The sequence below is a fragment of the Ochotona princeps genome, chromosome 15, assembly GCF_030435755.1.
Source record: "Ochotona princeps isolate mOchPri1 chromosome 15, mOchPri1.hap1, whole genome shotgun sequence".
Lineage (NCBI taxonomy): Eukaryota > Metazoa > Chordata > Mammalia > Lagomorpha > Ochotonidae > Ochotona > Ochotona princeps.
In genome coordinates, this window is record NC_080846.1 from 21,593,303 (window position 1) to 21,880,463 (window position 287,161).

General features: G+C 45.8%; 3 protein-coding genes across 6 annotated transcripts; 2 read left to right on the plus strand and 1 right to left on the minus strand.

Moving 5' to 3' along the window:
- Positions 1 to 12,126: 12,126 nt before the first annotated feature.
- On the plus strand, positions 12,127 to 134,540 carry RASSF3 (Ras association domain family member 3). 2 transcript variants are annotated; one of them, XM_058673787.1, is made up of 5 exons: positions 12,127 to 12,145; positions 123,893 to 124,000; positions 128,299 to 128,527; positions 131,277 to 131,386; positions 133,359 to 134,540. In XM_058673787.1, the coding sequence occupies exons 2-5, from the start codon at positions 123,992 to 123,994 to the stop codon at positions 133,506 to 133,508; spliced, it is 498 nt and encodes a 165-aa protein (XP_058529770.1). In that variant the 5' UTR covers positions 12,127 to 12,145; positions 123,893 to 123,991; the 3' UTR covers positions 133,509 to 134,540. The 2 variants fall into 2 exon arrangements, with proteins under 2 accessions (XP_058529770.1, XP_058529769.1); XM_058673786.1 differs by lacking the exon at positions 12,127 to 12,145 and adding an exon at positions 61,753 to 62,078.
- A 12,211-nt stretch (positions 134,541 to 146,751) lies between these two features.
- On the minus strand, positions 146,752 to 179,670 carry GNS (glucosamine (N-acetyl)-6-sulfatase). The gene is made up of 14 exons (XM_004582994.3): positions 179,306 to 179,670; positions 173,787 to 173,846; positions 171,024 to 171,230; positions 168,619 to 168,684; positions 168,134 to 168,232; positions 164,548 to 164,715; positions 164,042 to 164,124; positions 162,653 to 162,771; positions 160,517 to 160,620; positions 153,669 to 153,770; positions 151,785 to 151,892; positions 150,359 to 150,469; positions 149,014 to 149,174; positions 146,752 to 147,289 (listed from the first exon to the last, which is right to left on the minus strand). The coding sequence occupies exons 1-14, from the start codon at positions 179,507 to 179,509 to the stop codon at positions 147,211 to 147,213; spliced, it is 1,671 nt and encodes a 556-aa protein (XP_004583051.1). The 5' UTR covers positions 179,510 to 179,670; the 3' UTR covers positions 146,752 to 147,210.
- A 12,898-nt stretch (positions 179,671 to 192,568) lies between these two features.
- TBC1D30 (TBC1 domain family member 30) lies at positions 192,569 to 271,248 on the plus strand. Of its 3 annotated transcripts, XM_058673515.1 has the most exons (14): positions 192,569 to 193,593; positions 198,856 to 199,020; positions 237,151 to 237,212; positions 237,655 to 237,720; positions 239,479 to 239,604; positions 243,158 to 243,343; positions 247,570 to 247,738; positions 250,291 to 250,459; positions 253,283 to 253,388; positions 262,200 to 262,312; positions 264,648 to 264,787; positions 265,900 to 266,106; positions 266,549 to 266,608; positions 270,391 to 271,248. In XM_058673515.1, the coding sequence occupies exons 1-14, from the start codon at positions 193,134 to 193,136 to the stop codon at positions 271,197 to 271,199; spliced, it is 2,838 nt and encodes a 945-aa protein (XP_058529498.1). In that variant the 5' UTR covers positions 192,569 to 193,133; the 3' UTR covers positions 271,200 to 271,248. The 3 variants fall into 3 exon arrangements, with proteins under 3 accessions (XP_058529498.1, XP_058529499.1, XP_004583053.2); XM_058673516.1 differs by lacking the exon at positions 266,549 to 266,608; XM_004582996.2 differs by lacking the exons at positions 192,569 to 193,593; positions 198,856 to 199,020; positions 266,549 to 266,608 and adding an exon at positions 233,658 to 234,227.
- Positions 271,249 to 287,161: the final 15,913 nt, after the last annotated feature.

The window sequence follows — 287,161 nt, forward strand, 5'->3', positions numbered from 1 at the left end:
AGGCAGGCGAAGAATAAACACCTGCCGTGAGCACATCTCCCAGTCAGAACTTGTGGCCCTAACAATCGCTGCAGGACTGGCCTCTCTTCTCCCACTGTCTGTTTTGGGACTATCTGGTGGCAAGGTCAGACCTCGGCAGCCCCTCTGTTTTCTAGTCTAAGGGTCAGGGCTTGGGCAGCTGGGCTGCATTTCGACAGCCTCCCCAGGTGCTGCTCATGCTGTTTTGCCCTGAGACCTGCTGCATCACAGACTCAGGTCACTGGGTCACCAGGAGTCTTCCAGCTCCGCCCTGGTTGTCTGCAGAATAAAAGGATTAAGAACATGTCAGAGCAGGGTCATATTCTGCTGCCGCATCAAAAGAAAGTAGCTGGGATCGGTGCAGTGATGTGGCATGCTAGTCCTCTACCTGTGGTGCCAGCATCCTGTATGGCTGCCAGTTGGTATCCTGGCTGCTCTACTTCTGATCCAGCTCCCTGCTTATGGCCTGCCACCACGGAAAATGGCTTAGGTACTTGGGCCCTTGCACCATGTGGGAAACTCAGGGGAAGCTCCTGGCTTTGGACGGGCCCAGCTTTGGCCATTGTGACCATTTAGGGAGTGAACCAACAGATGGAGGATCTCTCTGTCTCTCCTTCTCTCTCTATAAATCTGCCTTTCAAATAAAAATAAATAAATGTCTAAAAACAAACTAGAAAGTAGCTTAGTGGGGACAGTGTTTGGTGCAGCAGTTAGGACCCTGCCTAGGATGCGCACATCCCAGGTGGGCATGCCTGAGCTCAGCCTCCAACCAGTTCCTGAGGCAGCACACATTTCTGCCACACACCCCTCCCTCCTCTCCCCAGAGCCCTGGCTTCAGCCTGGCCCAGCCATGGCTGTTGCAGGCATTGGGAAAGTGCATCTGTTGATGAGATCTCTCTTCCCCTACCTCCTTCTCCCTCCCTTTCAAATAATATGATAAATTTATAAAGCAGCTTGAAAAGTGGACGTTTAGACTACCACTGAAGATGTCCATGTCCCACCCTGGAGGGCCTGAGTTTGATTCCTGGCTCCACTCCTGCATCCAGTTTCCTGCTAATGTAGACCCTGGGAGGCAGCTGTGATAGTCAAGGGACTAAGTCCCTGCCACCCACATGGGAGAGCTGGATGGAGCCCTTGGTTCCTCGCTTCAGCCCCAGCATTGTTCCAGCAGTTTCCTCTCTCTCTCTCCCACCCTCTCTCTCTCTTTCTCTGTTTCTCTGTCAAATAGAAATAAACAAATTTTTTTATTAAAGAGACAACTTGGGCCTGGCAGCGTGGCTTAGCGGCTTAAGTCCTCACCTTGAACGCCCCGGGATCCCGTATGGGCGCCAGTTCTAATCCCGGCAGCTCTGCTTCCCATCCAGCTCCCTGCTTGTGGCCTGGGAAAGCAGTCGAGGACGGCCCAAAGCCTTGGGACCCTGCACAGGCGTGGGAAACCTGGAAGAGGTTCCTGGTTCCCGGCTTCGGATTGGCGCACACCGGCCCGTTGCGGCTCACTTGGGGAGTGAATCATCGGATGGAAGATCTTCCTCTATGTCTCTCTTCCTCTGTGTATATCTGACTTTGTAATAAAATAAATAAATCTTTAAAAAAAAAGAGAGAGACAACTTAAAGATAGCCTTACTGTTGGTGTCCTTACCTATCGTGACAGATTTATTGCCTGAGATTGGATAGCCTTACTGTTGGTGTCCTTACCTATCGTGACAGATTTATTGCCTGAGATTGCTTTAATTATTATAGAAGTTTTTATTATTATTATTATTATCATTACAAGGTCAGATATACAGAGAGGAAGAGAGACATAGAGGAAGATCTTCCATCCGATGATTCACTCCCCAAGTGAACACAACGGCCGGTGCTGCGCTGATCCGAAGCCGGGAACCAGGAACCTCTTCCAGGTCTCCCACGTGGGTGCAGGGTCCCAAAGCTTTGGGCCATCCTCAACTGTTTTCCCAGGCCACAAGCAGGGAGCTGGATGGGAAGTGGAGCTGCCGGGATTAGAACCAGCGCCCATATGGGATCCTGGCATGTTCAAGGCGAGGACTTTAACCGCTAGGCCACGCCGCCAGGTCCTATTATGGACGTTAATTCATACAAAACAAACGCTTCCTGGCACACAATGAAAGCTTAGGAAATGGCATCTGTCACTTCCTTCCCATTCCAATGTTTCCTAAATGCCATGCAAGGAATATCTTCAGAATTTTTATCATATTCAAGTAATTCTCTACTGTACCTTGCTTTTTAAAAAATCATTTATTTGAAAGGGTTACAGAAGAAACGAAGAGACAGAGAGATCATTATATTGCTGGTTGACAACCCAACAGCCCAGGCCAAAGCCAGGAGCCAGGAGTTTCACCCAGATCACCCACATGGGTGCTGGGGTCCAGTGCATCTGCTGCTTTCCCAGGCTTTTATCAGCCACCTGGATTGGAAGTGAAGTGACTGGGTTTGAGCCAGTGTTCAGAAGAGATGTTGGCCTTGTAGTCTGCAGCTTAACACACTATGTCACATCGCCAGACTGTAATGTACCATTTTATTTAGTGTCATACTAAGTGATACCTGAGAAGTAATTTGGCATACTCTCATATTTTAAAAAGTGACATACTTATGTTTAGGCACTGCTAGGGTAAACTCAGGAAACACTGGACTAATTCAAGTTCAGTTCAGACAGCTGAGCCTCAAAGCAGTCAAGTAGGGTTTCCAAGGTCACAGAGGAAGCTGTTGGAAAAGCTACGAACGGAGATATTTCTGTCTTCTAACCAGGCCAATGTTCTTTATTCCACAGCAACCTGCTGGGTGTTCTTTAAAAGGCAGATTGAAATGTACTGAAAGGAGGGCATCCTTTGTTGGCCTGATGTGAGGAAATGGAGACAAGCCTTCTCTAGGAAATTGGATTATAAAGGAGAGCTCCTGGATCGGAACATGGGTTGAAAGCACAGGTTCACCTCAGCTCAACTCCAGCAGTGGGTGCTGGAGAACACTCAGGGCAGGTGGGGCTGCACTGGATCCCTGCCCCCCCCCCCGCTGGGACCCCCCTGTGGGAGGCAGTGGGGTCTGACTAGGGTTAGGGTGGCAAGGAGCACACACTTTCACATGTGCCTGAACTTGATGAAATTTTTGTGAACTTATTTCTTCCATTTACCTGAGAAAGCAGAGAAGACAGAGCGAGATCTGCCATCCACTGGTTCATGCCCCCAAATCCCCACAACAGGTTGGATTGGGCCAGTCTAGAGCCAGGAGCCTAGGAGTTAATGCAGGTCTCTCACAAAGATGACAAGGACCTAACTGCTAGAGCCACCAGGTATCAATCATCCCTGCCTCCTAGGGTGAATGCCTGAGATGCCTCCTGGGGAGATGCGAGCAAGCCCAGGCAGGGCTGCAGCTGTCCCGAGCAGCACCTGAACCGCCGCGCCAGGTGCCTGCCCCCAACCTGGATGTGCCTCACAAGCCTGAGCGCAGACAAGCAGCCTTTCTGAACCTGATCTGTTACTGTTCCCTTATCTATATCCTTCTTATGAGATGGCTGGGAAAACTAAGTACTATCTAGAGATAAGATCAGGGGAGATTGTGTGTGTGTGTGTGTGCGTGCATGTCTACGGGGGCGGGGGTACCTTATTGTGCATTTTCCTAGACTGAATGATCATACATAGGGAAATATATTTCACCTTTGAAACATCAGTTTAGAACGATTAGGGAATAGAAAATGTACAACTGGGAGTGGTTAAACTCTAACAATCCCTTCTGATTACGTGATTTCACGAGTCTCTGCTAATTCGTATGAAATGCTGTGACCTTCCAAAATCAGATTTCCAGAAGATAAAATGGAGCGCTGCATCCAGCTCCTTGTTCATTCTCTGCAGGTGTTAGTGCTGAAGGCCTGGGAGCACCTGACTGCCCTCAGAGGAACTGGCTTCCTGCTGACAGCTGAAATATAATGCTACTCTTTCTTAATTGAGACTCTTTTTTTTGCATATTGATTTTTTTAAATTGATCTCAGTGCTACCAGTAGCTGTAATCTTTTGTATATATTCTTTATTTTGCCTGTTCTGGACTTTTTTGGGGGTAAGATTTATTTTATTGTCATTTGAAAGTCAGAGAGAAAAGGACACACAGAGAGAAATCTGTTTACTGGTTCACTTTCCAGATGGTCACAATGGCTACAGCTGAGCTAATCCAAAGCCAAGAGTCTCTTTCACAGCCCCAACATAGGAACAGGGACCCAAGGACTTGAGCCATCCTCTGCTACTTTCGCAGGCCATTAGCAGAAAGCTGGATCAGAAGTAGAGCAGCCAGGGCACGAACTGGCACCCAACTAGGATACCAGCACGGCAGGCAGAGGCTTGACCTACCACACCATGGCACTGGCCCCTGAAGTGTACTCTTTTTCTATCTGGATTATTTCACTCAGTATAATGTTGATATTCATCCATATTTTGTGTTTGCTTGCTAGCATTTCACTGAACCACAATATGTTTCTCCATCTGCCTATTGATGGATATTTGACTTGTTTCTAGTTTGGGGTTATTAAGGATAAAGTTGTTGTGAAGATTTGTGTACCAGTCTTTGGATGGACATACGCTTTCCTTTCTCTTGACTGAATCTGTGGGAACAAGAATGACTGAGCCCCATGGTAGATGCAGATGTCACAGGTTTGGAAGCTGCTGCCGTGTTTTACCAGAGAGTGACATTTCCACCAGCAGTAAACCCATGTCCTCTCCAGCCCGTGGTGGGATCACTCTTTCAGTTTAGCTATTCCACTGGGTGTGTAGTAGTGTTTCTTCGGGGCTTACATGTTCATTTCTCTACCAACTAGTAATGCTGAGCATCGCTCCCTGTGCTTGGTTGTATCTTCTGTTTTTGTGGGTGATGTGTGTTCAGAACTTTTGCCCATTTTTTTAAAAGATTTATTCATTTTATTACAGTCAGATATACACAGAGGAGGAGAGACAGAGAGGAAGATCTTCCGTCCGATGATTCACTCCCCAAGTGAGCCGCAGCGGGCCGATGCGAAGCCGGAAACCAGGAACCTCTTCCGGGTCTCCCACGCGGGCGCAGGGTCCCAATGCATTGGGCCGTCCTCGACTGCTTTCCCAGGCCACAAGCAGGGAGCTGGATGGGAAGTGGAGCTGCCGGGATTAGAATCGGCGGCCATATGGGATCCCGGGGCTTTCAAGGCGAGGACTTTAGCCGCTAGGTCATGCCGCTGGGCCCAACTTTTGCCCATTTTTTAAATAGAGTGGTTTGCTTTCTGGTTACGAGCTGAGATTCCTGATGTCTGATTCACAGGTGCTCACCTCCAGCACGTGGCTCCTGTTTTTACACTCTCAACCATGACTGTTGAAGAGTTCATCATCTGTCTTATCTTTATCTTTTAGGAATTGGTCCTTTTCCTAATTTAATCTTGTAAAGATTACCTCTCATGTTTCTGTCTAAAAGGTTTTTTTTTTAATTAGCTAATTTGCTTATTTATATAAAGGGAACAGACTTCTTCTATTTCATGTATATTAGGCTTTTTAATAGTTTTTTTAAAGATTTATTTTGTTTTTATTGGAAAGAAAGATCGGATTTACAGAGAGGGAGAGACAAAGATCTTCTATCCATTGGTTCACTTCCCAAATAATAGCAAATGACCAGAGCTGAACTGATCGGGAGCCAGAAGTTTCTCCCAGGTCTCTCACATGGGAGCAGGATCCCAAGGCTTTGGGCAGTCCTCTGCTGCTTTCCCAGGCCACAAGCAGGGAGCTGGATGGGAAGTGGAGCAGTCAAAGCACAACCAGCACCTGTATGGGTTGTTAGCACTTGCAAGGTGGATGATTAGCCAATTCAGCCATTGCACCAGCCCCTTATTACTTTGTAATGAACATTTTTTTCAAACCCTCAGTTTTTCTTAAACAAACAAAACTTGGAGATTTTGAATTATATTCCACGATATTCCTAGTTTCCTTTTATTATAAAAAATAATGTTTGGGAGCCCAGCACGGTGGCCTAGTGGTTAAGTCCTCACCTTGAACGCACCAGGTCCCATATGGGTGCCGGTTCTAATCCCAGCAGCCCCGATTCCCATCCAGCTCCCTGCTTGTGGCCTGGGAAAAAAGTTGAGGATGGCCCAAAGCCTTGGGACCCTGCACCCGTGTGGGATACCTGGAGGAAGTTGCTGGCTTCGGATCAGCTGAACTCCAGCCATTGCGGTCACTTGGAGAGTGAATCATTGGACAAGATCTTCCTCTGTGTCTTTGCTCCTCTTTGTATATCTGACTTTGCAGTAAAAATAAATAAATCTTTAAAAAAAATAATAATGTTTGGGGCAGGCATTGTGGCACAGAGGACTAAAGCAGCCACGTTGATCTAGACTCCGTATCCCTTTTTGTAAAGCTGGTTTGAGTCCCGTCTCTCCTGTTTCCAATCCAGCTTTCTTGTGCCTCATCCTGGGAGGCAGCAGATGGGGTCTCAAGTATTAGCGCCTCTACCACCCTCAGGGGCGGTCCAGATGGAATTCCAGGCTCCTGGTTTTGCACTGGCCCCACCCTGGATATCGTGGGTATTTGGAAAACAAACTGGTCGATGGAAAATCTGTCTGCTTCTGATTCTCTCTCTGCGTTTCACATTAGATGAACATCAACATTCCTTAATATTTTCTGCTTATGCTCCAGAAAGATGAGCCATCTTTGGCCTGTTGCTTTGTTTGTATTTCACAGCACCCCTACGTCTCTTTGCTCTCCAGACAGCAATTTGAGAATCTCAAGGGAAATGTGAGAATTCACAGGGCTCTGGGAGGTCCTGAAAAAGGCCCGATTTGTTTTATAGTTGTGAAAACTGAGATGCTGGGTCACAGGGCTGTTAAATGACACAGCCAGCTGAGAAGCAAGCAATGCTATTTTTGTGCAAATCAGGGTTCCTGACCTCCTCCCATGGGGTCCGGCTTTGATGAAGTCCCAGTCATCAGCCGTGGACTCGGACTCCATGCTGGGATGCCGGATTGAGCACTGCTTCCAAGTCGACACACTGGCAGGAGAAGCCCTTGTGAGGTTTCTCATCCCTGGAGCCACAGACATTGGGAGAGAGAATGCTGGGGAAAAGCCCATGCAAGAGCCAAGGGGCAGCTGGGCAGCTGCCCTGGAGAGACCATGCATCCTACAGTCAAGCTGAGGACAGTCCATAAGGAGGGACCTCGAGGGGGCGTGCTAACAGTGCTAAGCAGTGCTGCTTCTTCCCTTCCTGATTTTAAAAAAATGCCTTCTTTGAACATCAGAGAAGCAAGGAGGGAAAGAGGGATCTTGTATCCCCTGGTCTACTCCCCAAATGGCTGCAACCAGATGGTCTGGGCCAGGCTGAAGGCAAGAACCTGAAACTCCATCCAGGTCTCCCTATGCGAGTGGCAGGGACCCAAGCAGTTGCACTATCTTCCTTTGCTTTCCGAAGTTCACTAGGAGACAGGTAGCTTGCCAGGATTTGAATCCGTATTTAGATATGAGATGCCAGTATCCCAAGTGGAGGCTTAACACACTGCACCACCACCACCAGTACCTTCCTTCATTCTTGAAGATCATTACTGTGGTCCCTTGTGCCTCAATACTGGGAATCCTGATCAAAAAATCAAATGGGGTTTTCCAGAATTCTTAGATCATTAGGAACTGGTACAAGCCACAGCCCTGCTGCTGAATGTCAATTTCCTCAACAAGAAACACCCAGGTTTTACTTAAAGTAACATGATGCTCTCTAGTTCATGATTGCTGGAGGCTGGGGAGGGTGGGGAAAGGGAAGAGGTCTGATGCGACCACAGGTACCCAAACACAGTCAGATACAAACACAGCCACAATAGCAAGCTCTGGTGTTTTGCAGTGTGCTGGAGGTTGGGGTAACAGTAGAGCTCAAGAACGTATTACCAGTTCTATACAGAACTGCAAGAGCAGAGCTGGCGGGATCCAGCAGCCAAGAGCAGACTACGAAAAACTGCCTGCCAGGACTGAGCGGCTTCTGCTGCATGTGTGCTGAAATGGACTGTTGAAGTATATTTATGTTTATTTATAAGACAGAGTGACAGAAAAAGAAGACAGAAGCCTTCCCATCTGCCACAGTGAGGGGGAGTCCAGGCGACATCTGGGAGCTGGAGCTCCAGAAAGGTGGCAGGACGCCACTGGGACCAACTCCAGCAGGCACTGCAGTATGAGATGCCCGGGCAGCCACTTCATCACCTCACCAAATGCCCACCCCAGTGTGTTGAGATATCGCAACATACCACTTCAAGATGTGCATGTCTTATATGTTTAGCAAGCATTTTAGCTGAGCAAAAAGAACTTGTTTTGTAAAATGCCCCGATGTGTCCCATTGGCTCAGGCCCACCAAGCATTCTTAGGCCATTCATTCGGAGCACTTTTCACCTGGACCAGAACGCGAGGAGATGGGAACTATTCTTTTCCTTAGCAAAGAAATGGAGCCCAGGGAAGTTGAATCTGCTGCCAAGATCACACCGCTTTCCTAAGATGGGTGTGTCCAGAGGCCTTCACTACTGCAGCCCCAGCACCTCCAAATCAACCCCGCAGCCCCGCACATGCTCCCTTGACCCTGCACATGCTCCCTTGACCCCTGGCAGCGTGGCTTTACGCACCATGCCATGTGCGGCCGCCAGCTCCACAAACAGGGTTGCTGATGGCCAGTTGGAAAAATATAGCCTGGGAGTGGAAGGGAGGCCTGCTGCCCGGGGAGGGGCTCTGAGTCACACAGGTCAGCGGGGCTGGCCTGCTCCTCCTGTCACCATCAGCTGTCTCTCCGTGCAGCAAGGAGGTCCCGGCTCGGAAATGGGAACGGCAATGTATAAGCTCTCAGGCAAAATCAACTTCCAGGTGAAGAAAACCCACCTACCGGGTAGGTGACCATTGCCTCGGACAGTCAGTCGGAGGGGAAACCCCTGAGCTCGCAGGAGCCAAAGTTTGTCTCCACGTTGGTTCAGTTGTCTGAGCCGTTGATGTTCCTGAAAGACCCAGCTAGCTTTGGGGTCTTGGGATGCAGGCCAGGCCTGCTATTTGGGTTTCTCGTCATTTGAGTTGTTTTGCTTATAAGTTCTTTCACATGGGAGCTATATTTCTTGTAAGCAAATGTTTTCAGATTTTGCATGAGTTAAAACAAAGGATGGGGCCAGGAGACCTCTATAGCCTCTTTCTATTACGGGATCGCTCTGAAGGTTGAATATTCCGTAACAGATGTAGCATTCACTCCAGCGTTATTTTCACCAGTTATAAATAACAAGGACATGTGTTCTGCAGTTCAGATTCTTCCTAAAAGGACCTGTGAACTCCCAGTCTTCAGTCCCCAGCTCCCAAGACTTGCTCGAGAAGCAATCGAAACATGCCTCTGGCTGTCAGTACTAGAAGGGGAATGGGAGTGAGGTGGGCAAGGGAACCTGTGGGTTCTGGTGGCTTTGCAAAGTATGGCTTTTTTTTTTTTCACAACAAGGTGTATGGGGTCAGTGCTGTGCTGTAGCAAATCAAGAAATTACGCCTGTTCTGTTGGCATCCCATATGGGTATCAATTGGAATCCTGGCTGCTCCACTTTCGATCCAGCTCCCTGCAAATGTGCCTGGGAGAACAGTGGAAGACGGTACAAATCCTTGGGTCCCTGCATCTATGTGGGAGACCTGGATAGAGTTCCAGGCTCTTGGCTTCAGCCTGGCCCAGCCCTGGTCTTTGCAGCCATTTGGGAATGAACAAGAGGGTGAAACATTTCTCTCTCTCTCTCTCTCTCTCTCTCTCTCTCTCTCTCCCTCTCTCTCTCTCTCCCTTTCCCTCTCACTCTGTCATTCTGCCTTTAAAATCTTCTACATATTTTTAAATCCTTTTTAAAAAATTATTTGAAAATCAGAATGACAAAAGAGATTTTTCTATCAAACAATTCATTCCCCAAATGGCTGCAACAGCTGGGACTGAGCCAAGATGAAGCCAGGAACCCAGAGTACCATTTGGGTCTCCCATGTGGGTGCAGGCGTCCAAGTTCTTGGGCCATCTTCTGCTTTTTTCAGGCACATTAGGGGGCTAGGTCAAAAGTGGAGCAGCTAGGACATGAACCTGTGCTTGTATGGGATACCAGCATCCCATACAGATGGAGACTTAGTTTATTGCTCCACAGTGCCAACCCAGCTCTTTAAGTGAAATGAAATATTAAGTAAGGGGATTTCCTTTCTCTTGCTAAATAGGTTGATAAATGGCCCACCATCAGGCTAGTAGACACCTGTGCATAGTTCAGAATGGCAAAGTGATCCACAAGTTGTATGTGCAACAATTTTTTTTAAATCTAATTGAAAAAAATTTGGGGGGTGGGTAGGGTAGGTTAGTGTTGTGGTTCAGTGCGTTAAGCTGCCACTTCCCCAGGATATCCTATATCAGAGTGCCTGGAATCAAGTCTCACTTCTGCTTCCTCTCCAGCTTCCTACCAATATGCAGCTCTGGAAGGTAGGCAGCAAATGATGGCTCAGGTGCTTGGGCCCCTGCCACCAGTTGGAGTTCCTGGTTTCTGGCTTTGGCATCTCCCAGCTGTGGCTATTGTGGGCATCTGAGAAATGAACCAGTGGATGGAAGAGCTCTGTATTTCTTTCCACTGCTCTATCTTTCAGAAAATGAAAAACAAACAGATAAAAAATTTTAAGGAGATTTTTTTCTCCAACTATGAAGTTTACCTTTTGTGAAGACACTTGACCTAGCAGTTAAGGCTCTGGTTAGATTGCAAGTGTCCAGTATCCAAGTGCCTGGTTTTGCTTCACGGCTCCACGTCTTGATTCTGGTTTCCTGCCAAGGCAGACCTGGAGGTAGCAATGATAGCCAAAGTCACTGGGTCCTTGCTGTCTGCGGGGAAGACCCGGACTGAGTTCTTGGCTGCCAGCTTCAGTGTGGTCTGGTCCTGGTCTGGTAGGCATTTGGGGAGGAAAGCAGCACCCAGGAGCTGGTGGTTAACCAGCTTACTGATGGCATGACAGTCATGGGATAAGAACTTATGTTTCAGGGAACAATGATATTCCTGGCAAAAGTCAACATTCATGTTGATGGATGGAAATGTTTTGTTTTGTGTTCCTACTAATGGTGAAAACAACTCTTCCCCTGGAGGTTGATGCTGACCAGGCCATGAGTTGTTCTTTTTTTTTTTTTTTTTACTGCAAAACTGGCTCTGTGTAGGGCAATGGCTCAATTAGCTAATGCTCTGCTTTGCAAACACCAGCATCTTGTGCAGGTGCCCATTCCTGTCTCAGCTCCTCCACTTCCATTCAGCTCCCTGCCTGTGGTCTGGGAAAGCAATCGATGACGGCCCAAAGCCTTGGGACCCTGTACCTGTGTGGGAGACCCAGAGGAAACTCCTAGCTCCTGGCTTCAGTTCAGCTCAGCTCTGGTCCTTTCTGGCCTTTTGGGGAATGAACCAGCAGATGGAGGATCTTTCTGTTTGCATTTCCCTTGTCTCCATAAAGCTGATCTGCCTTTCCCATGAATCTTATAAAAAAAAAAAAAGCCAGATCCAAAAGGCAACATCTTGTGTGATTTCATTTATATGAAATTCCAGAATGTTGGTTGCTAAGGGAACATGGATTGTTTGCTAGCAGATTTGGGGCTTTTTTTGTAGATGGTTAGGCCGATTCTGTAATTAGAGAGTAGTAATTTTTACACAGCAGCAGGGATATACTAACACCTTTGAATTATACTCTTTAAGGTGGTGAAGTTTACATTTTGTGAATTTTGTTTCAAAAATTGCTAAAACAAAAGTCATGGTCATCTAATCTGGATATCTAATATGATATCCTGGATGCAGTGGTATGGCTGGATTTCAGAGAAGGCCAAGGTCACTGGCGTTTAAATGGTTTGGCACTTTATTGTCAACAGATGGGTCCTACACAGAATCACTTATTAGGACTATGTCAGTTGCTGGCTTTTCAGGGGGTGGGGGGAGTTTGGACTTTCAAGTTCCTTCTGCTGTCTGATTCTGAGAGACTCGCCTGTCTGACCAAGAACTGTCCTTTCTCTTGCAGAGGGTAAATATATATGTCATTCTCACTGCCATGACCTGGTGCACCTGGGTTATCCGCACAGTGGGAAATTACCGAGCTGCGTGGCCGTTTCTAAAGCAAGACATTCACGTGGAAAGAGCATCCAGGTAGGCACTACTGCTGTCCACATCTGGGTGTCCAGCAGTCCTGTAGCTCAAGACAGTAGAGTGGTCTTTGTGCCCTGAGCCTTGCTTGGTGTCTTCAGTAGATCTAACGCATGCTCACTTTTTGACGTCCCTTCTTATTTTCTTTTTAAATTTTGTTTACATAGTTGTTGTTTATTGGCTGAAGAAATAGATAAACTAAGAAGTCCCCTCCACTGGTTCGCTTTTAAAATACCTCACAACAGCAAGAGCTGGGTCAGTGTGAGAGCTTAGAGCTGGGAACTTACTCCAGGTTTCCTAACGGGGTGGCAGAAATCCAACCGCTTGATCTGTCACTGTTGTCCCTCAAGGTCTGCCTTAGTAGGAGTCAGGAGTCGGAGCCAGGCGTCGAACCCAAGCGTGCTGACGTAGGATGCACATGTCTTGTCTCTTAACCAACCTAGTGTCAACCTCTTGGCATTACTTCTTTCCGTACGGCTTGTTGCCTTGGAAGCATCACTGCAGGTTATAAATTTAGAAATCATAGGATAGACGCTATCAAAAGTTTATCTATCATGTTTGGCAATACATGAGCCTTGAATCTGTTTGATTTTGCATTCAGGATGTAGTCTTTTTCACATAGTCTTTGCTGCCAAAAATAGGATGTGAAATTTGGATATGTGTGTTGATTTTTGTCAGAGAAGGAGCCTAAGCATGAAGGTCCTGCTGATGAATTCACTTTTTTGTTGTTGTTAAAAAAAAAAGATTCTAACCAGTATGTTCACCTCCTCCACAGAGGACGTGTTCTCAGGCCCCCAGTAGGTGCTAGTGAAGAGCACTACACTTGATATAAGGGTACTTCAGAACTTCACGAAGGGGCAAGCGCTTGGCCCAGTGATGGATATGCTGGCTGGGATGCCTGTACCCCATATCAGGATGGTCCTCCACGTGAAGCCATCTTCCTGCTAATGTGTACCTTGGGACACAGCAAGGACGTGGGTTGCTGCCTCCCAATAGAGATACCTTTTAAAAAAAAAAAAAAAAGATTTATTTTTATTGGAAAGTCAAAGTTACAGAGAGAAGGGGAGACAAAGATCTTCGATCTGCTGGTTCACACCCCAAGTGACCACAATGGCTGGAACTGAGCCAATCCAAAGCCAGGAGCCAGGAGCTTTTTGTGGAGTTCCAAGGCCTTGAACTGTCCTCTACCGCTTTCCCAGGCCACAAACAGAGAGCTGGATAGAAGTGGAGCAGCTGGGATATGAACCGGCACCCATACGGGATCCTGACTTTAGCCACTAGGCTACTGCGCTGGGCCCAAGATATCTTTTTTTTTTTAAGATTTATTATTTATTTTCATTGGAAAGGTAGATTTACAGAAGAACTTCCATCTGCTGGTTCACTCCCCAAATAGCCATAATCGCTGGAACTGAGCCAATCTGAAGCCAGGAACCAGGAGCCTCTTCCAAGTCTCCCATGTGGGTGCAGGTCCCAAGGTATTGGGCCATCCTCTGCTGCCCTCCTAGGCCACAAACAGGGAATTGGATGGAAAGTGGAGCAGCTGGGAAATAAACCAGTGCCCATATAGGATGCTGCACTTGGACGTGAAAGATTAGCCAGTTGAGCCATTGTGCTGGCACCAAGTGAGCTACCTGAGCTGAGTTCCCAGCTCCTAGATTCAGCCTGTTGCAGCCCGGAGCCCCATGGGCAGCGGGAAATGCAACCATACTAATGAGCACATGCTCTCTCTCTCTCCCTTTCAATCTCTAAAAAAAAAAAACATTGTGAGAGTCATGAAAACAACAGATAAGTTCATTTTGGTGCAAAAAAAAAAAATCTGTGCCTATGAGAGGTTTTCAAAAAGTTACTAGGGGCCGGTATTGTGGCATAGCACGTTAAGCTGCCACTTGTGATTCTAGCATCCCTTACTGAGGTGCTAATTGCAGTCCCAGTTGATCAGGCCCCTGTCTAGCTCCTGCTATTACACCTAGGAAAGCAGTAGAAGATGACACACGTACTTGGGCTCCTGCCACTCGTAAGGAAGACCAGGATGGACCAGCGTAGCTGCAAAGGTTAACTGGGAAACGAACAAGGGATAGATAAAGATCTCTGTCTCTTCATCTGTCTCTGCCACTCTCCCTTCCAAATACCTAAACTTATAAATAATCTTTAAAAGTTCAGAAAGTGTGTATTATGAAAAACTGTGTATGGATTTCAAAAAATTTGGCTCCAACAATAACTTTTTTTTAAATTCTGTTTTGCCGCAAGCTTTGCGGAGCACACACATATGCACTGTTTTCCTAGAGACACAAATCTATGACCTACCTACTAGGGGGTTCTGCCGGCCCAGCACTTCCATTTCTACTCTTTCTCCTTGGATTTCTGAGCTTCCAAAGGAAATGCTACAAGTGGCAGCCTGCTCCTCATTCATTACCATCTGCCCCTCCCACACAACAAAGCTTTTCTTAAAAAGAAGTAGTTGTTTGTCCAAAGGTCGGGTCAGTTCCTTATATGATCCTTGGGTGTCACATCATTTTCCTGGGAGCTCACTGACATGTCTCTTTGTCGGATTACCGAATGAAACTGCTACTCATTTTGCCAACGCCGAGTACAAAAAACTCGCTTCGCGATTGGCTGCTTGTTTTCCCAGTAACAAAGTTAACTCGATCCAAGCCAGCACGCACAGCCGTCTGGAAACGTTTGTTCAGCGTGTGTGGTTCACATGTGCTAAATTCTCAGTCAACTTAATTGTACTTGGCAGGGACATAGGAAGCCAGAGGGGAATCCGCACACGGCATGAATCATAGCTTTTCTGGCAGGCTGATGGCTTCATTTTAAGCAGCAATTGATGTGTGTTTTACCAATGGAGCTTATTGGAGTTCTTGCAAAGTGGTGTCACTCTTAAAATTAACTTCAGAAAAAGCCTGTGTCATAAGAAGAAAAAGCTTGGACTAAGAATACAGTTTGTAATTTAATAGCATGATTGTGGCGAGGGCAGGGAGAATAATAGTAGTATTACGAAAAGCACTAGGGAGAACAAATATATGCTTGTTTGACTTGAAAAAAATTGAACTTCAAGGGCAAGGTTTAAACAAATGCCCTTGGAAATTTCTCAGAAGGCGCTACTTGAATAATTTATTTTCTTATTTCCATTTTTAAAACGTATTCAGTGCTCTACTATGTGGCTCTGCACATTGTAGAAAAAGATAAAGTGACTATTTGTTTTAGCTCAACTGTATGAAACTTGGTGACTTTAAGATAGAGAGGTTGCTGTCTTGGGGAGTCCAGGCCTTGATTTCACATCCATCACCTTCCCCATCCAAATGCTTCTATGGCTGAGTAGTGCTTTCCCCATTTGGGGCCTGCCATCCCAGCATGGAATTTCCTGTAGGTACAATTAGAGTATAGCGACACAGACCTCATCAAGGGTCATGAGGACTAAATGAATTGTATCCTGGGTATTGCCTTTTCATGAGATACACCTAAGATGTGGCGGTTTAATGCCTTGTTTTAATACATTAGCTTGTTGATAACTTCCTTCTTGTTGCCTTTAAAGGCATGAAAAAAGGCCAGCACCGTGGTCCTAAGGTTGTTCACAGAATCCCAGATCTTGGCACTATATCTCAAGATGCAGGACCAGGCAATCATGTCAAATGGTCCAGGGATAACCTGCACTGCTGTTGGTCGTGGTGCTGTCCACGGCGTGAGCTTCAGTGTAGAAATCCTTAGAAGCTTTAGAGTTTGGCCCAAAACCAAGACAACAATTCTCTTGCTTCTGTGTGGCTCCCACTTTTAAATAAATAGCTTTTAAAAAAATTGAACATCTTATTATTTTTACTTATTTTTATTGGAAAGATATTCTACCTGCTGATTCATTCCCCAAATGGCTGCAACTGCTGGAGCTGCTCTGATCTAAAGCTAAGAGCCAGGTGCTTCTGCCGGGTCTCCCATGCGGGTGCAGGGTTCCAAGGCTTTGGGCTGGCCTCAACTGCTTTCTCAGGTCACAGGCAGGGGAGTCACTGTGGCATCATAGGTTAAACCATCTCCTGCAACATCAGCATCCCATATGAGCTCAGGTTAGAGTCCCAAGTGCTCCGCTTGTGATCCAGCTCCTTTATTGTGTGTCTGAGAAAGCAGAGAGAGATGGTGAAAGTACTTGGGCACCTGCACCCACATGGGAGACCACAATGGGATTCCAGGCTCTTGGTATCACCTGGCCCAGCCTTAGCCATTGCAGACATTTGGGGATGAACCCATAGATGGGAGATGACTCAGTCTCCTCACCACCCCAGCTCCTTTCTCAGTCTGCCTTTCATATAAATAAATCTTTGAAACAAAAATCTTTGAAACACACACATATGTGTACATATGTATATATAAATGTATGTATGTGTATATATATATATAGATGATGGGGAAAGCACCTGCAGTTCTAACTGTCTCCGAGGGGGACCCGTGCAATGGCTCAATTAGCCAAAATCCTCCTGCTTTAAGCATCAGGATCCCATGTGGGTGCCAGTTCATGTCCCAGCTGTTCCACTTCCCATCCAGCTCCCTGCTTGTGGCCGGGAAAACAGCAGGGGATGGCCCAAAGCTTTGGGACCCTACACCTGCTTTGGAGACCCAGAAGAGGCTCCTGGCTTCTGGCTTCTAATTGGCTCAGTTCCAGGTGTTGTGGCCATCTAGGTAGTGAATCTTGCTGGATGATCTCTTTCTCTGTCTCTCCTTCTCTCTTTTAAACTGTCTTTCCAATAAAAATAAATCAATCTTTAAAAAAATAATCCATGAGGTGTCTGCCTACATGTGAGGAGAGATTGTCCCTCCAGTCCAGATCCCAGATTCTGCTGGCCCCCAAGCTGTGGTTAAACTCACCATTGATTTGTGGCCTTTATAATTTGGTTAACACTTTAAAACACACACAGGTCTTTAATGATACCCTCTGTAGCAGCAATCATTAGGTTCAACCATTAAAATTGCCACATATATAAGCTGGAAATGGTGGGATATCTGCTAATTTTATGTGGTTCAGCCTCGAACACACCCTGGGGATGATTCTTCCCTGCGAGTTAATAGCAGTGCTCTCATTACTTTCGGGGCCTTCTCTATGCCTCTTGTCCACTGAGAGACCCTGGCCAGAAGGTCAGCAGCGGGCAGAACCTACTGTCTTCCTGCGCCCCAATGGGGTCAGTGGCAGAAATAGCTGGTTGTGTGTGTTGACAGTAAGGCCAGCAGGGGGAGCTCGATTATTGATTCCTGTCCCTCCCTGGGTTAGCCACAGATAGGAGGAAAGCAGTATCTATGCATAGTACTAAGGTTTAGATCTGCGATCACTATCATCATCATTTTTATTGCTAAGATTAAGATTCTAAGTGCTTATTAGATTTTTAAATTTCTCACCATGATTCTATCAAAGTATGATTTCTACCATTAAAGAAGCTTATTTATGTATGTATATAATTTTTAAGAGGAACAGACATTGGGCCCAGTGTGGTAGCCTAGTGCTGAAGTCCTCACCTTACACACGCCGGGATCCCATGTTTGCACCAGTTCTAATCCAGGCAGCTCCACTTCCCATCCAGCTCCCTGCTTGTGGCCTGGAAAAGCAGTCGAGGACGTCCCAAAGCCTTGGGACCCTGCACCCACGTGGGAGACCTGGAAGAGGCTCTGGGATCCTGGCTTTGGATCATCTCAACTCCGGCCGATGTGGCCACTTGGGGAGTAAACCATCAGACGGAAGATCTTTCTCCCTGTCTCTCTTCCTCTCTGTATATCTGACTTTCCAATAAAAATAAATAATTTTCTTAACATAAAGTTAGATAAACTAGGAAGAGATGTAGACAGAGCATGAGCTCCCAGATATAAATGCCCACGATGGTTGGGTGTGGGCTCATGAAGATCTCCCAGGTGAAGGGCAGGAACCTGTTTGTTGCAGGCATCAGCTGCCTGCTGCTTCCCAGGGTCGTCCCTGGCAGGATGCTGCACTTGGACCAGAGGCAGGTGTCCAGGCCAGGACGTCTAAGACCCTTGGGCAGATGCTCAGCTCCACTCCCACTTTCATACATGGGGAGGTGGAGGTTGATGGAGCTTAACTGATTTTACAAAGGAGAAAAATAAAAGATTTTTTTCCATCCCTCCTTTTTCTCTTTTCCTACTAGGAATCTAAAGGAGATAAATCCTTACTTTAAAATAAAGAAAAAGAGAAAAAGGAAGAAGGCATGCTGTTTGGTGTCAGTTACTTCCCAGTGTATTTTCCATGTGGGGAAAAACAAAAAGAAAAGAAGAGGGGGGAGGAGAAGAGGTGTTCTGGCTGGGTAGCCTTGGTTAAGTCACACTCAGCTGCATTACACCAGTCCGTGAGTGTAAAATGCGTAATATCACCTGCTTCATGGGGGTGGTCCTGGAGAGCTAAGGAGGCCATCATAGAAAACTCCTCAGTCCAGTGCTTGGTATAAAAATATTTAGTGAGTGGTAACTAGTATTCCTAATTTTTTAAAAAGATTTATTTATTGTATTACAAAATGAGATATACAAAGAGGAGGAGAGACAGAGAGGAAGATCTTCTGTCCGATGTTTCACTCCCCAAGTGACCGCAATGCCTGGTGCTGCGCCGATCCGAAGCCGGGAACCAGGAACCTCTTCCGGGTCTCCCACGCGGGTGCAGGGTCCCAAGGCACTGGGCCGTCCTCAACTGCTTTCCCAGGCCACATTCAGGGAGCTGGATGGAAAGTGTAGCTGCCGGGATTAGAACCGGCGCCCATATGGGATCCCAGGATATTCAAGGCAAAGATTTTAGCCGCTGGGCCACGCCGCTGGGCTCATATTCCTAATTTTTAAAAAAATATTTATTTATTATTTTATTAGAAAGATTTAGAGAGAGAAGGAGAGAGAGAAAGATCTCCATCCAATGGTTCACTCCCCAATAGCCGCAACAGATGGAGTTGAGCTGATTTGAAGCCAGGAGCCAGGAGATTCTTTCCCGGTCTCCTGCTCCCCCAGGCCACAAGCAGGGAGCTGGATAGGAAGTGGAACAGCTGGAATACAAACGAGCGCCGTTATGGGATCCCCGTGTGTGCAATAAGAGGACTTTAATCACCAGGCTAGTGTGCTGGGCCTGGTATTCCTGTTATCTTAAAGAAGCCCTCTAAGGTGGGCATTTGAGCTAGGATTCAGTTTAGACCTGTGCAACACGGAGTCCCTAAGGTTCGCTTTCATTAATTTTATGGCTAGAAAATGTTTCAAAAAGTACTTTCAGTTTCTCTACTGATGAGACTGCAAGTTTGGAGTAGTCTTCAAAAAGTTTCTATAAAATACATGCTGTAAAAAATCTCTGCATGGACTTCATTTTTTTTTTAAATAAACCTGCCTTTTTTTTTTTAATAAAAGATTTATTTGGGGCCCAGCATGATAGAGTAGTGGTTAAAGTCCTTGCCTCAAACACACTGGGATCCCATATGGGTGCCAGTTCTAATCCCAGCAGTCCTGCTTCCCATCCAGCTCCCTGCCTGTGGCCTGGGAAGGCAGTTGAGGATGGCCCAAGGCCTTGGGACCCTGCATTCATGTGGGAGACCTGGAAGAGCTCCTGGCTCCTGGCTTCGGATTGGCTCAGCTCCAGTCATTGCGGTCACTTGGGGAGTGAATCATCAAAAGGAAGATCTTCCTTTCTGTCCTTTCTCCTCTCTGTATATCTCACTTTCCAATAAAATCTTTAAAAGATTTATTTTCATTGGAAAGTCGGATATACAGAGAGAAAGAGAGACAGAGATAAGATCTTCTGTCCAATGGTTCACTCCCCAAGTGACCACAACGGCCATAATTAAGCTGATCTGAAGCCAGGAACCAGGAGCTTCCTCTGGGTCTCCATGCAGGTGCAGGGTCCTAAGGCCCTGGGCCATACTCAACTGCTTTCCCAGGCCACAAGCAGGGAGCTGGATGGGAAGCGGGGCTGCTGGGATTAGAACCGGTGCCCACATGGGATCCCTGCACGTTCAAGGAGAGGACTTAAACCACTAGGCCACTACTCTGGGCTTGTAATACCACTTTTCTACAACATTTTGAAAAACCCTCATATTTTTAAGTACACAGCAGTGTCAGCCCACCTTGCACAAGTGGCAAAGACCTTCTAATGGCATCAGGGCACTGGCATCAGCCAATCTGGGAACAGAACACAGCATTATCACCCAATTCAGAAGAGCCTTACCAACTGGCTTTATGTCCCTGAAACTGTAGACATCCAGCACCTTCTCTCTATGCTTTGATCACTTTGAGAAGGGTGTAGCAGAGTTTAGCATGCTCGATTTGGGGGAGGATATGTTTTGAAGGGGAAGGAAGAAGAGGTACAGAAAAGCAGAGAGGGAAAGCTGAGACCACTTACCCACCAGACCCTGGTCTGCACTGTCCTATTTCCAAGTTAGCAACTTGTGTTCTAAGATCCTGTGATGTAATCAGTATTTTTCGTCAGTATCCCTTTCCGCATTGATTTAGATATCACCCAATGTTTCATTTCCTCCCTACGGTCTTAAACAGTCTGAAAGTTGTTAGCCTTTTCTTTTCAGTAACTGTTACTATCACACTCCAATGGCCAGTTCAATCATTAGACAAGGTTCAATCATTAACTAAGAAAAAAGGTGAACTCTGGCTGGATTGCAGCTGATTAAGCAATAGGGAGGAAGCAAATGACTGCCTGAGTGCTGCTTTTCCTGATGCAGAATCACTGGACGCCAGAGGGAAGGCAGACAGATAAATGTGCCTGGTAGTGGGCCCAGGAGGGATGAAGACCAGCATCTGAAAACAATGGGACTGGCAAACTTCTGCCTACGAAAGATGGGATTTTTTTGTTGTTGTTTATTTTTGGGCCTGGTATGGTAGCCTAGCCACCAAAGTCCTTGCCTTGTGAGTGCCAGGATCCCATATGGGTGCCGGTTCTAATCCCAGCAGCCCTGCTTCCCATCTAGCTCCCTGCTTGTGGTCTGGGACAGCAGTGGAGGACAGCCCAAAGCCTTGGGACCCTGCACCCACATAGAAGATCCGGAGGAGGCTCCTGTTTCCGGATCGGCTCAGCTCAGGCCATTTGGGCTGCTTGGGTAGTGAATCAACGGACGGAAGATCTTCCTCTTTGTCTCTCCTCCTCTCTGTATATATGAGTTCCCAATAAAAAAAAATAAATCTTCCAAAAAAAGATTTTGTTTATTTTTATTGGAAGGTCATATTTACAGAGAGAAGGAGAGAGACAGAGAGGAAGATCTTCCGTCCGCTGATTCACTTCCCAAGCGGCCACAACGGTCAGAGCTGAGCCAATCCAAAGCCAGGAGCCAGGAGTTTCTTTCCAGGTCTTCCATGTGGGTGCAGGGTCCCAAGGCCTTGGGCCATCCTTTACTGCTTTCCCAGGCCACAAGCTGTGAACTTTACAGGAAGCAGGATAGCTGGAACATGACCAGCCTCCATATGGGATCCCGGCGCATACAAGGCAAGGACTTTAGCCACTAGTCTATTGTGCCAGGCCCAAACGTTGGGATTTTTATGAAGGATTCCATCAAGAGCTGCTTTGGGATAAAACATCCTTTGGCACTGGAAGAAATGGGTCATTCAAGTTCAAAGCATCTGCAGCTCTCTGCAGGCCACAGAATCATCAGATCTCAGAAAGAAATGAGATGGGATGTTAGTCATCCTTACTTCCTTTCAGATCACACTGAACAACCTGTCACAGCTCACCAGTCTCTGCTTAAACATTTTCCCTGAAGGGATATTTATTCATGTAAGAAGCTGTGATGTGGTTTGAATGACAACAAACTTCTTGCATGACTCCCTGCACTTTTAGTCCTTGAACCAATCTCTGATCTGAGGAACAAAACCACCTGTTCTTTCTTCGGCCTTGTGACCGTCTCACGCTTTTCAAGGCGATTGTTCTTTGCTTTAACTTATTTATTTACTTAAAGGGCAGAGAGACATATGGAGAGCACCATGTGCTGACTCACTCCCTAAAGGGGTACACATAGTGCTACTGGAATCCTGGAACTCTGTCCCGGTCTCTCATGTGTGTGGCAGGAATTCAGTTGGCTGAGTCATCACCACTGCCTCCCAGGAGCTACAGGAACAGGAAGCTGGGGGCAGGAGATGGAAATGAATGTCAAGCCCATGTACTCTGACCTGGGACATAGGCATCTTCACTGATGGGCCCAGTATCCCCTCCAGGTCCAGTTAGAATGTGGTAGAAACACATCTTCAGGATCAATGCTTTCAAAATGCAGATAGGTTCTGTTCAAAACCTTTTTTAAACGCAGACTTAGCACAAATCCAGGGTATTTGAAGTTTGGGTTGGTGGCCCATTGCAATATCCTAGTTGCTAAATCCTCACCTTGCACGTGCCGGGATCCCATACAGCTGCCGATTTGTGTCCTGCTTGTTCCGCTTCCCATCCAGCTTACAGCTTGTGGCATGGGAAAGCAGTAGAGGATGGCTGAAAGCCTTGGGACCCTGCATCTGTGTGGAAGACCCAGAGGAGGCACCACGTTCCTGACTTTGGATTGGCTTAGCACCGACTGTTGAGGAGTGAACCAGTGGACAGAGTATCTTTGTCTCTGCATCCCCTTCTTTTTCTATATCTGCCTTTCCAATAAAAACAAACGAAAAAACCAGAAATAAAAACAACTTGGAATGGTGTTGTGGCACAAGTAGACTAAGCCACTGCTTGTAACACCAGCAACCAATACTCGAACTCTGGTTCAAATCCTGGCTGCTTCACTTCTGATTCAACTCCCTGCTAATGTGTCTGAGAAAGCAACAGAAGATGGCGCAAGTGTCTGGGCCTCTGATACCCACACAGGAGACCATGATGACGTCCTGAGCTCACAGCTTCAGTGTGAACCAGGCCTAGCCAGTGTAGCATTTTGAGGTATGCAAGAGTCTCTTGCTCTAGTTCCCTCTCTTTCTTTCAAAAAATAAATAAATAAATAAATTTTTAATCAAAACAAGTTCATGGAAAATAGAATTAAAGTTTATGTTTGTTTTGGTGCCAAAAAAGACTTTGTAACCCATACACAGGAGAGATTTTCACAGAATTCATGAAAAACATATATTACAAAAATTTGTGCACAGATTTCATGTTTTGGGCACCAAAATGCAGTTACTTTTAATTCCATTTACCATGAACATATTGAGGTTTTTCTTCTAAAGAGATCAGTGGGATTACTGACTGAGAGTAAACTCTAGGGAGGCAAAAGTAGAATGAGGGCAGTTATAACAACTAGTGAGAGGTTGGTATGGAAGCCCAAGCAGATTGTAGTAGCTCAGATGGGGGTAGTGGCAGCGGAGGCGGGAGTGTCGTCTGGAGCTGGATATATTTGAAGATCTAGCTGACAGTGAAGGGCAGCTTCAAAGACAGAATGTCCATCTGCTGAGATGAGGAAGGCAAGGAGAGAAGCAGAGCTGGCAGGGAAGGTAAGGAATATAGTGTTGTACATATCTAGTCTGAGATTCCATCAGGCATACAAATGAGACATAGAATGAGTACAGTGAGTGTGAAAGTCTAAAAGTCTGATCTAGACACAGGAGAGTGAGAAACAGATCTTGCATCTGCTGGTTCACTTCCCAAAGGCTCACACACCAGTGAAAGCTAGGAACTCAATATGGGATGCCCACATGGGTGGCAAAGACCCTGTTGCTTGAAGCATTAGTGAGTCCAGCCAGCGTTCACGTTAGCAGGAAGTTGCATTTGGAAGCAGAACAGGAACTTGAGGCTGTCTGATACAGGATATGGTGGTCTTAAATTCTTCCTCAAATCCTTGTTCTCAGTGAATATTTTTAAGATGTAGAGCAGGGCCTGGCACAATGGCTCAACGGCGAGGTCCTCACCTGATGGACAATGTTCCCTATTTGACAGGAGTATATGTAATTTCAAAAGAGAAGTTTCAGAAACAATAAATGGCCCCTTATCCTTTGGGAACCACTGACGTGCGTTGGGTTAAAGACTTATTTTCTTTGTTAGTCCCCAGATTCAGCAAATAACTCCTTTCCTATCACATTTTTACAATCCATCATCTCTCACAGAGAAGTAAACTTGGTCTTTGAGAGAAAACAATTTGGCATGTCTGAACACTTGTTAAATATATACCTATTTTTAAGAATTTGTTAAATTTTTTTATTGGAAAGATAAATTGGCAAGAGAAAGATAGCTACAGCTCTTTAATCCCCTGGTTCATTCCCCAGATGCCGGCAACAGCTAGTGGTGGGCCGAGGCAGATCCAGGGTCCAGGAACTCCATCCGGATCTCCCACAGGAGTTGCAGGGCGTCTCAGTCCTCAAGCCATCATCTGCTGCCTCCCAGAATATGCACTAGCAGGAAGCTAGATGACAAGTATCAATCTCAGGGACTCCAGTATGTGATGTGGGCGTCCCAAGTGGTAAATTAAGCCACTGCATCATGACACCTGCCCCTTGCATATATTTTTAACAACCTTAAGCTAAACCCTGCATACATTAGTAGGAGGTAGTAAACTACAACCATCCCGGCAGCCAGAAATAGAAAGCCAGTCCATGAATGCAGAAACTCTTGCTTTAACTCGGGAAGTGTGTTAAGAGGGCACAGGAGGGATCTTCATGCACGAATTACCAGTAAGAGACTAAGGAGCCTTGCTGATGGAACTCCATCCAAAAGAAGAGAGGAGGGAAGCTTTTCTAAGAATGCTCATTATCCTAGACATTTCTGCCTTCTTCCCCCACAGGAATGCAAACCATCCTCTTTTACATTTTTTATTTCATCGTTTAATCCATTCGCATCTCACTATTGCAAAGCATTCGGAAAGCACATTCCAAAGCAGAACTCACTGGAAGCAGTAGTATTGACCTTAGAATACAGTGTCCGGCAGTGTTTAGAACCTTGCAGCGGACACTCAGTAAACTAAACAGATATCCTTCGAACCAAAAGGAGCTTTTTCTAAAAGGAGACAGAGCTCCAACTCCTAACGGTTCAGTTATGAAGCTCATTGCTAAAATTACCCAGAGTGTGGGTGGACAAGCAGGGGACTGAGGCAACGCTGAGAAGTCTAAAGCAGGTGGGTGCTGAGCCTTTGTCACATAGAGGACTTCAGGCAGGGATCTGGACCACAGACCGTCACCATCACAAGCTGACATGAGAGCCAACCTTAACGATGGCAGGTGGGGGCAAGTGATTGGAATAGCAGCAAACCACTGCTTGGGATGCTCTCGTTCCCTCTCAGAGTGCCTGAGTTCTAGTCCCACTTCCGCTCCTGACTCCAGCTTCCTGCTAATGCGCAGCCTGGGAGGTGGCATTGATGGCCGAAGTGGTTGGGTCTCTGCCACCCAGTAGGAGACCTGGATTGAGTTCTGTCTCCCAGGCACCTAGGAAGTGAACCAGCCAGCAGGTAGGAGCTCTCTCTCTCTCTGTTTGTCTTCCTCTCCTTCTCTGTTTATCTGTTCGCTTCTCGGATGAGTAAAATAAATTGAATACAAGATGGTGGGCTGATGTGCTACAGATAAAAAAGGCATTTCCTGTTCTAGCTGTGCTATCCACCTTGTATCTGTAAAATGGGAGTTTCTGTGCGTGCCAGTGCCTACCTCCTGGGGGTTGAGTTTCCAGGCTGTTGATACTGGAAGGTGTTGTTTTCATCGTTGCCAGGTGGGGACAAGGGCAAAAAGCAGTTGTTCAAGTGATTAGGTCCAGATTAAGCACAGTTTTATGGGCTGAGGCCAAGACCTTGAACGCTGTCGTCATTGAGGGCAGGGATAATTGATTCTCTTGCTCAGGCTGTGGGAGCTGAAGAGCAGCTGGGCTTTGCCAACTGTTGGGGCAGATTGATTTCAAAAGAGGCCTGGTGGGTGGAAGCTGCTGCAGGATCCTGGTTCAGAGATAACGGCTTGGCTAACCATGGCAAGTCTCTAGGGGTGGAACCTGGGTGACAACTCACCGGGAGCTGAGAGGTGATAGTCACTCTGGTTCTTGACCTTGATTTTGTCTGTCACAGCTATGGTAGCAGCTATCATTCCTGAGTGCAGAGAAAGATGTGGACAGAATCTGCTGCAGAGAGGCCCATGGCACTCGCTCTCCACGCAGACACAGGGGCTGTCAGCACTACCCACGCCCACCCTCTGCCCTTCTGCCTGGGCACACCATGTTTCTTCCCCTTCCTCCCTTCTGTGTGTCATGAATAGTTAAGTTCCAGCCAATGGACCATGAAGGGGTGTGCAACTGGCCACTCTCAGGCACACTCCCCCCGCACTTCCCGTGTACAACCATCCCTCTTTCTCCTCCCCCACTAAAGAACCCAGGGGTCAGGACTGCTCACTCACATTGAGCTATAGCACAAAGATTGGGATGTAGGGAACACCTGAAACAGCCCTTGTGCTCTCCAGAAGATTCAACTGAAGGCCTGGTGCAATGGCTCAGTGGCTAAATTCTTGCCTTGTAGATCTGGGATTCCATATGGGTCCTGGTTCACATACCAACTGCTCTACTTCCATCCAGCTCCCTCCTTCTGGCTTGGGAAAGCAGTCGAGGATGGCCCAAAGCCTTGGGACCCTGCACCTATGTCAGAGACCCAGAGGAAGCTCCTGGCTCCTGGCTTCAGATCAGCTGAACTCCAGCCCGATGATTCACTCTCCAAGTGACCGCAATGGCTGGAGTTCAGCTGATCTGAAGCCAGGAGCCAGGAGCTTCCTCTGGGTCTCTGACATAGGTGCAGGATCCCAAGGCTTTGAGATCTTCTGTCTGCTGGTTTACTCCCCGAGCGGCCACAACGGCATTGTGAAGCAGTGGGCTAACCTGCCACCTGTGATACCCAGTCTCCCAAAGAGGTGCTGGTTCAAGTCCCGGCTGCTCTACTTCCACTTCTGCTCCCTGCTAATGTGCCTGGGAAAGCAGCAGAAAATGGACCAAGTACTTGGCCTTGCCATCTACGTGGAAGAACCAAGATAAAGTTTCAGACTCGTGGTTTCAGCCTGGTCACTGTGGCCATTTGGGGAATCAACCACACAATGGAAGAGCTCTCTCTCTCCCATGGTGTAACTGTGTCTTTCAGATAAGTAAATAAAGAATTTTTTTCATTATTACTTGTTTTTAAATTTGTTTCTCCTTTTTATTCTTATTTTCCATTTTATAATTTTATAGGTGTCGGGCTGTCCTCCCTTCCTCTACTCCCTTCCACACTGTCTCTTGTATTTTACAATGATATAGTCTGTCAGCTGCAGTCACAACTCCAGCTTTCTTCACTTTGTGTGTGTCATGACATTGTAGGTATAAGCACTGATAGAGAGAAAAAAAAACGGAAAAGCAGCTGCTGGAAGCCGTGTTCCTTGGAAGTCCCTCACAAAATCCCATAGATAGAGCTGCTGGCCTGGGAAGTCCAGGTCCCGGCCACAGCTGTCCTTTCTTGCACCTGCACTGCCGGGCTTCTGGGGCTCCCTTCTACCCCTGCTTAATGGGCATGCGCTGCACAAAGCGCAGCCTTTCCCCAGGCAGTGAGAAGGTGCTGCTCTTGCTGTAACTCAAGCTGGATGGTGGAAGAATTGTTGCGTAGAAATCCCTGATGTTGTGTATGCGTCTGCTTCTTCGATTTTTTTTTAACAAAATGTGTGTGTGTGAGAGAAAATACATATCAGGGGGCAATTCCAAAAGTTGATGGAAAGTGGAATTAAAACGGAAGTTTATTTTGGTATAAAAATTTTTTAAAGTGTAACCACAAGCATTCTGTAAAAGGTTCATGAAAATACATATCAGGATTTCAAGACTTTTTGCATCAAAACAGACTTATCTTTTGCACATAGGCAAAAGGCTGAGAAATTATAAAGAATGTTTTACACACATGCACATATATACACACACATACATGTATGTACATATAGTTATACATACACACATGTAAACATGCATCAGTCATTTGTTCATATACATGTATATGTGAGATTTATTTGTTTATTTGAAAGTCAGGGTTATATAGAGAAGGAGAGAATGCGAGAAAGAAATCTTCCATCTATTGGTTCACTCCCCAAATGGCCACAAGAGCCAGCACTGGGCCACCAGGATGAAGCCAGGAGCCAAGAGCTTCATTTGGGTCTCTCATGTGGGTAACAGGAGCCCAAACCCTTGGGTCATCTTGTGCTGTGTTTTCCAGCCATTTTCAGGGAACTGAATTGAAAGTGGAGCAATAAGGATTGGAACCAGCACCCATATGGGATTTCTCAGGTAGCAGCAGCTTCGCCTGCTACTTGATAACATCAGCCCTGATATGGTCATCTTAACTGGTGTCTTCACTAGGCTAAACACTTGCCCCGAAACTTAAAGTGTAATTCCATTTGATCATGAACTCTGATTTTTCTTCCTCTTGTTAGAATAGAGGACTCTAGTCTTCGGTGAAGATCATTTACCCCATTCTAGTTGGAATGGGCCCATTTGTTGAAGGATTTTTCGTCACACTCCAAACACCCCAGAGGATGTCTATACCTTCTCTCCCCTGTGGAGCAGGGCTATACTCAGACACCCCCTATCTGTCTGTGGGGTCCCATTCTTTAGTTTAATTTTATTTTTCATGTTGTTTATATAGCTTAAAAAAATTCATTCCCATGAGGACCACTGAAAAGGATGAGGGGGGCCAAAGTATGGGGGACAAATGCTTCCAATTTTCCTTTTCTTCCTTTTTTTTCCTATATGTGTGGGGGCTGTAAGGTGAGGGGGCTGCTCCCACCTGCTAAGCTACATCAGTACTGGGGATGGAAGATGTCCACTTGATATCATCTTAGAAACCCCAAAGTGCAGATGAATGTTCCAAGTGTGTTGTTTGAGTAGTTTGATAGTTCTGAGACACCATAGGTTCCATTGCTCCTAGGTTCAGAAAGGTGTTTCCAAGGTCCATTGGCTGGCACCCAGACACTTGCTTCCAAAGCTTGGCCAGGAGAGTTGTACAACCTGCTCTCCTCTCCCATCTTCCAACATGGCACTTGACGTCCTCTGCAGGCCCAAATCAGCTGGCCATCATGCCCTCATTATGCACCTGGGCATGCCACCGTCTTCAGAGGTGTCAGTAATCAAGGAGGCCCAGTCCCAATACCTACATTCTGCATTTTTAAATTTTTATTGGAAAGTCAGATTTACAGAGAGAAGGAGACACAGAGAGAGAGATCCTCCATCCACTGGTTCACTCGCCAACTGGCTGCAATGACCAGAGCTGAGCTGATCCGAAGCCAGGAGCCAGGAGCTTCTTCCCAGGTCTCCCATGTGGGTGCAGGACCCCAAGGATTTGGATCATCCCAGGCCACAGGCAGGGAGCTGGATGAAAAGTAGACCAGCATGGATACCATATGAGATCCTGGTGCATGAAAGGTGAGGACTTCAGCCACTAGGCTATCATGCCAGGCCACAACACCCTCATTCTAAGGTCAGACCACAAATCCTATGATTTTTCTTGTGACTCAAGTTTTGAATCCAATGGTCCAGTTGGGGAGTCCCTCAAGAAACCTCACCTGATATGATCTCAGAACTGACTTTTGCATGTGCCAGCCAGTACAGGGTCTGGTTCAGTCTATCATGAGGGTACCAATGTACCGAAAACTCTAAATAACATCTTGTGCTTTTTGGCCCACCAGGCTATTCTGGTTCTGGTTTAATTACCATTCCTCTGTAAGTGGATCTGTAAGTGAAATACAAGAAGAGTTGGTGAGGACTCAGCTTTCTTTCAAAAGAAGTTTCGGTCTGGACAAGTTTAGAGCCACTTGTGAGTTCAGTGGCCCAGCCAGGAAGATGTGCATGTAAATAACACTGTCTCTCCCTGCCAAGATTCTGCTCCCCTCTTGATATCTCCTTTTAGAAAAGCCACACATCCTTTGCTCTTGCTCTTGAGTTCCCTGGGGGCACAGCTCTTTGCACAAATTCAAATAAGGCTCCTGCTCAGACACAGCCCTTCCCTGGAGCCCCAGCCTGGCTGGTAGGGGATGGGCTGGATGTCTGCCCCTGCTTGGATTCCAGCCTGCTGCCGGGTGTGGGCACAGCTGCCCATCTGCATTGCTGGCCCATCCCACCTGGCTGGTGACATCTCTTGCCCAGCACCACTGTGAGCTGTGGCTGGTTCCACCCGCTGCATCTCCTCCAGTCTCCCTGCTGAGCCTCAGAGCCACAGACCTGGAGATCTCAGGATGGCCAGAGATCATGTTTAGTTACTCAGTGCCAAACAGAACACTGTGTGCTGATCCAAGAACAAAACTTTCTTAATAGCACTGTTTTTAGGAGAATATACATTTCTAGGTATTTTCTAAGACAGCTTAAACATACATCTTCAAAGTATAATCTTTCTGTTAAAAATACAGGATCTGGGCTGGGCCTACGGCCTAGTGGTTCAAATGTCCATGTCCCACATCTCAGTCCTGGCTTCCGTCCCTAGCCCTGCGTCCTGATCCCAGCCTCCTGTTCATGCAAGCCTTAGGAGGCACCAGGGAGTGTGAAAGGAGGGGAGCCTTTGCTACCCATGTGGGGAGCATGGCTTCACACCTAAAGGAGTTGTCCTAGTTTAAGAAGCAAATTATGAATCAGAGGACAGGCGTGCATGCTCTCTCAAAAGTCAATAACATACCTTTTTTTTTTAATGCAAGGTCTGCCTAGGAATTATTTGACCTTTTCCCCTGCAGTCCTTAAGCCTGTGAATGTCTGGCTCCCTCTGAATTTAGCCTTGGCTGGCTCAGTTTTGATCTTGGATCCCTCAGACTGTGGCCTGCAAATTGTTCAGGCTTTGGAGAACTGATTTGTGGATGTGCTCTTTGCTTTGAAACCTGAACCTCAAGCAGAGAATATGTCATACTTGAAAGGCAGTGAGAGATTTTCCATCCATGGAGTCACTCACTAAATGGCCTCAAATTGCCAGGGATGAACCAGATCAAAGCCAGGAGCCTAGAACTCCATATGGTTTTCCCACCTGTGTGGCAGGGCTAGAATACCTGGGCCATCTTTCACTGCCTTCATGGGTGCATCAGCAGGGAGCCTGGATCAAAAGCGGAGCAGCTGGGACTCAATGGGTTCTCACGTGGGAAAGCAGCCTCGCAGGCTGTAGCTTAATGCACTGTGCCATAACAGAGAGGGCACACACAGAAATACCACACAGATGGTTTCCTTTGTAAATAATCAATTGAATTTAAAAATAGCCAGATGAATATTACACCTACTTCTTCTCCTGAGATGATTTTTGAGGTGCTGCCCTGAAATCCCTCTTTAGTGGTAGATGGAGTAGGAAGGCAAATGTTGCAGTTCAGGCTTTTGTCCTAATAGCTTGCCTGGGCATCAGCATGATATCGACAGACAGCTAGAGCTGACCTCAAGGCCACCACTTTACTTCACTGCTGGTTTATGAATTCTCCGGGAGGAGAAGGCAGTCTCTGAGTGGTATTTCGCATGTTAATATCTTCTCATACTGGCCTCTTTCTTTGTCAAGCTGCCATGCGTGCAGCTGGCATAACTTGCTGACTAGAACGTTGAAACATACTTCTATCCAGCAGCCGGCAACAAAGGCAAAACTTGTCTTTGGGGGTGGGTGTTGAGCTGCCTGCCTTCCCCCTCCCTGCACTGCAATGACTGCTGCCATATGTGAACAACCCCTATGGGAATCTGAGCTGCTTTGTGTTAGTGTCAGCCACGGCATTTCTCCCAGCATTCTGTGTGGCGTCGGGAGGGCGAGGGCCCAACCATTGCAGCATGATGCATCATAGCCAGTGAAGGGTCCTACTCTGTCCAGCGGGAGGAATTTGAGATGATGCTAGCCTCAGGGTCTAAGCACCTGGAAAGCCAGCTTCTGGCTGAAAGGTGTCTTAGTGTGTGTATGGGTGAAGGGGGCGGGATCTGGCTCTGTGATTACACGCCCCTTGGGATGCTTACTTTCTGTGATGAAGTGCCTGGCTTTGAGTCCCAGCTTCGCTGCTGTGCCCAGCTTCCTGCTCATGTGCACCATGGGAAGGTGACAAATGATGGTTCAGATACACAGATAGATCCCTGACATGGAAGACTCAGACAGAGTTCTAGGCTTCGGACTTCAGCCCAGCCCAGCCCTAACTGTCACAGTCATTTGGAATGAGCCAACAGATGTATTTAACTCTCTCTACCCCTGCCTACCCTGCCCTCTGCCCCATCTCTCTGTCTTTTAAATAAAATGAAAATAAAACAATATTTTTAAACACTCAAGGAAACCTCACTCAGGATTATGTTTTTGTTTTTGTTTTTTAATATTGTTTGCCTCCGGGCTCCTTAGAACTGACCCATGCAGGTGGTTTCATGGAATTGGCAGTGATCTCAGCTAGAGGCATTTTCCAGAAACATAAGCATTGGCACCCTAAGGGACTCTGCCTCCAGAAAGACCCATGCCAATGTGCGTTGTACAGCAGAGAAGCATAGCTCCGGGCACCCTGAGGAGAGAGCTGCGTTTGACCAAATTCACAAGAGAATTATGAACTCCAGCGACAGGAGTAGCCAGGGACAGAGGGTCCCTGGGTACAAAACAGGCAGTGCCCGAGGAGCAGGCTTCCAGCTGTTAGCCCCCTCGCCGCAGTGGCCACAGGGGACGTTGCTAGCAATCTAATGTCCTGCCCTGAGCTTTGTGGCAGTGTATTGCAGACACTGAGCCAGACATTTCTGGACAAAGAGAGGCTGTCGGTTCTCAAAGGGACGAGCCTCAGAACACCACAGAGCCACCTGACAATGTCAAAGCCGGGCCAATGAACTCAGCCCTCCAGCCTGCCTGTCACCCCCGGCAGTGGAGGAGAAATCACTTGGTGACTTCTCCCAGGGAGCCTCAGGGCCGGGCTGAGGCTTCCTAGCAGTTCAGCCCTCTACTCTGCACACCCTTTTTATGAAAACACCTGTGTTTTTTTGGCTGACACAAGGGAGGAAAACAACCAAGATCCTAGCAGCTTCCTCCAGTCGGGCATTACCAACACCTTGGCAGCCATTTTCTTGTTATTATCTTGCTATTACAGAAGCCTATCACTTTCTTTGCAGCTCCAATGTGTATATTTAAATGGGAAGGATGAATTCTGTCCATTTATATGATATCTGTACTCCTTTCCAAGTTCCCATGTAGAGCTAAAAATAGCTGCCCACACAAATCACTCCATGCTTGTAAGTACACTGGGGCAAGCAGTGCTTTTAAAAATCTATCTATCTGGGCCTGGCGGCATGGCCTAGCGGCTAAAGTCCTCGCCTTGGGCGCCCTGGGATCCCATATGGGCGCCGGTCCTAATCCTGGTAGCTCCACTTCCCATCCAGCTCCCTGCTTGTGGCCTGGGAAAGCAGTTGAGGACGGCCCAATGCTTTGGCACCCTGTACCCGCATGGGAGACCCGGAAGAGGTTCCTGGTTCCCGGCTTCGGATCGGCGCACACTGGCCGTTGTGGTCACTTGGGGAGTGAATCATCGGACGGAAGATCTTCCTCTCTATCTCTCCTCCTCTCTGTGTATCTGACTTTGTAATAAAATAAATAAATCTTAGAAAAAAAATCTATCTTTCTATCTATCTATCTATCTATCTGAACCTTTCTTTAGAAAATTCCACCATCTACAGAAATGTGCTGTATGCTGTGAAGCTCCACTTTAATGAGGGCCTGTAGAGGGGTCTAGACCCTCCCTCTTCATTCCCTTGCCTGACTGCTGTGATGTCAGGAATTCTGCCTTCTATTTCCAGCCCTGTTGACATGCTGATGATGGACCTCACACATGTCCTTTAAACTCCTCCCCACTTGGATACTGTGAGCAAGTCCACTTGGTGCTGCCATTTAACGCTGTAACGCTATGGACTAATGCAGTGTATTGCATTTATTGCCAATGATGTTCTTTAGGCATTTTAGGGGATCAACTATTTTTTTTAATCTTTATTTCTGATGATGAGCCAAAAAAGAAGCAAGAATGTTGTCACATTGTTAGACATTGGAGTCCTTCGACCAAATTTTATTTGGTACATGTTTTGGGTATGCATGCAAGGCAGTGTTACAATTATTTGTATATGCAAAGATATCTAAATCTTGATTACTGCCTTCAGTGAGCTCACAGGTGGATAATGATAAAATTTAGTAACAGGCACCATGCTAAGTACTTTATATACATTAAGTTAATTTCAACAACATCACAGCAGGTAGAGATTAGTATCTTTTTTTAAAGATTTATTTTTTATTTTTATTGAAAAGTCAGATATATACAGAGAGTAAGAGACACAGAGAGGAAGATCCTCCATCCACTGATTCACTCCCTAAGTGGCTGCAATGGCTGGAGCTGAGCTGATCTGGAGCCAGGAGGAGCCATGAGGAGCCATGAGGAGCCAGGAGGAGCCAGGAGGAGCCAGGAGGAGCCAGGAGCTTCTTCCGGGTCTCCCACATGAGTGCAGGGTCCCAAGGCTTTGGGCTGCCCTCGACTGCTTTCCCAGGCCACAAGCAGGGAGCTGGATGGGAAGTGGGGCTGCCAGCATTAAAACTGGTGCCCATTTGAGATTCCAGTGCGTGCAAGGCGGGGACTTTAGCCACTAGGCTGGGCCCAGATTGTTATCTTTTTTTAAGATTTGTTTTGTCTTTATTTGAAAGGCAGAGTTACAGAGAGAAGGAGAGACACAGAAAGAGTTTTTCCATCTACTGATGCACTCTCCAAATGGTTTCAGTAACCAGAGCTGAGTCCATCTGAAGTCAGGACCAGGAGCTTCTTCCAGGTCTCCCAAATGGATGAAGGGGCCTAAGGACTTGCGTCATCCTCCTCTGCTTTCCTAGACCATAACCAGGAAACAGGATTGAAAGTGGAACAAGTGAAACATGAGCCAGTGCCCATATGGGATGCCAGCCCCACAGGTGGAGGATTAGCACATTATACAGGGCACCAGCCCCAATTACTATAAGAGATAAATAAACTGAAGGCAGGGCAGTGTGGTATAGCAGGTCAGGGTATCACTTAACACACACACACACACAAAAAAAACCCACAACTTTTTATCCACATTTTTATTAATATAAGGAGAACTGATTGTATGCACTCCATGGGTGCAGCTCCAAGAAGACAGTCACTCCTCCCTCTTTCCTGCTCGAGGAGCGTCTTCTGGCTTTCCATCATGGGAAAGACCTGGGAGCTGAGCAGTCTTCTGATGTGGCTTTGCTACTGACTTACCTGTGACTTGGGCCAGTTTCCATGCATGTTTCTTATATTTTACAATAACAACTTGGAAAAGATTTATGTTATTTATTTGAAAGGTAATAGCCTATTGGCTAAAGTCCTCACCTTGTATGTGCCAGGATCCCAAATGGGTACCGGTTCTAATCCTGGCTGCTCCACTTCCCATCCAGCTCCCTGCTTGTGGCTTGGGAGGGCAGCACTCACTCATTCATCTCAGCTAAATGTTGGCAGCGATATATGGGGCAAACGGAGACTTTATGATGGACCGTATCAATCAGTGGACGACCTCATCGAGCGAAACTGGCAGCGATTCATAACCGGAGAACTATTAACACCACTCGAGCACATATCTCAGAGCATGCCCCACATCCGGGACTTGGGGTGGGCGGGAAACCGGGTGGGGCTTCCCCCTCAATATCCCCCTTTACCTCAGATACAAGATGGAAACAATGTGGACATAATAGTATTACCCACTTCCCTATCCCCCTGAACCTTTTTTTTTCTTTTCTTTTTCTTTCTTTAACTGTAATTAACTATGTAAAGATTGTCAACAACACAATAAAATAGATTATAAAAAAAAAAAAAAAAACAAGTGAAACATGAGCCAGTGCCCATATGGGATGCCAGCCCCACAGGTGGAGGATTAGCACATTATACAGGGCACCAGCCCCAATTACTATAAGAGATAAATAAATTGAAGGCAGGGCAGTGTGGTATAGCAGGTCAGGGTATCACTTAACACACACACACACAAAAAAAAAAACCCCACAACTTTTTATCCACATTTTTATTAATATAAGGAGAACTGATTGTATGCACTCCATGGGTGCAGCTCCAAGAAGACAGTCACTCCTCCCTCTTTCCTGCTCGAGGAGCGTCTTCTGGCTTTCCATCATGGGAAAGACCTGGGAGCTGAGCAGTCTTCTGATGTGGCTTTGCTACTGACTTACCTGTGACTTGGGCCAGTTTCCATGCATGTTTCTTATATTTTACAATAACAACTTGGAAAAGATTTATGTTATTTATTTGAAAGGTAATAGCCTATTGGCTAAAGTCCTCACCTTGTATGTGCCAGGATCCCAAATGGGTACCGGTTCTAATCCTGGCTGCTCCACTTCCCATCCAGCTCCCTGCTTGTGGCTTGGGAGGGCAGCAGAGGATGACCCAAAGCCTTAGGACCTGCACGTGCATAGGAGACCTGGAAGAAGCTCCTGGCTCTTGGCTTCAGATCAGCTCAGCTCTGGCTATTGTAGCCATTTAGAAAGCAAACCAGCAGATAGAAGACCTTTCTTTCTCTCTCTCTCTCCTTCTTTCTGTAAATCTGACTTTCCAATGAAAAATAAAAAATCTTAAAAAAAAATCTGAAGTGTTCCAGATTAGGAAGGGGAAATTAGATCTGCATGGTATAACTGAGGTTTCAGTCATCCACGTGATTTTTCTGGCACAGGTGCACAGTGCAACCTTGGTCTCCAACTACCTTCTAGCTGCCCCATCTCTCGATCCTCACAATGCTAGACTAGGAGACACCATGGACCCTGGTGGTAGAGTTGGCTTGGCTTATTGTCTCCCAGTTAGGTTCACCTCCTGTTTTCTGTTAGTGCTCACTGGTAAGATCTTACTTTATATGAAAATACAGTTGATTTATCTAAAAATTTTTTTATTAAAAAAAAAAATCTGTTTGCAGCTGAGAGGAATTGCGAGAGAGTGAGAATGAGAGAGAGCGAGAGAGAAAGAGAGAAGGGCAGGCCTCCCATCTAGTGATTTTTCTCCCCAAATACTGGCAATAACCAGAGCCAGGCCAGGCCAAAGCGGGGAGGTATGAACTCAATCCAGGTCGCCCACAGGATGAGAAGAACCTAACCACAGGAACCATCACCTGCTCCCTCCCACAGCCTGCATGGAATGGAAACTAGAAATGGGAGCAAGAGCTGGGAACTGGACCCAGGCTCTCTGATACAGGACATGGCATATAGTGTCTTAACTGCTAGGTCATGTACTGGCCCCTATACTATCCATTCCTGAAAACCTTATAGTTTAACCTGTCAGTTGGTGTTCTGGGCACCACTGTTGCTGAAATGCAGCTGCACGGCTTTTGCCCAGAAATGGTGCTTGTTGAACTAAATTGTATATTCAGGCGGTTGATTGCAGAACCTGACCTTGAGCTACATTCCTGTGCGGTAATACAAACCATCTGTACTCAACAACAATTAAAACCTTTAGATCTCTCAGGCATTTCCTTCCTCTGATTATAACTTACGATTTGCAGCAAAACCCGGGGACAGACGGAGTTAGGCAGGGCAGGCTGTGGTGCCAGCTTAACTTCTGCAGAGCTATTCTAAACAGGGGAGTTCCTACTCTGACACAGCTCTTGTTTTCAGCTGGCATGAGGCCCCTCAACACGGAACAAACCCTCAGATCTGATTATTCAAAGTGTGGTTTTCTGCCCAGCAGGGGAGAGGGACCTGTTGTTTATGGAGCAGGAATCAGGTAACTGTACAAGGCAAAGATTGTCCTACAGATGTCCTAATTGCCTGTCTCCCAATTTGCCTGTCTTAGCCACTTTCCAACTCTCAGAAATCCTATTGTCTTCTCCTGAAAATGTGCAGCCTAAAAAAGAAAAAAGAAAGTCAATGTTCTGCTCCTTATCTCCTTTCTCTCCCCTCAAAATTCCTGCCTGAAGGGGTGGGAGTTTGATGTAACGCTTGAGAAGCTGCCCAGCGTGCTCCCTGGGCTGGGTCCTGACTCCTCTTCCAGCTTCAATGAATACACACCCCGACAGGCTGCGTCGATGGCTCAAGTGCTTGGTCCCTGCCATCCTTGTAGAAGACCTAGATGAAATTCCCAGCTCCCGTCCTCAGCCTGGCCCAGCGCTGGCTGTTGTGGGCACTTGAAGTAAATTTGTGGATATCTCTGTCTCTCAAATGAAATGAAAACAATTTTTTTTTTTCAATTAAAAGAGAGGCTGGTATCACGGCAAAGAGGATGAAGCTGCTGCCTACAACCCTGACATCTCATATGGGGGCAGGCTTGCTTCCTGGCTGCTTCCCCTTTAAAATACATTACCTTGCAAATAGCCTGGGAAGGCAGCAAAGATGGCTGAAGTACCTGGGCCCTGCCGGTAAGCTGCAGTCCCAGAAGAAGTTCCTGGTTCCTGGCTCCAGCGTGGCCCAACCCTGGCTACTGTGGTTGTTTGAGACGTGAACTAGCACATGGAAGATTTGGTTTCTCCTTCTCTTTCCTTCTGCCTATCTGTGTAACTTTGCCTTTTCAAAAAAATAAATCCTGTTAAAAACTAAACTTGAAAAAATGCTGCATCTTCACCATTGTGAAATTGGCTACGAATTCAAAGGAGATGGTGTAATGAATGTGTCTACTTTAGTCCATTTGCTATGCTATAATAAAAGATCAAAGATCAGAGAACATTTTTAAAGTTATTCATTTGAAAAGCATAGTGGCAAGAGGGAAAGATAATGAGAGGGAGTTCGAAGGAGAGCTCTTCCACCTGCTGGTTCACTCCCCAAATGCTTACGACAGCCCACGCTGGGCCAGCCTAAGGCAGCAGAAACCCAAATATTTGAGCTCTGCTCAAATATTTATTAGGGCCCTGCTGGCACAGTTAGCAGGGAGTTGGACCAGAAATGTGGAGTAGCCACGACTTGATCCCAAGGACCCTGAAGTGGACGATGGCATCTCAATTGTTGTTTTGACCTGCTGTGCTACAGTGCCTGTCCTGGATCAAGTAATGTGTAAGTTTTAAATGGTCTAGAAGTTGGGGAGTCCAAGATCATGGTGCTATTCTGGTGTCCCAGATGGTGTTCTGGATTCTGGGCTTGGGCTTGGGCTTGACCAAGCCCTGGCTGCTGTGGGCATTTAAGAGTGACCAGCTGATGGGAATTCTTTCTCTACTTCTCCTCCCTGGCTTTAAAACCAAAAAAATAAAAATAGATAAAATTTAAAAGAATATCATCTCATAATACTTTAGAAAAGTACAGATGATTTTTTTAAAAAAAAAGAGATATTTATTTTTATTTGAAAGACAGATTTTATACAGAGAGGAGGGACAGAGAGTTCTTCCACCTGTTGGCCACAATAGCCAAAGCTGGGAGCCAGGAGATTCTTCTGGGTTTCCCATGTGGATGCAGGGGCCCAGGCCCTTATGCTATCTTCTGCTGCTATGTCAGGCCATAAGCAAAGAGCTGGATCGGAAGTGCAGCAGCTAGAATACAAGATCCTGTCAGATTTTTATGATTTCAACTACTTCTAACAAGTTACTATCTAAAGAAAAGACACTGTAGCAGTTCTATTCTCCGTCTAGTTAAAAATATTCAATGTAGACAGTGCTGCCTCAGCGAGTATTTTTTCAAGATCGTAACATTTGGTGGTTTCACTATATGTGCATCTTTAGGTTTCTACAATTACCAACACATTCACTAAATCAGTACATCAGCAAAGAGCACCCTTTCCCAAGTTGTGCTCAACTGGTTGCTGAGAATAAAGGGAAAAGAGGGTAAGCATCACAGATTAGTAACACTACCTGTCTCCCCCATTATTACGGTGTATTTTGTGGGGCTGATGTTGCTGTACAGCAAGCTAAACTGCTGCCTGCACTACCTGCATTTAGTGTCAGAGTGTCAGTTCAAGTCCCAGCTGCTCTGCTTCCAGCCTAGCTCCCTGCTGATTGCCTGGGAAAGCAGCTGAATTGGATCCCTACCATCCACATAGGAAAACCAGATGGAGTTCCTGGTTCCTCATTTCCACCTGGACCAGCCTCTGACATTGCTGGCATTGGGAAAGTGAACCCCACGGATGGAAGGGCTCTCTCTCTCTCTTCCCTTCAAATAAATAGATAAGACTTTAATTTTAAAAAATGTATGTATTTATTTGAAAGACACAGTAACAGGGAGAGAAGCAGAGGGAGTGTGTGCAGAAGACAGAGAAATAGAGATCTTCCATGTACTTGTTTACTCCCCAAGATCCCACAACAGCCGAGACTAGACCAAGTGCAAGGCAAGAGTGTGAGGCGCAACGTGGGCCTTCATGTGGGTGCAGGGACTCAAGCACCTGAGTTATCAGCTGCTGCTTTCTGGCCATGTCAGCAAGGAGTCGGACCAGAGGCACAGGCAGAGTTAGGACCGAGTCTCAGGCACTCTGAGAAGGGATGCTGTTGTCCAAATGCAGCTTAACCCTCGGGGCCACAGTGCCCGCCAAGGGCATTTGAGATTTTACGGATGGGATAAATATGTTGGAAAAGCAAACTGAGCTTTCCAGGCAACTATGCATTTTATAGCTCATTTTTACATGAGCCTAAGTTGCTGGGAGCTGTACATAGTCACCTTAATGATATTCATTATAGTAAATTAAAATCACTTATAAAAACTATAAAATATCTTGTCTCATGATAAAAGCATATAATAAAAAGAACATTACGGAAAATATATTACATGTAGAACAACATAAAAATGTTTTTTAAATAACCCATAATTTCTCTAGGCTCACATAATATTTTTACATCGTAGTATATTTCCTTCTAGCCTTTTTTCTGTGCATAAATTGTTTTTAAAGGAGTCAGACTGTACTAAAGCTAGTGAAGCTCCTGTGTATAAACCAGCCTCTCGGAGAGGCTGGTTTGAGTCCTGGCTGCTCTGCTTCCAATCCAGCTCCCTGCTAAAGTACCTGGGAAAGCAGCTGAAGATGGCTCAAGCATTTGGGCTTTACCACCAAAGTGGGAGACTTTGATGGGGTTCCTGGCACCAGGCTTCAGCCAGTTATCGTGGCCACTGGGGAGTGAACCAGTGGATGAAAGCGCTGTCTCTCTTTTTTGCCTCTCTGTTTCTTCCTCCCTCCCTCCTTCTCTAATTCTCTGAGATCTTTTTTAAAAGATTTACTTATTTTTATTGGAAAGTCAGATATATAGAGAGGAGGAGAGACAGAGGAAGATCTTCCCTCCAATGATTCACTCCCCAAGTGACTGCAACAGCTGGTGCTGCACTGATACGAAATCAGGAGCTGGGGACTTCCTCCAGATCTCCGACATGGGGCAGGGTCCCAAGGATTTGGGCCGTCCTCAACTGCTTTCCCAAACCACAGGCAGGGAGCTGGATGGGAGGCTGGGCTGCCGGGATTAAAACCAGCACCCATATGGCATACTGGTGCATGCAAGGTGAGGACTTTAGTTGCTATGCTACCATGCAGGCCCTAAATAAATCTTTTTTTTTTAATGCTTTTTTTTTTTTAAAGATTTATTCATTTTATTACAGCCAGATATACACAGAGGAGGAAAGACAGAGAGGAAGATCTTCCGTCCGATGTTTCACTCCCCAAGTGAGCCGCAACGGGCCGATGCTCGCCGATCCGATGCCGGAAACCTGGAACCTCTTCCGGGTCTCCCACGTGGGTGCAGTGTCCCAATGCATTGGGCCGTCCTCCACTGCTTTCCCAGGCCACAAGCAGGGAGCTGGATGGGAAGTGGAGCTGCCGGGATTAGAACCGGCGCCCATATGGGATCCCGGGGCTTTCAAGGCCAGGACTTTAGACGCTAGGCCACGCCGCCGGGCCCTTTAATGCTTATTTTTATTGGAAAGGCAGATTTACAGAAACATTCCATCCACTGGTTCACTCCCCAAGCGGTCACAATGGCTGGAGCTGAGCACAATCTAAAGCCAGGAGCCAGGAGCTTCTTCTGGATCTCCCATGAGGGTGCAGGATCCCAACGCTTGGGCTGTCCTCAACTGTTTTCCCAGGGCACAAGCAGGGAGCTGGATGGGAAGTGGAGCAGCCAAGACAAGAACTGGCACCCACATGGGAGCCCAGCACATGCAAGGTGAGGATTTAGCCACTGAGCCATCATGCCTGACTCTTTATATATTTTTTTTAGTTAGGGCCCAGTGAAGTAGCCCAGTGGGTGAAGTCCTCCCCACACCCCAAACCTTTAACTCTACTTTTCAAATACATAAAATAAACCTTTTAATTAAAAAAAAAAGAAAAAGAAAAAAGTCATGGGTCCAGTGTGATAGCGTAGCGGCTAAAGTCCTTGCCTTGAATGCCCCGGGATCCCATATGGGCGCTGTATATTATCCGAGCGGCCCTGCTTTCCATCCAGCTCCCTGCTTGTGGCCTGGGAAAGCAGTCGAGGATGACTCATATCTTTGGGACACTGCACCCACGTGGGAGACACGGAAGAGCTCCTGGCTCCTGGCTTCGGATTAGCTCAGCTCCAGCCGTTGTGGCTGCTTGGGGAGTGAATCATTGAACGGAAGATTTCCTCTCTGTCTCTCCTCCTCTCTGTATATATCCGCCTTTCTAAAAAAAAAAAAAATCCTAAAGGAGAAATTATTTTACCACCACTTGAAAAATAGTATAGCAAAGTATTCAAATAACTTAGTTACCCCAATTCTCTTTTCCACATGAAAAATGTCCAATTTGAGAGTAGTGTGGATTAAACGTGCTTAGGAGGCTTGATTCCATGTCTGTCTGAGTGCTTGGGTTTAAATCCTAGCTCCTGCCACTGGGCATGCTCAGAGCCAGTGGCGTTGTGCCAAGTGCATGGATCCCTGCTGTCCACAGGTGGAGGCCCAGGAGACCCAGTAGAGTTCCTGACTCAGCTTCAGGTGTGCTTTTGGGGCATTTGGGGTGTGATTTGGCAGCTTGGAATTTTGTCTCTCAAATACAAAAAGTCAGACTCATGAAATATTTAAAGATGGCACTGCACAAGTACAGGCCAAAGACAGCAATCCCATAGGACACCGGTCAGTGTCTCCTCAACAAACATGAACATAACATTGAGGTGCATTTTTTTCATAAACATACTCAAAAACTCCACTTGCTCAGTAAGAATATGTTCTGGGACTGTTTAATGAATATGAGCTTGTAAGCGCATTTGTTTGCTTTGGGAAGGAGTGGAGCCAGGATGGCACAAATCCTGGCAATAACCATTGTGTTCTCTCATGTTTAGTTTGTAGACACAGGACCACGAACATGGCTTTCAAATAAAAGGAAGAGACACCCTTCTTTTAACAGTGTTGAAATGGAAGAAGGATGGTTACATACACAGATATTTAATGAGTTCTAGACCATCCATTGCATATGAGATTTAGTGTTTTTACATAGTGTGTCTGTTATAGATATGATCTAACTTGCAGTAAAAGCTAATATGTTATAATTTCTGATTGTCTCTCCATGCTATACGATAGTATATGATAATAGCTGATACCAACCTGTAGGCAGGTGGCTGGCTGGAAACCCAAATCTCAACTGTCACTGTGAGGGTGGAGGTACCACTTAACTTCTCCACCACCCAGTTTCCCATGTGTGAAGTGGCCATAATTACAGAGCCTCCAGGTGAAGTTCAGATAGCTTCATGAGAAAGTGCCTTGAGCTTTTAAGAAACAATACCCAAGACTCATCAAGCTGTTATTATTACATTCCTGTTATTTTATTTTCTCCCTGTAGAAATGCAGCTATTAACTGAACTATCTCTCAATGATAGAGTGAAGCTCTAGCTTTGAGATGTTTAAAGGGCTTTGAAGATGAAAGGATGCCAAGAGCTCCCTTCACTTGTGTCCTATTCCCACCTGAATTAAATGGCAGGAGGGGGCTGTGATTGGGTTTCAGTGGAATTATTAAAAAGAGGCCATGTGGGGCTGGCACAATGGCTCAGTTGGCTAATCCTCCACTTGGAAATTCTGTCATCCCACGTGGGCTCCAGTTTATGTCCTAGCTGCTCCACTTCCCATCCAACTCCCTGCTTATGACCTAAAAAAAAGTAGTGTAGGATGGCCCAATGCCTTGAGACCTTATGTGGGAGACTTGGAAAAAGCTCCTGGCTTCAGATTAGCTCAGCTCTGCCCGTTACAGCCATTTTGGGAATTAACCAGTGGATGGAAGATCATTGTCTCTCTTACTCTGTAAATCTGCCTTCCCAATAAAAATAAACAAATCTTAAAATATAGAGATAATGTGCTCACTTTATGGGATGGCTTTGGTACAGTGGTACCTGGGTTCAGCCCAGGTCTACTTTCATTTCAGCTTCCTGCTATTGTTCATGCTGCGAGGCAGCTGGTGATGGCTCAAGTTCCTGGCTCCCTATCACTGTGTGAGAGACCCAGTGTGAGTTCTGGGTCCAGCTTTGCACTTGCTCTGTGATAATTGTTGAAGGTATTTGAATAGTAATCCAGTGCATGGGAGACCTTTCTTATTCCTATCATCTCCATCTCTCTTTAAAATAAATAAAAAATAAACAGACAAAATATTAAACATTGGGGCTGGTACCATAGCATAGTAGGCTAGACTTCTGCCTGCAACACCAGCATCCCATATGGGCACCAGTTCATGTCACAGCTGCTTCACTTCCAGTCCAGCTCCCTGTGTAAGGCTTGGGAAGGCAGCAGAGGATGGCTCAAGTCCTTGGAACCTCGTACCCATATGGGAGACCCTGAGGAAGCTCCTAACTCCTGGCTTTAGATCAGCTCAGCTGTGATCTGTTATGGCTATTTGGGAAATAAACCAGGCAGCAGATGGAAGATCTCTTTCTCTGTAACTCTGTCTTTGCAATGAAACAAAAGTGTAAACTCTGCAGTATATGTTAGTCAAACAAGCAGTAGTATTATAAACTCCCATCCACGCATCACCCATATTCAACCCTTGTCACAATTTTGCCACTCTTTTTTTTTAATTTTTATATGTTTATTTGAAAGGAAGAGTTACAAAAGGAATGGGAAAGAGATTCCTTCCTCTGGTTGATTCCCCAAATGTCTGTAATAGCAGGAGCTGAGCCAATCCAATGTCAGAAGCCTGTACATTCTGTCTCAGGAGAGGAGGACACACTGTTTTTTTGTTTTGTTGTGTTTTTAAGGATTTATCTATTTTTATTGGAAAGGCTGATTTACAGAAAGAAGGCTAGTCAAAGATCTTCCATCCACCAGTTCACTCTCCAGGAGCCAGGAGCCAGGAGCTTCTTCTGGGTCCCAAGGCCTTGGGCCATCTTCTACTGCTTTCCCAGGCCACAAGCAGGGAACTGGAAAGGAAGTGGAGCAGCCAGGACAGGAACTGCCACTCAACATGGATTCCAGTGCCTGGAGGTGGAAAATTAGCCAATCGAGCTATCACTCCAGGCCCTGGAGGATACACTGTTAGCTGCTATGAACACTTTTTCTTTTTCTGCTAAAGGAACTTACAATTTAGAAATTACTACGGCAAAGCTGGGTAGGACTTCTGTTTTTTGTTGGAGCAGCTGTGGAGCAGGCAGTGGGTAAAAGAAGCGAGGAGGAATGGGTCAGTACTGGTAACACAGAAAAACAGCACATTTATTTTGGTAAATTTGAAATGGCTTTATTTGTGATTTTATTTATTTATTTACTTACTTGCTTATTTACTTGTTTATTTATGAAAGGAGCATAGACACCGAAAGAGCCAAACACAGAAGGAAAGAAATTTTTCACCTATTGGTTTACTCTCCAAATGCCTGTAACAGCTGGGAGGCAAAAAACTCAATCTGGGACTCCCATATGGATGGCATGTTCCAACTGGCTGAACCTGCTGCCTCCCAGGATATGCTTTTTCTGGAAGCTGAAGTCTAAAGGGGAACCAGGACTGGATTTCAGACACTCTGACATGCATTGTGGGTGTCCCAAAGAGTCCTAACGGCCACACCAACATGCTTGTCCACAGCAAGTCCCCTCCCCTACTTCCAATTATAGTGTCCGGGCAGCAGCCCATTGCAACAATGGTTCAAATTCCTTGCTTTCCTCATGGGCAGGTTATATTTCTAGACAGAGAAAAATAAATGAGTTACAGCAAAAGGAAGCAAGGAGGAGACAGCCCCTTAGGTCGCAGCTCACATCTGACGTGTTTGAACGTGATCTGAACAGTTGACTGTTAGTGACTGGATCAAGTTCCCTAGTGTTACAAGAATAGGTTATGGTCTGTTTGTATGTCAAGTGAGGTTACCGTTTAGTGCGTAGGGAGGCACCTTTAAGTCCCATTTAAAATCTGTTCAGAGGTAGCTTTAGGCCCAACAGTCCAACTTAACATCTAAAAAGATGCCCCCAAATACTTTAGGTAGTTCTTCTATTTCCAACATGCTACTGATAGAGATCAGATTATGCTAGCCCCAAATAGGTCACTTTAGCATAAGGATTATTTTGAGGCATGAGGGGAACAACAGATTTAGGAAAAGCTCTAAAAACAAGGAGTGCAGTGGTTCTGCTGCTGCTGGTGACTGGCATCCCATAGTGCCCTTGTTTGAATGCCAGCTGCTCCATTTCTGATCCAGCTGCCTGCTAATGTTGTGCCAGGAAGGCAGTAGACTGTGGCCAAGTACTTGCACCCCTGCCATCCATCATCCATGAAAAAGATCTGGATGGAGTTTCTGGTGCCTGGCTTCAGCCTCGCCCAGCCCTGGCTGTTACAGCCACCTGGGGAGTGAGTATGAAGACGAGACCTCTTTCTCTCTGTCATTACTATTCTTTTAATTTTTAAAGATTTATTTTATTTTTTATTGGAAACGCCGATATACAGAGAAGAAGATATATAAAGAGGTCCTTCATTCACTGGTTCACTCCCCAAATGGCTACCGCAGCCCAAGCTGAGCTGATCTGAAGCCAGGAGCTTCTTTCTGGTCTCCCATGTGAGTGTGGGGTCCTAAGGACTCCAGCCATCCACTGCTGCTTTCCCAGTTCATAAGGAGGGAGCTAGATCAGATTTGGAGCAGCCAGGAATAGAGCCAGTTCCCATATGGGATGCTAGTGCTGTAAGACTGAGGAGTAGCCTATTGAGCCACCATGCCAACCCCAAGGGGTTTTCTTTTTTTTTTTTTAAGAATTTTATTTATTTTTATTGCGAAGTCAGATATACAGAGAGGAGGAGAGACAGAAAGATCTTCCGTCCAATGACTCACTCCCCAAGTGACCGCAACAGCCGATACTTCTCCAATCCAAAGCTGGGAGCTAGGAGCTCGTTTGGGTTTCCCACGCCTGTGCAGGGTCCCAAGGCTTTGGGCCGTCCTTGACTCCTTTCCCAGGCCACAGGCAGGGAGCTGGATGGGAAGTGGAGCCACCGGCATTAGAACCAGCGACCGTACGGAATTCCGGCATGTTCAAGGTGAGGACTTTAGCCGCTAGGCCACTGATTCGGGCCCCAAGGGATTTTCTAATAGAAAATCCCATACTGGTGGAAGAGAATGACAACCATGTCCCCCCACAAGCTCTATCACATGAGGACATGTCTGGCAAATCTTATTAAGCAGCCCTAGTTACTCTACACTTGCTAACGACTTTGCTACAAACTAAAGTCCACTCTGTGTGTTACACATTTAGTCAAGATGGTTTACAAGTCCAGAGAACAGATCTGCTGCTTGGGACTTTGACTCTTACTCGTTAATCTTCCATATGCACAAAGGATCTTCAAAATGTCCCTGTAAGATGCATATTCTAAATAAAACTATGGGCATGAATTGGCACCTTTTGCAGTAAAATATCATTTTTTTAAAAAGATTCATTTATGTTTTTATTGGAAAATCAGATTTACAGAGAGAAGGAGAGACAGAGAAAAGGACCTTCCATCTGCTGGCTCACTCTCTAAGTGGTCACAATGGACATAGCTGAGCTGATCTAAAGCCAGGAGCCAGAAGCTTTTCTGGGTCTGCCGCGTGGGTGCAGGGTCCCAAGGCTTTGTGTTGTCCTTAACTAGTTTCCCAGGCCATAGCAGGAAGCTGGGTGGAATGTAGAGCATCTGGGTCAAGACACAGTATCCAGATGGGATCCCAGTGCTTGCAAGGTGAGGACTTTAGCCAATAGGCTACCGCACTGGGTCCAGCTTTTTTTTTTTTAAACTTTGTTTCTTGGGCCTGGTTTCATGGCTTGATTGGCTAATCCTCCCCCTTAAGTGCCAAGATTCCATGTGGGGGCCAGTTCACGTCCCAGCTCCTCTATTTCCCATCTAGTTGCCTTCTTGAGGACTAGGAAAATCGTAGAGGATGACCCAAAGGCTTGAGACCCTGCACCCACGTGGGAGACCAAGAAGAAGCTCTTGGTTCTTTGTTTTAGATTGGCTCAGCTCTAGCCATTGTGGCCATTTGAGGACTGAACTAGCAGATGGAAGATCTGTCTCTCCTCTCTGTAAATCTGCCTTTCCAATAAAAATAAATTAATCTATAAAAATAGATCTTACTCTATTAAAAAAAATTGTTTCTTTATTTGAAAGGTGCAGTTACAGAGTAGTTAAAGAGAGAGCTTTCATCTGTTGCTTCGTTAACTCCCTCAAATGGATGCAATGGCTGGGACCTGGCCACGCTAAAACCAGGAGACTGGAACTTCCTCCAGGTTTCCCATGTGGGTGGCAGCTACCCAAGCACTTGGGCCATCTTCTGCTGCCTTCCTAGGAGCATCAGCAGGCAGCTGGATAGGAAGTGGAACGGCCAGTCCCTTGTGTATAGAGTAAAATGGAAGGCCCCAGTTACTGTCGCTAAGATGGGAGAGAAGGAAGTTCCTGCCTGCCTCCACTCCCTTTTGTCACATGAACCTTGTGAGTGCAGAAGGAAAGTGAATTTTGATAGCAGTCATAAGTGATCTAGCACAGTTCAAGGACTTGCACTTGTATTTCCCAATGCCCCAGAAGCATAGCAGAAACCCTCACTAAGCCACAGGAAGTTTCACAAGCAGAGCTTGTTTGTCGGTCTTGTCCTGCAAGTGTCACAACCACAGTCCCCACCTTACCCCCTCCCCTGACACTCCTCACTGGATATTTGCTTTGGGGACTAAATTGGCAAATACCTTCCTTGTAATTTGGTCATTATTTTTCCTCCATTTAAAAAAATTCACATGAGGGGTAGGCATTGTGGTACAGTAGGCTATGTACCTAGTAGTACTGCTGTGAAAGCCCGATCCCATATATGAAAGCCATACCCCATACTGGAATGCTCTGCTTCTGATCCAGTTTCCTACTACTGTGTCCTAGGAGGTTACAGAAGATGGTCGATGTGCCCAGGAGGCTGTGGGCCAAGCCTTGGGAGACCAGCTTTCCATGTGGAAAACTTGGGTAGATTTCTGGGCTACTGGCTTTAAGTTGGTTTCCTAGCTGGAAAACTCTCCAATTTGCTCAAATGAAGAGGAAAACAAGTAAATAAAAACTGAAAGAAAAAAAGCATTTTAGGAGATGAGCATTTATTCTGTAGATCATGACATCCACGTCTCAAGATGGAGTCCTCTCTCACCATCTCCCTTTCACATAGCTGAAAACCAAAGCAACATACACATCAAAAATATCAGCCGTGGTTTTTATACATCAGGCAGCATCTTTTTTAGAGCCCAGTTCAGTCAGTGTTGTGTAACTACCATGGCCACAGGAAACATTGTGACTTGCAGTTGTGACCCTGAGCCTGGTGGTTTCCGATTCCTGCAAAGGAGATCTTAACTCCTCAGGTTATCTTTCAGGATTGGGGCCTTCTCCTACCTGAAAAACCTCCCTTCTCCATTTTTCTGTCTGAACTTCCTGCTCGTTGGCCCTTACCACAGTTTCTCTATTCAGTCTCAAATGAAAGTCCATTGAAGACTCCCCAGACCAAACCTCAGTACAGATCATTCGTTTCTGCATCTTGCATGGATTTTTTTTTTCTCTGATCGGCTAATTTGTCTTCACCGCTGATTGTTCCCTGGAGTACCTGGAGAATGTTTTTCTCATCAACTAAGTTATAAGCTTGTGGAGGACGTGGAGGACTCACACTTCTTTTATGTCTTTCCCCCAGTTTCCCTCTGTGCCAAACACATTGTAAGGTCTCCATGCTTAAAGCAGGGAAAGAATGGAGGTCACTGTGACATTGACACAGCACAGTTGGGGACAAGGGGGAAACAATAAGCCAATTCTGCTCTGATCCAGAAGATTCATGAAGCCCAGCTGAAGCTGGCCCTACGGCGGCCTCCTTCATAGAAATGAAAAGGCCACCAGGAAGTCATTATTTGTATTTATTAAAAAGAATCAATATTTCCCCGGAATGCCTTTGAACAAGCAAGTGTTTCTGTTTACCTAAAGTTGGTATCACAAGACACAAAATTCAGGGCCAGATGCAACATCATTAGACCTCTGTCTTATATTGGTGATAGATACTCATTTTTAGTCAGAGGACACTATTTCTTTGTTCTTGCCTCCTGACCCTCTAACCCAGATTAGCTGAACCTCAGATGGTTCAGGTTACAGACATCCGAGGTTACAAATAGACTGTGCAGAGAGAACCCCATATGCCAAGTAGGTGGGATGCCTCCCTCTTGAGGACAGCATTCATCTCCCTGCCACGGCTATGTTTGTAGAGGGCCCTGCAAAAGGAAATGCTGGTGTGAATCAGCTGTAATCGTGGTGGGCTCTCCAACTCCAACATCATTCAGATTCACCTGCTTGCCCAGAGCATGGAGAGCCACTAGCCACTAGCTGAACTGAACTTAAAACAGCTGGAAGGATAGAGCAAGACAAGTAGGGGAAGGTCTGTGTGAGGCTGATCACAGTGGCTGGCAGAGACCTTGGGGCTCTTTCCTGACGTCCTCTGAGTCCCCCAGCTTGGTGAAGCCCACCAAAGCAGAGCAGCAGTTATTAGGAAGGTGGATTTAGGAATTAAGCTTGCCACTTGTTATCACATGTAGACCCCAAGCTTCCCTTTCATGAGGGGGAAAAAAACGTTGACCCAATTCGGTGAGTTCCTACTGACCAAGCCTGGTCCACAGTTAAGTCAGTCAATAGGGCCCAGCGCAGTGGCCTAGCAATTGAAGTCCTCACCTTGAACGTGCCAGGATCCCATGTGGGCACCGGTTCTAGTCCCGGCTGTTCCACTTCCCATCCAGCTCCCTGCTTGTGGCCTGGGAAAGCAGTTGAGGATGGCCCAAAGCCTTGGGACCCTGCACAGGCGTGGGGAGACCCGGAGGAAGTTCCTGGCTCCTGGCTTCGGATTGGCACAATACCGGCCATTGCGGTCACTTGGGGGAGTGAGTCATCGGATGGAAGATCTTTCTTTCTGTGTCTTCTTCTGTCTGTATATCTGACTTTGCAATAAAAATAAATGAATCTTAAAAAAAAGAGTCAGTCAACAGTCAGTGAGCTCACATGTGTTTTCCTGTCTGAGAGGTCTTCTTCCTGTCTCAGAGACTGCTTGTTTTCCCCCCACCATGTCTTTCAGTGGGCAAGATTAAATCAGTGCTTTAATGAGGGCAAACAGAGGGTGTTTACTCAGTAGAATTCCCAACTAGTTGAGGAACAGCCCATCTAATTACATTTTAGTTTCACATGCCCTTTGGGAGCCCTGTATCTTTTCCAGAATGATCCAAACATCAATTTGTTACTGCTGCTTTTTTTTTTTCATTTATTTGAAGAAACCTAGAATCTTCTGTTTTCAACTTACTTGAGCACTGAAAAAAATTGTGCAGAAAATGAAGTTTAACAAATCCACGAATGAGTTTTTTCTTTTCTAAAAAATTCTTTATTTGAAAGTCAGACTTGCACAAAGGATAGACACAGAGAAAGAGAAATCTTCCACCTGCTGGTTCACTCCCCAGATGGTCACAACCACTGGGACTGGGCCAGGCCAAAGCCAGAAGCCAAAAGCTTCATTTGGGTCTTCCATTTGGGTAAGAGGGTTCCAAGAACTTGGGCCATCTTCTGTCACTTTTCCCAGACCATTAACAGGAAGCTAGATCAGATGTCGCACAGCCAGGACATGAACCCATATGGAATACCAGTGTCACAAGCACCAACTTAACCTGCTATGTCACAATGCCAGCTCTGCGTATAATCTTTTCATGACATGTATTTTTATTTCATAAAGGAATCTTATCTTTTAAGCTTATCCTAAATGATATGAATACACTTCAAAAGGTTTACTTATTATTTATTGGAAAGTCAGACATACAGGAGGAGGAGAGAGAGGAAGGTCTTCCATCTTTTGATTCACTTCCCAAGTGGCCTCAATGGCTGGAGCTGAGCCTATCCAAAGCCAGGAACCAGGACCTTCTTCTGGATCTCCAATGTGGGTGTAGCGTGCCAAGGCTTTGGGCTGTTCTTGACTGCTTTCCCAGGCCATAAGCAGGGAGGTGGAAGCAGGGCCACCAGAACATGAACTGGCACCCATATGGGATCCCAGAGCATGCAAGGCAAAGACTTCAGCCTCTAGGCTACTGTGCTGGGCCCAAGAATACGTCTTTTAAAAGATACAGAGTGACACAGAGAGAGAGAGAGAGAGAGAGAGAAAGAGAGAGAGGGAGAGAGAAAGCGTTTTCTTCTTGTAGTTCATTCCACAAATGCCCACAAGTGCCAGTGTCAGGACTAGGCCACAGCCAGGAGTCAGAAACTTCATCCTTGTGTCCCAGGTGTGCAGGCAGGATTCTAAGGCATTGGAGCCATCTTCCACTGCCACTCTAGATGCTTTTAGCAGGAGACTGTTAGGAAGAGGAGTAGCCAGGACTTGAACTAGCACTCTAATGTGGAAGGCCAACATTCCAACTGGCTTATCTTGACTGAGCCTCTGCTAGCTTCAAAAGTGAATTTTTAATTTGGATCTATATGCTGGTAATAGTAAGTGGAACTTAGCAATAGTGTCTTAGACTACAGTGACTTTGAGTATAGGTTGGTTTTTTTTTTTTAATTTATGAAGCTATAAGCTTTATTGTTATTATATAAGGGCTCTAAATCTGAAATTGTTTCTTTCTCCTGGAATAGTTTTGTTCTTTTTCTGTTTAGATTTCCATGGGGAAACAAGTTTTAGATACAGAAGCTCTACATTTGCTTGTCCTCTCTTCATAATCTTCTCTTATATAATTGTAACCTCAAAATTCAGTCATGCTTTTGGTTTTTATCCATATAGGCCTTAGTGAAACTATTCTAGTAACTATTTGTCTTAAAATATTTTCCATAAAATTATTAGTTTGCTTTACTACCATGACTTAAGTTTTCAGAAGCTTTGGGTCCAAGATCCCCTACTCTTACCATATAGTCCATGGATAAAGTTCCTTGTAGCAGGAAAATTTAATTACTTAGGGGTGGCCTTTGGCCGAGTGGTTAATGCCCATGTCCTATATCAGACAGACTTTGGGAAGCAGTGATGCGAGTAATTGGGTTCCTCACTTATGGGAGACTTGGATTGAATTCCTGGCTTTGGCCCTTGCCATATCCTGGCTACATGGACATTTGGTGAGTAAACAAAGGAATATTGAACTCTTTCTACCTTTCAAACAAAAAAGTCTTTTAAAAATTACTTTAGGGCCCAGTGCCGTGGCCTAGCGGTTAAAGTCCTCGCCTTGAGTGCTCTGGGATCCCATATGGGCGCTGGTTCTAATCCCAGCAGCTCCACTTCTCATCCAGTTCCCTGCTTGTGGCCTGGGAAAATAGTTGAGGACGGCCCAAGGCCTTGGGACCCTGCACCCGTGTGGGAGACCTGGAGGAGGTTCCTGGCTCCTGGTTTCAGATTGGCACAGTATCAGCTGTTGCGCTTACTTGGGGAGTAAACCATTGGCCAGAGGATCTTCCTCTCTGTCTCTCCTCCTCTTTGTGTATTTGACTTTGTAATAAAAATAAATAAATCTTTGAAAAAAATAAAAATTACTTTAAAAGCTATTATTTGCCCTTTATTTTTTACTAAAAAGTTTTTATTATTCTTAAATTTACTTAATGATATTTATTTGTTTATTTATAAGGCAGACTTACAGAGAGTGGGAAAGAGAGACAGAAAGAAAAAAAAACTTCCATCTGCTGACTCACCTCTCCCCTACCCCAAATGGCCTCAATATCCAGGGCTGGACCAGACTGCAAGCAGGAAGCTTCATCCAGGTTTTCTGCATGAGTGGCGGGGGCCCAAGCACTTGCGCCATCCTCTGCTGCTCTCCCCAGGCCATTAGCAGAAAGCTGAATCAGAAGAGAAGGAGACAGGACTTGAACTTGTGCTCATATGGGGTGTTGGCGCTGCAAGCAGCAGCTTTACTAATTTTGCCACAGCTCTGCCCCCACCTAAACAATTGTTTTTAATGTATAGATACAATACACATTAACATATTGACATAGTTGCTTTAACCTTGTAATTTTTCAAATGTTTTAAATATTTCATTTTTATTCGAAAGGCAGATTTCTATAAAGAAGGAGAGAGAGAGAGAGGTCTTTCATCTACTAGTTCATTCCTCAAGTGGCCACAATGGCCAGAGTTGAGCTGATCCGAAACTGGGATGCAGGAGCCTCTTGGAGATCTCCCATGTGGGTATAGGATCCCAAGGACTTAGGCCATCCTCTGTTGCTTTCCCAGATCATAAGCAAAGAGCTGTGTTGGAAATGAAACAGCTGGGACACGATTTTGCACCCAAATGGGATGCTAGTGCCAGAGTGGAGGGTTAGCTTGCTGTGCCACTGAGGCAGCCCTAACCTAATTTTTTTTTTAAAGAAGGAAAATTCCAGGCCAGCACAATGGCCTAGCAGCTAAAGTCCTCACCTTGAATATGCCAGGATCCCATATGGCCGCTGGTTTTAATCCTGGCAGCCCCACTTCTCATCCAGCTCCCTGCTTGTGGCCTGGGAAAACAGTCGAGGATGGCCCAAACCCTTGGGACCCTGCACCTGCGTGGGAGACCCGGAAGAGCTTCTAGCTCCTGGCTCAGGATCAGCACAGCTCCGGTCATTGTGGTCACTTGGGGAGTGAATCATTGAATGAAAGATCTTCCTCTCCGTCTTTCCTCCTCTTTCTCTCTCTCTATATATATCTGACTTTCCAATAAAAATAAATCTTTAACAAAAAATTAAAGTAGGAAAATTTCATGACTAAATGAAGATTACTTCCTTTTCTTCTTCTCTTCATTTTCCCAAATTTGGGTGTGGCCTTCACATTTCTGTTTCTTTATCTGTTTAAACGACATTTAAGTATCACTTGATGAGTGTAACCACTCATGTTAAGAGTTTCCAGAGTCCAAAATAAAAGGCAGCATGATTATTATAATAATTAAGGATCTTTTCATCAGATAAATTACTTTCCCTTGGCCAGTTCTAATCATCATCATGGGAAAATACAGAAGCCTATGATGAAATCTACTTGAGCACTGACATTGAACTGTGGAGTTCCTTTCAGAATCCTCCCGCTAGGTAGTGTTCCACGCATGAACAACTTCAGCTCATTCAGAAGATTTTAGGTCTGTTGGGCTGGTAAAACCAACCAACTTATCCAATCTTCCCCACAATCTAATCCAAAAACCCAGATAACCTCCAACTTCACAGCAGCCTATCATTTTTCAGGATCTTGAAGACATGTGCAAACATGGAAATATCAGATCAACACATTAGCTAATATTGATTGAGCATGATTTTTTAAAATATTTATTTATTTTGATTGCAAAGCCAGGTATACAGAGAGGAGGAAGAAAGGCAGAGCAGAAGATTTTCCACCTGCTGATCCACTTCCCAAGTGGCCTCAATGGCCAGAGCTGAGCTGATCCAAAGCCAGGAGCCAGTAGCTTCTTTTGGGTCTCCAACGTGGGTGGAGGGTTTGAATGGCTTTGGGCCATCCTCAACTGCTTTCCCAGGCCACAAACAAAGAGCTGGATGGGAAGCAGGGCTGCTGGGTCACAAACTGGTGCCCATATGGGATCCCAGAGCGTGCAAGGTGAGAACTTTTAGCTGATGGGCTAACGTGCCAGGCTGAGCATGAGTTTCTTTCAGGTTCCAGGTACTTTATTTCATGTAATTCCTTTAAGAATCCTACATACTAGGTCCAGTGCAGTGACCTACCAGCTAAAGTCCTTGCCTTGAGGGATTGAATCCCATATGGTGCCAGTTCTCATCCCTGCTTCCCATCCAACTCCTTGCTTGTGGCCTGGGAAAGGAGTCAAGGATGGCCCAATGCCTTGGGACCCTGCACGCACGTGGGAGACCTGGAGGAAGTTCCTGGCTCCTGGCTTCAGATCGGCACAGCACTGGCCATTGCGGTCACTTGGGGAGTGAACCATCGGATGGAAGATCTTCCTCCGTGTCTCTCCTCCTCTGTCTCTGTACATCTGCCTTTCCAATAAAATAAATAAATCTTTCTAAAAAATTTGAAAACCCGTAGATACTCTTCACATGAACTGTTCTGTTTTGTTCTCTTCAGGTCTCAGTGTTATCCGTATCACCGCTCTAGCACTCTCAGATGTCACATTCAGGCATGAGAAGTGCAGCAGAAGAAATGGTTATTCTTACCTTCCTCCCCCTGGTCCTCCGTCTCTCCCTTCCTGCCTGTCTTCTTTCCTTTCTGCATTCCTTCCTCTTCCCTTCCTCCTCCTACCTACCTCCCCTCTCATCTTCCTCCCTCCCTCCCTTCCTTCCATTTTTTTTTTCAAGGTAAGAGTATGCCTCTCTAAAGCCATACAGACTTTCCTTCTCTCAGTGTTTCAGTGGCCAGGTTCATGAGACATTCCCTGGCAAGAGGAATATGGGACTATCACGACTGCCCGTGAACTTCAGGCCTCATCCCTGAGCTGGGATTGACCTTCTCCCCAGGGGGGAAGAATTTTGAACTAAGGTCTCTTTTTAGTTAACAAGAAGCTGGAATGGATGTGGAGTATGCAATAAGGTCTAATAGCTGGGGTAACCTAGTATTTGCTTGTCCTATTCTATGTCGAGGACTTTATATGGATGCTCGAACTAATCCTTATACTACATCAAAGATGATCAAATGGAGACATTGTTGTCTCCATTTTATTGATGTGGAATTGGAGGCAGAGATCATCTAACTAAATTGGTTAAGGTCACACAAGAGTAACAGACAGTGTTCTTGCTCAAACTCAGGTCTGTCTACTGCCAAGGCTGTGGCTTTTCTATTTCTCACATGGTAATGATTGTTTGTCAATATGACTGTTGCATAAATTTCATTGGTAACACAGCTTTAATTTCCAACAATATCCTAAGGATATTACCTAGGGTGAGTGGGTTTTGTTGTTGTTGTTGTTGCTTCCTCTTTTTCAATTTTTTATTGTATTTTTAAATATTGTTTGCATAGTTGAGAGGAATGTACATCAATATGTATTAGGGTGCGGAGGATGAGGTATGAAAGAAGGTGAGTGGGACAAATGTTTCAGTTTTTTTTCTCCTTTGTTCACTGGGGTGGGCGTGGAAGGGAAGATGATCACTTCTTGCTGTCAAACTACAGGGAACAGTCATTTGATGATACGTTAGAGACTCCGATATGGGAAAGTGTATTCTGAGGGTGTTACTGGAGTCATTTTGATAGTTTCATTGCACCAGGGTTGAGAAAATCTTCCCAAGGTCTGTTGGCTGGCCAGTTCTACCTTAGTGCATCCACAGGCCCAGGAGCAGAATACAAAGGTTGGCCAGAAGAGTGGTCCAACCTGTTCTACTCTCTATCTTCTGATGAGCCAGTTGACATCCTCTGCTGGTCTAGATGAGCTAGCTGTCATGTCCCCGTGTGCATCTGGACATGCTGTCCCCTGTACAGGCATCAGTGACTGAGGAGGACCAGTTCTGATATATGCACTGCAAGGTCAGATCACATACATTGTGAGTTTCCCAGTGGCCAGCAGACCAGTTGGGGAGTTCCCCAGGAAAACTCGCCCACACCCACATTTGTAAAAAAGATTTATTGGAAAGGCAGATATACAGAGAGGAGAAGATACAGAGAGGAACATCTTCCATCCGATGACTCACTCCCCAAGTTTGCAACAGCTAGAGCTGAGCCAAGAGCCAGGAGCCAGGAGCCAGGAGCCAGGAGCTTCTTCTGGGTTCCCAATGTTGGTGCAAAGTCCCAAGGCTTTGGGCTGTCCCGACTGCCTTCCCAGGCCACAGGCAGGGAGCTGGATGGGAAGCAGAGTTGCCGGGATTAGAACAGGCGCCTATATGGAATCCCGGTGTGTTCAAGGCGAGGACTTTATCCACTATGGTGTTGCACTGGGCCACATACCCACATTTTGTACTAATGTTTACATTAGTTTACACTGGTTTACACTGGGCTCTGGCTCCAGACTCCAGCTTCCTGCTCATGCAGGCCCCAGGGAAGCAGTGGTGATGGCTCAAGTAACTGAACCCTCTTCCACTGGATCCCTGACTTCCTGCCTCAGCCTGTCCCGGTTCTAGCACTTGTAGACATTTGGAGAACTGAGCCAGCAAACAGTAGGCCTCTGTCTTTGACTCTCTCAAACAGAGAAACGAAAACATGTTTAAAAGATAGGGAAATGTATGAAACAACTTAAAGGATAATTATACCAGGCATGCTGCATCATGACTTGTTTTTAAAAAAAATAGCCAATCTGACGAGTGAAGAAGGAAGCTTGCTTTCTTTGCTTGAGTTTTCATAAGCCTTAGCAGTCTATTCTCCACTGAGAAACCAAAGGGGCCCTTGAAGGGGGCAAATCATATTGTGATTTCTTTGCTTATAACCTCCACAAATTTCTCCTTTCAGTATATAAACCAAAAATAAAATCTGCATAATTGCTTCCAAGTTGGTAATAATTATAGTAATCTCTTTATCCCTATTTCCTTTCTGGTAAAAATCCTACTCTCCCCTTCACTCATCCACATCAGGTCTACTGGCCCTTCTTGGAACACACCAAGGACACACCTGTCTTGGGCCCTTGCACTTTCTATTCTCTCTGCCAGAAATGCCTTTCCTACAGATCTCTGGATGGCCAGCTCCCTCGCCTCTTACCTTATGTTCATCCAAATGCTACCTTCTCAGAGTTTAAAGTACCAGAGTGTGTACAATGCTTTTGTTTTTCTTCTATGACCTCTACGAGAGCACTCATTGGCTTCTAACATGCTAAAGAATCTCTGTCTAATGCGTAATTCCATCAGAAAGAGGACTTTGCTTCTGCAGTGTTGTATCCTGGGTGTTAGGGTCAGTGTCTCAGCAAACACACGCCCACCGTTTTAATATGCAAATGACTACGCCACTTCTAGTTCTTTCATGAGATTGCTTGTCATGTCTTCTGTTTATTTTTCTTAGGTGTGCAGTATTTTGTTGATTTGTGTGAGCTCTTTCATCAACCTTGTGTCACTTACGCGGCATATATTTGTGTCTGCTAACACTGTATTGTGTGTGTGTGTATGTTTCTGCATTTCTGTTTGTGGAAGTATGATAACACATTTTTGCAAATTCAAATCTAGAAATCTTTCATTCTGATGTTGTGGTGCCTTTATTAGGACAAGCTGACAAAAGGAAATTTGTATTTCTAAATATATTGTGTGAAAAGATATGTTACACCTAAATTTTTTTCACATTTTCATTTCTACTATTTGTGGACTTGGCTACACAGACTGAAAAAGCAAAATATGATGTTAACATATTTGATTGGTAAGCACAATAATAGAACAGTTTTTCTCATGATGGTTTATGTGGTGAGCAAGAATTTAAACTGCTAACAACTCTGCCCCTTTTATGTTAATTTAAGGTAAATGATTTGATATGGAGGATGATTAAATTATAGGACATTTGTATGTGTTTATACTATTTGCATCTGTTTATGTTTAAATATATTATCCGTTTAACATAGAAATAAAAGACCAGTAAGCCATACATCTAAATCACTAGAATTTTGTATCAGTGAAATATTTATGTAGTCCATTTAAATATTCAGTTCCGTGTTGCTTAAGTCCTTTAAATACTGAAATGTTTGCATGCTTTCAAAAATTTATTCCACCATCCTCCCTGAATTTTAACGTTAAAAAGTTTAGTTTCTTAATATGACATTTTGAATTTTTACAAGAACTAATTTAACAAGTTGAATTTTCAGTTCATGTTATGTCCTTTAAAAATTAAACTTGACCTAGTGGCTAGATTGCTGGTTAGGAGGCCCACATTCTGTGGGGTAGTGCCTGGGCTTGAGTTACAGCTGGGTCCTGGGTTTCAGCTTCCTCTGAGTGCACACACAGCACACTCTGGCAGGCAGCAGGTGACAGCTCAAGCAGTTGGGTCCTGCCACTCATCCAGGAGACTCAGTTACGTGGCTCTTGGCTTTGGGAAATAAATTGGTGGATGGCAGATCTCTGCTTGTCTATCTTCTCATAAACAAAACCAAAAACCAAAACATTTTCAGAAAAGTTAGAAACAGTGATTATTATGCTGTTTTTAAGATGCAAAATGCCAACTCTTCCTTGATTTTATGTTTTTACTTTTTGTTGCTTCAAAGCAGTGCTTTTCCTTCACAATCCAGTCATGGGACTGAACTAATCCGAAGCCAAGAACCAGGAGCTTCTTTCGGGTCTCCTAAGCAGGTGCAGGGTCCCAAGCAGGGAGCTGGATGGGAAGTGGAGTCGCCAGGATATGAACCAGTGCCCATATGGGATCCCGGGACTGCAAAGCGAAGATTCAATAACTAGGCTATCGCAATGGACTCCCCCTTTTACTATCTTCTCTAAAGTATTCAGAAACTTCAATTTGTGTTGAATGAAATTATTCTCCGTTTCTATCTAAAGTTATTTAAATTCTTCCAAGTACACATTAGTCCTAAATTAATGAGGACTGTGTTACTGCAGGTTAGTATTTGGACCACAACTGGGGAGAGCAGACTTGCAGGTGTCTGCCTGCCTGGGGCCCCGGGTGGTACACAGGCCCTGCACCTGTTTTCTCTCTTCTTGGGTCCAGCTTGCCCTCCTATTCTGCAGAGCAGGGCGGCTGCCCAGGGGCTTAGTAGAGACCTCATCAGGGCGTGTACAGACAGTGAACACAGAGCTGACTGGAGGCGCTCCGGAAAGGCCCCTCCCGTGGCACTCCAAGGGTGGGGTGCTGGGTCGAAGACCTGCACAGACCACCTTGGAGAGCCGTTTGGAGGAATACGGGAGATCATGTAGGAAGGCGCAGTCATAAAGTGGGACCATTTTGTCCTTTTTAGGCACGTTCTTCCCCTCCTAATATACTGCAAGCGCTCTGATGCTTCGTTCATCAGTATGATGCCAGCAACCTAGTAACCCCTAAGTGCACAGGGCTGGTTGGTATTCTCTGTTGGCCTTTAGAAAAAAAAAGTGTGTGTGTGTGGTGGGGTTATTTGGATCTTGGCTAGAGAGAAGGGGAAATGGTAAGATCAGACAGCTCGTTTTTGTTTCAGTAAACCCAGGTCATCTGCACCCCCACCCACCCATGTCTGCTAACTTCTAACTTCCCGGAAGGGGCGAGCTGCCAGGGTTGAGGGCTGGGCGCAGATGGGGGGGTTTCCCTTAGGCCGGACAACACTTCCACCCCTAAAGCAGGACCTCGCGATGGGGTGAGCAGGGCCCGGGACTGCAGAGAAACCTCCCTGCTCTGCTCCCACCCTCTTCCAAACTCCAGCCCGCGGAGCACGCGGTGGGCGTCGGATTCCGCCGTTTCCGGGTAGCTTGGGGAGGAAGACACAAGCAGCAGCCTGCCCGGGGGCTTTCCGGGTTCCACGGGGGGGGGGGGGGGCCTGGCCGCCGGCAGCTGCGCCCCTGGCCGCGGCCGACCGAGTCCCTCCCACCTGTGGCGGCGCGGGGCGGGGGCTCGGCCGGGACCGCCCTGCCCGGGGCGGGGTCCCGGGAGGCGGGGACGCGGGCGCCCCCGGGTCGGGCCGCGGCTGGAGGTGAGCGGGCAGGCGGGCCAGGCGGCGGGAGGGCCCGGGACGGCCGGGTGCTGGAGCGGCGGGCGCAGCTGGCAGCTAGGACGGCCCGCCGGCGGCTCGGGGCCGCGCGCCGGGAACCTCGCGGGGCGGGCGGGCGAGGCACCCCCTGCCCGGCCGCCTGCGCCCCGGGGAGGCCTCGCGCGCGCGACGGGACCAGCAGCATGAGCAGCGGCTACAGCAGTCTGGAGGAGGACGCCGAGGACTTCTTCTTCACCGCCAGGACCTCCTTCTTCCGGAGAGCGCCCCAGGTCAAGCCCCGCGCAGGCCAGCAAGTGAGTGGCGTGAGAGCACACGGGCGCTGCCGACTGCGCCCCCGGCCCTCTGCTCCACGTGTCTCCGCGGGGCGCGTCGGGGGAGGGGGATGCTTGTTGGGAAGCGAGAGGGGGCGAAAGAGTGGCTTCTGCTTCTGCGGGGAGGGTTCGGGAACGAACTGGGAGGCTGTGCTGCCTGTGGGTTTGGGACGCTCGAGGCGAAGGGAGGAGTAGGAAGCGAGCGAGGCCGAGGGCCCGCTGCCGCCTTCCGCGCCAGATGGCCACTGTGGCTCCGCGAGCCGGGAGGTGTCCCCCGGCCAACTCCCTCCCCTCGTTTCCCCTTCGCGTCGCTGCCGGGTCAGCGGTCGGGTCACCGCGCTGACCTTGCCCGGTGGCTCGTGGGGTAGTCTGGGGCGGGAGGCCATGTAGTGGTCAGGGATGGCCTCGGTGACCTGGCCTCCTGCTCCTCCCCGGGTGGACTGGTGGGGGGAGGGGGCCGGGGCAGCTGGGGGCGCGCAGGCTCCTTGTCGGATGCGGGGCTGGAGGGGTGCTCTTCCTGTAGAGTCGAGTTTTATAGATGTCCCGACTGTTTTGCAAGCCAACTCTGGTGCTAGGTAAACACTCGCGGGCGAGAGCTAAGCTTTAGGCCGGTTTCTTCCATTTTTGGAGGAAGCGCGCCGTGGGAAGCGTGACTTGGGAAGCGATGGAACTAGAACTTGGTGGCCAGTTTCGCTGGCCGCGACGCTGTTTGCTCGGCGCTTAGGACCCCCGGCTGCTCCACAACCGTTAGTTGCTCTTAAAAAAAAGTTATCGAGCGCCCCACTCATTTCTATTGGACGTGGTCCTGGAGACCAGAAACAGGAAAAATTGCCTCAAGGGCCGAGAATGATTTTTTTTTTTGGTTGGATGAGGGCGGTTAGCCCTTGCCAGATTTTTAAAGTTGGGTTAACGAGTTTGTGAGGTGCAATTTCGAAGACTCGGAAATCGCAGTCTTGTGGCCTCTTAACTTCCTAAATCCGGAGAGAGGAGAGGAGGGGACGCGAGGCGAGGGGGACGGCCAGCTTGATGTCAAGTACCCTCATTCAGCCGGGACACTTAATCTCTAGTCAGAGGCCGCGGCGTCCTTGTCGCCTGTCCCGTGCCTATTGTTCCTAAGTTGAAAGCCGCACTCGTCGCTGGTCACTTGGTGACCCCTTACTTTCAGCCGAGCGTGCGCTGCCTACTTGGGTTTGGAAGTCAGAAATACCCGCCGCCTCCACGCCCTATGCGCTGGGGCGTTGCTTTTCCTTGTTGTTGTCGTTTAAGCCTCCTTCTTTCCCTCCTCAACTTGACATTTTCTCTGTCCACGGAGTCGCTGTTACCGTTTGACACATGGAAAGCAGCTGGTTCGAGAAACAGAACACGCTGCTGGGTCTGGGGTTCTCCAGGTGGGAGATTCCCTCTGCTGGGGCCATAGCATGTTTGGGTCTGATTTTTTGGTGCTTCAAGAAAGCAGGAGTAGCATTTCCCTGGGTGTCCTTGCAGAAAGTTATGTTTAGCATTGAAACTCGTGGAAGGCTGCCTGCCTTGTTAGCATTTACAATGTGTATTTTCAAAGATGGTCGAGACAGCCGGACCGGATCTTGCTTGAAGAGACTGAAGTGCCTACATCTGTCTTCTTTGAACATAACCCGTGCCCTGCAAGGTGCTTAGGTGTCCCTGTCACAGGCTAGGTGGGGAAAATTTCCGTGGTTTGTTTATAGAAGAGTCTTTTAAATTCCTGGTGAGATTTGTCAGATCAGGAAATAAAACTTATAAAGCAAAGCACCTTTTCTTATTTTTATTGTTTTTCTCCTTTAAAAAAAATCACAGACCATTTACACAAATCCTTGCTGCCCTTGCTTAGGGGCCATGCTTCTTGCTTTATCATGCCAGTTTTCATTTTAGCAGGCTGAATGTTTAAAGATCTGACAATTTATGTAGTAATTAAGTTATCTTTTCTCAAAAAAGTGGAGAGAGATGTTATTTCAAAAGCTGTTAAGGATCTAGTAGTGATTTTGTCTTTTTTTTTTTTTTTTTTTTTTTTAGGGTGGGGGATGCTGTACCACCTGGTGGGAAAACTTTAGGACAATGTGGTTTGTTAGAGCTCTTGAAAGTATCCAGGGAAAGCAAGATGTTTGCAGTAAGTGCAGGGTGGGGGAGAAAGAGGAGCTGGGCACGAGCAGTTTCTTTCTTCTCTTGCCAGGCAAGGCGATGTAGCCTGTCTGCTCTCCATCCTCAGTAATAGCAAAAAGGAAAATTATCTTTTTTTTTTTTTTCACCTTGTTCTTTTTAAGAAATCAAAAGGAGAAAGGAGGAAAAAGGGAATGAACACGTGGCCTTATTTGAAAGTCAGGTTTCCTGCCCTGTCCCCAGGTTCTGGGTCTGCTTAACTCTCAAAAGGCTGCTGTTTTGAAGGTAATTGAGACTTTTCAAATGCATGTCCTCCTGTTATTCTCCCAAACCCTCCAGAAGCCTTCACCTAGGGAAAGGTGTAGCTTTGTTCAGTGATTGCTTGCCAGAGAGAGCACGTGGAGAGAGCTGGGAGCCTGGCTGTCAGGTTTTTCTGATTCAAATTCCAGTCTCTTTTTTAGGACTTCCCAGCTGTGGAAAATTATTTTAAAGACTCCATTTTCCTTTTGCAAGTATGCACGTTTACCATATCCTAACAGGGATTGCGTTTTGCCCACTTGCCCTGCCTACATTGTCATCAAATTGTTCATAGTTCATGTTTGTGGGTCTGCTTTGTTTTTCACATTATCTGTTTAATTGATTAAACAGAGCCGGAAGTATAGGTAGTTAATGATTTGTAATTTGCTTTTCGTGATTTCCCAACAAAATTAAACTGCTTGTAAACACAGGCTCCATCCTGAGTTCCAAAGTATAGCAATGGCCTGAAGTTACTCAAACAGTTAGGGCGTGTCTTACGGCTGAAGACATTATCTTTCTTCTTGAGTCTTTGATTGTAGCAAGAAGATGGGAGTTTGACGTTGTGGGGCTGGGAGATGAGCTGCTGGTGGCGCCGGCGGCAGCCCAGATTCCCGAGGCAAAGAGTGAGACACCTTGCATTCACTGGCTCACTCACGGATTGGCCACAGCTTCTGAGGTTGGGTCCAGCTGAAGATAGGGACTTGGAAACTCCATGAGGGTCTCACACACCTGACCCACCTTCTGCTGCCTTCCCAGGTGCTCTAGCAGGAGTCTGGATTGGAAACAGCAGGTGGGACCTGAACACCTGTTGATATGGGGTGTCGGCATCTCAGGAGGCCATTGCACCACAACACTAGCTCCCCAGAAAGAAATTAAAAAAAAAGAAAGAAAATGGAACTTTTTTTGCTTTGGAAGTAGAATAGTCAGGAAGTCTTGAGTAACTTGACATTTCTGACCATCTATACTTTTTAAACTTACTGTGAATAATTGCTTGTAAAGTAACTTTTTAAAACAATTGTTTCTATTGGAAAGGCAGATCAGGTTTATGAAGAGGAGAGACAACATCTGCTGGTTCACTCCCTGTGTGCCTGCAATGGCCAGAGCTGTGCTGATCTGAAGCCAGGAGCTTCTTCCCTGTCTCAGGGTCCCTGCTGCTTTCCCAGGTCACGAACAGGGAGCTGGAAGGGAAGTGAGAAGCTGGGACACAAACTGTTTCCCATATGGGATCCTGGTGCTGGCAAGGTGATATTTGGTCATTGCATCAGGCCCCTAGAAAGCAGTCTGTGTGACTCCATACAGGTTTCAAATTCACCTTTTGACTTTATCTTTCACGTATTTTCTTTTAAAGATTTACTTGTTTGTTTAAAGGCAGGATTACAGAGAAGGAGAAACAGATCTTCCATTTGCTGATTCATTCCCAGATGACTGCCATGGCCAGCGCTGCTCTGAAGCCAGGATCCAGGAGTCTGGAGCTTCGTCTGGGTCCTGGGGTCCGAGTGCTTGGGCCATCTGCTGCTGTTTTTCTTGACACATTAGCAGGGAGCTGGATCTGAAGTGGAGCAGCTGGGAATGGAACATTTGGGATACTGGTGTTGCAGGCAGGGACTTGGTGTGCCGTGCCACAGTACCAGCCCTGATACCCACTTTTTACACCAGATATAAACATACCCCTTGACCTTTTTGCTTGGTACAAGATGATGTGTGTATCTTGTGTGCATGTCTGACATATTCTTAGACAGTATTAATCCATTGGAATTCTGTGTTTCTGTGAGCAGAACTCACAAAGGCTTATTTCTTTGACTTTCAAAAGAAAATTAGTGTCCTAACTTCTGTAACCTCCTATATACGATGCATTCTTCTTACCATTTTTTGTGGCTGCTTTGCAAGATTGGAATTATTTGGAAAGCAGTGACACAACATTTATGACAAGAAAGGCTAAAAATATCCAATAATGTGGTTATTCTTTTTAGATTTCCTTTGGCAGGCAGTGCGGGCTGTCCTGTTCACATTCCTTTTTCTGAGCGGAGTGAGCCTGACCGGATGCTCTGTGGTGTGGCCTGATTCCCCAGCACTGCCTTAGCCCCAAGCAGCAGCCTTCGCCTGCCCCACCTCCCCAGCCTGAGTGGCTGTGTTCTGGTAAAGGCCCTTGTTGGAGGCCTCTAACCCACCACCTGGCTCACAGCCTGTTTGTGCTCTTAGCGTAACATGGAGCTGTAAACATGGGTGCGTCACAAACCTTATGGAAAATGGAATTCGAAGAGAAGTTTATTCTGGTTGCAAGATGAAATTTAGGAATATATTTTTAAAAAATTTACTTTTATTTGAAAGGGAGATTCACAGAGAGGAGAGACAGAAAGATCCTTGATCTGCTGGTTCACTCTCCACATGGCTGCAGTGGCTGGAGCTGAGCTCATTGGAAACTGGGAACCAGAAATTGCTTCTGGGTTTGTCTCGTGGGTGCAGGGCCCCAAGGACATGGGCCATCCTCTCTTGCTTTCCCAGGCCATAAACAGGAGCAGCCAGGACGTGAACCAACCCCCGTATGGGGTTCCAGTGCTAACAGATGAAAGATTAGCCTGATAGCCAATTTCCACAAACGTTTGGAGGACCTCACATATCTCACATGTACATGGATTTAAAGGTTTTATTTTTTCTACCAAAAGGATGCATCCTTTAAATTTATTTTCTATGAATGAAGTACCTTTTTACATTGTCTAGCAGGACGTTTTATTGTTTTTCCCCCCCACTTAATTAAGATATGAATTGGGCCCGGCGCCGTGGCCTAGGGGCTAAAGTCCTCGCCTTGAAAACCCCGGGATCCCATATGGGTGCCGGTTCTAATCCCGGCAGCTCCACTTCCCATCCAGCTCCCTGCTTGTGGCCTGGGAAAGCAGTTGAGGATGGCCCAAAGCCTTGGGACCCTGCACCCGCGTGGGAGACCTGGAAGAGATTCCTGGTTCCAGCATCGGATCGGCGCAGCACCGGCCCGTTGCGGCTCACTTGGGGAGTGAAACATCGGATGGAAGATCTTCCTCTCTGTCTCTCCTCCTCTGTGTATATCTGGCTGTAATAAAATGAATAAATCTTTTAAAAAAAAATTAAGATGTGAATTGAAAGGCAAGGAGGGGGAAGAGGAGGGATGTTGGGGGAGGGGGAGCATGGAAAGGTGGAGGTTGAAAGCTTCTCTCCAGATTCCAGGGATTCAGAACTCAGTCCTGTACTCCCAAGTGGGACTTTGTGGGCAAAGCTGGTACTCTGTGAAATGTGGGGCATCTTTGCCTGCTGTGCCAAGTGGCACCCCAGAAGTTAACTTTCTTCTTAGGACTAAGCAGGCGGCCCTGTGTTGCAGGGCCTTGCTGGTTGCTTGCAGTCTTTACGTTGTAAGCAGTTGCATAGGCCCACGTGGTAGTCATGTCAGCATTCTCTGAGTTCCTGTCCACTGCTGAGCCGGCCTGGAGTTGTTCCTCTTTCTTCCCAGGACAGGTTTGTTGTGATGCTCAAAAGAGTTCTTCCTGAACCACCAGTCTGAAGCAGGCCCTGTTCCCTTCTAAAAACCCCCACCAGTTTGTTACCTGTATCCAAAAATTATAATGTTACAGTGCTTTGAGTTTATTACTTGAAACTGAGACAAACAGAGCAAGAGAGTTCGATAGAGACAGGTGGACGGAAAGAGACAGAGAGGTCCTCCATCTCTGGTTCCCTCCCCGATGCCTCCAACACCCGGGGCTGGCCAGGCTGAAGCCGGAAACCAGAAACTCCTGCTTGGGCTCTCACGTGAGTGGTGGGAACCCCCGTTCCGTTCCCTGATGCACTACCAGAGAGCTCAGTTGAAACGGAGCAGCTGGGACTTGAACCCACACTTTTTTAAAAAAAGATTTATGTATTTTTATTGAAAAGGCAGACATACAGAGAGGAGGAGAGACAGAGAGGAAGATCTTCCATCTGCTGATTCACTCCCCAAGTGCCACAGTTGTAGCTGCACTGATCTGAAGCCAGGAGCTTTTTGTGGGTCTCCTACGCGTTCACAGGGTCCCAAGGCTTTGGGCCATCCTCAACTGCTTTCCCAGGCCACAAGCAGGGAACTGGATGGGAAGTGGGGCTGCTGGGATTAGAACCGGCGCCCATATGGGATCCTGGCGCGTACGTTATCCACTAGGCTACTGCGCCAGGCCCGAAACTACACTTTGATTCAATATGCTATCATCCAAATTAGTGGCTTAACGTGCTCTTCCACACTTCCTGTTCCAGGGATGCATTTTTAAAATAGTCAATAGACACCATATTTCCAGTTTGCCTTTAAAGAGCTTGCTTGTGTTTACAGGAAACATTGAGCTTTCTGTAGTTCTGTCCATCTGGTGATGGAACTGCCTGCATGGAAGTCTGTTCCTGTTCTGTGAGCCCACTGAGTCATGGAGTGTAGGAGTGTCTCCCAGCAGGAGCGTGGTCGTCTTCAGGTGCTGAAAATGCACTACCCAGGGACTAGCCGAGAAGTCATCTGGGTCTGGCTAATAATTAACCAAAACATTAATCAAGTTCAGTTTATTTTTCACTTTTTCCCCCTGACCTAGTTATGGTTTGGTTAGTGGCTAGTCCAATGACTTTTGTTTACTTGTTAATTGCTTAAGATTTACTTTTTTTAAAATCTTTCTCTGCACTATATTTATTTATTTGTTTTAATCTTACAAAGTCGGATGTACAGAGAGGAGGAGAGACATAGAGGAAGATCTTCTGTCTGATGATTCACTCCCCAAGTGAGCCGCAACAGCCAGTGCGCGCCAATCCGATGCTGGAACCAGGAACCTCTTCCAGGTCTCCCACGCGGGTGCAGGGTCCCAAAGCTTTGGGCCGTCCTCGACTGCTTTCCCAGGCCACAAGCAGGGAGCTGGATGGGAAGTGGAGCTGCCGGGATTAGAACCGGCGCCCATATGGGATCCCGGGGCATTCAAGGCGAGGACTTTAGTTGCTAGGCCACGGCGCCGAGCCCAAGATTTACTTTTTATTTATTTGAAAGGCAGCGTTAGGAGGAGAGACGGAGAAAGAATCTTTTATCTGCTGGTTTGCTCCCCAAAAGGCCACAGTGGCTGGAGCCTCTTCCTGGTTTCTGTGTAGGTAGCCCCAAGGGCCCCAAGGACTTGGCCATCCTCAGCTTTCCCAGGTGCAGGAGCAGGGAATGGGATCTGAAGATTCCTGGAAAAGCCAGGATTCAAACCAGTGTCCATGTGGGATTCTGGTCTCACAAATAGGCTTAGCATACTGTGTCGCAACACTGGCCCCTTGTAAATTTTTTTTTAACAGAGGATTGGGTATACCCTAGGAAAGATTTAAAAGTGTGGAAACACACATAAAACTGCTTCCCTGTTGGTTCTGAGTTAGCAGTGGCTGTGCAGTCTCACAGGTATTGAGTGCTCAGTGTGTCTAGACAGAACTGACATTTGCTTGAAGTGCAAATTACACCACTGAATTTCAGAGGCCCAAGTAGGAAAGGAGGAGTAACGGGCACATACTCGGCTTGTGCTTAGCTGATCCTATTTTGAATGAATTAGGCTGAATGACATTAAGTTGCCTGTTTTTGTTCAGCGTGGCATGCATATCCTTGTGAGGCAGGAAGCTTCTGCCGAGGAGGGGCTGGTGCCTGGCCGCAGGTTCGCGTCTCCGGGTGGCTGCAGATGGTGGATGGAAGGTCCCCGCCAGACATGCTGGAAAGGCTTTTCTTTTCAAACAGGAACTTGCCCTCTGGGAGCAGTTTTGCAGCCTGTCTTGGGTTATGCCTAGCAGCGTTTTAAGGTTGTGAAACTTGTGTGTAGGGGACTTCCCTCTTCACTCCTGAGCTGAGCGCCTCAAACTGTCCTAATGGCATTCTAAATGCAAGCCAGCTCCCAGCGTCCAGAGCAACTCAGGCTTGCTCTTTGATAGTATTAAAGCAGCAAGCTTCATCCACACTTATGGACGGTAATTGCTAACTGCTGCTGCATGGTGCAGTCAGCTAAGAATAATTCACAAATGCACTCCGTTCTTTTTCCAGATGCTAAACAAAGTGAGATAATTAGAGGAGGACAAAAGACGAATTTAGGAATTATACACTAGAAGAAGAGATTTATTTCCCCCCAGACTTTGAACGCAAGGAAGCAAAGTGTTCTTTTGAAATGAACAGAGTGCACTCTGTGAGCAGGGTGTGTGTGTGCGTGCATGCATATGTATGTGTGCAAGACAGGGTAGCTTTCTAGATTCCTTTCTGAAGTGCTTGTTGGTCTTCGCAGTGTGCGGGCCAGGGGCTAGGGAATGGTGTGGTGGGTACAGCAGAGATGGAAGCTGTCCTCCTGAGGTTTGGTGGTCTGTTTGAGGTCATTGAGTGACGCCATCAGGAACTTCACCCAGTGTGTGTGGTTTTGGCTTAGTCACCTAGAGTTATGTTTTTGGGGTTCGTCTGTGCTGTGCTTGGAGGTGGAACTTCTCCTAGAGGCTGTATGCTGGTCCACTGTTCGTATGTATCACTTTTTGCTTATCTACTGATATTTCTATCTTTTGACCTATGTGAGTAAGAGACCTTGCTAACAATCCTTTTGGATAGGTACTGAGAGATGGTGCTGCAGGGTCATAGAATAAATTTTTTTTTTTTTTTTAACTTTTGAGAAACAGTGTATTGATATGCTTGGGTTCTATTGAAACACAGAATTATGACATATTACTGCATCATGATGTCTATATTATAGTTCACTGAGTTGACATTAATCCCTAAAAATTGGAAAATTTGGTGTTTCTGGTTTGGAACACTGTAGTGAGCTTTTTCTTAAAAAGATTTTATTTTTATTACAAAGTCAGATATACAGAGAGGAGGAGAGACAGAGAGGAAGATCTTCTGTCTGATGATTCACTCCCCAAGTGACCACAACGGCTGGTACTGCTCTGCGCCGATCTGAAGCCGGGAACCAGGAACCTCTTCCAGGTCTCCCACGCTGGTGCAGGGTCCCAAAGCTTTGGGCCGTTCTCAACTGCTTTCCCAGGCCACAAGCAGGGAGCTGGATGGGAAGTGGAGCTGCCAGGATTAGAACCGGTGCCTATATGGGATCCCGGTGAGTTCAAGGCGAGGATTTTAGCTGCTAAGCCACTGCGCCGGGCCCGAGCATTTTTTTTTTTTAGATTTTTATTGGAAAAGTAGATTTGCAAAGAAAGGAGAGACGGAAAGATCATGTGTCTGCAGGTTCACTCCTCCAGTGACTGCAGTGGTTGGGGGTCTGCCATTCTGAAGCAGCGAACTTCTCCTGTGTCTCCCACATGCGTGCACGGTCCCATGGCTTTGGGCCATCCTCCACTGCTTTCTCAGGCTACAATCGGGGAGTTGGATAGGAAGTGGAGCATCTGGAATATGAATAGGCGTCCACATGGGATCCTGGCACTTGCAAGAAAGGATTTAGCCACTCTGGGCCCTATAGTGACTATTATAAGAAAATCTTTTTCCATTGTGAATCTGTTTTTAGAGGATAGATACATAAAAATGGGATTTTACTGATCGTGAAGGTATGGCAATCTTTGTAGTATTGCCAGTGGCTTTTTTTTTTATTATTATTTTTATTTTGTTTGAAAGAACTTAGGTAATCACTGGCTTACTGCGCAAATGCCTGTGCTAGCCAAGCTGGACCAGGCTGAAGTCAGGAGCCAGAACTCCCTCTGGCTGTGCCACACAGGTAGCAGACTGCTACCTTGCAGAGTACACAGTAGGATGGAAAGCAGAGGTGGGACTCAAACCCTGACATTCTCATATGATGTTAGAACATCACCATGCTGTGGCTTAGTCCTCTGTGTCCTGATTCCCCAGCCAAAGGGATATATATTTTTATTGCAGAATCAGATATACAGAGAGGAGGAGAGACAGAGAGGAAGATCTTCCGTCCGCTGTTTCAGTCCCCAAGTGACCGCAGCTGCTAGTGCTGTCTGGATCTGAAGCCAGGAGTCAGGAGCTCTTCCGGGTCTCCGATGTGGGTGCAGGGTCCCAAAGTTTTGGGCTGTCGTTGACTGCTTTCCCAGGCCGCAAGCAGGGAGCTGGATGGGAAGTGGAGCTGCCGGGGGTTAGAACTGGTGCCCATATGGGATCCTGGTGCGTTCAAGGTGAGGACTTTAGCCTCTAGGCTACTGAGCTGGGCCCTAAAGGGCTATATATGTAATGTTTTATTTTACCTTTAACTTCATTGGATGTAGTCATTAAAATAGAAAGAAAAAAACCTTCATTGAATAGACATGTTATTTTCATTCCTTTAATAGTGAATTAAATGTTTTCGGTTCTTCTGAGCGGATCTTCCTCTTTTTGTGTCTGTTAGGTAAGTGGAACTCTCAAGCCGGCACTGTTGTTGAGTCGTATGCTGTTTGCCCTGGTACGGGTACTTCCCTTTTTTTTGTGGTCAGCTCAGCTCTAGGTCTTTTTTGGACTTACATTATTTGTGCCAAAGGGACATTACATATTCTAGCGTTTTGAAATACTTTAGAATGTGTTTCGGGCTGACATCACTGAAACTCAGCGAAAATACTTGTTATTCCTGTAATTACGACACAGGCAGGCACTGCTAAGAAGCAGTGCCCGTGAGTCAGCTGTGGAACACGCAGGGCTGGGAGTTGGATGGGATGTCTTACTAACCAAGTGAGAGATGGGGCTTGAAGTTCCTTTTTATGTTTGAATTTCAGCAGATTAGGACTAGCATCCTGACCCCCTTGGTAGAATTCAGAGGAACCAAGGTTGGACCCAATAAAAAAATTTGTTCTCCTTGTTTACCAGCTCATGGTCTTCTGTTGGAAATTATAATGAGAAAGGAGTTTGACATTGCCTTAAGGCATGTTGATGACTCTAAATATTATTGTTTAATCTGGTACAGTCTCATAACTTGTTTGCCCTGTTTAATTTTTTTTTTAAAAGATTTATTTATTTTTATTGTAAAGTCAGATATATACAGAGAGGAGGAGAGACAGAAAGGAAGATCTTCCTTCTGATGATTCACTCCCTAAGTGGCCGCAATGGCCTGAGCTGAGCCGATCTGAAGCCAGGAGCCAGGAGCTCTTCCGGGTCTCCCACGTGGGTGCAGAGTCCCGAGGGTTTGGGCCATCCTCGACTCCTTTCCCAGGCCACAAGCAGGGAGCTGCAAGTGGAGCAGCTGGGGCAATGACCAGCACCCATATGGAATCCCTGTGAATGCAAGGTGAGGACTGTAACCACTAGGTTACTGCTCCAGGCCTATTGTATAAATTTTTTTTTTACAATATTTTTTACCAAGTGTATCTTTGTTTTTTTTTTGGGGGGGGGAGGGTCTAATCTCTTAAGGTTTTTGTTTGTTTTTTAAAAACTTGAAAGAGTTGAAAGGGGAGGGATAGGAGAGAGAGAGAGAATCTTCCAACTTCTGCTTCATTTCCCAAGTAGCCACAGTGGCCAGAACTGAACTGACCTGATGCCAGGAGCCAGGACTTCCTTCTGAATCTCCCTAGGACTTGAACCATCCTCTGCTGCTATCCCAAGCTGTAAGCCTTAAGCAGAGAGCTAGATTGGGAGGTGGAGCAGCCAGGACTTGAGCCAGTGCCTGAAGGGATGCCAGCAGTGCAGGTGGAGGAATAACAAGCTGTGCCACTACGCTTGGCCTGTGACTCTTTCAAACTTAGAAAAACAAAACATCCATTTACTTTTATTTGAAAAGCAGAGAGACCAAGATCTTTTACCCGCCAGTTCATCCCCCCAGTGCTTGCAACAGCCAGGGCTGGACCAGACTGAAGCCAGGGGTCAGGAACTCAGTTTGGATCCCCCATTTGGGTGTGGGGATGCTCCCTAGCTGGCTTGGCAGTGGAGGAGCTGCAGTCGTGCCCGGTCCTGCGATTCTGTACATCCCAAGTGGCAGCCGGACTGCTCTGCTTAGCTTTGGCTCCAGGGGAACCTTTGTAGGTGTGTTAAGTTCTTCCTGACTTTATGGTAGATTGTGAACTCTCCTTAATCCCCACATTCTTCAGTAGCTCAAGTTTACTGTGAGATTTTTCTACGAATGCTTGTTTCAGAGAATTTTGTTTTATGTATTTTAGTTGTTGCTTGCAGGCAGAGGGGCATACAGTCTGGTCGACAGAGTTCCCAATTGTGGTTCACTTCCTGGATGCGCACAGAGGGTGCCATCCAGACCTCCCCCTTGCTGCACGCTGGTCCCATCATCAGGGGACTGCATCAGGGAAAGGCGGGATGCAGGAGCTGAAGCTGGGAACCCAACCCAGGTACCCTGACTGGGAATGTGTTAGCCTGAGGGCAAATACCTGTCCCCCTCACCATCATATTTAGCAACAAAGTCATAGAAATTTACATGTGTCAGGGTATTCAAAAGGAAATGGAACAAAAAAGCATTTATTCTGGTACTTTTTTTTTTCATAATATGCATTTTCTGTTTCCCCACCCCTTCCCCCTAAAGATTGGTTTTATTTTCCTGGAAAGCCAGAGTTACAGAGATAGGGAAAGATGGATTTTTTGCATCTGCCGGTTCATTCTCCAAATGGCTGTTCAGAGCTGGACTAGTGTGAAGCTGGGAGGCAGGAGCTTCTTCCTGGTGTTCCACGTAGTTGCAGGGGTCCAAGGCCTTGAGCCACCCTCTGTTGTTTTCCCAGATCATTTTTGGAAGCCAGATCAGCAATGGAGCATCTGGGATTCGAATTGGTACCTATGTGGAATGCCGGCACCACAGGAGGAGTAGCACGCTACACCACCACGCTGGTCCCCATAATATACATTTTCAGTGAATGGTTTGAAGAGTCTTTTTTATGTGAATTTAAACTTTAGTTTGCACCAGGCCCAGCACAATGGCTGAGTGGCTACATCCTTGCGTTGCGCTGGGATCCCGTATGGGTTATCCCGTATGGGCGCTGGTTTGTGTCCTGGCTGCTCTACTTCCCATACAGTTCCCTGCTTCTGCCTTGTGCAGTCAAGGATGGCCCAAAGTCTTGGGACCCTGTGACTGCCTGGGAGGCCTGGAGGAGGCTACTGGTTCCTGGCTTCAGATCGGCTCAGCTCTGGCAGTTATGACCACTTGGGGAGTGAACCAGTGGAGAGAAGATCTTTTCTCTCTGTAAATCTGCCTTTCCAATAAAAAAGCAAATACATGAAAAAAAAAGCACCAAAATAAATTTAACTCCATTTTCTTATGATTTTTTTTTCTTTTGAAGATTTTTAAAAAAATTTATTTAAAAGGCAGATTTACAGAGAGAAAAGGATTTTCCTACCTGCTGGTTCACTTCCCAGACATCTGCAGAGGAGCTGGGCTGGTCCGAAGCCAAGAACTGGGGCTTTCCTGTGCTGCAGGAGCCCAAGGACTTGAGCCATCTTCTGTTGCCTTCTTTTTCCTTTTATTTATTTATTTATTTTTTAAGATTTGTTTTTATTGCAAAGGCAGATATACAGAGAGGAGAAGAGACTGAGAGGAGGATCTTCTGCATTTTGTTAGGGACTAAGAGGGGATGATTTTTAAAGATTTAATTGTATTATTTTGAATAAGCAGAGTTAACAGACGAGAGGGACAGAGTCTTTCATATGTTGGTCCACTTCCCAAATGGCCAAGGCTGGGCCAGGCAGGACTGAAGCCAGGAGCTTCGTCCAGGTCTCCCATGTTGGTGCCGAGGCTCAAGTAGTTAAGCCATTTTCTGCTGCCTTCCCAGGTGCTCTAGCAGGAAGTTGGATCTGAAGTGGAGCAACTGGGATTTGAACTGGTGCCCATATGAGATGCTTGTACTGAACGTCCCAGCGATGCGTTCTTAAATAATCAGCTTAAATAACAGGTTGATTGTGAGTGGCTGTGGTGGGCAGCTTGAGTGTACAGCAGTGCTCCCTGGGTTATCTTTGCACTTGTTTCACCATCTGTACCCGAGCAGCAGGGCTAAGGTTAGTAACTGTTGGCAACTTAAATTTGACAAGCTCCTGCGACATAGGATCCTGAACCTCTTTGAGGACAGTAGGGTGAATACAGATTCTTGATCTAGCCAGAGGGAAAGGTGGCAGGACTTTGTGTCACTGGCTTTATTAGCCAAAATGAATTGATTCGGAAGGACCTTCAGTGTGGAGCCTTAATTTTTAAAAACCGCCTCCGAGCCTGAGGTCACTCCAAGCACAAGTCCTCACCCACTTCTTTTTCCTTTAAAGGAAGCTGCTGGGGTTACAAGAGCAGGAGTAACCTTAGGAAAATGTGTTTTTTTTTACTGCTTGCTGGAGTTTGTCAGCAATTTGCCTTTTTCTTTTTCCTCTCCCCCTTTCTCACCGGCTCAGTTTTGCATGGTGACAAATTCTGCTCCCTGCTGGGGCTTCCCGTTCAATGTAGATGCAAACTGTGGATTGCATAGCAGAGGGTGGAGGTGTGAGTGTCCCTGGAACACACCCCAAGCTGCAGCTGGTCTGTCACCTGCAGGGAGCCCACCTTGGCTCTTACAGGACTCTTGACGCGGGGCCTGCCCTTCCTTGGTGTGGAAGCCTGCTAGCTGCTGCCAGAGGGCACTGAGTGGGTCCCGTAATCTGAGGCTGCTCAGAGCTGTGACATCCTGCAGGTGGGATGAGCTTCCACAGTGGGGATAATGTCTTTCCATCCCCGCCCTGCCCTGTCTTTGGGGATTTTCTTACAATAAATTGATGATGTGAAACTAGCTTTACAGTAGTTGCAAATGCCAGGATGAGCATTGTTTTGTTGCCTTTTCTTTTTTGGGGCTAGGGGAGCTGTAGTGTTAACTGCTGTATTTTTTTTTTTAAGATTTATTTATTAGAAAGTCAGATATACAGAGAGGAGGAGAGACAGAGAGGAAGATCTTCCGTCCGATGATTCACTCCCCAAGTGAGCCGCAACGGGCTGGTGCTGTGCCAATCTGAAGCCGGGAACCAGGAGCCTCTTCCGGGTCTCCCACACGAGTGCAGTGTCCCAATGCATTGGGCCGTCCTCAACTGCTTTCCCAGGCCACAAGCAGGAAGCTGGATGGGAAGTGGAGCTGCCGGGATTAGAACCAGTGCCCATATGGGATCCTGGTGCGTTCAAGGCGAGGACTTTAGCCACTAGGCCACGCTGCCAGGCCCAAGGTTATCTTATTTCTAAAAGCATTCTTAATTATGAACAATTTGGTAGAAGCTTTGACTAAGGCCGTGAGGTTTGGTTTAAAATGTCTGAAATCTGGAATTGGGAGACTGTTTTGAGTTTTGGGTTTGTCATTTACTCATGGGAGGAGCTTTGGCAGATTCCTTGATTTAAACCTGTAGAGATTACATGGGAAAATGGAAGTGAGCTTTCCGGATTATACATTGTTGCATAGCAGGTATGCCCACATGTGTAAGAGATTGCTATAAAATGGTTTCTTCCTGTTTTTAAACTTATCTCTTGTAAATTGATTATAAATTCTCAGCCTGCCGTGTGTGGTACAGATGATGCTTGATAATCAGGTATTGAAGGTGAGTTTATTCCCTCCATCTCTTCCACGTCTTTATCTGCATAGGGGTAGTTGATGTTTGGAGAGCTGGACAGTTAGTATCTAAGCAACTTCATGAACTGAGTGAGGTGTTTAGACACACAGGGTCTTGAGTGAACTTAGTGTTAGGCCTTGAAGATTATCCTGTCTATGAACTTCGCAATTGTGGGCTACTATATTTTCCATGCTGGTAAAAAAAGAACAGAGGAGTTCTTTTGATTAATTTTATTTGGAAATCAAAGAGATTTCCCATCCTCTGATTTACTCCTTCGGTGGCTGCTGTGGCCAGAGCTGGGTGATCCAAAGCTGGGAGCCAGGAGATTCCTATGAGTCCCCTGTGTGGGTGCAGGGGCCCAAGAACTTTAGCCATCCCCTGCTGCTTTGTCAGGTCGCCAAAGGGGACGGAATCAGAAGTGTAATGGGGGACACAAATTGACACCCATATTGGGATGTGGCGCCACAGGTGGGCATTAGCTCACCATGCCACCACGCTGGTCCCAGAAGGGTCCTTTGGATATTTGTTTATTACCACCCCAAGCTGACTCACGTCAGAACTGTAACCAAGAAGAACAAGCTGGGGAATGCAGTGAAACACATCTCTTTTGGTTTCCAGGGAGTGATGTGTTGTGCATTCATGTGGAAGTGCGACCTGTAAGTGCAGACAAGTGTGTTGGGCCAGGCTGTGGAGTCCTGGTTTCTTGGCCTGGTCTTTTATTACATGATGGAGGTCACTGGTGGGAGTTACTTCACCGTTTTGGGCCCCAGTTGCCTATCACAAGCCGTGTCGGGTCTGTGACAAGTGGAGAGTTGACCTTGGATCTGAATTGCTGATAGAAAGCAAAGTTAAGAACAGCAAGACTTGAGAGCGACTTGCAGTCGACAAACGGATCCATCGCAAACAGCTGTAGTAGGTCCTGCCTGCTAGGGCAGGGAGAACATAAGGGACTTGGTGAGTCACTGGCGTTTGAGGAGTAGACCATGGAATCCATGGGAAAGAAGGCGAGGTGCTCGTGGTGATATTTCTTTCACCCATGGAGAGAGCTGCCTGGAGTAGGTGTTGTGAAAGTGGGAGGGATGGAACCCTGCATCGCTCTGTGATTCTGCTTTGGGGTGATAAATACGATGTCAAACTCTGGATGAAAGAGCCCATCACCTTCCTCAGAGCCAGATCAGTGTGTGTGGGGACCCTGCCCTTCCTGGCGGGGGTAGATCAGCCACCCTGCTTCCCAGGAGCCTGAGGGCTTGTGGGTTGTGCTGTGTTTAGGAGCCCAGGGCACATGCCCAGGTCCTTTGGAAGAGTTGACTGTTTTTCCATTTGTGTCTAATGTCTCCTTTGTTGTGACTGATCCACACACAGCCTCACTAGGTGAATGTTCCTAGAAAACTTCTTTTAGTAACTTCAATACCATTGTAAAATGCTAGAGGTTACTGTCTAATGTAACAGGTTCAAACATGAGAGGCTCCCAAAGGCTTCTGTTACCACCTGGCCCAGCCTTTCCAGTTGCTGATTCTAGAAGGCTCATTTCTTACTATGATTGCTACAGCTGTGTTTAAATACAGCCTTCCTGGAGGAAGAAGGGCTAGACAGTTTGTATTATAGAGGGCGTGTGAATGACTCATCAGTGAGATGTTAGCTTGCTTCATTTCTTTCTGAAAAATAATTTTTAAAATTTATTTGGGAGAGACAGATTTCCATCCACTGTTTTCATTTCTGAGATGGCTGCAGTAAACAGGGAGAATTGATTATTTTTCATCTGAAAAAAAAATTTTTTTTTTTTGGAGAATATTTCCTCTCATTATCAGTTTCTAGCATATATACTTTAGGACATAGTGAAGGCTTGTGGAAGAGAGGCAGTTCTTTAAAATTAGACTTGTAAACATTGGGGAGGTTGATTGGTAATTGAGAATGACAGAGTATACAGTTCCAAAGCATGAGCTAGATACTAGCTCCTGTAACCTGAAGAGTCATGGGGTTCATGTTGTAGCTCAGCTGGTTGGGCCACCACCTGTGATGCTGGTTTGAGTCCTGGCTGCTACACTTTGCTTCCAGCTCCCTATTAGTTCTGGGAAGGCAGTTCTCTCACATGGGAGACCCTGGTTAAAGTTGCTTGAGCCAGCCCAGCCCCAGACATTTGGGGAGTTTCACCTTTGCCAGTCTCCCCCGCTCTTCCTTTGTCTCCCTAACTCTGCCTTTCAAATAAATATGTCTTTAAACATCTGAAGAGTATGAGATGCCCTATTTTCTTACCTTTCAGAAGCTTGCTTAAATACACAATTTTGTTTTTAGCTAGGGAAATACTGAAAAAAAAAAAAAAAAGCAACTCTGGTCTTTTTATGAAAAAACACGGCCTTGTGTCCCTGGAGTTGTGTGGTGCATTTCAAGTGTGTGACGTGACGAGAGCAGAGATGGCTGAGTTAGGTGGCTGTGCACACTTCATATTCATTCTAACTTGAAAAGCTAGCCTGTGAAAGAAAGTTGGTATCATGAAAAATGGTTACTGTGACGGACATTGTTAGTATTCTGTGGTAAAACACCAAGTTCCTAGATCCTGAACATTACATAGTTACTAAATGTTTGAAGTATCTCCAACTTGACATGTGAGTATTCCATTCATATAAGCAGTCGTTGATTTTTTTTTTTAAGTCTCTGGGATCAAAAGGAAAAATGTGGACTGAATTATAGCAGTGATAGATTCTCCCATAGGTTAAGTTGTATCACACAGTCTTAGCTGGAAACTACTGAACTGTCCTTGGCACCACTAGGACGTACAACATCCAGTCCTGTGTCCATCTCAGTAGTAAGTGCTAGCCAGTGCCCCTGGGCAAGGAAACTGTAAGTTGGAGTGGTGGCACTGGGAGTAAGGATGGGGCGGATGGTTGGTGCAGTGTCTTTGAGGCTTGTGATGCCTGCCTCCCATATGCGAGTGTCTGCGTTAGGGTCTTGGATCCACTCCCAATGCCAGCTTCCTGCTATGCTTACGTTGGAAGGCAGCAGGTGATGGCTTCCTGGGTCCCTGCCACACCTCTGTGGGAGGACCTGTATTGAGTGCTTGGCTTCTCGTTTTGGCTCATGCCAGTGTTGGGTGATGGCTGCGCTTGAGGAGTGAACCAGTGGATGGGAGTGCTCTTGTTCTGTCTTTCCGCTGTTATACAACTCAATTAGATCAGTGAATAAGGGAAGGAATTCAGAAACAAGTAAATAGTGTGACTAAAGTGGGTCAAATCCCAGGTTGGAGCTACTGGAGAATTGAGAGGATTGAGTGTGGGCCATAGGGGTGGTGAGAAAGAGGAATCGGGATGAGCATGGGTGCCAGGGAGAATGGTGAGAGCAGGCATGCCCGGGTCAGCTGGGGGATGCTGAACACAGATTGGATTTTGCAGGTACATCCAGAATAGTAAAGTGTTGCCTGCGTTTCTTATCTAGAAACTAGGCCTAATCTCCAGAGAGAGCTTGGAGATTTATGCGATCCATAGGCATGGATGCAGTCACCTGGATTGTATGTGTAAGATGAGATGTGGGGGTCCTCAGATGGGTGTGTGGAGGATCTCCTTGGCAGCTTGTTGAAGAGGTAGGTGAAGATGGCCATGGAGGAGACCGACCCTGGTTACTGTCCTGGGAGCTGCATTAAGGGCTGCCTGAAGGGCTACGGGTTTGGTCCCTGGGGTTGAGGCCCTTTGAGGGCTCAGGATGCTAAGGTCAGACTGCAGGGGTGTTACTGTCTCCAGGCCTGGGGTGCTGCAATAAAGTAAGGATGCTTTCTGTTGGGTTGGATTGCAGGGGTGCTGGTGTCGTGACTTTGCTTGCTTTTGGTGAAAGTGAATGGAGTAGAAAAGAGGGTTAGATGTCAGGAAGAGTAGTGTGAAGTTGAAGAAAGTGGCTACTTTCTGTCAGCAAAGAGGGTACAGGGACTCCCAGTAGGAGAGAAACATCCAGAAAGAGGACAGCTTAGGTGAGGGGGATTTGGGGAGTTGGATCACTGTGTGTCACAGGTGGACTACAATGGAGGGGGCCCTATACACGTGTGGGTAGTGCTTGGAGAGAGAGCCCCAGGGGCACCCAGGTAGAAGGCGTTCCTAGGGTGTCTGCAGAACCAAGCACTCAGTGTTGTGGCTGGAGCACAGGGTGTCACAGTGGGTGTGGTGGCAAACAGCTGTGAAGGGAAGGCCTTCTTGCTTGCCAGCCCAAGGACTTTGAATTTTTTCTGAGTAAGGAGGCGCTGTTTAAGAAGTAATTGTGGCCCAGACCTGTGATTTTGGGGATGGCGGAACTGAAAGGGAGAGGCAGGGCTGTTTGGTGGGCAGCTGTTGCAATGACCTGAACGAAGGTAATTAGGGTTGGAAATAGTGTGAGAGCTGAGCACTCGAGAAGTTGAGCTGGCATGTTGGCACCTGAGAGGGAGGCATGGAAGGCATGGAAGGCAACCTACAGGATGGCCAAGCCATTGTGGAAGTAGAAGATGCAGAGGGAAGAGGACCAGAGCAGTTGTCTCCAACCACAGACAGCGCTGTGACAGAGCTGGGGTCCCGGCTCGCTGCAGGTGAGAAGTTGGATGTAGCAGATCATCATCATTGGGTGGGAAGTGGTTCACATTTATCTGAAGATGCAAGAGAAAAATATGTCTTGCTCTGTGGCAGTGGATTGGAAGAGTAAACTTTACAGGCCATTGGAACATATTTTTAACTTTTCTAAGAAAGAAAAAACCTTTGATGACCAGAATGTGGGTATGTCTCCAAAGAGCCCATAATCAACAAGAATCGGGAATTAAAGAAGTCATTTTCTAAAGAAATGATGTTTTCTTGATCTGGCCCTATTAGTTACTTTTTAAAAAAAATTACTTGAGAGAGAAAAATTGATCTTCCATCTAGTTTGCTTTACTCCCCGAATGTTCAGAAAGGCAGGAACCCAAATATCCCCATCACCTGCTGCCTGCCAAGGTCCACGTGGGTGGGAAGCTGGAGTCAGGAGCTAGGAGTCCTAGGCACTTTGTCATGGTATACGGAACTCCTTATTGCTAGGTTCAATTCTCACTCTCTTGGTTCTTTTTGGTAGGAAATTTCAGAAGACTAACAGGCATCATTTGCTTTTATTTTCTTTTTAAAGGGTTTATTTGTTTATTTGAAAGAGTTATAGACAGAAAGAGACAGAGATCTTCCATTCACTAGTTTGTCCACAAGTGGCCACGAGCTGGGCCAGGCCAGAGCCATGGATCTGGAACCACGTGTTTGCTGTGGGTCTCCCATGTGGGTGACAGGGGCCCACATCTTTCAGTTTTCCCAGAACAATAGCAGGGAGCTGGATTGGAAATGGAGTGGCCCAGATGAGCAGGTGCCCATATGGGATGTTAGCCTAACAGGTAACAGCTTTACTCACCATGCCACGATACAATCCTGCATCTGTTACTTTGTTTTGAAGTCTTTGAAAATGAAAAATACCATTTTGAGGTATGTTCTTGCATTCTCTTTCTTGGTTTTGAATCTACTGTAATGGCCAAGTTTAGAGATGGACTAAGAAAGCTGGAGTGGCCTATATCTCTGTAGTCTGAGTCAGCGTTATATTTATCCAAATACTACTGTGTAGGGCTTTGTTTTCGACCCTTAAATCTGCATTTTTCTGCTTTCCTTCCCATAATTCATAAAGTAATGCTGTCATTCTGTGGAAATGTTAAACAGTGTAAGTTTTTAAATCCTCTAGAATTTCCAGCAGTTAGCAGGCACTGTAGGACTGTACAGGGAAGTGAATGATATCGGCACATTTCTCCAGCCACTGCTACTTTCTGTTGAACTTTCTGTACTATCAGGTTTAGATTTAATTGTTGAAGAGTTCATTGTGCCTTCTCTAATGGTTTCAGCATAAACATTTATGAAGTGCCTGCTCGATGGCTGAGCACTCTGGCTACTCAGGGGGTGCAGAGGGGCACAGGCCGGAATCCACGTGCTCCAGAGCACGCAGCCAAGCGGAGGGTCATAAAGCAGCCATTGTTGGGGCTGGGAAGAGCCCGGGTCACTGCATACTTCCCATGTCCTTTCCTGTATTGATTCATTCTCACACCAGCCCTGTGACGCACAGCAGGGCCGCAGTGAGGTTAAATAGAGGCTGGTAAAGAGTGGACTGGGCACTTTGCATGATTGGGGAATGGCAGTTGAGTCAGGGTAACAATAGCAGAGATGAGAAGAGTGTGTGTGTATGTGTGTGTGTGAGAATAGCTTGAGGACTGGGTCAAGGGACAGTAGGAGGAGAAATTGTTGTTAGCTGAAGGTTGGGTGCACTAGGATGGAGGAGGGGATGTGGACTGGAGCATGAAAATAGAACATTGCCCTCTTTTTTGTAAGATTTATTTTATTTTTATTGGAAAGGCAGATTTACAGAGAGAAGGAAAGACAGAGAGAAAGATCTTCTGTCCACTGGTTCACTCCCAGTTGGTCACAGTGGCTGGAGTTGAGCCAATCTGAAGCTAGGAGCCAGGAGCATCTTCTGGGTCTCCCAGCATGGGTGCAGGGTTCCCAAGGCTTTGGGCCATCCTCAACTGCTTTCCCAGGCCACAAGCAGGAACTGGATGGGAAGTGGAGCTGCTGGGATTAGAACCTGTGCCCATTTGGGATCCTGGCACATGCAAGGTGAGGACTTTAGCCACTAGGCTATTGCACTGGACCCAGAAAATCCCTTTTTAAATCACTGGATATAGAGTTTGCGTCTCTCACGGCACTGTTACCATGAACCATCTGAGAACAGGCCTGAGCTTCCCGCAGTCCTACATCCACCCCAACTGCATTCATTGGCATTTGCTGAATATGCATGTGCAGCATGGGTGGAAATTACAATGATTACCACAAAGAGTCCCTCACAACTCCAAAGAAGTCAGGAATTTCTGTGTGGTTTCTTTTAAAAGGCAATGTGTAATTAGTAAGCTTTGGAAATTTGTTTCAAGGAGTTTTAAATGAAGGCATTCCAGAGACTGGCTGGCTGGATAGGGCTGTATACTGGTTTCCCTCTCAGGTTAGAAGGGAAATTTAAGAGCTTGGGTGTGTTCCAAAAGTTAAAAGTAAGGTACACACACCCTTGTTGCCAGGCCGGAATAGCTCAGATGTTTGTGGTATGACTGAGCGCTGCAGTGCACAGAACTTTGTACTACACATAGCATTTGGGCTGTTGCAAAAGATTCCTGCTTCCTCTCTGTAATCAAGTCACCAGGTTTATATGAGGAGGCCAATGCAAATATGATGCAAGTTGGGAGCTGTAGCAGGTGGATAAAGGTGCATGGGGCCAGCCAGAAGATAAGGACAGAAGTGTGTGTCAGAGGGCTCCAATGATACCATCCTTACTGTGGTTAGGGCGCTGAGCAGAGAAGGGCAGACCTAACCAGCAATACTTCTCAAAGTTTGGACGTGGGTTTCGCAGGGTTAGAAAAAGCTTTGTAGAAAAAGCTTTGGTGTGTGTTTTAAAAAAGTTTAGATGGCCTCAGAAGCATAATAAGTTTTATAAACTTTGTCTCCGAAGAGCTACATGTCTCTAATGGGGATTGTCTCCAGTGGTTGGGAGGTGTGTGGTGTGCAAGCTTTCTCCTAGAAACACTACATGAGGTAGTATGACTGGTATCACTCTGAAATTAGGATGTTCTTTCTTTCACAAATTTGTAAAAACCAATTTATGGAGATGCGTTATTTGTACCAAGAAATTAATGTTCTGTTTGCTCTTGTGGAGGTTCTAAGTGAGATATTTCTAAGAGACTCTACAGTTGTAATACAAAGGAAATTATTTTGGATGATTATCAATATAACACTGATTTTTTAAAGTCATTCAGAGGCTCTTATAAGGCAGTTCGTGGGTGCAGTAATTACCTACAAGCAGTGTAAGTACTTTATAGCTACAGACCATCTTAAGAGATCGCTAAGGCGTCAAGCTGCCTTCTGCAGTGCCAGCATCCCGAATGGTGGGTGCAGGTTTGTGTCCCGGCTGCTCCACTTCTGACTCGGCTTCCTGCTACAGGCCTGGGAAATGGAGCAGAAGGTGGAAGTGCTGGTGTCCCTGCTACCCTGGATGAAGCTAATGAGTTAAGCTTGGCAGATTATGGCCATTATGGCCATCTGGGGAGAGAATCAGTGAACGAAACATCTGTGTCTCCCTCTGTGTAAAAAATGACTGTTAAGTGAAGAAATAATTTTTAAAAAAGGTACATTGCAGGTAGAGTTGGCTCTCACTTTCTGGTCCCGTTTTCTCTTTCCCTCTCATTTTATCCAATTCATTTATTGTAGTGTTAGGTATTACTTCTTTGCTTATTTGCCAGAGAGCCAGATTCCCCCTTCCCTGGTTTGCCTCCCAGATGGCTGCAGCTGGGGCCCTCTGCCGCAGATGGGCACTAGTTCATGTCCCAGCTGCTGCAACTTGTGATCCAGTTCCCTGCTTATGACTTGGGAAAGCAGCAGGACAGTGCCCGAGGACTTGGAACCCTGCTCCCACTTGGGAGTCCAGAAGGAGCTCTTGGCTGCAGCTTTGCACCGTCCCAGCTTTGGCTGTTGCAGCCATTCGGAGATTGACCCAGCAGATGGGAAATCTCTACCTCTGTTTCTCCCTTTCTGTGTAACTCTTTCAAGTAAGAATAATTTAAAAAAAAATAAATAATAAATAGCAGAGAAAAAAAAAATGCCTGCAACAATCAGAGCTGGACCAGACTAGAGCCAGGAGCTGCAAACTCGGTCTGGGCCCTCTGTATGGGTGGTAGGGACCTGACTGATGGAGCCATCACCTGCTCCCTTCCAGGACATGTATTGGCAGGAAGGTGGATTTGGAATTGGTAGTGGAGTTGAGACTCACACCTGGCACTCGCTGTGGGAGGTGGGTGGCCCAAGTGACACCTTTACTCACATCCCTGCAGTTCATTTTTATCATTGCCATCTTTGTGTTCTAAAGTTTAAAAGATGGGGACGCAGCATGACAAACACCAGTCTTGCCATCTGCTGCTTTACTCCCCAAATGCCCACGACAGCTGGGGCCAGGCCCGGCTGAAGCCGGGAGTTTCATCTGGGGCCCTCATGTGTTGCTGGGACTTCTCTGCTGTCTGTCCGGTAGGACATGAGCAGGAAGCTGGACGAGAAGCAGAGGTGGAACTTGACCCCAGTATGGGATGTGGTCACCCAGCATGGCAGCCTCACTCATGGCCCCACAGCACCTGCTTTTAATTTTTTGTTTTTCAACATGTTGCAGTGGTGTTGTATGTACTGCATATTTTCTGCTGTAGGTCACTTCTATTGTTCCTAGTCTCTCCTTGTTCTATTCATTTATTTGAGCTGCTGAACCTGCCATAGTGTATCCATTTTCTTGTTGATGAATATTTAATTATTTCCTCCAGTTTTTCTCTTACAAATAGTGTTGCAATGAACACATTGTCGCTCCCTCCTCGTGTATGTGTGTGTGGTATTTTCTTTAAGCTGTAATTCTAGAGGTGGAATTCTTAGTCAAAGGAATAGAATGTATGCTCATAATTTACTACCAAATTTACTACCATTGGGAAATTTTTCAGTTTTCCATGTTTGAAATGGGGGGCTGGATGATCAAGAAATTCCTTTTTTAATCTTAAATGCTGATTTTTTTTCTTTCTGAAAAGATTCATTTTCTTGATAGTGTTACAAGACAGAGAAATCTTCCCACCATCTGTTCACTCCCTACCTAGGTGGTTGCCAGCAGCCAGCGCTAGGCTGGGCTGTGTTTCCTCTGGGTCTTCCCCGTTAGTGGCAGGGGGCTCGAACACAGAGTTGGACCATCTTCCACTGCTTCTCCCAGGCCAGCAGCAGGAGCTGGACTGGAACTGGAGCCGCTGGGACAAGCACTGAGACTCTTCATGCCTGTGTTGCGGGCGGCGGCTTTCCTGGCTATGCCACCATGCTGACCCTGCTGGTATTTCTTTGAGGCAGAATTGCATCTTGAAGTTTTGGAGTCAGAGGAAGATAGAATCTGGAGTAGTTGGTATTTATTGTATGTGAATGGTTTGTAATTGGTGATTTCTTTACACTATTATTTTACTTAAATAATAATGGCTCTGTAAAAGCATGCCTAAACTGCACTGCACTTCAATGTATCAGTGTGCTTGAAATTTGATGAGTATTGAATGTGGCTTGTGAGGCAATGTGGTATGTTATTTTGAATAGATAGTAATATTTTTGAGGCCCATGGAGTTTTGGTATTTTATGTGAAAAGTTTTTTTTAAACTGAGGCTTTTTAAAAAAGAGGGATCAAATAAGAGAAAAGGTGCCTGGATTATGCAGAATGGCATAAATCATGGTCGGGCCTTTCTCAAGTTGCTTGGCCCACTCCTTTGACTGAAGGAAGGTTCTGTTTGCTTATCTTACTCTTCCTTCTTAAGTTGCCCAGGGTGTAGTTTGGATTCCAAGATACTCAGTGGACTGGCTCTAGGCTGATCTTATCCGTTCCTTCAGATGTCTTCCACATGGATTTTAGAATTTCTGTGTAACTGCCCTCTTCGGTAAGGCCGTTCAGCAACCTTGCTGTTAGGCTGTAGTTGCTTCTCAGACATTTGCTACCTACTGGCTAGAAGAGCCACTTCTGCCTCCTGGCTGCAAGCTCTGATGTGCCCTGCTGACCAAGGCCTTTTGAGGAAATGCAGTGTGTGAGCTCTCCTGGCTTTCCTGGGACGATGAAATGAAGAGTAAATGCTGCTTCGTAGATTTAATACAAGTAGACTTGACCTAGTGGAATCAACTGAGACTTCTTAGGGTCTTTCATGCTTGCTGTCATTTCCTATGTGGACTTGGTAACACCACCCCTACCCCTTTATTTTTTTAAATGGACCACATTATTTGTTTTCTTTTTTAAAGATTTATTTATTTTTATTGGAAAGGCAGAGTTACAGGGAGAAGGAGTAACTGAAAGGCCCTCTGTTCCCAGGCAGCTACAGTGGCCGGAGCTCAGCTGATCCAAAGCCAAGAGCCAGGAGCTTCCTCCGGGTCTCATTCTCATGCCTTCCCAGGTCACAAGCAGGGAGTTGGAAGGGAAGTGAAGCAGCCGGGTCACAAACAGGCACCAATTATGGGATCCTGGGAAGGCAAGGATTTAGTCATTGAGTCATCACAGCTGGCCCCACATTACTTTTATTATCATTAATTTTCTATAGCTTTATAGTGATGTAAATGATAGACAAAAAAAAAAAAAAGCAACCCTGCCTTGATTTGAAGTATATGATCTGGTAAGTTTGTACACGTGCCTTGTAAATATTGTCACCACAATCGTGGTCATCAGACATGTCCATTACCTCCAAATTTTTTTTTTCCAAATCATACGTGCATTTAGTAAGAACTATCCCCTTACCACGTTTTTAGTGTACAATTGTGTATTGTTGGCTATGGGCACTATGCTACACAACGGCTCTCAGCTTGTATAACTGTAAGTGTATACCCACTGAACAGCAGCTGCCTATTTGCCCCCTATTTGACCCATCCGCTGGTCACCCGCTTTTCTATTCATTGCTTCTCTAAGTTTGATTGTTGTAGGTACTGAGTCTTACAAGGAAGCTCCTGGAATGTTCATCCATGATTTTTTTCTCTTAGCTATCATAGTGTACTCTACATTTACCCGTGATGTTGCAAATGATGGGACTTCCTTTTCTTCTTTTTAAAGATTTATTTATTTGAAAGGCAGAGTTGCAAAGAGAGGAAAATAGACAGATTCTTTGATCTGCTGGTTCACTCCCCAAATGGCCACAGTGACTGGAGCTAGGGCAGTCCGAAGTCAGGAGCCAGGAGTGCAGAGGTCCAAGCCGTTAGGGCATCCTCTGCTGTTTCCCCAGGAACATGAGCAGGAAGCTGGTCGGGAAGTGGAACGGCCGGGAACTGAATCAGCACCCACATGTGATTCTGGCACTACCAGTGACAGCTTTGCTCAGTATACCACAGTGCTGGCCCCAAGATTTCTTTTTGTGAAAAAGGCTCCACTATATGTTTATACCATACTTTCTGATTTAATGTTACAAAATAAGACATTCTTACCTAATGTCAGATCATTTGGGTTCTTTCATTGTGACTTACAACTTTAATAATTGTCTATTTTGAAAGGGAGGGAGAGTAAATGGAGGGTTGTGAGAGAACGGTGAGACAGAGATCTTTCATTCACTGGTTCAGTCCTAAACTGGCTCAGTTATGCAGGGAGTCCATCTGGTTCTGCCGCATGGTGGCAGGGACTCAAGTACCTGAACCGTCTTCTACTTCCAGGGCACATTGGTAGGGCGCTGAATCAAGTGCTGGAGCCTGGATTCAAACCAGCCCTCTGACAGGGAATGCAGGTGTTCCATGCAGTGGCTTAGCCCGAGCAGGTGTTGTCAGAGTCACAAACAAGTGGTAAATTCTGTGCGTATGGGGCCTAGTAGCTGTGCAGGAGAGGTTTGCAAAGTAACAGACTCCAAAGGACGTGTTGGCAGGTAGCCTGTCACTGACTATCCTTACTTACTGTCACCTCCCATTCTCTGCATTCTTAGAACTGTACTTGTAGCTATCTAATTGCAGTTATTTGTTGCAAATGATCTTTTCTGTTGTACCAGACTCCTTCATAAACTGACTTTAAAAGAGGTTCTGGTTGATAGCTCGCCTGATTGCTTAAATTGTTTGCCTTATCCCCTGGCCTCGCAATTCTACTTCTGATACTTGTCTTAAGGGAAATACTGGGACCTCTGGTGAGAAGGCTTAGCGAAGCCCTGTGGGAAATTTGCCGGCCGCTGAAAGGGGCAGTCTCAAATGTCAGATATGTAGACATGACCTATTTTAAATGATTTGCCAAGTGCAGTGGTTTACAAGTACAGGTTTTGGACCTGCCTGTGAGACTTCCAGAACTGGTGCTGCCACTCTGAGCCCTGTGACTTAGGGTAGGGTTCTTAATGCATTGCCAGTTCTCCTTGGGTTACTTGGGATAGCAAACAACAATGTCGTAACATGTAAAGTGCTTGTAACGTGTCTGGGCCATAGCAAATGCTCAGTAAACATTAGCCACATTATTGTGAGATAATTCCCTATACAAACATCCATCACATTTTTTTAAAATGGAAAAGATGTATAGTGCATGATTAAATATAAGAGTAGAAAGTAAAAGCCCAGAAGGGTCTACCTTGTGGTGGTAGAGCAGGCTCCTTTTATTCCTATATTTTTGCTTTGCTGCAACTGGCCTGTTTTGCTTTTATGATCAAAAGTAATTTTTTGTAAGTGAATTTTATTCTGAGGTCTTTGGATAAAAACATCCAAATGAATTTTTTTTCTAAATTTTTTAAAGATTTATTTATTTATTTTAGTAGAAAATCAGATATACAGAGAGGAGGAGAGACAGAGAGGAAGATCTTCTGTCCGATGATTCACTCCCCAAGTGACCACAACGGCCGGTGCTGAGCCGATCCGAAGCCAGCCCAGGAACTAGGAACCTCTTCCAGGTCTCCCACGTGAGTGCAGGGTCCCAAGGCTTTGGGCCGTCCTCAACTGCTTTCCCAGGCCACAAGCAGGGAGTTGGATGGAAAGTGGAGCTGCCGGATTAGAACCGGCACCCATATGGGATCCCGGCACCCATATGGGATCCCAGCACATTCAAGGCAAGCACTTTAGCCTCTAGGCCATGCTGCCGGGCTCCCAAATTAATTCTAAAAAGAATCATTTAATACCACACTTGATTTCAAAGTTTCATTCATTTGTTCCCTGTAACTGACTTATTATTCTGAAGTTTGAATTGTGACTTCTATACTGTTGTGTGGGAAATACACTTTTATATAGAGACGACTTCCTCAGACTAGCCTCAAGATGGCATAGAGTTTATTAAACTTATTGTGGTGTTTTTCTTAAACGCAGTTTCCTATTCTTTAGCTTTCGCATGTCAACATTGCCATGAGTAAATATTTTGCTGTGCAGATGGAGTGGTATTTATAATTCAAGGAAATAGCCTAAATTGCCATCAGTTAAAGTCTGTTAAAAAGCCAGGTCTGGACTGCTGTGATTAGCGTTACATAAGGGAGGGAGCCAGGAACATTGCTAATACCCTAGATTAGAGTTGTTAGAGTTGTTTCGGAGTTGTTAGAGTTGTTTCTGAAGGAGGGTAGGGCTGAGGGGCTGGCTTTGTGTGGGAGTCAGGCGCAAAGGACGCGCGGACCAGGAGCTGACAGCTCGTGACTGTATTGTGGCATCCTGCATTTTGGCAAAGTCTGTTGTTTCCTTGATAATAACCAGTCATATAGAAGTAGGTCATGCCTCTAAATGCTTAAGTGAGATGACTCCAGGCTCATGCCCTGTGTCTCGGTGATTTATAGTGTGCCTGTGTCTGCAGGTCAAAGCCACCACTGAGAGCACTTTCTTAGGGATTAAGGGCCTATGATTGGCCTTCTTCAAAGCTGCTTTGAATTTACTCAAGAAATGCCCATGGCTCACTCGGAAAGGACAGAGAGCTCCCATTCCAAGGTTCACTTCCCAAATCCCCACAAATGCTGAGGCACTCAATCCAGGTCTCCCCCAGGGATGGCAGGAACCTGAGCCATCACCCAGGAAGCAGAAGGCGGGCCTGGAGCGGCAGTACACCTGTGAACTGGCACCCTAACCACTAGGCCAAATGCCTGCTTGCCCGGTGTCTTTGCTTGAGGAACATTTGGATGATTTGTAGCTGCGGGTAGCATCCTTGTGGTGTATGTCTTTGGTGGACACAGACCCTCTTTTCTGTTGCACACGGAATGGCAGTGCCTTGATCTAAGGTCGGTTGCTGTTGGACTTAGGCAGAGACTGTTGGTGGAATTTGATGCATGGGATGGACGCAACCTCAGATCTCGTCTCATACATAAGAATTTTCATGCTGACAATTTCAGTGCGCAAAATGAGATTTATTGGGCTCGGCATGGTACCGTAGTGGTTAAAGTCCTTGCCTTGCACGCCTAGAATCCCATATGGGCGCCGGTTCTAATCCCGGAAGCCTTGCTTCCCATCCAGCTCCCTGCTTGTGCCCTGGGAAAGCAGTCGAGGACAGCCCAAAGCCTTGGGACCCTACACCCACGTGGGAGACCTGGAAGAAGCTCCTGGCTCCTAGCTTCTGATCAGCGCAGCACTGGCCATTGTGGTCGCTTGGGAAGTGAATCATTGGAGGGAAGGTCTTCCTCTCTGACTCTCCCTCTCTCTGTATATCTGACTTTCCAATAAAAATAAATAAAATGAGATTTATTAAGTCAAGAACCTTCCACCATCTCTGTCAGGTGGTGAAACTTTGAGAGAAGAAGAAATAGTGGAAGTGTGGTGTCTCTTAAGCACATTTCCAAAAGCAAAGTAACCACTACCAACAAGATAGGGACAAAAGTAAAGAAATCTAATCCTGTCAGGCTTGCACAAGAGAAAAAGTGGTCAGAAAGGCATGATTGGCAGCTAGCTCTTTCCATTCTCGTGATAAGCTAAGAACTCTGAAGGATGGGATCATCGTTTCCTTACTATTTTTTTCTTTTTTTAAATTTTGTTTTATTTTTTGTTTTCCATGATGTAATTGTAAAGATTGTAGGGATTTCTCCCACCTCCTCCTCTTCTCCCTCCCCACTCCCTCTCACTATTTCCCTTTGTTTCGTTACCATATCATAATGCTTCAGCAACAGTCACAAGTGGAACATCCTGCTGTTGAAGTGTATCATGGCACTGTGGGGATAGGCAGTGGTAGAAACATCTGTTATCATATCCTCATCGCTGTTCTCCCAGTGAAACTAGAAATGCAGCAGGGGGTTGGTGCACTGCCTTTGTAAAGGCAGTTGCCAGGCAGAAGAAGGCATCTTGCACAGTTTCAAAGGGGCTCTTCCTGCTCTCATTCTGCTGGGGGGGCCTGACTGTAACTACATGTTAGCCCATCTGACTCCTCACACTAGCAGTTTTCCAGTGCAGTTAGACTGATGACATACGCAGCAGTGTCTGAGTTCCGTTGGCCCTGCATCCTCTCCAACGGCCTGTGTAGATACTGGTTTTTTGGTTATGTCTCTAAGGAGGAAGCTGGGGAAAGGATGCTGACCAGTGTGACCGGGCTGGGATGAAGATAAATCCCCAATACAGCTGCATAAAAACTGTGCCCAGGAGTTTATGCAAATCGAGTTGTTTCCACGACTACTAAAAAAAGGTTGGGCCCTATCCATTTACGTTTTCTTTGAGCCAACGTGTCACAGTTCTCGTGCAGGTACACATACGTTCTTCTGGGGTGAGAGTTTGCTCGTTTATTTCCTTCCTGTTAAATATCTGAGACTGTGCTTCCCATTCCTATAGGAAACTCCAGGCCTTGGTTTGATTTCTCCCCTCTCCATCTGTCCTGTGGTGTTTATGGAAGGCCCCCCAGGGCAGCTGCTGGGCTCCGTGATCCATAATATACTACCTAAGAGTAGTTCCGGTGCTTTCCATCACCACCCAGTGAGGTGGCAGCACTGTTACCATTCCCGTTTTATAGATCAGGAAACTGAAGGTTTGAGAGGTAGGGTGACTTGCCCAAGTTTACCTAGCCAGAAGTACAGATGCTGAGCTTTTAATCTGGGTCAGTTACTGCTGAGCATGGAGGCAGACACTCTGCTTGTGGTGACACGTTTGTCCAGAGTTAATCAGAAGGACCTCTGTGTGGGACCGGCACTGCTGCATAGCAAGGTAAGCTGCTACTTGGCAGCACCAGTGTCCCACATGGGCACCGGTTTGAGTTCTGACTGTTCCACTTTTGATTCAGATTTCTGCTAATGTATCCGAGGAAACAGCAAAACATGGCCCAAGTCTTTGGGCCTCTACCACCCGCACGGGGAACCTTGGAAGAAGCTCCTGGCTTCGGCCATTACAGACATTTGGAGGGGGTGAATTAGCCCATGGAAAATCAGTCTCTCTCTGCCTCTCTATTTTTCCCAGTGTAATGCTGCCTTTAAATAAATAAATATTTTTAAAAAGGACCTCAATGATTTCATGATTTGCTCTTTGGGCAAAAATAACCTTTTATTTGTGTCCCCCCCCCCCAATGTTTTGTTTAGGTTTTCAAGGACTGTGAACTAGAAATAGGGTTGATCTTAAGAGGATTGCCCATAGCACCCAAGATTAAAAATGCTTGTGGGGCCTGGCATGGTAGCCTAGCAGGTAAAGTTCTCACCTTGAACACGCCAGGATCCCGTATGGGTGCTGGTTCTAATCCCAGTAGCTTCACTTCCCATCCAGCTCTCTGCTTGTGGCCTGAGAAAGCAGTTAAGGACAGCCCAAAGCCTTGGGTTCCTGCACCCATGTGGGAGACCTGGAAGAGGTTCCTGGTTCACGGCTTCGGATCAGCACAGCACTGGCCGTTGTGGTCACTTGGGGAGTGAACCATCGGACGGAAGATCTTCCTCTGTATCTCTCCTCCTCTCTGTATATTTGACTTTGCAATAAAAGAAAATAAATTAATTTTAAAAAATGCTCATGGCCAGGAGTGGGCAGGAGACCTGGCAGGTATTCTAGTCAGAGGGAGCCCATTTCCCTTGGTGGAGGACCTGGGGCGTATGCCTAGTGCTGACTCCTGCCAGTGTGGATCCTGGGGGGCAGCGGAAGATGGCCTAACTAGTTGGGTCTTCACCTCCTGCATGAGACTGCCCGATTGAGTCTCCAGCCTGCAGCCTCTGCCTGTCCCAGTCCCAAGCACGGCAGACATTTGAGGAGTGAATCTGTGTGGGAGCTCCTTCTGTCCTGAAAAGGCAGTGAGTGCATCTAGCCCCTCACGGTGCCGACGTAGGAGCAGGTGCTGAGCTCTTGGTGGTTCTCGGCTTTGTGTATGAGGGGAGCTTCGAGATGTGTTGGAAAAAGTGGCAGCATCTTGGGCGTCCGGCACTTGACATTGGACTGGGGGCAGAGGGTGAAACCTGCGGCTCAAAGTATGTTGCATGGGATGTGGGGCAGGCACAAACAGGGCATTAGGTGGTCCTGGGTCCAGATCAGGCCCAGGAGCTTCCCAAATGACCATGTGGTCTGTCAGGCGGCTCCTGCTTTGGGAAGGCGTTGGGACAGTAGGTAGGGTGGCAGCACGTGCAGGGCTCACAGGAGGAGGGGCAGGAGGTAGGTTTAGCCTGGGAGTCGCAGCACTGATTGTAGGGAGCCGTGGGGGAGGAAGGAAGTTCCCAGGACCAAGGTGGGTGGGTGTCCAAATCACACGTGAAGCTCCTGAAAATGCTTCGGTTAGTCTGACCTTGCAGCTCTTGGTGGGTGGTGTGGAGGTCGCAGCCGTTGCCTGGATTTTAAAAATGCTTTGGCTTCTCGTATTGCATGGTTCTTCCCCCACGCTGCAGGCAGGAGTTCGTGAGGACAACAGTGTGTGCATTATTTGAGGGGCAGGTGGGAAAAGGGTCAGTGCCATGTAAAGGTCTTGTTTTCCAAGGATACTGCAGGTCCTGGCCCTGCATGACCACTTCCTGTCAAAGCTTGAGGACCTCCAGGAAGCCAGTTCTGGGTGGTTTGGTGGAATAGGTCCACCTGACAGCGTTCACTGAGTGGGCCTCACAGGGAGCACAGGCTGAGTGAGGCTCTGAAGACAGTGCCCAGACTGCCTCCTGTCTTCAAGAAGATTCCCCCCCCCCCCGCCTCCAGTTTAGGCATTTTGAGCAGTTCTCAATAGAGGGGGCCATTTATTCTTTTATGTAGGCATTTTGCGGGTGGCATAAGAGATCCCAGGACCGCACATGTTTGTTTTGGAATCATCTTATTATCTCAGCCTCTGTGAGCTGACCCAGCTCCCAGGTGTCATCCCGATTTGATAAGCAAAGCTGGCCCTCTTTTGCAGGAGAGGCAGGATGCCACAGAGCAGGATGGGGCAGCCCTGCGGTTGGATCTCCCTGTGCAAGGTATCACTGTGGTGTTACTTGCACGGATGCTCGACAGTGAGCCCAGTTCAAATACTTAATCACACCATGATGGACAAGTTGGCCTGGGCATGTCAGTATGGAATTTTTTTTTTTTATAAAGATTTATTCATTTTATTACAGCAGATATACACAGAGGAGGAGAGACAGAGAGGAAGATCTTCCGTCCGATGATTCACTCCCCAAGTGAGCCGCAACGGGCCGATGCGCGCCGATCTGATGCCGGGAACCTGGAGTCTCCTCCGGGTCTCCCACGCAGGTGCAGGGTCCCAAAGCTTTGGACCATCCTCGACTGCTTTCCCAGGCCACAAGCAGGGAGCTGGATGGGAAGTGGAGCTGCTGGGATTAGAACCGGCACCCATATGGGATCCCGGGGCTTTCAAGGTGAGAACTTCAGCCGCTAGGCCATGCCGCCGGGCCCTAGAATTTTTTTTTTATACCAGAATGTTTGTAAAGCAGTTTTAGGAGTTTGGAGAAAGCCTCTTCGTATACCTTAAGGAAGAGTTTGGTTGAAGTGAGGCACTGTCTTCAGGTGGTTAGTATTGGTTCCTGCACATTTTTGCTTAAGACGCATCCTGCTTGTTGTGGAGTCCCCATGCCTCGTGTCTATGCTGTTCCCGAGACTGTGACCTCTGCCCTTGGCCTCTGCTAACACTAACACTGATTTCATCCACCCTCGTAAAGTGGCTCCAGGAGGTGTTGGCTGGATGTGCTCGGCTGTGTTTCTTATAAATAGATCAGAAGTTGTGTTTGAAAGTGTCACGTAGACTATTTGGAGATGGTCGGTTGGGGGTCTGTTACTGTGTTTCAGACACTGAGCTTTAATTGTAGAGAAAACAATGGCTTTCACAGACGGTGCTGCTGTTCATGGCCCCCTTTCCCACCCTGCTCCTTTAAATCCTTGGTGACCGTGAGATGCCAAGAACTTCTACAGCTTACCTAGGTGAAGGCCTGGGGTACTTACAGAGGCCAAGCAAGTGATCGTGACTCACCATTGTGCCTGGAGATCCAGATGTTATTTTTAAAGGGAAGATTTATTTACTTGAAAGAGTTACAGAAAGGGAGAGAGTTTCCACCTGCGGTTGACTCCCCAACTAGTTGAATAGCTGGTGTTGGGCCAGGTTGAAGGCAGAAGTCAGGAACACATGCCAGTCTCCCACGTGGGCAGGGACCCAACCACTTGGGCCATCCTCTGCTGCTTTCTCAAGCAGGGAGCTAGATTGAATTGTCCTCCATATGGATTGCTGGTATTTAACCCGCCATTGCACAATGCCAGCCCTGCATATGCTATTTTTAAGGTAGCACATTAATCGTAAACTTGATTTTTCTTCAGTGTAAATTGCTGCACATTCTTAGTTTGAGCAATTAGAGGTACTAAGTAATTTTGAAATTTACATCAGATCATTTTTTGGATATGAGATTGCTGTATATTTCATTGTATTGGCAATTTCCCTCAGTGACTGAAGAGATGAAGATGAAGGTCTTTTGGCTGCACGGTAAAGGCCTGAACTTCTGAGAGCACACGAACAGCTTCATGCTTCTGTGAACAATATAATTTCCTTAATAGAGGGTTTATTTTATTTTACTGTACGGTCCTAGACTTATAGCTTCCTTATAGAGACTGGCCCTTTTTAAATTTTGTGTGGCTTTTGCAGCATGTGCTACAACACACGTGGTTTCTTTGCAGCAGGTACTTGGTTCTTTTAGAAATCTTATGTGTTGATTTGAAAGGCAGAGTGTGAGAGAGAAATACCTCCTTTCCGTCCACTGGTTCGCTCTCCAGATGCCCACAGTAGCTGGGGAGACTGGACCAGGCTGAAGTCAGGAGCCAGGAGCTGAGTGGTGGTCTCTCATGTGGGCGGCAGGGACCCAATGACTTGAGCAGTCACCTGCTGCCTCCCAGTCTCCATCGGCTGGAGTTGGTCAGGAGCTGCAGGTGGGGACTGGACTGGGTACTCTGATGTTGGATATGGGCATCTAAACTGCTTGGTCAACTGCCTGCTTTTATTACTAGCATTTTTTTTATGGCCTCATCTGTTTATACTTTTTTTTTAAGAAGTACATATTACTAAATGGAGTGTTTAATAGCTTGTGCTTTTTTTTTTTAAGATTTATTTATGTTTATTGGAAAGGCTGATTTCCAGAAAGGAGAGACATAAAGAAAGATCTTCTGTCTATTCCCCACATCTCCCAAAGCAGCATACATCTTATCTCCTGGTGGTGGGGAAATGCTGAGTGGCCCTGAATTTGTGCAGCAAAAGTTGTTTATACAGGCCCGAGCCTGTCAGCTCAGAGATAAGGCTGAAGGCCCACTGGGCTGAACCCAGGGCAGGGGAGGGGGTGCGGAAACGTGCCTGCCTGCTGGTTAGACGGACAATCCCGGGTTTCCTGATTTTGGTCTCTTAATTTTCAGACCCTCCTAGATAATCAGCAGAGTAGTTGTCTAAACTGGAGTAAAATTTGGAGTGGTTGAGCCTGGCAGACATTGCTCTTTGTGAAATGAGCCAGCCAGAAAAGCACCAGCAGTGTGTGATTCCACTGAACGTGTGCCCAGAGTCGTCACCCTCACAGGGCTGAGAAGTGGAGTGGTGGTTCTAGGACACGGAGAGCCGCTGTTGAGTGGGTGTGGAGTTATGGGGTCCTGGGGAAGGGTGGTAGTAACCGATGGCTGCACAGCTGTAGGCAGGCTATTAATGCCACTGAGCTAGGCACTTCAAGATGGCCAAGTTGGTTGTGTCTGCTAAATATCCTTAGCGACAATGGAGTATTGGAAAGGTACATTTTACAGAGAGAGGCAGAAACAGGGAGAAAGATCTTCCATCCACTGGTTCACTCCCCAAATGGCGTTATGGCTGAGTTGATTGGAAACCGGAACCAGGAGCTTCTTCTGGGTCTCCTGTATGGTTGTAGGGTCCCAAGACTTTGCGGCATCCTGGACTGCTTTCCCAGGTCGCAAGCAAGAAGCTGGATGGGGAGTGGAGCAGCCAGGACACGAACTGGGAGGATTAGCTAGCTAACAGCCATTTTTTTAAAGTAAGAGTAAAAACCACCAAGGAAAAGGGAATGATGTTTGGAATCTGGATTTTCTACCATGCCAGGTCCAAAAAATACCAGGTAGTTTTTAAAACACATCTCCCCACTCCCATGACTAAAACAATATAGACAGAATAGCTGCTTGGTTTGTGTTGATGGGAGAGAGCAACCTTAGCAGTCTTTTGTGTCCCAGGATCTGGAGGACTTGGGAAGCTCTGATTGTTTCCCCAGCAGAGCCTGGAACTTTGTCATGAGTGCCTTGGGCTGCCACTGCCCCCTTAGCTGTGAACTGAGCTGGGTCTTGGCCGTCAGCAGGCCTCTTTTAGAGGAGGAAGGGGTGCTTGCTTGGTGGCGGTGAACAAGTTAATGTGTAAGTGGTCCTGATGGTTTCTATACAGAACTTTGATTTACCTGGTGCACAGCAGGCCATTAGAACCCTTTTGATGTTTGCAAAGCCCATAAACACTTTTTCATTCCTTTTTTAAAAAATTAGGGAAGGAGCAGTGCTGTGGCACATCAGGCTAATCTTGTACCCTGTGGTGCCAGCATCCCATGTCGGTGCTGGTCTTTATCCTGGCTGCTCCAGTTCCAATCCAGCTTCCTGCTTATGGCCTGGGAAAACAGGGAGAATGGTCTAAAGCCTTGAGACCCTGCACCCACTGGGAGTTGCAGAAGAGGCTCTTGGCTCTGGATTGGCTCAGCTCTGGCCCTTGAGACTATGTGGGGAGTGAATCAGCGGATGAAAGACCTCTCTGTAAAATCTGCCTTTCCAATAAAAATAAATAAATCTTGAAGGTTTTTTTTTTTTTTTTTTTTTTTTTTTTTTTTTTTTTTTTAAGTAGACAGAGGGGTATCAGCGAGCTCCATCCCTGGCTGATTCCTCAAATATATAGCTAGGACTTGCCCGGCTGAAGCCAGGAACTCAATACCAGTCTCCACGTGGCTGTAAGGAACAGGATCACTTGAGTCGTCATTGCCTATAGGGCGCTGGGTCTGCATTAGCAGGAACCAGAGAAGCTGGAGCTGGGACTTGACCCCAGGTACTCTGAGGTTGAACTTGGGCCTGTTACCTCCTGTATACCTTTTTGTTGCTCTCATTTAAAAATGATCATTTTTCGGGAGTGGGGGTATCAGGCTTTTCTCTACTTCCGGAGCCATAAATAGAGTGGTGTGGGAGAATCAGGTAATAAAAGTAGTACATATCTAAAAATACAGAATAACCAAGAGAATAGCTAAGGGCCTGGGAGAAGGAGGCAAGTATTTGTAGGCAGGAGCATAAATGCTGGGGGAGAGGCAGTGCTGAATAATTGCAGCAGCTTGTTTCCTGTGAGATGAGCTTGAACTTCAGCTGGGGGCCATACCATAGTCCCATGAAATGCTCCTTCTGGCTGTCTCCGGTGGCATGTGCAGGTGGTGCAGGTGGAGGCAGGGTCTGGAGTTTGTCCTACGGGGAGGATGTGTATGTGTGTGTGGTCTTTGAATATACATAAAGGGTGTTCAGAATAGTGTCAAGCATTCGATAAATTGTAGTGATTACATATGCTAATACTATATATTGTGTCTTTTGTTATGGAACCCAGAACTTTAAATAGAAACTGAAGGGACCTCCTTCTTGGGAAAAATACCCAGTGCCAGGAGCAGTAATTCACCAGAGTGCCAGCCTGGGGCATTCACTTGTTCACCTTCACTTTCCCATCTTTACCACAGCTGTACCTCCTGCCCCCTCCCGTACTTCTTCCCTGTGGGCCCATTTTGGAAGGCTAGGTTTTTAAAGGCAGGAATCACAGATACACATGTAACAATGGCCTTTTTGTGTTATAATCTAGTGAGTCAGCAGCAAAAGGAAGAAATGCATTCTGAACTCATAGTTTCTGAAAATGTACTTGGATAAAGGTAGCAGGTCAGGAAATCTGGGGAAGGTGGGATTGATAGGCCTCGATGAAAACCAAAAAGAATGCAGAGCTTTTCCAAACTAGCCTTGTTTTGTTTGGTCATCAGTGGCTTTTACAGACGTACAGAAACCAAGGAAGTGAGCTTATTTTGTGTGGTTCACACCTGCCATTTGCTATGACTTACCAATCCTGTTATTATTGGGATTAAATATGATACCAAAAAATTTGCTTAAAGCTGTTGCTAATTATGTCAGTTACCTATACATATTTAAATTCTTAAATTGTGTATTTGAGAGGTGGGGAGTAAAAGCAAGCTAGTGAGTGAGCAATGTGGTACCCAGTCTGTGTTGCTTAACGTGGAGTACTGGACCCCTCACCTGCTGTCTCCCAGCGTTCTCATTGGAAGTGGTTTGGAGGCTGGATTTGAACTTGGAAACTGATACAGGATGTGGGTATCCTAAGTGGCATCTTTTTTTTTCTTTTAATTAAAAGGTTTATTTATCTTTTTATTGGAAAGGCAGATTTACAGAGAGGAGAGACACAAAAAGAGTTTCCATCTGCTGGCTCACTCCTCAAATGGCTGTAATAGCCAAAGCTGAGTTGATCCAAGGCTTTGGGCAATCCGCTACTGCTTTCCCAGGCTATCCGTAGGGAGCTGGCTGCGAAGTGGAGCAGCTGGGACATGAACTGGCATCCATATGGGATTCAGGCATTTACAAGGTGATGAATAGCTAATTACCCTTCATGCTGGGTCCCCAAGTGGCATCTTAACCACTGGACCAAATGCTTATCCAAACTCTGTGTACTAGTTGTCCATTAGTTTTACGGGGGTCACTAAATCACTGTAATAATAACTCAGCCTTGAAAATGGGAGAATTATTTATCTTCTCTCTAAAAAGGTAGGGAAAACGTTGTTTCCAAATTTTCTTCCTATATTTGGGGGTGGGGTTGGGAAATAAGGGGAGAAGCCACATCCAGCCTCCCAGTTGCCTCAGTACCTAGGGATGGGGAATGGCCGTCCAATGTCATCTCAGGGTCCCCGACATAGAGCATGCCCTGAGGGTTCTGCTCAAGTGATTTTGGTAGTTCTGAAATGTTGGTCTCACTGCTCCAAGGATGAGGAAATCCTTTCAGGCTCCATTGGCTGACAGTCAGCCTCAGAATCTCCACCCATATATTCAATGCTTGCCTGGGGTAGTTAGCCAATTTATTCTGCCCTCTTTCCTCTGCATTGATACCAGATGTCCTCTGCATTGTCCAGTGAAGTTCCGTAATCTTACATGTGCGTCTGGATATGCTGTCCCCTGCTCTGTCTAAGCCACGGAGGGGGCCCAGTTCTGATAAATGCACTCCATGGTCAGACCACAGATCCATGGTTGGAGTTCTGAGTCCAACACTTCCTTTGGGGAGACTCCCCAGAGAGACTTCTGAAGTGATCCCAGACCTGACGCTTGGGTGCTTGCCAGTAGGAGTCCAGCTCTGTCCATCACCCACATCAGCCTATACACACACTAGTACTTGTAATTGCTGGGTCGGTTCTGTCTCCAGCCCCATCTCTTCTCTAAATTAGTGGATGCCTCTGCCCAGCCGAACCTTGCCCACCACACACTCGGCCCTTGTGTAAATGGTAGCTGTAGCTTAGAGCGAGCCCCTGTTAATCCCCACTGGGGCCACCTGTAGTCCTGGTTCCTGTGCTTGTCACTATGTGCAGTAGACTGGTCCAGTCTGTTCCACATCCCATTCAGCTCTTGTACGCATCAATGGCTGTTGGAGCCTAGCTCAACCCAGCCAATCCCACTGTCCAGGCCACACTCAAGCTGGCAGGTCGCACCTCCTGTCTAGCCAGGCCCACCCTGGCCCTGGTTCTCATGCTCACCAGAGGGAGTTTTAACCCATCAGAGAGGTGCCTAAGTTTCCCTACTGGGCCTACTCCCAGTCCTGGATCTTGCACTCTCCAAGTGGTTCTGCAGTCTAGCTTGATAAAATTTGCCTCCAGTCCCAGCACTTGCCAACTGATGCTGCGGCAAAGCCAACCAGCCTGCTCTTACTCTGACCTGTGCATGCATTAGTGGATACAGTTGGTTATCCCAGCCTGACTCTCCTTTTAACTCAGTTCACATGCAGGCCAACAGGTGTTGTAACCCTGCCTTACCTGGTGTGCCCCTTTCCCAGTTCTCCCGCTCACCAGTGGGAGCAGTGGCCCAGCAGGGCAGCCCCTCCGCAGCTCCCCCTTCTTGGCTTGTTGTGTGCACATGTGCACACACACAAACACACACCCTGATCTCAGGTGTGCTGGTGGGTGTTGCTGTCCAGTCTGGCATGGCCCGCCCTGCCTCAGCATTTGCAGGTGGGTACTATATTCTGGCCCTACCTTGTCTGCCCCCAGTTCCAGCACATGCTGGTGAATGCTGTAGCTTAGCCCAGCCCAGCAAGCTACCAGTCGTGGCCTTAATGTGCTCAACCCGACCTGTCCCGCTACCCGTCCTGGTTCTCAGATCTGCCAGTTGGTGCTATGAACTGGCCTAGCCTGACCCACCCCCAGACCTGACCTGCATGTATGCTGGCTGGTACTGTAACCTGGTCTTGTGCTCACCTACAGGGACTGTGTCCTGATAGAGGAGTTTCCCTAGCTCTTCTATCAGGTCTCCTCCCTGTGGCAGATCTCGCGCCAATTGGTGGGTCCTTGGCCCATACTGACTTAGTCTACCTCCTATCCTGGCCGAAACAGTGGCCTCGGCCAGCTGGCACATACCCATTCCGGTTCTTACTGTTGGGTGCTATAGCCCAGCCATACCTGGTGCACACCCGGACACAGTTATCACATGCTTCAGCAAGCGTTAAGGCTTAGCCCAGTCTGTCCTTCACCCATCCTGGCTCTCACAAGCACCAGTGCTTTTTGGAGTCTAGCCCAGTCTGGCACACCCTATACCTAAACCACACTCATGCCAAGGTACACTGCAGTCATTTCCAGCCTAGATCACTGCGCTCATTCTGGTTTTCATACTCATTAGTGGGAACCACAACCCAGCCGGGCATCCCATTAGTTCCCCAGCCAGGCCTGTTCCCCGCCACAGGTCTTGTGTGTGCCAGTGGTTGCCCTGACCCAGCTTGGCATAACCCACCTCCGATCTTGGCCTTTGCCATCGAGTGCTACAGCCTGACCTGTCCCAGGCTGTCTACAATCCCAGCTCTTGCTGATGGGTGCTGCAGCCCAGTCCTGCCCAGTCTGTCACCATCGCTGGCTCATGGAAACCAGTAGGAGTGATAGCCTAGCCTGGCATGACCCACACTCCAGCCTTGCTCCTGCACATGCCAGTGAGCTAAGGTTGGCCTGGTTCTCCCTGGTCCACTCCCTCCAGAGCCACCCCAACACCCAGGCCTGAAACGTGCTCATCAGCAGGAGCTACAGCCCACTAGGTGGTTCCCAATTTCCCCCATCAGGCCCGCTGTTAGACCCAGATCTCACATATGCTGGCGGGTACTAGGGCCCTTCATAGTCTGCCCCCTCCGTCGCAGCGTTGATATGAGCTGATGGATGTTGTGGCGCAGCTACCCCACACCCTGTTCTTTGGTGTGCGTGTGGGTGCTGCAGCCTGGACCAGCCTGTCCTGTTCCCAATCCCACTACACATGAGTGGTGGAGGGTTCCGTGATCATGCCTAGCTCAGCCTGTCACCATCCGGCGCCCATATGGGATCCTGGCACTTTCAAGGTGAGCACTTTAGCTCCTAGGCTATCGCACTGGACCCTCAAAAATTTTTTTTTACACTGTTAGTTTTTAAGGTAGCATTATTACTAAACACCAAGTTCCATATCAGTGCTGCTAATAGTGGTGTCATGGTGACGGTGCCCAGCTGCCCAGCCAGGTGCTGCTCAGTCTCGTGTTGCTCCTGCCAGTCACTCCAAGCAAGGGTCCTTTGAGGCCAGGCACTTTTATTATGTTCATTTTGCTAACCAGAAACTGAGGCTTAAAGAGATTAAGAGATTTGGAAAGTAATGGAAGAAAAATGTGTTGTGAGAAGATCACCTTTCTGCAGGTCAAGGACAGTGGGCCATTGTCCGCAGAAGCTGGCCGCGGGAAAGGATCCACCTGGTGGGGCAGATGCCAGGGTCTGGTCCTGCCATCTGACTGGCATCCAAGGCCCTCTAGAGGCTGCCTGCGTGGGATCCTCTGGACCCGGTGCTCTCCCTGGATGTTGCTGGAGGACTTCTTTCTGTCCCTGCTCTAAGTGCTGTGTTTATCCTGGACTGGATGGGTGCACTGCTGGGTGTCTCCTGGTCACAGGGAAGGGAGCCCAGCATGCAGTCCCTGCTCTGCCGGGACTCCAGTGGACCGCAGCGCACTCCTTAGGCAGGCTGGGTGAGTCTAGGCAGCTAGGCAGGACTGGGGAGTCACTTAGCAATCTAGACCTCTGGATTCACCCGATCTTCCACTTCATTGGGAATATACACTTAAATCACAGAAGACAGTGACTTTAAACATGTCTTCAATGTGTGCTTGTTTTTCCATATGTTGGCGGGTTGGTGGATAAACAGCCGGGTTATGTTCATTTCACAGTGTTTAAAAATAAGACCAGTGAGCTCAAACAGTGAAAGGAGACCCTTGATTGGATCGGGAGCAGCTGAGGTTGGATGTTGGCTGATGTTCAGGAGGGAGCCTTGGTTTTCCCAGATGGATGATATCCGCAGCCAATTGCTCTTCCCTAGGGACTCATGCTCCAAGTACGTCAGGGTCGAGTGTCGCCGTGCCTGCAGTGAAAGTAGAGCTTGGTGCTGTGTGGGGAAAGCATAAACCCAGCGCCTGACACACGGACATGGTCCTTCAGAAAGTGTGTGGGAAAATGGAATGAAGAGATGTTTATTTTGGTGTGAAGAAATTTTGGGATCCATGTGTTTTTTTTTCCTTAAAATGTATTTCCATGAACTTTTCCCCACCCATATAAACTGTATTTGAAACAGTAAAAAAAAAATCATTAGAATTATAGTAGTATATAATTCTTCAGAATTTGTTTGACAGACTTGCAAAACAAAGTTTGACAAAACTTTGCAACAAAACTGATACAGACACTTCTTTGTTCACTCAAAAAATTTTTTTTAGCTTCCACATATAAGGGAAAGCATGCAGTATTTGTGTCTGGCTTATTTCACTCATCCTGACGTCCTGTAGCTGCAACAATTTTGATGCAAATGATAGTTTTTGTTTATAGCTGAAGAATACTCCATTGTGCACATAGCCACTTTCTTTATCCACTGATAATGGACACTTTGGGCTGAAACAGCCAGGGTTGAGTCAGGCTGAGGGCAGGTGTCAGGAATTCCCATCTGTGTCTCTGACATGGGTGGCAGAAGCCAAATACTTGGACTGTGTTCCGCTTCTTTCCCAGGCACATTAGCAGGGAGCAACAGCCGGGACTTGGACCTGTGGAATGATACCGGGTTTCTGGCATTGCTTTTGGCAGCTTAACCCACTGTGCCACAATGCTGTCCCCTGGTTGAACTTTGACAACCCCTCATATTTGTTGAGTTGGAGAGGGGATGTTTTTTCAAAGAAATCAACCATTGCTAATAATAAAATCCCTCCACACAAAAAAAAAAAACCAAAAAAAAAAAAAACAAACAAAAAAAAAAAAAAAAAAAAAAGAAATCAACCATTGCTATTGCCTTGACCTTCCCCCTGGCCTGGACTCTTCAAGGACAGGGTCTGTCTGACTCTTGCCAAGGTGCTCCGTGCAGCTGGAGCACTGTGCCCCTGCAGAGGAAGCGCACGGCGCAGGGTGCAGCACCCCAGGGGCTCAGCCACCACATTTGAAGGCAGTTTGGGGAGCATTCCCTGCAGGCTCACCAGCTGGCAGGAGTGTGTGGGCATGAGGGCCAGGCTTGCTGGTGACTGGAGGGCACGTTCAAAGGCCTGAGTTAGAATCCTGTTTGGACTGATGCTTGTCAGAGAATCCAGGGTTGGGGTTGCTGTCAGATTTTGAGATGGGACCTGGGGGCCTGTGCAGTGCTGCAGCTCCTGAGGGTACCATCTGCAGTGCTGCAGCTCCCGAGGGCACCATCTGCAGTGCTGCAGCTCCCGAGGGCACCATCTGCAGTGCTGCAGCTCCCAAGGGCACCATCTGCAGTGCTGGCACCATCTGTAAGCAGCCACCTGGGGAGGAGCTCTTGCCTCCAGGCTTTGGACTCATCCTGGCTATTATGACTGGGGAGTGAATCAGTGGACGGAAGATCTGTCTTTCTATTTTGCCTTTCCTGTTGCTCCGCCTTTTAAGAAAATGAAAAATAAATCTTAGATGGTGTTGTAAAGGGAGAGAAGGCTGTGGAGTTTTGGGCTCATTTCTTGGCCTGTGGCTTGGGTGTGTTTTGTGCTGCTCAGTGCTTTCTCCAGATAGGCAGTGCGCCCTCACAGCTGTGGTCCGCTTTGTTCACCAAGCACTCGGCAAATACGGTGGTTAGGCACAGAACAGTGAGTTACCGAATGCCGTGTGTTTGAAGGTGCAAGTCAGGAGGCCCAAAGAAGGAGATTCAGTTTTTACTTGCCACAGACTTGAAATCGTTTTCTTTCTTTTTTCTCTTGCTTTCTTTGAGCTACAGAGGAGTGAGTGGCTAACGAAAGCAGACTAAAAATACCCTGCGAGTGGCATGTTCGCATATTTTCTCTTTGTCTAAAATTAACCGATTTGAGCTGTATGCTCTGGTTTTGCAGAACCTTCTGGGAGGTCCTCTGGCTGCCTTTCTGTGATGTGACGTGCTCTGGATAATGTGTTTTGTTTGATGGGGAGCAGACTAGAAATGCCTTTTTTTTTTTTTAAGATTTATTTATTCAAAAGGCAGAGTTGAGAAAGACAATGTGAGAGTGAACAGAGAGAGAGAGAGAGAGAGAGAGGTCTTCCATCTGCTGGTTCACTCCCAGATGGCCGCAGTGGTTGAGGCTGGGAGCCAAAGCTGCCTCCGGGTCTCCATGAGGGTTTAGGGCCTTACACATTTAAGCCATCCTCCACTACTCTCCTGGGTACATTGGAAGTGGAGCACCTGGGACTTGAAGTGTGGCCTTGACCTTGGTAGTTATGGAAGTGTTATTAAAGCCCTTTTCAGCTTGGGCATCACTTCTCCAGGGAGTCTTCCACAGTGTGGAATATCACCTGCAACTCTGTATCCCCCAACTGCCACTTTGTATACCCCACCTCCATCCCAAAGGGCAGAAGCTGTGCCCTGCCTCCTCCTGTATCCCAGCGTGTCAGAGGACATTTGCTAGATATTTAGGTACCTAACAGATTATTCATTGAACGCATGCCAGATTTGGTCCACTTACCAAACTGAGAATTTTCTGGTTGGCAGTGTCTGCAGACAGACTTGTGCTTTCATATGGAAGTTGAAGAGGAGGAGCAAACTGATCGAGGGTAGGAGAAGGTGCCTCTACAGCGCCCCGGCTCTCCTCCTGATCCAGCTCCCTGAAAATGGCCTGGGGAAAGCAGCACAGGATAACCCAAGTGCTTGAATCCCTGCTGCTCATGAGGGGAGACCTGGCAGAAGCCCCTGGCTCCTGGCGTTAGCCTGGCCAGCTGAGGGTAAGTTTCTGTCCTGCTGTCTCTGGCTCTGAGTTTAATATAAATGAGTCATTTAAATGCAGTTTACCTCTGCAGGTGGGAGTCATGAAAGTCAACACCTAGTTGTTAATGGCTTTCATTTGCTGATTTCCCTATAGTTCTCCAGTTCTTTGGCATATGTGCATTTTCTTTCTATCCCAAGGATCTTGAGAGATGGGGGCAAGGCTATCACAGCTTCTGTTTTACAGCAAGGGAGTTTGTCCTAGAAATCCCCCCATTTTCTTGGTGTTAGAATATTTAAGGAAGAGAGACTAAACATTGGCCTGCATCACTGCCCACAGATACAGCTGAGCAGAGTGGGGCTCACACTTGCCGGCAGGTGGCTTTCTAGAGGCTCAGCTCCCCAGACCAGCTGCTCGGTGCAAGTGGGAGCCCAGCCTTGGCCTCCAGGCCCTCTGGGAGGACAGCGGGAGGGGCCGACAGTGTACACACCCTGTTACCTCTGCCTCTTAATTCTCTTAGTTCTCTTCCCTAGCTGTAAGAAAGTGACCCAGAAGAGCTCGTATCCTATGTGGAGTCCCATAGCTAGCCTGCCACAGATGACTCACTAGAGGCCAGTTGGTATGAGAGAAGGGACATGCTGTTGCAGTTGGCCATGCTCGTCTTCCATGGCTGTGACCTTAGCTGTGGTTTATACAGCTCGGTTCAGATGTCTGCTCCCGGGTGCTGGCAGGACTGCAAGAGGCAGGCATACAATCCTGAAGGCTGGGCCAGTGCTCTGCCCTTGGCTTTGTCAGAACCATCAAGGCAGGCAGATGGCTCGCAGCCAGCCTGGGAGCAGGGGTTTCCTCCCTGCCAGACCACTTGCCTTGCGTTCCTTCCTTCTGTTCCACACCCAGGCCGGGAGCTCCAGGAGACATGGAGATAGGAGCTGGGATGTGAGATGGTTTGGCTTTGAGGAAAGAAAACTGTCTCAAGGCAGGAAGTCCAGACAGACTCGTTTTACCGGTTACATGTGCCCTCAGAATGCTAGGGTTACTCCTGGAGGTGATTGCGGTCAAAAAAAATTTTTATTGGAAAGTCCTAGATACAGAGGGGAGGAGAGACAGAGAGGAAGATCTTCCATCTATTGATTCACTCCCCAAGTGACCGCATTGGCCAGAGCTGTGCTATCAGGAGCCAGGAGCCTCTTCTGGGTCTCTCACGTGAGTACAGGGTCTAAAGGCTTTGGGCCGTCCTAAACTGCTTTCCCAGGCCACTAGCAGGGAGCTGGATGGGAAGTGGAGCTGCCAGGATTAGAACCAGTATGGGATCCCAGCACGTACGAGGCGAGGACTTGAGGTGCTAGGCCACCGCGCCTGGTATCCAGTTCTGTATATTATTATTTTTCCCCCCAAGATGTTGCAGTGCTTGCCCCAAGTGTTGTGCTGAGTTATGCCCTCCTGCTGGCCAGGCTGGACACCTCCTTGTGTAAGGGATCTGGTCCCTGTTGGCAGCTCTTTTGTCTTTGTGTTTCCTGAGAGGTCTTGGATAAAGGAGGAGGCTGCGGGGGTGGGGGTGGGGGCGCTTGGGGACACTTGCTCTAGGCGCTGCCCCGTGTGGGGAGAAGGATGTAGGTGCGAACAGCGCACATCCTGTGTTTAGTGCTGCGTGCTGACCTTTACCCTCCCAGTCCAATACTTGCTTCCACCTCTGTCCACAGCGCTCGCCTGTGCAGCATTACTGCTGACTTCTAATGCCTTCCCTGTGGTTTCTGTTTGGCTGCATGGCGTGTCTCATCAGCCTTTTCCTGTGCAGACTCAGGACCTGCCCTCTGTGCCCCTGTGCCTTGAGTCCCCTGCCCTCCTCTCGCCTCCTGCTGCCAGCTGACCTGGCCCTGTGGGAGCTGGGCTGGTGTGGCTGCTGACACCCCCCCACTCCCTGAGGAAAGGTGTGGCGGGAGGGTGCTTCCTCCCGGCCTTGGACTTCCTGTCCTGGCCACTGAGGAGGAAAAGGAGCCGGACAGTGTGTGAACCCTCTGGTTACACAAGGAGTGATGTCAATGGCTATAACTGATCCCCACAGCTCCCCAAACCGACTGGCCAGTTTCCTGGGCAGCTGGAGGGCAGCTCTTGTTTAAAAGTTGGTCAACTGATAAACCCAATGTTTGAAAAAACCCACTCTTTGGCAATAGCTGTCATAAAAATATCATCATCAGAAAAAAAGCAAAGCTGGAGAGGCCTTTGTGTTTTGCTGACCACAATGGCTTACCTCTACCCCATCTCCTGTTTGCTCTCTCTAGCACCTTCGCTGTGTTTGCTCTCAGTGCCTGCTCTCAGTGCCCTTGGCAGTGGGGTTAAGGAGACCTGGCAGCTCTGCCTAGAGTGTGCCCCACAAGGCAGCCGGTGCAATACAGTGGTGCTGGGTTGTGTCAGCTGCTTGCAGATGCGCTTTGTACATGTTTGTGTTTCTAAAGTGACTTTATTTTTCTTATGTGAAAGCTGGTCCCCTTCAGCCTCCATTAATGAGGTCCTGTAGACCTTGGGATAGTTTTTGAAGTTTTTCACAGGAAGAGGGGGGAAAAAAAAGGAAGGAAAAATCATCCCGTCTCACTGTTCAAGTGTAAACACTGTTCACCTTCAAGCATATTTCCCTCCAGTTGTGAGGCACTTGCGTTTCTTCTCACCGTTTGCATGTATGGCTTCTCCTGATTGCTTTTTTTAATGCACAAGAAATTGCTGCTTTCATGTTTCTGGCTTCTTGACGGTCTGCTTGAGAATGGCAAGGTATTTCTCTGTGTTTTTAATGCTGGGAATAAACGTTTCTAATTTTTGAAAGTCTCTGTGCTCCCAGCCAGATGACAGATCTGTTTGTAATTTGCCAGTTATCACCCCATCCTCTGAAAAATCAGTTTGGAAACCGATTATGCTTTCAGGAACCAGAGGTGGGTAAGCTCTGTGGGCTGTGAACATGTTCTCTTTTTAAATATTTACTTATTTCTATTGGAAAGATAGATTTACAAAAAGAAGGAGATAGAAAGATCTTCTTTCCACTGGTTCATTCCCCAAGTGCTGCAACAGCTAGAGCTGAGCCAGTCAGAAACCAGGAGGAGCTTCTTCTGATCTGCCTTGTGGATGCAGGGTCCCAAGGCTTTGGGCCCTCCCCTACTGCTTTCCCAGCCCACAGGCAGGGAGCTGGATGGAAAGTGGAGCAGTTGGGACATGAACTGGTGGCCCGTATGAGATCTCAGCGCTTGCAATGCAAAGATTTACCCACTGAGCTACCATGCTGGGCCTGTGAGCACAATATCCATGCTCCTGGGCTCTAGTCTGTGTAGCCGTCAGAGTGTGCACGGCATGTTCTTGTGGCTGGGGCTCTGCCCGGCCGTCTGTAAGCACGCCCTCCATGTCCCCCGGCACAGATCTTGCCTCCTTTCTTTGCCTTGCTTGACTTTATTACCTTTGAATCAGACCTGATCCAGACCTTACTCAGCTGGGCCACTACTGTTAAGGGAAACCACAAAAGTGAGGGTGACCTCAGTTCTTGTCTCACATAGAAGAATTTCTACACAGACAGGATGGTGAGCAAAGCAAGGTTTATTGAAGTCGGCAATCTCTTGCTGCAGGCGGCAAGGTGGTGATCCAAGAGAGGAAGACCTGAGAAATTTGTCTAGGTGGTGTCTTTTAAGCCCAGTTTGGGGGAAGAACCAGAGTAGCAGCTAACAGTCGGCCAGAGGGTGGGACGGAATCATGCTCCGGCCAGGACTGTCATCCTGTCTGGCCCTCAGGAGGGAAGGGTGGAATCTCTACCTCCTTGCTGGCCTCTTGGTACTGGGTGGGATCACTATTATGGCTTTCCGAAGACAGCTCCTGGAGAACTCCCCTTTGTCCTAACTGCCTGATAGCTCATCTAACTCCTACTCTGAACCACTCATTCTCCTGGGACTTTGTCCTTGGAGGGCCTCCGTTTTTCTTTCTGAAGAATAGGGATAAGGATGGTGACCATTCCCTGGGATTGGAGTGGTGCCTCTGGTTGTAAGGGGTGCAGCCTGCTGCCTGGGACCTGCTGGGGAGGAGGTTCTCCAAGGGGAGCAGGTCCCTACCTCTCTGCTTCCTCCTGCAGCCCCTAACCTGGGATTTGGGCAGAAAGGAAACAGAACAGGAGGACTCTGGATTGATCTCCCCTCCCCCGCCCCCAGTTCCCTCCCAGCTGAGGCTGTCTGGACTCACTGGGCCACCTGCTGTGATGGTAGGGTAGGATGGTCTCCCTGCAGGGTTCTGCCTCCCCTGGTGCCTGTTCATGGGACCCACGTGGGTTCTGCTCATCTCCCTGTGACTTACAGGTGTCTCTCCCTGTCCATAAGAGCCAGAAGTCTATGGAGGAGAGATTATGGAATGCAGTTAGGGGATGCCCTGGAGGGCCCGACCCACTTGATTGTAAGGTGAATTGTCCTGTCTTACTTTTGAATTGCTTCCTGCTTCCTGGGTAAAGCCACCCTGAGCTGCACCTGTGAAAGCCATGGCAGCCAAGCCAGTGATGGGCAGGTGTCCTCTGTGATCTGTGGTGAGAGTCTCACAGTGTCCTGAGAGTGGAGGTTGCCCAGGCTTCCTCCTTCAGGCCTCTTCAGAAGAGGAGGCCTGTATCTTTGGTACTTCAGGCCTTTTAAGGACTGTGACCATATTTATCAAAAGAGCCATCTCCAGGGAGGGAAGGCAAAGGCAGGATGAGCTGGTGGGTTGGATTAATGGGCCTGAGAGTGATAAAGAGTTTAACCTGTCACAGTTGCCTGTTTCAAAAAAAAAGAGAGCAACACTGGCCTGACATTTTTCTTGGCAGGGTTATAGATTGTCTTTGTACTGTGTGTCGCCCAGCAGGGGAGGAAGCTGGGCGTATATAAATGTGTCTGGACTGGTATGCTGGTAAGCCTGCAGTAAGAATTGAAGATTTGCAAATCCAGGCCTTGAAGTAGTTCAGCGCAACTTCCCCCTGGATACCTGCATCCCATATGTGCTGTCATCCACATTTGTGAACCTGTTGTTTGAAAACACAGGCTTTGGGCCTGGTGAGATAGCGTAGTGGTTAAAGTCCTCGTCTTGCACGCCTGGGATCCCTTGTGGGCGCTGGTTCTAATCCCAGCAGACCTACTTCTCATCCAGCTCCCTTCCTGTGGCTTGGGAGGGCAGTTGAGGACGGCCCAAAGATTTGGGACTCTGCACTCACGTGGGAGACCCGGAGGAAGCTCCTGGCTCCTGGCTTCAGATCAGCTCAGCTCCGGCCGTTGCGGCCGCTTGGGGAGTGAATCATCGGACGGAAGATCTTCCTCTCTGTCTCTCCTCCTTTCTGTATGTTTGACTTTGCAATAAAAATAAATAAATCTTTAAAAAAAAAAAACACACAGGCTTTGAAGTCTCCTTCTGGTTCGTGGTGGCAATTGGACCTGCAGTGATTGACAAGGAGAAAGCTGCTTCCTTCTGCTGATGTCGCTGGTCTGCAGATACAGGATCTTCTTGACATGTCTCCCCCTACCCCTACTTCCTTGGTGTCTCCACGAGCCTCTGCCCTTGGTTCTAAGGCACCTGCTGGGGGTGGAGCTGGAGCAGCCTCACTGCTGCTCCCGGATGGGCTCCACCTGCTGCCCCCGGTCTGCAGCGTTCCTTCCTGCAGGCTCTCCAGCCTGTCCATTTCCTCTCTCCGGATGCGCTCCTAATCCCCAAGGTTTAAAGGGCCCGTGAAATCAGGCCTGGGACCCGACTTGTCAACTCCAGCCTTAGTAGTGACTCTGAGCCTCCCAGGGTCAGCCTGAACTGGGGGGGTGGCTGCTGGATGACCCGTGGGGCCTTGAGCATGGGGATACTTTCCCCAGGGTTTGGCTTGCAGTTGTCAAGACAATGCAGAGAGGTGACTACTGACTTCTCTCTGATCTCTCCGGTGATTTTTTTCCCCCCTGCTGGTGAACACCCTTACTCAGCAGTGGACTTAATTCTGTAGGTCCTTGGTGTTGAGTGGCAGAGAAGGTTAGAAACCTCAGTGCTTCAGGGAACCGCAGTCCAGGGCCCCCTCTTGGTAACTGGGGCGCGGAGTCCAGGAGAGTCCACCTACCTGTGAAAACCTAGGCTTGTGCCTGCTGCTGCTTCCACCTGCTAGCGACCACAGGGAACGGCCATCAAATCCCTTTTCTGACTGTTTGCAGCTTTCTTTTCTTACCTGGCTTACCTTGACACAGAAGAAAGTTGTAAAATCTGTTGCCTTTCAAAAATGGTTAGCCCCTTTAATTGTGACTCTCTGAAAACATGTCAGACCAGGGTTTCTAAATCTGAGTGTAATCTGGTATGCCATGGGGTTGGGACTTCATGCTGGGGCACTCTGGGGAGTTGGATTCACCTCCAAGTTTGTTTTCTGGCTCCAGCTAAAAGAGTGGCTGTTTGACTACTGGCACACAACTCGGTTTTTAAAGTACAACCATATAGGGTATAGCAGAACGGTAACCAGGGGCTTAAAAAAGTGAGGTCATGGGAGGCCCAGATGGGGCTCTTTGAACGCACATCATGACTGCAATTAATCTTATTAACATGCTGGCTCGGCGCCTGCCTTGCCTGCTCGGGGTGTGTGAGGCTGTGTGAGGGCCATGCTTTGAAGGACTCTAGGTCTTTGATGATGCAAATGGATAACAGAAGCGCATAAAACTTTATGTGTGATATTATAAAAGCCTTTTGTGTGCTCCTGCAGATTCATTCAGTTTTGGGAAATGAGCGGAGCACTTCATGCTGATTGATAAGCTGTTCAAAGGGGGCTGGTTGGCAAAGGCTGGCTCTGGAGCCAGAGCTGAATCGGTTGAGCAGGGACGGAGCCCCACCCTGTGCCAGTGCTGAGCTGATGCCAGTGCAGTATTCTGTGAGAGAACAAGGAAGGTGATGGGTGAGAAAGGAGGTTCTTAGGCTAAGGAGGTAACCAAAGTTACATCCTGGTGGGGTGCACTGGGGGCTGAGGTTCCAGGAGCTGTGGGGGTACAGGTGCGCACAGTGCAAGGTGGAGAGCCATATGCAGTGCCCCGGGGAGTCAGGTGGCAGGTAGGATAGTGCAGTGGTGGGGGGTGACGGTGTCGGAGTGCGCTGTTGGCAAAAGGGAAACTGGAATGTTCTGTGCTCTTGTCTTTTTCTTAAAAGTGCATTTCACAAGCTAGTACTGTACTCCATCCTTATAAGGATGCTGTCTGGTTCTATTTTTATAACCGATTAAAAAAATATTTGAAAGGCAGAGTGAGAGAGACAGGGAGCAAACGAGAGAGACTTTTGTATCTGCAGGTTCTTTTTCCAAATGCCTGCAACAGTTGGAGCTGGGCCAGGCCTAGCCCAGAGCTGCCAGCTCCATCCAGAACCTTTGCAGGGGTGTGTGTGGTGATGGTGGGCCAAGTGTGTGGCCGTCTGTTGGTTCCCAGGTGGAGCACAGTGCAGCGCACCCTGATGTGTGACACGGGAGTTCAGGGCAGTGGCCATGCTGTGCAGGAACGCCACCACCCCTGTGGTCCAGTTGTAAGTAACCTAAAATACCTCTCTAGAATCCTCTGTGCTATTCTCTTATTCAACAAGCAGCTTTGGGGACAAAGAGGTTACTTCAAATCATCCATTTCAGTGGATTCAAATCTGTTAGAGTGGATTCAAAGAATGAAGAAATCTACTAAGTGAATAATAAAATAAATAGCTGTTCCTGCACTATGCACTCAATTACAGTTCCCGCACTACAGTTGGGGAATGCCACATTTGTAGCATTATTACAATTGCTTAGGGCTTCTTTAAGGTGTGCTTTTATTGTTAGTGTTATTGTAGAATTTCTTTCTAAAAGATGCATTATTCTGACAGACAGCTGCAGAGAGAGCGAGAGAGAGCAGATGTTCCTCTGCTTCATTCCTCAATGTCTACAACAGCTTAGGCTGGGCTAGGCCGACTCTGGGAGCTTGGACTCCGTCTGCATTTCCCATGTAGGTACACGGAGCGCAGGGACTTACAGCATCAGGCACGGCTTTCCCAGGCGCATTAGCAGGGAGCTGAATTGGAAGTCAGCAGGCATGTGGGATGCCTGTGTTGCAGGCAGCAGTTTAACTCGCTATGACACAGCATGGGCTTCAGTGCAGGATTTCTGAAAGCTTTTAGCGTCCTGAAGAGCACAAGGGCCTTGGGGACGTGAACAGGAGCGTCCATGCTATCGGAGGAGCATGTTGGAGTGTGTGTTGGTATTCTGATGTTGCGTTGGGAAACACAGCATGTGCAGTGCTGGCCACTGTCCTTGCTGGATGCCTGGGCTTCCCACTTCTCTTCCCCTGCGAGAGTGGCAGCATTACCATGGGGTGGGGGTGTGTGCTGGATCGCCCTCCTCCTGAGCTCTCCACAGAGAAGCAGCGACCCTCATGCACGCTGAATTCAGGCGAGTTGGGCCTCAATCCCCACAGCAGTGGAGGAAGCGCCCCTGCTCGGCGTCCTGCCATCCTACAAGCACCCCCGATGGGCAGGGTAGAAGTCCCAGCCCTAGAGTGGTCAGGGTGTTTCAGCGTACCAGGGCTGCACACCAAGATAAGCATTGAGTTTGCAGTCCCACTGGGGTTGCCACGCTGGGGTCGTGAGAAGGCAGCAGCGGGCAGCAAAGCTGTACTTTGAAGGTCAGTAACAGCAGCACCGAGTACCATGGGACCCAGCATGTGCTGTAGAGCAGTTGTCTTTCACGTTGTCTCAACAGCGTTTTCTGCCTTTGTCATTCTTTGTTTACCCTCGTGGCTGTGGTAGTCTAGGATTGTGCTGTCCAGTACGGTCATTGCATGACATTCCGCTTCATTGTGCATTGCCCATGCTCAGAAGCCCTGTGGCTCCTGGCTGCTGTGTTGGACCAGGCGGGTACAGGGGCTGTGACCTTCGCAGAAGGCGCTGTGGCCTGGCCTTGGCTTTGTGTCCACGATGCTGATCCTCAGGGGAGGAATCTGCTGACTGTGGGATCTGAGGGATTGGGGGTACTGATGGTGACAGTGCAGGTGCGCCCCAAACTGTCCTCTGTGGCCTTGTCATCCATGCTCATCAGGGTTGAGCAGGGAGTCCTCCTAGGGGCCCCGGCAACCCCTGGGAAGACTTTGAAGGGTTCGTGTGTGGCTGCCTTTTTGCACAAATACACATGTTGCAGATCGATGGCTTTCCTGTTCATCTTGGTTCAGAAACACTCGTTTGCCATGGTGAACACTTCTCTTGAAATTTTCTTTCAAGCCTTCATACTGCTTGCTCTTGCTGCACTGGGGAGTCATGGGCTTATTTAATGCCATGTTTTGGCTTGCTCCTGATGGGGATGGAAAAGTCTCTCCCAGAAAATGCTGTTCTCCTGAAGTTGCGTCCACAGAATTTTCGTTCGATCCTTACTGGAGCAGGTACTGGAAGGAAGATGTTGAGGCCAGAGCCCGCAGCCTAATACAGTAGAAGCCAGCACTGATTTCTGTTTGCAGCAAGGATCACCACCCCAAGAAAGGAGCCACTGCAGGTGTGAAGGGTGCTTAATGGTTTTGGTTTGTTTTGTTTTTAGGATTTATTGTCATTATGTTAGGAAAGGCAGATATAGAGAGAACAGGAGATACGGAGAGAGAGATCTTCTGTCTGTTAGTTCACTCCCCAGGTGGACACAACAGCCAGAGCTGAGCCACCAGCTTCTTCTTGGTCTCCCAAGTGGGTGCAGGGTCCCAAGGCTTTGGGCCATATTCAACAGCTTTCCCAGGTCACAAGCAGGGAGCTGGATGGGAAGTGGAGCAGCCAGGATATGAACTGGCACACATGGTACCCCAGTAGGTGCAAGGTGAGTATTCAGCCACAAGGCTATCGTGCCAGGCCTGCTTGGTGTTTTATTCTAGGGACCTTGTGTTGCTGCACTGAGTACCCCAGCCTATTGGGACACTACTAGGCTATGGCCTGCTTAAAAAAAAAAAAAAAAAAAGAAAGATTTATTTATTTTTATTGCAAAGTCAGATATACAGAGAGGAGGAGACACAGAAATATCTTCCGTCCAATGATTCACTCCCAAAGTGACCGCAGCGCCCGGTGCTGCGCTGATCTGAAGCCGGGAGCCCAGATCCTCCTCTGGATCTCCCACACGGGTGCAGGGTCCCAAAGCTTTGGGCCGTCCTCGACTGCTTTCTCAGGCCACAAGCTGGGAGCTGGATGGGAAGTGGGGCTGCCGGGATTAGAGCCGGCACCAGAACTGGCACCCATATGGGATCCCGTTGCATTCGAGTCGAGGACTTTAGCCACTAGGCCACGGCGGCGGGCCCTATGGCCTGTTTCTGAACCTGTGGAGCAGGTAAGAAGTAGGAACTCAAGAATGCACATGGTATCCTCCTTTGGAGCTAACACCTGCTAGCCTGCCTCATTCACCCCTCTCCGCTGACTCGAGCCAAGTGTCCTGGCAGCTCCATGTGAAAGCTTAGGGACGCTCCGGGAGAGGTTTGATGGCACACTTAACTGGGTGCCTACCATGGCCTTGGCATCTTTACATGTATTGTTTCCCACTGAATCATGAAATTATCTTTTTAATTTAAAAAGTCTGTTCTATTCTTTAGGAGGAAAAAAAGGTCTATGGTGTACATGATCAGAACCAAAAGCACACAAGAGGGTGGGTTTGGGCATAAGGCAAACTTCACTAGGCTGTCAGCCAAGAGAAGGCAAAAGGATGAGAAATCACAGTTCCTCCCAGCTTGGAGTGTTTGGCCCCAAGCCCGGCACCATCCCGCATTCGATGCGTAGCTGTTGAATAGTGGCCCCGGGTGTATCTTCCTCACAGCTGCATAAAGGAGGCATTGTTTTGTGCATTTTACATAGATGAAGACGCTGAAGTCCAGAGGGGTCCACTGGATTGGTTACACAGCTGGAAGTTGACAACCAGAGCTGTGACTTTAGACCTGAAGATGTGTAAAACCTGCCCCAGGCTGCATGAAACGCTGAGGGGGCATTAGGCATCTTCTTACTGTCTTTTGAACATGTTCAGTTGTGTTTAGTTGGCATGTTTTATTCATATATATATATAAATATATATATCTGGAATAGAAGCAGCCCATCAGAGATCTCCCATCTTCAATTCATTCCCTACGTGGCCCCCGACAAATGGGGCTGCACCAGTCCAGGCCAATGATGGGAGCCAAGCCCCTAATCTGGGTGTAGCAGGTGCGAGGCAAGGGACCCTTAGCAGGAAGCTGGAGCCAGGGCTGGACCACAGGCACCGCACTGGGCAGACGTCCTGACTGTTGTGCCAAACACTGGCCCCTGATATTTTTCTTTGTATCGAATTTCAGAGCTATAGGAAGCTAGTGAGGAACAATTCTCGGACCCTCTGCCCAGATATAAATGGGGTGGTATGCTGTGTGAGCCAGGGTGAGGAGGCCCGGCTGTAGGAGGATTACTGTCTGCTAGCGAGGTGTAGGGCAGGGTGTGTCCCTTCTGAGAAAAACAGCAAAGTGACCCCACCCAGGAACTGAAACCAACCCCAGAGCAGCTCCGGAGGGCTGCTGAAGGCTCCAAGAAAGAGCCTAGGGTCTTGATTTGGCACGAAGGACCTCTCTGCCTCTGAGAAGCCAGCGGATTAGGGGCCCAGAGAACAACGTGGACTTTTTAAGAGATGGCTCAGGGCCGAGCAAGCAGGCATTCTCAGGCGTGGCATCGCACCCTCGCGGCTGCCAAGAGCAATAAGCACTGCATTATTCACAGACTGCTCGTCCCAAGCCATTTCCTCTCCGTGCCATCACAATGAAAGATTAATGTTTACACTCAGTGTGCCACGCCTGCCATGTTCCCCTCCCCCACCCCTCCAAGCCTTCTCCTTGCTTTACTTTTTGACTTGCTCTCTGCACACTAACCAAACTCGGCTTTCTGTGCCCCACAGCCTGAGCTTGCGACTTCTCCCCTCTTACCAGCAACCTCCACTCTTTTCTCCTACTTAAAAGCATTTTTATTTTAATTTATTTGAAAGACAGATCTTTCCTCTGTTGGTTCACTTTCTAAATGTTGGCTCTGGCTGAAGCCGGGGATCCTGGAACTCCATCTGAGTCTCCCAGATGGATGGGAGGGGGCATCTAAACACTTGAGCTGTCACCTGCTATCTCCCAGGTGTACATCAGCAGGAAGCAGGATAGGAGCCAGGGCTTGAACCTAGCCACTGTGATCAGTGATGCAGGCATCCTAGACAGTGTCTTAACCCCTGTCAAACACCCATTCCAGTTATCATTTCCTCTTCGGCATTCCTTCCTCGTGCCCAGCCTATGCTGGACAGTAAGCACCATGAGGGTGGCAATGAAGGTGGTATCTACTCTGTCGAATCTGATATCCCATGCCTCGGCAGGTGTCTGGTACCCAGCTGAGGCTCAGAAGATGCCTGTGGAGTGAACAGGCCTAGTGTTTGATCACTGCTATAGCTGACTTATTAATACAACATCATGGCACTGTTATTGTGACACAGTGAGTTAAGATGCTGGCTGCAATGCCCATATCCCATCAGGTAGTTCGAGTCCTGGTTGCACTGTTCCCATTCAGCTCCCTGCTAATAATGTACCTCAGAAGGTATGGTCCAAATGCCCAGGGAAACCTGAAGGAATTTGTGACTCCTGGCTTCGGTCCGACCCCACCCTTGGGCATTGAACCTGGAGAATCTAATTTTCTGCCTCTACCTTTCCAAGTCAGTCAAGGTAAACAGAAAAAGAGAAAAAATGTACCTGGCAGCAAAGCCACACTCTGAGCGGAGAATGCTGGGAAGCAGAAGCAATCGCTGTCCTTGGAAATAGGCCCTGAAGCGTTGGAGAAGTTATTTTAGTTCACGACTTTCAACACCAGCCAGTCACACCAAGAAGTAGATTACTTGGGACTTGACCCAGGAAATAGAGTGCTCCCGAGGGCCTCTCAAGTGAGGGAATGAGCACGTGCTGTGGGGATAATCTCTGCTGTCACCAGTCCACGGACCGTCAGGCCTGGCCAGCACAGGGCTGGATGAAGAAGTTACTGCGATGAGTTCTACTCACCGCTGGAGACCAGAATGGAGCAGGAGCCATTTTAGACTCCAGTGGGTTGGATGCAAAGCTCGGTAGTAGCCGCTCCTGGCCCTTGCTTGCAGGAAGCCGAGAGTGGCCCTGCCAGCCTGGAGGGCAGCCAGGTAGAAGAATGAAGGCACAAGAGAACGTGCCAGAAAGACTTTTATTTTGGGGGGCAGATTAATAGTTTTCACTTGTTTTTCTTTCCTGTTCCTTATCTCATCCGAGTTACAGGTTAGATTTGGATCTGAGTAGACAGCTTTGTTTGGATTTTTGGATTTTTTTTTTCTAATTTTTATTGGAAAGTCAGATACACAGAAAGGAGGAGAGACAGAGGGGAGGATCTTCCATCCATTGAGTTACTCCCCAAGTGGCTGCAAGGGTCGGAGCTGTGCCAATCAGGAGCCAGGAACCCAGAGCCTGTTCTGGGTCTCCCAAGTGGGTTCAGGGTCCCAAGGCTTTGGGCTGTCCCCAACTGCTTTCCCAGGCCTCAAGCAGGGAGCTGGATGCTGGGTGGGAATCAGGGCTGCTGGAATATGAACTGGCACCCATATGGGATCCTTGGCGCGTGCAAGGTGAGGGCGTAAGCTGCTAGGCTACTGTGCTGGACCAAGATTTTCAGATGTTTACAAGGGGAATTAGGAGGCTGGAGTAGGGGATGGAGCTGAGAATTGAACCCGGCACTGTGAAGTGGGGTGCAGGCATCTTTCTCACTAGGCTCAGCAGGTGTCCTGCGCTGAGGCAGCTCTGGGGTTGGTGGGGAAGTGAGAGTTGGTGGTCTTTTGGGATTAGTTCTGTTTCTGCTTGGCTTTTGGTGGGTTGACTGGCTTGCTAGAGCCTAATTGTATTTGGAAACGTACTTAGGTGATTGGGAGAAGTAAGTAGGTCCTGGTTCAGTGTGTTTTCCTTGACTGGGTCAGAAGCACGGAACACCAGAAGCCTGGTTGTTGGAGACTAGCGTAGTGCCATGCCCTGGGAGAGCTCTGTAGACAATAAATCATCAGTGAATTTGTCACAGTCTTTCCAGGGTGTGGGGAGGATCTGGGCATGGCGATTTGTTCATAAGGTAACTTACCCTCTGGTGGTTCGGTGTAGTTGGACAGGCCAGTGACTAGAACCAGTCAGCGATGAGTGCTGGTTGATAATTATGAACTACCGTCCTCTGTGTTGGAAGAGCGCATAGGTAAGGGAAAGTGTGGGGGAGCAGCTCTTGGTCAGTGTCTTGCAACACTTCCCCACACAGTGGCCATGTCGCAAGCACTCCCAGGGAGTGATGTTTTTGTAGTTTTACACAATAGTAATAAGTGAAGGGCTGCCTTTGACTGCTAGCAAGTCTGTTTTGTTTGCTGTTTCCCCTTAGTCTGTAATCTGATGGAGGGAGAGCCATGATTGGTGGGTGAGCCTGTCCAGCTACCCAGGCCAGTGGAGCGGGAGCGAGGGTTTATGTGTGTGCAGGTGAAGTGCACCCCCTTGGCAGGGTGGAGCAGGAGCGAGGACTGTGTGTGTGTGTGTGTGTGTGTGGTAGATGAGGTGCACCCTGTTGATCTGGCGGGGGATGTGAGGAGAAGCTTGACTTTGCTGCATTTGCTCAGTGGTTACTCAGTGCTGTGCGGCATGGCTTGTTTGTCTTCTAGGATGTGGAGAAGGAGAAGGAAACTCACAGTTACCTCAGCAAAGAGGAAATCAAAGAGAAAGTTCATAAATACAATTTGGCAGTCACAGACAAGTTGAAAATGACCTTGGTAAGTACCCATAAAGCTTTTTAGGGTGACATCTGTCAAAAGGTAAGTATACGTAGTGGATGCCAAATCTATTTTAAAATATCTGAATAACATTTGAACTTTTTAAAAAAAAATTTATTATTTGAAAAGTATAGAGTTAAAGAGAGGGAGGGAGGAGGCAGGAGAGAGAGAGATTGTAGGGCCTCTGATTTTACTCTGCCCCCTCAAATGGCCACAGTGGCCGGGACTGGGCTAGGCCAAGCTGGGAGCTTTGAGCTGCATCTGGGTCTCCTGTGTGGATAACATCTGGGCTGTTTCCAGACACATTAGTAAGGAACTGCATTGGAGGTAGAACAGCAGGGACCAGAGCCATGTATCCAAATGGGATGCCAGCACTGCAGGTGGCAGCTTAATTTGCTTCACCACAATGCTAGTTTCCTGCCGAAGTTTAGTGGTCAGTATAATGTGCGACAGGAAAATGAAATACTTCTATAGCTTGCAAGTTAAATCTGTATTTTTGAGTGGCTTTACCTCAAAAATTGTCTCAAAACCAGTTGCTGGGTTTGTTTCAATTAAAGATTATTTTCAAAGATTGTGTGATGTCCTCTTCCCCAAAGGGATTTGAACATCATTGCTTATCAAACACAAATGGAGAAGTAGAGTCTGACGAGGTCTCAGAGAAGTTGTGCAGGTGTTGCTGAGAGGGAGGCTGGCAGTGTCAGGAGGACTTGGGCTGGGTGGAGCAGAGCTGTGGGGTGTAGGCTGCAGGATGGAATCCTCGGCTCCCGGGGCAGCGCCTACAGCTTAGAACCGCACGGAGGCGCTGGCAAGAGAGGGAAGTGACGGCTTGGTGATGGTGAAACGGGAACTGCCAACCTAGGCTGGCATCTCCACGATCCTCTAAATCGAGCTGGTGACCAGGCCTTGTGCCCGTGGCCCGTGGGTGCCAGTTGCCAGGGCTCCTTGGGCCCAGGCTCTCAGTCTGTGGATGGGAGCTGACAGTTCAGTGGAGGACAGTGGGACCTGCTGTATACCGGCCCTGGTGACAGGTGTGACGCTTGAGGAATGGCTTTCAATCATCAACCCAGGTGACAAGAAATTGCTGCGGTGCAATTATGCCAGAAACGGGGAGGGTGGGATGGAGGGATGGTAGGGCAGAGGGTCCCAGAGTTATGTGGTTATTCCAGTGGCAACCAGTTTTGTTTTTAAATATCTTCTTCTTTATCAAAGGAAAAAATTTCTGTTACTTATTTCTCTTGCCCTGTGAAGATTAAAACAAATGCAAGTTTCCCTATAGTTTCAGAGATAAAAACATTCAATTTTGTGCAGTACTCTTCCAGAAGCATTAATGCTTTAAATTGATGTTGTGAACAGTAAGAGAAATGGTCCATAGAAGAGGTTTTTAATAATCTACTTTAAGATCACTATTTATGTATAACACTTAAGGCTTTGTTTGCATGAAATATTATAATAATTTGGTTTTTTAAAATGCACTGAATGCAAAAATAAAAGGGAGGACAAAACTTAGTACTGTTTTTGGTAACTAGTAATTCTATAAATTAAAACAAGTGCTTGTAGTATTTGTAATGTGCATTGTAACTAATTTGTTTATAGTATCAATTGCAGCTACTTATGGTGTCTTAAATACATCCAGTGTAGTATGTATAGGGGGCACTGCAGAAAGTTCATGGAAAATGGAATTAAAAGATGAGTTGATTTCAGTGCAAAATTTTTTACAAATCCATGCTCATGGCAGTGGGCGGGGGGAGGTCTTGAAAATGTTTATGAAAAAAAAGATGTATGGTGTGAAAAAGCTATGGGTAGATTCTTCAGGTTTTTTTTGTTTTGTTTTGTTTTTGCACCAAAGAATGTTTTAATGTTATTTTTGCTTGGTACTCTAAAGTACCCTATATTGTTGTATAGAACAGTCGGTGTTAAGCTGACAGTTTGCTTCCTGGGACAGCCACTCGGGAGGAAAATAGCCCGCTGTTTAGTGTCTACTCCTTCTGAGACCCAGCGGTGACCTTCCTTTTTTTGCATGCATGGTCATCAGTTAAAATGAGGAAGAGCTTCCCCAGTGGGACTGTTAGCCCAGAGGTACCACAGGCCTTTAATAATTTTTTTTTCTTTTTATTGTATTGTTGTTGACAATCTTTACATAGTTAATTACAGTTAAAGGAAAAAGAAGAAAAGGAAAAAAAAAAGAAAGAAAAAAAAGGTTCAGGGGGATAGGAAAGTGGGTAATGCTATTATGTCCATATTGTTTCCATCATGTATCTGAGGTAAAGGGGGATATTGAGGGAGAAGCCCCACCCGGTTTCCCGCCCACCCCAAGTCCTGGATGTGGGGCATGCTCTGAGATATGTGCTCAAGTGGTGTTAATAGTTCTCCAGTTGTGAATCGCTGCCAGTTTCGCTCGATGAGGTCGTCCACTGATTGATACGGTCCATCATAAAGTCTCCGCCTGCCCCATAATTTGCTGCCAACACATAGCTGAGATGAATGATTGTCCTGTTCTGTCTTCTGTCTTTTCTTGGTTAGAGTTCTGAGTCCAGCAGTTCGATTGGGGAGCTCTCCAAAGATACTTTGAGGTATTCCCAGATTAGTTTTTTGTATGTTCTAGCAAGCACAGGGCCCGGCGCAGTCCATCACCCCGATGAGCTGGTGGTTGCAATTGCTGTGTTGGTTCTGTTTTCAGTCCCGAGTTGCACTGGAACCAATGGGTGTTGCAGTCCAGTCTGGTTCGGCCCTTACATCAACCAGTGGGAGCTGCAGCCTAGTCGGGGCGACCCACAATAACCCCCACCAAGCCCGCCCCCTACCCTGGTTTGCCAGTATGTGTAGCAGAAGACCAGTCTGTCCCCCATCCCATTTGGCTCTGGTACTTGTCAATGGGTATTAAAGCTTAGTTCTATCTAATCAACTCAACCATCCAGCCCTCACAGATATTGTTGAGTGCCTCTCTATCTAGCCATCCCAGCCCCCATCCTAGTTTTCATGCCCTCCCACGGGAGTAGTGACCCAAGAAGGGGGAACCCACTTTTCCCTCCCAGGTCTCTCTGTCCCGGTTTATGCACTCTTTAGGTGGTTCTGTGATTTGACTCGACAGAATTAGTCCCCAGTGCCAGCTTCTGCCAGCTGATGCTGCGGCCCTGATCTAGTCCACATGCAGCGTACAGGTGTTATAGCCTTGCTTAGTCGGGTCTGTCTCTATCCCAGCCAACACTCTCCAGTGGGAGTAGCTGACCGGCGAGGGGACCAGCCCCTTAATCCCCCCGCCAGCTCTGCCCCTTCCTTCCTGGATCTCACGTGTGCTGGATGGGTGCTGCATTCATATCCAGTACAGGCAACCACGCCCTGGCATTCCATAATCTGTACTGGTTTTGTCGCCTTTAATAATTTTTTTAAAAAAGATTAATTTGTTTTTATTGGAAAGTCAGATACACAGAGAGGAGAGACAGAGAAAGATCTGTCTGTTGATTTACTCCCCAAGTGGCCACAAAGGCCAGAGCTGAGCCGATCCGAAATCCAGGTCTCCCAAAGTGGGTGCAGGGTCCCAAGGCTTTGGGTCATCCAACACTGCTTTCCCAGGCCACAAGCAGGGAGCTGGGTGAGAAGTGCGGCCCCCCGGGATTAGAACCAGTGCCAGTATGGGATCCTGGAGCGTGCAAGGCGAGGACTGTAGTGGCTAGGCTGCTGCGCCAGGCCCCAGCCGTGGGCGTTTAATAGGTTTGGAGTTTGCAGTGTCTGCTACACTGGAATCACCACCTCCGGGGGCTCCTCCGCTCCTTCAGGGGAGGAGTCTGGGGACCTGCCCTGCTGACCCTGCCTTGGAAGGCTCTGTGGGACACAGAGGTCAGTCCCTTAGGGGGAGATCTGGTGATTCCTACTACAGAGCTCTGAGAGAGAAAAAGAGAGGGAATCATGCCTTTTTTTTTTTTTTTAATTGGAAACGTAGATTTACACAGAGAAGGAGAGACAGAGAGGAAGATCTTCTGTCTGCTGGCTCACTCTCCAGGTGGCCCCAATGGCCAGAGCTTAACTGATCCAAAGCCAGGAGCTCGGAGCCTCTTCTGGGTCTCCCACGCGGGTGCAGGGTCCCAAGGCTTTGGGCCGTCCTCGACTGCTTTCCCAGGCCACAGGCAGGGAGCTGGATGGGAAGTAGAGCAGGCGGACATGACCCAGTGGTCATAACGGATCCCGGCAGATGCAAGGGGAGGATTCAGTCACTAAGCTATCACACCGAGCTGGAAACATGTTGTTTTGCTTTACAATTGCCGCTGTGTGTTGGCTAAGGGTGCACTTTCTTTCCACTTCAGAATTCAAATGGGATTTACACTGGCTTCATTAAAGTCCAGATGGAACTCTGCAGACCCATGCAGACAGCCGGACCGATGGCGCCTGGTAGCAACGGCTGCATGAACACGCTTCACATCAGCAGCACCAACACTGTTGGGGAAGTGATCGAGGCCTTGCTCAAGAAGTTTCTTGTGACCGAGAGCCCTGCCAAGTTTGCACTTTATAAGCGTTGCCACAGGGAAGACCAAGGTACGAGGCTGTGCCTCCTGGTGGGAACTGTCTCCGCTTCTGCTCAGGCCTTGTCCCCTTGAGTGGCAGGACGATTGTGTCAATGACGTCAGAGCGCGATGACAGCCCTGTGATGCTAGAGCCCAGGGATGGATTCCCGAAGGTGTGGTGATGGCGGCACCAACCTAACATTTCCTGGTTGCCTCGTGGGTCTGCGGAACTTGGAGGGAGGGAGGCCTTATAAAACACGCAGACAACAGTAGCTTTTTATTGTGGAAAGGGAACGGAGTGGCTGTGATGTGAATAGTCTGCAGGGCGTGGGAGGGTGCCCACATGCCTGAGGCTTCAAGTTGGATGTGCCCGTGGAGTGACACCCTCAGGGCAGGGAGTGCCGCCTCCTCCCCGGGACCTTGGCTTTCTGTGGTTTGTCTTGCTTGGTGTTACACTGATATGTGTTGTCACCCAGAGGCATAGGCAGGGAGTGAATTACTTTTTTTGGGGGGAGGGGGGCGGTGGTAGTCTTGGATCTGTCCTTCTGAATCTTATACCTATATACAGTGAATAGAAAAAAAAGATGTGTTACTACATAAAACTAAGATGTTCATGTTCCAGGTGTGGCAGTCAGTGAAAATTGCACCCGTGGTTGGCAGAGAGCAGTAATGTAGGGGTTTACTATGTGCTCACTTGAAAGTGATGTGCACCTGTGAGCTGTAGCCTAGTTTGCTCAGTCAAGCCTCGCACAGCTCTAGAGGAAATGATACTGACCTTGTCATGATGGCATTGCCCTGCGATTGGATGGGATAAAACGCAGCTGGGTGGTTGTATGTACTTTTTAATTTTTAATTTGAGAGGAGTCAAGGAGAGACCACAGTGAGTCCCTCTCTCCCCACCCCCACGCCCCAGTGCCATGCCTGAAGCCAGGAGCTAACGCACTCAATCCAAGCCTTCCACAGGGCAGGAGGAAGCCAGCTCCTGAGCGTCACCAGCGTTTCCCAGCGCCTGCGTTGGCAGGAAACTGAGGTGGCAGCCAGAGAAGTGAGTGTGGTGAGCAAAGGCACTTACAAAAGGGGTGCAGTGTTTTTGTTTAGTTTTTGTTTGAAAAGCAGAGTTACAGTGAGAGGAATTGGCAGAAAGATCTTTCATCCGCAGGTTCGCCACCTTGTTGGCCACGATGGACACAGCGGGCAAGGATGGGCCAGGCCAAAGCCAGGACCTGGAGCTCTGTTGAGTCTCTTGAGTGCATGGCAGGGATCCCAGCAGTTGGGCTATCCCCCACTGCTTCCCCAGACACATTAGCAAAGAGAGGGGCAACTAGGACTCGAACCATTGCTCCTGTGGGGTGCTAGCTGGTGCCTCAACCTGCTACACCACAATGTCAGCCCTGTTGCAGGCTTCTTCACTAACGAGGCCTGATGTCTGCTCCATGTGTGCACGTTCTGTGAGCACAGCCTGTGGGGTGAGGCTCTGGAACTGAGAGCTGAAGAGGCCAGAGTTGCCTGTGCTCCGGGCACCGTGGGCTTGGCAGCACTGGGAGACGATTCTGCCTACAGGGAACTCGGCGTCTGATGTTGGCACTCCGAGTTCCAATGTCTCTTGGAGAAGCCAAGCTGACATGTGCGTCTTGCCAGCCCAACTGGACTTCAGCTGACTTGTGTGTAAATGTTACCCTCGCAGCTGGCCAGTCTGTCAGCTTGGACAGTGGTAGGGCTCTTGTGTGCGTGTGTGGCATGGGACACGTGTGTAGCCCTTCTGGAAGCTTGTGTTCTGATTGCTTGCTTTGTTTGTGGCTGCTAATTCTAAATTGTAAACAGATTCGCTCTTAAAGCTCTTGTGTCATGTTCCTTGAATGGCAAGTTTTCATAAGAGATTTTTTTTTTTAAAAAGATTTTTGGTTTAGCATTCTTTTTTAATTTGCTCAAAGAGTTACAGAGGGAGAGTAAGAGAGATGTGCTATCCTTTGTTCACTTCCCAAATGGACGCAATAGCCAGAGCTGAACCCATCTGAAGCCAGGAGCTTCTTCTGGGTGTCCCACACGGGTATAGGAGCCCAAGGACTTGGCCATCTTCCATTGCTTTGCCAGGCCATAAGCAGAGAGGTGGGTTGTTGGTGGGACTTGAACTGACACCCTTATGGGGTACTGGCACTGCAGGTGGAAGATTAGCTTGTAAAGCCACGGTACTGGCCCCTCTTATTTAACTCTCTAAAAGGAGGAGCAGAATCAAGTATTAGCATGTTTGGGGACTAGATCAAAATTTAAATTTCTTAAAAAAATATTTTCTCCTTTTAAAAGAAATGATTATTTGAAGAGCAGAGTTAGCAGAGATAGGGGTAGGGGAAGAAATTATAATCCATCTGTTGGTTCACTCCCATGTTGCTACAGGGCCAGACCAGTTCAAACCAGGAACTCATCCAACTTTCCCATGTTGGGTGTTCGGGGCCCAAATACTTGAGCTGCTTCTGCTGCCTTCCCAGGCACATTAGCAGGGAGCAAACTCAGAAGTGGAACAGCTGGGACCTGAACCAGTACTCTGATGTGGGGTGCCAGTGTCAGGGCGGTGGCTGCACCTCATGACATCCCCATTATTCTCCTTAATCAAGGCTCAGTGTATGTTGATCACATAGAAGTAGAATAGGTTTTGTTCCACAGGGGACCATGGAAGAAAGTGGGGGTTAGTCTGATCTAGAGGAGGGCGTCAGCATGGGCGGGCTGGCCTTGGGACTGATTAAGTATCAAGTACCATTGCTCCCATGCTGTGCTTCTTCCCCCAGTCTACGCCTGCAAGCTGTCCGAACGTGAACACCCGTTGTACCTGCGTTTGGTAGCAGGGCCCAGAACGGACACGCTTAGCTTTGTTCTTCGGGAACATGAAATTGGAGAGGTAAGTGATTGTTTGTCATTGCACTGAGCAGCTGGCCCTGTTTTACTGGTGTAGCCTGGAGGCTTGACCACAGGGGAAGAGAGGGACAGACTAGACAGGAATTTGGAATGGTAGGAAGTAGGTCCCAAGTTAGACTACTGTCTGATTCTCTTGCGATGAAGTGGTCTGTAATTTGCAGAGGTGGCAGGAAGCAGAGGTTTTGAATTGCCATCTGGAGAGTCCTTTGCCTCCCTTCCTGCCTGCCTGTGACTCTGCCAGCTGAGCTTTGAAAGTTGACATGCTGGGTGTTGGCTGCTCAACAGAAGTCCGCAGGCCAGATTCTCTCCCAAGGGAAAAGTGGGAAATCTGATCTCCTTACTGTGAAAGACATTTAGCTTTGTAGAATCTTCTCCGCACTCTTTCCAATCAAATCATTAATAAATTACCCTTCTGAGTGCATCGTTTGCCTTCTCTCTCCAGGAAGATTGTCCTTAGGCCAGTTCAGCTGAAGAATGAAAGCTCTTTGGCTTGTCTTCCAAAAGTGCCAAGAGTGACATGAGAGGATGCTGTGGAAGCTCCTGGGTCCCTTGTCTCCTGTCTGGAATAGGAAGCAGGGTGCTAGGCTCTTAGCCTGTGTCTATTTTCTAAATTCAAGGACAGGTGTTTGCAACAGTGAAGCTAACATGTGAGATGCCTGTGGCCCATAGCAGAGTACGCAGGTTTGAGTCCCAGCTCCACTCCTACTTCCAGCTTCCTGCTAATCCAGGAAGTTGGGTTGGGAGGGACCCAGCTCCTTGTGCCATTGCTGCTTCTTCCCAGTGTCTGCAATGCAGGAAGCTGGAGTCAGGTCAGAGCTGGGAATCAAAGCCGTATCTTCTAATAAGAGATACTGATGTCTTAACCTTTACGCTAAGTGTCCACTGTTCAACGTACTTTTTTAAAACGTATTTTGCATTTGCTGAAGGAAAGAGAAAGTCCTCGATTCTGATTCACTCCCCAGCTGGCTGCAGTCAGGCCAAAGTCAAGGGCCTAGCCTCCATCTGGGTTTCCAAAGTGGGTGGCAGGGGACCAGGCACTTGAGCCATCTTCTACTTTCTTGGGTACATTGGCACGAAGCTGAAGGGAAACAGGGCAAGCAGGCTCATATTTGCGTTCTGTTACAGAATGCTTGCATTGTACCACAGTGGCTCAGAGTCATTTTCATTTTAGGGGGTATTTCACCAGCCTGCTAAGGAAAGAGTGAGGAGTGTAAGGGTGGAGTGCGGAGGCTGCCCTGGGGTGCCGGCGGTGCCAGGGGCGGGAGGTAGCTGGCAGTGGGGGAAGCAGTTGAGGAGAGCAGGCGGGCGGGAGGCAGCAAGACCCACAGGGCTGATAGGGAAGTGGAGGGGTGTGTGGCACGGGAAGGCCTCAGAGAAGGCAGGGGCTAGAACTGCCAGTGAAGGTGGAGGGGGTGTGAGTTGTTTGTGCTGCCTCTGAGTGTCCGGGAAGTGGAGTACAAGAATCCATTGAGCCTATGGATATGGCTGTGGGTCCTGGGCCTCAGTGAGAGTGCTTTTGCAGAGGATTGCAGGAGGAGAGCAGGAACTACAGTGACCTGACACAAGTTGCTGAGACCTCACTCCGAGGGCTGGGCTTGGCTGGGCTGGCGCAGCTGGCAGGGCATCGATGGCTCTCTGCAGGACTAGCTTACTTGATTTTTTTTTTCCTTTGTAACGATTGAGTGAGTAGAATGTCAGAATTACAGAGAGAGGCAGTGACCTAGGCTGGGTTAGGTGGAAGCCGGGAGTTTCATGTGGGTCTCCCATGTGGGCACCCAGGGTTCAAGCTCCTGGGGTATCTTCTGTTGCTTTTCCCTGGTGCACTAGCTAAGAGCTGGGTTGGAAGTGGAGCAGCCGGGACTCCTGTGAGTGCCCCATTTATCGCAGGTGGCAGTCTGCTGCCCTGCGCCACAAGGGCTGTCCCGAGCTTGGGTATCACCTCTGTTCTCTCGCAGTGGGAAGCCTTCAGCCTTCCGGAACTGCAGAATTTCTTGCGCATGCTGGACAAGGAAGAGGACGAGCAGCTGCAGAGCCTGAGGCGGCGCTACTCTGCCTACAGACACCGGCTGGAAGAGGCCCTGGGCGAGAGCTGCAAGCCAGGCTAAAGCGACCAGCTGCCTGCCAGGAGGGCGCGGTGGGACCCACGCACTCAAGTGCCTCGCTTCGCAGAGGGCTGCCTGCTTGCCCTGTGATGCTCGGGTCGTCCCCCTTTTCTCTGCAGATCCTGGTCACGCGGCCTCCTGCACCTTCAGCCACTGCGTCTAGTGGGGCTCTGCTGGCTTGTTTGGTGACAGCGAGCTGGGGGTCCCCCCGCAAGCAGCCTTGGCAGAAACATCTAGAATGCTTGGAAGCATGAACTCTGGGTTTTTGTGTTTATTTTCTGGTAGGTTATTTTAATTCTGTGATGATGATGTTAAGCTTGAGGATGCGCAGATGACTCTTTAAAAAAAAAGCTTAACGAGGAATCTCTCGGAATACTTGTTCTCCGTTGAAACTACCTGTCTGTGTCTAGTCTTGTAAATGTCCAGAGGAAATCCATCCCAGGGACTCGAAAGGCACAGGAGTCCAGGCCCGCCGAGGCCTCCTGTGAAGGATTTGGACAGAGAGTCAAGAGCAAGTTTGGAAGAAGGTATGTGTAGAGGATGAGCCCTGGAGGGCCCAGCAGCGCTGGGAGGCAGGCTGGGTGGGGCTGGGAAGAAAAGTGTATTGGTTTGAAGGCATTCAGGGGTGACATGGTCAGCCCATTTTAGGACTGCTCAATTGCTTCCATGGGCAAAATGTGGGAACAGAGCCAAAGACGTGGGAACGAGCCACAGGAGACCGGGGAGCTGTGTAGCTGACCGGGGGCAGGCCTTGCCCGGCCAGGTCACTGCTCTTCAGCAGCTCCTGGTTCCCTCCAAAGGTGGTCTGCTTTTCTCTGGTCGTCAGCTAGGAGCAGAGAGCCCTCGCAATCTTGGGTGACAGTCGCTCCCTTTCCTCTTCCGTATCCCACTCGTCCCTCTTCCCCTTCTACCCTTTTCTCTTTCCTCACCTTCTGCCCTGCTCCCTGCCCCGCTCTCCTCCCATCTTCTCCTGGTTGGTTGAAGACCCAGTGCCTCCCCAGCCCCTCTGTTCTACGCGACTTGGTCCTGGGAGCAGCCAAAGTCCCCCCCACATCCCCCGTGACCACCCCGCGGGTGGCCATTCTGGCAGTAGTTTAGCAGAAGCACATGTTCTCTGCAACCAAAGAGGTGCTTGTGCAATGGAACCTTCCCTAAAACGGGCAACACGACCCCTTTGTACACAGCAAAAGGGAGAAGGGGGTGTGGTTTCAGAGGGGCCATATCGGTGTATTTTTAGTCTAGAGTTTGTTTTATAAATTCCCAAGGAATTGTTAACACTTTGGTGACACCTAATGGATTCCTATTGAAATTCCAAGGTGCTTCAGTTCTTTGCCTCTTCAGTGAGCTGTGCCTTGTATTTCTGTCTCCTGGCTTTTCCGAGAATCCCTGTGTTGCTGGAGGCAGCTTCCGTGTTGGTTCTGCTGTGGCACCTGAGTTCTTGAGACAATCATTATTCGCCTAAGCTTTTCAGGAACTAGCGATTAAATATGTATGGCACATCTTGTTTAATTTTGCATGTAAGTTTCTTAGTGCATTGATGGGTTTTAGTGATGTTGTCATCCAACACTTTACCTTTGTTGTTCAGGGACTGCCTTTGTGATTTTTTTTTTTCAAATACTGGTTTTACTGTTCAGCCTGTGGCTGGGGCTTGAGTATACTGTTATCAGCCACCTGGTGTTCTAATTACTCAGCCGAGGAAACTTATATTTTGTGAAGCATTTGTTTCTCAGATTAAGACACTGTTAGAACCTAAGATAGTAGCTGATGGGCATCTGTGAATTTTTTTTTTACTTGAACTATAGATTTGTCTAAAATAGGCATCCTCAATCTATTTATCTGGAACCTCGCTCACTGTCACGTGCACTACAAGTTGCAATTTGGAAGACGTAACTGTTTTGGAATTCTGCCAGTTCTTGGTTCTTGAAGACTCCTGTTTTCTCCCAAACACTGGTAACTGCTGCAGCTAACATGTTTAATGTGTCCAAGAAAAAGGCCCCTCGGGCCACTGACTCATTCCAAGTCCCCGTGCGCATCATCGTGAGCATTCAGTGTGTGATGGTACAGGAAGGAGGTGACATGCAGGGGTGGTGTTGCAGGACAGCCTTGAAATTACAGAAGTTAAGAAAAGTATAATATTTATAATTTTGATGAGTTATTTTTATAGGGAAGATGTTTCTCCCCTAGAATTGTTTCTGGAATGGCAAAATTATTTCCATTATTAAAAACTGAAGTTGTTAGTGAACTCTTGTTTTTGTGTCTTTATTGAGAATGTCCCGGCGTGGGGGGAGCGGGCTTTGTCTGACGCAGGACAGTGTCTGACGCGGGGCAGTGTCTGACGCGGGGCAGTGTCTGGCGCGGGGCAGTGTCTGGCGCGGGGCAGTGTCTGACGCGGGGCAGTGTCTGGCGCGGGGCAGTGTCTGGCGCGGGGCAGTGTGTGGCGCGGGGCAGTGTCTGATGGGGCAACTTCCACGAGATGTCCTGTTGTGCTTTGCCTGTTCTCTGAGGAGTAAAGCAGCTGAGCCCATATAGCACATTCCTGTGTTCTTTGAACCTGTGATTTTCACTGTGAAATACACATGTATTCCACAAGGTGTTAAGCATAGGACCTAAACAGGACACCCTGCCAACTGCTGCCAGAACAGGCTCTCATCTGTTGTGTAGAAATCCCCTCCCTCGACCCCTGTTCCTGTTCCTGACTCCTGCCATTGCGATAGACGTGTGGAGAGTGTTAGGGGAACCACCCTGGTCCTGATTTTGCACATCTGTATATCCCAGCTGTGTGTGTGTGGGGGGGGGGGGTGTCTTTACCACAGCACTGTCCCCTGGAGGGAGGGGCAGTGAGGGAGGAACCTGCTTGGTGCCAGGCAGGGTGGGTGAGCCATTCATTACATACGACATACCGGCTACAAAAAACCAAAAATGTTCAGGTAGGGAATGGTGGCACTAGATTCTTCATTTTTCTTAAGTATCTGGAGGCATTTGGAACGTCAGTCTGGGTTATTCTTCAAGGTACCAGGCTGGGATGAGAAGGAGGATATTAGGGTGAGATGAGATTGGGAGAGAGTTTTAATGAATTTCATCCCTTAAAGGATGTTTGCTTCCTGCCCCAGGCTTCTGTTTGTCACCGATTGGTAACTGTTGGTTGAATAGTTTTATATTGCAAAAGTGTTATTTTGCTGTTATGACATAGTTTGGCTTTTGTCCGTAGTTCTTTGCTCATGATTTTCCTCTCTAAGGCAGGCCAAGAATTAGGGATTTTCCCTTGCCCTTTCCTATCTTGGAGATGGCTGTTAAAAAAAATTGTGTTTGGTAATAGATTGTAAAAGTCCCATTTCAAGAGAGGTCCTGCCCCTTGCCCGGGAGGAAGGGAAGCTGCCCAGAGAGGCCCTGAAGAGTCTGGATGGACAGCCCTCCTGGGGTTTCTGCCCAATTCCCACCACCCAATCCATTTGCATTTCTGTCCATGCCTTAGTTATGCTTACACATTGAGGACACCCCAAAAGAACCACAAAGGGCAGGGTTTTGAGTGCTTGCAGAGGGCTGTTCCTGGGAGTGTGGTGCAACCACACCCTGGCCCCCCCCACTTGATTCTCTCCAACTTGGATCCTTCATGATGAACTTTGAGGACATGTTTTCCCTAGTCCTGTGAGCTGCTGCAGTGGCTGGGATCGCTGGTTTAGTGCTGCTTGGTCAGAAGCGTAAGAGGGGTGTACCTGTGGCTTCAGAAGGGCGTGTGAGAAAACAGCTGCCTTGGGGACGGAGCCCAGTCTGTGGGAACAGACACTGCCCCAGGCGGAGCAGGTCAGGATGGAGTCGGAGGGGTTGGGGGAGCTGGTGTCTGTTGCAGAGCCCACTGCTCACTGCCAGGAGTCCCATACATTTTGGGATCCCAGAAATGATTTGTGTTGGGAAGGAAAGTAGGAGAAGTAAAGTCAGAGCCCGCGTTGGTTTTCCCTCAGCCAGATGCTGTAAAATGATCCGAAGGAGTTGTTTTTGTTGTCTTGGAAGAAGGGAGGGAATTCTGTACTGTAATGGCCACCAGCAGTAAAGTGCCTGCCATATGCCAGGCATAAACTGGAGTCTGGATTAACCCGTTCCTTCACAGAAGAGGCACACGCTGCTCAGGTCCCATTTTACGGATGAGGGGATGGGCATGTTGATGATCGGCCATGTGTCCGAGTGAGCGGCAGTGCAGGGAACTGCCCTCTGTGGCCGGCTATCAGCTTTGCCCAGGTTCCCACTGAACTGCCTGTGACCAGAGCCGGTGTGGGTGGGGGCTCTGCTGGTACAGTGGGGCCTTGCTAGGCCATAGTGGCTGCTCTCTGGCCTTGGTGGGGGTGTCCCATCTGCATGATTGCCGAGTTCCAGGTGATGAGATACAACCTGTCCATTCATGAGAAGGTTCTGCTGCTCAGGAGAAACTGACAAGACAGCAGCCGACTGGTCCCCAGGTCATCACTGCAGTGGGGGACATGGTCCCTGGAACCAGCAGAATTCACAGGGAGCACCTGATACGGGTGCAAACTTGAGTGACACCTCCTAGCCAAGGACTGTCTCCAAAGCAGTGAGGTGTTCAGCCTCTGAAGAGCCCCGGGCTCCATGCAGAGGGTTGGGAGGTAGGTGTCTGAAGGCTGTGGAGTGGGGATGGGGGCTGGATGGGTTTGGATCTGTTTGCTTGTTTTGCTTTTGGCTTTATTGATTTGGCAAACTGTTCCCCATTAATGGTAGGAAGTGGAGGGCACAGATCCCTTGGATCGGAATCATAGTCTCCCAAAGTCCTTGATGCCTCCTATCTCTGGCAGCAGTCCGATTCCACAGGTTGCTCTCTTCTTGTTTTCAGGTGAGTAATGGAACCTCTTTTTTCTTTTCTTTGAGGAAGGGGTCTTGGCATTCTTTGGTTTACTCCCACGAGCTCTCCAGAACAGCCAGAGTTGAGGCAGACCAAAGCCTGGAGCTTCTTCCAGGTCTCCCACGTGGGTGGCAGGGACCCAAACACATGGGCCAGTTTCGGCTGCTTTCCCAGCAGGGATCTGGGTCAGAAGGAGCAGTGGGGACGTGAACCAGAGCCCATATGGGATACTGGCGTCATGGGCACCTGCTTAATGTGCTGTGCTGCAGCAGGCCAGGAACTTTTAAATGTTTATACACAGCCAAACATCAGGACTGCTAAATTCAGACTCTAAAATTCGAAAGTTGAAATTTAACTTTGAGAGGGGAGCTATTTTAATTTTTCTAAGATGTGCTAATTTGAAAGGCAGAACAACAGAAAGAATATAAATGTGTATATGAGAGTGAGCTTTCATTTGCTGGTTTCACTCCCCAAATGACCACAACAGGCAGGGCTGGGCCAGGTCAAAGCCAGGAGCCTAGAACCCAGTCTGGAGCTCTCATATGGGTAGCAGGGGTCCAAGCCCTTGGGCCATCCTCTGCTGCCTTTCCAGCCTCATGAGCAGGAAGCTAGAATGGAAGTGGAGCATCCGGGATGCAAATCTCTGCTCATATGTGGTACGGGGTGTTGCAGGTGGCAGCTTAACAAGCTGTACCACAAATGCCGACCTCAGGAGTTATTTTCATTACTGTGGTTTCTTAAATCTTTGGGAAGAATCCTGGATATCATGTGCCTTGTTTGTAATGTAGGCGTGTGTGTGTGTGTCTGTAGGGCAGGAGCACTGTTCCTCAGCAGACTCACCGTCGTGGGCAAGTGAGACTCAAGGAGCCCCACATGTTCCTTGTATCTATAGAGCAGACCTGGGCATCTCCTGGCTGGGGCTGTACTTTGTACAGGCACGGTAAAATGTACTAAAATTCTAGGCATTACGGAGCAGCAACGTTCAACATTCTGGTAAGACTTAGAGTATTACTGTTACAGCAGGCAGGAGGCTATATTCCAGCAGCTGTTTGTAAAGATTTATTTATTTTTATTGGAAAGGCAGATCACATTTTACAGAGAGGAGAGACAAAGCTCTCTCATCTGCTGGTTCACTCCTCAAATGGCTCCTAGAGCAGAAACTTCTTTTGGCTCACATGGGTGCAGGGTCCCAAGGCTTTGGGCCGTCCTCTACTGCCCTCCCAGGCCACAAGTAGGGAGCTGGATGGGAAGTGGAGCATCTGGGACATGAACCAGCGTCTGTATGGGATCCTGGTGCATGCAAGGTGAGGAGTTAGCCACTGAGCCATCATCCTGGGCCCTGTTTTCATTTCAAGATGACGGATCTTTAGATTGTGATCTCAAAGGAATCTCTCGCCACCTTGCTCTTCTGTGGCCTTCCTTTTCAGTTTGTTTAACAGCTTAGGACCAATTGAAACCACATTTGAGGAGTGACTACCTTGTTCAATATCCTTGTGTTCTATACTATTGTTACAGCCTTCTTTGTTGTAAAAAAAAAAAAAATTGTGGGGGAAAAAAAAAACTTTCATTACATTTTTTCTTCCCTCTGCATGAAGAGAAATATGTATACCAAGTCTTAATTTTATCCACTCAATGATATTCACAAGCCATGTCACAGTGTTGGGGACTGTCATATAGGTGATGGTGACAGAGAACATCAGAGGACCCAGCGTGCGGGTGCCGTGGAAGCTGTTCAGTGACATGGAGACCGAATGGAGGGGACGATGAGAACGTGGAATCTGGAGGTCAGAGGCGGCTCCTGGGGGGCTGCTTACAGATGCCATGCGGGGGATGCGTGGCTGAGTGGAGTTCCAAGCTCGCAGCAGTGTTCCCTGCAGAGGGGGTCGGTTGGGGTTTGGAGGGGTGTTTTCTGGACAGTGTGTCTTGCTCAGGGTCATACTAGCTATTGTTTTTCCTCTATAATGAAAATGTTAAGTAGTTCTCCCCAGGTTGAGTTCACCTTTGGCCAGCGTGAAGTTAACATTTACTGTGGCCATTGCTCTGGGTCTGAGTCGCATTTCCCCCGGGAAATGGAGAGGGTATTGTTTGCTCATCGCTGCAGGCTGTGTGGGGACCTGACAGGGTGGTGAGTGTGAACATGTTGTGCACACCACAACCCTCGCATGGAGTGAGGTGGTATTATTTTCTAACTTTGTTTCTACAGCAGCATGGCCAGTTTTCTCACTACCTATCATGTTAACACTAATATGTAGAAGCATCCTAGGTTTCAACTTCCAAGATAGACAGTTTTTCCCAAGAAAAGCTTTTTGCTTTAAATGCAGTGTATACAGTGTGTGTGTTCTTGTGTTTTATATATATACACACACACACACACACACATATGTTTATATATCATACTTAGGGAAGGAAATGGAGTTAACAACAAAGGGCTCAAGCTGCCAGGGCGGTTGGTGGACCAGACAGTCAGTGCTTTTCTTGTGTTCCTTGGAAGTCTAACATGTGGTCTCTCTCTTCCCTGTCAAGTCAGAGCCAAAAGGCTCGGCAGGGCAGCCGGGAGCAGGAATGGCAAGTTCAGGTGGAGAGTGATGCCATTGGGGTGTGAAGGAGGCTGGCTGTGGCTGCCGCAGGGGGCCCAGCCTTTGTTTCCTGCCGGAAGTACTCCTCTTTGCTATTTCTTTGCATCTCTCCGAGGTCCAGGGTCCAGAGTGTGTGGTGCTCAGCATTTCATTGTCTGGAAACAGCTGCTTGGGAAGCTTTGAGACAGCAATGGACTTCATTCCAGACATGCCCCGAGCTTCAGCTTCGTGCCTGTCCTCTCGCAGTGTGTGTCCTTTTCTGGCTGGACTTTAAAAAAAAATGTAATCGAAAGGAAGAATGACATCAAGAGAGAGGAGACAGATATTCCATCACTGGTTCATTCTCCATATAGACAAAATGGCTAGGGTTGGCCAAGCCCAAACCAAGAACCCGAAACTCCATGAGTGCAGAGGCCCAAGCACTTTGTTCAACTGCTGCTGCTGTCCCAGAAGCACTAATGGGGCACTGGATTGGAAGCACAGCAGGCAGGACTTCAGCAGGTGCTTTGATGGGGGATGTTGGCACCTCTGGCTGAACTCTAAAACTGGGCTTTCTGTGGCATGACAGAGGAAGGGATGGAGGGGTACCAGGATGCTGTGGGGACAGTTTTGGTTCTTCCCTGCTGTGCAGAGGACCAGCCGTGGCACTGCGGGCCTTTTAGGGGGGCATACAGGAGTATCGCCCAGAGCTGACCACATGACAGAGAATTTAATAGTCTTCACTTGAAACTGCAAGAAAAAAAATCACTTCTCGGCTTTTTGGCTAAGATCAAGTGTAGACTGCGAGAAACAATCCTAAGTGTACTGGTCTTAGGCTTCAAAGTTGATGCTTACTAAGCCTGGGAGATGCTGGGAGGCCAGAGGGCTGGAGAGAAAAGTGCACAGAGCTATTCCAGAAATAGAATCAACTGTGCCTCTCCGCTCCTCTCCCAGTGCCGGGTGGAGGCGAGGGAGTCGACTGATCTCCGTTTGGACGACAGGTGCCTCAGAAGCCCAGCCAGCGGCAGGACAGCTGCAGCTGCTGCTCTCTGCATCCCCTTTTGGGAGTCCCAGAACCCACAGGACAGGAGGCGTGGGTTTGTGATGGAAGCCTGCTGGCCGAGGGAAAGCCTATTGAAATGTTTTCCGACATGTGCAGAGGCCGTTTTAGCAGCCATCCCAACGGGGAAGCTTCTACTTGGTTTTTGTAGTGAAGGCTGAGAACCAGTGTCTGTTTATACATGGGTACTTCAGAACACTGATGGAGAGGTCTGCGCTGTGACATAGCAGGCCAAGCTGCCTTGGACTACAGCATCTCATACGAGCATTGGCTTGATTCCCAGCGATGACACTTCTGATTCAGCTCCTTGCTATTTTGTGCCTGCAAAGATAGAAACTAGCCTGAGTACTTGAGCTCCTGTGGGAGACCTGCATGTAATTCCTGGCCAGATTTCAGCTTTATCCAGCAGGAATTGAGCAATTTCCATTTATGACCAAGCAGGAAGGCACAGTAGGTAGTCACATGGACAACGAGGGGAGAAGGGAATGTTAGATACTTCCTGTGTCATCGACAGTGGAGTTATCTTAAAGGTGAGTCTGAAGCTAGCTCTTCGAAATCATTTTTTTAAAAAGATTTATTTATTTTATTACAAAGTCAGATATACAGAGAGGAGGAGAGACAGAGAAGAAGATCTTCCGTCCAATGTTTCACTCACCAAGTGAGCCGCAACGGCCGGTGCTGTGCCGATCCGATGCCGGGAACCAAGAACCTCTTCCAGGTCTCCCATGCGGGTACAGTGTCCCAATGCATTGGGCTGTCCTCGACTGCTTTCCCAGGCCACAAGCAGGGAGCTGGATGGGAAGTGAGCTGCTGGGATTAGAACCGGCACCCATATGGGATCCCGGGGCGTTCAAGGCTAGGACTTTAGCTGCTAGCCCACACCGCCGGGCCCATGAAATCTTTTTTATTGTATACTTGAGCAAATTAATCTGAGGGAAAGAAACTGTCTGTGGAGCCAGTTTTGTTGCAAACTATAATATAGCTACCTGTATCCCTGTTATCCGTTAAGACTGTCAGCTGCATACGCAAGATACACAGAAGGCTCTCGGGTGTCACAGCAGGTGGTCGTGAAGTCCTCTCAGACTAGGGTTTACAGTGGCCAACATGGCACACTTCGGCGCGGGCTACTCCCCACACCCAGCACCTACTCTACCTTGGTGGGGCTTCCTCAGCCGTCAGTGAGGGTCTTGGTACAGTGCTATAGATCCTCAGGGCTGGCTTTTTGCCTCCATACCCTTTAGTGTGTACATCCGGTCAGCCCTCAAGTCCACTGCTGGCAGAGAAAGGCGGAGAAGTGGGGATGTGGTTCCACCAGGCAGGACAGTCTCAGAGGGACCAGGTGGAGTGAGGTAAGGTGGGCCTGGTAGTCTTGGGTACCCTCCGTATGCATCTATCAATGAACGTTCTTCTGTGCTGATGCCTCTATGGCACAACTGCATTTTCTAACGATTCAGTGACTTTCTGGGTACCCTGGGCCATCTTGTTTTCCCACATTTGCTTAGTGGTTCTGCCTTCCTCTTTTCCCTACTACTTGGACAAAGGTCACACAGCAGATAGCTCTCTAAAGTGAGGTCTGACTTGATGTCTCACCTGGTTATCCTTTATCGCTCTAAAGGCTTGGTATCTTCTGTCGTGACCTCTTGGCCAGCACCCATCTTCTTAGCCTCATGTGGTTCCTGGCCTTAGGCCCCTGATGGAAGCATCTGGGTGTACAACTGCTGATTTAGGCCTGGTTGAGCTTTCTACAGTGTCTCTGTTGACGGGAAGGGGAACAATCTCAGCCAGATGATCCCTTGCTCTTAAGAGCTGACAGTAGGGAGGGGCTGTCCATTATGGGCCACCCCTCCCTGCAGGTTATTGCTGGGTCGGCCCAGAACAGGAGGCTGGTCATGACCGTTCTTTATACAGGCCATTTTTCAAGAGTTGTGTTTGCAGTGAGCAGCTTTGTTCTAGGATAAAACAATGCCTCATTCCTCAAAGAGCAAGCTTAGCGCTTGCTATCAAACAGCAGGTTGCTTAGGCTCAGTGCTTTCCTTAGCAAAATCCATGGTGTGTGCAGGCATCGGTCTGTGTGTTTGCAGTACATCTGTGGGACTCAGGAGTGAACAGAGGGCCTGTTACAGCTACAGCCTAACCCAGGAGTCTTCTGGTCAGTTTGTAAGAGTGAAATCCAATTCCAGAAACTCGTAATTAACTGATGTTGAGATATGCTTAAGCCACCTGTTGTGATGTTAGTACCCTGGCAACCTCATGTTGTCTTCTGACATCTGATTGTCTACTGTGCCTACATCCAACCTAGCAATTGCCTTATCTTAGTCATTTTGTAGACGAAGTATAGTTTCCTTGTTTCTGTAAAGTTGTATTGAAACAGCCACATTCACTCATTTCTGTGACTCCTTTTGTGCATTAACACCAGAGAACACATAGCATGCAACCCTAAATTTTAACAGGTATCCCTTTAAGGAACCTGTTGACCTCTGTAACATGATAATATAACTAGGTTTCTATGAGGGCGAAATGAACTCACTTTGTTCTTTGAGGAAAACTCTTGGCTGACTTTCAAACTGCAAATGCATACCGGTTTATCAGGAAGGATTTTCGATATGGTGTCTCTATCAAGGATTATTAATCAGCGGGGACTAAGCATATATAGGAGCTTTCCAGATGGAGTTGGCTCATGCCCATTAGCAGGTGTTTTACTTCAAAGGAAGAATAAATGAATCAGGTGATAATGACTAGTTCTGAACTGAAACAAAGGACAGATTCAGAAATTAAAGGACACTAGAACAGAAATTAATTTTAATTCATTGAAAAGTGCAGCAGTGAACAGGGTCCTTGGAAGGGCACTTTCTAAATGAGATGGAGCCCAGGGCAGAGTAACCTCCAGGAACAGAGTGACACAGGAACTGGTGGGTCAGCCTGAAAGAATTTTTCTCTTAGTAACGATTGTGGAACAGCTTAGCTTCTTAAGAAAGCATTAATTTGGACATTAAAAAAAAAAAAAAAACAATGCAAGAACATGTCTCATAGAAGTCACAGCTGCTATGACTAGCATTAGTATTTTATACAAAAACCTTAAAGTTGTCCATTAAAAGGTGTTGACAGCAGCACCGTTTGTAAAATTCAAAGATGCTCTTAAAGATTGTTCCCCCTTTTTGAGTTTGTGTAGGAAAGCTTCACAGGAAATCCTATAAGGCAAAAATCTCAATTTGTTACTAAGGCCGCTGTTCACTCCTAATGGGTTTCTTGTGGGTTCTGTTTTAGGAAGGGCACTGATAGGCATGGACTTGAATTTCTTTAAAGGGAAAATAATGAAAACCCCAACCAATGTCAAAGAAAACAAGGCAGCCTCTTGCATTTGTGTCCCTGTACATAAGCATCCTGAAAACAATGCATTTTGTAGTTTACAAACAGATTTCTTTATTCAAAGATTAGGTAGGAAATGTACCAAAAATGAAGTGGTCTGGAAGCGGCTTCACCATAGCCCTGCCACCCCGTCTGCCGAATGCAGAGCAACCTGGCCGAGCGCCTGCCAGCAGCTACTTTGGCTAACTGACTACCTGCTTTCCAGAACTGGCACCATCAAACTGAGTAATATGACATCACAGCCCAGTACCTGGTAAGAGTTGCTTGCTTTTTATTTGGGAATAACTGGTCAACTTTCATTGTTGTGGAAGTTGACTGATGAAGTTATCAAAATGGAAAATAAAGGTGATACCCAACATTGTAGTTACATAATTTTTAGAATTTCTCTTAACACCCTCATAGCAGAGGTGTTCATTTCACTGGCCTTTTTCATCTCTGGATAACACCTCAATTGCTGGGATCATAAGAGGTAATGGAATGAATTCAATGGCTAGTAACCCAACATGGCTGTCTAAAATTCTGATAGTTACTATGGCCTTGTCTTACAAAGTGCTTAAAGCTTGACAGAAAATCAGAGATAAAGCTACGGTGACTTCCTGCCTGGGTTGAACAGGTTGCGAACTGCATCCCTAGCTACCTCTGCTATCCCACCACCAATCACCCCTCTTGTGAAGCAAACAGTAGAAATTAAAGTGGCCTTCAAGCCAGCAAAAATGAAGATGTTTTAAAGAACAGGGGAACCTAAACAGATATATTTGACAGGAGGAATAGTCACTAAGATCCTAATCAAAACAATCTCCTTGGGGCAAACAGTTTATGCAAAGTTCAAATAACTAACCACTGCCTAAGACTTTCTTTCGTCTTAGAACAAGTGAACTGAGTGACAACAAAACGTGGGCAGAATGCCTGAGCGCACCAGCCGGACGCTGAGGGCCTCTGGCTGGCGCTTCCTTCCCTCTTTCCAAGTACAGCCCTTCCCACCTGTCAACCCAAGCCTAGCTATACTGCCAACCTTTGGCAGTGATTCTTCCAATAAATACACCTAAGCCACTTTATTTTTCAGATTTCAGTGAGGAAAGCCCCGGGAGAAGAGGGCTTCGCCTCAGTACTACTCGCGTTAACTGGCATTCCATGTGGTTAGCAGCTGCTAAGTGAGTAGGAGACGGTCACCTCCAAGAGCTTCTACTATACACACTGCCGCTTCCAGCTTAGTCCAGAAAGACTGTACACTTTCCTCTCTCCCCACCACAAACAAAACCAGAAAAGCCAACCCAAAACCAAGCGACTGCAACGAACAAGGCTTGGCGGACTGGAGTTGATGACATTGTCACACTGTGATGGATCTGCTGCAGAATCTGCTTATCAAAACCATGGGAGAGTGTCCTGATGCTTCTGCTCTCACGGTTACTGTCCAAGCCATGTAATGTTAGGGACTTTTATAGTGAGGTGCTCAATATGAAATGTTATACAGATCTTTTGGCTTTGGGTCCAGCTATGTTACAAAAACTTCCTTCCCAACCCTCCCCTTAAGTATTGCCATTTATCTGAATGGATTTACAAATTCAGACTCTGACCACATGGGGAACACTCAAGAACTGAGGTCCCAGTACAGAAAGGATACGGTGAGAACAAAGCCCCAGGAGCGTCTGTCAGCCAAGGGAAGAGGGTGGGCAGCGCCGCCTCCGACGGTGGGCAGAGTTCACAGTTTCACAGGTTACACAAGGAAGTCAGCTGATAGGTTGCTTTTTCCAACAGGACTTGAAACAAAGGCAGTTCAGAAACTCTTCCAGGCATGGTGTCGACTAGTTAGACGTCTACTACAGTCACTCCAGAGAGAAGGGTGCGGGATCCCACGGCAGAGGCTGGCTGCAGTCGCTACAGAAGATGTTTTGAAAACCTTCTAGTTCTGATGCTGCCGTGATGGCTGAACATGAGACGAGGGTCAAACCTGTACCTGGGAAAGGAAGAACAAACCAGCTGTGCCACTAACTAGGTTAACTTCCCAAATGGGAGCCACACAATTACAGTTAACAAAATTTGGGAAACAAACCAGGCTACATTATTTTTTATAGAGTGACTCTTGGGCAAGCCATTATACCAAGCTGAGTTTTCTAATTTGAAATGTAGTGTTTGGGCTATCTGGGCTGCATGGGAGTTCTGTGACTGAATCCTTCTAACCCTTAGTGCTAGATGTTCAGAGGGCAACAGGGCAGATGCTAACCCAGCAGGTCTGTGTTCTAGCAGTGAGTGGTCAGGGACTGTTTGGTCGCACATCACAGTTCAAGTGGCTCCAAGCCTTGGATCCAGCAGGAGAATAGTAATATGGTTAAAAAGTGGAATGAATTGCTACGGACATTGAACTTTATTTGGCTCGATAAAAACATTCTGAGCCAAGTAGCTGCTGGAAATTACAAAATCAGTCGAAGTCCGAGGTTGGAGCTTTAAGAGACTGAAATTTTAAAAAATTTACTTGAGAGATCTGTGTCCCTGATGGTGCTTTTCATCTCCTGGTTCACTCCTTCAGTGCTTCCAGGAGCCAGGAGCCTAGAGCTGACTCCAGATCGGCAGCATGGGTGGCAGGCCATGTCATCACTGCTGCCCTCAGGCTGCAGATCAGCAGGAAGCTTGAATTAGGGGTAGACCTCGGACTCAAACCCAGGCCCGTGATGCCCCAACCACTGTGCCGGATGTCAGCCTCACAGTGTATATGACACATTCTTTATAGTACTGTTACACAGTGTTAGTTTACTGGTATCGGTATCTCCTTGGCGCCCTATACTTTTTACATATGTAAAACAAGCTGTCTATAAGCCAGTTTCTCTATTCATTTACCTACATTCATCTCCAGTACGGACTGAAGATTTAAAGTGCAGATGGCTAATTACCTTACCTTCCACAATTTCAGGACATCATTCTTCCCCTTCTATTAGAGTATCAGAAATGAAATTATCCTTTCCCAGTGAAAAGTTTAACTTCGTATCATCTGAGCGGAACAGGCGCTCTACTGCGCAGTACACTGACACCTAGTGGTCCTGGTGAGCGCTACCACTCAAGAGGCGAGGAGCAGGTATGCACTGCAGAGCTCAGGCCACCAGCACAAGTGACTGGATTCCTGCTGGCCCTGAGGGAGAACTGGCCCCTAGGAGCATCCAAGCCAGTCTAGGACTGTGGAGAGTGGCTCAGCAGATGGGAGCACTTGCTCCCTCCCTGACTGAATAAAGAGCTACAGGATGAGGAGGAACAACCCCCAACTCAGCAGGTAGTAATTCCCCGCGTACATTCCCACACTGGCATCTGTGACGAGTAGCAGACTGGTTGGTGTCTTTCATTGGCATTTCTGAGAAGTGAAATGAAGGCCTATGTTCCTGTGCTCTCTCTAGGGAACAAGGCAGCACTGTATCAACACTTACAGAAGGCCCCAGCGCAAGCGAGCGACTTCAAGACAACTCACACCTGTGCAGGAGAGGAAGCGCCCCCGCCGCAGTGGGAGGCAGGGCTGTGGCTCTCACCGAAGCACTGCCTGGCCCGGAAGGCAGTGCTGCTTGCCCCACGCCACAGGCTGAGGCACCACGGACACGTATTTCCACCCCACAGCAGACATGACGAAAGCAGCTCAGTTCTCAGGAACATATCCGCTCAAGACAACAAACTTAGCAAGTCAAGGAAAATGAAACTTACTCAGGGTCAAAAACTCCTGGAGTACGACAGGTTGGCCCAGAGCAGGACTGCAGCATCATTAAGCGGTAGTTCATCTTTCCTAAAAGCTCTGGGTCAATGCTTTTAGCGATGTTAGTGATCTGGTCGGGGTCTGCAGTCAGATTATAGACTTCCACAAACACCTACAGGAAATCAAAGGATGGAAGGAAAAGAGGATATAGGGTGTATGAAGAAATACTTGCACAGAGGGTGGAAGATGAAACGCTGTGACCTTGAGACAATTTGGCTGCTTGCTGCACACCCGGTGCCTCTGGGCAGCCAGCAGGGGCAGGGGCACGGAAGGCAGGAGCCTCGAATGGCAGGCTGTCTGCAGTCAGGCCACTGACATGACAGCCTAGAGTTGAGGGCTGAGGTTTTTTTGTATAAGTGTGTGATTCTGCTGTTAAGACAATGTTAGCTTTTCTTACTTTAAAAAGTAGTTGTGGATGTGTGACACTGACTGAAGAAAGATCCAGTATGTATTTCTAACACTAGACATGCCTAACATGTCAGCATTTCCTTCTATCTTTATGCTGACCAACCTGGGGTCAAATGATATGCAAGGATTATGGTAGTAAATGCTGTTGTTAGGGACTTCCAGTAGCTGCGTTCAGACTATCACTTATGAAGTAGTTTATCAAACAGGTGAATGTTACGGCGAAAGAGGAACAGGAAGCGAGTCTAAGGAAAGCTCTCCCCTGCCAGGCACAGTGCTTCTGAGGTGTGAACAGCACAGGGAGGAAGCTGGTTTTGAGGACACAAGCACTCAGCTGCTGTGGTCTTCAGGGCTATCCGACAGGTGTGAACACAAGCTGACCCACGGTACGAGGCCACAGGGGAGCAGAGGCCCCATGAGGAGCCTTCAGCCAATGCCCACCGACCCATGCTGGCCCCACATCCACCTTCCCGGGGCGATGATGCGGCCTAGCCTCGGCCCCTGCCTGCTCTCCCGAACAGTGCTGGGTTGAGCACCAGACTTTGCCTGTAAGTTAGCTGCTAGGGAGCTTTCTAGCAAATGCCCGCATGCCCTGCGCCTCCATGCAGGCTGACATGCGTCACCTGCGCTGGAACAGACCGGGAAGGTCACGCAGCAGGCACGTGTCAGTCTGAAAAGTGTGCACTTCAAGTGTCTGGGTGGTGGCTGAAGCAACGAGAGATGCCTTCAAGGTCAGTTAGGGAGAGGCAGGCACGACCTCCAGAAACTGACTTAACTAAAGGGAACCTGAGGTCAAGTACAGATGAGAACATCTTGGGACTTACTTCCAGACCACCAAGTGCAGCCACAGAACACTAGTAAGAAACGGACAGAGGCCGAGGCCCCTCTTACCTCCTGGTCATCAAACTCGCAGTACTGCAGGTTCCACAGTGCCGACATGGTCCTCACGCAGGCATAGGTGTTGTTGTAGGCATCTTCACACACACAGTCTGGGAAACATTGCTGGAGGGGTGTTCAGAAAGAAAGATCATTCTTTCTACCCAATTAATACCTACTGCTGACAAGGGCAACAAAGTGGAATGGACAGAAACCAGGAAGCCTTTCTCAGAAGCAGGTGTGGGGACAGTATTGTGGCGTAGGAGGTGAGGCCAGCTTGTGAGGTACTGGCATCCATATGGGCCTTGGCTGCTCCACTCCTGGTACAGCTCCCTGCTGATGGCCTGTGAAAAGCAGATGATGGCCCAAGTGTTTGGGAGACCTGGAAGAAGTTTGCTTCAACTTGGTTCAGTGCTAGCTGCTGTGGCCATTTGAACCAGCAGAGGGAAGATCTTCATCTCTTTCTCTGTAACTCAACTTTCAATAAACTTAAAAAAGAAGTGAGGTTTTGCTCCTGACTCTGGCCACCCCTGCGCGATGCTCTCCTGACAAGCAGTTATAAAGTACACATGTCAAAAGTACACAGGGGCATCATCGCTACCCCCAGGAGTCTTCTGAAAGGGCTATTGGTGTTACTGTAAACAGAAAACTGCTAACATGAGCACTGTCAACTCGGCTGCAGCTATTTATGAATGCGCCTTTAAAAAATAGTGATACATTTGTCTGAAGAGCAGAGACCTATGTACTGGTTCACTGCTCAGATGCCCACAAAGGCTTGGGCTGCACTTGGCTAAGCCAGACCAAATGCAGGAACTCTTCACAGAGGTGGCGAGAACCCAAGCATCCGGGCCAGCATCCACTGCCTCCCGGCACATGAGCAGAGGGCTGGGCTGGAAGCAAAGTAGCTGGGGCTCAAATGGGCTCTTCCATATGGGATGGTAGCATCCAAAGAAGGGCTTTAATCCTGTATGCCACAACGACCCATGAGTGTTTTCATCAGATAAGATCAAACTTGTAACTTACTACTTCATGTCTTCCATAAGAGCTGTTACTTGTACTGTTAGTTGGTTCTTTCACAGCATTTGGATGTTATGAAAGCAACTCCAAGTGGAAGCCCATTTCCCACTCTCAAAGTGAGGCCAACGTGGGTGGCTGTTACTACCGTCATGACCTGCCTGGGTGCCAGCACTGCAAGGCACTCTTGATGGCATGGTTAAGGGTAGAATCTCATCCCTGCACCAGATGGACTCGTAAGAATGGTACAGCTATGGAGGGGAACAGGGTTTGACAACTGCAGGCACACAGGCTGATACAGGCACTAGTTATGTAAGCTGAAAGGATCTCAAGTGTGCATTCTGACGACAGGTACCCCGCAGCACTTTTAGGATTAGTGCTGTGTTCAATGAAAAAGTCATAGAAACCAATTCAAACTATTACTCACAGATACTCCAGGACTTAGGGAGGGACACGTTGGGTCGGTGACGTTACGGCCTTCTCCTTGGTACTCCACCAGGACATCTGATCTCCAGGTCAAGTTACTGGCCCCTGTCTAGAAAGAAAAGCCGAAGCAGCTTCTGTGAGGCAGACAAACTTACTCTTTTACCTGAGGGGACTTGTCATCAAAACTAATTGGACTGTTCATTTGGTAACTCAGGAAAGGACTGGAGTGGATGCTTAAGAAAGCTGCTGAGTAGCACGTCTGGTATTTACAGAGTCTTTACAAGCAACAACAAAGCGCTTGGAACATTTAATAGCTTCTTCTCAAGACTGTCTCTGAGAAAGCAGCTCAGGGTTTGGAAACTGATAAAGTAGCTAACTTTGTTTAGCTAACAAAGCTTAAAGTCACAGCATAAATTACTCAAAGTCTGGGTTGAACAGTACTATTTATATGTTCTGTGTAAGAACAGTTCTTAGCTCATACTTAGAGCAACCCAACAGGACAAGAACAGCAGGGCTGGCATGTAAAAGGGCTGTAACGGAGCTAAGGACCTGGGGATGATCGGAAAGGAGGTGCAGTGGCTGGCCGGGTTTACTCTGCTGCACACCGCTGGAGGACACCAGCAGCACTGAAAACCAGAAAGTTAATGCAGGTGCACTAATGGCAGCAGGAGGAAGAATTTCGGAATAAGAGCAGATTTTGGATCAAAAGCACATGAATATAGGATGGAAGAAGAAAACATGGCAATGTGATTGTCTGAAACCCAGTAGGGAAGCAGTGCAAAGTCAGATTGGAGAGTCAGCTGACAAACTGAACAGGAAAAGGCCCTATGCATCAGTCTGCATGTCTGTCCAAGATACAGCGGCAGGTGATGGAGAACAGTGGGCTCTGAAGAGGGAAGTTCCACAACCAGGGCTGCATAGCAGCTAGGATGCCTGTGTCCTCTATTGGTGCATCTGGGTTCAACTTCCAGCTTCTTGTTAATGCAGACCCTGGAAGGCAATGATGAAGGCCCAAGTAGTTGCATCCCTGCCACCCAACTACTGAGAATTGCAGTGAGCTCCCAACTCCTGAGTCGGGTCCTGGCTGTTTACAGACAAGCTCACTCTCTTAAAGTTAGCCAAAAAGCAGAATCGGGATTGGGAGATGGGGGAAAAACTGAATAGGAAGGTTTTAGAACATTTTAAGAGCAGGTTTGGTAAGATAGTAGTCTGAAAAGAATGAACTCAGACCGCCAGCAGCCCTAAGGAACCCAAAGATGCTCAGATCCTCCAGCAATTCCCATGAACAGTGAAATGGGAGAAGCTGCTTTATAGCAGAAGTTCTCATTTAGCCTCCCTGGAGAACTTGTTATAAATGCAAATTCTTAGTATCCAGTGGAGGAAAGGAGCAGCCTGGATTTTAAGGAGCACCACAGGCATTTATGGGGAGCTTGAGAGAGAGGTCCTCTGCTGTAAAGGACCTTTAACCAGGGCAAACATGTAGGGGAAGGAATGGTAACCTTAAAGGCCAGAGCAGTGGGAGAGCAGTCAGAAATAGCAACCTGTTTCCCAACCTACTCTTCTGCAAGGAAACCTGAACAGGTCTGCACTTCCGGGCCTCAGAAATCATGGGTCACAGGGACTTCAGAAGCTGTCCTATCAGGCCCAAGTACACACACTTCTGAGCCACAGAAGCTGGAGGCTAGAGCAAAGTATCTGTGAGGTTTGAGTGTCTTTAAGAGTTTAGAGGGAGTGGAAATTGGCCTATGATTGAGGCTCCCATTCCAGATCAGAATAGCTGGGATCAGTCCCTAGAGCTCCAGCTCGATTCTACCATCCTGCCAACACAGACCCTGGGAAGCAGTGATGTTTTGCCACCTACGTGGCCTGAGGGGTCTGTACTCACCAAAATGGGCAATAAGGACATCCCATCCATCTGCGTCTTATTCAGGCTATAGCCAGCAATGTCCAAAATAGTAGGGCCTAAATCAATGTTGGCGACAAGCATCTGTGAGAATGGAGAAAAAGAAAATCAACCTACAATACAATTGGTCCCATTTTCCTTTCTAACCTACAGCAAGTAAAACTCTCCTTTTCCATCAACCTGCGCAACAGATAGTATTCACCATGACATTTTGTACAGCCCATACTTCCTTGGGTCTCACCATTTCCTGTATTTAAATACAGGAACTTTTTTTTCAAAGGAGGAGCTTATAAATAATTCCCCTCAGAAGTGTCATATGCACTTATTGCACTGTAAACTATTATTCCTTTTTTTTTTCTAAAAGATTTGAAAGACCAAGTGACAGAGAGAAAGGGATAGACAGAGATCAACTTTCCATCCATCCACTGGTTCATTCCCCAAGTGTCCACCACAGGCAAAGCTGGGCCAGGCAGAAACCAGGCCAGGAGCTCCCATCTGGTCTCCCACACGGGTGGCAGAAACCATGTACATGAGCTGTCATTTTCTGCCTCCCAGGAGAACTGGCAGGAAGTTGGATCAGAAGCAGAGGTAGGACTTGATCCCAGGGAGTCTGATACTAGATGTGGATGCCTCAAACAGCAGCTTTACCCGCTGTGCCCTGACCAAGATGTTTTTTAAAAATTACTTTTTTTTTTTTTAAAGATTTATTTTTATTACAAAGTCAGATATACTGAGAGGAGGAGAGATAGAGAGGAAGTGGAGCTGCCGGGATTAGAACCAGCAGCCATATGGGATCAAGGCGAGGACCTTAGCCACTAGGCCACACTGCCGAGCCCCTAAAAATTACTTTGAAATTACTGTTGAATCATAGGAATCACGAGAAACATGCTGAGCTGATCATTTCTGGGCAACAGTTTCCAACTTGATTATCCAGAACAGTTCACTAAATCTGAGTTTAGATCCTAAATTTTTTTAAGCTCAAAAGATGAATGCCATTTACAAACCAGTTTCTCAAAGAATCTTGCAAGCTTTGAAGACTGGACAACTTATTCTAACAAAGCCTTTGGTTTCTTTTTAAGATTTATTTTTATTGGAAGACATTTTTATTGGAAGACTTATTTTTATTTTCATCAGATTTATAGAGAAAGATCTTGGTTCATTCTCCAAGTGGCCACAATGGCCAGAGCTGAGCTGATCCAAAGCCAGCAGCCAGCAGCTTCTTCCAGGTCTCCCATGAGGATCCCAAGGTTTTGAGTTACCCTCCACTGCTTTCCCAGGCCACAAACAAGGAGCTGGATAGGAAGTGAGGCAGCTGGCAGCATGGTAGCATAGCAGTTGAAAGTCCTCACCTTGCCCGCATTGGGATCCCATATGGGTGCTGGTTCTTATCCCGGCAGCCTGGCTTCCCATACAGCTCCCTGCCTGTGGACTGGGAAAGCAGTCAAGGATGGCCCAAAGCCTTGGGACCCTGCATTTGCGTGGGAGACCCCGGAAGAGGCTCCAAGCTCCTGGTTTCAGATCAACTCAACTCTAGCTGTTGTGGCTACTTAGGGAGTGAATCAGCAGACCGAAGATTTTTCTCCATCTCCTTCTCTCTGTACATCTGCCTTTCAATCAAATTAATTTTTAAAAAGGGGGAGACAAAGGGATTAAATAAAAGCTCCAGAAAACTTGCTTCTGAGTTACTATAGCTAGCTGTAGAGCTATGAGAGTCACACAAGCATCTTCACTAGCCTGTAGTTTCCTTGGTGACCAGGATAGATATCTGGCTGAGAGTGAACTGGTGTAACCCTACAGCTGTCAGAAGTGATCACTCAGTGAAGGCAGCTCATGGGAAAGGCAATCATGTGTTACTGAGAAAAAAAATCCACAAAATGGGAAGTCTGCAGAGATTATTACAGGAGCCACTGTCAGAGACTGTCCCTAGTTCCAAGTCTCAGGCAAGGTGAGCAACTAGGAATACTGGTTGCCAAGGCTCAGCGTGAACATGGCAGTGATCTTGTTAGAAAGGAGAGACAGCAGGGGACAGGAGTTCCCCAATTAGAGCAAGACAAGGTGTCCACAGACCCTGAAGGGGAGATCTCAGTGACACTCACTCCACAAACGAAGGAAGGTCCATCCTGCATGCCTTACCAACATGGCCAGGACAGTTTGTAGGAAAAGAGAAATGGTAAATACCAAATAGAAGCTCCACAGCTGTGAAACAGGGAGGGCCTGTTAAGCACAAGCTGCAACAAAGGCCAACAGTTACGCAGAAAGGACTGTTCAAGACTTTAAACATTTGTCAGTGTCACAGAGGGCGGATGAGAGCGGGAGGGATCTTCCACCCCGACGCACTCCCCGAATGGCCCTCCCCGGTGGAGCTGGGCCGTGCTGGGACTGGAACTCCATCGGGCACTCCATGTGGGTGCGAGAGGCCCAAACTCTTGGGCCATCTTCTGCTTCCTTCCCAGCCACATAAGCAGGAAGGGAGCTGGACTGGAAGCAGAGCAGTCGGGACTTAAAACTCATAAGGGGTGCTGGCATTGCAGGAGGTGGCCCAACCCTACTGTGCCACCAAACAAGCCCGGGAGGCTCTCTCTAATGGCATTTTGCTGCAGAGAGATAAAAATCTCTAAGTTCTACTATAAATCCAGTCACCGAGGTTTGGCACAATTTTGCCATTAACATATGTCATGATCACATCTTCCTTAAATACGCTGGGTAAATTCTAAGATTCTGGTAAGGAATCTCAAAAGTAGTGTTCTGGGGTCAGTGTTGTCGCACAGCAAGTTAAGCTACTCCCTGCGAGATCAGCATCCTAAATGAGTACGGGTTCAAGAACCAGCGGCTCCGCTTCCCATCTAGCTCAGCTCTCTGCAAATGGCCCAAGTGCTCGGGTCCCTGCACTCATGTGAAAGACCCAGAAGAAGCTCCTGGTTCCTGGCTTTCACCTGCCACAGCCTTGGCCACTACAACCATTTAGGGAGTGAACCAGTGAATGGAAGAACTGTATCTCTCCATCTCTTTCTCCATGTGACTCTGGTTTTAAAATTAATAAATTCAGAGCCCGGCGCCATGGCCTAGTGGCTAAAGTCCTCGCCTTGAACGCCCCGGGATCCCATATGGGCGCCGGTTCTAATCCCGGCAGCTCCACTTCCCATCCAGCTCCACACTTGTGGTCTGGGGAAGCAGTCGAGGACGGCCCAAAGCTTGGGACCCTGCACCCGCGTGGGAGACCCGGAAGAGGTTCCTGGTTCCCGGCATCGGATCGGTGCGTACCGGCCCATTGCGGCTCTCCTGGGTAGGGAAACATCGGACGGAAGATCTTCCTCTCTGTCTCTCCTCTCTGTATATCTGGCTTTCCAATAACAATAAAATCTTAATAAATAAATAAATAAATAAATCTTAAAAAAAAGCATGTTAAGTTAGGAGTTGGGAGGCCTCTCGTGGACACTAAAATGTGAGTGAAGAATTCAGAGGAATTTTTTCTATCTCTGGTTTTTTAATTTATTTTTTAATTTTTTTTATTTTTATTTTATTTTATTTTTTTTTTAGCTCTGGTTTTTATACAACAAAGAATTACAATGGGCATCATGGCTCAGTGTGGTAATGCCTATTGAAACATTACGGGTTTCAAGTGGCTGTAATGATGGAACTTTCACCACATTATGTTTTAGTATAAAATTTTCTTATTTCATCTGAAAGGCACACTTTGTGGAGGTGGAACAGAGAAGATTTTCCATCTGCTGGTTCGCTTCCCAAATGGCAGTAACAGCCACAGCAGAGCTAATCTGAAGCTGGGAGCCAGGAGCCTCTTCTGGGTCTCCCACTTGGGTGCAGGGTCCCAAGGACACAAAGCAACCTTTGTTGCTTTCACAGCCAGAAGTAGACATCTTATTAGGAAGTAAAGCAGCTGGGACACGAATCAATGCCCATATGGGATGCCAGTACTGCAAACAGAGGCTTATTAGCCTGATACACCACTGTGCCACCCCCTGAGTATACACTAAATGACTCATTTATGGGGCAAGAGTGGTTGTAGAGCAGGTAAGGCCACCGCCTGCAATGCCAGCATTCCCATAGGGGCACCAACTGAGTCTCAGCTGCTCTGCTGCCAATCCAGCTCTCTGCTGGTGTTCCTGGTCCCCCGCTGCCTATGTGGGAGACTCAGATGAGTTCTGACTCCCAGCTTCAGCTTTCCTCAACCCTGGCCATTGTGGTTCTCCAGCAAGTGAACCAGGGCATAGAAGATCTGCGTCTCTCCCTTTCTTTTTCAAATAAATAAATCTTACAAATTCTATTTGCACACTTTCTAAGACCGGAAATCTATTATTCCATACTGCATAGTCTCTCAATTTGTTAGAGGATGTTCTGATCAAGTGAAAGCTCTTAGGAAGCTCTGGGGTATGCTATCAAGGACTGTCTTGCGCTAACCTTCTGACTTTTAGCTCCAAGAAAGACAGGGCTCCATAATTACGTACGAGAGCAAAAAGGCAGTGGTTCTCAGAATACATCAATCTCCAAACACACACTTAAACCTGGATGTTAAAGAATTTACATAGGACTTTCAAAGTCAAGCTTCAGGGCATACCAGCAAGTCCCCAAATCCATTCAGTGAAAAATTGACTACATGAGAAAGCACAGAACTCCCACCTTGGACCGCTCATCCACATGGCACCTGCTGGTAATGCTCCAGAATTCAGATTTCACAGGGCAAGGCTTACTTTTCCCAAAATCTTAAAGGCAACAGGAAGTCTTCCTAACTGTTCAGTTTTATTTCCACTGGAGCCCATATGTCATTCCAGTTTCTCCAGTTTCTTTCCTAAAAAATTCTACTGAAGAGTCGGTGCCATTGTGTAGTGGATTAAGCCTCTGCCTGTGGTGCTGGCATCCCATGTAGTTGTCAGTTTGATTTCCAGCTGCTTTAATTCTGATCCTGCTTGCTGCCTTTTAATGCACCTAGAAAAGCAGCCAAAGATGGCCCAACACTTTGGACCTCTTCACCCATGTGGGAGACCTGGAAGAAGCTCCAGCCTCCCAGCTTTGGACCAGCTCTAACTACTGAAGCCATTTGGGAATTCAGCCAATGGATGAAGATCTCTCTAACTCTGCCTTTTAAACAAAAATAAATACATCTTTAAAAATAACCTCTAGAGTCCAGCACAGTAGCCTAGCAGCTAAAGTCCTTCCTTGCCTTGCACGTACCAGGATCCCCTATGGGCAGCGGTTCTAATCTTGGTGGCCCCACTTCCCATCCAGCTCCCTGCTTGTGGCCTGGGAAAGCAGTCAAGGACGTCCCAAAGCCTCTTGGGACCCTGCACCCATATGGGAGACCCGGAAGAGGCTCCTGGCTTCAGATTGGCTCAGCTCCAGCAGTTGCAGCACTTGGGAAGTAAATCAGACAGATCTTCCTCTGTCTCTCCTCTCTGTAGATCTGACTTTGCAATAAAAATAAAATCTTTAAAAAATAAAAATAATCTATCCACAGAGTAGTGTAAAAAACATGGATACTGACTTTAAGAATAGGGTCCTTAAGAGAAAAAGAAAATACAAAAGATAATGAAGAGAATTCTGACAAATCGATTAAGAAGGCTCTAAGGAGAGTAAGTGAAAGGCAAACACGTCAACATTCAGTCTCAGATTAAGCCAGATTATACTCAACAGATCACACAGGCTGGCCTGTTTTCAAACCCACTTTGCACTTTTCATTTTTTTCAGTTATGCCTGATACTTTCTTGGGTTTCAGAGTTAAGGACCGAAAGTGATTTAGGGAAGGACAGCAGACCTCAGTGGCCGAGTCTGGCGAGCCTTCTCTGCCAACTGTGAGAACCAAGTGCTTGAGAGGTCAAAGTGGCCGCGATCTCCAGGAAGATACGTTAGTGATGGCAACCAGATTCGGGAGAAGATCAGGAAGCTGAATGCCACGGGCAGCACTAGAGTGTGGCACCTCACAGGGGTTCTCGGGGAGAAGCAGCAAGCAGAAGGAAGACCCCGCCAGGGCCAGGCGTCTCAGAGGACAGGTTTCTGATGGTCCACCACTCAAAGTGAGGCCATGACGGCCAGCAGCAGATGGGAGCCGTGCCCTGGGCAGAGTGCAGCATCAGCATCTGCACTGAACTCGGAGTGCTCACATGGCACAGCCCGAGGAGCTCTGCTCCCCAGAGTGAACCCCAAGCCAGGCTGCCTGTCAGAGCGGCCTGTAAACACGGGAAGCAGATGCTCGACCCCACCAGCCCACGCATACACTGCTCTTCTTCACAACGCTGATGAGTGCCCTTTGCTGAGAATCACTACAAGGCAAACACCTGTCTCAGAAGACGAACAGGGAGGTGCAGTTGGCCTGGTGGTTAATACCCTGTTCACAGGCATCCCATATCATAGTGTCTAGGTTTGAGTCCTGCCTTTGGTCCCAACTGCAGTTTCCTGTTAATGGGGACCGTGGGAACGGTGGTGATGCTTCAAGTAAAAAGCTTTTAGAATGGAAAAAGTTATTCATGATAATGTGACATACTTAATTCAGGGTGTCTGGAGTCCCAGCTTCTCTGCTTCTGGTTCAGCTTTCGCCAATGAGACACTTGGAAGGTGATGATGGTTCCCGTGCTTGGGTCCCTGGCACCCAGGTGGAGAACAGATTCAGTGCTGGTCTCCTGGATTTGGCCTGCTCAGCCCTGGCTGATGTGAGCATTTGGGGAGTAAACTAGTGGATGAGAGAGGTTTTTTTTTTTGTGCCTTTTAGGTGCAATAATTGTTTTAAAAGGCTCATAAGCACATGCGATTTTGCACTGATCAGCCTGCCCCCCCCTGGGTGAGTGCCTACCTGTACAAGCCATCAGTTTGTCAGCACCTACCTTGCTAGTCTGATTTGGTTTGATTCCAGGCCCTCGAACCAATAGTGGAACTTTGATGTCAAACTCATACAGCTGTCGTTTGTCTATTGGCAATGAAAATTGTCCTGAAAACAAACATGAGGTAAAGATGGTGCCAAGACATAAGTGTTACTCATACTTCATTTCATTCAATCAGTAGCAAAAACTGACAACCTTGTGCTACTAATACTGTTTTAATAGAGAGCATAAATCCGCCTGGATCTCACTATCTCATTACTATAAGGCAGGAAAAACTGAGTTCAGTCTTAAGCAGATGAAGGAACTCATTGCTTTAAGACATCAAGACAAACCAGCAGAAGTAATGGCTGCAAAGTACCAAGATATCAATACATAAAAACCAATGCATGGGCCTGGGCATTTGGCCTGGTCAGTAAGACACCGTGCACTGTATCCGAGTGCCTGGGTTTAATGCCCTGTTTACTCCCAACTCCAGCTTCCTGCTCACAGATCCTGGGATAGTGCCAGTGTTGGGGTCCCTGCGTTCTTAGCTCCTGGTGTTAGCCTTGGCACTGTAGGCATTCGGATGATGAACCAGAGGATGGAAGCTCTTTGCTTATCTGCCTCAAATTTAAAAAACCAAAAAGTTTAAAGAAGTCAGTTTATTTTTTTTAAATCCATTGAATATATTATGCATGATACTCAACCTCTCCACAATTGAATAGTTACACCACAGTCTGCCAAATAAAGGGACAACATCCTTCCTTTGCTCAATGATCTGCTCTGAGATAGCTAAATAACTGACGAAGGGAAGTTCTCTAAGGAATCCAGCTAATAAATCCAAGAGAGCACAGAGCTATGAAATCATCATTTTGCAGTTTCTAAGAGGATAATGGATATAACTAGCATTCCACAATGGAATTTTCACCATTTCAGCAATCATCACCAACACAAGCTTCGGTGAAAGGCCATGGGAAAGGCTCAGGCTGTGGCCAGCCAAGCCGCCCGTGAAGGCATCCCCAGGGGGAATGGTCAGATAGCATGGGCCAGAACTCACTTCAACAGCAACCACATCACCAAGGAAACATTCTCACCTGAAAACTCACATTCTTACTCAGTCTCCACCCAACCACCAATCTATAGGAAATGCTGGGTGGAGATGAACAAGTGGTGGCATCACACTACACGACGACCAAGTGCAGAAAGTGACCTAGTCTAGCTGGAAGAAGACGCACTCTTCCCAGTAAATCAGTGGCAAAAACCAGACATAGCAATTAACGGTAACATACAAACTTTTAGTTCTTGAAAACAAATTAGATATGCAAGAAAATAATAAATAAGACATGAAGGGGGCAGGAAGAATTCAAAGGATTGGCCATGTGCATTGAACAATAGGGGTTTTACTCATCTTGTACTATGCTTTAAAATATTGATAATACACTAAATGGCTATTCAATCTGCTCCAATGTAACTAAACTTTAGTTCTAGTCCAGTGGAAATTTATAGATGAGTAAACAAAACTTTTCAAACAAGGTACAGATAGAATAAATATCAGGGACATGGAGCTGACTAATACTGCAGTTTTGTAACATGAAATTCCAAAAAACCCACAAATTCTGCGATTTAGCAAGAAAGTATTTCCCCAACCAATTTTCTCTTGGGCTTCCTGTCTAGAATATCTTAACTCCTAGTCTCTAGAATCTTCTTACCTTTGAAATCAAGTTCAACCTTATTTTTCTGGTAAAGTGGAGCCTGCCTCCAACCCACCAAGCTCATGGCCTGCTCTACAACTAGGACATCATGTAAGTTAGCATACAATAGGCAGTGCTGTTCTGCACCTCAGTTGAGGTGGGCAGTATAGTTCACAATCACAGATTATGTGCTGCATATAAAATTGATGCATATAAAATACAGCAGAGCTGTATGCATTGAAAAATTTCACCAAACGCATAAAAAGGTCTAAGTGTTACAACTTCACCCAAATTTTTTTTTTAAACAAAAGAAAAAGCAAAGAAACTTGGTTTTTCCCATGTGAGGATGATGAGACCCTTTAACCAATGGGTCCTCTGGCTTGTCCACACTGTAAAAGGATCAGAACTTTCTGTCAGGGTGAAAAGGAAAGTTCTCAAAGACCGCAGGAGTACTGAGCCTGCCTCTCACCTGTGTGGTAGCCGTTGTCTGAGGTATAAAAGATGTACGTATTGTTGAGCTCGCCAGTGAACTCCAGTCTCTTGATCAGCTTCTCTACAAGGTCATCAACTGAAAGCAGAGTCTGCCACCTGGACATGGGCAGAGGGTGTGAACAGGACTTCAGGGACAATGGCCAAAGTGGCACCATCTTGCGAAACAGGAAAAACAAAGACCCTCCCTTCCCAATTAAAAATAATCTGTAAACTTCTCTCTCCTCAAATGCTCAAATGTTTCCCAGACTTCCTCATTGCAAAAAACAGATGAGGAAATTCAATTTAATTAATATGTGTAATTATATGTAATATAAAAAGTTAACTATTTCCAAAGAAATGAACCAAGCAGGAAAGGTGCTGTGGTGTATCAGGTAAAGCCACTGCTTGCAGTACCAACATCTCATATGGGCACCAGTTCAAGTCTCAGTTGCTCCACTTCCAATCCAGCTCTCCACTAATATGCTTGGGAAAGCAATGGAAGATGACCCAAGTGCTACATGGGAAACCCAGAAGAAGCTCCTGGCTCTTGGCTGAAACCAGCCCAGTTCTGGCCACTGTGGCCACCAGAGAAGTGAACCAGCAGATGGAATATCTGTGTAATTCTATCTTTCAAATAAAACCAATTAGTTCAATCATTTTACTGCCCTTACCTGGTAAGGGAGAACAACCAGAAGGGAGAGTTAAGCCAATACTGTTACAAATGCTAATTGTTTCAGATAGATCTGTGCTACAACATTATTTAAAATTAAGTCTAAACTAGGAGTCTGAAGCAGGTATTTGGCCTAGTGGTGAAGACAGCTGTTCTGCCCGAGTGTCTGAGTTTGATACCCAACCCCGCCTCTGACTCTAACTTAACTGCTAACAGACTCTAGAAGTAGAAACAACAGCTGAAGTGACTACATTCTTGCTGCTCTCATGGGAAACCTGGATCGAGTTCCTGGCTCTCGGTCTACTGGCCTCTGCTCTAAATGATGTATTTGCTAAGTAATGGATTTTTAGAAACTGACTTAAAGCAGTTTTTTGCAAAAACAAATATTTCCCTTTAAAGCCTCTGGTCTTTTGTCAAATACTTTGGCAAACACACTTTTCTTTAAATACAGGTTAAAAAAAAATCTACCAAATAGTTGACATTTACATTACTCTTCTAGCAAGTCTCAAGAAAGGATGCTTTAACTGGTGTCCAAAGGTCCCTCAACATACTTGAATGCAAAGGAACTGTCCTGCTGAAGTTCCAGCAAAGCCTCCCTCTCACTGATGGGTGTCTCCCCGTCGTTATGTCAGATGACAACAAGTGCAGGCCCCAGTTCCTGGCTTGATCAGGAGGGTCCTCAAACACGCACAGTGCAACAGCAACAGCAGATCTTACCTTTTCCTAAAAGCATTATCTAAAAACTGTATTGAAGAATTAGTCATTGGCGTCTTGGCTTGTCTAATTAACCAGTGCTTGTTCTAAAATTTAAAAGAAAAGAAAAATGTCAACACTAAGTCTTTGTAGTCAAATGAAACTACAGGATTACTTGGACAAAGGAGGCCCCGGCTGGCCCAGTTCAGCCCCCAGAGATACATCTCAGGCACTGCCAGGAGGGGAGAACGCCAGTAAGGAGGTGATCAGGAAAGCTTGGGGCACACTCCTGCTCTTGGCAATGACAGCAGGTCTTTACTATTCCCTCTGGACCTCCAGCTGCTCCCTGGAGGTGTGGCCAGATGGCGCTACTTATGAAGCAAGTTTACAGTTACACTAAGGACAGGTGCAATTTGCCCTACAAGACTGCAAAGAAGAACCCAGAATGTGGCTCAAAGGCTTCCTGACAAATATCTTTACTCAGTTTGGCTTAATATAACGTATTTTTGGGGGGGCAGGGGGTGTGCTACCGTTCCATGGATGTTGAAGTTCTTGTTTCTTGGGGCAAGGACATTCTGGAAAGCCTTCTGGTACTGAGGTGCAGCTGTCCACGGTGAATGGGGTGCTGGAGTGGAGATCATCATGAAGAATGGCTCGGAGTTGGACTTGTAGTCCAGGAAGTCCAAGGAGACATTGGCCTGACACAAAGAAAGAACCCAATGGCTGAGTGCTTAGTATATAGATTTCCTCCAGTGAGCAGAGGGTACAGGGTTATGCCGACTTTAAACCTTTTTAGCACATGATCTTAAGTCACAGGTACAAGCATACTGTTAAAACATACCTCTGATTATTTAAGACAATAAGTTTTTGAAATGCATACCACTCTAAAGAGTGACAAAAATCTTCATGATTTTTCTAACACATAGAAAGGTTCCAACAAGGAACCAATGAGTCATCTGGCCTTTGTAGTATTAATGTACATAAATTCAGCTTAGAGTATGCAGTCATGCACTTCAGAACAAAATTTTGTTCTGATGAACCATGTGTGGCAGTGGTTCCAAAAGAAAACGAAGCTGAACAATTCCTGTTGACTAAAAACACAAAACATTACTATGTTTGTGGGGAGGATAGTGGAAACCTATTTTACTGCCAATTGTATACAAGTATAGTAAGGCAATTATATACAGTACAATATTTGGTAATAAATGACTAGGTTGCAGGTTTGTGTATACAATTTATCATTATTTAAAATTTTAATTTTACTTCCATCTACTTGAAAGGTAAAGTATCAGAGAGGGGGACAGAAAAAGGAAGAAAGATCTTTTTACTGCAAGTTCATTTCCCAAATGCCCACCCACAGCCAGGGCTAGGCCAGGTCAAAGCCAGGAGCCACAACTCCATCCTGGTCCAATATAGGAGTTGCACAGTTACAAATACTTGAGCCATCAACTACTGCCCCTGGGCACATTAGCATAAAGCTGAACTGGAAAAAGAGCTGATAACTCAAACTGGATCTGGGCATCCTCAACAATGGACCAACTCACTGTGCCACAGTGCCCTCTCTTATTAGTTTAGAATGTACTCTCATATCATCCATATCTGTCTATATATACACATAAACTATACTGAAAAACAGGTGTTACACTGGCAGTAGCCTCCTTCAGCATTTATTCACTGTGTCACAGCAGCTACTCCCAAGACTGCATCGCATTCTGTGGAAGTTCACTGTGATGTTTGCACAATGATAAAATCACCTAATGACACACTGCTCAGGACACATTGGCACTGTTATGTGATGCATGACTGCACATTTGATGGCTTGAAGTATGTAGAATCAACATAATTCAGAACAGAGGAAAAAGTGAATTAAGTTACCTTACCCTTTACGAAAATAGAGCAGATGACATGAATTATGCCAACTGAAATAGCTAAGCTAAATGAATATTAAATCCAAATTTATACGGACTTATATTTTTTATTTGCTAAGAGCTACTTTTATGAAAATGAAAAGCACCTCACATAAATGCTTTTTCATTGTTTTAGCTGGTTTAGATCTGCACTATTCCCAATGTTAATTCACAAGACCTTGACTCCCCCGCTCCCCCCTGCTCCAATTTTATTTTACTTGTTTGAAAGGCAGAGTTACAGGGATGGCAACAGACAAGACATCTTCTAACCACTGGTTACTTCAGAAATGGCCGGGGCTAGGTCAGGCTGAAGCTGGGAGCCTGGTACTCAACTCAGGTCTTCCATGTAGTTGGCAAGAGGCCATCCTTTGCTCTTCCCCAACCAACCTGTAGGAACCTGGGTCAGGAGTAGCTAGAATGTGAATTGGTGCTAGAAGGGATGTCAGTGTCGCAGGTGGCTTAATGTACTGTGGCACAACACGGGCACTGTTTCTTATCAGCATCTCACCTCGCTCTAGTCTTGACAGCTTCCTCAACTTCTCCCTATGCCAGGCTGCAGGGCCCTCACGCTGCCTGTGGCATCCTTTCCTCTGATCTGTACAGCTCACATTCACCTCCTTTGGGTTTCTGCTTAAATGTTACCTTAGTAATAACCAAGTAACCAGCACATACTGTCTTATTTCTTTAAATGACTGTCATCTAGTGATGCACATGTATATATATATACATCTGTATGCACCAGTTATAAAATTCCATGCCAGCAGAAAGTTACCTTCCACAGAAGCCGACTTTGCTTAATTTACTTCTTCATTAGTATTTTTTAATATTTATCTACTTATTTGTAAGGCAGAGTTTGAGAGAGACAGACATATCGTCCATCTGCTGGTTCGCTCCCCAGTAGCTGCAACAGTCAGCAGAGGGTCAGGCAGAATCCAGCAGCTTTTTTTCAGTACAGGGGTCCCAGCATATGGTTCATCTTCCTCTGCTTTCCCAGGCCAATCACAGAGAGCTCGATCAGAAGCAGAGCAGCCAGGACACAAAGTCAGTACTCATCCAGGCTGTCAGCATCCCAGGTGACAGCTTTACCCACTATGCTGCAATGCCAGGCTCACGTACTACATTAACTGCTGAACTACTTGGTGAAGTAGTGTGTTCTAGAAGGTTGCCATTAGAATGTCTCAGGGATGGGTGTTTGATGCAGCAGTTCAGTTTCCACCTGGCACGCTTGCATCTAGTTTCAGACTGCCTGGGATCTAGTCCCAGCCCTGCCTGCAATCTCAGCTTCCCATTATGTGTACCCTGCAAGGATGTGGGTTCTTGAGTTTTCTTTTCTTTAATATTTTTATTGGAAAGGCAAATTTAGAGAGAAGGAGAAACAGAGAAACATCTTCCATCCACTGGACCACTCTTCGCAATGGCTGGAGCTGAGCTGATCAGAACCAAGAGCCTCTTCTGGTCTTGGGCAAACCTCCACTGTCCTACCAAATCACGAAGCCAGGAGCTGGATCGGAAGCAGAACGATCGGCATACGAACCAGCGCCCGCATGGAATGCTGCTGCCTACAGGCTGAGGACTCGTCAGTTGAAACATCCAAGCTCTTGAATCTTCACCACTCGTGTGAGAGACATGAATTGATTCTAGGCTCTAGGCTTTGGACTGGCCCAATTCTGGCTTTTGTAGGCATTTGGGGAATGAACCAACAGGTAAAAGATTTCCGTAGGTCTCTCTCTGCCTTTCAAAAAAATATATATACAAAGAAATACCGTGGGATAGGAAAATACCAAATTCACCCCAATTCCAGCAATTTTTATATATAAATACACAGTGCCCAAAGAAATTTCATGTTCCCATCCCCCAGTCTCCTAAAGCATGTGCAACTGTCACCTTACAACTTGTGACTAAAACTGACATCAAAAATACAAAGTCACACCTCTCCCAAGTAATCTCCAGGGTCTTAAGAGATTAACCTTTGGAGGAGAGATATGTTGCTAGAATTTCAAGAGCATCAGACCTAAGCCTGGTTTATATAGAACAATAACACCCTCAGGAGTTATTCATCAGCTGGAAAGTCTTTTCAGCAGTTAGAACAAGCTGTTATGCATTTATGTTACCCAATACAAACAAGTAACACTACAGGTTTTCTAGGTAGAGCCTGCCTTCAGATAGGCCCCAGCCTTGCAAAGACAGAGCCACAGCTCCAGCCACTCACCAGCACGTCTGTGAGGTAGTCCGTGCTGTAGTTTTCGCCGTGCTTCCGTGCCTTCCCGTTGATAGACAGGGTGTAATTGTAGTATTTAGAGTTCTTTTCCTATTAAGACAAGGAAAATAAAACTTGCCATGAAATCAGCACACACAAGGAATGAATCCACACTGACTGTCTCAACAGTGCCAAGTCAATACTGGACTTTTTTGCTGGGGTTTTTCTGAAGACCAGCATGGTTTCAATAATATGTCCTATTGTAAAAGCCAGAAGTGCATCGGGCAGAACAGAAAATTACACTGCTGAAACTTGTGTGATGCAAGAATCAGACCAGAACGTAGTGACTCACAAGTCAACAGACTTTCTTTCAAGGAGGGCAATAGCTCATCACAAAGCAAACTGAACTGTGTCAATATCAGACTTAGTGAGAGTGAACATGTTGTGTTTGCTCCTTAGGGTTGGAGAGAATTGTCCCTGTTTCAAAGGTGACTCACCAGAGCGTACCAGTAACTCCAGCCCAGAGGAACGTGTTCCAGTCCACCTGCATCAGGGGCTCCGTACTGAAAAGCAAGACCAGGAAGATGTTAGAGACCAGACAAGGCCAAGCCAGGAAGAAATAGGAAACTAACAATTTTTTCAGACCACTGCCTGACACACATTTAGGTGCTCAATCACCCCAAATACAGCAACTAATGAAAATGTTAAAGAACCCTATGATCCTAGAAACTTCCACAGCAAGAGCTGGCAAATTAAAATGCGGGGGCCAACCTGTCCTGCCAAATGTTGGTAGAGCCAGCAAGATAAGAGTTGTTTGTTGTTGTTGTTGTTGTTGTTGTTTTAAGGTACTTAAAAACACAAAAGCCAACAAGTATATGAGTTACATGAAACTCAAATTTGAGTGACAATAGTTTTATTGGAATATACATTCATTTACACACTCTCAATGTTACTTTCATGCAGCAATGGCAGGGCAGAACAATAGCAGCATGTTCACTATGTCCTACTACTGACGAAGTCCGTGGGCCTGGCCCACATGGCCCACACATGGGCTGCTGGCTGGGCTTTTGGGGCAGACTGAACACTCCACACAACCTTGTGGTTAAACACAGCCAAAGCAGGCAGACTATGAGCCATCAGTTTATTACTTCAGCTTTTCTGATGAAATGAACTTTCAGAGTTCATTTTATTTCGCAAGTAAAGAGAATGATTTTATTTGCTTTTTCTTTACAAGGTTTACAACTGCACCTTTCAGGCAGACTCTAATGCCTAAGAACTAAGTATCTGTCCTTTAAGGATTTCTCTTACTTTCAGACATACACAAGATGACTTTCAATATGCAAAGCAGTCTAAGTTTTCTGTATGGCTCTCAGCCTCACCAAGTAACTTGTCTTTTACACTTCCCGATTCTCACTCTTTCCAAAATGACTCACCTTCCTCAAACACACAAGACTGCAGATTCCCCCTAATCAGGGAAAATTAATGGAAAATTCAGAGAATTATTAAGCTCTCAGACCACCACAAATAGTTCATAAAAAATGCACACCTTTTTGTTGTGCATTCAGGTTTACAATAACAGTTAATCTCAAGCACACTATTTCCTTTAAATTTGGACTTGGTCCTTGGGGCCATGAAACCTGGCCTTGACAGGGCTTAAGCAGTTATCCCTCTGCTATGGTGTGAACACGAGTTGGCTCCTAACTCAGGCAGGACCAAGTGAACAGTATTCAGAAAGCTGAACTTAATCCAGTTTTGCTGTTTAGAAGGCGGGCCTCCTGCTGGGAAGTCCTTGAGTTTCTGGGAATAGGAACTGCTCTCAGGAAGCAGTTCTTCCCAGTGGGCTGGACGTAAAGTGCAGCTGCTACTCTCTGCTTTCCATTCTTCTGCAAACTCTCCAACACATCAGATGTCAAACCAACAGCCTGCCTCACCTTGGACTGCAACCCCCAACAATCATGACTCATATTAAATCTTTCCATCATAATTACCTTGCCTCAGGTATTTCTCGTATTATGAAAAGCTGCCTAATAACACCCTTCCTCCAGGCCTATGAGACCAGCTCACCAGCCGCATGACCACAGACCTTCTTGGCCCAAGTGCACTAGGCTCTGGGTGCTTGGCCGCCTCACAATCTCTCCATAGCCTGTACCCAATTTTCAGTGGAAAAAAGCATCACAGGCAGTTTGAACAAATCTTGGGGTCCAATGCAATGGCTCAATGGCTGAAGCTTTACTGCAAGTGCCAGTATACCATAAGGGCATCGGTTTGTGTCCTGGCTGCTCCACATCCCATCTAGCTCCTTGTTTATACCCTGGGAAAGCAGTAGAGGATGCCTCAAAACCTTGATACCCTGCACTCATGTGGGAGACCCAGAAGTTCCTGGTTCCTGGCTTTGGATCGGCTCAGCTCCAGCCATCGCTGCCATTTGGGGAGTGAACCAGTGGATAGAAGCTCTTTCTGTCCTTCTCTCCTTAAACCTGATTTGCCTTTTCAATAAAAATAAATAAGTCTTAAAGAAAGAAGTCTGAAAAAAAGATTCTAAAAGGGGAAAAAAATCCTTCACTCAGACCCAGATAAAGAGGAAATGGAAAGCAAGCTCCCAGGACAGCCACATGACAGACTTCCTGAGGAAGAAAACCAAGATGCAGCTGACAGCAGCAATTTGAAAATAATTTTTAAACAAATATGTTCCTGTGACTATTTAAAAGGAAGGACAATCACTGTACCCCAAGTCATGTAAACATAATCAGGTAGATTAGTTCTTATTTACTGGCTGGCAGACCAAGAGAAAACATACCAGAATCTCTTTACCATGATCTGAACAGAGAGCAAGGAAATGAAAATGTACATTATTTCATGCTTCAAAAGCTGCTATGAGGGGAAAAAAGACCACTTAACATACCTCATTCAAGTATTTCCCTGCAAAAAAGGTCTGATAGCCACACATGGATCTGAGAATTGCTGGGAATGTGTGTGGTTCTTGGATCTTCTGCCAGGATTTACTGCTGCAGTTTCCCTCCAACGTGTTGTTAACAACGTGATGATTGTGCGGGTACTTCCCCGTCAGGATGCTGGCCCTGCTGGGGCAGCAGAGAGCACTTGGCACATACTGCAAAGGGAAGCAGAAACAAGGTCACACACGAAGATGGGTTTCTTATTTCCAAACAGGATAAGGCAAGCTGCTCAACACTCTCCAAATTGTTTCTCAATAGAATGATTTTGTTCATACATGACATCCTGTATCAGCTGTGCTTTCATTAAACGGCTCATTCATGTGCCTTGCTCATGCACTCCCTGCCACTGGCCGGTTCCAACAAAACATTGAAGGAAGGACTCAGTCATGTTACAAATGCTTCCCAATTGTTTTCTGCCTCTTAATATTATGTTTGACTTCTACAATTTTTACATTAGCAATTCTGAACTCTTTTGCTGTAATTTCTGACCTATTTTATAGCCAGTGTTACACCATTTACTGGTAGAGAAATGTCTTCCTTAAAACAATATTACCTTTATTTTTTCTCATGTTTATTATTCCAGATAATTTTTAGAATTACATCTGAGTAAAAATATATTGTTGAGATCCTAATTGTTTCCCCCACACCCACAAAAAATGATGTGTGTATGTTTGTACTTAGTGCTTTTATTATTCACCAGGTTCTATAACTTTATTTCAATCTTAAACATTTCTGGTCACTTAATTTGTATTAGTTTGTATTGTATTACTTTGTATTTACTATGAATAGACTCCCTACCTTCCCTTTTAAATCTGTTCAACTTCTAAATTTTTTTTTTTAAAGATTTATTCATTTTATTACAGCTAGATATACACAGAGGAGGAGAGACAGAGAGGAGGATCTTCCATCCAATGATTCACTCCCCAAGTGAGCCGCAACGGGCCGATGTGCACCGATCCGATGCTGGGAACCAGGAACCTCTTCCAGGTCTCCCACGCGGGTGCAGGGTCCCAAAGCATTGGGCCGTCCTCGACTGCTTTCCCAGGCCACAAGCAGGGAGCTGGATGGGAAGTGGAGCTGCCGGGATTAGAACCGGCGACCATATGGGATCCCGGGGCTTTCAAGGCGAGGACTTTAGCTGCTAGGCCACGCCGTCGGGCCCTCAACTTCTAAATTTTGACTTTAATGAATTCATTTAGTTTTTCAACAATTCTCCTGTATTTTTTTAAGTTAGAAAAAAAAAATCAGAAAAAGTAAAAATAACACTTCCCCTCGCCCAATTACTTTCATTAAGCTCACAATAATGACCACAGAGCCTAATTACGATTTAAGACATTAAGCCTTCTCTCAACCCTAACAATAATGTCGTGAGTGCTTTACCTTGAGGAGAATGTGAGCCATTTATCTGAAATATTCATCATTTGAAAGGATGCAGTCTTCAAATGGTTAGTAAATGATCAGAATGAATGTTAAAATTTTCAAACTTTCAAGCATCTACTGAGCTAAAAATTTAGCTTTCCTTCTTTCAACCACGAACATCATAGTAAGTATTACAATAATACCACACAAAACTTTTTACAAGTCACACACTGACCAAAGAACTTTTCATGTGTTAACTCATTTCACCTCACAATAATCTAGCAGATTTTAAGACTTCCATGGAAAAAGCAAGGGCTAGAGTTGGAATAACTAGCCCAAGGTTACACGGCTAAAAAAGTGGGCAGCATTCTGTCTCTCCCTGTCTTTCCATAACTCTGAATGTCAAGTGAAAATAATTCAATCTTAAAAAAAAAAGTCAATACAAGTGTGGTGGTGGGGGTGGTAGTGGCAGCCCAAGGCATAACAGAGTAGGCCTGCAGTGTTGGCATCCCACATGGGCATTGGTTTCTGTGCCAAGGAGCTGCTCTACTTCCAATCTAGCTCCCAGCTAATGGCCTGGCAAAGTAGTGGAGAATGGCCCAAGTCCTTGGGCCCCTGCACCCATGTGGGGGACCTGGCAAAGTTTCCTGGCTTCGGACCAGCCCAGCTCCACCGCCTTGTAGTCATTTGGGAGTGAACTAGCCAATAGAAGCTCTCACCTCTGTAACTCCAACTATCCAATAAAAGGAATCTTTAAAAAAAGAGAGAAGTCAAAAGTGGCAGCATGATCCGAGTCTGCTCTTACACATACTGCCACGCTGACATCCAGCAGGTGTCCTGACATGAGTTACCCATGCATTCCTGGGCTACTACATACTTGTTTACAAGCCATACTGTTCAACTTTGAGGTTGCTACTATTTTGTTTTGGACCTCGGCAACCATGGTTTTCTATATTATGCATTATATATGTAAGTGATTACATATGTTATATACAACTTGGTCAGGTTTAGTAATGAGGACTAACTGGGCTCTCCTTGGAAAAACTTACATAGAACAAACATTACTCAATTCTTACAATCCATTTTCAAACCTCAAACACTGAACTGTTAAAACTCTATAGCTCTGATTTGTGCAAAACTGGCTTAGAAAAATACCTGCTGTTAACCTAAACTGGCAACAATATTTCAAATATAAGATTTTTGAGCATATATAAAGTCATTCCTTCAGATCAGGCAGGTAACTAGGAAAACCCACAAAGATCACATCAGATACCCAAGAAGAGTGTTTTTGTCCCCTTTAGGATACAAGTATAATTTAAGTCTAATGAAATTAAATGAGGTTCAAAACTCACAGCACTGGAGAAAGTCATCCCCATCTCTGCGATGAGAGCCTTGGTTTTCTTCAGTGGAGTCTGTAAAATAAGCAATTTCAGTCAAACAGTTATTTCTGCTGATAAACTGAAACACATGGAACACAATTCATGTTTTGTTAAATCTTACGCAATCTCTTCTTCCTGAAGGATGGCTCTGTCAACAGCCAGGCCAGTCCTGTGTGATCCTGGAGATGAACTGCACAGGCTTGGTGCCAGCAGCTGTCTACTGTGCAAAGGTGCTGGGGTCAGAATGCAGGCAGGCAGGGACCCTTCACAGCTGTTGGCTCTATTCCAGCCATGCGACTGGAATGAAATGCTGGTGCCCTCTGCTTGTTAGCCACCAGTTCACTTATGAGTTGCAGAGGAAGACCTAGCTCCACAAATTCATCTTTGGAACTAGGCTAAGTAACATGGTGCAAAAGGCAGCCTTCACCCTTTCTAGGCACAGGGACAACAACACTGGGATCCAGGAAGCTGGACAGGATCCTCGGAGAGAGTAATTCAAATTGCACACACTCACAGTACAGGAACCCAAACACATTTCAGCTATGAGCTCACTGCCCCTGCACCAACCCTGTCACCACCACCAGGGACAGCCCTGAACCAGGCAGCAAGCAGGTGTGCACAGAATCCTGTAATCCTGTCAGACAAAAGGCTAGTTGAAACTATTCTGTTTACATCCTTTTATTCTTAGTTAAAACCTAAGATCCTGACAAGTGCAGAGAACAAGTGATCAGATCCTAGGGTATAAACAGAAGGACCATTCATGTAAAACTTTTAGAACAAAACCACCAGCCAGAAGAGGACAAAGTTAGTTGTAATACATTAAGTTCATAATGTCTGAAATAATGTCAACATCCAAGACCATCTTGAATGAAGTTTTAAAAAGAAATATTTGAAAAACAGAGAAAGAGTGCAAGTACACACACACGTTCTTCCACCTGCACATCCGTTACCCATATGCCAGCAACAGCCAGGGCTGGCTCACACATTCAGAACTAAACCTGAGTCTACTGCACAAGTGGCAGGGACCCATATTCTTAAGCCATCACTTTCTGCTTCCCAGGGTAAACTGTGGTAGGAAGCTGGATTGGAGACACAAGAGCTGGGGCCTGGTCTGGGATGTGGGTATCCCAGGGGCATGTTCACTGCCACACTGAAAGCTCCAGAATGTAACCTAAAGTGTATTTTCTTGGGTGATAAATCCTTAAGGATAATTCAGATATCTAACTAGGCTAGCAAGAGATTTTTCCTCCACTGTTTTATAGAGACAGAAGACTTAAGGAATTCATTAGCACAACAGGATGAGAATTCTGACTTCTCTAAGCAAAGCTTTCATCATTTCCTGATCAGATCCTCACCAGGGTCCCAGAAAGTGCCAGAGAGATGCTAGCTTTCAGGAGCAATGTCACAGGCTCTCCTCAGAATGTCACTGGATGCTGAGCTCGGGAAAACAGCACTTGGCTGAGTGAAAAACACTGGGTGGACAAAGAGGGAGGGAAAACCAGAATGATATTCAAGTAGGGAAAAGACTACATGGGACTTAATCATCAAAGGGATAAATATGCAACACTACTGAAGGCTGTCTGATTTACAGTAAGCTATACTGCATCTTTTTATTTAATACACAAGTATTAAATACTTAATGTGCACCAGGCATCAATCTAGGCAGTTGCAGACAGACAGAAGGTCCCTTCATGAGCCTTGTACTCAGAGGTGTCAATAAGAGGTAAACAGGAAAGTAATCATTTTAGGTAGTGGCAAATGCTGTGAAGGGAATAAATCAGGCTGATCTGATCGCAGCTGGCAGGAAGACAGCTGGAGAACTACTTTAGATGAGTGATCAGAAAAGGCATCTTAGGAAGGAAATCCAGGGCTGGGAGCCATGCAAAGAGGAGTTGGTCATGCAAAGATCAGGCAGAACGCTGTGGGCTGAAGGAAAAGCAAGTCCACAGGCTGCCAGTGCAGAGAAAGAAGGGCAGTGCAGTAGAAGCAGTTTAGGAAGTAACAGGGAGAGCAGGGAATGACAAGGTCAGAGAGAGGCAGCGGCCGAACGCAGGGCTGCACAGCAACTTTGAATTTAGCTAAGAAACTTAACCAAGATCTTTATGTTGCTCATATTAGCAAAACAATCTGTAGACAATTGTAAGATGTGATTAAGAAATCTCAAAGAAAAATCATACTGTACTGAAAACGTGTGTATCCACCCGATCTAAATTTAAAATGGATCCTTAAGATGCAACCAAAGACAAACTCATAAGGTTAAAGTCAGTCTTTAAGCAGCAGCCAGAGGCCAACAGGTCGAGCCACTGCTTGCAATGCCAGCATTTCACATCTGAGTCCTGGCTGCTCAACTCCCAACCCAGCTCCCTGCTCACATGTCTAGCAGGGCAGTGGAGGTACCGCCGCTACCCTGGGCAAAATCTGGAGATTCAGGCTCCTGGCTTCAGACTGACCAACACTGAACCAGAGGCTGTCACTCTTCATTATCTATTTGAAAGGCAATTTTTAAAACCTGCAAATATGTATATAAAAGACAGCAGCCAATGTTACGCTCTCATGAGAGCAAAGGTTTTACTTTACTTGCCTCAAGTAAGACTTTCCTCCAAAACCCGAAGGAGGAACTTACTTTCTTGGGTTCATGGATAGCTGCTCTGAAGTTGTTTTAATAATGTTGATCAGGGCTGGTGTAGTAGTATAGTGAGCTAATCCTCCACTCTTTGGCACTGGCATCTCATGTGGGCATCAGTTCATGTCCTATCTGCTCCATTTCCCATCCAGTTCCCCGCTTATGGCCCAGGAAAGCAGCAAAGGCTGGCCCACGTGCTTGGGCCCCTGTACTCACTTGGGAGACCCAGGAGAAGCTCCTGGCTCCCAGCTTCAGAACAGCTCAGCCCTGGCTGTTGCAGCCATTTGGGGAATGAACCAGTGAATGAAAGACGTTTTCTATCTCTCCTTCTCTTTTTATAAAAATCTACCTTTAAAAAGAAAAGCCGGGGGGGAAAAAAAAGCTGATATTCCCTGGCTCCCTTTTTAACAGTAGGAACCACTTGTTGTAAGCACAGCAGTGGAGGGAGGTATTGATTCTTCCCCTATTATTTCATCATGCTTCCTTCCTTTACTTCCTTCAAGTTCTGATCCTACATAGTGAGTGATTTTTAAAAGAACAACCTGTAAAACACCTTAATGAGTGAAAACCGTAAGTAAGTAAGAACAGGTCTACGGGCAAGAAAGTAAAAATGGAGTCATCGAAGATGCTACCCAGAACACACACAGGGAAAGCCTGAAGACAATGCTCTTGCATACAAGACTGTCGCAAAGACTGACAAATTCTACATTAAGCCAAAATTACCCATGTGCTATAAATCCTTTGACGTGAGTCAGTGTGGAGGAGTTGATTACCGCTGATTTTTCCCATTAGGCAGCAATTTGTAATACTTTCTGCAGCAGACCTCCATTTCACAAGATATTTCATGCAAGGGCTCCAACAATTCATAGGAAATACACATTATAAAATAACTACATGGATTTAAAAATTTTTTTACACCAAAATAAATTCATCCTTTAATTCCACATTTTCCTGCCAACTTCTTGATACCGTAAATTAAGGAGTTGGCTCCACTGTCATTGCTACTATCATGTTAGCCCAGGAATGGGGGGGGGACAAGCCTGGTGCCCTGGGGTCAAAGATCACCCAAGCTTCGCCCCTTGTGAGCCATGTGAACCTTGGTCAAGTTACTTAACCACCTTGCAAACAGCAGAGGACACTTCTACACCAATTGAAGTACAAGTCAAGAACACCTGACACTCTCCTGGCTCCAAGCAAATTCTTACCTTTCCCCTTTGAGGAGTGGTTTGACAATTAGGGCAGAATATTCTGAAAAAAACTGCGAGAGAAGTTGGACTACTTCACAGAGCTGAAAGCATTAATTTTAACCTGTTTCTTCCACTCATTTTATTACCTCTCTCCAGCATAAATATCCACAAAAAAAATCTGCTACTGGTAAAGTAGGGAATAGAATTAACATACAAAGCGAACACTTCAGATGGGGGTGATCTAGAACTGAAGAACCTGAATTCGGCACATCTGATACTTATCTGTTTCATTTTGAACAGAAGTATCAAAACTTGACCTTTTTGTTCAGCACATTAGTCCCTGGTCCAGGTGGCTTACTTTTTCCGGACAAAACATTCTTTAAGGATACAAAGTTTGTGAAGAGGAAGGTAACTGCAAAAGGTGTGGAAACCAAAGTGAAATTCAAGAGGGAAATGAAACCGAAGCTATGAGGTAAGGAAGGATACGTGGGAGAAGTGTGGAGTAAAAATACAAGTATTTAAACACCAACTAGAAAAGCTGTTCATGCTTTCTGAGTAAGAAATTCAGTGTACTTTACAATCTAGAAGGGGGTAGTTCACACAGTTCAAGGAGAAATACCCCAATAATAGAAATAGCTCAAATGAAATTTAAGGTTTATTTGGTGCTTTGAAATTCAGGCATACGTGCATACATTTACATCTGCTTACCCTTACCACCTATAGCACACACGGACAGTTTCCATTCTACGCTACTCCAGACCGAAGCAAAAACGTTGGCAGCTACCCACCAAGCTGACTTCACATACCCGTGCTTGCTGGGACCAGAAGGTAAAAAGCACTGAGCCAGGCACCTCTAGCCTGGAGCGTTACTACTTCCAGCATTTAGCAGAAAGCAAAAAGGAGAACTAAAAAACCTGAAGAATGCAAAAAGGAAAAGAAAAAATTTTTTTAAGGAGAGGAATGCTGGGCCAAGTCCAAGTCGGGGTTTTGTCTCCACTGTGTTGTGAGGCGAAATCTGACAAATATGCCTTGAGCAAGGACATCCCTTTAATGAGTAGGATTGGGGGGTGGGGGGATGAAGGTTCCCAAAAGTCAAAAACTGCATAACCTCTAAGATACAGTAGCAAAATTAGCCCTACAGAATGAAATCGGAGGACAACACCCATCAGATAGAAAAGAGAACACTGACAGTATCAGGTGCACCAGCCAGGCGTTAAATTAGACTGAATTCTCTTGATTTTATGAGGCAAAACGCACTCAGCAGCCGGACAGCTTATCCACCACGTTACTTCATGTCAGCGACTTTGTAGGTATCAAATAGACACGAGGGGGCCTGGGTGTCTCAGCAAGTGGCTAGGCTTGTGCTCCGACCCTAACCCTAGGGAGACACCAGCAGCGCTGCCGTGCCTTCGGCCAGCACCTGCTCCCCTCCGGTCTAACCCCTCCTCAGCTAGCATCCACACGTGCGTCCAGAGACACGAACGCAAACTCCGCAGCACGACGGTCCAGACTGCACGGTGTAAAAGTCCTACGTGAAGGGCCTGGAGTGGCAAAACCAAACCTACCCAGGGTCAAGGCAGCCAGTCCCGGGCGAGGGAGGGCGGAGACGCGGGGAAGAGAGAGCGAGAAGCCAAGGAGTCAGCCGGGGAGATGGAGGGGCGGGGCAGAAACGGAAGAGTTACCATGCCGCCGAGCACTTCGTCCTGGTCGTCGGTGAGGAGCAGCACCACGTTGGGCCTCCGAGAGCCGGTCGTCCGCCCGGAGACCTGCAGGCAGCTGCCCAGCAGCAGCAGCAGGAGCAGCAGGGACACGGCACGGCCGCAGCAAGGCAGATGGCCGGGGCCGCCCCGCCGGGGCCCACTTGGAGCCAGAGGCACGAGCCGCATGGTGGACAGGGCTCCGGGCAAACCCCGGGTCGGGGTGGAGGGACGCGCAGGGCAGCGAAGGGCGACAGGACAGCGAGCCGCAGGGAGAACAGGCTGTGGCGAGAAGGCCAGGGTCCGCGGTCAGGCGTTTTCTCCCCGGGCGCGATCACGTGAGGCGAAGACAGGGGGTGGAGCGCGCCGCACGGTCACGTGACTGGTGCTGGTGGGCGGGGCCGCGGGCGGGAGCCGGCCAGAGGGAAATGCCGGATGGCGTAGAGGGTAAGGGGGCGAGGGCGCCGGGCGAGCCCGGCAGGCGCGCTGGCCTCGGGCTGAGGCTGCAGTTGCTTTCCGCCAGGACCTGATTGTGAGCGCTTGGTAGAGAATAAAATGGAGGAGAGGGAAGGTGAGAGGCGGGGGCGGGGTGAGAGTGCAGAGGCTGACCGAGGAACAGGATGGACTGCACCTGTAGGAGTCAGGTGGGGAAGTCGGTTTAATCCCCGAGTCCAGGAGAGTGTATTCAGGCCCGTATGCGGAGTCGTTTTCTTTGTAGTGTTTGGGCTTTAACCTGCTCATTCTATTACACGTGGAACTGGATTTCAGCTCAGCTCTCAACCTCAAAGCCTGATCGCTTTACCCCAATATTCCTTGTTGCATTTTTAAACGCCTTCTTGGGCGATGATAAAGACGTTGAGCAAAAATGGAATCCTTGAAACATAGTCGCCAAAATACCTGTTGAGACGTTGAGCGGAAATCCAGGCTGGCATTGCCTTCTGCATAGTTAAGCTGAAGTGTATCGATTCTAATTATGAAAGGAACATTAAAACTTTTAACTACTGGAACATATTCAAGAGTTAAAATTTGTTTTTAAAAAAATTGAGCCACTTTCAACACAATTTAATTGAATTCAGAATAAGATTTTTTAAATCTCAAAAAACAAAGGCAGTTGGGACTGATGGAGTGGGTGTGTGATTAGCACCGCTCATCGGTTAGCAAGGCTACAAAGAGTTTGTGGCTGTGTGACAAGGCCCAGCAGAATGTCTCTGGTCACTTCATTGCTGCCTCACTCCATTGTATGGACACTCAGTCACCCCTCTGATGTTTCACAGAATTCTCCTGAGGGTGGTGGTGTTTTTCCTGCACATGTGAAATGATTCCTGTAAGTGGTATAACATCTCAAGCTGATCAATCAATGCCGTACAGCTTAAAGCACACAATAGTACAATTGAGCCCACATCATCCCCAAACATCCTGTTATGTGCTCACCTTTGTCCTGGAATTTGCACTAAAATAAATAATGTTTTCCTTGAGAAATGGCTTGGTAATATCTTGGATACAAATGGCAATTGTGTAGGTACTAATAGTTTATTTACCACACAGCCTCAAACTGCTGCATTGCATGAAATGACGCACTTTGGCTTCCCCCCACGTAGAGCAGAAAGTGTATTGGATATCTTCTAAGGGAAACAAAACATTGTGAGCCCTTACAAGATTATGGTTTGAAACGTCTACCATTTCTTTAGGGAAAGAAAACAGTTTATAAAAATTTCTACCTTGTATTGGCATTCATATTTAGGGAAAGAAAACCGTTTATGAAAATAAAAAAGTTTCTTGTGAAGGCCTGCTGTTTGTGGAAAGGCTGAGTTGCCTGATCCCTTTCACTGCCCTTTAACAAAAGAACAAAAAACAATTGAATCAGTACTCGGTGAAGGTGATGGTAATTAATGCATGATTGATTATAAGATTTAATAATCTATGATATGTACCTTTATAAATTCCTTCCATTTATGAGCTTTCCTTTTAATTCTGTACTCTTGATATTTTAAGTAGTATCAGTTTAGGTTTAGTGAAAATTGATTTTGGATATAAGTAAACTGCTTGTCACTATGTAACCACATGTGCTGCCAACCATGGAGTTCCTGGCTTCAGCCAGGTCACTGCAGGTTTGAATGAGTGATAGCTTGCTGAAAATATTTTCTCTGAAGTAAAATAATAAGAATTTTTTTAGGATTGATTTGTAATCATTCTTTTATAATGAAGTAAAAATAAAACAATTGGATGCTGTGCAAAAGCTAGTGATGATTTGTGTATAAATAAAGCAACTTTTCTGAGTTGTCCATTATGAGCATCAGCCGTAATGGTCCACGTCACCTTCTTCTTGTCTTCTCATCAATCCATGCATCCTTTTCAAGCCCTTGAGTCAGCCGGAACTGGTCTCCAGCAACTGTGGAAGAATTTTATTTCATTTTCAGAGACAAAGGAGAGCTTTGCAGGATATGTTATTTTGAGCAGAAAACTTTTCCTTTTAGAATCTGGAATATATCACTCCATTCTCTTCTGGCCTGTAGTGCTTCCTCTGAGAGGTCAGCTATGAGTTTGATTGGGGTTCCTCTATAGGTCGCTTGATTTTTTTTCATGTACATATTTAAGGCTTTTCTCCCCCTTACGTTCAACTTAAGAGAGCTTAATTGGGCCCGGCGTCAAAGCCTAGTGGCTAAAGTCCTCGCTTTGAATGCCCCGGGATCCCATATGGGCGCCGGTTCTAATCCCGGCAGCTCCACTTCCCATCCATCTCCCTGCTTGTGGCCTGGGAAAGCAGTCGAGGACGACCCAAGGCTTTGGGACCCTGCACCCGCATGGGAGACCTGGAAAGAAGTTTCTGGCTCCTGGCTTTGGATCAGCATAGTACCGGCCGTTGTGCTCCCTTGGGGAGTGAATCATCAGACGGAAGATCTTCCTCTCTGTCTCTCCTCCTCTCTGTATATCTGACCTTGTAATAAAAATAAATAAATCTTTAAAAAAAGAGAGCTTAATTATCATGTGTTGTGGTGAGGTTCGCTTTTGATCAGCTCTGTTGGGAGTTCTGTGACCCTCTTGTTAACTCTGACGGTGGTAGAGGCTCTTGTTCCTTTGTGAGAGTTTTCAGTAACATTCATAGTGCCTGTGTCTCTTCTTTTAGCTTTTGACATTACAATTCTGGTTGGTAGGTTCTCCTTAGTACAAGTTTCTAAGATGTAGTACCTACAGGTCTACATGTTGATTTTTATGTCCAATCAGTGCCCCGCATTAGGAAGATGCCAGCTGTGTTAAATAACTGGTTTGTCAGCAGCACTGATGGCATTGACATGTGCTGGCCATTAAGTCTGAATGCCACTTGGGGTTATTTTGGGTGGAGTCTGTAGAATGCCATGATTGAGCTTTTTTTTTTTTTCCTGAGGAGCCTGTGCAGCCTGAGCCTCTAAGCTGGAAGTGATTTTGTTCCCAGCGTGGCTCTTGTGCAGCTCAGCTGTCCTCCCTTCAGACTAACAGTGCCCGATCCTGTGAAAATGGCATCTGAGCTCTACTGATGTAGCGGATGTGCAGTTTTCCACTATTCCTCTTGACCTCTGAGCCCTTGCCCCTCTGTGCAAGACGTTGCCTGGAAGGGCACCGACATACATCGGAGGCTGTCGGCCATCAGATCCTGGGGCCACACAGACCCTGCAGGATGCAAGGCTGGTGCTGTTTTCTCAGTGGGTTCAGCTCATCGCAATTAGCTAGAATCGAGCCCACTCCAAGCTGTCCTTGAAATCTGCACTCTCTGCCCCACCATACATGATGGCGTCCAGCAGAGCACTGCAGGAGAATTGGGGCTGTTGGCTTTCAGATCCAGGGACCACACAGACCCTGCAGCACGGGCAGCTGCCACTGCCCTCCCTGTGGGATCACTCAGTGTGATCAGCCAGAAATGAGCCCACTTTGGACCATCCCCTCAACTCCATGGTCTCTGCCCTACCACACAAGACAGCACCCTATCTCTGTGCTGTGAGTTCTGTCCTGCCACTGGTCTGCCCCTGGAATCTGCCACTCTTTCTCCACTTGTGGTGGGCCAAACTATGTAGCAGGATTGGCAGGTCTCAATCTGCATTCAACTCCTGGCTCCCTGTCTGAACCCAAGCTCCCACCTGGCTGCCCTAAGAGCCAGCCTGTGGTTGCTCCTGGATCCCTGGCTCTTGTTGGAGTCCGGATTGCAGCTCGCTGGCCTATGGTGGGTTTTCTGTTCACTGCAATAACTGCTCTGCCATCACTGCTACTTCTCTGTGTCCAGGGGGCTCCAGGTACCCCCTGCAAACTGCCTGACTCCTATCTTTTTCTATAATCTCCTTGTGCTTCACCCTAATGATTCTCCATCATCCCAAACATGTTTATACCCTATTCTGCCATCTTGCATCCCTCTTCAAGCAATTTATTTGAATGGCAGAGTTATGGAGAGAGGAGAGACAGAGAATCATCCATCTGCTGGTTTACTCCCCAAATGGCCACAACAACCAGAGTCAGAGCTGAGCTGAGCTGATCCAAAGCTGTGAGTCAGGAGCTTCTTCAGGGTCTCCCATGTGGTGCAGGGACCCAAGGACTTGGGCCATTTTGCTGCTTTCCCCAGTCATAAGCAGAGAGCTGGATTGGAAATGAAATAGCCAGGACTCGAATTGGCACTCAAATGCTGGCACTGAAGAGCTGAGGATTAGCCTGTTGAGACACTGCACCAGCCCCCGACCAGTTTTGCTGAATTTTTATATGCTATATATATGCATACATGCAAACACAAACATGAGAGAGAGAGAGAGAGAGAGAGAGAGAGAGAGAGAGAGAGAGATCCTCCCTACTGGTTTACTGCTCCAAATGTTTGTAAATACCCCACAGTGGCTAAAGCTAACAGCTTGGAATGGCAATCAAGGTCTCCCATATGGGTGGGAGGAAGCCTATCACTTGAGCTATTCCCACTGCCTCCTGTCATCTGCATTAGCAGGAAACGGAAGCCAGGAATTCAAACCTAGGCAATGGGCTGTGGGCTGTGGATGTCCTAACCAGCATCTCAAGTGCCAGGCCAAATGCTTTCACTCCTGACTCAGCACTCCTGAAATGCATTTTCTCATTTCAATTAGCTTTTAATAAAGTACATTTTTCATTTTCTCAAGAGAATAAACAAACAGATAAAATCCAGCTATGCCTTGAAAAATTCCCATGATACTTTTCATTATAAAAACAACACTGCCTTTCATATGACCTCTGAAATAGAAATCTCTGCTTGGACATGTAATGAGTTCAAAACTTCCATTTCCGATCCAAAGGGAGTAACAGTGCCTGACTAACTTTTTGCTGTAAATAACTAGAAAATAAGGTAGAAAACAGTCAAAGCAGGACTGTAGGCTGTGTGTGACAGGTAGTAATTAATTGCTTCTTTTTTGCCTGGTGGCACACTGTGAATGAAGAAAACAGAAAGGATGATTTTGCGCAGAACAGTTTGTCTTGTTAACAACTCTGGAAGAGACAGAGTGAAGGTAAGGGAGGCAGAGGCAGCTAGAAGTTGTGCAGCAGAGTTCTCATAAGGAGAATGATAAGTAGATTATAAGGCCTGGAAAAACTGCATTGATATGCACTTGAAAGTTTGTTGAATGCAGAGATGTGCACTCACAGGGAGAGAAACCAAAGTCTCAGAGAAGTTGGAGATGTTGGGACCCGGCCAGCCATCCAAAGAGGGAAAAAACCCTTCTTGATCACCAGGGGCCTCAGGCAAAGAGGCTGGGAGGGCCACGGTGCAGGAGGAGAGCTAACCTACCACGATGAAAACACAGCAAGTGGAAATACAACCCTCAAAGGATTAAGTCAATCTGTGAGGAACTAAACCTGCTTTTCAGTACAGGGCCCCACATTCTTTAAGACTACAAAATCTAGATTCTCAACGGTAGGAAAGTTATAGTTTCCTGCATCCCATAAAATGTCTACATAAAGTTCGAAACAGGAAAATGTAGCTCATGAGCAGGAGAAAGAACAATGTGAGTTGAAACAGTGAACGACTGAAATAAAGAAGTTGACAGATAAGACCCTCATTTTTAAATTGTACTACCTGGATTAACAGAAAATTAGACGGCAGATGGGAGGGAAAGTTAGGTGAACTTAAAGGAAAAGGCAATAGAAAATGCTTGTAATAAAGCAAAGAAGAAGATGAAAAGGAGCAATTGTCTTTGCAACCTGTGAGAAAAAAGATTTAGTGTACCAATAATATAGCTAAAATCCCAAAAGCAAAAACAAAACAAAACAATTATTTGAAGAAATAGTAATTGAAAATAAATTTGGAGTAAACTCAGATCCAAGAAACTCCATGGGTAAATATGAGAAAATTATTCTGAGATTTATCACAATCAAAACTCTGAACACAAATGATAAAGAATAATCTTGAAAGTGGCCAGAGGAGGGAAGCATATCACACGCAGATCACAAGATAACAATGACTGGTCCTCTCAGAAGCCACCCAAACCAGAAGCAGTGACGTAACATCTTTAAAGTGCAGAATTCTACATTCACCGTATGCATTGGTCCATTTTCTGTTGCTATAATGAAATGCCTGTCACTTCCTCTTTATAAACAGCATTTTATTTAGCTAATGGTTTGAGAGGCTGACTTCAAAGTATTTCAGCTTTTAAGTGTAATCCAGACATACCACTCATGGGCAACTGTTTCTCCTGGTAGATCATCCATTAGAAGGTCACCATGGTAGAAGTGACAGCAGCAGCCACTGCTCTCCCTCTCCTTGCACAGACAATATCCCTTGAATTTAAGTGTAAATTATAAATTATTACAATTTTGCGGTAGTGAAATTGTAGTTGGTGTAACAGTTTCATTGTAATAGTTTCTCTGACACTTCCTATAACTTGTGAATGTTACTCAAGAAACAAAACCACAAGCGATTTCAAACTTTTATAAAATGCAATGTGCTTTTTTTTTTTTTTTTTTTTAAGATTTTATTATTATTGGAAAGCCGGATATACAGAGAAGAGGAGAGACAGAGAGGAAGATCTTCCATCCGATGTTTCACTCCCCAAGTGAGCCGCAACGGGCCGGTGCGCGCCAATCCGATGCCGGGACCAGGAACCTCTTCCGGGTCTCCCACGCGGGTGCAGGGTCCCAAAGCTTTGGGCCGTCCTCGACTGCCTTCCCCAGACCACAAGCAGGGAGCTGGATGGGAAGTGGAGCTGCCGGGATTAGAACCGGCGCCCATATGGGATCCCGGGGCGTTCAAGGCGAGGACTTTAGCCGCTAGGCCACGCCGCCGGGCCCTGCAATGTGCTTTTTTAAAAATTAAAGGTTTATTTATTTTAAAGAGTTAGAGAGGGGCGGGAGGAGACAGAAGAGACAAAGATAGAAACAAATTAATCTTCCAAAGGCTGGTTCATTCCCCACTCAGCTGCACACTCCCCACACAGCCCCACACTCCCCACAGCACCCCATAGTCAGACTGGTCCAAAGCCAAGAGCAGGTCGTGTGTGACTATATATATATAGTAGATAGATATACATATGTGAATGTGTGTATATATAGGAATATGTACTTATATATGACCAGCATTGTGGCATATCAGCCTAAGCTTCAGCCTGCAAGGCCAGCATTCAATATGGGCACTGGTTCAAGTCCTGGCTGCTCCACTTCCAATCCAGGTCCCTGTTGATTTGCCTGATGAAACAGTAGAAGATAGCTCAAGTACTTGAGCTCCTGCACTCATGTGGGAGACCCAGAAGAAGCTCCAGACTCCTGGCTTTGGCCTGCCCCATTCCTGGCCATTACAGCCATTTGGAGAATGAACCAGTGATGAAAGATTTTCTCCTCTAACTCTACCCTTCAAACAAACAAACAAATAAAAATTACATATATACACATGCATTCTCTCTGTCTCTCTGTCTCTGTCTCTGTCTGTCTGTCTGTCTCCCCCTCTCTTTCTCTCACTAACAGCCCTTGGCTGGTTGGCTGATCATGAGCCTGGGAAGAGAAAGACTGGAAGATTGGAGACAGGGAGGTATGGGATAGTGAAACATGCATGGACCTACAGGAAGAGACACAAAGTATGAAGATCTTTGTCACATGTTTGTGCTCACTGGGAAGCCCTCACTGTGGAAGAAGCACTAACTGGCCAATTAGACAAAATGGATTAGCTCATTGATGTCAGCCAGTCTTTGTCAGCGGTTATGAACATGTGGGCATCAAAGGCTCAGCACTTCCTCTTAAAGCATGTCACTCTAATGTTTTAGAAAAATCATTTACACTTTAGTGATCATTTTAATGAGAGAGACTTAATTTTCAGTGGATATACATTGAGCAATCACAGTGTTCCTACGACCACAGAGAGGTTATAGTCTGTCATTTGGACATCTAGTGTAAGCAGGAAAGTAGAGATCCCAGGTTCCTGGGAGCATCAAAGTTTATGACCACTCAACATTAGTAGTAGCTCTTAATTGATTACTATGTAGTCATTTGCATTTCCTAAGGTTTAAAGTTGGATGGGTTTTAAAAACATTCAAATACTTCCTTTTGATCACTCATCCCAACTTTTTGGGTTGACAAATATAAGAATCTTCTTAATGCATAGCTATTACATTGAAAACACAGATGGTATGTGTTCTAAACAAACTGCAGACAGCAAAATTGAAGGGCAAGCCTGAGCTGCCGTGGGGCCCGGTGGAAACCCAGCAGTGACCTTTTGCATTTCCCTTGTGACAGCTGGAAAGAATAATCCCTGAAAGATTAGAGTAAAAGGTTAGCTGTGAATTTTAGAAATCACCCATGCCAAGAATAATCATAGCTTTCATCAGAGCAATTCATTTTGTATCTGCTCTGCTAAAAAGATATCAAATTACCAAAGTGTTTACAGGCTCGTTAAGTGGTTTTCAATGATGGGCATACAAAGGTTATTTGCAAGACTTTGTTTCACGTTTGGGAAAAATTCAAATGATCAGTCTGTAGATTGTACACTAGACCTATGTAGACTGTGCTCTAATAATATTGTGGTCTGCTTGTTGGGTGCTAGCACTTATTATACAGTACTGGATCCTTTATCTAAGTTGTACCTGGTATGAAATTATTAGTGCTATTATTTAAATACTAAAAGTAAAGGCCCAAGTTACTACAGATAGCATGACTAATCTTAATGAATTTTACTTTTGCAATTTTAAAAAATATCTATTTTTATTGGAAAGGCAGGTTTACAGAGAGAAGGAGAGACAGAAATATCTTCCATCTGCTAGTTCACTCTCCAAGTGGTTACAACAGCCAGAGCTGAGCCATTCCATAGCCAGGAGCCAGGAGATTTCTCCAGGTCTCCCACACAGTTGCAGGATCCCAAGGCTTTGGGTCATCCTCTGCTACCTTCCCAGGCCACAGTCAGGGAGCTGGAAGGGAAGTGAAGTAGCCAGCAGACTAACCAGTGCCCATATGGGATCCTGGCACATGCAAGGTCAGGTTTTAGTCACTAGGCCATTGTGCCTGGCCCACAATTTTTCTTTATCATGACCTATGTGATGGTCATATTTTGTTAGACCAGTGGTGTTCTCACGCAGCACAACTTCGGAGAACTGGCCTGGGCCTGCCAGTCAACTGCAGTGTAGTGCGGCTTAGGGTCTGCTCTCTGTCAACAACACCTCTATGATTCTAGCGAATGGAACTCAATTTCCTTTTTTAAAAAAATGTTCATTTATTTGTTTGAAGGGCAAGAGTTATAGAGATAGAAAGATATCTTCCATTCATTGATTCACTCCTAAAATGTCTGCAGAACCAGGCTAGGCCAAAACCAGGAGCCAGGAGCTTCATCCAGGTTTCTCAGGTGAGTGTAAGGGTCCCAAGGATCTGAGCTATCTTCCACTGCACATTACCAGGGAACTAGCCTGCAGGTGGAGCAGCAGGACTTGAATCTGTACTCATATGCGATGCTGGCATTGTGGGTGGTGGCTTAATTCACTATGCTACAACTTTGGCCCCCATTTCTCTTTTAAAAATTATTTCTTTATCTAAGCGTTGGAGAAACACACACACACACACACACACACACACACACACAGAGTTCCCATATGCTGGTTCACTCCCTAGATACCTGCAATGACTGGGACCAGGCTGGTGCTACAGCCAGGAGAAGGAGATGTAATCCAGGTTTCCCACATCTTTGACAGCAGTGCAATTATTTTAACTGCTGTTTCCTAAGGTCTGTGTTAGCAGGAAGCTGGAGTCAGGAACCAGAGCTAGGCATTAAAGCCAGGTCCTCCAATGTGGGACGAAGGTGTCTTAGCCACTAGGCAAATGCCTGCCTCTCTGTTCTCTCATTTGTGTACTTTTTTTAAATCTTTATTTATTTTGATTGGAAAGGCATACTTCGAGAGAGCAGGTTCAGGCTCTTTCATCTGTTGGTTCACTCCCCAAATGCCTGCAACCACAAGAGCTGAGCCAATCTGAAATTTCTTCTAGGACTTTCACATGGGTGCAGGGTCCTGAGGCTTTGAGCCATCCTCTACTGTTTTCCCAGGCCACAAGTAGGAGGCTGGATGGGAAGTGGAGCAAACAGGACATGAACTGATGCTCATTGGATGCTGGTACGTAGAGGTGGAGGATTAGCCAATTGAGCCATTGTCCTGGCCCTGTAACTCATTTTTCTTAGGAAATCAGATAATTTTGGCCTTTTGTTTTCATATATTCTTACAACGAATTCAATAAATAATTACTGACTACCTATCTTAATTCAAGGACAGGTGCATATGGAATGGTCTATCAAGATACAAAACAGACAAAAATTTCTGTTTTCAGTAGCTTATCTTTGTGGCAGAAGACAGACAATAGAATAAAAATCTATATTTGTTAGAAGATGGTGAGCATTAAGGAAAAAAGAGAACAAGCAGTGCTGGGGTGGTGGCAAAGCAAGCTAATCCTCCGTACGCAGTACTGGCGTCCCATATGAGGGCCAGTTTATGTCCCAGCTGCTCCAGTTCTGATTCAGCTCCCTCCCTGCTATGGCATGGGAAAACAGAGGAGGATGCCCCAAAGTCTTGGACTCCTGCTCCCACACAGGAAATCCAGAAGAAACTTCTGGCTGCTAGCTTTGGACTGGCCCAGCCCTGGTCACTGTGGCCATTTGGGGAGAGAACCAGTGAATGAAAGATCTCTTTCTCTCTCGGACTCTCTCTGTAACTGATTTTCAGGTAAAATAAATAACTTAAAAAAAAAAAAGAACAACAAAGCAAAATAAGGGAATATTGGAGGTGTGTGTGTGTGATCAGGCCAATCAAGGAAGGGGCCTCAGGACGTTAAAGCAGAGCATTGGTCTGAAGAGACCAGGGGTGTGCGGTATCTAGGGAGATCATTCCTGCAAACCTTCCTTTCTTGTTTCTGTCTTTCCAGTGCTTGTCTTGTGGTGATTTGGTGATGACAGAGAACAGGAAATCAGTCTGAAGTTCTGACAAATTGAGAAATAATGAACGTCAATGACATGCTGATTTTTTTTTCTTCATCTCCTTCAGCTGACTTGGAATTTGTAATTCTGATAGAGATACCCATAAAGAGAAAAATTCTGAGGACTGAAAGTTGTGACATTTTTTTTCTTAGGGGATGGAGGTAGCAAGGGCTGGGAAGTTAACAAGAAGAGAGATCCAGTTTCAGAGCTTGCTGGGAAGAAAGTCTTGCTTGTTGCAAAGTTTGGCATATGAAGAAAGGCCCTTGGTACTCATTCAATGCCAGGAATAATGGGGGCAAAGAGTCAAAGGAGAAAACTACAGCAACACCACACATGCTTAAACGCCTTCCGTTTCATGCGTTTCAATACTAAAAGGTGACTAAACCTCAATACATTGTAAGACATACAATCAGCATATTTTTAAAATTCTGGATAGCTAAGGGAAGAATTATGAAACTTTGCTTATGTCAATCGCAATTTCAGAAAAGCTCCTCTTTATTGTGGTGGTGGTAAGGAACACTAGGCTCTTACTTTAGGGCCATGCTTTTATGAGAGTGACTTAGAAAACATAAGGTGGGCCCCTGTTGCGACACAGAGGGTTAAACTGCTACTTTCTATACCTACACCCCACATTGAGGTGCTGGTTTGAGTCCCAGCGACTCCACCTCCAACCAAGCTTTCTGCAAATGCCCCTGAGAAGGCAGTGCAGTGGATGATGGCCCAGCTATTTGGGCTCCTGCCACCCATGTGGGAGACCAGGACGGCATTCCTGTCTCTTAGGTTTGGCCAGGACCATATCTGGCTGTGGTGTTATTTGGGGAGTGATATAGGGAGTGGAAGAGTCTCTCTCTCTCTCTCTCTCTCTCTCTCTTTCATTCTGCTTTTCAAATCATTAAAAACAAACAAACAAACAAAAAACCAAGGGAGAGGCAGAGAGAACTTCCATTGGTCAAGGCTGGGCGAGAGTGAAGCCACGAGCCAGCAAATAAATAAACCTTTAACGAATAAAGGAATACATAAAAGTACACCAAACAGGGCCTGGCGGCGCAGTGGCCTAGCGGCTAAAGTCCTCGCCTTGAACGCACCGGGATCCCATATGGGCACCGGTTCTAATCCCGGCAGCTCCACTTCCCATCCAGCTCCCTGCTTGTGGCCTGGGAAGGCAGTCGAGGAAGGCCCAAAGCTTTGGGACCCTGCACCCGCGTGGGAGACCCGGAGAGGGTTCCTGGTCCCGGCATCGGATTGGCGCGCACCGGCCCGTTGCGGCTCACTTGGGGAGTGAATCATTGGATGGAAGATCTTCCTCTCTGTCTCTCCTCTTCTCTGTATATCCGGCTTTCCAATAATAATAAAATCTTTAAAAAAAAAAGTGCACCAAACAAACATGGAGTTCCACCACTGTTCCCCACTGCATTGCTGCCTCCAGGAGAAGCCTGGGAGTGTGTTCCACCGCTTTAGACTACATGCCAGACACTTTCAAAAGTTCCCTCTGCGATCCAACACGTTATTTTATCTCTCTGTGCCTCAACTCCCTCATCGTAAAAGCGAAGATCAAACAGTACTTACCTGGTCTATAAAGTGAGTATGAGACGCATTTCTCATGCACGCCACTGGCACAAGGTCTGGTGTGCAACAGGCATTACATAAATGTTGGCAATTATGACTAAATCCACAAAAATTTCTCAAGGTTCTACGGAGGCGCAGTGTGAAGATGTGTCTCAGGGTGTCTTGTAAACACTTTTTGGTTTTCGATTAAAAATCAGCTCCATCAGTTTCAGCGGTCTCTGGAACATGCATGAAATTCACCCCCCGCTCCGTATTTTGTGTTGTGTCAGGGAATGAGCTAATCTGAATGCAGTATTGTGTCCACTGGACACAGTGTTATGAGATCCCAGGCCTGTGCCAGGTGTTCAGCGTGCTAGAAAGGTCATGGTGGGTCGGAAAATAAAGCCAGCGCACTCAGATCAGGTGCGAAGGCGAGAAGAGCCGGGCATTGTGCCCGCGTAGGCAGACTCCAGGTCTCGGCCAACTGAATGGCTTTGTTTCTAGTTGGTGGCTGAACGGGACACCAGAGTTGCCCTCTTTTTGGGTCCAATCACGTGCTTAACAGTGAAGGTGGCAGCGATGGGAGCGCCCTACCCCCTCCTGCCAGGCGGCCTCATCCCGAGAGCGTTCTGGCTGCGTCCTGCACCTGTACCGGAGAGGCGCTCAGGAGCCAAGTCTGGGCCAGCCGGCCGCAGGTGTGCCCAGGTAGGAGCGGCTGGGTGGCCAGCGGCTCCAGGTGGAGAATCCGGGAGGTTCGGAGCCCCGGCTGGCGCCGCGCCCCGCCTCAGGCTCCCCCGGCGGGGCCGAGGCCGCGCCTCCTCCCGGAACTGACCGGCGCGGAGAGGTTGCGCGCCGAGGGCCATGGAGTGGCTGCCCGCGGGTGACCGCCTGACGGGGCGCGCGGAGCTCGAGTTTCCCGGCGGCCGCGACGCGAGGCTCCAGGAGGCTGAGCGGGAATCAGCCTGTGGAGCGGTCGGAGCTCCACTCCGGCAGGGGCCGGCGGAGCGGCCGCGGGGCTGCGGCGGCAACTCGTGCGAGGGCGAGGAGCCCGAGCCCGGCGGCCGCACGAGCCGCACGGCGTCTCTGGTGAGCGGGCTGCTCACGGAGCTGTACAGTTGCACCGAAGAGGAGGAGGCGGCGGGCGTGGGCACGGGACCCGGGGCCCGCCGGCCGCGCCGCGACAGCCTCGACAGCTCCACCGAGGCCTCGGGCTCCGACGTATTTCTGGGCGCCCGCGGAGGCGCGGGAGACTCCCGTGCGCTGCAGGAGCTGCAGGAGCGACCGAGCCAGCAGCACCAGATGCGGTACCTGCGCCAGAAAGGTGAGGTCTGAGGAAGGGGTGGCTAGGAATGGAACAATTCTCCGGCTGTCTGCCGGCGCACAAGTGTGCACACCGGGCCTTATCCACCACGCATTCTCACAGGTTCAAGACCCACTGAGTCCCTAAACGCCCCGCCCGGCCCACTCCCTCTGTAGTTGGAGAGTTGAGGAGGCCTGAGGGACCTTCCTTGCACAGCTGTTAGCACAGGGTTGGAGATTCCGAGTTCCACTATCCTAGAGGACGCTGGGAGAGTAAGCTTGTTTTATTTACTTACTTCCCCCCTCCACCCCAAGTCCGCCTTGCTGGCCACGCCTCTTGGAGAGAGTTTAACTAGTGAGGCAGAATAATGCGATAATGCGGTTTCACAGGCGACGTGTGAATGCCATTTCTCCCGGAACGCCGGGTTCCAAGCCGCTCCCCAAGCGTTCACGTCTTTTCCCGGGGTCGGCTTAGCGCGGGGCCGCACGGCCTTGGCCTGCTGGCAGTGGTCCAGCAGAGAATGGCCTTGGCTTTTGGAAGCTCATTTGGCTTTTCTTTAAGCATCAAACGCTGATGGTATCCAGTATTCTCTAATAGGAAAAGTTTTTCTCACCTGTCCCTAATAGCTTGACTTTCAGGCACTCCTGGCGTTATTGCAGTTGCATCAAGAGCTCCGTATGTAAAATGAAGTCAGCTGTGGAAAGCAGCATAACGTTTCTGTGAAGAAATGTCCTTCGGCCACAGTAATATGAAGGGAGGAGAGAGCGCGTGCCACGCCACTGTTTCTCTTCTCCTTATGGTAGAATCAGTTTAGCTGGTTCCAGGACAATAATAAATCTGTCTGCCTTCTCAAAGCTACGTAAACAGCTTTGCACTTCCTCTCTGATTTCCTGGTGAGAGTGTTTTTCCAGCCCATTGTTTCAAGTGACTTCTACCTTCCTCCCCACTGCGTGGGACCATGACTGGTTTTTTTTTTTTTTTTTTTTTTTTTTTTTTTTTTTAAGATTTATTTGTTTGAGGGTAGAGTTACAGAGAACCTGGCCCCAATGGCCGGAGCTGAGCTGATCCAAAAGCCCGCAGCCAGGAGCTGCTTCCAGGTCTCCCTCTCGGGTGTAGGGACGAAGCTGGGCCCACCATTCCGTTTTATGTTTGACTGTTTCTGTGAAAAGATTCATGAGGCTGTAGGTCTTTTGGACTTGGAGAATTAGTGTGGACAAACTCCGATGTGGCCCTCTGTTTTTACCACGACGCGGTTCACTTTTCCTTACTGAGGGGCGTGGGGGAGTAGTTGTCTTTTGTGCAAGGAGAATTGGTGAGCTGTTTAAGGAACACTCCACCTCTGCAGGGGGATTTTCTCTGAGTGACTACTCACTCGAATGCTCGTTCCTAAGCCCTCGAAGAGTCTCTCTAGCTCAAGTCTTTGTGCACAGTGAGCTGTGTGCTAATTGCTCTTGCCTTTTTAGTGAGCCCTGTTGTGATGACCAAGCTGCCATGCTTGAATAGCCCCATTCTCACACCGTGGCAACACTCCTGCTTATTGATGGACGTCATCAGAGTGCTGTGGTCAAAGAATCAGATGATAGGAACCAGCACAATAGCTTAGTGGCTAAATCCTCACCTTGCATCTGCCAGTATCCCGTGTGGGTGCAGGTTTGTATCCTGGCTGCTCCACTCCCCATCCAACTCCCTGCCTGTGGCCTGGGAAAGCAGAAGAGGATGGCCTTGGAATGTTACACCTGTGTGGGAGACCTGGAAGAATCTCCTGGCTCCTGGTTTTGGATCAACTCAGCTTTCGCTGTTGTGGCCACTTGGGGAGTGAACCAGCAGGTGGAAAATCTTTCTGTCTCTCCGCTCTGAAAATCTGCCTTTCCAAAAAAAAAAAAAAAATCAGATGATGGATGGTGTCTGGCTGCCCAGTGCTGATTCTTAGCTGTCTGACATTACACCTCTGCTCTCCTTAAGACCCTCACTCGCTGCAGAGGGCATTTCTGTCCTCTTGCTGTTGGGGTTCTTGCTGTGGCACCCACATCACCCCTGTCTGGGCATTTACCATGTGCAGCTCTTTTGCGTAGCTGAGGCTGGTTTCTCAGAAAATGAAGACTGTCTTGTTGGTGTGTCTGTGGTTAAGGGGGGGCACTTTGGGGTCACATTCCTGAGTTGATAACCTGTCACTGTTCCTCACTAGCTAGGGGACCTTGGGAATTTCAGAGAGCTATGGTGGGAATTCCATATGGTAATGTGTGCAAAGTGCTCAATACCTGTTACCTATTTTTAAAAATTGTATCATATAGCCTGGAATTCCTTAGAATGAAAATTGGTCACAGGCTCTCGGTCTCCTTCAGTTGTCAGATACTGGGACAAGGACGAGGGCTGCTTCCACTGGGCATAAAAAGCCAAAGGGGGCGTGTTTCTGTCCCCACGATGCCTATCATACCCCCGACACTGATGTAGGACACTTTTCCTCACTCAACTCCGAAATGTTCTCCCATACTAAGCAATGCCTATGAGTCAGGGAGTTAGAGTTGATAATGTAAGATAACATAACCCTTTTGTGGCACAAAGTGTAAGTTATAGGCCAGGTAATGGTATTGCTACCCAATTATTTCTGGAAGGAAATCACTTGGACATTCAGTGAGACATTTGCTCTCTCTGAAGGAGCCTGGGAATAAACAGCCTCAGGTCTCCTCTTGTAGCTTGTGTCATAGTTGACCATCCTGGGGACCCAGAGATTTTCATTTAACCTCAATGTGTGCCTTGTTACCTTTGGGAACCCCCCCAGGTTTGAACTTGAGGGGAGAGGAAGTGCTGGCCCTCTCTTCTGGATGATTCCTTATTCTTCCTTTAAGTACTGTTAATACTAACGTGCACATTTATTTCTGAGCATAATCTTGCATGCTGGGCACACCTTGAGACTTGGAGCACTGCTGTGCCTAAGAACTTCAAGGCAGTTGACGGACTTCAAAGAAGTTCCTGTGAATTCAAAGTCAAGTGTGTTTTCCATGGTGTGGTCACATATGACTGCTGCTCTGACATTCCCTACGCCTCTCTGTTACTCCAAAACTGCACCTCTTTGACCATCGGGGTATTACTCTTTGGATGTTGCTTTAGTTTTCTTATTCCCTGCAGGGAGGGGCAAACCAGTACCAAGCTGAGCAGAAGGCTTCGCTTGCCTGCCAGACACACTCTCAGGGCGAATGGTACCAAGTACACACTCTCAGGGTTAATGGTACCAAGTACACACTCTCAGGGTTAATGGTACCAAGTACACACTCTCAGGGTTAATGGCACCAAGCACACACTCTCAGGGTTAATGGCACCAAGTACACACTCTCAGGGTTAATGGTACCAAGCACACACTCTCAGGGCTAATGGCACCAAGTACACGCTCTCAGGGTGATTGGTATAAGGAGAACTCCCAAATCGCTCTTCATGTTCTGGTGGTTTACAGTCTGAAACCAGGTCTTTTCACTTTCAGAGAAAGTGAAATGGAATATTCTGTCATGAATATTAATTCCATAAATGTAGAATTAGACTAACTTAGCTGTTTAAAGGAAATAAACTTTTGACTTTTAGCTTTTTACTTTTAAATTTTTTAACTCTTTCAAAAAGTTAGTGAGACTGTTAAGATGAAATATTGTGCCTCACAGATGCTTGGAAGGCAATATATTTGTTTTAAAGATTTATTTGTTTTTATTTCAAAGACAGATATACAGAGAGGAGGAGAAATAGAGAGGAAGATCTTCAGTCTGTTGATTCACTTCCCAAGTGAGTGCAATGGCTGGTGCTGTGCTGACCCAGAGCCAGGAGCCAGGAACTTCCTCCAGGTCTCCCACGCCGGTGCAGGATCCCAAAACACTGGGCTGTCCTCAGCTGCTTTTGCAGGCCACAGGCAGGGAGCTGGGAGCTGGATAGGAAGTGGAGCTGCCGGGATTAGAACCGGCACCCATATGGGATCCTGGCGCGTTCAAGGTGAGGACTTTAGTCACTAGGCCATGCTGCCGGGCCCAAGAAGGCAATATATTTAAAACAGAACTAACCCGTATTGCTATGTTCATCTCTGACACAGAATGTGGTAAGCATATTTACTTTTAGATGAATATTGTTAAGGATAAGTGCCTTAAAAGCATTTGCTATTAGATGTTAGGTTTATTATTAATGAAACAGACTCAAGAAAGGTTCTCTTCCTGAAAGTGTACCTTCTGAGCACTTTAATACAAAATATATACACCACTTTTCAGGCAATGAAAGGTACATTTGCAATCAGATACAGATATGGTCAAAGTAAGAGTCTTTGCTTACATTTTACATGCAACTTCAAAAAAGTAAAAACATTATTTACAGTATTTTTCTCATCACTGGGGCAGGAGGTGGATAAATGCTTTATGTGATTGGAGTGTTCAGCTGAGGAGCAGGTGTTGGGCGCAGCCAATAAAGCTGCCCTGGTTGTGAGGCTGGCATCCCATATCAACATACCTGGGAGGGCAAGCGAAGACAGTCCATGTGCGTGGACCCCTGCTGGCTGTGTGGGAGAGCAGGTTGGAATGCCTCCCTTAGATCTGACTGTTGTAACCATATGGGGAGTACACCAGCAAATGGAAAAGGTTTCTTTCTTCTCTTTCAAATAAGTAAAATATTTACAAGAAAGAACGCCTTTGTTGAAAACCTAGATGCAGTTTGGTGGGAGCTAGAATGAGTTATTTCAAATACATAAATTGGTTGGATGTTCTATTTTTTTAACAGTTGCTTTGGAATTTATACAAAGGCACCCCAAAATATGGTTGATGAATGGAATTGCAAATAAGTTTATTTAGGAGTAGCTATTTGGTGTCATGGTTAGATGCTGCTTGAGGTTCCTGCGTCCAGGATCAGGGTGGCTGGGTTTGAGTCCTGCTTCCACTCTGGATTGCAGCTTCCTGCCAATATGCACTCTGAAGGGAGCAGGTGATGGCTCAAGTTGGTGAACCCCTGCCACAAACAGAAGGGACTTGAGCTGAGTTTCCAGATCCTGACTTTGGCTCTTGTGGGCATTTAAAAACTGAACTAGCAGATGGGAATGTTCTCTTTCTCAATATATAAAATTATTTTAAAAAGCTGATTTTTTTTTTTTTTTGGTACAAAAGGTTTGGAAACTCATGTGTATAGAGCTCCTCAGAAAGTTCATGGAAACGTGTATCGTGCAAAAACTTGGCATGGATTTCAAAATATGTTCTCTAAATTTCTTGACGTGCCCTTGTATCCTTTCAAGGTACTTACTGTCTCTTTTTGATTGTTCTTCACTGGTAGACACGAATGAACTGAAGATAATCCTCCAAGAGCTCAAGTACAGAGTCGGGGAGCAGTCGGCCAAGTTGCTTCGGCAGCTGAAGCAGAGAGACAGGCTTCTACACAAGGTGCAGCGGAACTGTGACGTTGTGACTGCTTGCCTGCAGGCCGTGTCCCAAAAGAGAAGTGAGTGCCACGCGGGTCGTGCTGCTGAGCGGGCAGGGAAGTTGCACCGTTAACTGTGTTTTTGAATACAGATGGAACATTTCAAACGGATGAGGATGTAGTGCCTAGAATGTTTGGAGTTTTAGAGCAGTCTGGATATGGGATTTTACAAGCCAGGATGCTTAACTGGTAAAATCTATGCAGATTTCCGGAAGTGAAAAGCTTAAGATCAGCAGCACTTCTGGACCCAAGCATTGGGGATAAAGGATGCTCAAGCTGTGTTGGGAACATTTCTGCATGGTTGCATTTGCTTTCAGAAGAAAGAACTGTGAACAGCTTAGCTTCCCATTGTCCAAGTGACTGCTTCACATCTAATGTTACAAGCTTGATTTTACTCTTCTAGATTAGACGTAGTGCTTCACTTTGGTAATGATCATTTTTATGCAAATGTTTATGTACATATGCTAGATAAAAACTAAAACCTTTATTCTTAAATTTGCATCAAATAGAAATACTGTACAAGGCATGTTCTTGTTATCTTGTTCTTGGTGTTGCTCTTTTGAGGGAACTAAGTGATTTTAAAAGCAGCTTCTCTTGTAATAGGACCTTATAACTTGCTCTGAAATCTGGAAAGAGCAAAATATTTTAACTAACAAACTTCTTCTTTGGAGTAATCCAGTCATAATGAAGAACTGTTGTGATTGTTAATTGAATTCAAATAATTATTTTTAAAACATGCTGAAAGAAATGGAAAACAATGGTAAGTTACTGTTGTATGCTAAGTACTAGAAGTAAGAGCTTAGTTTTTGTACTTCTCCACACAACAGTTTTGCATTTTCATCTGCTAACGCTTCCCTGTTTTTGTTTTGCACTCTCTGTTAACATGCAGCACGGCAGAACATTATGTTCAGGTATGATCAATCCAGGCACAACTGATGTGTTTGCAACAGGTGTGTGGGGGCACATTTTCAGGTGCATGTGAAAGTTGCCTTTTTCTTACACATTTACCCTGTCATTTTATATGCAAAGTGTCACTTGCTAGAGTGTTTTTATTTAAAATTCCAAGCTGTGTTTCTTTTTATGAATTAGTTTTTAGATAATAATACTAATGACTTCCATGCTTATGTCTTCCAATTGAATGAGAATTCCTATCTCTTTGGTTCCTCTTTTATTATATTGCTGCTTGCCATTTCCAATCTGTTATTCATACTCCTTGTGAAAGATGTTTTCACCTAGTGTGTAGTAAGCAAAAACCTGTTTCTCACAATAATGTCATTATGGTGCATAGCAAGCGGGATGTGATGGAGTAGGCTAGTTTGGCATAAGTTTGTCTGCAAAGTCAGGCATTTGCCTGAAATAGCCAGAGAAGTTAGAAATGTCTATATGTGCATGTATCTATGATATCTATTTACAAAAGTTGGTGTGTGTTAAGTACTTGACAGTCTCCATGGATTTTATTTGATTAAATGTGTCAGGCAAAAAGTTGTATCGCCTTCCCTGTGTTAACTTGCTTTTTAATTTTTTTTCCTTTCCTCTGTGTTTTTCAAACACATTAGTATTTTAACGGAAATGAAACACACGATGGTGAATGCGTGGAGTTGCTGTGTCTGGGTAGAGATGGAAGCATGGGTAGAGCAGGTGTCTGGAGACAGAGGGGATCCAGGTAGGCATGGGGTCCTGGTTGGTGGAGTCCATTGGTAGTTACTAGAGACTGATAATCTTTTAGAATTTAAATTTAATTGTTCTTTATTAAGACTAGCAGCGACATCTTTTTTTTAGAAGGGTGTGCCCATGGCATCTGGCTTGAGTTGTGAATCTGTTGTTGTCTATCAAGTTCTAGCCAGGAATACATACTGCAGAGGCCCTGGACCGGTCTGGCTTCTTTTCTGGAGAATTAAGTTCTCACCTCACCTCAGTAACAAGACTTTATTAAAGGGCACAGAGGTTTTGTTGTTCACTCATGGCTGTGTTAGAATCCTTCTCAGTAGAGGCTGTGCTGTGATGTAGACACTGTTAACATTTGACTGAATACTTAGGTATCCATTGTGGAACTTCAAAGGTGAGATGTTTTACGACTGAGTGCCTGATTCCAGGAGTATCATGGTTCACCTCATTCCTCGAAATCAATTTATAATAAATATAAGTTCTGAAGAGTTGAAATTTCTCTGTCACACCGAATAACTTAACTTTGGTTTCAGTAGTGGTTATCAGTGATGTATTCAGATAGAATGTGTTGACTTGTTTGTGTTTAATATCCAAAAGTTCAGATACTCCCCCTTTTGTGCCATATGGATTTAATGCCTGTAATTCTTTGCATGAGGCTTTCCTCCTTTATAACATACTATAGCATAAAACTGGTAAACAGGTTTAGTTTTTTTAAATTAAAATGCCTTCTTATTAATATACCAAAAGATAATGTAATAATTCAAAATAAGAATCATGAATAAGTGTGGGTTATGAACCAAAATGACTACATCATTTTCATTGCTAACACTAATGATGCAACTGTTTAGATTCATGGTTTCCTACACCAAGTCTTCTGATAATATCACTCAGATACTGGGAAAAGGAAGAGGAGGGTTGAAAATTGTCTTAAAGAATGTTTTTCCCTCCTATCTCATCACTCATCCTAGGATACCCATGTTATAGCCAATGTGCTACTGATGTTAAAATTTAAAAGATAATAAAAATAACAGAACTGTTAACCATGCATTTTGAGTACACACCTTATATGAAACCATTGCATTTATGTCGTATAGCAAGGCAAGAAAGTATGTATTTTTAGACACATTTTGTCAGGACACTGAAATCAGAACATTAAGTAAATTCTTGCTAAGTGAGATGGAATTTGAAGATAACATTGTCACCATAAACCAGTATGAGAGGGTTTTACCTTTCAGAGCAATTATATAGGCAATTCTGTAGTATTATTTGGAAACAGCCGAGTCATAAGTAATGTATAAACGCAAAGGATATCAAATACAGATATTAGACTGTCCTGCTTCAGCATAATTTTTCTGTGAAGTATTTTTTCTTGGTCACATCGATTTTTGACAACTATAACTTGATGTACATGAAAATCCATCTAAATCTTTCAAAACAGTAGGAAACATAAGAATAATATTGGGTCAAGGCTGATCTTGACCTTACGATGTTTGTGATTTGCTCAACCTGTTTTTCCTGATAGCAGAGGGGAAATTATATTAATGTCAACCTTTCAGTATTGTGTAAGTCCCTGCACTGGTGTCAAGAATGTTTAAGTGTGCTGGGTTTGGATTGTATATAATAAAATACAGCTGTCCCTGAAAAGGATGAGATGAGGAAATGTGAACATGCTGAATGGCTCTGTGGGAGTGTTGGCAGTGTTATCTTTCTGTTGGCCTTGGCCAGTGAACTCACAGGCACACAGCCTCATGTTGGCTGTGTCCACCCTGGCACCTGAAGCGATGATGTGATTCAATCTTCCTTTCTGTTACAAATGCCTGGAGAGGGACTGACCTGTACCAGATGGCCTGAATGAGCTTTACTTTCTGTGGCTATCTTATCTGTAACAGTATTTTGTCCTATGTGGCAAGAGAAGGAATTTGGGTGGGCTGGAGTTTGGTGGCACTGGGACTCCACATTTTCCATTGAAAACCAATTCTTTTGTTTGTATTTTACAAATCTTCCTTTCCTTCTTCTCCTTGTCAGAGTTACAGAGGCAGGAAGAGATAGTGCGATTTTCCATCTGCTGGTTCACTCCATGGATGACTGCAATGGCCAGGGCCGGGCCAGGCCAAAGCCAGCAGTTTCATTGAGGTCTTCCCTACGGGTTGCAGAGGGGCCTACATGCTTGGACTATCTTTGCTACTTTCCCAGTTGGGTTGGAAGTGGAGCAGCTAGGGCTCAGGGATGTTGCTGCTGTAGGCGTTGGCTCCAGCTACATCTCAATGCGATTTTTTTTATAAGCAGTCTTTCTTATCATTGTGCTGTGTAGTATTTCTAAATTCTGTTTTTTCCATGTAAGAGATCACCAGCGTAATTTTTAATGGTTAATGCACCATATTCCAGTCTTGTATTTTGTTTTGGTAAGGCGTTGTAAGCGTGAAGGATATCCTTTCAGTTATAAGTGCAGAAATACAAACCAATTTAAGCAAAAGAGGAACTGATTTGTTTACATAATTCTAAATCCAGGGATGTGCCTTCAGGTTTAACTACATCAGGTACAGGTGCTTAAATAATATCTTCCAGAATATGGCACCATTTCTTAGCTGTGTGTTTCACACCAATACCATGGCCGATAGTAGCTCTAATTCAGCCCTATCTGGAATATTAATATTTATATTTTTGCTCTAGAAAGTTCCATAATTGAATTGCTTGGCTTCCTCAGATCAGATTCTCACTAGGAGCTAATAAATACATATTTATGTGTGTAAGGAGATGACCAGTGCTATAGAAGAAGGAAAAGGGGACACATGGACTCAGAGTGGTAAGAATTAGTCTTGACAACCTTTAAAATTTTTGCTGATTTGTTGAGTATATGCATAGTGCTCTGTGATCTTCATTTTCATTTTGTTCGAGTCTAATGCAATTTTAGTATTTTTTGGGTGAGGTCTGTTAAGACACATCTTGCCCATTTTCTGTTGTATTCTCTGCCCTTTTCTTACATGTCTGTTGGAATTCTGTATGTGCTCTGAGATGGATTCTTTTGTCAAATACTTAAAATGGTTGCAGAAAAAAAAATAAATGAAAAAAGCAATGTGTATCATCCATGAACTTTTAATTTGAGAGACAGAGTTCCTGTGTGCTGCTTCACTCCCTAAATGCCTGCAACAGCTGGGGCTGGACCAGACCAGAAGCTGGAAGACTGGAACTCAGTCCAGGAACTTGATTACTTGAGGCATCTGAACTCTGTCCCAGGGTCTGCATGAACAGGGAGCTGGAGTGAGGAGCTGGAACCAGGTATTGAACCCAAGTAGACTGCTGCAGGATGTGAGTCCCCTGCCAGGAGGCTCAATGCCCCAATTTATGTTCTTACTGCTCTAAGGATATTAATAGGAGACTAAAACAGATAAGCAGAAAAACAGTATGGGGGACTGGGTCACACAAGGGGGAAAGCAGCTTTCCAAACTGCTGATGTATTTAGAGCTGACCTCAGATGTCTAAATAAAACCCTGATTGTCTACCCAGAACTAAGTGTGGATGTGGGAGTTTTGTTTTTCTTTTTAAGGTTTATTTTATTTTTATTGGAAAGTCAGATATACACAGAGGAGGAGAGACAGAGAGGAAGATCTTCCTTTTGCTGATTCACTCCCCAAGTGACCACAATGGCTGGAGCTGAGCCGATCTGAAGCCAGGAGCTTCTTCTGGGTCTCCCAAGCAGGTGGAGTGTCCCAGGGCTTTGGGCTGTGCTCGACTACTTTCCCAGGCCACAAGCAGGGAGCTGAATGGGATGTGGAGCTGCCGGGATTAGAACCGGCACCCACATGGGATCCTGGCACATGCAACGTTAGGACTTAGGGTTTCTTGCTGGCCCAAGTGTGGGAGTTTAAAGTGCTGACATAAACTCTGGGCTTTAGTGGAGCTTAATAGTGGAGCTTGAATGGTCATCTCAGTGGGCTTGGATTGTACACCCCCAGGTCTGCATCTTCCTTCCTCCCCAGGAAGGGACTTCTGAGCTCGTGTTGTGAAGTAACAGCCTGGATGGTGTTCTGGGAACTTAGTGGGGTTAGGACAGCAGGCAGTGTCTGCGTTCAGTAGGCATCGGTCGTTGAACCCCCTCTCATAGGTGAGGTGTTCTGAGGAAAGAGAGGAAATGCAAACTTGAATTAAAGTAGCTTATGATACATTTTAGCAAGTTTCCTCTGATTTCTTAGAACTCTTTAGTGTCGTATAGCTAATAATTATTTTTTCGCTTTTATCATAATTTATTATATATACTGCATACATGAATAATATTTGAAAATATAATAGCTTTTTTTAGCTCATTATTTTCTTTATTTTTTAATTAACTAATTAGTTTTATTTCATGGTATAGTTAAATAATACAATAGCTTTTTAACCTTACACTTCTTGGAGAGTCCTCTGTCTAGGGGGAAAAAGTGATATTTCCTGTTACCTCATTATGAAGGCAACTCATTTTCAGAAAAATGATTCTTGAGCCTTAGTCCTGATTATTTAGATCTAGAAGAAATCAAAAGCAGTTTCTGTTTACACACACGCGAGGCAGGAGAGAATGAAGAGTGTTGGTGACATGGTTTGTGCCCTGGCTGTCAGTAAGGACCGAGGAGGACTCGGCAGTCAGAGGGGTTCTTTTTCTCCTAAGTTTTCATTACAGCCATGTTGAAGAGAGTTTATGATCTCTGTGTAGGGGAGGGTATTTGGCTGACATGCTCTCTCTGTTCATTTTGACAACCTCTTCTCTGTCCTCACCTGTAGCTGCTGATTTTGCTTTGTGTTTTAATGGAGATACAAGTAGTCCAGAACATGGGCTCATCTTCCAGTCTGCTTTCGGTTGCCTTTCTCTTATTCTAAAAAAATTTCTTAAAAATTTTTATTTAATTAAGAGACTGTGTGTGTGTGTGTGTGTGTGAGAGAGAGAGAGAGAGAGAGATTGATTTTCTATCCATGATTGACTACTCAAATTGCTGTAAGGAGCGATGGTGCCTGAGGGGAGGCAAGGGGATGTTTGGAGGGAAGGTAGGAGAGACTTCAGAGGGTGGCAAGGAGCAGGCCTAGGACTTGGGGAAAGCATGGGAGAACCCAGTACCTGCAGCCAAGGTCCCTCCAGGAAGACTTGCAGGACTGTTGGTCAGGGTGTGGGACTGACTGCTGAGCAGGGTGAGAGACTGCCAGAGGACAGGACTTTGGAGACAGACGTGCCAACAGGAAGGGCTGGCCCAAGAAGCCGCTGAATGCCTTGTGTGGAATTTCAAGGGTGTGCAGTTTTAACTTCCTTTTTTCCCCTTATGTTTTAAGTTTTATTTATTTTTCATTTAGTTTGAAAGGCAGGCGTGAGGAGGAAGAGATCCTGACTTTCCATCCATTGTTTTACTTCCCAAATGCCCTCAACAACCAGAGTTGGGCCAGGCCAGAGCCAGGAGCCTGCAACTCAGTTTATGTCTTCTGCATGGGTGCCAGTGACCCAAGGAGTTAAGCCCAGGGTGTACATTATAGACAGCTGGATCGGAAGTGCTGAAGCTGAAACTCAGACCAGGCACTCTGATATGAGAAGGGTGCTGTGTTAATGACTGTGCAAGGCACAAGTCCTGCAGGTCTAGCTGGCACAGAGCAAAGAGCTCAGGTACATGCACACCTGAGGAGTCTTCCGAAAGCTCAGGGGAAATAGGTGTTACGAAAAACTGTGTGTGGATTGTATTTCTTTGCACACAAGAATGAAGTTATCTTTAAAAAAAAAGATTTATTTATTTTTATTGGAAAGGCAGATACACAGAGAGAAGGAGAGACAGAAAGATCTTCCATCTGTTGGTTCACTCCCCAAGTGGCCACCATGGCCAGAGTTGAGCAAATCTGAAGCCAGGAGGCAAGAGCTTGTTCTGGGTCTCCCACACAGGTACAGGGTCTCAAGACTTTGGACCATCCTCGATGGCTCTCCCAGGCCACAAGCAGGGAGCTTGGAAGGGACATGGAGCAGCTGGGTGAGGACTGTAGGCACTAGACTACTGTGCCGGGCCCTGAACTTATCTTTTACTTCCATTTTCCATGACCTTTTTGAAGACTTTCCTAGAGTGTTATAGAGAAGTCAAATGGGAAATGGATTGAAAGGGCAATGGACTCTTGCCGTTTTGAAGCATGGTAAGGAGTCTGTGTATAGGGCAAGTGTTACGGACAGAAGCCAATCTCCACGTGGGTGGACAGCCCAGGATGTGGTAGCAAGGGTGGTGTGATCATGCTGAAGATTTTTGGTGATGAGCTGGGATGAGAAGAGAACCAGACTTCCTCTGCATTTCTTGTGTGGAGCCTCTTCTGCCCTCCACTGGCTAGGGTTGAGTCATTTTTCCTCTTCTAAACACCATTATTTCCTGTACTTCTAATACTGCACCAGTAATAATTGTGTTTTTTTTAAAAAGATTTATTTATTTACTCTAAAGACAGACTTGAGAGAGAATCTTCCATAGGTTGATTCATTCCTCATATGGTAGCAATGGGTAGGCCTGGAGCAGGCTGCAGCCATGGGCTTCTTCCAGATCTCTCACATGAGTTTCAGGGGTCCTAGAACGTGGGCCATCTTTCACTGCTTTCCTGGGCACATTAGAAGGGGGCTGAAGCAGCAGTGGAGCAGCCGGGGCTTGAACCAGTGCCCATTTGGAATGCCAGTGCTGCAGGACGCACCTTACCCCGCACACTGCAGCTCTTACCCCTGGTTTGTTTCGTTATGAATCTGTTTATTGCTCTCAGGCAGAGGCTATGTCATTCACCCTTTTCCTGCTCAGCATTTATTACACAGTTTGGCATTATGGTGGAGCTCCCCGAATATGTGTTGGATGGATATCTGGGCAGCTGGTTCGATGAAGAGGTTGGATTAGAGTCGCTGTGTGAAGCAGGTGGCTTGGTCAGATGAGTAAGAGAGATAGGCCAGAGCCGGTTCAGGGCTCTGAATCAGCAGTGTGTATTTAGTGCTATAACTCGGATTAGTGGGAAGGGTTGGCGAGGAAGAGGCCAAGAAATGCCTCTGCCAAGAAAGAGAAAAAATGGGGAGAGGGAGATGGAGAGAGAAAGCGAGAACTCAAGATCTCCATCTGCTGGTGACTGCCCAGATACCGTCAGTAGCCAGGGATGGGCCACACCAAAGCCAGAAACCCATTCCAGCGGCAGTAACCAACCATGTGAGCCAGCACCTGCCTCCTCCTCGTGTGTGCGTGAGCCGGAAGCTGGAATAGGCGGCTGGGGCTGCAGCTCAAATGCAGGGGTTCCAGTGTGGGATGTGGGTGTCTTAATGGCTAGGTCAGAGGAGCCCCCCAGCAGGGAAGAATTTTGCATGTCCGTTTCTAAATGTGCATCTTGCTCCTTGCATCTCCCTCCCTAAAATGCCAGCAGGTTTTCCTACACCTGTTTCATGGCATTTTTGGTATGGTTTTGAATTTCCATGGGTCATACGCAATTGAATAATACTGTACTTTCATTTTTTTTCTTTTAATGATGTGAGCTAGTAGAGATGTGTTTGTAACAGGCTTTCTGTAGAAACATGTTTCAATATGATAGATTGGAAAAGGGTAGCTTCTAATGAGTGCATGTCACATCATGCCTAGCTTATTTCAGCTAACTTTTGGTTCTGTCTAGTATTCCCAACACCTTTTACAGAAAGCGAGGTTCCAGAACACGGTTGTTAAGTCTGTCATTTGACCTGTGATGTTTTCGTTATTACGTGGGTAGCTGAGTGCCTTGGTGCTGGTGGTGCTGCTGCGTGTGCTGGCCTGTGCTGGTCCTTCAGTTTTCTCCTCTCTTGCTGCCACTACCCTGGATGGCCAGTAGAGGGCAGACGGGATCCTTTCTCTGGGACTTTGTTCTGGTCACCGGTTTTCTGAATTATAGAAAGGTTCAGAAATCAATAATATAATTAAAAATTAGTAGGAATGGTCACAAAATTTACTTCCTTGCTTCCTCTCATAGGGGTAGGTATCTTTTTTTTCCTTCCAAGAGCTGTTTGGATATTTGTAACCGTCATTCATGGGCCATACAAAATTATCCACTTGAAAATCAGCCTGCAGTTGTTTCATTGAATTTTGGGTCCTGTGGCGTGGGCAGAGACAGATCAGAAGGTTTTTCAGACCTTGCACCGCATAGGGGCCTTCCTTCCTCACCCCTGCCACCCCAACTCCATGGGGCAGGTTTCTTCCAGGGCACTGCGATGGGCCTGTGGGCATTTTCTGCCCTAGTTGTCGGGTGAACATGTGCAGAGGGTACATGGGACTCGGCCTCTCGCCCTGCAGTGTGAGCCAGCACATGGAAGATCTCTGGCTCTTCTTTCTGTACATCTGTCTTTCAAATAAAATGTCGGAGTTACGCAGAGAGAGAGGGAGGGATGATAATAGAGAATGAACGAGCTTCTATCCTCTGGTTCACTCTCTAGGGGGGCTACAAAAGTCAGGGTAGGGTCAGCCTGGGGCCTGGGGCCTGGGGCCTGGGACCTGGAACCTGGGGCCTGGGGCCTGGGGCCTGGGGCCTGGGACCTGGAACCTGGGGCCTGGGGCCTGGGGCCTGGAGCCTGGAGCCAGGAGCCAGGAGCCAGGAGCCAGGAGGCAGGAGGCAGGAGCCAGGAGCCTCTTTTGGGTTCCTCATATGGGTGGCAGGGACCCAAGTACTTGGGCCATCTTCTGCTGATTTCCCATGCATATTAGCAGGGAGAAAAGATCTTTTGTCCACTGGTTCACACCCCAAGTGGCTGCAATGGCTGGAGCTGAACCTATCTGAAGTTTCTTCTGGGTCTCCCATGCAGGTACAGTGTCCCAAGACTTTGGGCCATCCTTGACTGCTTTCCCAGGCTACAAGTGAGAGCTGGGTAGAAAGCGGAGCAGCTGGGATAAGAACTGGAGCATCCGTGTCCTGTCATGGACGGCTACAGGCAGAGTCCCCTGAACCTTCCCAGCCAGTTGGCAGTCCTTGACCTGCATTTCAACCTGTGTCTTACTGGCAACCACACCCAGAGGGACTGGCAATGCTGGGAATGTGACAAGAAAGGGAAGCTCCTTGTGATTAAGTGACCTGAGTTTTGACAGCAAATGAACTGAGTTCTCTCAGTTTATAGGTAATGGCATTGGAGATCCTTGGGGATCATCTAATCCAAGTTGCTCATTTTACAGATGAGGAAATTGAAGGCTCAGAGAGTTGAATAAGAGGCTTATGACCATTGTACATTCATTAAGATGGCTGCCATCAAATAAACAGAGAATAGCAAGTGCTGATGAGAAAAAAAATTAAACCCCTGTGCAGCACCTGTGGGAATCTAAAACGTACTTGCAGCCACATGAGTAGTAGGTGCTGCATTCCCCCTGTCCCGGCACCCCGCAACATGCCACTTGTAGTGTTCTTCCTATCAAATCAGTCACGGATTGGGTGCTCCCTGCTCTCAGGGTCCTCCTGGAGGGGTGGTGCTTTCTGGCCAACCCTTGCTGCTGGACTGTGGTTTACTAGTCACTTTCTAAGTGTCTAATGCACACATGGCTTGCACAGGAAGTGTGGCAAGCTAACTGTATCAGTTGTCCAACATTGCTGCTTTGCAACTCTCTTTTTTTTCTTTTTAAGGGCATTTAAAAGAGGTAAATTATTTATTTCTACATACTTCTTAGAGAGTGAGAGATTGAGATTCATATTCCACTGGCTTAATTCCCCCCAAACCTGCAGCAGCTGGGGCTGAGCCAGTTCAGGAACCTGCAGCCCAATTCTGGGCTCCCTCATGGGTGTCAGAGATGTGAGTCCCGTGCTGTTACCTGCTGCTTCCCAAGGTGTTCATTAGCAGCAAAGTAGACTGAGAAGCAGAGACGAGGCTGGAACCCGGACACTCCAGGATGGGATGTGGGTGGGGATGCGGGCCTCCCGAGCTGTGTCTTTGTAAATCTTTTTAAAAAAGATTTGCTTATCTTTATTTGAAAGGCTGAGTTAGAGAGAGAGAGAGAGAGAGAGAGAGAGAGATGTCTTCCATGCAGTTATTTCCCAAATGGCTACACTGACTAGAACTGAGGCAATCTGAGGCCAGGTGTTTCTTCCAGGTTTCCCACACAGATGCAGGGGCCCAAGCACTTGAGCTGCCATCTGCTGCTTTTCCAGGCAGGGATCTGGATTGGGAATGTAGCAGCTGGGACACGAATCAGCCCCCATATGGAATGCCAGCACTGCAAGGTGGAGGATTAGCATGCTGAGCCACTGCACTGGGCTCGCCTTAACCCCCAAGCAGTGTCTTTAACTGCTGCTCCAAATGCCTGCCCCTATTTTTTTATTGTGATAAAACATATATGTATTAGAAAATGTGCCATCTTAGCTGTTTCAAGTATACAGTCAGTGGCATTAAGCATGATCATGTTATACAGGCATCACCACACTCCATCTCCAGAACTCATTTCCTGTTTACCAAACAAACTCCAGCTGTGAAACAGTACCTGGGGGGACCCAGTGCAGTGGCTTAGTGACTATAACTCCTCACCTTCAATGCGCCAGGATCCCATATGGGCGCCGGTTCTAATCCTGGCAGCTTCACTTCCCATCCAACTCCCTGCTTGTGGCCTGGGATAGCAGTCAAGGATGGCCCAAAGCCTTGGGACCCTGTACTCACGTGAGAGACCTGGAGGAAGTTCCTGGCTCCTGCTTTGGATCGGTGCAGCACTGGCTGTTGCGGTCACTTGGGGAGTGAACCATCAGACAGAAGATCTTCCTCTCTATCTCTCCTCCTCTATGTATATCTGACTTTGCAATAACAATAAATAACTTAAGAAAAAAGAAAAAGAAATATTCCCTGCATTCCCTGCTCCCCTGCGCTCTCCTCCAGCCATCTTTCAGCGTTTGTCCTTGTGTGGCAGGCATACTTCTCTTAACCAAAGTCTTGAAGGCTCGTTGGTGTTAGAACATGGGTCCTAGAACACCTGTGCCAATTTCTGCTGTAACAATACCACAGATTGGGGAACTTACAGAAAGCCGGAGTTGGTTTGCCTCATGGCTGTGGAGGCCGGGAGGTCCCAGAGCGAGGCTGTGGCACTTGCCATGGCTTCCTTGTCATGTTATAGCACAGGGGAAGGGCAAGGGAGAGGAAACCTGGCCAAACTGAGACTCCCATGCCTGTGATAACTAACCCACTCCCACAATGACAGCATTAATCCACTTGGGTGAGGGCAGAGTGCTCCAGACCTAACCACTTCTCCAAGGTTCCTCCTTGTAATATGTAAAAGTGACAGTGGACGGTCAACACGGATTTCCCTGGGGGCATTAAAATCCTTGCCAGAGCCATGCTTTAATATGATTTTTTTAAAGAAATGGTTTATTTATTTAGTTTGAAAATCAGAGTTCTGGAGAGAAGGAGAGAGACAGAGAGGACAGAGTGAGAGTGGTTCATTCCTCAGATGGCACTGTCATTCAGGGGTAGACCAGGTGCTCTTGGGGGTCCAAACACATGGACCATCTTCCGCTGCTTTTTCCAGGCCATTAGCAGGGAGCTGGATTGGAAGCGAAGCAGCTGGAGCAGGAACTGGCATTCATATAAGATGCCAGCATTGCAGGTGATGGCCTTACCCACTATACCACAACACCAGCCCTTCCAACATGGATTTTAAAGGCTGAGTGACATTCCCTTATATGTTTATATCACACTATGTCCATCCCTTCATCTGCTGATGGACACTTGGGTCAGTTTCACCTGATGACTATGGTGAACAAAGCTGCTGCGAACGTGCCTGAAGCTCTGGTTGTGAAAATGTGGCAACCCTCTCGCTGCTCAGCTGGTTCACACAGCACACCTGTAATAACCTGGATTCTTTCGCCTTTGCCATCTGCTTTCTGGCATCTTCCACTCTCCCCAGTTTTGCTCTTCTGACTTGTCTCTCCCACTCCCCTTGCACACCTTCCACACCCTCCCCTTGTTGCTTGGGGTTAATACTTGAGCAGGTCTTGTCTCATGCTCTATCCCTGTGCCTTGTAGGGTTGGAGGCTCTTGATAGAAGGCATTCCTTCTCCTTGTCCTTCTTCTCACTGTCCGCCAGACCTGCAACCTCCTCTTCCAGCTCTCCCATCAGGGGAAGTAGGTCTAGCTAACAGCCACCCTCACATGAAGCCCTCCACCACACCCTCGCATGAAGCCCTCCACCACACCGTCTCCCATGATCTCAGATCTTGGAGAAGTGGAAGGTGACTTCCTGTAATGAATGGAGCTGAAATGAAATCTGGGCTCTCTTTCTGGGAGCCACAGTGGTGGGTTTGGGTGGGGAAGGCTCTGGGTTGGGCCCTCCTACTTCTCCATTCTCATGTTCTGTTTCTTTTCTAAACAACACCATCTTTTTTCCTTATCTTTGCACTTGGCTTCAGCCCCACGCCTCATCTTTTACTTTCCAAACACCACTGACAGGAGGCTGTGTGATGCACTAAAGGCTTCAGGGTAACCTGGAAGCCAGCTACATTCAACAAAGAAAACAGAGCTGTAGGCTTTGGCGCCAAGACACTAAGCCTGTATCAACTGGCCAAACCTAATTTTTCCCACATGGTGGAGTCAGTCATAGCCTTTTTTTGCTGCCTATAGATCTTTCTGTGTAGTTCCGATAGTGGATGCATTCCAAACATCCTGTGGCCAAAGTTCATTTGGAATCACTTGTTACACCTGATCTTGAACTACAATTGTCAGACGTGTGCTAAGAGAAGATCTGAAGTGTTGACTATCAAAGCCTCAGCCTCAGCGAGTGGTTGATTTTTTTTTTTCCTAGTGAGTGTTTGGTGTAAGCATTTTTAAGAGCTCTTAAGAAAACGCTGGCAGTTTGGTTTGAATCATCATGAACATCCTGTTAGCTCTGAGATGGTGATTATGACAGCTGCTCCCTGCCCGAGCAGGAACCCGGCACCAAGTTTGCATCATCTGACATTTTCTGTCTGCCGAGATCTTAGGGCTGTTGCTTTCTCAGCTGACTAAGCGCTTTCCTCTTGCCCTCCTCACATTTGGCAAACTCTTTCTAGAGATAAGTCCTTTCCATGGTTCTTGTGGGAACTCCCACGGAGCCCGTGTTTGTCCTGGCTGAGCTGTAGAATGGGTTGATGGTGTCTTCATGGCCCCTTCTCGCTGTGTGTCCTGATTGGCACTGCTCGTTGTCCCAGAGCACACACTGGCAGTCTTTTGTATCCTCACCCGAGAGCTTCCCTCCTTTACTCGGGAATCCTAGAGATTTGTGTTTTTATTAACTGGCAGCACTAATTGACCTTGTGAAACCTGCTGCTTTGTTATTTCTGCTCCTATCTTGGTAAATAATTATTGGGGAAGTTTGCATCAATGATGGACATTTCAGTTAGTTGGTAAAATATACACGGGGCTATGAACTTCCAAAATGCTTTAAATGCCATCCTCTACTGCTTTCCTAGGCTACTGGCAAGGAGTTGGATTGGAAGCGGAACAGCTGGGACTTGAACTGGTGCCCACATGCATTAGCCTGTTTTGTCACTGCATCAGCTCCCAGAATGTTTTGATACTCAGATGAGAACTCTTGGTTATCTCGATTTTACTGACTTACTGGATAAAGTGTGATTTTAGAGTGAGACTAATTCAAATCCCAGCTTTATCATTTATTAGTTGTATGGCCTTGGGGAAGTTATTTAACCCATTCATTGGTTGGTTCGTTCTTTCTTTTCATGCATCTTTCCTTTTAGAATTAAAAACAAGTCTATATGCTTGCAATGGGGGAATCTCAACTGAACTTGAACTGTGGTTATGCAACAAGGTGGAGGAATCCACCATGGTGGGAGGGTTTGGGGAGGGGTGGAGAGAATCCCAGTACCTATGAAACTGTGTCACATAATACAATGTAATTAATGAATTTAAAATAAAATTAAAAAAAAAAAAACAAGTCTAAGAAAAATATAATAATTAACACTTATATACATATTTATATTTCCATGAAAAATCATTACGTTTCTAAGTAGTCATTTGGCTTCGTAGTTAAAATAACTGTGTTCCTCATTTAAGTGTCTGAGTTTGAAACCTGGCTCTAGCTCCCGACTCCAGCTTCTTGCTAACGTGGACTTGGGAGGCAGCAGAGATGGTTCATGTTTGGGTTTTTGCCACCTCTGTGGGAGACCTGCATTGAGTTACTGATTTCCAGCTTTGGCCTTGGCTCAGACCCAACCACTCTAGGCATCTGGGGTGTGAACTAACAGATGAGAGATCTCGGGCTGTGAGTTGGCCTCTGAGATAGAAGCGAAATTGGGGTGGGTATATGGTGTGATGGTTAAGATGCTGCTCTGGATGCTCAGAGCCCATTTCAGAGTCCCAGCTCTAATTCTAATCTAGCTTCCTGCCAGTATGCACCCTGGGAAGCAGCGGGTGATGGCTCAACTACTTGGTCCATGCCACACATGGGAGACCCAGCCTGCACCTCAGGCTTCTGACTTTGCCCTGGCTGTTTGTTGCAAGATTTGAGTAGTGAACAAGAAGACAGAATATATTTTTCTATCTGTTTTAACTTTCAAATAAATGAAATAAAATTTAAAAATTTCCCAGTAAGATATGCATACCCTCTCCTTTTACTCTTCATTTCTTGGGAAATGAGATCTACATTGTTGGATTAGACCGGCTAAATAGGTGGAGTATTTAGTCTAGTATCTGGTCCATTGTAAACAGTTGGGAAGTGGAAGTTGCTACTTGTTATTCTTCTCTGTGCTTTTAAAAAAATTGTGCACCTGCATTAAGAGATACACAGTCCTGGTAAACTGACAAATTCATAAAAATTGTGCTTGTTTTTTTTTTTTTAAATGCATTTGAAAGTCAGAATTACATGGAGACAGTGTGAGACAAAGAAAGCTCTTCCATCTTCTGGTTCATTCCTCAAATGGCCAGGATTGGTCCAGGAGCCTTATCCAAGTCTCCCATGCACTTGGGCCACCTTGCACTGCTTTTCCTAGGTCATTAGAACAGAGCTGCATTGGAAGTGGGGTAGCTGAGAAAGGAACCAGCATCCCTACAAGATGCTGCCATTGTAGGTTGCAGCCTTATACACTGTGCTGAATATTGAGTCTGTTTTATTTTATTTTAAAAATATTTACTTATTCTTATTGGAAAGTCAGATATACAGAGAGGAAGAGAGACAGAGAAGATGATCTTCTGTCCAATGATTCACTCCCCAAGTGACTGCAACGGTCAGAGCTGAGCTGATCTGAAGCCAGCAGCCAGGAGCTGCTTCCGGGTCTCCCTCGTGGGTACAGGGTCCCAAGACTTTGGGCCATACTCGACTGCTTTCCCAGGCCACAAGCAGGGAGCTGGATGGGAAGCAGGGTGGCCGGGATCAGAACCTGCACCAAAATGGGATCCTTGTGCGTTCAAGGCAAGGACTTTAGTCACTAGGCTACCACATTGGGCCCTGACTGTTTTATCTTTTGAATTATTTTAGCCTTAACTTGGCAATAATTCAAAATGTGAAAAAAGTTAAAATTGTTCCCTTTAAGGGGGATGCCACTGTGAGTGATCAAAGTAAGTGTGAGACTGGATTTTTTTTTTTAGGATTTATTTATTTTTATTTGAAAGGGATATTCAGAGGGAAGGAGAGACAGAGAAAGATCTTCCATCTGCTGGTTCACTCCTTAAATAGCTGCAGTGGCTAAAGCTGAGCTGATCCAAAGCTAGAGGCTAGGAGCTTTTCCAATGTGGGTGCAGGGTTCCAAGGCCCTGGGCCATCCTCTACTGCTTTCCCACGTCATCAACAGGGAGCTGGATGGGAAGCAGAACAGCTGGGACACAAACTGGTGCCTGGGATCTTGGTGCTTGGAGGTGCATGAATAGATAGTTGAGCCATCATGGTGACCCCATGAGACTGGATTCTTTTTTTTTTTTTTAAAGATTTATTTTATTTTTATTACAAAGTCAGACATACTGAGAGGAGGAGAGACAGAGAGGAAGTGGAGCCGCCGGGATCAGAACCAGCGGCCATATGGGATCAAGGCGAGGACCTTAGCCACTAGGCCATGCCGCCAAGCCCGAGACTGGATTCTAAATAGCATGGCTGTGTGGTTCACAGATGAGCACTCTTATGGGATCTCTGTGGGGGGATCTGCAGTGGCAAAGTTGAAATTTAAGCAAGTCTGGGAGGACACAGTGTGACTACTAGGTCATGAGCTTGTGAGGACACTTCTCCATGAGATTGGGTGTTGTGTTTATCATCTTGGAGAACTCAGGAGCATGCGCTCAGCAGGCCCATTGTCCTACGTGGTCCAAGCCCTTCAGTGTGCAGACCTGTTCTCCCTGCTGTCTGAGGTAATCCTGGAATACCAGGATCATGCTTAAGCCAGATGTTGCAATGCCATTGACAGTTCCTTTACCTGACTTCCTCAAATATAAACATATTGGAGGGGCTCAAGAGTTTGGTGTAGCAGTTAAGTTACCACCTGAGAAGCTCATATCACATTTCGGAGTGTCTGGCCTGAGTTCCAGTTAAGCCACTTGCCATCCAACTTCCTGCTAATATGCCCCCTTGGATTTAAGAGATGATACCTCAAATACGTGGATCTCTGTCACCCACGTGGGAGACCCAGGCTGAATTTCCAGCTGCTAGCTGCATCCTGGCCAAGCTTTTTCTTTTTGCAGGCATTTGGGAAGTGAACCAGTGAATGGAAATCTTCGTCCCTCGGTGCCTTTCAAATCCATCCATCCATCAATCCCATTAGTTTTAACAAGCTGTTTCTCATCCTAGAATATATTTGCAACCCCCAACTCAAGACACTTGTGTTAATACGTACATGAATGTAGAACACAACCTGAAACTCACTTATATGGCAGATAATGAAAATGTTTTCAGAGACCAGAACCTTGTACTACACGATTGACTGACAGCATTTGATAAGCTTTTTTTTTTTTTTAAAAAAAAATAAATGGTTGAATCAAGTTTTTGAAAATGGCATGCATTATTTAAAAAGCTATAAACATGAAGGAAGAGAAAGTCTGAGGAGAAAATTGCTCACTTAAGTCCTGCTAGGAAAGATTGATTTCCCGCTTGCGTTGATCTTTCAGAGCCATTGGCTGTTGGGTAGTTCCTGCGTGGGTTTTGCCAGTTTAAGGAGATCAGGAAAGGATCAGTTGGTCCATCTTGTGGCTTGTTTCTTCAAGTCACATGCGAAGAAAAATCAAGATAATGCAAAATGTGAACAATTGATCAGTGTAAACGAATGTTCCTTTATGGACTGCCCAGAGTGGTTTTGTATTAAATCTCCAGGTTCTGTTAGGTGGTTAGATTATCAAGTGGTGGAGAAGCTCCAGTGACACGGAACACTGCTGCTATCCACGACAGTGTGTCAAGCTTAGAGTGCTTTTTAAAAATATTCTGGGCTCAGACATCTGGCACTGTGGCAAAGACACCATTTGGAATGCCTGCATCCCGTTTTGGAGTCCTGGTACTCAAGTCCCAGCTTCCCCTCTGCTATGGGAGGCAGCAGGTGGTGGCTCATGTTTTTGGGTCCCTGCCACCCATATGGGAGAACTGCACTGGGTTTCTGACTCCTGACTTTGACTTGGCCAATGCAGGCACTGGAGGAGTCAACCCGTGGATGGGAGCTCTGTGTGTGTGTGTCTCATTCTCACTGCTTGTCAAACAAATATTATTTAAAAAAAATGCTAACTGCTTTATAGAAATAGGAGGAATTTCAAAAGGTTCATGTAAAATGAAATTAAATGAAAAGATACATTTATTTTGTTGTTGTTTAAAAATGTGACCCTCCCTACATAGGCAGGGTTTTCAAAAACTGATGGAAAATATACATTATGAACAATTATGTGTTGCTTTTGCATTGTTTTTACACAAACTAAACTTGTCGTTGCATTTCATTATTCTATGAAGTTTTTGGAAGTACCCTCACATTAATTATAAACTAGGTAATAGTTACAGAGAGAGTTTTCTGTGAGCTAAGCATGAGGGTAAATTTTGAAAATTTTATTCGGTTTATTTGAAAGGCATTAGAGAGTGAGCACGAGAGTGCAGAGCAAAATCTTCCGTTTGCTGGTTCACTCCCCAGTTGGACGCAATGGCCTGCGCTCGGTCAGACTGAAGCCAGGAGCAGCTGCATCTCCCATTGAATACAGGGGCTCAAGCATTTGGGCCATGCTCCCCTGCGTTCCCAGGCACACTAGCAGGCAGCTGGAACTGGGACTCAAATGGGACTCATATGGGATAGCTGCTTTATACACTACACCACAACACCAGCCCTGAGGGTAAATGTTTTCCCTGTATGACTTGTTCCTCAGAATATCCCCCTATGAAATTAGAACTTGATTGGTCCCATTGAGAAAACTGACATAGCTGATCAATGCAAGCAGATGAAATGTCAGAATGGTGGGTTTCAGACTCAGACAGCTTGTTCTAGAGTTTCTTCTTTTTACCCACTCTCCTAAGTTGGCTGCTTTTACAGCTAGAGTTGCAAGGGTACTTTCCCCTGATGAGCAGAAACAATCTGTGATACTTAGCATCACATAATTTGGAAACTAGTCAGGGAGACTAAAAATAATGTTTGTGAATTTTTTTTTTGGAGATTGCACAAATGTTAAAACAACTTGTTGTAAACTCATCTGCCTGTTTCTCTTGTAGTTGAATTAAAAAAAATCCCTTTTAAATGAGTAGGAAGAGCTGGCTTTCTTCTTGACATGAGGAGCTTATGTTTTATTTCTCTTTGGCTTTCATATACTGAGTGCCAAATGTGTAGAGCACCCTCGGGGAGCTGCAGGCAGGGGAGAGAGGCAACAACGAGCAAGTGTGTCTCTGTACAAAGGAGCTCATGGTCCATGGAGAAGAGGAAGTCTGTCTATAAATATACAAGAGCATGGAAGCATAAGGTGTGCGGGTGGGGAGCATATGGTACATTCCCAAGAGATACAGGAGTTAAGGCAGGTACCACTTTAGAATATTAAATCAGTGGGTTCCCAATATGACATTTTTGGTGTGCCATGGATAAAATAAAACGATTTACCGTAGTGCTTTGCATGTTTCAGTCCCTGCACTAGAAAATTATTTTAAAATTTCTAAAAATACACTTTGGTCCATGTTGAGCATCCTCGATCCAAAATCCTGAGATCTAAAATGCCCCTGGATCCGAAACTTTCTGAGCACTGATATGATTGCCACAGGTGGAAAATTCCACATGGTGAACCTTTGTTTCATGTACAAAACTGTTCAAAATATTATAGAAAACCTCTTTAGGCTGTGTATGGAAGATCTATGAAGCACAAATGAATTTCCTATTTAGACTTGGGTCCTAGTCCCAAAACATCTCCTTAAGTATATGTAAACATTCCAAATGCTAAAACCAAAAAACAATCCCCCCTCCTTGCCCTAGCCACAGGAAAAAAAAAAAAACAAAAAAAAAAAAACAAAAAAAACCCCCAAAAAACCCAAAAAGCCCTTAAAAAAATCCCAAATCTTCAGATCCTAAACCTTTCAGATAAAGGATATCCAGCCCATTGCAAGTTTTTAAGAATCAGGAAGGTTGAAAGCAACCAGAGGCAATTATTTCAGACACAGCCTATGCCCTCCCTGGGAGCTGATTGATGTTGGTATTGAGCCAGACTGACATAGGTCTAAAAGACGCTGTTGTAAGTGCGTTTATGTGGGGAGGCAAGACAGTGGTAATTAAAGGTGCCAGTGCTACTCTGTTAAATGTGAGTATTGTTGGCCATACTGGTCCTGCTCCTGGAGTGGAAGCAGAACATAGCATGTGCTTTTACTAGGAGGTGTCTGATGCCTCAGGCGTTTTCCCTCTGTGACTACAACTTGAGAAAATGAGAACATGAATTTGGCCATTTCCAATGACCTGGTGAGTTCCCGTGTTCTTCTCGTGGGAAAGAGAAAAGGATTGTAAATCTCTACAGAGCTGCACTGTGAAATGCTGAGGCCAGAACTGACTGACTTACTGTGAAATTCTTATCTTCCCCCCCCCCCCGCCCCAAGTATCTATTTAGAGAGAGAGAGACATCTCCCATCTCTGGTTCAATCCCCATGTGCCTGTAATGAACTGGGTCAGGCTGGAGTCGGGAACCTGGAGCCTGGAGCTCAATCCAGTTCTTCCACATGGGAGGCTAGGACTCAAGTTCGTGAAGCACCACCTGTCGCCTCCCAGGGTGTATTTTAGCAGGAAGTTGTGATGGGAGCAGAGCTTGGACTCTGCTCAGGCCCTCTGCCAGGGGATGCAGCCATCCCAAGTGGTGGTTTAACCATTAGACCAAAAGCCTGCCCCAACAGCCTCTAACATGATTTGTTAGATTTTCCCACTGTGATTCACCCACATCTGAATGGCATTAATCATTCTGTCTTAAAGCATTGTAAGGAAAGATGATCCTTTCTGTTAAATGTCCCTATGAGTCAGTCTTTCAATACTAACTTCTGAAATAGAATGCAAATTATTTTTACACTGGTCCAGGTTATATTTTGGGACGTAATCATGGCTTAGTATATCTCTCTGATTGATTTTTTTTCTTAGTTCTCTGAATTGCCTTGGAAAGTTCAGCTTTATTTAAAGAAATAAAAGTTCTCAGCTGCTTTACTGTGTTTCTAGATAGCATAGTTACAGAAAAATTATACAGGTAGAAGCAGGATTTATGGAGTTTAACTGTTGAAAGAATTTTTTTTCCAAAGTGAAGTTTTTCTATGAATCATGGGCTCCCCACATTTTTCATAATTAAAGTTTAAATTGATTTGAAAGTAAGGTGATTATAGCAGTAATCCATGGAACTTGGAATTCAGTGAATTTGTAACCAGAGAAAAAGGACAAGGCCATATTCATAAAATATTTACAGGGAATTTACCGCTTTTCTTTTAAAAAAGGATTTATTTATAAGGCAGAGTTAGGGGTGGTGGAGAAGGAGAGATGTTTCACCTGGTGATTCCCTCTTCAAATGGCTGCAGTGGCAGGAGCTCAAATCAGGGGCTGAGATCAGGAGCCTGGAACTGGCCTTTCCACGCACTTGGGCCATCTTCCACTGCTTTCCTAAGCACATCGGCAGGAAGCTGGGTTGAAAATGGATCAGCCGGAACTTGGATTGGTTCTCATATAATCCTACAGAATGGTGGTGTCAGCTTAGCCTACTGTGTCACACTGCTGGATCCAAAGCATGCAATTGTGTACATGCAAATACAGTTATGCAGAAATACATTTGAAAAGTGTATTTCTTTTTCTTTTTTTTTTTTTTTTTTAAAGATTTATTCATTTTATTACAGGCAGATATACATAGAGGAGGAGAGACAGAGAGGAAGATCTTCCATCCGATGTTTCACTCCCCAAGTGAGCCGCAACGGACCGATGCGCGCCGATCCGATGCCGGGAACCAGGAACCTCTTCCGGGTCTCCCACGCGGGTGCAGTGTCCCAAAGCTTTGGGCCGTCCTCAACTGCTTTCCCAGGCCACAAGCAGGGAGCTGGATGGGAAGTGGAGCCGCCGGGATTAGAACCGGCGCCCATATGGGATCCCGGGGCTTTCAAGGCGAGGACCCTAGCCGCTAGGCCACGCCGCCGGGCCCATATTTCTTTTTAAAGATTTATTTATTTCAAAGTCAGACTGATAGGGAGAGACCGAGAAAGACAGCTTCTGTCTTCTTGTTCACTCCCCGTAGGGTTGCAGCGGTCAGGGCTTTCCTGGCCAGGCCACAGCCAAGAGCCACACCTTCCCTCCAGCTCTTCCATGTGGGTGCAGGAGCCCGCTGCTTCCCCAAGTACATTAACAGGGAGCTGGGTAGGGAGCAGAGCAGCTGGGACTTTAATTGGCATTCTGGTATGGGATATTGGCATCTCAAGGGATGGTTTCATTCATTGTACCACATATATTTTAAATTATTTCTTGATACAAGGTGAGCAGATTACAGGCATTTCACAACATAGATTTAGGAGCACAGAGGTAGTCCTCACTGTCTCCGCCCTGCTGCCCACACTCCCCAACCACTCTCTTCCTCCTTTTGTTTTTCTTGTTTAAATATTATAATGGCATATCTTCCATTCACTTCATGGTCACAGGCTTGACACTGCATTAGGCAAAGAATTCAAATAGCAAGTGGAAAAAAGAAAACACTCCACTGTCCTTCAAGAGTATAGACAAAGGCTGTAAAAAATCAATCAACTCCCCAAATGTCAGTTTCACTCAATATAGATTGTATCTTTGTACTCTGTATTAGCCGCCACAGATCAGAGAAAACATATGACATCTGTTTCTTGAGGCTGTCTTATTTCACTAAGCACAGTCATTTACAGTTGCATCCATTCAGTAGCAACACAGGATTGCATTCTTTTTATGGCTGAGTAGTATTCCACAGTATATATAGATACCACATTTTCTTTATCCAGGCATCTGTGATGGACCATTTGAGTTGATTCCATATTTAGCTATTGGGAATTCGGCTGAAATAAACACAGGTGTACAAATAACTTTGATATGCTGCTTTAATTTTCAATGAACACATTCCCAGGAATGGAATGACTGGGATGTGTGGTAGATATATTTTCAGATCTCTGAGGAAACTCTGTGCTGTCTCTCATAACAATTGTACTAGTTTAATTCCCACCAACAGTGTATTAGGGTATGTTTTCTCCAAAATCCTTGCCAGTATTTATTGTTTCTGATTTTCAGATGATAGCCCTACCAATGGGGGTGAGGTGAAACTTCATTTTAAAAAATATATATTTTTGCATTTCCTGATGGTTAGTGATCTTGAGTATTTTTAACATCTTGGGTGACTATTTGTATTTCATCCTTTGAAAATTGCATGCTCATGTTCTTTGCCTATTTCTTAACTGGATTGGTATGGTGTTGAGTTTCTTGAGCTCATTTTAGATTCTGGATATCAATTCTCTTCAAGTTATATAATTTACAAGTATTTCCTCCAATTCTACTGATTGGTTGCTTTGTTGATAGTTTCCTTTGCAAAACATAAGCTTCTTAGCTTAAGGTAATTCCATTTGTTTGTTTTTGCTTTAATTGCCTGTCCTATTAGGTTCTTTTCCAAGATCTTTTGCCCATGCCTGTGTCTTCTAGAGATTTTCTGCATTAATTTGATGGTATTTAGTCATATATTTAGATTATTGATTTATTTAGAGTTGATTTTTGCATTAGATGTAAGGTAGAGATCTTGTTTCATAATTCTGCACCTGTATATCCATTTTCCAACATCATTTATTCAAGAGGCTATCCAATCTCTGTGGATTAAGTTTGCTTGATAAAAATTGGTTGGCTGTTGATATGTGGATTGATTTCTATATTTCTCTTCTGTTCTGTTGATTTGTATGTCTGTTTTTGGGCCAGTACTAAGATGTTTTAATTACAATTACTCTGTAGTAGTATGTCTTGAAGTCTGATATTTGATGCCTCCAGCTTTTTTTAATTTTAAAAATCTTTTATTATTATCATCATCATCATCATTTTATGATACAGTTCCATAGGCTCTGGGATTTCCCTTACCCACTACCCAGTCCCCTCCCCATCCACCCACCAAGTTCCCCTATATCACTACTAAAGTATAGTTCTTCATACACAGTCATATGTCCATTATTGTGGGCTTGGACAATGGCAGAGAATCCATCATCCTATTGTCATATAGTAAACAGTTTCATCGGGAGTCAATCTCTAGTCTGGAAGTAGAGATAGATACTGTGTCCGCACATCTAGATATGTTAGTCTCCATTTCACAGTTACTGCATATCCTCTTAAATGAAAAGCCACAATACAAAAGCAACAATAGAAAGAAAAATAAAAATTTACAATGCCATGAAGTTAAATAACATGTTACTAGATATGACAGTCTCCATCACACAGCTATTATACAGTCCCTTAAATGAAGAGCCATAAAACAAAATCTAAAACAGGAAGTAAAAGGAAATTAAAAACACCGTGAAGTTAAATAACATGTTACTTAATAGAGTCTCCATTACACAGCTACTATATATCCCCTTAAGTGAAAAGCCACAAAACAAAATCTAAAAAAGGAAGTAAAAAGAAATTAAAAACACCATGAAGTTAAATAACATGCTACTGAATTACTAATGTGTTGCTGAAGAAATGAAAATCAAGAACCTTCTTGAAGAAAATGCTACTGTATGATCTATGAGTCACTGAAAAATTTAATCAGAAGAAAGTGTTTTGAAGAGATGAAACTAACAACAAAAAATCAAAATCCTTGAGATAGTTTCTGTTGATTTTTGTTGGTGAAATATGTCTCCTGTAGGCAACAAAAAAATGGGTTTTGTTTTTTAATCCAGCCTACTAATCTATGATGTTTGATTGAGCTTAAGCCATTTACATTCACAGTGAATAGGTATGGGTGGTAATTTGGTCCTGTCATTTTAGGAATGGGTTGTTCATTGATTTAGTCTTCTGTTGTCATTTTACTGGAATGTTCTTCACATTTGCCTTTTGGTTTTGGTGAGTGTTATTACTCTTCTCTGTCAAGAGACCATCTTTAAGTATCCTTTGTAGGGCAGGTTTGGAAGAGGCAAATTCTTGTAACTTTTCTTTACTGTGGAAGAATTTTATTTCATTTTCAAAGACAAAGGAAAGCTTTGCTGGATATATTATCCTAGGCCGACAATTTTTTTCTTTTAGAATCTGGAATATGTCACTTTATTCCTTGAATACCTGCTTTGCTTTGTTGTGTTTCTCGTTGTTGATATGAAGTTTTGTAACAAGTGTATTGAATTTTGTATCCCCTATTTTCTTGATGTTTTCCTCAGTTAACTCTGGAGTTGGCATGGGTTTTACTCCTTTGCAGGGGAGTCTTTAGTAATATTCATTTTGCCTTTGTCTCTTCTTTGGCTGTTGGTCATTGTACTTCTGGTTAGCAGAATCTTCTCCTTGGGGTAGGTTTCTAAGCTGTGTCACCCACAGGTCTACAGTTCGATTTTACTTATTGCAGCTGACACATGGCTCTTTGTTTGCAGCCAATTGTGCCACTCTCTACAGTGAGTTCCAGCTCGGGGTTCTTAAGTCACATTTCCACCATGGTCTCCATAGCCCCAACTCCTGGCTCACCACTCTCTACCTTTTGTGACACTGCTGAGGCTGCACTGTTGTCTCTACAACCTTTCTCCTCCTTCTGGTTGGAGCAGGTCCCAGGATCAGGGAGACACCAGGAGCTCTATTTAGCTAGGTTGTTGTTGGTGGTAATCTTGCTGGAATCTGTTGGCTGTTAGGTCTGAGGGCCACATGGACCTATTTTGACCTGTATGATGCCATTGTTTTCCTGAGGGGCCAGTGCAATGCACTGAGCTCAGTGAATTCTCACAAGCTCAGTACATGCACAGCTCACTGTTGTCCCTGCAGTCCTAAAACTTTTGCCACGCTGTACAAAATGGCACCTGACATGCCACTACTGGAGTTCTTGATTTGCTGGCCTCAGGTCTGAGGGCTACCGGGACCTATCTTGGGTTGAACCTGTAGGATGCCACACTGTTGCAGTTCGCTGAATCAGAAATGAGTTCACTGCTAGCTCAGTGCATGTGTAGTCTTTTCCCTTGCCTTTTCCTCCTTGTGCAAAGTGGCACCCGATTCAGCTCTAGGAGGTGGATTGGATTGTGAAATCCACCCTGTGCCCGCACTGCCCATCTGGGATCTGCAGCTCTGTCTCTGCTCCTGGTCAGTTCAAACAGAACAGCAGGATGGGCAGTTTGGGTTTGGGTTCACTTCCCAAGCTCCCAGTGAAAGTCCCATCCCACCTGTTTGTTGTTGGAGTTCCGGCTGCCTGTGCAATTCAGATGGCAGTTCCCTGAATGCCACTGGGGTATCAGTCACTGCATCACCACACTTGGTTTTGTTGCTTTCCTGTGTCTGTCAGTCTCCAGGTACCCCTCTGCTGTTGTTCTGTTCTCTCCTATTTTCTGGAATGTGCCCTCTCTGCTTCATACTGGATAATGTTTCTCTGTCCGTTTAAACGTGTCCTTACCCTATTCCCCCATCTTGATTCTCGACACCTCCTCCAGCTGTGTTGTTGTTTAAGATTGTTTTGGCTATTCAGGGTCTTTGTATTTCCATATGAATTTTTTTGTTTTTCCATATAGATTTTAGTAACTTTTTTTAAGATCTGAGAAGAATGTTATAGGTATTTTGATTGGGATTTTATTGAATCTGTAAATTGATTTTGGTAGCATGAACATTTTGATAATATTAATTATATCAATGCACAAACTTGGAATATTTTGTTGTTTGATTGCAGCTGTTAAGAGTGGGACTGACTTTTTTTTTTCAATTTTAGATGATATCTATGTGGTGAATCAGGGTGGGAAGGATCTAGGGTTAGGGAGAAGTGGGTGTGAACATTGTTTCCAAGCTTTTTATTTATTCTTTCCATTTGTGGGGAGAGGGGCGATAGGGGGATAGGCCATACTTGGCTTCCTAACCATCCCAGTACCCGAGGATGGAGAAGTGCTGCCACCAGATGTCAACCCAAGGTCAGGGTCACAGTGGCGCCTAGGGCGGCCCACCGCATCTGTTCTTGAGTCTTCCTTGTCAGACCTGCATCCATTCTTGGCTCTCACTGGTGCTGGCAGAGATAGCGGCCGATTTCAGTAATTTTAAAGAAATATTTATTTAATTACTTAAGAGGTATAATTACAGAAATAAAGATAGAGATCTTCCACCTGCTGGTGCTCACTCCAAATGGCCACAATGGCTGGACCAGGCTGAAGCCAGGACCTTCATCTGGATCTCTACATGGATGGAAGGGCCTAAGCAGCTGGGCCATCTGCTGCTGATATTCCAGGCACATTAGCATGGTGCTGGACTGGGAGTGGAACAGTGAGAAGTCCAGTGACCTAGTACACTGGTGTTCTAGGTGGTAGCCTAACCTGCTGCACCATAGTGCTAGCTCCAATCTCAGTGATTTTGAAGCGTAGGAATCGTGCACGGCAAAGAACAGGTCAAGAACAAGAACCTGGTGTTGTGTAGCTGCTGGGTTGAGCACACCTGGATCTGGCTGTGGAGCTCTGAAGCAGGTTCCTCCTTTGCCTCCCTGAAGTGGGGTTTTCTTTCTAGCTGTACAGCACATTGTAATGTCAGATAACATACTTTGGTTATCAATGGTTTTTTTTTTTATCCCTAAAATGTTTCATCCAGAATATCTGAGTGTGCCTGAGTGTACATGTTGGAGTGTTTTTGGAAATAGCTCATTAAAAGCAATTGCCCTGAGGTTGGTGCTGTGGTGTAGTGCGTTAAGTTACTACCTGAAGTGCTGGCATTCAATATAATGTCCGTTTGAGGTCCAGCTGCTCCACTTTTGATCCAGCTCCCTGCACATGTGCCTAGGAAAACAACAGAGGATGGCCCAAGTACTTGGGCCCCTGCACCATGTTGCAGATCCAGAAGAAACTCCTGGCTTCTGGCTTTGGCTTGGCCCAGCCCTGTCCATTGTGGCTGTTTGGGGAATGCACCAATGGATGGAAGATCTCTCCCTTTGTCTCTCTTCTATCTCTATAATTCTGATTTTAAACAAATCTTTTTTAAAAAGCAATATTCTTGAGAAAGCATAAACAGGAACACTTAGAAATGAAAGAGTGAATCTCAGTGGAATTTGGAATTGGAATTTCAAAGCTTGTGTATTCCATGCTGGACAAAATATAAAAGCATCTAATTATCAGATATCCAGATTTACACAGAGAAATTATTTTTTATGACTAAGAGGAGAAAATCATAGAGGAAGAGATGAAAATGTTCCATGCCCATGATGCGATGTGTCTGATAATTACAAGGGGTTTTCTTCCTGCTGCCCTGCCTTGGTATCTCCTTTGTGAGGAGAAAGTGCTTACTGAGCTCACGACCGTGAACTCATCGTGTGTGGGCGCCATCCTGGATCATGAGTTGCACGAACTACTTATTAAGGCCTTACTTTTATGTAGGTCTAGGGGAATGTTAACTTCTTATGGAACTAGCCATAGGACCCACCCAGCCGTCTGGCAGATTTGGTATTCTGGAATTGTTCACAAACTTTCAAAAATTGTGAGCAGAGAAGGGAATAGCAACATCATGAAAAATTCTTTGTGAGGTACAGAACAAGAGAGAATATGTTCCTTTTTGGGGCCTCACTCCCCCAAAACTCAGGCTGGTAACAAAACAAGAAGCGTGGACTTGGCCAGGTCTCTCACGTGGGTGGCAGGGACCCAGACATTTGAGTCGACCTGCCTCTGTGTGTCAGAAGGCACACAGAAGCTGGAGTTAGGATCCGAGCTGGGACTTGAACCCTTGTAGCATAATATGGGACATCAGCACCTGAAGTGGTGTCTTGATTGCTCCGCACATGGCAGTAGTTATGCCACCACACTCCCATCCTTTTGATATTATTTAGTGTTAGAGTGAGAGTTCCCACTGGCTGGTTAACTCCACAAATGCCCACAATCCCTGGGCTGAGCTGGGCCAATGTCAGGAGGCAGGAATTCAATCTAGATCTCCCATAAGGACGGCAAGAATCCTACCACTGTTGCCTTGCCTGGACTGCACCTTTTTAATGAGCGAGAGTGACAAATGTGGCCATCTCCTGCCCAAGGGGAGACAGCTGTGGATGCGGGGATGTGCCAAGATCTCCTCAGATGCTCAGAGACTTGTGTGCTTGGCTACTTAGCACCGGAGGAGCCAGCCCCACAGCAGGCTTGTCCCTCGAGGAGCCAGCTCCACAGCCCCACAGCCCCACAGCAGGCTTGTCCCCTGAGGAGCCAGCTCCACAGCCCCACATCAGCCTTCTGGGGCCATCACGAGTCCTGCACATCCCCTGCACATGAGCACGTAGGCCCTTCTTATTTTAAGCTTTTACTGTTGAACCAAAATAGCAACACCAGGAAAAGTCTCAGATCTGATTCCCTTCTGGAAGCCCACTAAGACTTGGCTTTTACCCCCTGGGTCAGGTTTTCTTTTTCTTTTTGACCTGCTTTCCCTGGTCTCATTAAAGGGCACACTCACTCTCAGAGAAGCCTGAAGACAGAGAGAAGGTTGGGTGGTGCTCTGCATCTGGGGGAAGAGGGGTGTTGGCGTTGGGGAAGGGTAGCAAACACCCCTGGATATTGGAGTCTCAGCCATTTGGAGCTTCATTTCTTCAAAGCCCTTGTGTTCTTGAGCAATTCACATAACAATTTCTCAGGCAATGTGAGGTTTATATTGAGTCTTCCTCCTCCCTCCCTCCCCCGCCCAATTAAAATTTGCTCCCAGCTGTTTCTGGATTGTGCCAAGGGCTTGGTCTGTCCATCTGTGAGTTCACTGACACTGTCTGATGAGTGAAGTTCACCTAGTGGGCTAAAGGCCTGGCTGCTAGAGTCCTCAGGATAACACTCCATAAGCTGTTTTCCTAAGTTGACTTCAGATGACATCCTTTGCTTTTGAAAAACAGTATCCCAGACATGAAATAAACTGTGAGTCACCCAACAAATAGAATGCTATGCTTGTACCATGGCTGCTGTTAGAGTATTGTATCTTAGTATTCATTTAATTATCTGTTTGCTGTAAAAGTTGGCAGTCCTGGCTTTCCTCTCCAATGTAAACAAAATGATACTGTTTAATCCCCATCACTGCTTATTGCCATAATAGTGGAAACTTTAATTTTTTTGCCTGGTTTCAATATCTATGCAGTTTTAGAATGGGAAGTTTTCAGGGAAATGTCCTTTCTGTTTGTTTTTTTTTAAATAATCAGGTTTGCCTTGTAACTAAAAAATATTATTTTGAATTGAAAGCCAGAGGAGTTACAAAGAAGAGGGGAGGAAACCGTGAGAGCAGGCACTTCCATCTGCTGGTTCTCCAAATAGCCATAATGGCTGTGGTTGGAAGCTGGGAGCCAGGAGATCCACCCATGTGTTTCTTGTGGGTGTCAGGGCTGAAGCACATGGGCCATCTTCTACTGCTTTCCCAGGCACACTAGCAGGGAGCTGGATCAGAAACGGGGCATCATGCTTCCCACCAGAGTGTCATATCTCGGGTGGCAGTTTAAAGGAGCCAAAATGGAATGTTCACTTTGAAAATGAACAAGCTCTTGTCAGCAGCAGTTACAGAGGTCTTTTTTGTGTGTGCTGTGAAACATCTGTGAGTGTGTGTGTGGTGGGGGTGTCAACCATTCAGGGTCTAGTGGCAGTCTTGGCAGTCCAAAAACGAGCTGGCTTCAGCTCACTGAGGGTTGTGTGGACTCGGGGGCACTGACTGTTCTCACTGGCTGGTAGATTCTCTCTTCCTGCGGCGCGGGCTGTTGGGAAAGTCAAGGGACAGCTGTAGGTTTGCTTGGGGAGCGTGGCATCAGAGCAAAAGGGGCTGCACAGCCTGGGTGGCATGTGTCTCAGTGTCTTGGGGAACTGACGGATTCCTCTCTGCAGGAACTGATGGATTCCTTTCTGAGTGTGGGGCACCCACTGCTCAGCCTCTCGGCTGGCTGGACAGCCTCTCCTCTTACTCAGCTAGAAACAGGATGAATGGCCTCTTGTTAAAAGGAACACAAAGCCCTCTATGATTTGAGATGAGAGCTGGGAAGACGAGACTGTGCATGTACAGAGCAGCTTGTTCCCCTTCTCCTTGCCAGGCCTTTCCCTTTGACTTTGGGTGTTCACCACATCTGTAGCCCCAGAGGGATGTGGTGCTAAAGGATGAGACACATGTGCAGTTACTGTACAAGCATTGGCAGATGAGGGATAGAGTCTTGCACATAAGCTGCTGCAAAACATGCGATCTTCGCCAAACCCTCCATCATGGCCAGGTTAAACAGTGCCTTTGTCAGCAGCTTTTTGCAGAGATGGAGAGAGAAAAGAGATCTTGTATCTGCTGGTTTACTCCCCACATGGTTGCAAAGGCTGGAGCTGAGCCAATCCGAAGGCAGAGCCTGGAGTTTTTTTTCGGGGGAGGTCTCCCACATGGATGCAGGGGCTGAAGGACTTTTGTCCTCTGCTGCTTTCCCAGCTGAAAGCCAGGGCACTGGAGCAGAAGTGGAGCAGCTGGGACTCAAGCTGGTGCCCGTATGGGTTGTCAGTGCTACAGGTGGAGGATGCCATTGTGTTGGCCCCTGCTTTTGTCTTCTGCAGTGATACCTTTACTTTACCCTAGCCAAGCAGCTGAAGCGAGCTCATACACACCCCTTATTAGCTTTGTTTACTTTTGCAGATGGCTAATCTCATTTTAATGGGTTTTTCATATATATCATTGCTAAAGTTGTACCATGTCTGCCGTTGTCCTTTCTAAGTGTGCTTCCTAAAGCTCTGAATATATTTATTATAAAATAAATACTCCAGAGTTACAGAAATGACCTTTTCTGGCTTGTCTGAAACACCATTTAGCAAATAGTGAATTTTTTTTAATAATCAATAGCAGCCATTTTTAATGTTCAGATAATTTCATCTTTGACCAGTGGGAACCTGGTCACATGCCGTGCCCCTTTGGCAAGGCCTCATTGCTTTCTGAGGTCACAGACATGATGTTTCAGGCTTGGCTACCATTTCTGCCCCAGCTCTGGAATCAGTCACTACTCAAAGGAGGGGAATGGGTTCTAGTGGGTGTGGATGGTATTCATTATTGCTGAGTTTTTCTTAACTTCCTATCCTATTCAGGATCTTTCTTTTTAAAGAAAAGATGAGTTCATAGCAGTGTTTAAAATTTAAATACAGTATGTTAAATAAAAGTTAATTGTCTTAATTATAGTATGTTATACTAAAAACATCTTGGTTTCTTTGATATAATACCAATGTTATTAATAACTATTACCAAATATAATTTAAGATTTCTTTGTAACTTTATGTGACTTTGTAATATACAGGAGTACTTCAAAAAGCTGATGGGAAAAATGGAATTAAAATAATTTTGGTAGGCCTGGTGCGGTAACCTAGTGGTTAGGGTCTTCACCTTGGATATAACAGCATACCATATGGGTGCTGGTTCATGTCCCAGCTGCTCCACTTTCTCAGCTCCCCACTCATTGCTTGGGAAAGCTGCTGAGGACAGCCCAAAGCCTTGGGACCCTGCACCCACATGGGAGACCCAGAAGAAGCTTCTGGCACCTGGCTCTGGACTGGCTCAGCTGTGGCTGTTGTGGCCACTTGGGGAGTGAACCAGCAGATGAAGGATATTTGTCTTTCCTCTCTGTAAATCTGACTTTCCAATAAAAATAAATCTGAAAAAAATTATTTTGGTGCAGAAAACTGAGACCCATGCATGGATTTTTCATAATGCATAGAGCTTTTTGGAGATCTCATATAAGCTGTGGTTGATACACAGCTTCACTTTGTGCTTTAAGTTAATTTTTTTTTTTTTCTTGTGGTCTAATGTTAAGTATTTGGGTAGATTCATTTGTTTCCATGTCCCATCTCCTCTTTTTTTTTTTTGAAAGGCAGGTTGGGGGGTAGGAGTCACTGAGGGATGAGAGAGAGAGAGACAGAGAGAGATATCTTCCTTCCTATCTTTCATCTTCTGGTCTGTTGGTTTATTGCCCTGGCAACAATCAGGGCTGGGCCAGGCCGGGATGGGCCAGGCCAAAGCCAGGAGCCAAGAACTTCACCAGGGTCTGCTCAGTGAGTGGCAGGAACAGAAGTTGAGCCACCACCACCTGTGCTTCTCAGGGTGAGCCGGCCCGGTAGCAGAGGATTTGGAGCTAGCAGCAGGGACTTGAAGTGCAGACTTTCCAGGCGACAACTTTGCACCCCACTGTGCCAAATACATCTCAAGAATTTTGTATCTATATATCTATATCTATAGTAACGATGGTCAGCGAAGTCTCAGGTTGCAGAGGCTAGGAAACAGTTCCTTTAAAATATGCTTTTATATAATGAAAACATTTTTCTCCAAGCCCATTTTTACCAAGAGAAACAACCTTCCCCCGCCCTGCCCACCCCCCATCTTTCCATGCCTCTCAGCTGTCAGACTTCAGGGAAATTTGGGGTGAAGCTTTGCTCTTTACAGTCGGCCAGCTCGAGCTGCCAGATTGGCCCTCGGGCCTGCCGCTCTGCGGCTGGCTGCACATCTGCTCGTTGGCCTTCAGAGCCCGGGCCTGCCCTCTTGGGCACCTCTCCCAAGAGAGGCGCGGAAATCGCTGCAGGTCTCTACCCGTCCCCGGTTGCGAGGCCGAGGTCGGGGAGCGTAGGCCGCTCCGCCCTCGCGAGCCCAGGAAGGGATGGGGGGCGGGAAGGAGCGCCGCCTCCGTCTCCCGAGCACTCGCTCCCTCGCTCGCTCCCGCCCTCCTCCCCGCCCCAAGCCCTCTCCTGCCTCCACCGGGCTGGCTCCGCACTGCAGATACCCGTTGGCTGCTCAGTGCTGGGCGGCTTCCCTTGCTGCCCCGCAAGTCTCCTCGGTACCAGGGCGCCAACCGCGCGCTCTCGCGATTCCCGGGGGACCTTCACCAGCGCCGACTCACCGGGCCCCGCGCGCAAAGTCGCTGCGCTGGCGGGGCGGTGGGGCGGCAGGCGGACGGTGGCTGCGTAGAAGCCGAGGGCGCTCTCGGATGCGACAGGACAAGCTGAGCAGCTCCCTGAGGCGCGGGGGAAAATGCCTGAAGCGGCAGGGCGGCGGCGGTGGCGTGGGCACCATCCTGAGCAATGTGCTCAAGAAGCGCAGCTGCATCTCCCGGACGGCGCCCCGGCTGCTCTGCACCCTGGAGCCGGGTGAGGACCCGCGGCAGCGGCGAACGCGCTTGGACCAGCTCGGTACCGGCCTCTCCCTCCGCCGTTCTCCGCGGCCGCGCAGCGTCCTCGGAACCCTGGAGCGGCTCGGTCGGCGTGGGAAGGCGGAGCTCGGACGAGGGCCTGGGTCGGGGCTTGGGATACGCGCGGCTCCCACCAGCCGCCGGCGAAAACCCAGTCTGTTCGCAGCCTTTGCGGCCGGCCTTCTCTGGGTGGTGGTGAAGTCAGAGGCTGCGCCACTTACTATGTTCTGGGTTTCCAGGAGGCAGCCAGACCTTGAAAAGTGTAGGTCGAAGAAAGGCAAGGTTTGACCCTGGAGGTCGGAGAGGGAAGGCCACTGCTGCGAAGAATAATAGGGTGTGTTTTCTGAGGGCCCCTGCACCGTGGTTCTGGAGGACAGCTGGCCTCGCGCGGCTTAGGGAGCCTGTAGGAGAGACCCTTTTTCTCTAGGTGAGGTTCCAGAGCGCGTCTGGCTGCGCTAGGCTCGGCTCTGGTACGGTCAGCCGGTGTTTACAACGCCCTGTTTCTCTGAGCTGCACAACTCCGCGTCAGCCCCTCCCCGCCGCGTCCAGCTGGGCGTCCAAGAGCGCAGGCCTGGCCCCTGGGCTCGGAGGCTTCAGGCAAGGAGTGGCTACCGGGGAGCTAGCTGTCCTCGCACCGGCGCGCTGCGCTCAGATGTCCCAGGAGTGGCACCAGCTGGACTCCAGGCGGGTTTGCCCTCCCCACCTCCGGCGTCTCAGCGCCTTGAGGGCATTGCTGTCGGGAGCTGCGGGAAATTGGCTAGGCGAACCGGTCCCTCCGCGTGGAACGCGTCGGCACATTTTCCAACCTCGTGGTTTCTTTGTTTTTCTCTCCACGGAAGTGTCTGGTTTCAGAGACTGTAGTATTTATTCACCGTCTTCCTTTACCCTCTTTAAAAAAAAATCTCTTTCCCACGTTCAGAGTGGGTGATTTGTATTTCTGAAGCCCGAACAGCTGTGATTATCAGATGAAACCTAAACCCTCTGCTTCCCGTTTCAGTTAGAAGGAGGCGGGGGGAGGGGGCTGAAAATGACCTGATTTAAGCTGTTGCAGCAGGCGGCAAATGATCAATTCCAGTTAAATCCTCTGACTCATTATGATCATGAGAAGACAGTTGTGTTTTTGACTAACCCCGGCATGGGTAGGCAGACAGGCAGGCAATCAGCCAGATGCCCAGCAGGTGCTTTGAAAATGTCAGAGGGGTGTGTTTAGTCACACATACAAGGAAACCAAGGCTTCTATAGAGGGCGACAGGAGTCAGTCATTACAGGGCCACATTTTCGGTTCTTTGTTACCACCTATTAAACGTCACGGGCTCTCCCGCATTCAGCACCCCGAGAATGGACAGCAGCCTCCCAAGGTTGTTTTGTGAAGTGAAATCGCCGGCTGGAGCTGGAGGCTCTGTAGTAGTCCCTTCTGCCCTGGGTCAGGACTTTATTTAAACCTGCTCTGAGAGATGGAAATACGTGGGGATTCTTAATATTCCTGCAGAGAAGAAAACCTGATCTATGAGTCTCCAGGCGGAGTGTGGTTTTGACCTTGAAGCTTTGAAAAGAGTTATCGAGGCATTGATTAGATGCCTGAGATCCTCTCCCACAGCTTGATTTAAGACATATAGGACTCTGAATGCATTTACAGCACTCCTCCTGGGCTCCGAGAAGGGCATCTGTATGCTGCCATGGTTGGGGCAGATTAGATACTTGGCTTTCAAGCTTCTTGACTGTCTCTGTGTTATATGTGTCATTACAAAGACTCATTAATATTGTTATTATTTTACAAATTCTCAAAGTTTTTCCTACTAATACCAAGTCCCCACTGGAACTTGTGGTGAGGTTTAGGATTCGCCTAATTGGCCGTTATATTTTAGAAGCAAACATATCATCATTTGACTTTTGTAATATATGAAACAATATTATTGGTAATATTGAATCTATCTTGGTTCTTGAACTCTTGAGTCCTAAATATTTTTTTAAAGTGACTTTTAAGTTTCTCATTGATTTCAAAATTTTAGAGGAACAATATATAGCAACTTTAAATCTAACTATATTTTTGTGGAATTTGGCAATAATGTCATTTAGTTTGCTTCAATAATAGCACATAAATCTGAGATTCTGAATAAAAGCCCAATTTAAATGTTAAACTCAGAGTCTATAAATTTTCCCATTATTTTAGTACATAGATTTGGTCTGAGTCAGAGAAGTTTAAAGTTTTAGATTATTTGGGATTAGGGTTTCATTTCTAGCTTTTGATTTGTTATTTTATGACACACTGTTTCATCTTCAATGAATATATATATATATATAATCCTTGACATATAGAAAAGTCTCTACATGGCATTGTGATAGGTCATATGATTGAAGACAGTGATACTATTTTTTAGCTTTTGGTGTGATACTGAAGTTTCCTTAGTAGTTTTGGTTCGTGCAAGTGTCCTAGAAAAATGAACCTTGTGAGCAGGGAATTATCTTCCTAAATTTCACAAATATTAATTACACTATGTTCGGTGATTTACAGTTAATCATCACAACAACCCTCTGAGATAGACACAGTTGTCCTCATTGTAAAGTTAATTGTTCAAGTCTAGGAACTAAAGTTAAATGGAGGACAGTATGACTCCGAGAGAGAGAGTTTTTGCTTTTTTGGTTTTTTGGGTTTTTTTGCCTTTTCACTCCTCTGGGCAGCTGTAAGACTTTCTGTCCTATGAGAAGTTCCAGTTCTGTTGCTGTAAGGTATTTACCTATCAATATAGTTACTTTTGCTTTGAACAAAATTTATTAAAATATAATGTGAACATGTTTTAAAATTTTGTGATTCAGTAGAATGTTATTTTTAATGTAACTTGATATAGTCTCCAAAAATAACTATTTATACATTTTTCTTTCAGGGGTTGATACGAAGCTGAAGTTCACACTTGAGCCATCTCTAGGTAAAAATGGTTTTCAGCAGGTAACTTTGTTTTTTATTTTGAAAGCAGTACCTTTTTGGAGTACCAGTAGTGTGCATTGATAGATTTTCAAAATGAATTGTGCTTTTCATTTTCCTAGTCTCAGACACTTAAAAGCTAAAATTGTCCTGGGTTTATACTTGCAATGTAGAATTTTGCCCTTTCTACTAATGATGCAAGTGTGAACAGATCTGAAAAACAAATGCTTGTGTTTCTGAACCAGAGCTTCTCAACCATTGTATGTGTGCTGAAAATAGGTCACAGCTGTGATGGGGTGCTGAAGGACGGGAATGGCGCTGGGAAGGATCATCACTGTGGCTGAAATATTTGACTGTCCCTGTGTGCTAAACAAATTGTCCTCTATGGTGTCAGGCTGGGCAGAACATTGAAAAGGGCTTAGCTTGGTTCCTATTGTCCATCCCTGATGCCCGTTTTTGTTCCTAGTGGTATGATGCCCTCAAGGCTGTTGCCAGGCTATCCACTGGAATACCCAAGGAATGGAGGAGAAAGGTAAGAGGGATTCCTAGGGCCAGAGTATAAAATGATTATCAATATTTCTTTAAAGGATCTGTAATGTCAAAAAGTATATTTTAAATTTAGTAATTAGAAACCTGTCTCTTCATTACTTGTTCATGCAGTAGGTATTCATTGCTCATATCTGCTGTACCAGATCCTGTCCTGGGGGGAAAAAAAAACAAACCGATCAACTATTTTGCCCTCATGGAAATTACAATGCATAAAAATAAAGTATATCTGATGGTGATAAGCATCAGAGGTAGAAATAAAGCAGAGAAAAAAGTAAGGATAATGATGTGGAGTGAAACAGGAGTGGAGCAGCAAGGTAACATTGTTTAGAGTCCTGAAGGAGCTGACATGTCAGCTGTGCAACTACTCGGGGGGAGACATGGCAGACAGAGGACATACTGGGGCCAGTGCCCTATTCAGGCAAAATCAATGTGCCAGGGGAGCTGGAGCACAAGGAGCAAAGGGGAAGTAATAGGAGATGAAGTCATAGGGGAAATGTGGGAGGTTGGCAAGTGGAAGCTTAGTAGGTCCTTGTGGACTTAATGGGACTTGGAACTCCGCTCAGTACAGGGTGGGAGGCATTGGGCAGTTTGAACTGGGAGTGACATGATCTGACTTACATTTCCTGCAGACTGCTCTGGCCACTGACTTAATGTGAGACAATGCAGAAACAGATAGACCAGTAGTAGACTTGGAATAACTCAGGCAAGATAAGGGTCAAGATTACGAGAGTGAAAATAGAGGGAAGCGGTCAGATTCTAGATATGCTTTCAAGGCTTAACTGAGATGACGTTCCATTGGATTGAATACAAAGTGCAAGAGGGGTGCCAAGAATGACTTCAAGATGTTGGTCTGGATAGCAAGAAGGGTAGAGTTATTGTTTGCTTACATGGGCAGAGCAAGTGCATATGTTTGCGTGTTCCTGTGTGTATCTAGTTGGGGTGGTGGTGGATTAGATGACTAGGTTTGGATCTGATTAGATTGATGTGCTTGTTAGGTGTCTACTTTGATGGTATCAAAGTATTTGAAGAGATGATTCTGATGCCTAGGAGAGAAGTCTGACAGGAGATATTAATCCATATTATTTCTGCCACATTATATTCAAATACCAAAGCCTGAAAAACATGGTTAACATATTAATTTGTTTAACCAGTCTTAATTCTCTTGGCAGTTTAACCTGGAGAATTGCTCAAGGTGTATGTTAGAATGGCATACTGAAATGCTTCTGATAAAGATTATTAAATGAATAAAAGTATCCAATGACTTTTTTTAAAGAATTTATTCATTATGGGAACCCATCTGTTAGCTCTGTAAGAGTGTGTAAGGAAGGCGTGACTCAAAGGCTGGCTGCATGACGGAACAGGAGCTGTGCTTTGAGTCACTGGTGGCTCTTGACCAAACAAAGAGAGCAGTTCAAAGTTAAGTAAAATGCATTTGTGAAATTACATAGCTAATTCAATGAACTTAGGTAAAGTTGGAAAATCCTTTTGGTGTGTTTCGTAATGTATTCCTAATGCCCAGATTGTTGCTTGGTGCATAGTAGCAATAATTGACAAATGTAAATTTTAAGAATTAGGGAAAGACCCTGAGTGGTGCAGTTTAGTACAGCACAAATTTATAGATTCTATGTATGAGATATATATGGTCAAAAAGCTATTCCCATTTTCATGTTGAATACAGCATTTTATAATAAAAGTGAATTATGGGTTCTATTTTAAGATTTTTCTTTCTGTGATATTTTAGGTTTGGCTGACCTTGGCAGATCAATATTTGCACAGTATAGCCATTGATTGGGACAAAACCATGCGCTTCACTTTCAATGAGAGGAGTAATCCTGACGATGACTCGATGGGAATTCAGATAGTCAAGGTAATGTCCCTAAACTTAGCCCAAGTTCCTAACATGGAAGGACCAGTCTAAGAGCTGTGTGTTTCCTGAGTAGAGGATCAAGTGATTTCTACATCATGGTGTGAATGTTAACTTTTTTTGTGTGTGTTTTTGCTGCAGTTCATTGGTTAACAGCTTTTAAAAAAGATTTATTTTATTTATTTGAAAGGTAGAGTTACAGAGGGAGAAGTGAGAGACAGACACGCAACACACACACATACAGAGAAAGAGAGAGAGAGAAAGAATGAATTTTTTCATCCACTGGTTTATTCCTTAAATGGCTACAGTGGCAAGGGCGAGAGTAGACCCAAATTAGGAGCTTGGTGGTTGCTGGGACTCAAGCACTGGGCCATCTTTTATTGCTTTTCTAGGCACATTATTAGGGAATTGAATTGAAAGTGGATAAGCTGAAACTTGAACTGGCATTATGCGATGTCTGTGATATTCATATGAATTGTTGGCATTGCAGCATCTTAACCCACCATGACCACTATGCCAGCCTTATTAATGGTTTTTTTTGGAAACCTTGACTATGAAGTTCTCTTCGTTTTATATGTTGCCAACAAGTTGAAAATGTGAGTGAGTTTCCCCTCGTATTCAGTTTATCTTTTTCATATGATAGGAGATTCCTCTTTTCTCCTTTCATTGGGTCAATGCTGCCAGCTGGATTTTGACATAAAAGTCACCGAGAAAGTCAAAGTTAACTATACTTTGTACTAGAATCATTTGACTCTTATTAGAGTCTTTGATCATTTCTGAACTATCCATTTTTAATGGCATTTAAGTTGACTGGTGAGTCTGCTGTAAGCCAAATGGATCAATCCAGCTGTGGAGGCAGCTGTGGTTTACCTGCCTGGAATATCACCTGCCTGGTGCTAAAGGGGATGCTAATTCCACTAAATCCCAGTATTGTCCTCTTATATAAGGCTCTAGAACATGGTTTTATATAAATACATTGAAGTGTAGTGCTAAGCTAGTTTTATTTGAGATACAGAAAAAGGAAAATGGGGTGGGGGTGGGGGTGGGGAGAGAGAGAGACACCCAAGCAAGAAGTATGCAGGTGAGCATGAGCACTGCCAAGGCTGGTGGTGCTTGCAGTGGCCAAGGCTGGCCTAGGTCCAGATCCTTGTGAATGAGCTTTTGTTAGTGCCTCCCAGGGTCTGTATTGGTGACAAGCTAGAGCTGGGAATTGACCTCAGAACTCCTGTGTGGAATGAAGACATCTCAATGGCTAGGAGAGACACCCATTCCCAAATGGAATTTTATTTTATTTCCCTTCTATTTTATTTTTAACTTTATGATACATTTCCATAGGCTTTGGGATTTCCCTTATGCCTTCCCCAGATTCCCTCTCCTCAACTTATTTCCCCTATATTATTACAGTAGTATTGATCTTCATAAGCAGTCATAAGTCCATCATTCTGCTATTGAAGTATATCTTGACATTGCAGTTACAGACAATAGCAGACAGTCCAGCATCCTATTGCCAAGATACATCCAACAACTTTACCAGATGGAATTTAAAAAAGATTTTATTTTTGTAGGAAAGTCAGATATACAGAGAGGAGGAGAGACAAAAAGGACGGTCTTCTGTCCATTGGTTCACTCTCCAAGTGGCCACAATGGCTGGAGGTGAGCCAATCTGAAGCCAGGAGCCAGGAGCCTCTTCTGGGTCTCTCATGTGGGTACAAGGTCCCAAGGCTTTGGGCCATCCTTGACTGCTTTCCAGGCCACAAGCAGGGAGTTGGATGGGCAGTAGGGCTGCCAGAATTATAATTGGCACCCATATGGGATCCCAGAGGACTTTAGCTGCTAAGTTACCATGCTGAACCCATACCAGATGGAATTTTAAAAGTAAAATTGTTTCACCCAAATTTTGGCCATCACAAAATGGCCATTTTATTGAAAAGGGCACATTTGAAGACTTTTTAAAGGTGAGAGTGCTAAATAAAATGAGCCACTTTCTCATATAACTTTTGTTTTGGACAAATGCTGAATTTTGAGCATTTGTGTTGAACGCCAAAAAGCTTTTGCATTGTCCATGTTTCAGCTATTCATGGGGAATTGTGGCATGTTTCACAGAGATGAAGTATTTCATATGTGAAATGTTTTCTGTTTGACTTGCAGATTGAGGCAGTATACATTTTTATGGCAATCATATAAAGAAAATCATTTATTTTCTAATTGTAGTGTGAGTGTTTTGTCAGTGAAATGGCTCTAGCTCCTGAAAACCAGAGTGTCTCCTCTGTAATTAAGTTGTAGCTATTCCCTTCATTATATATGAAAATACAGCAAAGATTTTTGTCACTTATTATTTTCATTCTTTGTTTGAAAGGCAGATAGAGCTAGAGAGACAGCTGTGTAGGGAGAGCTCCCATTCTCTGGGTAACTCCTGCAGTAGCAGCAGTATATGGAAGTGGCTCAAGCTGAAGTAAGAGTCTGGGACTCCAGCTGAGTCTCCTACTGGCTTGGCAGGTGCTTGCACCATCCGCTGTGGCCTCTCGGTGTATGCATTAATAGGAAGCTAGAATTGGAAGGAGAACCAAGACTTGAACTCTGGTGCTCTACTAGGGGATCCAGGCATCCCGAGTGGCATCCTTTCAGTTGGGTGAAAGCTGCCCTTACTTTTGTCCTTCTCACACTAATTTGTAAAACAATTTGAATAGGTTTTTTTTGTCTTAGACAAAGGATTTTTATGTGAGAAGTACAAATTGTATTTTTTTTTTTGCATTTTGGTTTTATTAGTTAAGGTTCTTCTGGCTAAGTAGTGTTTTAGAGAAGGGAATAATGTTAGATTCTTATCCATGTGTTGAAAAGACTTTGATTGAAACATTCAAGCAATTCCATTTTGATGAAACTGATTTTTTTTAATTGAATCACCTTAGTAATAATGCAATGAAATACTTGAGGCAGCATGACTTTTAATGACTTTTAATGAATTGAGGTTTGTTTTGGCTCACGGATCTGGAGGCACACTATTCAAGATCCGGCTCTACTGGGTCAGCCTGCGGTTGATGCCTTTCTCACTTGCAGGGTCCCAAGGTAGCTCGGAACAGCTCTTGGCAGAAATGGGAAGTACCCTTAATTGTCTGTGTCTGTATGTCTATGTCTGTCATTTGCTATAGAGCCACCACAGTTCAACCGTGGAAGCTGCCTAAGTGAACACGCTGCTTAAACCACATCACACATTCTGGAACTGTTTTCATGGAAAACTTACCCGAGAATCTTTTTGACCATCTCTTTTAGAAAACATATTTTGAAAACATTAGGAAATAGAAAACTGAAAAAAAAAAGGTTAAAATTAATGAAATACTTTTTACTGGAATACTTTAAAAATCTGTTAATACAAAGAGATTAGATTTCACAGATTTTCTGGATATAATTCTAAAAATATAATAAAACATCTTTTAAACACTTAATGCATGTGGCTAATTTTGTTCTATTTCATGGTGAGGCAGAGAACTATCTGACACTATTTGTTTTGGGAGAGAGTATTTGGAATCATGTGTGTAAGTTTTGTTTTCTTCCACTGCAGGATCTTCACCGTACAGGCTGTAGCTCTTACTGTGGCCAGGAGGCAGAGCAGGACAGGGTTGTGTTGAAGCGAGTGCTGCTAGCCTATGCCCGGTGGAACAAAAATGTTGGGTACTGCCAAGGCTTTAACATCCTGGCTGCGCTAATTCTGGAGGTCATGGAAGGCAATGAAGGCGACGCACTGAAAGTGAGTATCAGGCCGTTGCCAAGGTAACAGAAGTTCTTCTGAAAGTCAGAGACTCTTTTCTGCTCCTGGGTGCCCCCCAGCCCATTCCTCCGTGTCTGTTACACCCTTGTAGCTGCCTATGATAGCATTTCTCCCACGTTGCAGTCAAGGCAAGTGACAGACTCATGGAGCTGCCAACTGGGAGGAGATATGTTTTTATTCTAAGACAAGACATATTTCAAGTTAGATATTAGTTGCATTAATTATTCATTGCTCTGTAGCAAATTTGCTGCTCAAAAGAGCAGACCTGTGTGATCTCACAGTGTTTAAGTCTGCTGACTCTAGGTCCAATCACTGCAGCTTTGGAGTTATTGGTTGGGGTGTGGTCTCATCTGAAGGTTGGACTTCAGACAAGGGAGGCTTTGTTGTCGGGATTGTTTCTCTGACTGTTGTCTGATGACAAGATTGAATTCCTCACAGGTTGTTGGAATGAAATGGCTGCTCCTTTTGGAATGCTGTTGCCTGGAGGTCTTTTATTTTTTTAAAAAAAATTATGTATTTTTATTGGAAAGGCGGAGAGGAAGATCTTTCATGTTTCATTTCCTAAATGGTTGGAACTGAGCTGATCTGAAGCCAGGAACCAGGAACTTCTGGGTCTCCCTTTGGGTGCAGGGTCCCAAGGCTTTGGGCCACCCTCTGGTGCTTTCTCAGGCCACAAGCAGAGAGCTGGATAGGAAGTTGATCAGCCGGGACACAAACCAGTGCCCATATGGGATCCAGGTGATTGGAGGAGGAGATTTACCCAATTGAGCCATTGCACTGGGCTCAGGCCTCTTTGATGACTTGATACATGAGCTCTTCCATCACGGCCTGGTGTCTTCCATCCCCGAGAGAGTGAGAAGAGAGCAGCCAAGGCAGAGCATTTAAGTTACAGATTTGTGTCTTGTTGTTTGACGTCACCCTTCAAGTCTGGTTTCTTCTCGAGAGGAAGGGATTACACAGAGATGTGACTACCAGGGGGTGGGAGTCCCAGGGGTCTTGTGAGAAATCACTCACTATAGCATTTGAACTTAATTCTGGTTGCATTGTCTGATTGGCCATATCTTTGAGACAAAGTGTAGAGGAAGTAGGCTGAGAGTGAATGTGGAAGATGTTTGCATGGAAAAATGTGTTGGAAATGAATTACAATGTTTTAACCTTGGATGCCTGGATCTCTGTTAAAAATTCTCACACGTTGAGGTGGGTTCATATCTATCTAAGCTTAGTTGTCTGAATATAACTCAGTAAGTCACCAGAAATACAGTCTTTAGAAGGATTGAAAGCTTGTAAACGTGGAGGGTGGCCCTTGCTCTATTTACTCAGCACACTGTGAGGTTCCCAATTCATATCTGAGGCTTTAAACTGTTGTTGATCTCAGTACTTATGATAGATGAGGTGCACATTAAGCCTTTATATTCAAGACCTTTCCTCGCCCAACTCTGTGACTGAATAGTGCTGTTCTCAATCACTGACTAATATGGTCTGGAAGAATGAACAGGTGCTCCTTGGCATTCTGCTCTCTGTTGTGGACCTAGTTAATAACCAGCCTGACAGGATCTAAATCTGCAATTACCTTTTCACTTTTTTTCATTCGTGTGTTTGAGGAAACTATTTTTAAGTTCCTTGCTCATCAAATAAGGGGAAGGGAGCGACAAATACATGACTTTTTTTGTTAAACACTTTGGTTTATTCAGTCCATCAGCTCTAGTTACCACTCCCCCCACTGTCCCTCAGTGTGACTTGCCTGACTATAAAATAGGACATGTTCTGTCGAATAGTTGGAATAAGTGGTTCAGATTAAAGGGTGGGTTGGGGAAGAAAGTGTACATGCCAGTCAAACTGTGAAAGAGCACAGCAATTTAGGAAACTAAAACTTCTCCTAAGGAGGTATTAGGTAAAGCTGAGGTTATTTTAATTTCTGCTCGAAGAAAATGAGCCCTATGCAATGAGATGACATCATCCTCATTTGAGAAAGTGTAGATCTTGTGGTTAGGCATTTAATATGAGGAATAAGGTCAGGTTCATAATGAAACTGTTCTTAAGCTAAGTAAAATATGGGTCCCAGTGTTTTTTCAGCTCTTTTGGTCTCTGTAAGTCATAATTACTAGTTTACTAGTTCATATATAACTTATTAGGGGTAAGTGAGCCATTTTCATTGCTTCACAGCACTTACTGCTTTTTCTTAGCAACTGACATCCTTAGCAACTAATGTTAAAATGTAAATCGTTCTGTCTTTTTAAAAAAGGTATAATATTTGATCTTTGAAATCCGTGAGTGGGTGGAATGAGTGAGCTCACATCGGATTTTGAGATGACAACAGACAAAATTTCATTGTGTCACAAAAAATACAAGGATAACTTTTTGTGTCTTTTTTTCAAATGTAATTTTGAGAAATTGTAAGTTCTTAATAAAGACATTAATTTTTTTGGGTTACTGCTTAACTTGTTTTTAGATGCAGAGTACGATAAATGACAGACTGTTTTCTTAAATTTGTCTTCATGTTCCTGAAAATCCCTCTTTTCTTGGCCATGGAGGGGTAGGTCCTCATCAGGGCACCCCACCCCTGCTACCTCCCCAGCCCCTGCTCTGCCACACCCCTCCCTCCACACAGACTAAATAAAAATTCCCAAAAAAGTTTGTGGACCAGTGGAGTTAAAAGATAAATTAATGTTAGTGCACAGTGTCCATGTGTAGTCTTTTTCATAGCACACATTTTCCAAGAAGTTTTTGAAGAACTTGCCATGTTCCTTTTCCTGTTGCTGAGTTCGTGCCTTCAAAGCTCTCATTCTCTCATTAACTTCCCGTGATGGCTGGGACTGGGATGATGCCAAAGTTGGGAGCCACAGTCAGGAACGCAGTCTTGTCTCCCAGGGAGGTGACATGGGCCAGTTACTGGAGGCATCCCTTCTTCCTCAGGATCTGAATTAACAGGAAGCCAGAGGCAGCCACTGGAGTCATATGCTCTCATATGAGTCGTGGGCATCTGCACCAGAAGTGCAGTGGCTGACCCTCCCTGGAAAATTCCATCTTAACAACAGGTTAAGTAAGTCTCCTTGGACTTGCCCATGAATGGTTCCTCAACAAGACTGGGAGATTTTTTTTTAATAGAATTTTGAAGTAGCCTAAGAATCAAAAATAGGAGACAGTGATTTTTAAAAAAGACATATATTTATTTTTAGTGGAAAGGCAGAGTTATTCGGAGAGGAGAGAGATCTCCTATCCATTGGATCACTCCGCAGATGGCTGGAACAGCCAGAACTGATCCAAAGCCAGGAGCTTCTTCTGGTTCTTCCACGTCGTGGGTACAAGGGCCCAAGGACTTGGGCCATCTGCACTGCTTTCCCAGGCCATTAGCAGCAGGTGGAAACAGCTGGGACAGTTATGCCTCTACAGGATGCAGGCAGTGCAGGGAGAGGTTTAGGCTGTTGTTTTTTTCAGCATATCGAGACAGCTATGATTTGTTCCTTAATTTTGTTTTTCTGGTGCTCTGTGGAGTGAGCTAATCCTTTCCAGAGCTGGTTGTAGATGTAGCATGCCTGTTCACAGAGCAAGGAACAGAGATTGACATCCAGAAGGTTGTTTGTATTTTCCTGGGTCATTTTTGTGGTTCTTGACATTTGAGAAAAGGTAACACAAAATAGAAGAATAAAATGAAAGTAGCAATTTGGAAGATTCATGTGACAATCATATGAAAGAAATATATGTATTGAAAAAGGGCCATTTGTTCAAACAAAACATAGTTGCATTTTCCCAAGAGAGGAAAGGTGGGTGAAAGGCCAGCACCAGTTGTTCTATTTACCCATGTTGATGGGAAGTTACTTTGGAGGCCTGCCTCGGCTGTTGTATGGGGAGGGGGGTTAGCTCTTGGTTTCTTGCTGACATGGTCAAACTGCTGATCTCAAGGAGGAAGCATGGAGACTTGCCCGGCTGCTGAATGCTTTGCACCCACAGCCGCATGAGGTGGGCTCAGGTTCTCCGAATTCCAGACAGCAGCAGACTGTGGGTCTGAGTGAGTTACGTGGTGCTGCTGCTTATTCTGCACTTGGGGTGTAGATGAGCCTTAAAATCTAGAACACTTGGTTTCAGCACGTGTGAAGGATGAGCTTCGCTGACTGCGTTTTCTCTATTTGAATATGTTCTTTCTATTTAGGATATATTGGAATCATGGTTTGCACAAAGCGGTCTTGTTCTTTGTGTTTTTTCTTCAGATCATGATTTACCTTATTGATAAAGTGCTTCCTGAAAGCTACTTTGTCAATAATCTCCAGGCATTGTCTGTGGATATGGCTGTCTTCAGAGACCTCTTGAGATTGAAGCTCCCGGAGTTGTCACAGCATTTGGATATGCTGCAGAAAACTGCAAACAAAGAAAGTGGAGGTAAGTGATGACTCAGTGCTATTCCTCCTTTGAAAACATCTCACCCTTCCCATTCACCATGTGGCTGAGCCTAAACTTTAAATACAGGTTTTCAGGTATTTATTGGTAAGAATGTTGTGCAACTCCATGCTCAGATTTCTAGAAGACCAAGCCAAAAAGCGAAAACGTAGGGTCACATATGGAATCAGTAGTCTAAACCTTTCACAGGTTACTAGATTAACTGTTGAAATGACATATTGTCTTCTATGTATTGTATAGGACATTCTCTTACTAGACAGCTAAGCCACCATTAGCTGGCACCAGAATCTCAGGGATTCACTGAAACTGAGCTGCACATATGGGTTAACACAAACATGCTTTTGTCTGCATTGGAATACAGTGCCTGGTAGATTTCATCCAGCTATCAGAAGAAACTAAGCAGATAACCCAAATTATACTCACTGCTTTTCTATCTCTGGCCATGTTCAGGACACAAGAAACAATTGTCAGAACTTCCTGTGCTTCCTGGGTTGGGCATTTGGTCTAGTGGTTCAGACCCCCTCCAATCCGGGATACTCACACCCACATTGCAGTGCCTGAGTTTGAGCCCTGACTCTATTTCTGATTTCTGTTCCCGCTAATGCACACCTTGAGAAGCAACAGGTGATGGTTCACAGAATTGGGAACCCTGACACTCACATTGGAGTCTTGGATTGAGTTCCAGCTTCCTGCCTTCAGCTTGACTCAGTCTGCATGCACTACCATGGACATTTGAGAGGTGAACCAGCAAGAGGCAGCTTTCTCGTCTGTTGTTCCCTCTCAAATAAATTAGGAAAATAATTTAAATTGTTCCTGTGTTCCCTGTAAGTGATTACTGGATCCTTTGTAGAAAATGCATTCCCAGCCAAGTTTGACCTCACACTGTTAAATCTGCAAACATAGTATAAAGAATTTTGAAGATCTAATCTGCACATAGGTGTCTCTAAGCATTTCTTTCTTGGTCATTTGAATGGTCTTTTTGTTTGATCTGGTGTGCACGGAAACAGTGCCCCTGCATGGATTTCATGACCTTTCTTCCAAGAAGACCAACCTTGCTTGTTCCATGCTGGACACACTTCATTGAGCTAGGTGGTTTTCCTCAAGCACCTTGTACTTGGCTGTGAGAACACCCTCAGAACCTAACCTTTGAGCAAGGAAATTTGGGTGATTTGTCTCCCTGACTGTAATTTCGAGGGAGGATCAGTCCAATTACCTAATTTTTAAAAAAGATTTATTCATTTTATTACAGCCAGATATACAGAGAGGAGGAGAGACAGAGAGGAAGATCTTCCGTCTGATGATTCACTCCCCAAGTGAGCCGCAACGGGCCAGTGCGCGCCGATCCAAAGCCGAGAACCTGGAACCTCTTCCAGGTCTCCCACATGGGGGCAGTGTCCTAATGCATTGGGCCGTCCTCAACTGCTTTCCCAGGCCACAAGCAGGGAGCTGGATGGGAAGTGGAGCTGCTGGGATTAGAACCAGCGCCCATATGGGATCCCGGGGTGTTCAAGGCGAGGACTTTAGCTGCTAGGCCACGCCCAATTACCTAATTTTTAAATTTCATTAAAACTTGGCTATCTCAAGAGGGAAAGAGTGTTATGTTGTTAGTAATATCAGAAGTTTCAAAATGTGTCAGGTCCCAGCTCCTTAAACAGATTTAGTTAAAAGCATTTTTAAACTTGATTGTTGTTCGTAATCTATTAATATTTCAGGGTTTTCCATCTATTAGTGATTTCTGCTTTGATTCCACTGTGGCCTGATGCTTAAGTATAATCTAACAATAGGTAATTTATAATTAGCAATTATATTCTTTTCAGTAGTATTTGAAAAAATGGATTTTATAAGATTTTCAGAAAATCTAGTAGTTTTTGTTTTTGTTTTACACATTTTTAGTTTAAAAAGCTAATTTGCTTGAAAGGCATACATACATACACACACATCCCGTAGATCCTCCATCTGCATGTTCATTTGTCAAATGCTTTACCAACCATGACTGAGCCAGGGTGAAGCCAGAAGCCTGGAATCCAGGTCTCTCATATGGGTACCAAGGACCCAAGTACAAGAAACATCACTGCTGCCTCCCAGGGTGTGTGTTAACAAAATTCTTGAATTGGATGTGAGCTGTGACTCAAATCCAGGTACTTTGATATGGGATGTCAGTATCCCAAGTCACATCTTACTGCTACTCCTTATTTTAATGAAAACTCTCATGATTCATATGTGATTGGTATTTGCTTTTGAGACACTAATACTTTGCCTTAATCCTGTCTTTGGTGAAGCAAACTCTCTTTAATTTTCAGCATTCTACAGTAGGTAGATCCAAAATAAGTTTAAGATTTCTAGAGAGCCATAAATAATCTGTGAAATGCGTGTCACTGAGATTGTAATTCAGTGCATTTGTGTTCTTCCAGAAGCAGAAAGCACCAGCACTTAGATGAAGAAATCAGTCAGGAAGCCTAGCCCCTTTGGATGGAAGGGGTTACTTACACAGCAGATCATCCATTCTGAGGATTCACGTGTGTGCTTTGTTTCAGGTGGATACGAGCCGCCACTTACGAACGTCTTCACCATGCAGTGGTTTCTGACTCTGTTTGCCACATGCCTCCCTAATCACACAGTGTTAAAGATTTGGGACTCAGTGTTCTTTGAAGGATCAGAAATCATCCTAAGGGTAGCACTGGCTATCTGGGCAAAATTGGGAGAGTAAGTGATTTCCCTGCTCTCTCGTGCCTTGTTCTGTTCTGTGGTGGTGAGAGCCTTCACCACTTTTGCGCTATACTTGCAAGGCGGTGAAATTTACATAAGAGTAGGAGAGAAAGTTGTGACCTTTTACAGTTGCTTTAGCCTTTTGGGGTCTCAGCTGGTGCATCCTTGACTTTAAGAACAGGTGCAGTATGTGGATGTGACTTCCTTAGGTTGGTGGGTTCTCCGCTCTTCCCCTACTTTCAACCCTCCCTCCCTGAAGATCTTGCTTGTGTCCTGGCTGGTTCATTGTCTGTATCTCTCAGGACATTTGTTGGGATGATGGAGAGGAACTTAGGTGGAAGAGAAAGGGGAAGAGCTAGAGATAATTAGTATCTCTATTTGGATTATTCATGAGTCTTTGTTATTTGTTTTGTTCTGCTTTTCTGGACTGTGATAAAATTAATGAGGTAATTTGTTTAAGATATCCAGCATGGTATTAGGGACACAGTCAGTAGAACATATGGAACTTTGGTCACAACTTAATTCTGTATTGAAATCTTTTATGCCGAAACATTGCCACATATTTTTTTTTTACACCTTTAATAGTAGCAGAGGTGAAAAAGATAGGCTGTCTCATTCATCTGTAATACATTATGACTGTTACATTAAAGTTTTACCTTTTGGGTAATGTGAGAAAGAAGTGGGGTAGGCTTTTGGTCTCATGGTTAAGACACCGTTGAGATGCCTGAGTTCTGCACTGGAGTGTCTGGGTTTTTATACTAATCTTTGACCCTGACTCCATCTTCCTGTTAATGCGAAGGAGGCAGTGATTGCTCAAGTGATTTTGTCTCTGCCACCCATGAGGGAGACCTGGTTTCAGTTCTAGGCTCCTGGCTTCAGCCCTGGTGTAGCCTGACTGTCATGGGTATTTGTGGAATGAACCTGTAGGTACGTTCATTCTCCTACAGAGAGGGCCTAGCGCAGTGGTGTAGAACACTAAACCTGTACTTGCAGTGCCAGCATCCTATTTAGGTGTTGGTTTGTGTCCTGGCTACTCCACATCTGACCCAGCTTCCTGGTTCTAGCTTGGGAAGGCAGTGCAGGAAGGTTCAAGGTCTTGGGCCCTTGCACCCATGTGGGAGACCTGGAAGAAGCTCCTGGTTCCTTGCTTTGAATCAGCACAGCTCTGGCCATTGCCACAATTTGAGGAGATGAACCAGTGGATGGAAGACCTCTCTCCCTCTCTGTTTTTACAATCTGCTTGTCAAATAAAAATGAATACATCTTACATAAAAAGAAGCAGAGAGGATTTAAATATTTCTGTATTAGCTATGAGTGATATGTTAGGAAGCTAATAAATCACGGATGATGTTTTGTTTAGAAAGCCTTTGCATTACCTCTTTATTTGTGACAACTTGTTCCTGGGAGACTTTTAGTGTTTTTAACAATTTTGCAAACAAAGCACGGAGATCTGGGTCTTTGGGATGCTTTTCGTTCCTTATCAGCTTAAAGAACATATTTCCAAACTTCATCCCAAACATTGTTTTTTTTCTCCTCACCTCACTATCTCTCCCCCTGCTGCAAACCCACTCCAGGATAAACTTAGCCAGTTTTCATTGCCCACATACTATTTTGTATCTTTGTAATAATTCCTTAATGAGTATTTCATTTATTTGTTTATATGATGTTGCCACGGGGTTTCTTCACCTCAGTTTTTCTTGGTTGACTCTATGCAGCAGTGTATGTAAAAGCAGATGTTCTATGGCTTTGGGCAAACAGAGTAATGCTGCAATAGGAAGAACCTCATGATAGATAAAATGGAAATACCTGGTGTTGCTATGGATATTCTCTGTGCCATCCCTTGTGCAGAAGAAAGACCAACCTGCCACACAAATTACGGGAGAAAGATTATTTACATGCTGAACTGGGTACAAGAGACAGAATGAAATCTACACCAAGGAGTAGGGCCCTGAGAACTCAGGATGTTCTGCTTATGGAGCATCCTGCAGAAGGAAGACGTATGCCGTTGCAGTTCTTGCGTTGCTCGTCTTTTCCTTCTGCTGTGCTTTGGTTTCTGCCCATTAATATGAACTACTTGTAGATTAACACTGACAGATTACCTATGAAGCATCATTGGTTCCCTGGTACCAGGTTGCTTGGTAATGCCTTTTGATCACTGATGGGTATCTGAGGTAGAGCAGGTGTCATATGGAGGCAATAAAGATGTAACAGGTGTGGCTGTGTAACTGATGGAGCTGTATGGGAAAGATGCGGCTTATTTTATTTCAATGTCATTATTTGAAAGACAGAGTTGGAGGGGGAAGGAGAGAGGGACAGCTCTTCCATACACTGCTTTATTCTCCAGATGGTTGGGATGGCCAGGGCTAGCCTGGACTCAAGCCACGAGCCTGGAATTAGTTCCATTCTGGTTTCCCACATGGATATCAGGGGCCCACATACATGGCCTGTCTTCTGCTGCATTGCCGGATACATTAGCAGAGAGTGGGATGGGAAATAGAACAAGCAAGGCTTGAATGAACACTCATATGGGTTGTCAGCATTGCAGGTGGCAGCTTAACAAGCTATACCACAATGCTAGCCACAAGATGCAACTCATTCTGTGACAAGTGCCTCTACGTTAGTTCTGTTTGAAACTTTTGTCTTTTCGCTGCACACAGAAGTATGAGTTTAGCCTAGGATTTTTGTTTTCTATTTTATTGATTTTTTTATTATATTGATCTGATGGCAAGAGACAGCACATCCTCTGTGTATGCGCCACCCACCTGTTGTGCAGCATACAGATTCTCAGGTAAGCCTTTTGTTCGTCCTGTCTTCCTGCAGGCAGATAGAATGCTGTGAAACAGCAGACGAGTTCTACAGCACCATGGGGCGCCTTACCCAGGAGATGCTGGAGAACGATCTTCTGCAGAGCCATGAACTGATGCAGGTGAGCAGACAAAGAGGGCTTGCCTTGCCTCAGGGAACCCCACAGCCATAGCAAAAGCCAGTGGTTTTTTCTTGAGAAGTGCCATTGGCCACTCTTCAGATGTTGGTCAATGGCCCAACAGCCTGTATATGATTTGATAAGAATCTGTATCACAAGAGAAAGGAAGAAATGCCTAACTTGTATTGGTTGTGACTTTTACTCAAACTGTGTAGCTGAAACATTAGTGGGTGTGATATAAAAATAAATGAAAAAAAGAAAAGTAAAAGTAAATTGAGCTCTGAATCGGATTCCTCACCTTTTTAAAAGAGGACAAGTGGAGTGGAATATTATTTTGGGGAATGGAATTATTCAAAATAAAAGAGGAACTGAATCAATGACTTTATTTTGTTGATATTTTCATCTCAGGATGTTACATATAAGCTATGAACTTCGTTATGAAAGACTTGAAGGGCTTGGCTAATTTTTGGCCGGCCAAAGTCTCCCAACATCATGTTTGAGAAGTCATTAAGCTTGACAGTTTGGGAAAGATGCATGAGTTGTTAATGCCCTCCCCTACTAGGTTCTGCAGTGTAATTTGTCTTCATTCTCTTCCAGTGATTTTACCATTTCTATTGTTGTTCCTTCTACCACTGAGCAGCTGCGGGTGATGCCCAAGGTTGTCCCTGGAGCTTCTTCCCTTTGTAATTTTCTTTCTCCTTTTTCTTCATTTCAGTTTTGACCTTTGTGTTGAGTTCCATTCTGCTCTGATGCAGTCAGCATTTCGCTACTAGAATAGTTGTCCTCATTTCATCATTTCATTGTTCTGCACTGAAACCTCCTGTTTCCTTCGTGCTAACTCCAGTAAATAAACTGTTTCATCCTCATCTACTAGGTTTGAATTAGCGTCTACAAGAGTTTACTGAGCATCTCTAGATGTCTGGCACCATGGAAAGTCCTAAGGATTCAAAAGAAAATAGAACATGGGTTATTCTGAGGGAGCTTATAGTCTCTCACGATGCAGATATAGTCTCCTCCTTGTCTCTTGGAAAGTGCACCTAGAGAGGTGTTCACAGGGGCTAGGGACTGAGTGAAAAAGACAACCTAAGTCCGTTCAGGAGTCGAGGATTGGGAGGGAAGAGATAAGGGAGAGGGAGTCAAGAAAAGTTTTCTTGAGAGAATGAATGTCTAGTTTTCCCTTTGAAGATGAGCTGGCCTTGGCTAGGCTGTATGTGTATGTATGTTATGTGTGTGTGTATATACTGAGGTGTATAAGCATGTAAGAATGTGTGTGGGGGGGAGGTGGTGGTGCAGAGCAGAGGGGTATTGTGTGGTTGGGGGAGAGGTGTGAGCAAAGTCATGGTGATAAAATACTGTGTGGTGTGTGAGTGAAACCACAAGGCATTTACCATTCAGGGACTGGGGCATGGGAGACCACAACCCATGGCAGAGAGCCCAGACTCTCTGTCTTAGGTTGGCAGTTGTGAAAGCATGCTTATTGCCATCCAAGGGATTCTGTATGTATACCTTTGGAAAGGTGAGAAGAGCTGTGAATGTGATTTTAAGAACAGGATGGAAGTTGGTTGTGTTTTATGTTAACTACCTGGACAATCCTTTGAAGAAAGAAGGGTCAGGTCTGACAGTGGGAGGTCTTGGAGGAGGCAGTGAAGGGCAGAGACAGAACTGAACAGAAAAATACTTAGAGGTGAAGCTAGCTGGGCTTGGCCATGGGAAATGAATACAGGCATGAGGAAAGAAATGGGGCAGACAAGGACAGCTGACAAGTTTTTGGTTTAGGAGAAATGGCAAGTATGAGACAGGAGGAGAATGGGTTTGTTTTCAGGCAGATTACATTGGGGATGTGCTTTGGCTATCTGTTCTCCATCTGTGTTAATCAGCTTTTCATTACCTTAAAATACCTGAGTGCTGCCACTTGGGAAGGCAGAAGGTTGATTTTTTTTTTTTCTGGCTTACAGTTCTGGAGATTCGCAGTCTAAGACTGGGTAGCCCCATTAGTCTGGTGGTGTCTGGTGGATGGCGTGCAAGGGGTAAGCCAGGAAGCAGAAAAGCACAGGGAGCACACTCCCCTCTATCCTCCTTGTGGTTCAGCCAATTAGCAACCTAATGAAATCCAGTCTTTTTCCCAGAGACCCCACCTTTAGACATCATAATTGATTCAAACTTCTGTTCTGTCAATTGTTGGTGTTAAGTCATTAACTGTTAATGTAAGACTTTGGGTCTTAAACACTTGTGTAAGTTGGGGGGTGCCAAATCCTGTTCACACTGTAACACACGTGTAGACATGCCTTTTCACAAACAGCAGTCATTGCATTGGTGCCAGCTCTATTGCTGCCCAGACCCTCTGTGGGCCATGGTTCCCCCAGATACACCATCTGTGAAAAATCCTGTTGACCCCCTCTTTTCTACCCTTATCCAGCCTCTGAAAGCTGTCACTGTTGCTGCCTCCTCAGCACTCTTTTGGTACTAAAGATTTCCAACAATTGATTTAATGCCAGTAGTTATTTGATATTGTATAGAATGTTTCCAAGTACGTTTGTCTGTTTTTCCTGAGGAGGTAGTGAATACCTTAACAATAGGTTACACTTCATGACACCTGGCATAATGCCAAGAACAAATTGTTCAATGAATACACAGAATTGTAGGACATTAGATTTTAAAGCAGGGATTTTCAAATATGATTGTATGTGAAACATCTCAGGACTGTGTTAAAATGCATATATATTCAGGGTAAGCATTTGGCCTAGTGTTTTGATGTTTTTTGTAATGACTACATCCCATACTGACAACTATGGACTAAAGCCCTGGCTCCTCCTGCAAATCCAGCTGCTTGTGCCCCCTGGGAGGCAGCAGCAGGTAATGACTCAAGCACTTGGACCTTTGCCACCCGCATGGGAGACCTGGATGGTGTTCTAGTCCTGATACTGGCCTGGTCCAGCTGTAGCTATTATCTGCATAAGGGGAGTGTACCAGTAGAAGGGCAATCTCTCTGTCTCACTTTCCCTCTTCAAATAAATAAATGAATAAATAAATAAGCAAGAAGATAAATGAATAAGTAAGTAAAAATGGACATTTGGTTTATGGGTGATTCTAACACAGGTGGATGAGCTTTAGACAATGCTTAAATAGTGTCTTAAAACCAGCTTTACAGAGAGGAAACTAAATGTCAAAATCAGCCTGTTACAAATTGCTGAATTTTGAATCTGCCTGCAGTTGCCTTGGCAGGACCAGACCAAAAGATTCCATAAGTTCTATTTGGCCCATAGGTAGGAGGTTCCTCGCTCTGAAAATATTACCAGAAAGAATGAGAGCTACCAGGGAACCTCAGAAAGTTAGTTTATGGGAAAATTCAATTTAAAGTTGAGTTTGGAGGCAGATATTTGGAAAAGTGGTTAAGCTGTCACTTGGGATAGTTAGGTTGTCTAATGTATCAAGTCCTGGCTTTCTGGCCTCTGACTCAGCTTCCTGCTCATATGCATCCTGGAAGACAGTTGATGAAGGCTCACTTATCACCCATGTAGGAGAGCCAGATTGAGGTATGGACTCCTGGCTTTGGCCCTACTCAACCATGGCTGTTTTGGCCATTTGGGGAATGAACCAGGGGATGGAAGATTTGTCTCTCTCTTTCTGTCTTTCAAATAAAGTGAAAATAAATGAAAGTGGATTCATTTTTTTGTGAAAAAAATTTTGGGAATCTGGGCATAATTTTTTTTTAAAGATTTATTTTATTACAAAGTCAGATATACAGAGAGGAGGAGAGACAGAGAGGAAGATCTTCCGTCCGATGATTCACTCCCCAGGTGAGCCGCAACGGGCCAGTGTGCGCCGATCCAAAGCCGGGAACCAGGAACCTCTTCCAGGTCTCCCACACGGGGGCAGTGTCCCAACGCTTTGGGCCGTCCTCGACTGCTTTCCCAGGCCACAAGCAGGGAGCTGGATGGGAAGTGGAGCTGCCGGGATTAGAACCGGCACCCATATGGGATCCCGGGGCTTTCAAGGTGAGGACTTTAGCCGCTAGGCCACGCCACCGGGCCCCGGGCATAATTTTTTAATAAGATTTATTTTTGTTTGAAAGGCAGATCAGATTTTACAAAGCAAAGGAAAGACAGATTTTTTCGTCCACTTGGTCACTCCCCAAGTGGATACATCAACTGGAGCTGGGCCAATTCAAAGCCAGGAGCCAGGAGTTTCTTCTGGGTTTCCCATGTGGGTGCAAGATTCCAAGACTTTTGGGCATATTCTGTTTTCCTGGGCCACAAGCAGGGAGCTGGGTGGGAAGTGAGGCAGTTAGGACACAAATTGGCACCCACATGGGATTCTGGCGCTTGCAAGGCTAGAATTTAACCATTGAGCTAACATGCCAGACCCAAGCATTGTTTTTCACAACACATACGTTTCTGTGAAATTTTTGAAGACACCCCTCATGTGTTGAATGCTGTCTTTGTCCTCCAGGAGTTTCCAACCTTAGGTAGCAGGGAGAAGAACCACTGTTTCACTCTGCTTTTAAGAGAATCCTGGAGGAGGCACTGCAGGCTGTGGGTTGACTGATCACATTCCAGGCTGGTAGCATTGCCTCCTGTCAAGGTAGCATGTGGGTGAAGATGAACTAAGCCTAATTTTGTACAACTTCTCATCTTATGTTTCTTGTAAGGCTTGTCAATAATGAAAAGGGAAATTGAATTCCTTTTCTGCTGTGCTTAAATATAAATGTTTTCGTAAGGGTATGTTGGTAGTGAAGACAGTAAATAGACTTGTTGGTTTCCTTGGCATCACAAAATGTTAAGGAAGGGAATGGAGCATGCCATTTCAAGCCACTGTTTTTTTCTGTATTCACCTTTTTATTAATTTTTTTTTAAGTAATCTGATGACTCTCCTTTGACTACGGTAGAACATAAACCTATCAGCAATCTTGGAATGGCTCCAGATGAGAAATGGGACCTGAATCTAAAATCTCGATTTCCAAGCCAAAGTGATAAAGGGATTGACGCTTTTGAATCTCTCCCACTTCTTTCCTTTCTAAATACCATACCCAGAAGCATAGACTAGAACCCTCATTTGCCTGCATCCTCCCCCACTCCAACTTGGAGCTCACATTGCTCTGTTCTTATTAGCAATGATCATTTTAATGTCTTTTCAGATTGATGGCTTTGAGTGTAGACCCTGAGGGAGTGCGATGAAATAGTGTATCTTATTCTCAGCAGGACTCTTGATTGTCTCTGATGAATCCAACCCACCATATTTGTGAGTGGTTTACTGTGATCTGGAGGTAGCCCTCCTAGATCACAAGGCACCATATGCCTCTGGGTCCCTACTGTTTGTTCCATCAGCGGTGGGGTGGAAGCTACAAGGGTGTGGATGCTTGTTCAACAGAAGAACAATGCTTGATGAATTTTATCTGTCAACATTGGAAACTGGCTGCCTGCAGAAGGGAGTACAACTGTATCAGGAAGTGTTTAAGCAGTGCCTTTGGGGCCATCTGTTGGAAATGGCCTGGAAGGGGCCCCGGCTAGGAGGGAGGCTGAACTCAGGTATGTTTAACTTCCCTTTCAGGTGTCAGAGTCCATGACTGTGCCACACATTGGCTCTAAAATGACTGTTAAACTTTCTTGGAATCTCTTGTAAGCCTCCGATTTATAAAGTTGGAAGCCTGTAAATGTTCAGGTGCCCTGGGTGCCATTGAGTTGGCCAGGGCTCCATATGCTGATGGGATAAGCATGCTGCAGGCGCGTGAAACCATCACACGAAGGGGTGAATGTCTGTGCAGTAGTTTTGTAAGCAAGTTTGTGTGGGGAACCCAGATTTCTGCTTTGAAGGATTATATAAGAACAAGTGTTAGAGAAAGGCAGGCCTAGATTACAAATTGAAAGCTCGATGGAGCGGGTTTTCTTTGAGGCCAAGTCTTTTTTTAAAGATTATTTTTATTCATTTGAAAGGCAGTGTAAGAGAGAGAGGAAGAGATAAAACAGAGAGATCTTGCATCTGCCTGTTCACTTCCCAAATGGCAACAACAGCCATGGCTGTGCCAGGCTGAAGCCAGAGCCCAGAGCTACGTATGGGTCTTCCACATGGGTGCTGAGGCCCAAGTGCTTGGACAGTCTTCTGCTGCTTTCCTAGGTGCATTAGGTAGGAACTGGATTTTAAGTGGAGCAACTGGGATCCAACAGAATGCCATGCCACAGGTGGCAACTTAGTCCACTCTGCCATAGTACCAGCTCCTGGGTCCAGTGTCTTTTAACTGAGTAGCTCCTAATGGAACTTCTTAGAGCCCTTGGCCCTGGGGCAAGATGGTAAAGTAAGGGCAGGAGTTTCATCCCGGTCTTCACTTACAAACTTCTTTCACAAGACTGCAGAGGGCAATTTTCTAATATAGATTGAATATCCCTTATCTAAAATGCTTTGAACCAGAAGTGTTTTGAAGTTTTTCAGATTTTAGGATATTTTCATATACATGATAACGTATTTTGGGGATGGGCTGTAAGTCTAAAGATGGCATTCATGTATGTTCATGTTTCATATGCACCTTATGCTCATAACCTGAAGATACTTCTATATAATAGTTTAAATATTTTCAGAAATGAATCCAACTTTTCTGATGTGAAATTTTCCATTTGTGCTGTCATTGACACTCAGTGTTGGAGTTTGGAGCATTTTGGATTTTTAGCTGAGCAAGCTCATCCCCACACCTTATTCAAAGCCGACGTATATAAAATACGGGGGGAGAGTCAGATCATTATTCCATGTATTGTCTTTCATGAGACACCTTGCTGTAAGGAATTTTTAAATTATTCACATCAGTGACATCATCATTATTATTATTATTATTTTGTTGAAGTCTTATTTGAAAGGCAGAGAGAGGGAGGGAAGAGGAGGTGGGGAAGAGAGTCTTTAATCGACTGGTTCGCATACCATATATCTCCAATGACTGGTTCCAGGCTGAAGCCAGGAACCTGAGCTCCTTCTGGGTCTCCCACATGGGTGTCCTAAGCCCAAGGACCTGGCCCATCTTCCACCACATTCCCAGGCACATTAGCAGGAAACTGGATCAGAAGCAGAGCAGCTGGGACTCCAGCCAACCTGTAATCTCATCTTTTACAGTTGAATTTAATTGTAATGGGCATTCTTGAATGTGTGAATGAAGCCTTTACCTTTTAATGAAAGAGAATCAGGTGAGTGAGTGACTTTTGTCCTAGTTTAGTGTGTGCTGATCAGATAGGTAATGTTGTCACCACTGAGGCCCAAGAGGTGTTGCTGTGCTCTGGATCTTATTGTGTGTGTGATGGGGAGGATTTTACATTTTCTTTAGGAGGTTCTGTGGAGACACAATTGACTACTTCTCAGCAGTGACAAGAAGACCTTTATGGCCCCCATACGCTGTGTAACTTTGCATAGTTAACATGGAGAATTGAAGGGAAGGAGTTGTGGCTTTTACCTGTTTGGAATCTACAGTTGGTACAGTTTTAAGTGGATGCCATAATGTTTGAGGTCAGTCAGATGTGCAGGCTGGTTAGAACCAGCAGTGTGAAGGGCCCTCAAATAGGTGTTACCAAACTACAGGTGAAGCAGCAGCAGGAGTAATTGCTTTCAGAGCCTGCATTCCTCAAGCCACACAAATATTAGACCTCTCCTTATCCTGCAGAAAGGCAGTCCTGCTGAAATGAAAAAAATCCTGCTGTTGTCCTAGAAGGCATCATCAGGTTATTTGACTGATGTCCTAGGAGCCATGAAAGTGGGATTAATACACCTTTTTTTTTTTTTTTGCTGATGAGTAAGAACGTTAAAGATAGAAGAAATATGTTTGTAACATTATTAATAAAAGTAAGAGAATGAACAAGATTTTTTTCTCTTGCTGATAGAATGGCATAGTTTAGGAATTCTGATGTAAATACAAATGATTTTCTCCATTTTTATTTATAGTCTTTTTAACAGCTTGTACTTTGCACCTGTTAACATTTTTCTTGTCTCTCCACCCCATCCCTCATCCCTGTTCCAACCCCTAAGAATAACAGCTAAAATTTTTCACATAGAATTCATTCACAGATAATTGAAAGGGTGCTATCTTTGGAGAAAACAGTTGATCACAAGGTCGTACACTTAATTTTATCCAGAAGACTGGCATTAAATGTCTATATAATTGTAAGATGAAGCCTTGAAAAATGAACACCAAATATCAAGATTGTTTACGGGCTCTTTGTTGCAAAAGTGACTGGAACTTGTGGGTTTCTCAGTTAAACGATAGAAAGAAGTCAGCTGCCCTGTATTTACCCAGCGTTGTTGACCTATTGGATTGCCCAGCCGCAACTGGGTTGATTTGAAGAATCACTGTTTGGTTTATCAATATAGACTGAGTATTCATTATTTTAATGCTTGGTACCAGAAATATTTCATATTTGGAATATTTGCATATACATAATGAAACATCTCAGGGGTGAGACACCAGTTTAAACATAAAATTCCTTTCTGTTTTATGTATGTGTTGTCCATGTAGTCTGTAATTTTGTACAGTATTTTTGATGCTGCTGTGTTTTTGACCGCGACCTCTACATTGGTGTGGAATTTTCCACTTTTGACAGCGTGTAAGTGCTCAGAAGTTTGTATTTTTGCAGATTTTAGATTTCATGTTTTCTGACTAGCATTACTCATGCTGTAGTATTTGTCTTTCTCTAAAGTGGAAACTGAGGTGGATTCTCCCACCTGATGTGCAAGGAGCAGTCTGTGTTGCTTCCCACTGCACTTCATGAAACTTTACTGTCTTTCCAAGACTGATGAACGTTAATCAGGGCCACCATTTCAGGCATGCGTTTCTCTCTTGTTTTTCAGACTGTTTATTCTATGGCTCCATTCCCTTTTCCACAACTTGCTGAGTTGAGGGAAAAGTACACCTACAATATCACACCATTCCCAGCCACGGTCAAGCCCACCTCAGTTTCTGGGTAAGGTTTTTCCTTTTTGTTGTCTGTGGAGAAAGACTTAACACCCTGATTTGTTGTTATAATTTACATGTCTCTTTTCCAAAGGCTTTTATGTATGTAAATATTTGAAAGAGCAAAAAAAAGAGGGAAAAGGAGAGAAAGATGAGAGAGGCATCTCTTGTACGCTGGCTACTCCCTAAATGCCTACAACAGTGGTGGCTGGATCAGGCCAAAACCAGGGACCTGAGACTCCACCTGCATTTCCCACTTGCGTGGAAGGCACTGAAGTGCTTGAGCCATGGTCTGCTGCCTCTAAGGTGTGCAGCAGCAGGAAGCTGAGATGGAAGCAGGTAACTAGGATTTGAATCAGGTGCCTCTGATAGAGGATGGGGACGTCTTAAGAGGCAGCTTAATGTGCTGCATCACAACACTGTCCCCCTAAAAGTTTTTAAAAGTATACTTTCCAAAGAAGTTTGGAAAAGAAACTAGGGAATTTTTTTTAAAGATTTATTTATTTTTATTACAAAGTCAGATATACAGAGAGAAGGAGAGACAGAGAGGAAGATTTTCCGTCCAATGATTCACTCCCCAAGTGAGCCGCAATGGCCGGTGCTGTGCCGATCCGAAGCCGGGAACCAGGAACCTCTTCCAGGTCTCCCACGCGGGTGCAGTGTCCCAACGCATTGGACTGTCCTTGACTGCTTTCCCAGGCCACAGGCAGGGAGCTGGATGGAAAATGGAGCTGCTGGGATTAGAACCGGTGCCCATATGGGATCCCAGCACGTTCAATGCGAGGACTTTAGCCACTAGGCCACTGTGCTGGGCCCCAAAATTCCAAAACTTGATGATGTATTCTGTTGATAAGGTTCAGGGAAACATATTGTTAGACTTTGCTGGTGGGAGGTAAGCCATTTAGCTCTATTAAAAACAATTTTAATGCCTAAATCCTTTGATTCAGCAAGTCTGTGCTTGTGAATTGACCTGTAGACATGTTTACGTGCAAAAGCACATAGTCATCTTTCAGTAACTGTTGGGATTGTCTGCAGGACTTTTACCAGTCACCCAGATCCATAGGTGCTTGTGGTTTTTACATAGAACTTACACATATCCTCGCATATACTTTAAGTCATCTTTAGACTACTCACAGTACCTCATACAATGTAACTGTCATGAAAAGGTCTGTAATATTGTTTAGGGAATAATGACAAAGAAAAAGCCTGTAATATTGAATACAGATACAATTAAAAATGTTTCCAGTCTGTGGTTACTGAATCAGCGGACGTATAACCTATGGATACTGAGGGGCTGGCCATCTGTACAAGGTTATTTATTGCAGTCTTGTTGGTAATTGGAAACCATTCAAGTAAGCAGTGTTAATAGCCTGTTTGTATAACATTGGGTACATGTACATTCAGTGTGGCTATAATAATGGAAAAAGAAACTCTCTGTGTGGATATAGAAAGATTTCTTGTAGCCTGGCAGCAAGGTGCAGAGGAAGTATAGTTCATCTGCTCTTCCACCAGAGAAGGAGAGAATTTGGGCTGGTGGTATGTTGCATGTAAGCTGCTGCTAGCTCTGCCAACATCAGTCCACTTCCAATCCAGCCCTCTGATGCTACCCCTGTGGAAGCAGTGGGCAATGGTTGCTTGGGCCCCTGTCACCCACCTGGATGGAGTTCTGGCCTCTTGGCTTCAGTCTGGGCCAGACAGATGTTGTAGCCATTTGGCTAATGAGGTAGTGGTGGGAAGATTTTTCTCTCTGTTTTTTGAAAGAGAACAAAATTATTCTATATCGTGACTATTTTGAATAGTCCTGTAGTAAACTCGTGAGTACAAATCTCTCTATGCAATGATTTTACTCTGTTTGGATGCATACCAAAATGCACTTGGAGAGAGTAGTTTCTAGTATTTCATCCTACAGTGGGGGGACTAGTTCACAATCAAATATTTTATGAAAGACTGGAAGAAAGCAGATTGAATTTTCTGACTATAAAGTAATAAGATGGGAATGCTTACTATCTGATTTGTTCAATGTACACTTTTGTTAGATATGAAATAATCACCTTGCACCCTTAGCTATGTACAATCATCACATGTTCATCAAAGCTAAAAAATTTAAAACAAGAAAATGATGTGAACATATTTTGAGAAACAAGAATGTGTGAAAGTGGTAGTCGTGATCACCTCTGGCAATTAGGTGGAATAAAAACTGTTAAGGATGTAAGGAGAGGCTTTTTGTAATCCAAGTACTTGTATGTAAGTTGTATTCATGGTATTCAAGTCATGTGGTTCTGGTGCTCATTTTTTCAAACTGCTGCTGTTTGAATATTTCTTTCTTTCCTTTTGTGTTCGTGAAGGCGACATGGGAAGGCCAGAGACAGTGATGAGGAGTATGACCCAGATGATGAAGATGCTATTGCTAATGCAGTGGGGTGTCTTGGACCTTTCAGTGGGCTCCTTGCCCCTGAACTACAGAAGTTCCAAAAACAAGTGAAAGGTAAAGAGGTGGCTCTCTGTTTAGGTGGTCAGTGTGTATTGTTCATTGTAATAAGGGTGTCATTATTGTGTTTTGTGTGTGCGTACCTTAGTAATTCCGTGAACCAATAACCCTTACAGAGGTCTGTGTTAAAAATATCTTCTCTGGTATGATCGCATAGAGTAGGACCCTCCAGTAATATGCATGGCGTATGAAGTACACGTGTCTTTCTTGTAAACTTTGCTGCTTCTTCATGTGATTCAACTTTGTATGCTCATTTCCTTAGCACAGATTCTGGTATATAGTAGAAATTTTAATACAATGTATTTTAGTTTAATTGAGTTCTTTTTAGAGTAACTCCCCTTCTATTATTGGATTACCCTTTAAATCCAAAATATTATGATTGTCTCTATTTGAATTTTTCTTTTAAAAGCATTTATTTGAGAGCGGGGCAGGAGGGAGGAGGAGGAAAGAGAGGGTACAAGTGTGCTGTCATCCACTCTTTCACTCCCAAAAAGCCCACAACAGCTGGACCTGAACCAGGAGCTGTGAGCTCAATCCAGGTCTTCAATGTGAATGGTGGGAGCCCACGTGTGCTGGATGCTGGGGTCCACAATACCAGGAAGCAGAGCTAAGACTTGAACCCAAGAACTTCCAGCCTCCCCAGTGTGGGATAACAAGCATTCCAACCAAACTCGTAACTGTTAGATAAAACTCTCACCCCTTAAATTTCTTGAGTGACAAGGAACTTGTTTCACAAGTCACTCTGCTAGATTCTTCCCTTTAGATCATGGTGACTTATTGCAGAGATAACCTACCGGTTCTACTAGTAGTTCTTCTCTTTGGGACAACAGCAACAAAAAGAAAAACCAAAAGACCACATCTATGCCCTCTTCTATCTGATATCTGTTCAAATCTTTATTTTTTTAAGATTTACTTATTTTATTGGGAAGTTAGAGTTACAAGGAGGGAGAGACTGAGACAGAAACATATTTCATCCACTGGTTGACAACCCAGATGGCTGCAACAGGTTGTGCTGGGCCATATACTGGATTATCATGTAATCAATCACCGTTTAATCCTGTTTCTTTTCACTGACCGTGTCTTTGGGTTTCTTCTTATGGTGGCTTCAGAGCCGAATGAGGAGCAAAGTCTGAAATCGAATAACATCGCAGAGCTGAGTCCAGGCGCAATCAATTCCTGTCGCAGTGAATACCACGCAGCTTTCAACAGTATGATGATGGAGCGCATGACCACAGACATCAATGCATTGAAGCGGCAGTATTCTCGAATTAAAAAGAAGCAACAGCAGCAGGTCCACCAGGTGTACATCAGAGCAGGTAATGTGCTGCTTTGAGTCCATTTCAACTCTGTCTCAGCTTGTGGAGTAAAGAACTCCTAGGATGATGTTGGAAGATGGTCGCTCAGCATCCAAAGGCACGGTTGAATTGAGATGGCAACTAATTTAGTGGTTCATTTTCTCTTTTTATAAAAAAATATCATTGATTTGAGAGAGAAAGGGACACACACACACACATACATGCATTCATACCCACACATAGACACAGCCAGGAGCAGGAATTCCATCCAGGTTTCCCCCATGGATGCAGAGGCCCAAGTATTTGGATCGTCTTCCATTGCATTTCCAGGTACAGCAGCAGGAGTGGACGCAGCCAGAACTTGAACTGGCACCCACATGAGATTCTGGTGTCACAGGAAGCAGCTTCATCAGCTGTACCACAATGGTGGCCCTAGCAACTCACTCTTAATTTTTTTTATCAGGCTCTAATGAAGAAAAAGACCATGGGTTCTTTTTAGGTCTCAACGACCAGACACTCAGTGGTATTTTATGTATCTTTATTGTGTGTGCTTGCAGAGGGATTTGGCAAATGATTGTTTTGTTGCAAAGCCATGCAATCCTTGGACTTGAGAAATTTTGAAAATTCCTTCTATCTGCAGGTAGGGTTTCATCATCAGTGCTCTAGTAAATTAAGCTAAACACTAGTTATTTACGTGATGAGATAACAGATGTGACCAGAGAAAATAGAAACAGAAGTTGAATAACCTGTGCCTCACTAGTGGAATTATACTAAGAAGAACACAATGATAATTGCACATGGAAATACTCTTTTCCAAGGATTGTTGAGCTATCCCACTGAAGAATCTGCCTTACTGTTAATATATGCTGATTTGGGAATTAATTGGGTTTTCTTGTTTGAAGTGAATGTCCTAATGAAAATGATATCTGTTCAAAATCAAAATATAAATTTGATGTGATTAAATGGCTTGGAGTATGTGACTGATTTTGCAGAAAAACTGAATTCATATTCTATATTATATTTTCATTACTTTAAAATGCTTGAGAGGAATTTCTTGGGAAGGAAAAGGTGTTTTGTCTGACAGCTAGGAGGCTCGCATATCAAGTTGGGACAGTCCCATTAGCCTGGCATCTGGTTGAGGCTGATAATGGCAGAGTGTGTTCTGAAAGATCATGTGGTGAGCCAGGAATTGGAGAAACATGGGGAGCATGCTCCTGCCCTCTGTGGGCTCCACCCTAGCAGCCTGACCAATCCAGTCACTTCCTAAAGGCCCTGTGTTCAGATGCTGTAACTGGATCAAGGATCTCCACTTAAATCCATCAACCATTAATGTTAATCCATTAGCTGTTAACGTAAGACTTGGGGGCTTACATGCCTTCATGAGTTTGGGGGAGCCCAGTCCTCCTACTCAGTCCATTTCACCTTTCACTTATTAGGACTTGTTGAAGATTCTTATTTTACCTGAATCATAAGTGAAGTATCACAAAAGGAATTGACAATGACAATACGTTTAAGTTGCAAATACTCACATGCATTTCCTTGTTTTGTTCTTAAAGCAGGCCTATAGTAAAGTCTTAGACAGATGGACTTACCTCCCTTTAAATGAAAATGGTTTTTCAGGATGGCTCAGTGACTGTGCCTGGTTTGCAGCCATATTGACTGGTTGGCCAAGGCTAGAGCCCAGGTGTTGTGATTGCATGTAGTTCTTTTTCAGCTACATAGAGCAGGTCTTGGTGGGGTGGTGAAAAGCTGCCACTTGAGTTCTGAATTGTCCAGTGACTTATACTGTAGCCAGCAGTCAATAAACTGGCTTGCAGACCAAATCATGCCCACTACCTGTTCTTAGAAATAGTGAAGTTTTATTGGTATATAAGTCCACTTATTTGTTTACATATTGTCAAAGGCTACATTCGCACTACAATCATTAAACTGTTTACAATCCGATCCTTTACAGAATGGGTTTGTGCTCTGCAGTAGATCATGGCTTATGTAGTTCTTTTCAATTTTTTTGAGGTGGTTGCTCCAAGGCATTGTTCTAGAGCATGAGTTGCCAGATTTTAGTGTACATGCAGACTGAAGTGGTGAGTTTCTTACAAGCTTCTAGGAGTTTTTGATGTTGGATCATATTATAAGGAAAAAGTTTTTAGGATAGGATAGGATTAGCAGCAAAAGTGGAGATGTTGAACTTGAACTAGAGGCAAAACCCCCAGCTTCTGAGAATGGGAGCTGGTGAGGATGGTGTTTGTGGTACCAGGTTCCCAGGTTAGGGAAGACAGCAAAGTGAAGCCCTACAGAGCTGATAGCTTCTGTTTTTGTGGAGCATTTAATTGGAGAAGTGTTTTGTTGGAAATAGTTGGGATTTGAGAATAAATGTGAGCTTATAGAAAGCAATGGCAAGCTGGATAGTAATTGAAAGGGAGGGGAGAGGGATTGGATAAGATTGTTCTGTAACCTTGCGGGCCCAGCCAAATAAGAAGTCATGAGGTTGAAGGACTTGAATTTAGAAAAGAGAATGTAAATTGTGGATTCAGGCTTTGGGTTTTATAAGGAATCTGTGACAGAGGAATATGTATGCCTAGACTGTAGAGTTACTGCTGAGGCAGAAGCATGGTGGGGGAGTGAGTGAGCCAAAGAGAAGTCCCAAGGAGACTGAGAGATCAAGGAACTCAGAGTCTCTATGGATCAGAACCAGGCGCATTAGACTGACAGCTTCAGAGTTGAAGAGAGCAGTAGTGGCATAACAAGGTTTAAGATGGAGCTGGGAAGGCTAAGAAGCCAAGAGAATAGGTACTGGGTGGACCAGTCACAGAGGCAGTAAAGGAACTTTCTGTTAAGCCTGATTCAAACAGGAGGCAGTTGCCCAAGTTCTCAGTCAAAACTGAGGTATGACTAGAGAAGATGACAATAGCTGTGAAGGGTAGGAGGAAGTTCAGCCAGGTACCATGGACTTCAAAGAAGAAGAGTATCCATCCAATTATGGGGGAACCTTCTCTCCACATCTGGGTGGTGTTTGTCATTCCCAGGGTTCTTTAATATTCACGATGTATTTTTATGTATGTATTTTGATGTACCTTTAATATTTATGCTGTATTTAATGCTACATCATAAATGGGGGCCTGGTCATAGCACTAGATGGGAAGCCATCTTGTGCATTGTGGCTGGAGAAGGGTACCACTTCTGGTGCTTGCCAATTTGCAGCTGACTTGCAAAGTCCAATGAGAACTCAGCAGTGACTGTTCCATCTTAGGGCCACTGAATAGTAGTAGTTTGCATTTTTACTACCTTCTTGTGCTTCTCTTATTCTGCTATCTTTCATTTCATAATATGCAACTTTTTTTTTTTTTTTTTTACTTCTCAGAGCTGACAGCTAATCATCTATGGGGTCGTCATATTTGCCATGACTCAAAAACTTCTGATGAAATTTTAGCTATAAGACTGCTGAGGTTGCTACTCAGGGGCAAAAACTGTAGAAAAATTAGTGGGGGCAAGGAGTGCCTAATAGTTAAGCTACCAGGCCTGTGGGTTTGGTCCCCAACCTCCAGTACTGGACGGTTGTGGAAGTGTTGCAGTGGCTCAAGTAATTCAGTCTCTGCCACACATGTGGGAGCCCCAGATTGGGTTCCCAGTTTTTGATTTTGGCCATTATGGGCATTTTGGGGCATGGATAGCAAATGAAAACTCTTTGTCTTACTTGGTTTCTTCTTTCAAATAAATATATATATATATATATTTATATAAATATATATTTTATATATATATTCCAGGTTCTAATTAATAATAGGGAGTCAGAGCCTCTGGGTTTTGCTTTTTTTTCTTGCTTAAAAAGATTTATTTATTTGGCTCATGACTGTGCCAGGTCCAAACCAGGAGGCCCAGAGCTGCATCCAGGTCTTCTGTGTGTGGCAGGAGCCCAAGCTCCTCTGCCATCTCCTGTTGATTTCCCAGGCTGTTTGCCGGGAGCTGCATTGGAAGTGGAGAAGCTGAGATTCAAATTGGGCTTGTCATAGGACATCTGCGGCAACATAATTCCCCCTACCTTGTCCACCCCCCGTTTTAGAGTGTATGTGTTGGGGGAGGGGGCAGTTTTCTTGTGTTTTCTTTTTATCTTCAGCCTACAGTCTTGTCTCTGAGGAGGAAGGAAGTGGTGGTGCAGGCTGTAGGGTGGAATTCAGTTTCTGCTGGCTTCAGTCACATGATTCTGCCTGTGCCTGGGAAGGGCTCCGGGAGAATCTCTGGGTGATTCTCTTCTGCATGGGTGTGTTTCTTTGCAGTATATTTCACACAACCTTTCAACATTTCTTTCAGACAAAGGGCCTGTGACCAGCATTCTCCCATCTCAGGTAAACAACTCTCCAGTTATAAACCACCTCCTTTTAGGGAAAAAGATGAAAATGACCAACAGGGCCTCCAAGAATGCTGTCATTCACATTCCTGGTCACACAGGAGGCAAAATATCACCTGTCCCCTATGAAGACCTTAAGACGAAGCTCAACTCCCCATGGCGAACGCACATCCGAGTCCACAAAAAGAACTTGCCCAGGACCAAGAGTCACCTGGGCTGCGGGGACACCATAGGGCTGATTGAAGAGCAGGGTGAGGGCTGCAAGCCCAGCAGCCTGGGACCAACTGAGAAGCTTCCCACCTGCCAGGCCCCAGCAACTGCCAGCACAGAACGCAGCAGCTCTGATGGCGGCCCAGGGAGGGCCATCGAAGGGCAGTCTCCAGAGCCCGTGTTCGGGGATGCCACTGAGGTGGATGCATCTGAAGTGCAGGTGAAATTGGAATCCTTAAACCTGGATGCAGGGGATGCTGCAGCCGATGCTGAGCCCCGAGTGCTCCCACCCAGTCAGCGGCAGCCCCCAGAGCCGTCCAACACCCCTGGAGAGAACAAAGCCACCAGCAAACCTGTTCAAGGCAGCAACTCGAAAACTCCCATCTTTAGCCCTTTCCCCAGTGTGAAACCCCTGCGGAAATCAGCCACAGCCAGGAATTTGGGGTTATACGGCCCCACGGAAAGAACCCCAACTGTGCACTTTCCTCAGATGAGCAGGAGCTTCAGCAGACCTGGTGGTATTGGCAGCGGCGGTGGTGGCGGTGGCTCTAAGAAACGGTGATGTCTCCAAAACACTCACCCGGGCCTGCTGGTGGGAGAGTTCCTGTTGAATGTCTACTGCCCAAGACAGAGAACTTTGGAGCTGGGCCACAGCTGATCCTTGTGGGAACTACAAGTTTTATAAAGGGAGCCAGAAAAGGGATGTGTCCCCAGCCCCTTGTTGACTGATAGCCAAGTAATTGTTGTGACAGATGGTTGTGGTACCCCAATTTTCCACTGTAAGCTGTTTAGGAAAGACTCTATTTCTAGACTGTTAACCTCACTTCTGTTCTGCTACTCTGAGGGCTTCTTGGGGTCCCTGTGGAACAGCAGCTCCAAATCTTCCAGTTTCCTGGGTGTTATAACACTTAAGCATGCATACACCAGCTTCTCGAACAGAAAGTATCAAAACAAATTGAATTTGTTAGTTGGCAAAAAAAAAAATTTCCTCTTCATGCTGTATTTGGGGGTTTGTATGTTTGACTTTTCCCTCATCATTAATCTCAAAATTATTTGTCATTCTTCTGCTAAAACATAGGAGGAAAAATCTCGTAGCCTTCCTTTAACTTTCTACCTATGAAACAAGGACAGTCTTTAATCTGTTGAAATTTAGGTTGACCAATTTAAAGATCATATGCAGACAACACAAACAAGATATGCATTAAGCAATTACTCTGGGCTGCTTGCTGATTCACTAAGCTTTTCCCCGGGTTCATTTTCTCCTCGCAAAGAAAACTTTGCTCTTCACCAGTGCAGACAGCCTGATGAGTTGAGCAGGGAGCTTGTCCTGCGTCCTCCACCATGTAGCTAATTTACCCACCAGCTTGCCACAGCAGACACTCCAGGCCTCTCTGCTCAGAAGCGAGAACACAGCACCTGCGACTCTGTTACTTGAATTTTGTGCTTTTTTGATTGGAGGACTTTGTTACTTGAACACTGCCTTTTTCCAGAGAAGGGCCCAGGGCTTTCTTACTCTGTCTCACCCTCTTCACTCCTACCCCTGGTCCCAGAGGGTCAGAAATAGCACCTCTTGTCTCCACTATGCAGTTGGGAACTCTGAGCCACACAAAGGTGAAATAGCACTTCAGTTACTCAAGGTAAATATTCCTGGTATTCCATGTGATTTAGCCACGTTTCTTCTAGTACAGTAGGCAAGCTCCACATTCTTTGTACACAGATGCCCTGGCTACAGAGGTTATAGAAACAAGACTGGGAAGCCACTCACCACACCCCCTTGTGATTCCAAGCACCTTTCTCCAGATGGCACAGAGTCCTGCGATGAGGATCCACAGAGCCAGCTCTTCTGCCTTACCTTGGAAAGGTACCTACTTCTAAAAATATGATGTGTTCCTGTCATTTGGCTGAACTAAAGGTCCCTTCCACTACCACCATGAGAAGGATGGACTCGGCATCTCTGTCTTTGTTCTGGGAAGACTGTAGCAATGCTCATGGGAAGCATATTGATGTAATTTGAGGTCACTGGGTGCTCATTCTAAAGCCAAGGCTGCAGCTTTAGAGAGCATTTACTGTGAGAGGTTATTTTATGATAAAATAGAGAATGTGGCTGTAGGAGTTTTTTTTTTTTTTAACAGAAAACACAAGAATCACATACACAGTGAGCAAAGCCATTTTGTCCCCTTCATGGTGTTTTTACAAACCCAAAGAAACCGAAGATGGATAAAAATGTCTAAGAAGTTGTTCCAGTTTTGACCTTGAGCTTTGTGTCATATGAAGTTAGCTTGCAGCTTCTTTAAATCATCCATGCTGCAGCCTGTTTCTTGGGAAAGGTGTAGGTGGCCAGTTGAGGTTACTTTGCCACCTGCAAGAGATGAGAGCCACTGTGTTTTCCAAAATTAAGGAAATGATGTAGTCTGCCTACACCTCCCGAACTTGATGCGATTTCCACCTCATACTTTTTTTCTTCTCCACCATCCCTGAGAATCAGAGTAATCTGGTCCCTTGGAAGGATATCTGATTGGAGAATTGTTGCTTCCTCCCTTGAGTCAGCTCACTTGCTCTCTGAAAGTCTGGATTTGGGATGGGCAATTGAGTGTTGGCAGCGCATCCTGTATACTGTAAGCATCTCACCTGCTCCCTGGACTTGAAGAGGGGATGGATGAAATGGCCCATATTTGGGGAAAGTATTTATTGATGAAAGAGTAAAGTCATTTGAGGGACCAAATTACCTTGTCACAATTTTACGTATCCAGCAGATTCCTGTGAAACTACTCTACCAATAATGTGCATGCACTGTAGCAAGTAACCACAATGTGAATAGGTCAACTTACAAGCCTTGCCTACTTTAGAAAACAAAGAAATCTACAGTAGCCTCTGCCATTACAGCATGTACAAGACCAGTATGGGCTTGCTCTCTTCCCCATGTCGTGGACACTGTATGCAAAGACCAGAAGTACTTAACAAGTAGCCGTTCATCATAGACATGTTGGTACGCTCCCCGCACTTCTTTCGGAAGGGGACCGGCACCTCAGTCTTTTCACAAAGGTCTCCGGGTAGTCTACTCCTGATTTGTAATGTCAACCTCTGGGCTGTGACTGTTTGGAATGTTGTATTTTTCTCTTTTTGTCTCTGTTGTTCTGAAGAGTTGTTCTGATCACAGATATATGCATAAAGATTCTCACGATAGCTGTGGTGCTGTTTTCTATTTGAGCGTGTGCACAAACACTGTGGTTATAATGATCTTATTTTCCTCTCCACCCCTGACTCCTTTCTTCCACCCCTATTTGATCACATGAACCAACAAAACAGCCCGAAAGTTCCATGTACCACAGTCTGATCACTGAGTTGCAAGGTGACTGATGGCCTGCCTAAAACTTCACAGAATAGCTGGTTCCTAAAGATGAGTAAGCAAAATTTATGTGTGTGTGTGGGCATGCATGTGCTTAACATGTGCAAATTAACCTTTGGATCTACAATTTTAGTAGAATACAGCTGAGCTTTCAGATCAGGAGAATTATGGGAGAGTTGAGAGCTGTGATCAACCATGCAGTTGCTGCCATCTCTGCATAAAATCTCTTCTCATGATTTCTGAACTACAGCCATCACTGGAGGCAGCATTTTAACATTATGTCCCTTAACTGGAAAAGCGGTGCATGTTGTAGAGCCCAAGGAGTCATTGACAATCTGATGTGTTTCTTTCCTGTGTGTGTGTATGCATGTGCACATTGTTAATCTACTTAAAGGATTGTTGAATCCAGTAAGCTGTCTTTCCAGCCAACCAACACTCCTCTGGTACTGTCTTCAATAAGTAGCATTTTATCCCGTGTTTGTTCTAGAACCACATAACTAGCTCCTTGTTGTACAGGTGGTCTCTGATTGTGACTAGACTGGAGAGATCAACTGAGATTTACTACAATTTTTGAGTGCAGCCTTTATTGTTTTCAACATAGGTTCCTACAAGTGGAGTTGGAGGATCACAAACTATCTAATTTGGAGATTATGTCATCCAATTGCTGTCCTTTTAAGAGGCATTTATGGTAATCGTAGTGAATGGGAATGTCTGTTTCTCTACACCCTGGAAGAAGCAGTGTTCTTTTGTTCTTTCTGAGGCCTCAGGTGGAAATGTTGAGAAAAGGGCTGAGACAAACCATGATAGCAGTCATATCTCATTCCTGTCTTTTAAACAATACCATTAAGTAAGATATTTGTTGGAGTTTGTGATGGGTACTTTCACCAGATTAAGGAAATTGCCTTTTATTCCTAATAAGAGGTTTTTAAAATTATCACCAATGTGGAGTATTGCCATAAGACATGGTATCCTGAATGCAAGAAAATAATGAGTTTCTTCAAAGAATGTTAGATATTTTAGTATTGCAAATGATAGAAGAAGTTTTTGTTTGTTTGTTTTTAGGTGTTCATCGAAGGGTTGAATTTACTAGTGAACATTTGGAAAATGTAAATATCTGAGGATAGGGGAAATGGTTTGGTGAATGATCTGGAGCCGGGGAGCTGTCAGCTCACAGCTGCGGATGGAAGTCCCTTACTGACTGGTGGCCAAAGGCAGACCTATGTGTGCGGTTCTTCCGTAGCAGCAGCCTGTGCTCACTGGGATGGGGATTGAGTGGGGACTGTTGGACTTGGGTGCTGGGGGAGCTTCCATGAAGTCCCCTCCTGGCCATCTTCTGTTGCTTAGGATTTGAGCTCTGTTCTTGTTGGGGGCTGGTGGCTTCAGCCTCAGAGCTTGTATTCTGCTTGTCCCTCAGACTGGGAGTTCGAGGATGAAGGTGTTGGCAAGTTTGGCATCTGATGAGAGAAGTTTGCAGATGATAATGTTCTTTTGACATTCTCACATGTTGGGGAGAGTGGGGAAGGGAAGACACACACACACACACACACACACACACACACACACACACACACACACAGATTGACCTACAGTTGGGCTCTATCCCTCTTTATTCCTACCAGCCCAGCAACCTTTACCTGATTGCTCCACCCTGCACCCAAGGAGCTTCAATTCTCTTTTTTTTTATCTTAACTTTATGAAACCAGAAATTAGATTACTTTCGAATGCATTCTATAACACTTCTAGTTCTCCTTTAGGCAAGGCTGATTACTTAAGAAGTACTGGACCAGTTCCCTAGTTCCCATAGCTTCCTGGGAGGAAACGAGTTCACACTTCAACCCACTGAGTCCCCTTTGAGAACTTTGGAATCTGCGCTAACTCCAGAAGCAAAGCAATCAGAGCCAAAACCTCTCTTAGCAATTCTGGCCTTGTATTGGATTTGGCAACTTGAAGCTGTTTGAGTGATTTCCTGCCTGTTTCCCTGCCACCCACCTTGGGCTTTCCCCCTCTCCACCTATCCACAGTCCTGGCTATACATGACAACCAGACTTACCTTTCTGAAATCAGACATTGATAAGTCCATTCTTGCATTCAACATTTATTACACGTACCTGATTTCCTGGATAATAAGAGCTAAAATCATAATCTTTGTGGGGCCCACGGTTGACTTTCCACTTTGTGTCATCATACTCCTTGTTATCGGTGACTCCTCGTCATCAGCAGTCACAGCACCTGAGAGCTGAGAGCCAAGACAACAATCCAGTCTCCCATGTGGGTGGCAGGAAGCCAATTAGGCAAGCCATTACCACTGCCTCCCAGGGTCTATTGTCAGAAAGCTGGAGTCAGGAGGTGCAGCCAGGAACTGCATCTAAGTTAGTTCAGTAGGAGATGCACCTGCTAAACTAAATGCCTACTCCCACAGAAATGGAATTTTAAAACATTTAATAATGTTGATATGAAACATGAATATATTTTACGTATTAATCAGTATCTTTGAAAAGTCTTGCTCCCTCCTTCAGGAAGAAAATGAGCATAAGTAATCTTTTTCTAGGTACTCATCTTCCCATTTCATGTGTTCTAGTTTATGTTCAGAGCATTTGATCAGATATTTCATAAAAAATGAAAAATGGCCCGGCACGGTAGCCTAGCAGCTGAAGTCCTCGCCTTGAATGCGCTGGGATCCCATATGGGTGCCAGTTCTAATCCCAGCAATCCCTGCTTCCCATTCAGTTCCCTACTTGTGGTCTGGGAAAGCAGTCTAGGACAGCCCAAAGCTTTGGGACCCTGCTCCTGCTTGGGAGACCCGGAAGAGCTCCCAGCTCTTGGCTTCAGATTGGCTTAGCTCCAGCTGTTGTGGCCGCTTGGGGAGTGATCCATCGGATGGAAGATCATCCTCTCTGTCTCTCCTCCTCTCTGTACATATCTGCCTTTGCAATAAAAATAAATCTTTAAAAAGAGATGAAAATGGGTACAAAGAGGAAGTTTCATTTCGAGTTGCAGTTTCTAGAAAGCTTTGGAAAGACTCAATAAAACTGAGTTACTGAAATAAAACAAACCACACACACACACAACCCCAAACCAATCAACCAAACAAAAAGCCCTTGAATACAAGGTGTAAGAGACAGCAATCAGAGGGGAAGGGTCATAGAAATCAGTGGAGGAACGTTCATGTTGCGAGTACCTTAAGGTTCTTCTCGCCCATTTAGATACGCACTGGACATTTTAGGTGAGGTTTAGTGGCTTGAGTGGAGCAGCCTAGAGAAGAGGCAATGATACTGTGATAGCTGTGCTAGGTTTCAGGGTTTCTTGAGCTCTGCATGTATCATTTTAATTACTGATTTTTGGAATTTCCCAATCAATTCCCTGTTGGGTAGAGCTAGATAAGCGGTACCAAGGGAAAGTGCAAAGCTTTGGGAATCTCCTCTTGTTTTTCTCTTTGTAACTGAGCAGAAGTGTAATGGACTTATCTGACCAGTAGATGTCAATGTTGTTTCATACAAACGTGATCAAGCGCCTCAGTTCTAGCGATGGGCTGGCAACTGGTGCTTGGCAAAGGCTCAGGGTGTTTGTGTGTAGACGGGAGCAGGAAGGATCTCATGGTTGCCTCTTCCCTCGTACTTGTACATTTTTAAAAATGGATAAGTTTATTAGATAAGCAGCACACAGGCACTGAGTTCCCAGCCAAGGATCAGTGGGTCTTGAAAAATGACTTCTAAAACAGCTTTCTTTGAAAGCAAGTGTAGTGCTGCTTCTATGGTAAGACAAAGCAAATGTTACATACAGCTTGCATAGAATAGACATGTGGCCTGATGTGCAGTGCAAGTCCCTGTACCGAAACAGGATGCCCCAGGAGATGGCCGCTCCTGGTTGTGCAAAGAATGAAGCCGGCAGCCTGCAGCCCAAGTGTCGCTTTGAAGAATGGCCTGCAGAGGAGGGGCCACTCTGGACTAAGGAGTGGGGCTGGCCTTGCTGTGTGCTGAGCTAGCCACAAGAACACCCATTTCAGGCCCTGACACCTCTTCCATGTAGCCCAAAGCTTAGAGAGTCCTTGGTGTTCCTTTTGTTGGAATGCTGTCTGAGCGAAGAACCCTACCTTGTTGGGTCATTTCATGGAACATGCAGCTGCATTAGAAGAAGTGTTCTAGGTTAAGACAACCCCTGCCAGCATCCTGAATCATTTCTCATAGGACCCCTAGGCTGTTTGGGGGACATTAGTACTTATTTATGGAACAACTTTGGGTCCAAGGCATTGTGCTAAGCAATTGGAGGCATTCTCTAGAGACAGCTGGGATTGTCTGTGTCCTGTTTATTATGTCTCTGCTGGAACAAAATATAGCATAAGTGAGGTCTACTTTATATCAATTAAAGGAGCAGTTTGGGCACTCAGTCTGGAGCTTTCTTTTAATGGCATTGTCTTTTTTCATAAAAACAATACTGGCTTATATTTCTCAGGATCTGTGTAAAACAAGTTTTCCTATGTTGTATCTTTGGTCTTGTTTATAACATAGAAATGCACCACAAACTCAGTTCTTTATTCCTTCATTCATTCCAATAGTGGATATTGAGTACTTCACAGTTGTGCCTGGCATTTAGTAAAGAGGCATGACAGTTGATCTGCTTTTTGTGGACTGTTTGTCAGCCAATCCTCCTGCAGTTGAGTCAGTCGCATATTTGAAACCTCTGCCTGCTGTGACCTGGCCCCAGTGACAAATATAGGGCAGCTTGTGCTTGCTTGTTCTATAGAAATTTTTGACGGATCTAATTGTGAGGGTATCTGATTCAATAGCAAGAAAAATGAGCGAAATAGCTCGGAGTTGAGAATCTATCATATCAATGTAAAAATGATGCCTCAAAAACGTCAAATAGTTACTCTGTTACCCATTTTTAAGTAAAATTCAGGATAAGTGAATATGTATGTTCAAAGAGCTTGCAGAGTATCAGTTTACGTGAGGGAAAGCAAAAGTAGATGGTGTGGAAGCTTATGTTGTTTACAGATAGGAAGCACTGCTGATATTTAGCATCTGGGATCGGTTAGTGCTGGAAGGAAGCATGACCTTAAAGGCCCTTTCCAGCAGTAATCTCTGGGAGATTTGAAGCAGTGCTCAGGGAGCAGGTGGCTACCCCAGCAGTTATGATGCTGGTTAAGATGCCATGTGTCTTGTTCCTGCATTCAGTTTTCAGCTGCAGCTCCAATGAGACCTGGAGGCAGCTGTGGTGGTTTAACTAGCTGCGTTTCTACCACTGACATGGTCGACTGAGATTGTGTTCCCAGCTCTTGGCTCTGGCCCTTGCCCAGCACCAGCGGTTGTAGGTATTGTGGGAGTGAGCCAATGAGTGGGAGCTGTTGCTTTCTTTGCCTCCACCACCTCAGATGGATAAATAAATATATTTTTTAAAAGAGTGTTTGTAAACAAACCAGGCAGCTTTGGTTTTATAAGGGAGTAATGTTTCTAAAAAGTTGCCTATTGTAAACTTAAGGTACTAAAAGTACAGCTGGCACCTTACCAACGTCCTTAACCTGAATTTCAGTCCCAGTTTTGTTTATGCATTGCTATGGTCATCTGTGAATTGCACACTGGCGAGATCAAAACCAATCCATAGCAGTAGGAGAAATAATCAAGCCAAGTGTCTCTAAGTACTTTATAAATGATCAGGAAAACCTTTGAAGTTAACTGAAAAATTAACATGTTATCAGACAAAAATACTAGATTGGCTATTAAACAGTATCCATTATGGATTTTAGAGGGTTTTGTTGTAACAACATTTACTTAAGAACAGCTTTTTTCCATCAGTTTTCAACTTCAGTTTCTCATTTTGGTAACTGACAAGGTTACTAATTTGATAATGCTGCAGTGATGATATATCAGATATTAGTCACATGTGTTGATTTAGTCTTTATTTCCTATGCACACCCTTCTCATACACCACCCAAATGTCCCCCATATTTAATTAAGTACTTTTATCATAAAAGGGAAGATATATTAAATGGAGACAAGAATCTGAACAAAGTGTATATGATAAATTAATGAGCAATTAAACACATTGCCAAAGAAAATATTTACATTGTATGCTGCATTTTGATATGCAAGTGAGTTGATTAAAGATTTCCTGGAAAGGCTCCTAGGCTGAATCTAGATCTAGAGAGACATCTTTGATGCTTAGATTTTAGTTTGTCCAAAGACTGTTTTCACTTAGCTCGTAGGACACAGCCGACTCTCTGAGATTTCTTTCTGCTACTCTGATGGCTGCTTTTCCATCTCAGCTGTTTTCTCCCTTTTTTACCCCTATTTTATCCTTCAGTGTCTTTGGTCCTTTTCATCTGCACCTTCTCCATCAATGGCTTGTTCCAGATACACACCTTTCAATACCATCTTTAAGCCAGTAACCCGAAATGCATACCTTGGGCCCAGACCTCACTGAACTGCAGGCTTACCAGTACATCTGCTTCCACTCATCTCCCTGGATGTAACAGGATCTCTAAATAGGGATTCCCCATCTTCCCTTCTAATCCTGTTGCCCTCAGCTTTCTCATCTCAGCAATGATAGCAAAGGGTAGTTGTTGAAAGGACTAGAAAGGAAACAAAGGCCAGATCCTGTAGGGACTTTTAGGCCTCTTGGTATACAAGGAGTTCTCTCTGGGAGATCTTGTAGGATTTTGAATCAGAAGAGTCTCGTGCTAGTGGCTTTGTGGAGAGCACACATCTAAGGGCACACAATATTAAGCAGAGAGATCAGTTGGGAAGTAATCACAGTAACCAAGGTCTGAGTGGGTGATGACTTGAATCCTGATTCTCTGATATAGGATGCTGGACGTATCTTGAAGCTTTAATAGGTCTTCCTGCTATGATGTAAGCTTTGGGAAAAAGAATATATGTGCGTGCGTGCGTGTGTGTGTGTGTGTGTGTGTGTGTTTACATAGATAGAAGGGCAAGGGATGACTCCTAGATGTTTAGTCTAAGTAAATGGCGGGTGGAATTACATTTGACTCAGATAGGGAAGCATGTTGGATTTGGCTTGTTTATTTGGTATTGGTGTAAAATATTTAAATGAGAAATTGAATATTCTAATTGGGAGATCAGAACAGAAACCTCAACTGAATCTATGAAGGTTGAGGTCATTGGTGTACAGCTAACATTTAAAATCAAGAAACTAGTAGAGATTGCTGGTATCTGAAATACTGAAAGAGAATTTCCCAGAGACCAAGAGCATGGCTTCTTGAACAGGTGCTTCTCTCAGGGCGATTTGCTCTCCTCTCAAAACCTGTTTGATTGTCCATAGCTAAGGAGTGTGTTTGCTACTGACCTCTGGTGGATAGAGGCTTGGATTGCTGCTATAAATCTTGTAGCACAGGATAGTTTCCTACAATAAATGGTATGACCCAAATGTCATTAGTGTCAAAATCGAGGAACTCTTGTGTACGCTTAACTTGTTTTGCCACAGTGCCAGTCCCTTAACAATAATTACTGAGTATGTGTCTCTTGTCAGACAGTACTTGGTGCCCGTGGTGCAGAATGAAAGACATTTCGTGTCCAGAAGGAGCTGCAATTTCGTGTCCAGGTAGGCAAGGCAAGTGACAGAGCGCAGTGTGATGATTTTCTTAGATCAAGGTAAACTTGAAGTGTTGTCAGAGTTCAGAAGAGGGGCAAGTGATTGAGACTGAGAGACAAGGGAACATCTCAAGAAACAGTGATGTCTGAACTGAGTCACAGGAAACTTACGAGTCAGCAGGAAGCTAATGTGTGGTGAGCCAGGACAGGCAGCTTGATGAGAGCAGAATAACCCATCATTTTCACACCAGCCTAAATAGATGTACAGCAGAAGTAAAGGTAGCATGCTTGTCAAGCATGGGCAGATACAACCTTATTATAATTCTTCCAGTTTCCATCATCCCCACCTCAAGTAAATATATAACACAGGTTCCCCAGTGTCAGTTGGGTTCCTCCCTCCTATAGAGACTTCTGCAGATGTTTCTGCCCTATGTCCTTCATCTTACTCTACCCTCAACCAGCTCCATTCCTAATAACTGAAAATAAACCTCATTCAGGCTTATCCAAAGAAAATGAGGGATATGTGGAATCTAAGGGGAGGACAAGCTTCAGCACAGGGTTGAGACTTCAGGATAAGTAAGGAGGGTGTGAACATGTGCTGCACATATCCAATCTTCCTAACATTTATTGCTTTTTTTTATTGGAAAGGCAGATTTACAGAGAGAAGGAGACATAGAAAGATCCTCTGTCCACTGATTCATTCCCCAAGTGGCTGCAATGGCTGGAGCTGAGCTGATCCAAGTCCAGGAGCCAAGATCCTCTTCTGGGTCTCCCATGTGGGTGCAGGATCCCAAGGCTTTGAGACATCCTCAACTGCCTTCCCAAATCACAAGCATGGAGCTGGATGGGAAGTGGAGCAGCTGGGATATGAACCAGTGTCCACATGGGATCCCAGTGTGTGCAAGGTGACGATGATTCAGTTAACAAGCCGTTGCGCAGGGCCCCCATAAAGCGTATATTAAGTGTCTTTATATGACATTCCTCCTCTGCTTTATACTTTAAGCCATTTCTGCATTTCCAATTGTAGTGTAGAGGAAAAGGTGGAGCGGGCCTTTTTTCTTGGTTAGAGAGTTACTGAAAGTCAGACATGCTAAGAGCTATTGTGATGGTGATTTAGGTATCAACTCTAAGCTAAGGGGTGCAAAAATAGCGGGTAAAGCATGACTCTGGTGTGTTTGTATGCTTATGGAAGAGATTCACATTTGAATCAATACACTTGGCACTGATCTTCCCTCACCAGTGTGGGCTAGCACCATCCAACCCATTGAGGGTACAGACCAAGAAGGTGGAGCACAAGAAAAAGATTTATTTATTTTACCTGAAAGTCAGAGACGGAGACACAAAGAGATATTCCATTTGCTGGTTCACGCCCCAAATGGCTACAACGTCTGTGGCTGGACTGATACAAAGCTGGGAGCCAGGAGCTTCTTCTGGGTCTCCTGTGTGAGTTCAGGGACCCACGCCTTGGGCCATCTTCTGTTGTTTTTCCAGGCCATAAGCAGGGAGCTGGATCAGGAGCTAGAGCATCTAGGATTCTAACCAGCCTCCATATGGTGTGCTGGCACTGCAGGCCAAGGATTGGCCTATTACACATGGTGCTAGCCCCATTCTTGATACCATTTTTTTTTAAATTGTCATGAAATATAACATGGATCTTTAAAAAAGTAAGTATTTTAAGTGAATTTCTATGGCATTGCATACAATCATTATTGTGCTTTCCAGGTGTTTTTTCAAACTCTTTCTACCTGTATCCATTGGTCCTTCTTTAATTCAAGATGATTTTATAATGTCTTGACTATTTCTTTGGTTCCATTTGTTTTGTAAGAGCTGTGTATGTTTTAAGCACCTTATATCTTGAATCTCCATCCTAAGACTAGGGCAGCAGCATGGCTTCTATTGGTTTGTCTCTTCTTTGTGGGCTTCTTAAGAATTTAAATGTTGGGTTTGATAAGGGCAAAGCACATTTTTATTTATGAGAGAAGGAAGCAAAATCCTGCAGGTGAACCAAGGACTTAGATATAAAGGGCTCTTGGTAGCTACACAGAGTCACAGCCACATGTGATATGAGGGGATGTCTGTCACCGAACTTGCCCTTGCTTTCTGAGGTCACCTACAATGAATGACACATTGTCTCTCAACACAGCATTATTATTCTGTTGGATGATGTGTCTGTCCTGGCATCTGGAATTCAATGGGCTGTTCTCTGTCTTAGAGCCAGGAATCTGGAAAGTGGGTGGAACATCAGATGTGACTCAATGTTTCACAATGACTCTGAGGAGAATGTACCACACTCAATTAACAGGCGGCAGCTTCATCGGGATGGTGATGAAGGCTGGAGACACGTGAGGGTGTGAGTGGAAGACAGCCAGGGTTAGGAACTGTAATGAGAATATTTCAGCACCTAGCTCAGGGTGGGGCAGATGTTTATTGCTTAATTATAAGCATTGCATTTCCTTATTGGAAGTTTGATTTGAGCTGGTTTTCAACAAATTGTTTATTTTGTTTGGCCTTCCAGTTTTCTAGTTTTAACAGAATTTTAATAAAATCGACTAAGTGCTGATCAGATACATTGACAAACAACTTCACTGATGATAAAACAGGGCCGGTGTGGTAGCTCAAATGACTAAGATGCTCACCTTGCAAGCGTCGGGATCCCTTATGGGTACCAATTCATGTCCCAGCTGTGTCCCAACTACTCCACTTCCTATCCAGCTCCCTGCTTGTGGCCTGGGAAAACAGTAAAGGACATACCAAATTCTTAGAACCTGCATCCATGTGGGAGACCCAGAAGAAGCTCTTGGGTACTGGCTTTGAATCAGTCCAGCAATGACCATTGTAGCCTTTTGTGGAGCAAAGCAGCAAATGGAAGATCTTTCTTTCTGTCTCTCCTCTCTATAAATCTGATTTGCCTTTCTAATAAAAGTAAATAAACCTTTTAAAAATCAAAAACACATTAAATACTTTAATGCTGAGAGAGAATTAATTGCAGCAATATTTATACTATAGGCATAGGTCAAAGCCAACAATATGTTAGGAAGAAATTATTTTTCTTAAATACAAGTAAAACTTAAAAATTGTACATATTTATATTTATTTAAAAGGTACAGGTTCAGAGAAGCAGAGCTAGAGCTAAAGCTAGAAAGAACAAGCAAGTGAGAAATAGTGTTTGATTGATTGATTGATTGAGATGTCTTTTATTTGCTGATTCACTCTCCAAGTACTGCAACAAGTAGAACTAGATATGCCCAAGCCAGGAGCTACAGATCAATTCTGGGTCTCCCACATGGGTGGCAGGGCCCTGCGTACTGAGCCATCATGTGACTGTTTTCCAGGGTGTGCGTTAGCAGGAAGTGGGAATCACTTGGACCCAGGTACTCCACTATAGAATCACAAGTGTCTGCTTAACCACTGTGCCAGGTCTCTGGTCCTGAGGGGAATTGGATCGATACTCAGGAACTGGTGGTAGATTTGGCATCCCGCCTCCTACTTTGGTCATCCTTCAAGATCTAGCTGAGAGATTAGCTCCTCTCTAAAGTCTCTCATAGTCATGCCAGGCCCCTTTTGGATTCCTTCCTCTATGGATTGAATTTGTCTCCCAGATGTTCATGTGTAGAAACCTTAATTCTCAAATCGTATTGGAAGTAGTGGTATTTTGGCTGTGTTTTGGATTTAAGAGATAGGACAGTCTTTCTCAGTGGAGTTGGTTCCTTCTCGGTGGAGCAGGTGGATAAGAAGGGAGGCAGACACTTGTGCCTCTTGAAGCCAGGCCTGCTTGTCTTTCTACTTACTGCCATGAGCTGAAGCAGCATGAGGCCCTCACCAGAAGCTGAGCAGACACCTGTGAAGGTTCTTGGGCTTGCTAGCCTCCAGAACCATGAATCCATATACACCTCCCGTTATAGGTCACCCCATCTCAGCTATTCAGTTGCAGCATCAAAAAGTACACTAATGCACTTCCCTGCACCACCACAGACTTATTCCTGCCTCATATACTATACAGAGATGGTAAGGGAAAGATTCTCTTAATTTTTTTTTTTTAAAAGTACTTATTTTCATTTATTTGTTTAATTTGACAGAGCAAGAAAATGAATTGCCATCTATTGGTGTACTCCCTAGATGTTCTCTTAATTTTTTTTTTGAAGATTTATTTTTATTTATTTATTTTTTATTACAAAGTCAGATATACTGAGAGGAGGAGAGATAGAGAGGAAGTGGAGCTGCTGGGATTAGAACCAACGGCCATGTGGGATCAAGGCGAGGACCTTAGCCACTAGGCCACGCTGCCAAGCCCCAATGTTCTCTTAATTTAATATGTCAATATGAAGCTGTACTATCAGTTGATTATATTCACCTTTATTGAATTTTATTTCTAATTTTCCTACTGGCATAAATAATATGGGGCTAAGTATTCTTGTATGTACATCTTTGTGTCCCCTTTTGAGTTATATTTAATCATTCTTTAAAGAATTTTGTCATTCCTATTATTTCATTATTGCAAAATACTTTCATGAGCAGCCTTACACACAAAATCTTTGCCCCCTTTTAATTTTCAAAAATTATCTTTTTTAAAAAAGATGAATTTATTTGAGAGAGTTGCAGAGACAGAAGGACACACACATGCACACACAGAGGAAGAGAGAGAGAATGCGCTTCCATCTGCTGGTCCACTTCCCAGATGGTCACAAAGGCCAGGGCTGGGCCAGGCTGAAGCCAGGATCCAGGAGTTTCTCCAGGTCTTCCATACGGGTGCCAGGAGCCCAAACCCTTGGACCATTTTCTGTTCTTTCCCACGTCACTAGCAGGGATCAAAAGTGGAGCGACTGGGATATTAACAGGCTCCCAAATGAGATGCTGTCATTTCAGGTTGTAACTTTACCTGCTACTTAACAAGGCTCCCCCTATAGGTTGTTTTTTGTTTAAAGGGTATGAACTATGTAAAAATTAAGATAAATATGACCAAATTACTCCATAGAAAAGTTAGGGCCAATTTGCAAATCATTGTCAGTGTGTGAAGATTCCCCCCTTTCCGTACTTTTGGCCACTTGGGAGTTATGGTTGCATATATTTTATGGCCAGAACAGTTCAGGGAAGTGTGTGGTGCCCAACTGGCCAACTTGGTAATAACTTCCCTATAAGAATGTGGCTGCCTGTGAAGAATACCCTGGAATCTACAATACCATTCATTAGAGAATGCACCAAGTTGTGAGGTGGGGCTTTGCAAGTTGACTTAATTACTGTTTATCCAAAAAATGGTCTTTTCTAAGAGAACTGTACAGTATACAGCTTGTGATAACTTTGCAAGTTGCTCTCATGGATGTTTATTATGCACTAATGGGATAAATAGGTCAGTGGTATTTAGGACTGTATCCATGACCCTTTGAAAGGATTTAGATCAGGAGATTAATTGATGAGGTCCATTCAAATATGGCTTTTAGTGCAGCAAATAGTATTTAGACACCCGCCACTAGAAATATGTAGACAAATTGGAGAGAGTTCAGAGAAAAGCAATAAAAATGATGAAGGGAATGGAGGGACTGATTTATGAGCAAAGATTAAAGAAACTAAAAACACAGAGCTGGGACCCAGAAATGACTTCAGGGAACATGATAACAGACAGCATATATTTGAAAGGTG

What these genes read in the sequence shown, in the direction of transcription:
- GNS (XM_004582994.3), bottom strand. Translation starts at nt 179,509, where the DNA reads ATGCGGCTCGTGCCTCTGGCTCCAAGTGGGCCCCGGCGGGGCGGCCCC. An exon ending in ACTACCTCACAGACGTGCTG is followed by an intron (nt 164,716 to 168,133) that starts GTGAGTGGCTGG and finishes TCTTTGTGTCAG; the next exon opens with GCCAATGTCTCCTTGGACTT. An exon ending in AGACAACGGCTACCACACAG is followed by an intron (nt 160,621 to 162,652) that starts GTGAGAGGCAGG and finishes GTTTGTTTTCAG; the next exon opens with GACAATTTTCATTGCCAATA.
- RASSF3 (XM_058673786.1), top strand. Translation starts at nt 61,968, where the DNA reads ATGAGCAGCGGCTACAGCAGTCTGGAGGAGGACGCCGAGGACTTCTTC. An exon ending in AGCCCCGCGCAGGCCAGCAA is followed by an intron (nt 62,079 to 123,892) that starts GTGAGTGGCGTG and finishes TTTGTCTTCTAG; the next exon opens with GATGTGGAGAAGGAGAAGGA. An exon ending in TTGCCACAGGGAAGACCAAG is followed by an intron (nt 128,528 to 131,276) that starts GTACGAGGCTGT and finishes TTCTTCCCCCAG; the next exon opens with TCTACGCCTGCAAGCTGTCC.
- TBC1D30 (XM_058673515.1), top strand. Translation starts at nt 193,134, where the DNA reads ATGGAGTGGCTGCCCGCGGGTGACCGCCTGACGGGGCGCGCGGAGCTC. An exon ending in GTAAAAATGGTTTTCAGCAG is followed by an intron (nt 237,213 to 237,654) that starts GTAACTTTGTTT and finishes TTTTGTTCCTAG; the next exon opens with TGGTATGATGCCCTCAAGGC. An exon ending in AGAGCCATGAACTGATGCAG is followed by an intron (nt 253,389 to 262,199) that starts GTGAGCAGACAA and finishes CTTGTTTTTCAG; the next exon opens with ACTGTTTATTCTATGGCTCC.